The 288,358-nt window shown below is 35.5% G+C and overlaps 1 protein-coding gene across 1 annotated transcript; it reads right to left on the bottom strand.

Annotated features, from left to right (window-relative positions):
- Positions 1-6,673: 6,673 nt before the first annotated feature.
- On the bottom strand, positions 6,674-138,527 carry HNF4G (hepatocyte nuclear factor 4 gamma). Its single transcript, XM_059901280.1, has 12 exons — positions 138,177-138,527; positions 81,742-81,798; positions 29,637-29,822; positions 26,423-26,594; positions 23,197-23,291; positions 20,404-20,510; positions 18,681-18,836; positions 14,742-14,829; positions 12,640-12,792; positions 12,274-12,510; positions 11,193-11,315; positions 6,674-6,951 (listed from the first exon to the last, which is right to left on the bottom strand). The coding sequence occupies exons 3-12, from the start codon at positions 29,770-29,772 to the stop codon at positions 6,830-6,832; spliced, it is 1,389 nt and encodes a 462-aa protein (XP_059757263.1). The 5' UTR covers positions 29,773-29,822; positions 81,742-81,798; positions 138,177-138,527; the 3' UTR covers positions 6,674-6,829.
- Positions 138,528-288,358: the final 149,831 nt, after the last annotated feature.

Genomic DNA, 288,358 nt, shown 5'->3' on the forward strand with positions numbered 1-288,358 from the left:
AATGGGCTGGGGATTATTTTTCTATCATTTGATTTCCAGATCTAATTATTTTACTTTCTGGGGACACAGTTAGAACATGTAATGTGTCCTGAAGGATAGCATCCTATCCTCAACATTTACTATCTGCAAGCTGGTTCCTCTGATGAACATTCAAGAAGCCATTTCTTCTCTCTGTAAAGACAACAGCTTCTGGCTGAATAGGAACCAATATCATGTTTGATAAGATATCAGGCTGATCGAGATAGCTTCAGACTATATTATGGCAAAAGGCAGGAAAGTCAACATAGCCTTGGATCAACTCTGTCAATGTAGATTGTTGGCTGTTCCAAATGATAGTACTAAACAGTTTCTGATCTGGCATCCTGCTGCAGCTTGGAGCCAAGCTGCCCCGGGGGCAGGGCGGGGCCGGGCAGGTGGACAGACACACAGACCCTCGGACCAGGGACCGCAGCACCACCTCCTTCTTCCCTTGATCCATTTTTGACAAGAATGAAAAAGAATGCATTCATTAGATCAGTAGCCACATACCTCATACCTGTAGCCATGTTAATCCACTGCAATTAAGGCTACTACTCTACTTGGTTGAAATTTGTGGCAGTTGACTCTTATTCTCCAGGATTTCTCTGTCTTTTTAGGATCCATTTTGATGAATTAAATTGAGATACAACAGAGACTACTATTCTTGCATTCTATAGGTTTTTAAGGGATAATAATATTTGTTTCCTCCCCCTCTCCCACACCAGCTTCAAATATGATATTCTTTTAGTTACTGACGTTTTCTGGAGAGTGGGAACACTTTCCTAGGCTTCCTCTTGGCTTTCCCCACTAAGATAGTTTTTATCCAGCAGGACAAGGAACAGATGGTTGGATTCCAACAGCCTCAAAGTATGTCCAACCCACTGAGGTAACTAGAGAAATGATTATCAGATTGACTTTTGGACTCAGCAAAATCACTGTATCAGTTAAGATTCAATCATAGAAACAGAAACACAAGAAGTTATATACAATGATGAATTTATTTTAAGACTTTAATATTACATAGTTTTAGGGCTGGTTTAATACTCTACATAAAATTGTTGCTTCTGTAAATAGTTTTGTGGCCTGAAGTCAACAAGGTATTAGTTGGAAAGGAAATATGGGCAGAATGGGTAAAAGCAAGGACAGACTGGAGTGTGTGAAGATGAGTTGGAATCCACAAGGGCACATCAGAACTCTTACTGATGACTCCTTGCCTCTAAGAATCCAACTGCAATCAGGTGAATGACCTGCCTGAGGATCTGGTGTCGTTTCTCAAGGAGCTAAACTTGCTCATGGCCTGGGAGTCAGAAAAACAATGGCAGCAAAATCAGCCAGAACTGAGGGAAGTGAAAATGACTACTTGCCCACACAAGCAAGGTCAGCCAGCAATGAAGTGACAGATGTATGAGCTGCAAATGCACCTGGTACCTTGTACTAATCTTCTGAGCACAGAAGGACACGGCTGCTGCTTCACTTACGCTTTCCCAATTCATACAAACAAATTTTCTCTTGTGGCCTGAACTAACCCAGAAGTTCAGGGAAGGGAATTTTTGTAACATAATTTCAGTTAGTTATTTTGAAATGAATCCACCACACTCATTGCGGGCTGATCCTTGGCCATGGCTCTATTTATTATCTAGCTTCCCTATGCTACCATTCTAACAGGGGTCCATGAAGATGCTTCAGGTTTCCAGGTATCAGTGTCAAGCAAGAACCTCTTGCAACAATTCCAAAATGCTTGTTTATTTTCCTTCCTCCAGGGAATGTTTATCTGAGTAAATGGCCATAGGTCTGTTTGGAAAAGGACTGGGAGAATCCTTAAAATATGTACCTGCTATAGAGATATAGGGCCTGTCTGTCTTGGGGGCTCTTTTTCAGTCAATGAATTCTGGGTTAGAAAATAGACCCAAGTCTGGGAACTTGGCAAGATACTGCAATTTTAAAAATTTGTTTGGCAACCCTCAGCTCATCATCTTGGTTTCTTCCTTCCTCCTTCTTTCTGTCTCATTTTTCTCTTCCTTCTCTCCTTCCCTTCTTCTTTCTTTCCTTCCCTCCCTCCCTCCCTCTCTCCCTCCCTTCCTCTGTTCCTTCATTCTTTCTTTTTGGTTGCATAGATTGAAAAATACCCTTGTTGGCTATTCATCTTGTTACCCCTGTGGTCTCTTTGGGTCTAGTCACCATCTCCATAGCTCTTTGCAGATCAAGCCCCTTTAGGTGCTACTGTAAACTTGGTGCTCATTAAAATGCTTGTGCTTGTCTGTATCACCACTCAGCCTCCATGATTTTAGGGTTCTTGCCAGGAGGCTAACCTCTGTATCCTAGTAGGTTGTTTCCATATTAATATAATCTCCCTTATTCAGCTTTTTGTTATGTCCCTCCTTGATCCTACTCCCTAGAATCCAGCTCTAACAGAACCAACCTCCTAACTGCTGGCATTATATCTCATTATGTTGGAGATATAATTCCCCCTTATTCTCTCAGCAAGCCTAGCACTTCCAAGACCTGGCAATGTTGTGACTTAACCCTCAATATTGGTTTAGTCAACAGGAGAGGAGGAGGGGATATGTCCTGCGGGGCATATGTCTTGTCTGGAGAAAAGGCCTTTGCTTGTCCTCAAGCAGTGTGTTCTCCTTACCAGAAAGAGTCTTACTCTTAACAGCAAGAGTAAGGCATTTCTGCAGAGAGTTCCAGAGTATTTGGGAATTCAAAATTTTCTATAGAAGTGCCTATCTCAATTTCAAGGTCCCATTTTTCCCAATCAGGGCCCTTACTCTGGTGTAGCTGACTTGCCTCGTTTGAGAATTTAACCTCTCTGGGAACTCTGCTTACACTTTTGACTAAATCGTGGGCATGGCTTAAACCTTCTGTGTCTTCCCAACTATTACAGTGCTCTGAAGTTAGGATTTCTCTATCCCTTCTGTAACTGAATGCAACTCCTCTCATTTGGAAATTGCTGTGGCCCTGACCCTCCCTCATTGATCAGCCTTTCTGCCTCAAGGGAAATCAGATGAATCTCACTAGGAGCCCTCTATCCTGGGTCACTGCCATAGCCCCTTATGTTCTTTGATTTGACCTTCATTGACTGCTGCATGCTCTTCCTTGGTCTCAGCTTCTAGTGTAAAATCATTGAAGATTCTGAGGTCTCTATTTGCGGAATTTCACATTACTTTCCCAGAAGCACCATTATGCCTGTGCTTAATCATAGACTGGTCTGCATTTCCTTTACTCTGATGTCATCATCCCATATTTTTCAGGAAAAAAACAATTTTTAAGTTTCAGTACCTGTATAGATTTTTCTTATTTTTGAGAAGTGTTTCTCTGGGCAATTCAGTGGGATTGGAGGGAAAGAAGAGACATAAGTTAAAAAAAATCATCTCACATAACCAAGTTGAAATGGAGGTCATATCACACTCAAACATGGGGTTATGATAAACTTCACTATTAATATATTTGATGTGTTTTCTTTTTTCTAAGTCACATTCCTTCTGTGAACTGGGGCTAGGACTATTCTTACTTCTGCTATAAGATTAGGGTATATATCTTCTATTCTCCACAGAGATATAAAAGTTACCTGTTTCATATTTTAAATGATGGTTTGAAAATTATTTAAATAGTGACTACTAAGTAAAAATATTGATTTTTTAAAGAAATCGGGAGAATGTGGTGAGGATGAAGTGTCTGTATACAAAGAAACTCTAAAAATGAAAAAAAAATTGCAAAATGTGATAAAAAAACACGTGCTTTCAAATCTTGGCAAAAAATATCAGCTAAAATAGCTGCGATAATTGAATATAGTTACTAAAGAGAAGTACATGGAGAGCAGGGGAGTGATGGGACGGAGGACTGCAGGTTTTCACTTTACACCTTAAGTATAATTTGTGTTTTAAACGATGTATACATGTTACCCTGATAAGAGTGAAAATAAAATAAAACCTAGTAGAATTCTATACAAATAAAATCACTGGTCTTAATAATATAAGAAATGTTACAAAGAAGCTTTAAATGTGAACGAAGGATACCAGGAATTAAAACATTTAGGTTAAAAATTTACATGCCAAATTTATGTACAGTGTTTAAGTCAGCCTAGGGCATCTGTTTTAATTATTGGGACAAAACTTTCAAGCAAAACTACATAATTAAAGTGCAAATATGAGGCTCTTCCTTCAATCAGTGTCCAACTCTACAATTATTTGAAGATGTGCTAATTAATTTTGCTCTGGCTTCTAAAGACCAGTATTTTGCACACTCTATGTAAATTTAATTAAGTGACAATATAAAAGACACTCTCAGTATCTCTAAAATTATGAAATCATTTTTGAACACTAAGGAAGGACCACATTTTAGGGTTTTTTTTTTTTCTCAATTTTTATTTAGAAAGTTCAGTGAAACAATATGGTATCACAGTTCAGAAATATTTTAATCTCACTATAATTTAACATTAAAAAAATCTAGTAATTTTTGATTTTCAACAATGAAATTTATAAAAATAATTTTACATTTATAAAATGAATCATTATTTCACAATAAATTATTCTTTTTTATTACCTGAAAAAAGGTTTGTGCTATATAAAAGCAATAACTTTGCTTATCAACATTTTGAAGATATGCTGAAAACTTCAGTTCCCCTTTGTCCAGCATTTTTGGCAGTTAAGTATACAAAAATATTATATTACACATTCCCTGACCATAGTATTTAAAACAAATTGGTTAGCAATAATTTCTAAAACATGACTGTTTAGTAAATATATGCAGATAAGTTAGAAGGTTCACTAAAAATGAATTATATGTTTTACATTCTAAAGGTTTTTTTAATGTCTTCTGAGAGAACAACACAAAAAATTAAACAGAAAACTACAAAATATATTTCCATTTATAAAAATCAAAAGCATTCTTATTCATGAAATAGAGATACTAGTGTAAATTTTTTAAAAAATGAGTTAATTTTTTTTTCTGTTCTCACTCTCTCTCAAAGATATATTTTACAGTTTCCAGGTACCAGCTCTGCAAGGAATTTTATTGATTCTATTAAATCAATGATAGCTTCTAAGTAATCATTTTTCCATTTTAAGAGTTAATAAGTTAGTTACAGTTAACAGAAGCTTTTTATTTGCAGGGTAAGTGGGGGGCTATGAAATCATAATCATAGAAATTTTGAAAGGTTCTGTAAAAATCATTTAATTCAGCCTCTTGCAGCTTGGAGAACCCTTTTTATATCATTAATAATTACTAAACCAGTTTTTCCCTGCTTCAGCAAATAAAGTGTGTGTGTGTGTGTGTGTGTGTGTGTGAATGAGAAAGAGAGGGAGGCATCGCTGTTTTTTGAGGCAGCCTGCCAATTGTTTTAAATAAGCTCCAGCTTTAGATAATATCAAATAGTCAAATAGTTTTGGGCTCCAGTGAACTATATTCCTCAGTCCACTGGAGTTTTTGAAAATATGCTGAGTCACTGATTTAAATTTGTCTTTGCTTTCATCATAACCTACCTGGTATATATTTTAGTTTCTTTAATCCGTTCAAAAGTTTGGTTTTTTTTGTTTTTTTTTTTTTTGATTTGTTTTTAGGAGGAAGATTCGTTAAAAGTACAAAAGTGGTTTCTTATTCATGTTGCAACAAATTTACACTCATTTACATGTAAATATGTGTTAACAGGTAACACAATGGATAATATTCAATCATCACTCAATTGCATATATTTAAAAACCACAGTAAGAAGCTCACATTTTCATTCTATACCAAAGATGTAATCTCCTTAAAGCCAACCAGACCTGGGTTTGAATATGGCTCTCCTACTTTTTAGGTTAATGAACTTTGGTTACATTATTGAAACCCTCTAAGCTAAAGGTTTCTTCCTTTACAAGAGAAAGATAATAATACCTCTCTTACAGGGTTGCTCTGAGGATTAAATGAGGCAATGCGTGTGTGACACAGATGGCTAATTTTTCTCCCGATAGCAGAAGCCCAGCGATGTACAGTTTTTGTTGGCACAAGGCTTTCTACCTAACACTCCCAGCCTCCCCGAGAACAAGATGTGAGCATGGGCTAAGTTCTAGTCAATGGATATCTGCTTCTAGATTGTTTTAGGAGAGGGAAATAAATGTCTGTCTTGGTTGAGCCACTCTTTTAAGAGTTTCTTTTTTACAGTTTAACCTGTATCCTAACTGATAAAACTAACATGCTTTATTTTAACATACATCTTCAAATATAGGCAGATTTCAAGGAATACCCAGTCATCTATGGAATGTCTATTTATAATTTTCTAAACTTAATATAGGCATATTTAACTGTGGGCCAAAAAGATACTTCTTAGCCATGGGATATCCATAAGTGATTCTTCTTCATAGAAATATACCCTATCCTACAGTGACTGCTTTATTTTTTGAATTTGCAAGTTTAAAATTTATTTAAAAACTTGGTTCATTTAATATTAATCTGGGATTTCTGATCTACTGTTCACAGTCAAAAAAGAACACTTAGCTCTGCATCACATCACCATAAGCAATTATTTACAGATTTAAATTAATAATAAGACAACAAATGAAAGTAGTACATAAGATTCAACTGGTTCAGGCACAGTACAAGTTTATACTATATAAACATATTGAAACTCAGATATACATTGGTTGCATCTAAAGGTTTTAAACAATAGCAACAACAAACAAAATGAGTATATAAACAAGAAAACAGGATACCATCTTATAACAGCACCATGAAGAAGCCTTGGCTAAGAGTTTGCCAAAAGTGCTATCCTGAGATATTTCAAGACCAACAACTTTTCACATTTATGCAGTGCCGTTCAGAAGTAAACATATTCTCACAATTGCTTCTGTTTGGAGAGAGGCTGGTGTGAAATGACTGAAGCTTGATTTGCAACTATTTTGTACGGTTCTTGTCCAGAGCCTTGAGGTGGGGAAGGAAGTGGGGTTTCTGGAGTTGCTAAAAAAGAATCAGAGAATTGTATGCAATGGTGACAGTCACCTTGGCCCGTCCCATTAAGTCCTGCAGGACACCAATATGCATTACTTAATTTTGGATATGTTTTTAAAAGATAATATATAAAGTAGTGATTATAATACATTATCAGGTCATTGACATACTATTGGAGATGCACTCCCATCTTACTGTCCCAATTAGCATTGAACTAAATCATACTTAAAAATCTTGACAGTCACTTTAAGGTGTCTTCTGCCTTTCTTAATAGCATTTATGAACATCTGATTCTCTCATAAACCCAGCAGAAAAAAAGTTAAAATGAAAAGAATTAACAGAAAGCTAGTTTTTTTCCAGATCTTACAATATAAATTTTATATTGTAAATCAAAATTGCAATCAAAAAAGCACATAAAATAAAACATATTTGGTTTAGATTTTACTAATTCAAACATTAGATGACATGAAAAAATTAAGGTAAGATAACTTTTCAAGTGCTTTGAAATCTACGTTGTAGTTAAAAGCATCTAAAAAATACTGGCTTTGTCACTTCAAAGTTATTCTATTACAAATACACTTGGCGGTCCCTTCCCCATCAATGCAAAGAGCACTGAGTAATTAAAAAAAATAAGTTACAGTTTGAATACTTCATTGTCTATAACAGTTCTATCCTGGAAATAACAGTTGGTTATTGGTAGGTTGGTTTGCTTTCCAGGATAGAACTGTTTTTATAACAATTCTTCTATTGGCAAATTTTAACCATATTACAAAATAATCTAGAAGCCATTCTATAATTTTTAAAAACTTGAAATATTTTAGTACTCACATTATTATTCCATATATTTAACAGAACAAATAGAAAATGTTTAATGATCAGACTGAGGCATTGCAAACTTCATAGATTTTTTTTTTTTCCCAAACAGTTTTTTAAAATTCTATACAAAATGAGAACAGTCCCTTTTTGCCTGGTTTTCTTTAATATATTAACTTTATATTATTAAGTGTGAATTAGCAATTACTTAGAAACAATGTCTTTAGATATAATTTAATTGACAAAAGAATTACCAAATTTGCTTTAAAAATTATTCTTGGATATTTAGGATGGATCTAACACTCAAGTAGTCTGCTCTAAAAGACCAAGAAAATATGCATGAACTTAAATATGTGTGTATGCTTGTGTTTAATGTTTTGCTTTGTGTAAAATATAAACTGTTCCAAATGAGCACAAGCAAAGCAAAGTTTTCCTTTACAAATGAATTTCTTATATATTATGTTGAGAGAGGGAAAATAAAAATAAAAAGTGTGATGATGTGATTCTAAAAAGATTAGGGTCAGCAAACATACTTTTAAAATACTACAAAACTAGCATTTAAAAAGTAAAGGATTTAACCACCAGCAGAATTGTTAAACTTTCTTGTCAGTTGATACCTACAATGTTCAATGTGTTGTTAATGTGTTTTATTTTCCAAGTTTATGAATAACTGATCTCTAAGAGACACAACTTCATAGACTCTTTGGTATGGTATTGGGCTTGCCTCTCTCTGCTCTAGACTATTAATTAAATGAAAGTGGTAACATCTGCTTTGCAAGAATGGTCCCAGTATGGAGGTTCCTCAAAAAATTAAAACTAGAACTTCCATAGTATCCAGCAATTCCACTCCTGGGTATATATCTGAAGAAAACAGAAGCACTAATTTGAAAACATACATGCACCTCAATGTTCATAACAGCTTTATTTACAATAGCCAAGATATGGAAGCCACCTAAGTGTCCATTAACAGATGAATGGACAAGGAAGATGTGAAAAAAAAAATAGATATATTTATATATATTGAATATTATATTATATATATATATATCATTTATATATATATGAATATTACTCAGCCATAAAAAAGAATGAAATTTTGGCACTTGCAACAACTTGGATGGACCTGTAGGGTATTATGCATAGTGAAATAAGTCAAACAGAGAAAGACAAATACTGTATGTTTTCACTTATATGTGGAAACTAAACAATAAAACAAATGAATAAATATAACAAAGCAGAAACAGACTCATAGATACAGAGAACAAACTAGTGGTTACCTGTGAGAAGTTGGGGAGAGGGAAGGGGAAGACACAAGAAGGGGATTGAGACGCACAAACTACTAGGTATAAAATAAGATACAAGGATGTGATGTACAACACAGGGAATATAACCAATAACTTTAAATGGAATATAATCTATAAAAATATTGAATCACTATGTTGTACACCTGAAACCAATATACCATCGTAAATCAACTGTACTTCAAGGAAAAAACAAAAGAGAACGTTCCCAAATTAATGTCTTTCAACTACATTGGCACCCACAGATTAAATGTGCTATAGTATACATCATTTGTATTTTTTTCTAACATTTCATTTCTGCCTCTGTCATATACTCAAAGAACTTTGTGTTTCAGACACTATTTACACATAGATCTACCAGTGTGTGTATCTAAAGCACAGCAGTGATAGCATGCATTTCTGTGGCTTCTACTCTCCCTACCACTAGGTAGCAGTCAGATGGTACTCACTTAATTGTTGTTGCATTGCACTGAACATTTGGGTAAAACAACATTGTAGCTAGTTATTAAGGGCAATTGTAAATTCAGTAGGCAATGCTGGTACCCATAATAATAATATCACAGTAACTGAAGGCATCTCAGTGAGGTAGCTGGTTTAGTGTTCAGAGGCAATAGATCAAAAGTAAATCTGGAATTAATTAGTATGAATTCAGAAGCAATTAATTCTAGATATTTTTGTCAAATAGAGATTTTTTTAATCTCCAATGTGACATATAAAAATAAAATTTGTGTTAAATCTGCAATAATATCAGATTAACTATCTACTAGCAACCCCTAGTATTTATATAGTCATTTTAGTTCCAAAGAACTAAAGGAAGCCTAAGCAGCCCACGCTTTGCACAATTATGATATATATGAATGTCAGTTATCACAGCTTAGTTAAATAGCACCAGTCTTTCGAAAACATGGTTCAAATTTCAGTTAGCATGCTAACTCTAATTAACTGTGAGTATTGCATAAACTCACAAACTTCACTGCTAACTCTTCAGTCTACAAATAATTACCTAAAATAATAGATTTGCATTTTGATCAGTGACCAATCACATCACATCCTTCAGTCTGTCCATGATTATTCAATGAACATATTTCCTTCAGTTCATACACTGACAACAAACTGTGTAGTTGTGTTGCCTCCCCGTCTCCCTCTCAGTGACAAATCCACATGACAATTTGCAAAAATGGACAACTGAAAGAGAATTGGCCAAAAGGGGAGAACGTGCAGTAAAGAAACAAAAAGTGATAATGTTGGAAGTGAAATTCAAATCGAACATAAATGGAGCTATAGAAGAAAGAGCTGACCGTGGAAATGTTGACACTACCATTGTTTGAGTCCCTAAAAATTCAGCCAAGAACTTAGTGAAGGAAAGCTTGTCAACAGAAATGAGGAACCAGTTGCACTGAAAAGGTTGAAGAGGTCCCAGAGGAAGTGAAACTGGCAAAAAACTTCACATCAAATGGATTCTCAGAGATATTTTAGGACATTAAAAATGCAAAGGATAAAATGTTGGAAACTGACCCAAACTTCCAAAAGAGTAAAATCCATCAAAGATGCTCACTTCCTCTTGTAAGTCATTAGAAGAGAACATGGCAAGCAGTGTTCAAACTACCCTTCATATTTTTTTACAAAAAAATAAAACACATTAATTCTCAGTGTTATTAATATTTTAAATTATGGTGCACTAAGCATTAAAACTACTATTTTTTTTAGTTTCCCTAGACATTTATAACCTATAGCTAAAAGAGTTCTTGATGTTTTGACAAATATATTTAAAGGTCACAAGAAATCATAATTTTCCTGTTGATTATTAAGATTCCTTGGCATGGTTCCACCTCGTAGAGTCATTTTTATGGTCCTGTACTACCAGGCAAAGCTAGGACATCCTGCATGTTCTTTTGTGCTCCTAAACCTATGAAGAAGAAAGATTTAGTACTCACATCTCCATTTTAGGGAGAAAAGTCATACCTAAGAAGAATAAGTGACTTGCTTCACAATCTCCCACAATTAAATCTTGGAGAAGAAATTATATCCAATTTTTATAATTTCTGGGCACAAATAGATTCTTTCCCCAAATTCCACCTTTTCTCAGGTAATTAAGTTTAAGAAATATTATGTTTCAAAAGTAGCCCAGATACTTACAGATCTGGTCTGTATGAACCAGTGTTGACATTGGACCCAAAAGTATAGTTTGTCCAGTTAATGGATCTTGAGATAAATGTGGGTGCATTGGATGATGGAGATGGTTAGCCTCACTGGAAGCACCTACAGAAGATAAAAAGATGCTTGCATTAGTGATATTTAATCAGGAACAGCAAGTTTACCTTGGAACAATTGTTTTGATTGACAGCTTGAATATTGCTATTTTTGCAAAGTGCTTTTTGGGAATTCAAAAATAAATTAATAGAGCCACTGCCATGTTAAAGACAATGTCAGCTTTCACTGTACATTGGTTAGATTAATGTTGTATCATATTATGTTGTATATTAATAATGGACCTTCTGTGCAGTTTCCTGTAATCATTAGGTTTGCTGCCTGTTGTTAAGGCAATTCCAAGAATCACTTACCTTAAGTTTACAGTATTTGGGATCACCCTACTAGCATAAACAACTTTTATTTCAGAAAGATATCATTAGAAACACATTAAGCACTAGAAAACTAAAATTAAACTAAACTAAAATAAAGTGATCTTATAAGGAAATTTAATCTAGATCAGAATACAAAATAAATGATTTCTTAAGTTATTCCTGACATCTACTGCAGCAATGAAATCTCGTTTTTCCCTTTTCATTGTGTTGTGTCAGTTAATTACTTCAGAAGCACAATGTTTATTTTTAAAGTATTTATTATATATATATATTTTTGGTTATGTTGCAATTCCGATATCCTTGAGCTTTTAGAGGAGTCAAGGCATAGAAAAATATAATATACTCCAAGAAGTACTAACAATAGGAGATACAGTTCTATTTACCATATTTGGGAGGATCTGAAAATTGAGGAAAGAGGGACAGGGTAGAGTAAAGATGGTGGAGGTGAGTACCAATGGAGGGGAGGTTTGAATATGTTCAAGTATTTCTGTTCCCATCCAATGGGTTTTGCAGACTTTCTAAATGTAAAATACTGAGTTCATTACATCATGGACAAAAGGTAAACAGGTCAAGTTGCTCTAAAGTACTGTAGTACGATGTTAATAAATAAAATAGAAATTCTGAAATATACTCACCACCCAGTAGCATCTCCTGAAGTAAGTTGTCGATTTTAACCATCCCAAAAAGTTTAACGAATTGTATTTGCTCAATCATTTGCCAAGTGACGCTCTGCAGCGTGGGCAGGAGCAAGAGCAGCTCCCCAAACCTGCCCCGGGAGTCGTACTGCCGGTCGTTGATGTAGTCCTCCAAACTCAGCTGCACTTGGAACCGCATGTTCTTAATCTTTACTGGATCACTTAGCCCTTTTGCGTCTAAGCAAGGAATAAAAAGGGCAATCTAAATACTTAACCTTACTAGAGTGTAACAGAAAATATTCTAGTATTTAAAAAGTAGTTTAATTTTCACTGCAATTATTTTTGAATGGAACTTTGGAAACAAACCTGGATCAAAAAATACAATTGCCTTCAAACAAGCATATTCATTGTCATCGATCTGAATTTCTTGAAATGGTCGGACCAGCTCGTCTAAAACCCGGTTGGCCACACGGCTAATCTCAACTTCACAGCTGTTGCGGTGAATAATGTAATTGTTTCCTAGGTAAAAAAATAAAATAAAAAGATAAAATAATCACCCCCCTTACACACACAAAATTGTCAGATTTTGTTTAATTTTTTTACAAACCAATATTTTAAATGGTCTTCCCTTGAAGAAACAGGAATAGTACTTCCTCTTTCAAGAGCATTGTTAGTTATGTTAGAAAAACTTTAGAACACTTACAGGATCAATAACATTGATAATATGATCACATGCATTTTAACAGCCTCGGTCACTTGTGATAATACTAAAGTACAGACTAATAACAAGCTAATTATTGACAAGGGAGAAACAAGATACAATGATTAGCTTTCCACTATCTCAGTTATCTATTAGTGTTTTACTCATTAATGAGCATATTACAAAACCTAAAGAATCTCTCTTGCTTACGGTGAACTAAAAATGGCATTCCTTTAGTGGTCTAGGTGTATTTACATGTAACAACTACTGAGACACAATTTGAATAAGCCTAAGTAGACGAGGCTGATTTTTGAAAATTAGCATGGATAGTCTCATGAGTTGCCTCATTAAATAGTAAATTCTCTCTTCCTGGACTTGTTTAAGTAGAGACGGGATGATCACTTTTCGAGGCTGTATGCAAAGGAGTTCAGAAATTGGACAGAGAACTGGACCACCTAACCCCTAAAGGCATTCTACCTTAGAAAGTCTCGGGCTATAATATGATACTATTATAGCTTCTAAAACATTAGAAAATTGGAAGCTTATTTTAGCCCCTAAAATAGCTGCTAAATTTTTATTTTCTGGTTTTATAAAAAACAGAATATTCTGACTTCTTTCACTGCAGGCAAAGACAATCTTCAGTATAAATAATAACATGCGCAAAATTATTCAAAAAATGTAGCCCTGCCCTTCTTATGAAAAGTTAAAGTACCTAAGTATTTAGGGTAAAACAATTTAGAACTACGTAGTATAATTGTTTAGATTTCTATGTATATTGTATTCAGATTTATAATGAGAACAGTATTGTAGGGGAACTAAAGATGCAAGAGAAAGTTTAACAGAATTTAAAAGCAGTCATATCATGTGGTTTAGAATCCTGGCTCTATCCCTTACTTGCTTTGTTGGCCTTCATTTCTTCACCTACGAAACAGGCTGAAAATAATAGTACATATCCCTCAGGGTTATTGTGAAGATTAAATGAGAGAGTGTATATATAAACATGTAAAGCACTTAAAGCAATGCATCATACATAGTAAGTCCTCAGTAAACATTAGCTATTGTGATATTATGTTCAATTTATTTATATTTGGAACAAAATATCTATCACAGAAATGGAATAAGACAATTTAATCATCATTTCACACAGCCAGAGGGAGGTAGAGCTTATAAACATTAGAGGGATCTCAAATATCCCAACAGGAAACCTAACTTTATAAGTTAAGTAGGGGATCAGCGTACTTCCTTAATGAAGGAAGACACAAGCTTTTCCTTTGTCTCTTTTAACTCTCAGAATTTTTCAGACATTGTATCGTCACAAAAATTTTTTTTAACTTGGGGTTCTGTAGCATATCATGGGCAATGAGATCATAGGAGATAAACATGTTCTTTAGAAGAGTATAAAATAATATATACTATAATTATTAGGTAGACACTGAGAGTGTATGAAACAACATTGGGACTCCGTAAGATGGTGACACAAATCACTAACTCTTTGTCCTGATATGATTTAAACATACCTCAATATTATGTTTATTGAGCAACATCTTTTATTTTTAAATCTTAATGCACCCTGAACATCCACTCTGAACTTCCCTGAATTAACGGCAAGGAAAAACAGGGCTTGAGTGAGGACCTGACCAACTAAGTCCAATTTGTGAAGTGACAGAACCATTTGGCAGTGCTACGAATGCCTGCTACATACAGAATAGGCCCCACGTAAGTATGAAGCATGCATAATTTTTTCTCAAATTAAAAAAAAAAAACTTACCCAAAAGCAAAATATCTTTATACACCATGGATCTCTTTGTAGCTCCAAGCAGTAAATGTTCCCCTGCGTGAGCTCTCAACAGTGCCACCTTAATGAAAAATTCCAAGTTTAACAATTAATTATAAAATATAATGATTAAAAGATTATATAAGCCTGATTAACTTAGTATTCTTTAAGACTGGGACTTTTTTTTTTGTTTTAACAACTACAATATTCATAGATTCTTGCCATGATTAAGGCTTCCATTTTTCTATTTTTAGCATGTCAACAGAGTTTTACTTTTCAAAATTTCTAAAACTAACAAGTCAATACAATGGCAGCAAAAAAAAAAAGAAAAAGAAAAGCAGAACAGTTTAGTGTTTGGGAGTGAATGATGTTTGGGCATAGAGTCAAACAAACCAGATTTCAAATTCTGGCTTGGCCACTTACTCCTGTTTAACCTTGGGTTAGTTGACCAGTATGCTTGGGACTCATTTGTTTCCATCTATCAAATGGAGATAGTGATAAAAATCTGAAAGTGTAGTCATGAGGATTAAAGGAGAAAATATATGTAAAACAAGATCTCTTATACATAATAAACTGAATAAACAAAAGCAAAACAAAGATTGGTGATATAGCGAAATGAGTATGGGAGATCTGGGTTCTGACACTTTCTAGATTGAACCTTTAACTCTGCACTAAGCTCTCAAGGGAGCTCCATTGCCTGCTGAACATCACCAGTAGGAAGAATAGGAAGCATTTCAAATTTAACACATCAAAGTAATGCTTCTCCAACATCTTCATCTGCTTAGTAAATGGCACCGTCATCCAAAATGCTTTTTCACACCAAAAACAAGGGTCTATTTGGATCCCTCTCGAATTGTACAGCAAATTCTAGTGCTGCTTCTCCATTGCTACGGCCCCTGTCCAAGCCTTGGTCATTCTTCGCCTGGCCCACCAAAATACACTCCAAAGAGCTGCTAGGTATTCCTGCTTCCTTTCTGGTTCCTCCACCCTAAGTCCTTCTTGCCAGACCTTCTATGATGGTATCTTGTAATAATAATAATCACTTAATATCACTCCTCTGCTAAAAACTCTTCACTGGTTTCTTACTGTCCTTAGAATAAAACCCAGAAACCTCAACAGTGGCCTCACGTGAGGTTATGGCTCAATGCTTTGCCCCCCCTGCCCATGTCTCTGGTTTCATCTTACAACATCCTTTGCTCACTTTGCTCCAGGCACATTACGCCTGCCTGCCTCAGAGCCTTTGAACTTGCTGTTCCTGTACCCAGAATGCTTTCTCCTCAGATCTTGACATGCTTAGTCCCTTGCCACTCAGGTCTCAAGAAAAATCTTCTCTAATCCCCAATTTAAAGGATCTGTTACCACTCCACCCCCAGTCATTCTCCAACAACTCATCCCATTTCATTTTATAGAACTCTTCCCCACCTAGAATTATCTTACTCATTATCTGTATACTTTTATTGTTTGCCTCTCCCAAATAGAATGCAAATTTTATGAGAATAGTGATGTAATCTGTATTTTTACTGCCGGATACTCACAGTTCCTAAAACTGAACCAGTAATCCTAAGAAATATTTGTTTGATGAATACACTGAGTGAATTTAACTGATATATGGTTCAGTTTTAAAAACTGTTAAGTGGAGATTATAACACTTATGCCACAGAGCTCCCGAGAGTATTAAATAAAATAATGTAATATATAATGCATTTGAAACCCGAGTGCCTTATCCATAATAGACATTCACCAATCCATGGCTATTAATGTTATACTGTTAATATTAAAGTGTCAGTTAGTAAATGAAAACTATTATTGACAAGTTACAGGATTTCAATTTCCCAATTTTTAAATCATTGTCTTCATACATGTCAGCAACTTTAAAAAAAAAAAAAGAGTGGTAATAAAAATATAAAACTGATAAATAACATAACCCTACTTATATGGCTTGGGGTGAGACAAGTAAGTTTTAGCAATTTAGCATTATTCACTCTGAAATAACCTTCTGAGACAAGCTATCTTTACGATATGTCCACAACCATGACTCATACCGGGAAGGGAGTTACAGAACATTTTAAGAATGATTTCAGATTTCACAGTATTTTCTTTTTGTAACCAGGTGAAATGCTCTCCTAGAAATATAACTGCTAACTTGCTGTGATCACTTATTTTCTGGTTATATAAATATTTTGCCCTTCTTTGATTTTTAAACAATCATGTACCTTTCCCTTTGATTGTTTCTTTGTTTTTGTTTATCAATGATAAAGAGCATTGGTCAGAGGGTATAAAAATAGACACTGGTTATATTATATATCATGCTTTATTTAACCTGGGGGAACTTGAAATTTTCAAATTATTTATATACAGAATATTATATACTACTTAGAAGAATTAAAAATGAATCTGAAACTAATAATCTAATCTTTATAGACTAATTAGAACATTAAACTTCTTAACTACTTTTTTTTTTATTAAGAAAGTGGATTGCTTTATTAGAAACAGTGAATATAAAAAGGAGATTGATTTCAGGTAAGAACTCTTTAAAAATATTTCGAGACTATACAAGTAAAAACTTTTTACAAAGATGTTTAGCATTCATTTTCCCTTGGTTCATTTTAAAGAACCTAAATATTTTATTTACTTAAAGACATCAAAATGTTAGACTGCTGGTGAGTTAAGCTCCTTGAGATAATTCAAAATATCAAATATCTCAATTTTTGAGAACTTATATATTTGATGCTAGTAATTTAAACATTATATTATATTGATAAACATTTTTTTTTACTGAATTGAATACAGTATGTTGATAATCTGAAGTGTAAGGTCACTTGAGAAATGAGATCAGCTAATTTTTCTAATGTTCAAGTTGTATTTTAGCCACCAAGTTCTGTTACAATTCTACAGGTTCAAAGAAAAAGTCAGATTAAGTCTCATCAATGCCCCTACTGCTGGTCATTTTTATGGGTAACTCTAGCAGTTTCCCCCTCCCTCTCAAGTAGTCAAGGTTAATAGACCTGTTAACACTGATTAAATGGCAGTACTTTCCAATATGTTTACATTTACAATAAATAATGTAATAATAAATATAAAACAGATAAACTTGAAGGTTGCTTACAGGTTAATTTATCAGACAAACTCCAATGTGCATAACCTTGCAGAAAGTCTGGGGAAAATTAAGAGTTCATAAACTGTGAAAGGTAGAGACAAGTATCTTAGCTACTTCTTTAAACATATTGGAAAGTGAACTTTTAGCTATTAACTAAAATACCTTAATATACATATGACAAAGTATGAAAATATCTATATTAGGAAAAGATCACTACATCTGAATTCTATTTTCAGTAGATTTCAGAACACAATTCTACAGACTTTTTTTTTTTTACTAGATTTATACTTTTTATACGTCAATGCTAGAATAAAATTGACAACATGAAAGGCACAATTTTATATGTTAAGTGCATAAAAGTGCCTACAAAGACACCAACACAACCTGGGTGGTTTCTGTCTAGAAGTGGCCTGGTATTTCTGAAGAATTTTATATGCACCTTTAGTAAACACCAAGACACAATGGGGTACCATTTGCCTTCCAGACATTTATTCTTCCAATACTTCATCTCACAATGGCAGTTATCTACTTACTACCTGTCTTTCTCCTTAACTTAAGCTTTTTAGACCTCAGGAGGGAAGAACATAGGGTTGATCAACCCTCATCCAATCAATAAATTTGTAAGACCCCTAAAATAGAATTTAAACAGTCTGTCTCTCAACAGACTGTTTAATTTCAAGGAGAATGAACAAGAAAACCAATCTTTCTCTCATAAGATAATTTAACCTTTGTCAAATATAGTAAAACTACTAGAAATATAATTAAAAGAACTGAAAAACTTAGCAAAGTTCAAAAAACATTTTTTTTAAAGCATTCATAATCTCTTCAAATTATACCTGATCATCCAGGGGTAACTCACAAAAGGCAGGAATATATTTAGCCCATTCCACCAAGACTAAGAGCTGCTGTTTCATGGATTCACAGACATCACCAATACTGGCAATTTTCTTAATATTTATGTCAGTGCTTGCACCAGGGCTTGAGACTGAGATCTAGCATTAAGAAGAACATTATATTAATTCATCACTGAACATAACACAAGACCACTATTTCTCTTTTTTCTACAACTGCAATAAGTAAGCACCATTGAAGTGGGCACCATCATTGTCACAGTATCTTGAAATATACTAAACATGTTAAAATTGAGAAATCAAATACGTATCAATTCAAGTTAAATTGAGAACATTCACTGCATAGCACCATGGTCTGGGAGTACTATCTTATTTTCTGGCCAAAACTGTAAAATAAGTTACCACAACTTTCAGGGAGCTTCATAATTCAAAATGACTATACAAAGAGCTATGGAGTATCCACATGAACTATGTTGTATGATTTTATTTTTAATTGAAGATGATAGTTCCACTAAGAAAGCCCATCTTTAATTTGCTGTAATTTATGAAGGAAAGTTTCCGTTGGATAAAGTTTACCAACTGAGGAGAAAAGATTTAGATGAGAAGTCAGACTATTTATGCAGCTGCATTTAATGGAAGCCCACCCAAATAAAGTTAAGAAACCAACCTTTGACTCAGCAAGTTGAAAATCTTAATGTGTAATGATAAATGTTTTAAATGATGTATAATTTTGAACTATCTAAGATATAAGTAGTGTTCAAATGCCTTTCTGCTGAAAAAAGTCACTTTCTAAAAGTTCTTCTAAACTTAATTTTTGAACATGTGTGTGTGTGTACGTGTCTTTCTGCAGTGTATCTCTATTTCCTCACAGTTCCTTTCAGGCCATTCTCGAAATACTTTATAGGACCATCAAGTAATCTTCAAGTAATGATGATGATAATGGTGACGTTAACTTCATCATTTACCCTTGTGTTATCAAAAATGAAAGTAGTTGCATTGACTCATTATAGAACCTGATTAATAGCTATTTCATTGTTTGCTTTATAATAGAAAAACACCATTAACATTTCTAATAGGGGCAATGGTAAGATAAACTTTCTTCAAAAGGTTTCTTTATTTGATTCTTAAGTGATTTACTTTTATTTATATAACTAATCACTTATAGTTTTAACTTTAGAATTGATATCCTCATTCTAGAAATTTCAAATAATAAAGTTTCTCCTGTGTTTTCTAAATTCTGGTTCTTCCCTTAAATACCTGTTTCCAAAGCAGATGTTAAGGTGAGTTCTTGAATCTAGAAGTCATTTTCAAGGAAGGAAGCTCTAATGATAGGCCTCAAATAAACACCCCCAAAGCTGTGATAACTGATTTCCAGATTCAATCAATAAAACAAGATACTGTCCCCAGGGCATTGTGCTATGCATTAAGTATTTTAAATCAACCTTGCAAACAAACTTTTAACACTCTTAGACTGAAATGCATTTCATTTTTCCATTTAAAAAGTAGGAACTTGCCTAAGAAAAGTCAAAATTGAGTCAACATTCCAACTAATATTTTCAAAGTAAAATTCTTCAATTTGCATAGGTGTAATTTATTATAGTAATGAGCACATTTGAGTGTACTTAAATCATTTTAGTATTATGCCTAAATAGACATCTGATTCTATTAAACAGGGCTGGACGCTGGTGCAGCAGTAATGCAGCAGTACCTGGCGAGACCGAACTTCTGCTTGTGCCAGTGTGTTAATGGAGGGGATGTTGCTGCCATCAAATGTGCTTCTTCTCGTGCTTATTCTATCACGTTCGTTTTGCACAGCTAGGGGAGCAAATCACAGTATTTACTGGTCAGTTTTCTTCAATATATGTCAGAATATACAGTTTGAAGTAAAAACAACATTACTATAAAAGGAGAAATGGGATGCCTCTAAAAGACCTTGGAGGGGGGTGCTTGAGGCAGGGAGAAAAGTATGACTGAAGGTATGTTTCATTCTGTACCATTTTTAAAGTAGGAAGAGCCAGGCTTGTCACTAGAGCTCATAAAATATTGCCTTTTGGGACTTCATGATGGCACGCATGTTAGAAAGTGTTGGGTCAGTCAGTTCAGCCATGCTGTAGTTTTACGAGGTTGGTTTTCCATTCTCTCAAAGTTAATAAAACCATAAGATAACTAGAGGAAGAGTACAACCTGTGAGATTGACCAGGTCAAAGATAAGAGTGTATTCACTGTCAGAAAATATGAGTCATACATTTTGAAACTCCCATTTTTCTTTTTCTTCTAAAGCACTAGCAAAAATGGAAAGTAAATTTATTTAGTTAAGGTGATTTTCAGATGGCAATCCTATGATCTCTTATGAAACAATGTCCTCAGGACAGTTTACAAACACTAATAAGGCAAAAATTGCAGCACGTAGGGGTCTCTCTTGAGAACATTGAGATTAGAATATCAGCATTTTGGAACAATGAAGAAATATTAAGTATTTATATGAAAGTTTTCTAAGAAAGAGATCTCTCTGTTTCAGAAAGGAAAAAAAAGAATAATGTGTATCCCCCAATTTTTTATCGAAAACTAAATTTTTAAAAATAAGGAAGAGGGAGAGGGTTAGTACGAATTTGTATACTTGTAATACATAGAATAATAGAAGTCAGATGTCAAAGTTGGATTTCAAACCTTAAAAGGTAAAATTATCTTCTCTTAACCAAAAAGAATGGAAACAAAGTCTGTAGCCCCTAAATTATTTACACTAATGCTCTATCCAATTCTGCTGGAAAGATAAGACATTAAACTACCAGAAATTTTTTCTGTAATTATTCTTTTATTAAAGAAATTCATCAATTTCTATGCCAAAATCTACTATCTAACCAAACTTACTATTTAACTATCAACTCCACTAATTTGAAAGAGAAAATATTAAACTTCTTGCCTTTAAGAGTGAGTAATCTTTAGTTGGAGTGAATCATTAATATTTTATTTTTAAATCATATTTACTGGTAGCTTACTTCCTCTCTCTCCCTTTTTTTTTTAGCAAATATTGTCATTGACTTTCAGTCTAAACTGACTCATTTGGAAATGTATACATGGAGGTAAAAAAATTAAAATATAAGTTATGCTTTTATGAATTTCATTTACATGATCGATCTTTAGAAAAATGCTAAAAGATATTGTGAACATTTGTAATTATCTTGCAGCTACCTTTTTTGACATAAAACCATATTTATATACGTTTCCATCTAACCTTAATATTATGCTATTAGTGTAAATAAGAAAAATATATCTACTTTGAAAGCTAAAACTTACTTCCTAATCTATTTAGGAAAAATTAATACATTATTCTATGAACAGTATAAGATATACTTTCACTGTTTTTGAAAATAATTTAATTTAGCAAATTGTAAAACTCTTAACGGAATTGTAGAATTGTGGTTTGCTTTTACATTGGTAGGAGTGAAGCAGAGGTTCAAGTAGAAATGAATGAAGATAATTGGCAAAGCAGGTAATTAATCCCATAAACTACCAAATAGGCCACTAGAAATAAGTCATGTTGAAATGAAAGTGTTTTTTCTTTAACTTTGTGAACTTTATTTTGCCTTTTTTTCTGAGACTAGCAACTGAATGAAATGAATGGAATTTTTGTCTCTTGAAAATACTGAGTGACAAAGAAAAAAACTATGTTTAAGATAGGTTTGACATTTTTCACATATCTGATTCAATTTTTTAATAAGATATGAAACAGTTCTGAAAAATATCTCTTTGTGATAGTGATAGGGATAAGCATGTGACAAAATAATAAACAGAAAATTGTATAGCAGCTATTCCCTGCCAAACATTTAAATGTGCTAAACACATTTGTTTTGCTAAATTAACCATAGTTAGAACATAGGATAATATAATTAGATTATTTAATATGTTCAAAATGAAATTAGTGCACATTAAAATAGAGCATCTAGTCCATTGTCTCTGTCTTTGAATAGAATATAAGCTCCCTGACAGGGGGGATTATTTTGCTCAGTATGTTCACTACTGAAACCTCAGCACCCACAACAGTGTTTGGAGAGCAGCAGTGCTCAATAAATTTGTTAAATAAATAAATGAATGCATGAAAAGTCAATGTTCAGTTAATATTTATGAAATGAATAAAGATATTCAGTTGTTAGTGAGAATAAAAAATCCATTTAAAATTCATTTATAATTGCATCCTATTAATATATTTTGCCATTTAGCTTTTGAACAAGACATTGGAATATTTTTCCAGACAATAATTTTCTTGCCAGGGATTACGCAGTAGTGGATAGAACATGTCAAATTGGTCAGCAGGTAAAGACTGGCTCTACCACTCACCAGTGGGTACCAGTGTCCTTGAGTAAATTCTTAAACTTGAGGAACCACAGATTCTTCACTAAGGATAATCAGAACTCATGTAAAGGTTATTGTGATTAAATGAGAACATGTGTGTATAACACTTTTCATCAATAATGTTAATAATCATTATGTTATATATTATTACCTTCTTTTTTCATTCCTGCTCTAAAGCACTTTCTTAATCGACAGTATCTACATTGATTCCTTTTGTCTTTGTCAACAACACATTGCCGACTGAACCTATAATGCCAAAAAAATATATTAGTTTGCAGAAAACTGTTATTTATCAAAAAAAGCAAACAGACTTTAAAAATTATAGTCAAATTTAGATCAACAGGAAGAATGTATAAGAACAATTAGCTATGACTTTTCTAATCTCATGATCGACATGAAAATACAAGCCTCATCTCTCATGCAGTCTTTCTAATAAAACAAAACTGAACGATATCTCACTTTTCGCCAGTATCCATGATCATTTCTATCTTGAGCCATGAAAGCCAAACCTAGTTTAAAAATTCTGGCATACAAATTCTAATGCTTACTGCTAAATGATCTCAGTGTGATAAGGAACTTCACTCCTCTGAACTTTCATGCTTTTCTCTATTTAAAAATTCTTCTATTAATTTTACATCATATCCAATTGGAGTTTACTCTACATTCCAAATTACATATCAAGAGGCAATTGAATAAAGTATAAAGAGTAGAGTCTCTGAAAAATTAGGTACTACTTCACACCCACTAGAGTGGCTATAATCAGAAAAAACAGACAATAGCAAATAATGAGGTTGTGGAAAAACTGGACCTCTCACACATTGTTAGTTATAATACAAAATGATGTGCTGCTTAGGAAAACAGTTTGGCAGTTTTTCAAAAAGTTAAACAAGAGTTACCAAATGACCCAGCAATTCCACTCCTAGGTATACACCCAAGAGAAATGAAAACATATATTCACACAAACACCTACACACAAATGTCCATAGCAGCATTATTCATAATAGCCAAAAAGTGGGGACAACCCAAATGCCCATCAGCTGATGAACAGATAAACAAAATGCAGTGTACCCACACAATGGCATATTACACCTGGCAATAAATAAGAATGAAGCGCTGATACATGCTACAACATGGATGAACCTTGAGAACACTATTCTAAGTGAAAGAAGTCAGACACAAAAGGTCACATATTGTGTAATTTCATTTATATCAAATGTGCAAAAGAGACAAATCTATAGAGACAGAAAGTAGATCAGTAGTTACCTCATATTGGTGGGGAGGGAGTTGGGGGGAATGAGGAGTGACTACTGAAGGGTACTAAGAGGTTTCTTTATAGGATGGTGAAATATTCTAAATTGAATGTAGTGATGATTGTACAACTCTGTGAATATAATAAAAAAATGAATTGCATACTAAAAAAAAAAAAAAAAAGTGCAGTCTCTGGAATTAGACCTGAGCTTGATTCCCAGGTCAACATTCACTGTCTATAGAACTTGGAAATGTTATTTAACTTTCCAAGTTAACCCACAATTGTAAAATAGGGAAAACCTGCCGTCACAGGTTGTTAACTGAGCATACTTAAAAGACTATGAGATCAGCAAAACCTGAGCTTAAAAAACCTTTTTGCCCCTAAACTTACATCAATATAATATTTTCCAAATGGAAAATCATGGCATTTGCTTAATACCAATACATGTAAAGAAAGCTAAGTTGGCAGCAGTATTCATGATGGGAAGGTGGGAGGAGTAAAGCCATACATGTTGTTGGAATAGTTTTTAAATTTCCAAAATTTGTTATGGGAACGTTTCTTTCCCACTTTTCTCATACAGGAAGGGTGGAAATCTTGAAATCTCTGTGTGCTGACATTCTCTGACTCTTAAAAGTTCTTGTTGGGGCGCTCAACTCAATATTCTGTAATAAGCTATATGGGAAAAGAATCTGAAAAAGAATAGGTATATGTATATGTATAACTGATTCACTTTTCTGTACACCTGAAACTAACACAACATTGTAAATCAACTATGGTCCAACATGAAGTAAAAAATTAAATTAAAAAAAAGTTGCTGTTGGATTTAGTTGCTTGGATGGCCATTTTTCATATACATATATATATATTTCACCTTCAACAGAACACATAACTAAAAAATTGTAAAAAATAGTGTTTACATGTTATTTTGTATGTATTTTAGTTATTAATCTTTTAGAAGCACTCAATATTTGATGTAATCATAGAGAAAATGCTTTTGATGAAGGAAATCCACTTGATTACTTTACACCTCTTGAGTTTGGTGGTATATAAAAGCAAGAACACACTCTTTTTTGTTTACCAAGAAGGTTTTAAAGTAGATGATTTACATTTTTATACCTACTTTAAGCTCTCCTAAAAAAATTACTAGAGAACACTAGTTAGATATTTGGGAGTTATATATTAACTTTCTCCACATCCCTAGAAGTCAAATGGCATCATATTGTAAGAGAGTTAACTTCTTCCCAAACATCCAACTTGTTCCTAAAACACCTTAACAATCCTACACGTGACTTTCAGAGACAGAGCAAACACATATTTTTCTGTTAAAGTCAGTCATTTTTTAATAACCCATATTTAACACAGATATAATCTGTATTCAAGAACTGTCATTCTGAACACTCAAAGGGAAATATCTGACCCTAAATCGTGCTATGATGTTGACTTTTTTTTTAAAAAGCCTACTAGAAACATGTGATACATAAGATATAAATACATTTTAGACAAACATTAAATTCAATTACAAAATTGTGGCATGAGAAATACATCTAAAATTTTAGAGCTGAAAATTTCATTTTATTCAGTAACATCAACAAGCTACCAAAATCATCTGCCTTTTTATAATTTTGTTCCAAGACTCAGGACATGATGACGCTAAAAAGATAAGCAATATGCAGAAAAATACACGCATTGTGAAACCATTTAAATACAGATTTACGTATGTCTATTGGTATACAAACATGTGGTGAAACAATAAAGAAACACAAGGAAAAGACAAACACCAAATTTCAGATGGTATTTACCTCTGGGAGAGAGGGCAGGAAGAGAAAGTGATAGGGGAGGTGTCCACTGGAGGCTTCAATTATATTGCTCTAAACTGGGTGGTAAGCATGTGGATTTTTTAATATACATTTTATAAGATGTTATGAAACTAAGATGTTTCATAAAAAAGAACCACCCGTGTGACTGCGTGTGTATACACACCCACACACCCTCACTTTTCATGTCGTTCATAAATTTTGTTGTTAGAGTTACAGAAATTTGAAAGCTCTGAATTTTATTCCTGTACTTCTTGCATGGCATTTTGAAACACCTCTAAAGATCACCTTCTGGGAAGGAGCATTTCAAGTACCTGCAGGAATAAACGTGACTCTTGCGGATGCTGCGTCTGAAGAAGCCCTTGCACCCATCACAGCTGGAGGCGCCATAGTGCTTTCCTGTCGCTCTGTCCCCACATATAGCACATAGACAGTTGACACCATTATCTGTGGTATTCATACTTGTTGTCTCTGGGACAGAACTATCTGTTAAAGAAAGAGAAAGAGGTAGAGTGCAAGTTAGTACAGAGTATTTCTTACATAAATTGGCCTACTAATTATTCATGGGAGTGAAATAGTCTCTTCCTCAGCTTCTTGGAAGCTCCACACCAGTGCTCTCCTTTTATTCACTGGCTGTTTCTGCCAGTCTCCATTCCAAACTCCCCACTCGTATTTTGGAGGATTAAAATTTGGTATACCACAGGGCTCAGTCCCTCAACTATACCCTTTCCCTAGGGAAGCTCATCCAGTCCCATGACATTAAATATCATCTGTATGATGAAAAATCCCCACATTTTATTTCTAGGCCCGATGTCTCCCACGGGTATCAGTCTGAAATGCCCAAATACCTACTGAACAACTTCACTTTGGAGTTTAATAAGAATTGCAAATTAATGTATCAAAAATAGAACTCTGATTTTTCTTTTTTTCTCCTAGAACTTGTTCTTCCTTCAGTCTTCCTTAGTCAGTCAATGGTACCATCTAGTACCTAAGGCCAATAATCTGGGAGTCTTTACTGAATTCTCGCCTTCGTTGCTCATATCCAATCCATGAGTCATATTTAAAATACATATCGAATCCACAACTTTTCAGCCTTTTACCATGGCCACCCTTATCCAATCGAACATAATCTTTTCCCTGGATTATTGCAATAGCTTCCTATCTAATTTCTTGAACACTTCCACCCTGGTTCCCCTACTGTTTATTATCAGAAAGCCCGCAATGTGCTCTTGGCATAAGAAATTCACATCACATTAGCCTTCAGCATCCAACCCTTAGATACAAAATAAAGTCTACACATATTCCCGTGGCCTATAGAGCCCAGAGTGAAGAGGTTCCCTTCCCACCTCTCTGATCCCATTATCTGGCACTACTTTTCATCCTGTTCACTAGTCTCCAGTAATGTGGCTTCTTTTTTTTTTTTCTCCTTGAAGTCTGTTCCCATCTCAGAGCTTTTACACTTGCTATCCCTTCTGCCTGGAAGGAAAGCTCTTCCTCAAGAATTTCTATGAGCTGGCTATCCAGTTTCTGCTCACATCTCACATTTTCTGTGAAACATTCTGTAAACACACATCTAAAAGAGCCATCTCTCATTTGCCTTTCAAGTAGAACCTAGTACCTTGCTTATATTTTAAACTAACCACTTCATTTTCTAAAATTATATTATGCTTCAGTCTGTTCATATATTACCCATCTTTCCCCATAGAATAAAAACTTCATGATGTCAGAGGATTTATCTGTCTTAGTCACCCCTCTGCCTTCCAGCTCTTAGAACTATGCCTTACATAAAGTGAGAACTAATTGTTTTGAAGAAGGACGCTTCAAAAAATCCAGATATTTTTACTTAAATATTTCTTAAATTAGTTAATATTGTTTACTACATCTTTACAAATCTTTATGTACTCAAAAGATATTAAATAATAAGAATATATTATACACTTTAATTGATAATAAATTATATAATAATGTAAATATAATAATTCATTATTATATTTCCAATATAAAAAAGATAAAATCAAAGACTGTTATGTCCCAATTACATTCTGTGACAATATATGTATTCTACTTACTAATACTTCTGAGTTGACAAATATTGTCATATATAACTTCATAAAGTTATAAAAATCTTCAGTGAGAATATGCTTAATGGTAATCATGTGACATTTTAGAATTTAAATGCTAGTAATTTTTCTTTCGATAACATAAACAAAATAGATATTAGAAATATGGCAGAAGTGTTAAAGATTGACTGTGTTCTGGATGATTATATGGAAACAAAAAAAATATTCAACTCTTACTTCCAGTTTGATGTCATACTTGCATATTATTAACAAGAATTTACATATTATTACAAGAAAACAAGTTAGACAACATTTTGGAAATAGCCATATAAGTCAGTGGTTTTAGTAAATATTTATGGTAAATCTGTCCCTACTATTTAGTAATCTATAGCCTTTAAAAAATTCATGAGTCTATTGAGGTAAATACTTTATTAAATACCTTAGTAAAGTCTAAACATAAGGATTAAAAATAGTGACTTCCTAATAGATGCACTGTCAATTGATTTTAACTCCTTTGTCCTAAAATTTCAGAATTCATCTTCTGAAAATGTTTAGAAATCTTCCCACTAATAAATTATTGTTGTTTATTGTAAATATTACAGCTATAGCAGTCATTGAAATTGTACAGCATATTAGAACGTTAAGATATCCTGAGTACAAGATACATTCTCAGTCCTGAGCTAAACACACACACACACACACACACACACACAGAATTTTCCAAAGCATATATAATTAGCAGATTTTAGGAGTTCTAACAATTATAACTGATATCTTGGACAAAATTTTTACATGAAAAAATATGTAAATTCAAAGTCAGTAGTAAACTGTATTCTATAAAGACATGAGCCCTAAACAAGTCATGTCTTATTTAAAGTTAAAATGTTACAGTAGATAAATACCAAGAGCTTTGTGAGGCTAAACATTAGCTTGTCAAGTGCAGTTATAATATAAACCCTTATTTCTTTTCATATTTGTGTCCAATGCAAAAACTTGATAGTAATTTTAAATACAGTTTCTCAGCAGCAGCAATTGAGAACTGGAATAATGAAAGGAGAAGGCGACCAGTAAAACTCTCCAGTGTTCTAAGGACAATTTTCCATATGTCATTTTAAATGTTGCATAGAAAATATACTTTACAGCCAACCTGCCAATATTACTCATTACTGTGATTTACAGTAAATAAAATAACTGCTGAAACTACTTTCTATCTAACTGGCCCATGACAGAATTCCGAGGTTACTTTATTATGCATAGCTAAGCTTTTTCTATCTCAAACATAAGATAGCCATAGCATTATTAATTTAAATTTTGTGATGAAGCACAAAAGTCTCAGATCTGTGGCCTTAAAAAACAAGCCCTGAATTCTCCAGCAATAAAACACACGGAACCACCACCTGGGAAGCTCAGTTTTCCTGCTCTCATTATACTTACTTTTCTTTTTATCTACAAGCAGATGAGAACTCACCATTTGAATTATACAGAATCTGCATAGTTTCAAACTCCAAAGTTGTATAAGTTGGGTCCAAAACTTCACTGTAATTTGCCATCTCCATGTCCAGTATCGGTTCCGATACCCTCATCATTGATTTAGATACACACATACGAGTGGCACCACAGGCCCAGAGTGTGTGATGGCTGTTGGGCTTTCAATCTGTGAGGGATAATCCAAAGTTAACTGTAACTGAGTGACTTATGTGCTGCAGTGGGAGGAGCTGTAAAACTGTAAACTCCTTCAGCAGGCCATATTCTGCTTACTTCTTTTTCTTTTATGGTGTACGAAAGCAATTCATTGTGATAATGTTGGAATGCTTCATGAAATCACCTTATCTGAAGTGCTTAGTGGACTAACTTGATTTCCTAAATGGATTTCCAGTAGACAATAAATGATGTCATTAAGAGGATTAAAAATAGAAAAGAGAATACCTCTGATTTTGAACTGTCATTATAGCATCATTTCTCCCATTTAAGCGGCTGAAATCTCATGCCCCATGTTCTAAAAAAATGAGAATTACCTTACTGTTATAAATTGGGTAAGTCAAGACTCTAAGTTAACACTTAACATAAGCACTTAATAATTTCAAGTTTCCTTACCCATACAATAAAGCTAACTTTCTGTTGAGGAAAAACAAATTTGTAATTTGAAATGACAGGGATTTATGATATATTCCAGTAGAAGCCTGGGCATAGCCCTAATATGGCCTGAAACACATTCTCTTTAGTTATCAATCTATGAGTTGGTGTCCCTTGCATGTTTGTAAATGTTCCAAGGGCAGAAGCAGTACAGTTGCTAGTATCTTGTAGGCATTCGATAAGTAATTGTTAGACAACCACGGTGAGATGCTGGGAAGCTTGCCATAGCATGCAGCCTGAGAGCCCTTAAAAACTGCTTCAGGGAGGCCCCTTGGAAAAGATGTGCAGGAGGCTGAGTACCAGTGTGCAATGAAGACAGGGTAGGAAAGAAAGCTAAACCCTCATTCTCCATAGTGGAGAGTCAATGGATAACACGAAAACTGAAAGTACAAGAAGCAGCATGTCACTTAAAGTCATGGGGTAATAGTGTGGGGGAAAAAAAAAGAAAAAAGAAGAAGGCTAAAAGAAGTGCCTCTGAGAACGATGCCCATTTACCTTTTTTGTTTGTTTTTTGTTTTGTAGAATTCTTGGGAGAAACTTTGTAGAATTATTTGATTCTTAAATCTACGTGCTTCTATAACTTTAATAAAAACAATAAAAAAGGCAAAAATAATAATAAATATATAAATGTTACATGAATAAGGTTTCATTTCTTTTTACTTCTGATGTCAGTTACATTCTAGACATTAAACTGAACATGTGTAGATGAACACATTCCCATCATCAAATTTCTCATACATAACATCTATAAAGTACACTGTATGTGTGACAAGAAGCATTTAGAGTATGGGGAAATTTAGAAGATAATATTCAAAGATTATATTTTATTTCTGAGAATACATTTATTGATTTTATCTTCCAAGAAAGAATTCCAGCCACATGTACATTATAAAGTCAGAATTTCATTTTCCACATTTGTTAACGATTACTGCAAAGTAATATTTCTTATTCAATTTCTTAACACCATAAACTTTGTGACTACTGTATCTTGGAAATTATTATATTTTTCATCAGGGAAGACTGGCCTCTTAAACTCAAAGCCATGTGAAGAAAAGAGCAGAGAGTCATTTTAGCAGCCAGAGTCACTAAATCAAACAGTGAACACTGGAATAGTCCTCTTGCTTTCATATTCTGTAGGATTCTTAATTGTGAGGATAATATTTGGGGGATAAATTTTAGGGACTGATTTTGTTTAGAAGGTTAACTGTAGTAGTTGTTTTTGAAGGGCACAACATGAAAATCCTGTGGTTTTCATTTACATGAAGTGGTTCTCATTTGTGGTGAGGTAGCACAGACCTGTTGTGTTTCCTGTGTGAACACAAAGAGTGCATTGTGCATTGCCCACAGTCTTTCACATGCACGTAGTGACTAAGTGATGCTGAGGCATGTCACCAATGGGAGTGTACCAACAGAAGGAAAAGAAGCAAAGAAAAAGGTAGAGAACTATTCATTTATATGACTGCAAAACACTTAAGAGAAATGTGATAAAAAGAGAAATGTGGATATAGATCAGGAGAACAATGCTGTCATAGTTTTATTGGTCTACCCCATCCTGTGTCCATGGGTGGCATCACCATGGATCAGGGCACTGCACTCAAAAGTGGAAGGAGCTTTCAATTCATCTCAGCACAGATCCTCAAGTAGCCACTAGCAATTAGAGCTGGTTTTCAAGATGAAACACATTTCCCATCCACATTATTGTAAATTATTTTCTTCATTTTATCAAGTAAAAACTTGAGAATTTCCAGAAGATATAGAGGATCAAAATAGCAGGCATATCTCTTCAATGGGAGCAGTCTGTCTTCCTAATGATCTTCAGATGTGGAAACTCCCACAGAATTCAGTCAGCCTCACTCTAGTGAAGGAAAGATTCTCTGTTTGTTTGTTTTTTGTTTTTAATCTTCTAAGACATTACAAAGCAGAGTAGAAGTCCTCTTTTCTTAAATTCTAGAATTGGTAATTTACTGAACTAGTTAAGCAAACAAAATAATTGAAACAAAGAGTCATAAAATTGGTATATCTATACTTAATATGTATAATTGTTACTGTTTTGTTGGATAACCAAGACCTTTTATTTGAGTAAGAATCCAAATAAGTGGATTCTTTCTTTTTAAATTGGGATTGGGATTCTTTCTTTTTAAGTTGAAGTATATATAGAATATATATACATATATTCTTTTTCAGATTCTTTTCCATTATAGGTTATTGTAAGATATTGACCATAATTCCCTGTGCTATACAGTAGAACCTTGTTACTTACCTATGTTGTATAAAGTAGTGTGTACCTGTTAATCCCAAGCTCTTAATTTATTCCTTCCCACCCCACCCTGCTTTCCCCTTTGGTAACCATAAATTTGTTTTCTATGTCTGTGAGTTTGTTTCTGTTTTGTAAATAAGTTCACTTGTATCATTTTTTAAGATTCAATATGTAAGTGATATCATATGATGTTTGTCTTTGTCTGGCTTACTTCACTTAGTATGATAATCTCTAGGTCCATCCATGTTGCTGCAAATGGCGTTATTTCATTCTTTGTTATGGCTGAGTAATATTCCATTGTATATATGTACCACATCTTTTTTATCCATTCATCTGTCGATGGACACTTAGTTTTCTTCCATGTCTTGGCTATTGTAAATAGTGCTGCTATGAACATTAGGGTGCATGTATCTTTTTGAATTAGAGTTTTCTCTGGATATATGCCCACGAGTGGGATTGCTGGATCACATGGTAACTATTTTTAGTTTTTTAAGGGACTTCCATACCGTTCTCCATAGTGGCTGCACCAATTTACATTTGGGATTCTTTATTATTATTATTATTTTTATAAATCCCATACACTACCTTTGATTTCTTGTATTTTTTTAAGTGGAGAAAAAAGTCAAAGGTATCTGTAAAGCAGCCGGAATACAGAAGCCTTCTAGAATTTTATACTTTTTGAAATTTATTTTAATCAACTTGTTTTTATTCACTTCCAAAGTATTTTCCTTGGTTTTTATAGGGAAAATTTTTTCTTTTAACACTCATATTTCATTAGGTTATGCAATATTTAACTAAATTATAGAGTAAAATAACAAGAATAAATGGCATTAACATGCTAGGTAAAAAATACAAGTGACCCTTGATAACTATATAGAGCTGATGAGATAGAGGACACTATGGCACTATTAACAATAGCCAAGGTGGAAACAATACAAATGTCCATTAATGGATGAATGGATTAAAAAAAAAATGTGGTATATAATGGAAAACTATTCAGCTTTAGAAAGGAATGAACATAGTAGTGATACATACTACAACATGGATGAACCTTAAAAACATTATGATAGGGGCTTCCCTGGTGGTGCAGTGGTTGAGAATCTGCCTGCCAATGCAGGGGCCACAGGTTCGAGCCCTGGTCAGGGAAGATCCCACATGCCGCGGAGCAACTAGGCACGTGAGCCACAATTACTGAGCCTGCGCGTCTGGAGCCTGTGCTCCGCAACAAGAGAGGCCGCGATAGTGAGAGGCCCGCGCACCGCGATGAAGAGTGGCCCCCACTTGCCGCAACTAGAGAAAGCCCTCACACAGAAACAAAGACCCAACACAGCCATAAATAATAAAATAAATAAATAAATAAAAAATTAAAAAAACAAAACAAAAAACATTATCTGTCTCGCGTGTGTATCTCCTCCCCTTCCTCCCCTCCTTTCCCTCTTCCCCCCTCCCCCCCCTCACATCCACCCCCTCCTCCTTTCATCCCCCTTCCTTCTCTCTTTTTCTCCCCTATTCCTCCCCCCCCTTCCTCTTCCCCCCCCTACCCCCCTCTTTTCCTTCCTTACCTACTCTTCCCCCCCTCTCCCATCCTTTCACTCCTCCCTCCCCCCCCTCTTCCCTCTTTCTTCCCCCTCTCCCCTCTCTCCCCCCCTTGGCAGCACTTATGTTAGATGTTCTTAGCACAATAAAATCAAAAGATTTATGATGAAGAACTGAACTACAGTATGGGAAAATGATCAACCTTATTAGTAATCAGAGAAATGTAAAACAAAACAATGTTGTTAAAAAAAAAAAAGATGCCTTCTACTTAAGGAAAGTAGCCTACCCTGGAAACTAATTCTTATCTTCTACAAAGGAAGTTGAGAACCGGAGTCAATGCAGGGAGCTGGCTAAGTAGAGATTAGATTTTTCTCTTGAATTTATTTTAACATGAGATAACTTGTTTTTTAAAATTAACTTGTATTCCTCCATACGACAAATCCCTCCTCTCTACTTTTAACATTAATTAGGCTTCATTCAGAATATTTTTATTTGCTTAAAGAGGAGTAAGGAAGGACAATGAGGAGGATGAGAAAGAAAGGAAATAAAGACATAACAGAAAAAGGAAATGTCACAGAGAAATAATTTTAGTCATGGTTACTTTGGATTTTTAATAATGCATCATAATCAAGCAAGTATCACACTCTTTAGTGTTTTGTGTTTTCCCTTTCAATAGTGATTGTGACATTTTCAAAAGTTAGTAACTTTGATTTTTGGAAACATGTCACTTGGCACAACTGAACAAAAGAAAATTATACCATTTAATTGTACAGTATAAAATGTAGATGTGTAAAACAGTTATGGTATTTGTTTATATATTTTCATATTAAAATTCAGTTATTTCCAGTAAAGGGACAGATGAAGAGTCCAGGGAGCTTTTCATAATTGCTTCATCAGGTACTTCTTATGTATAAATTCATTAAGGCTACATTTGATTAAAAGCTTAAGTAGTGGGCTTCCCTGGTGGCGCAGTGGTTGCGAATCTGCCTGCCAATGCAGAGAACACGGGTTCGAGCCCTGGTCTGGGAAGATCCCACATGCCGCGGAGCAACTGGGCCCGTGAGCCACAACTACTGAGCCTGCGCATCTGGAGCCTGTGCTCCGCAACAAGAGAGGCCGCGATAGTGAGAGGCCCGCGCACCGCGATGAAGAGTGGCCCCCGCTTGCTGCAACTGGAGAAAGCCCTTGCACAGAAACGAAGACCCAACACAGCCATAATTAATTAATTAATTAATTAATTAATTAAAAAAAAAAAAGCTTAAGCAGTTATAAGAAAAAAATGTATTAATTTTATGCCTAGGTGATATAGAAATGATTGTCCTTAAATAAATGGGACTTATGTTATTAAACCCTATATTTAACATAATAAACTTATGAGTAATTTTAAATTTACTTCTTAATGTTTAATTGGGAGAATCATCAAATATTCATGCTAATTCCTAACACAGCAATTTGTAATAATTAACATACATTTTCTAAAATAGAGATATATAAACAATCTACATTCAAAAATATAAATATACATCGTAAACTATGATCTACTGAAAGCTCTTTAAACAGAGGTCACTTTGCAGTATCTGTTCTGTATGCTGAACAAAATGTTATTGTTTTTTAGTGTGATCTCATGGTTTGTAGGCTAAGATATACCTTCTTACTCCTAGTCACGTCATCTACCTCAGAAAGAAAGACAACATTATTTGTAGATAAAAGGTCAGTTTTAAATAGCACAACTAATGTTCTTGAAAAATGTTAAAGCAATGGTTCCTTAAACTGGCATGTGAAATATATTTAAATTTCTTTAGAGCAACATAACAAGAGATGAAAACAACATAGGATTTAAAGAAGACAACAACTCAGTTCACTATTGACTGACTATTCAAGATAATAGCAGAAACATTGCTATCTTATCTGTAAGACTTAAACCTGTTAAATAGTTCTATACTTTAATTAAATCATTCTTTCAGAGCATGATTTAAAACAGAAAACAGGCTAGTAAAAATCAATGGTATTTTCATAAAAGAATTTTCATGAAAATAATTTGGAATATTAACATTAAAACATTTTAAAGTTTTAGCTAATAAAATTTGTTCTGTAAATGTATTCCTTTGAGATTACTTTTCATTACCAAAAGTACCAAAAGTACTATACTAATCCCAAAAGTAGTTTCTTTTGTTTCCATGTTCCACTTTTTCAAGTATGAAGATAACACAAATGTGATCACTAAAAGTTTGATGAAGACGAATAGCAATCCAAATCAGCCCAGTATATGTATGTTTTTTCTTAACATTTTTATTGGAGTATAATTGCTTTACAATGGTGTGTTAGTTTCTGCTTTATAACAAAGTAAATCAGTTATACATATACATATATCCCCCTATCTCTTCCCTCTTGCGTCTCCCTCCCTCCCACCCTTCCTATCCCACCCTTCTAGCTGGTCACAAAGCACCGAGCTGATCTCCCTGTGCTATGAGGCTGCTTCCCACTAGCTATCTATTTTACGTTTGGTAGTGTATATATGTCCATGCCACTCTCTCACTTTGTCCCAGTTTACCCTTCCCCCTCCCCATGTCCTCAAGTCCATTCTCTAGTAGGTCTGTGTCTTTATTCCCGTCTTGCCCCTAGGTTCTTCATGACCTTTTTTTTTTTTTTTTGATTCCATATATATGTGTTAGCATACGGTATTTGCTTTTCTCTTTCTGACTTAATTCACTCTGTATGACAGACTCTAGGTCCATCTACCTCACTACAAATAACACAGTTTCGTTTCCTTTTATGGCTGAGTAATATTCCATTGTATATATGTGCCACATCCTTATCCATTCATCAGTTGATGGACACTTAGGTTGCTTCCATGTCCTGGCTATTGTAAATAGAGCTTCAATGAACATGGTGGTACATGACTCTTTTTGAATTATGGTTTTCTCAGGATATATGCTCAGTAGTGGGGTTGCTGGGTCGTATGGTAGTTCTATTTTTAGTTTTTTAAGGAACCTCCATACTGTTCTCCATAGTGGCTGTATCAATTTACATTCCCACCAACAGTGTATGAGGGTTCCCTTTTCTCCACATCCTCGCCAGCATTTATTGTTTGTAGATTTTTTGATGATGGCCATTCTGACTGGTGTGAGATGATATATCATTGTAGTTTTGATTTGCATTTCTCTAATGATTAATGATGTTGAGCATTCTTTCATGTGTTTGTTGGCAATCTCTATATCTTCTTTAGAGAAATGTCTATTTAGGTCTTCTGCCCATTTTTGGATTGGGTTGTTTGTTTTTTTGATATTGAGCTGCTTATAAATTTTGGAGATTAATCCTTTGTCAGTTGCTTCATTTGCAAATATTTTCTCTCATTCTGAGGGTGGTCTTTACATCTTGTTTATGGTTTCCTTTGCTGTGCAAAAGCTTTGAAGTTTCATTAGGTCCCATTTGTTTATTTTTGTTTTTATTTCCATTTCTCTAGGAGATGGGTCAAAAAGGATCTTGCTGTGATTTATGTCATAGAGTGTTCTGCCTGTGTTTTCCTCTAAGAGTTTGATGGTGTCTGGCCTTACATTTAGGTCTTTAATCCATTTTGAGTTTATTTTTGTGTATGGTGCTAGGGAGTGTTCTAATTTCATTCTTTTACTTGTAGCTGTCCAGTTTCCCCAGCACCACTTATTGAAGAGGCTGTCTTTTCTCCACTGTATATTCTTGCCTCCTTTATCAAAGATAAGGTGACCATAAGTGCATGGGTTTATCTCTGCAACCCAGTATATTTTTCGGTGTAAACTGGAAACCAATAAGAGGAGAACTCCACCCAATAAAATGGATTATTAATTCAAAGCAAAGCCACCTTTCATTTCTCAAAAAATAAAGAGTCTATTAAAAAAATCATTATTTTCCTTGCTGCCACTGTCTTAATCATCAGCCCTTTTTCGAAATAGAAATCTTGTCTCTTATCCTTTCTACTTTCGATGAGGGAAAACAAACATATTTAAAAATTAAAACAAATCAAAATAGGCATTTTAATCTTCAAAGTAAGTTCCTATCACTGACATGCAAAGAAAGAAGTCTGAAATTGGATCTAATGATGGGATTCTATTTTCAAAGTGCTTCATAGATTCTTTCTTAAAGCACAGATTATATATCATTTTTAGATAAACAAAAACAATTTTTCCTTGTCTTTTTTTCCTTCTTCAATCTAGCTGATGATCATGCAATGACCAGCAAAACCACAAAACTCATTAGGTTATTTAAACTAAAGTCATTACCAACATTAAAAAATATATAGTATTATTTTTATTGAAATATATTCATTTTAGAACTGGTGGAAAAAAATTAAAATTAAACTGCATGTTCATAAATTTTACTTACAAAGTTTTCTAATTCCTTTGAAATAATTATAATTATTCCATAGCTTATTGCTCAGTTCATATTGTTTTTCAATTCATGACTATACCCCAAGGAAACAATTTTAAATCCTTATTTTAGATCCACCTTTTATCTGATCAATGCAAACAACTCACATAACTAATAAAAAATGCCTAATAAATAAATTGGACAGAGATACACAGTATCTTGTGAAATACCTGAATTAGTTTAGAAATGTTACTATTTTTTATAATATTTATGGTTTATTTCAGCTATTTATTTCTTTCTATATGCTCATTAAAACATCAGATTGTTATTTAAATCTAGTTATACAATAAATGTAAAACCCCGAAATAAAGAAGAGTGAAAATGGTATCATAATTAAATCAGTTACTGTTAAGATAGACAAAAGGAGGACTGCCAGCTGAGACCTAAATGTAACCAAGAAAACACTCTGAGTAAAAGCTTAGAGGTGATATGAGAAATCTTCATATATTAAACCTACCTTCAAGGTCAGTTGCCTCGTGATTCAAAACAGACTCTCCTTTCCAGAAGATAAGGAGCTGATTAGTACTAAATTATTAACTGGAATATAGATTATACTGGTAAGGAAAATTAAAAAAGTCTGGATATAAGCAACATGTTAGGATTCGACAGTCACTGTTTCTGCATTTGCTTTTTACAATCAGTATTATCATTGTTGCCACTGCAAACTCAGCAAAGTTAGTCAGAATATTTAAGATTGTTGTGGCACTCTGATACCAAAGATGCTGCATTATGCAAAATGAAGGGAAGAAAGTTATCAGTTTGAGCCAGTACCTATCTCAAATATGTTCTAAAGAGGTATAATGTTTAATAAAAATAGCAGCAGTTCTACTATGCTGAGTGCACTGACTTGAACATTTTGAATAAATGTATTATAATGACCATAAACTTTTGCATCTGGGAGCCCAATGCATACATACATACACATATATATACATACACATATACATACATAAGAGTTACTGTTTCTTCATTTTAAAAATGTGGTAATAGATTATACACACAGTCATGTCATCAAGGACAGCTCAACATTCCTCCTTTAAGGCTTTCTTTCGTACACAGGGAGAACAACATAATTGTTGTTCTCCCTGTGTATGTAATAATGTGATAACTGATTTATTTTATTATTATTTTATTTATTTGGCTGCGTTGGGTCTTCATTGCTGCGCGCAGGCTTTCTCTAGCTGCGGCGAGCGGGGGCTACTCTTCCTTGCGGTGCACTGGCTTCTCATTGTGGTGGCTTCTCTTGTTGCGGAGCACGGGCTCTAGGTGCACGGGCTTTAGTAGTTGCAGCACGTGGCTCAGTTGTTGCGGCACGCAGGTCCTAGAGCGCAGGCTCAGTAGTTGTGGTGCACGGGCTTAGTTGCTCTGCAGCACGTGGGATCTTCCCAGACCAGGGCTCGAACCCGTGTCCCCTGCATTGGCAGGTGGATTCTTAACCACTGTGCCACCAGGGAAGTCTCTGTGATAATTGATTTAGATAAAACTAATTAAGATTTGCATCTCCATTTAATATAGTTAGGTATTTGGTTAACTCAACTGAAATGTTAAATATTTCACCACCATTTATGTAAATTTCTTTTTGAAAAACGCAATATTGGTTGGTTTTTTGAAAATACCATAATGAAGTATATCTTTTGGATTAAAAATATAGATGATCAAAATGACATTAATAGCAAACAAATATTAATTTAATTTGAGCCAAATGTCACAGGTAAGGTCATGGCTTTTGCCAATGTGCTAAGTTTCAAAATTAAAGTATCTGAAGCTATCACCACTCTCAAGTAAGCAATTTGGAATTGCTTAATGTGCAACATACATTAGGCCAGTGATTCACAAATTCTGCTGCACATTAGAATCATCTGGGGAACTTTTAAAGATCCCAAGGCCCAAGTTGCATCAGATACCAATTACATTAGAATGTCTGTGGTGGCAGTCAGGTATCAGTGTTTTTAAAAATCTTTAGGAGATTCCAAAGTGCTGAAAATCGGGAAACCATTGCTTTAAGCTGTTAAGTTCTAGGAAGGCAAAGATTTTATATTTTCTATTTATTATTATGTCTTTAGGGCCTAGAATAGTGTCTTCCACATGGTAAACACTCCACAGATACTTATTGAATGTGTGAATAAAATATATATGCAAATAATTAACTTTGACAGAGTATAGCATTAATATTGAGCACAGAAGTACATTTTGTATGTCAAGTACTTTTCCAGTGACTGAGTATTTCTACATGAACAAACAGAGAAATTTCCTGCCCTCATGAAACTTACAATAAAATAATAATAATCATTTATATCTCTATAAAGAGGTGGATAATTGAACCATTGTGTTTCCATTGGATTCACAAAGCTGAATTGAGAAATTCAATGTCTTATACATTTAGACCTTGAAACAGCAAACTTACTGGTCTGTAGGTAGAGAGAAAGAGGTGTAAACCCTCCTTACTCTCTGATTCCTCAATGCCTGCTTTAAATCACATTGTTCTTTATTTTTAGGTATTTTGGTAGGAAGTTGCTGCAAACACTGTGTTAACAAATATGGAACTTTTGCTCCTAGGGGAAATACAGGGTTACATTCCTGTGAGCTTCTGGTCACAACATTTTCATCAACAGATCAATTCATAAACTTGTTTTATGTGGGTTTCTGTTTAAAGACCCCTTATTTAATATCTATATTGTTGATTCATTACCATTGAACTCATTGTCAACAACATTATAACTCATGCCTGAATGAAGCTTATCTAACACATGTAGTTTCTCTGTAAGGCACATCATAGCCTTCAGCAATTAGGAACACTAGACAGTACTACCTTTGGGGTCATTTTAAACAGAAAAATCACCAACAAAAAGCACAAAAATGAGGGAAACATGGCACTAAATATATTGTGAAAAGAACACTTGTTCACAGAACAGAGCTGAAACAAAAAGACAGTGTTGTCTTATTTGACCTCAACTGGGAACGCCATCATCTAGCAACTCAAACTTTTCATTACTCGCCACTGCAAAAGTGTTTCAAGTATTGATTTTGGGGTTAGAAATAAATTTTAGCAAGTAGTCAAATTCACAAACATGGAATCTGCAAATAATGAGGATCCACTGTATATACATATATGCATTATTACTGAGGTTTTCGATATGCAACAAACAGAAAGTTATTCATTGGCTGTATAACGTTAATTTTATTTTGAGGCAAAATAAAAACTTTTGGAGAATTACAAAGTCCTTTGTAGTCTATTTTTTAAATTCCTGTGTCAACCTGTTAAGGCGCTACCAACCTTTAAAAAAGTTATGTGAATATATTTTTGTGCCTAATATTTGTTTTAAATGTATAGAAAAACATTGATATATATTAATAAGTCCATTCCTTTTAAGTCTGTCCATTTTTGTTGACCTAGCCTCTAAATGTTTACTTTATTTTTTGTTACAGGAAACTAAACAATAACTTTTCAGTTCCAGGGCCCTAAAAGTAAAAACTCTATTTCCAAATCTTTTATTAAAAAACAAAACAAAACCAAAAAACCCTTCAGCCGGTAATTTCACTGTGATTTTAGGTTATGATAGTAAATGAAATGCTTGTTCAGCCAAGCACTGTCACATTCACATTAATTAGGGCAATTTAATTTTTCAGTGATAAATATGCATTATAACAGATAGCATGTTTTTCTAACTGTTCTCCTTTCAGTTATAGAAAAAAGAAAAGAAAAGAAAAGGAAAAAAAAAGAAAAGGAAAAAAAAAGAAAAGAAAAGAATGACAACTTAGGTCGGAAACATGAACCTCTGGAAAAGTTTAGGTAAGCCATGAATATGCAGAATTTAAATAAATTCAATATGTATTTGTATCAAAATGAAAAAATATTATGTTTTACCTAAGTGTTAAGAGCTTATCAGAATAATTTTATACTATTACTACTATTTATAAAATGAAATGAGTAAAAATTAATACCAAGTAGAAAAAAAACAGTATGGTAAAAATGTATGGTAGCCAATCTATTTTTCATGGAAATGAAGCTTATACAAGTTTGAGGCCTCTTGAAGAGGAACAAATTACTAGAAACACATTGCCCTAACCAGGACCTTAGAAGAGGCTCAGACAACTGATGGGTCTTGAAATTTGTTTCATTAGCTTCACTTGAAATCTACCTCTGACTTACCAAATACAGTAACTGGTTTTATTTAAAATTATATAATCCTGATTTCATCTTTACCTGTGTGGCACCCCCCTTTTTCCCTCTTCCTCATCCTTCTCATAGATGTTCATTCTTTAGCTTGCTGCTATTTTCTTTTCCTTTGGAATCTCATGCATTTAAAATTACTATCACTATTTAGAAATATGAATCCAAATTTTTATTGCAATGATTACTCCATTGCAAAATATAATTTTATATCCCCAATTTTTGATTAATCCTTTTCTCTCTGGAATGCATTTTTGTCACATACAGTAAAACTTTGCTGCAATAATGTAAGTAGGGACCAAAAATATACAGAATTATTTGTTTCTGATTAGTTATAATCAAACTAAGTGTTAATGAAATGTCTTGGTAATCTTTTTTACTAAATTTCATACTCTCTTCTTTATTATGGACTTTAGAAAGATTTTTAAAAACTCATTAAATCTCTTCACCCTAAAATATTTGCAATAGTTCACTAGTTACATCCACATGCTTACATTCTACTGTATACCAGCTTCCTGGTACATTCAACATACCCAAACTGAGAAGACTCACATAGATACTCTCCACTTCTTCATTTATTGTTCATTGTTATAGTCCAAAATATTGGAACGATTAGTTTATTATACATCTAGCAGGGAGGTTAATGTGTTTAGATGAATGAGGAAAGAAGAAAATGAAATAAAGGATTAAAATTTTTTCTACATAAAGACCTCATTGCAGCAATGGGGGCTACTTAGAGAGCTTATGTGATAATGATAGAGATATAATGTTCAAATGCCTTGATTCTAGAAGTTGAATTAGCATCTAGGAAAAGCATGAAGGAGAAGAAATTCATTATCCTGGGGCTTCAAGGACTATACCTTTGTGTTATCTACAGAGAGCTGAGATTCAAAACAAGCCTTTCTGGTTCCAAAGGCTTTGCTTCTTCTCTTGTGCCCTCTATTTGGGGGTATGCTTCAATTCACTTTGTCAAGATACTGAAAGACAAGTAACCAAATTCTAGTGAAAGTATTTCCATTACATAGGCATGACATAATTCCAGCTTTATATTAACTTGTATGAAATATCACTTCACCAAAATTTAAGTGGCATATTAAGAAAATCATCAGGCTATAGCAGTGGTTCTCAGTGAAGGGTAATTTCCCCTCAGGGTGGAAATTTGCAAATGTCTGGAGACCTTTTCGGTTGTGACAACTTAGAGACAGCAGTGATGCTGATATACAGTGAGTACAGGCCAGGATTGCTGCCAACATCTTACAATAACAGAGTGATTGCTCACAGCAAAGAATTATCTATGTCAAATGTTAATAATGCTTAGGTTGAGAAAACCTGACCTATGTATGGTAGACCTAGGTCATGTGTCCTCATTTAAAATTCAACATATTTTAAATGAGAATCAATTGTGAAAATATGTTCATGCTTTTTCAAAATTGTAAGGCTCAACTGTGATAACATGCTTCAGCCTTTTGGATGTTATAAAGAAATGTTTAATCTCTATTTATTTACTTAAACCTTTACTTATTGAAATGTTATTATAAAATAAATGTTCTTGGGCTTCCCCGGTGGCGCAGTGGTTGAGAATCTGCCTGCCAATGCAGGGGACACGGGTTTGAGCCCTGGTCTGGGAAGATCCCACATGCCGCAGAGCAGCTGGGCCCGTGAGCCACAACTGCTGAGCCTGCGCGTCTGGAGCTTGTGCTCCGCAACAGGAGAGGCCGCGATGGTGAGAGGCCTGCGCACCGTGATGAAAAAGTGGCCCCCGCTTGCCACAACTGGAGAAAGCCCTCACACAGAAACGAAGACCCAACACAGCCAAAAATAAATAAATACATACATAAATTTAAAAAAATATAAATAAATAAATGTTCTTACAAATATATTGTGATATAATCTAAGCTACATAGACACAAGCTCTTATATACTTCATCATAACCCCAGTATCTCCACAGTCAAGTAGTATTATGCACATTAAAAAAAGTTTGTTTAATTAATGAACTAATATACTAGCATAACAATTGCAATTCCTGGGCAGAATCTTCTACCCAGGTTTAAAATGAAATGAGTAAAAATGAATACCAAGTAGAAAAAAACTATATGGTAAAACTGTATGGTAATCAATTTATTTTTCATGGAAATGAAGCTTATAAAATATAGCATTTTTTAAAAAAAGAGTTCATTTTAATAACTCCAAAGTTAATTTTAATAACTATAAAACTTAAGAAATATTTGTTATTTCAACAGCTTTAAAATTTGATCTGATCATTACCAAATATTTATTCTTTTGGACTTGAGTATGCTTTACTGTTAGTTCTTATGCTATTTTCCATTGAAAGTTATCCATATATAAAATATTTTATTTATATTACATCCTGCTTGAGATAATACTTTAACAGTTAGATAACAGTAAATGTAAATGAAGAAAACTCAGCATTCTTTACATTTAACATTCCATATGTTAGTACTTCACTCCGGTTCCAAATTATTTATACAACAATTTACCTAAGATACTATCAAAATATTTTTTAAATTACAATCTGTTTATTAAAAAATTACAATCTGTTTATTACAATCTTTTTAATAACAAATAACTTTATGTTATTTGTAAAAGTCAGCTACTTTTATAGGAAAATAAATTCTGTTAGGCAGAAAAATAAACAAGAAAAGCTATTTGGCAGACAAAATAAGCAAAAAGACACAGTAGAAGAGGAAAAAGGAACACAAATTTAAAGCACTAGGTGAAAGTAAAGTCATCATTTAAAAATTTACTAAGACTTAAAAACTTCTGCTATTATATTTGTGTGAATTCCATTAGAGGAATAGATAGTCCTGAAATCATAATGGTGGAAGAAGGAGTTTCTTACAAATTTGACTATGACTATTTCTTATATAACTAGTACTATTGAGCTCTTTATATATTCCAGGCACTCTGCTAAGCTGTTTATTACCCTATTTACTATCCTATTATACTATTTATTTATATCTATCAATTACAAATATTTAATACTATTTATCATACTACCATTATAATCTTTATTATACTATTACTAGATTATTATATTATTGTACTACTTCCTGTATCTTTACATATACTATTTGTTATTTATTTTATTATACTATTTACTAAGTCTTTAAACTATCCAAACAACTATAAAATGTAGGTACTATTACTTTTCATGTTTCACAAAAAAGGAGACCAGAGACACTAAATTATCTCATTGATTCATTTATTCAACAACAAAAAAATGGAAAGACACATTGATGTCTAAGGAGGAATAAAAAATAAGCCAATAGAGGAAGTAAAATGAAATCATAAAAGATGGCCAATTTAGCACAGAGAAGACAGGAAGAGACAAAAAAGACACAAAACATAAATGGAACAATAGAAAACAACTAGAAAAATGGTAGATTTTAATACAGTTGTATCAATTATCACTTTAAATACAAATGGCCTAAACATACCAGCTATAATACAGAGATTGTCAGATTGAATAAGAAAGTAAAATACAACTATATGCTGTCTACAGGAAACCTACTTAAAATATAAAGACATAAATAGGTTAGAGGTTAAAAAAAAAAGACAAATGGTATATTATGCAGTAACTAAGTAAAACAAAACTGTATTAATTTCAGACAAAGAGACTTCAGAACAAGGAATATTATCAGGGATAAAGAAGGCCTTTATATAACAATAAAAGGGTCATTCTTAAGAAGAGATAACAATCTTAAATATATATGCACTTAAAAATCTCCAAAATACGTAAGGCAAAATTCATAAATCTGAATAAAGCAATAGCCAAATCCACAACAGCACTCCTCTCTCCATAATTGGTTGAACAAAGGGCATCAACTTAATAAAACACAGATGACTTCAACAACACAATCAACAAACTCTACCTAATTGAATTTATTGAATACTCCATCCAACCGCAGTGGAAAACACATTCTCTTCAAGTGCACATGGAATATTCACCAAGATGGACAATATTCTGGATCACAAAATAAACTTTAACACATGTAGAGAGTAGAAATCACACAAAGTATGCTTTAGAAACATAACAGAATTAAACTAGAAATCAATAATAGAAAGATACCCAGAAAGAATCCTTTAATGTTGGAAATTAAACAACACCCCTAAATAATCCATAGGTCAAAGAAGAAGAATTTATGAAAAAAAATTTTTTTTGAACTAAATGAAAATACAACATATCAAAACTGTGGGATGAAACTAAAGCAGAACTTAGAGGAAATTATATAATATTAAGTGCATATATTAGAAAAGAAGAAAAATTTAAAACCAGTAACCTAGGTCTCCATTTAGGTAGAAACTGAAACCCATAGAAAAAAGACCAAAGTCTAAACAAACAAAAGCAGTGAAATAAGAAATGTGCATGAAGTCATTCACTCAGCTAATAAGCTAATAGATTCAGGCGGTATGGCTCCAGAATCTATATGCTTAACTAGGACTGGAACACTGAAAAGACTAGTAAGCAAAGTAATATATAGACATTGATAAGCATGAACTAAGATAAATAACTAAAGTAATAATCAGCAATAACATTTAAATTAAGGAGGAAGTGATTCTTAAAGAATTTTAAAGGCTTATGTTATTTAGATGACAGATGTAGATATTAATTTCAAGCTTAAGTAGAGTAAACAAATTAACATTTTTAATTTAGTAAGTAAAATAATATAAATATAATATTTAGTTTAAAGAAAGCAAAGGGTAAAAAAGTGGAGAAAAAATAGAAGAGAAAGTAACTGATCAAAAAGAAAGCAGAAATATCGCTTCTCGGCCTTTTGGCTAAGATCAAGTGTAAAAAGAAAGCAGAAATAATTTGGAAAAAAAGAATAAACAAATCACAAAATATAATGACATGTACTGATATATGTAATCATTATAAATGTCACAGTCATTTAGAGAAAATCCACAAGTTGATAAATTTTCTAAAACAAAACAATAGTAACAACATCTTGCTTTACTAATCATAGAAACACTAAATCATAGAAACACTAATCATAGAAACACTAATCATAGAAAATTTGAAAATGAAAGGATGAAAAAAATATACTAGGCCAACACAAACAAAAGAGAGGGCTATGCTAATATTAGATAAAAGGAACTTCAAGAAAAAAAGCATTATGAAGATGAAAGAGGACAGTACGTAATAGGAAAATGCTACAATTCAACAGGAAGATGTAAAATTTCTAAGCTTACATAAGTTAATGGCATAGACTTGAATATATAAGGCAAAAAGGAGCAAAAATAGATAAAAAGACAAATCAACGCTATTATTAAAATATTTTATGCATATCTTTTTGCAACTGATAGATGAAGCAGGAAAAATTTAACAAACTAATTGAAAGAACATACATATACAGAAGTTATCATCCAACAATTAAAAATATGTGTTCTTGTCAATCATTCATGAATGTTTATAAAATCTGACCACAGAAAAAGTATCAAAATAAAAATAAAAAATAATATTAAATAGATCATATTCCCTGAAAAATATGTAATAAAATTAGATATCAGAATCATAGAAATAATAAAAACCACACTTTCTTTTAGAAATTAAAAAAATTTTCTAAATAACTCAGGATTTGAGTTTGATATTATGAAGCAAAGTAGGGGGGAAAACCTACTTTGTATGAAACTAAGCTATAGTCAGAGGACAATTTAGACTTTTGGTGTCCAATTTAAAAAGTCAGAAAACAAGCAGCAGAAAAAAATATACAATAAATATGAAACAGTGAAAAGAAACATCAATTATTGAAATAAAGCAAAGGTTAAACAAAGGGGTTCTATGTCATCATTTGTTTTTTGAGTAGATAATAAGTTGTAAATAAACATCTGGCAAGTCTTATGAAGAAAAAAGAGAAAACACACAAAGAGTATTAGGAATTACAAAACCAACAAAGCAGTTATATCAGATATTTTAAAATAATATGTGAACATTATGAACAACTTGATGGCATTGATTGGAAAATCTAGACCATATGGGCATTTCCCTAGATAAACTTTACTTACTAAATTTGATCAGAAGAAATAGAAAATCTGAATGAAGTCATTACTATCTTAAAAATTATATTGATTTATTAAAATCTACCAATAACAAAATTTCAGGCCCAGCAAGTTTTATAAGCAAATTATATCAGACACTTACAAAGCACACAAACTCAATCTTTTATACACTATTTTAGAACATAAACCAAAAATCTCTACTAATACATTCTTAATTCTGAAATCAGGCAAGGACAGGTTAGAAGATAGAATTCTTAAATAAAAATTAGCAAATTAAATCCAGCAATGTATAAAAATATAATAAAATATGATCAAGTTGGATATATTGTAGGAATGTTTGGATGGTTTAATATTTACAAATCTATTGATGTAATTCTAATTTAACTTAAAGATTAAATTAATAAAGATGCTAATGTAAAGTGGAGTCATTTGATAATATTCAATATCCATTCACAATAAAAACTCTCAGCAAACTACAAATACTAGTGAACTTTTAAAATAAAAAATCACATCGAACATTATTCTTAACAGTTACTGATTAAGATCATTGCTTTTAAACTCATGAAAGAGATGAGATGGCAACTATCATTGCTTTTATTCAATCTTGTACTAGAGGCCCTAACCAGAAGAGGAGTATAAGAAAAAATTCCATAAAAAATTCCAATCAACTTAATTGTCCAAATAGAAAACCCAAAAGAATTTACAAGTACATTATTACTATTAATACAATCATTCAAAAAGTCTGCATATACAAGTATCAATTGTATATGCCATATTGGCAACAAACTGATAAAAAATACTGGGTTTTAAAAGAAAAAAAAAAAACTCCCATGCACCAGAGGAACAAAAATGTTAATGTACTTAGAAATGATGAAGAACATTATAAAACTTTATTGAAACTCATTAACATCAACTTAAATAAATGGAGACATATACCATGTTCTTGGATATCAACACTGCTCAAGTTAATCTACAACTTTAACTCAACTTTTAACCCATAGCCAGTGGTGTTTTCATTGTATTTGAACAAGTGATTGCATAATAGATGTAGAAGAGGAAAAATCCCATGCAATCCCAGATAATTCTGAAGAAGAAGAGCAGAAAGGACTTCTCCAATTAGACATAAAGGCATACTTGCATATTATGAAGGGAGTGTGATATCATTACAGAGATCGTCAATATACAAGTAGAACAGAATAAAGCACTGAAAATAGAGCTATATCTGGATGAGAAGTTGATATCTGAATGCCATTCTAGGCCAATGGGTAAATGATGGATTATTTAATAAATGATCCTAAGACAACTGATTATACCTATAGAAATCATACAGTCAAATCCTTAACACAAAATATACATAAAGTAGATAAATGATTTAAATATAAAAAGTAAATCTTTTAGAAAAAATAATAATCAATAATATCAAATATATTTATTGTGTCAGTATAGGAAATGGAATCATAATAAAAGATTAAAAAAGCACAAACCGTAAAGAAAATACAAATACATCTGATTACATTAAATAAAAAAAACCTTTTGATTTGTTTTTGTTTTATAATATCAAAAGATACCATAAGCAAAATGAAAAGATGAAGTGCTAACTGGATGAAACATTAAGCAGCAATGTAAAATGATGATTACAAGAAAATGTAAGAATACTGTGATAAAATTTTAATTTCAGAATTATTTTTAGTTGCATAGCCTTCAACTATATAAAACACACACACAAATACACACACATAGATAGATGATAGATCTGTAGGCAGATAAGAAAGAGGAAAAGAGAGAAACAGAGACACAGAGAGAGAGAGAGATTCATCGATGGGCCATATCTATAACTTTTATCTTGCCACCATTTCCAAATGAATCATGATAATGCCTGTCAATATATCAGTGTCCTATGATATCACCATATGATAGGCATTAGAATGTTCAGATTTCTCACCCTCACCCTCAATTGCTGAAGTCCTGTTAGTCTACCCAATCCTGACTTAATACCTCCACTTAACCTCAGGTCTCCTGTCAGTCAAATCTTAGATCCACAGCACCAGATGTGGGTCCCAGGGTGACTCCCAAACTTTTGCACTTTTTACCTCTTTCTCATGTTGGTTCAGTCCTTGGCTTTTCACAGTGAAAACTTCCTCATTACACAGAACTCACTAGAACTGGGAATAAGACCCTAAAACGCTAGCTACAAATATCTCATTCTGCTTCTCTTGTGATGCCCTCTCAGCTGATTTATATGTTGAGTAGATTCCTGTAAGTAAGTCTGCCTCCATGGTACCTTGTAATCACTCTCTAATGAGACTTAATATACTCTTTATGAATTTTCTATTTGTGTATCTTCTCAATTGGACTTTTAGCCCTATAGTCACTTCTACTCAGTTCTCTTTGTGAGATTTTTGCTTTTTAGCTGTCAATTCTTACACTCATAAGTTTGGCAATCTCATCTTCTCTCATAATTGCAATTATGTATATACGAATAACTTCCATGTATATATATATATATATATATATATATATATATATATATATATATATACACACACACACACACACACACACACACACATATATAAACATCCAGAAATATGTATAGATATAGAATAGGGTTAGGTATAGAGAAAGAGAGAGACAGATAGGGAGAAACAGAGATATTGCTAGGCTAACCCAGACCCACTCACCTACCACTATCTTTGTATCTCAAACTTAACATGTCCTAAATGGAAATTATCTCCTTCACAACCTTCCTATTACACTCCTGAGTCAAATCTACTCCTCCAGCACTCTCTTACTCTATATTGGCACCATCATCAGCCCAGAAGACCAACATCATCAGCCCAGAAGCGCAACATAAAATCCTAAACTTTATTAAATTCTCCCTCTCTCCCATCTCCACAAGAATCAATTCCTGCCACATCGACTTCACTTTTACCCTTTTTCAAAATGAGTACTTTATTCTGTTTACCATGTTCAAATTAACTTTAGAATCATCTTGACAAGTTTTGCCCAAACTATAAATTAATTCAAAAGCTTCTGAATTATTAACATATGTTAGTTTTCTTACTCAGGAACCTGGTAATTCCATTTATTCCTTTTTATGTTTTCTTCAAATCACTTAATAAGCTTATAATTGTCTTAAACTTGACACATCTCTGTGTACAATTTTTTCCAAACACCATGTATTTTTAAAAACACATAACTAAATTTTGATGGAATTAGTTAATACTTTTTGAGTCAGTTTTGTAACTTTATTATAAATATCAGTTTTGTAAAATACATTCTTTGTAAAAAGAATAATGATGCTTATCATCACCATTTCTCTTGCACATTTAATTATAAAAGTCATGTAAGCTTAATTGAGAAAAAGCAAACTTTACAAAGTAAATAAATGACAATTTGAAAGTCAATTCTCCCTCTTCCCAGTGTCACTCCTCAGAGATAGGGATATAGAGATAGAGATTGTAATAAAATAGGTAGGGAGGTAAGTAGATAGGTTATATAAAAAATAGATAATTATCTATCTATAATTCCTATATATAATCTATATATAAATACACAAAATATGTTTCATAAATGCTCACACATATACATGTAAAATTTTCTATACACATAACCTTTTCAAATGGCTATAGAAATTTTCAGCCCAAATAAAATTGTAGTGTTCAACCATCAGGACATGAATATTATTCTACCTTTATACATGGAGATCGATCTCATTTTTAGTCACTGCATAAAAGGATTTTTTTTTTTTTTTTTTTTTTTTTTTTTGTCAAAAGACATTTCAGTGGTTTCCACCTAGGTCACAAGAATTTGGAAGGGGAAAGTAATCCTTACAGAGTAACTTTTGGTTTTATATGGGAGAAGAAAAATGGAATTTAGGAGAAGCCAGTGCATAAACAGCATATTCAGAAAATATTTAGGAACTATAATTAAGTGGTAGTGAGCCAGTTCAATCATGAAATCTACAGCTTTGAATTACAAAGAAGGTCAAAGAGAATGATACTCTAGTAATCAAGATATACACTACCTTGTAGGAATTAAGGAATACGAGAATGAGGTTGTTTGTTAATTATTTTCTCTGATTAGGTTACCTATTTCTCCTCATGTGCATTTAAATATTAATCAGAGATTCACTTTAGCACAAGATTATTCAAAAGGATAAAATGAGGGAAGAGTTCAAGTATAAGATAAACAGCCATTTAAACGGAGATAAGAGTTACCTGCTTACTAAGCCTAGAATTTAATAATTACGAAAGCTGCTTGTAAATTTTATGATCGATTTCAGTTTTGCTATCTTATAAACTGAACTTTTATGTTAGTAAAATTAGTTTAGTGTTTGACTTTCAAACTCAAATTCTTATAAAAATCACTAAATCTTTTACTTTCAGACCTCTGTTACTTAAGTTTTAGGCTACACAGTTTCTAATACACTAGAAGATTGGTATGCAGTGGTAGAAAGAAAAGGTACAATTCTCTGTGATAAATGTCTGATCTTAAATTACTTCCATAATCACTTTTAAAAGCACATCCAGGTTTTTAAAATGCAAAACTTTCATTTTCATTAAGAGAGAAAAATCACGAAACTAACCAATTTTAAACGGGCAATTTTACCAACAAGGATCTTAAACTCTGGAGATGTCTTTCCTAATTAAAAAAATTAATTACAGGGCATGTGTTAGTTATTACAAACAGATGTCAAGGGTCATTCCACTTAAATCACTGAGTAGTAAGCAGAGTTAATCATTCAGAGTCCATGTATGTACAAAATATTTAAAATGCAACCGCGAGTTAAATGGATTCATCACATTCTTTCTTAGATGATTTTTTAAACTAGATGGAAAAGTGGCAAGAATTCACAAATGTATATATTTGCAACTCTTGTATTATGTACTTTTTATAACTCATATTAAGGAGCTTTCAATATAACTATCTCTAGCATAAAGCACATTTGTATTTGAAACAGGACGGTGAAACTGACTCAAAAAGACTACAAGACAAATGTCCTTACATATTTTGCCTTATCTTTGTCCATATTTTAGTAAGTGAATATAATTTCAAAACATTAGGGCTTTGAGTTTCAAACTTTTGAAATCTTTGTACTGTTTATCTTGTGCTGGAAAAGGATTAAAGAATGAGATTGGGAGAAAATCCAACTCAGTGTAGACCACAGACAGTCTTACATGCATTTGAGAATTCCAAAGGTGTACTTGCAGGCAAGAAATGCATGGTATTAATGAATGAGTAGGCACAGCCAGTATGGAATTTAGAGATGTCTCAGGCTAATGCTTCATTTGCGGTTGAGGAAGCAAAGAGGTTAAATGACTTGTCAAAGGTTCACCAACAAGTCAGCAGAAGAATTGGGTTTAGAAATCAGTAACTAAATCAAATATTTAGCGGGTAAAAATCCGTACCCACACTCAAAAACTAACATATTTTTAGAGAATGTCAGCATAGAAAAACAGAGACCTTCTTCTCTCTAAACACTAATAAACTACTGATAAAATCTTCTGAAAGGAAAAAAAAAATTTCTTAGTGATAGTCATAAGAAGTGTCAAGAGGTGACTACATCCCAGATTCTGGTAGAAATTTCTATAGTTACCTACATGAGTGAGGGGAATGAAGAAATATCTACCCTCCTTTCCACTCATGGACCACCAAATATAATAGGTATAATTCAAAATCACAAATTCTAGAGTCAGACATGTAAGAAGCTCAAACTAGTTTCCACAATTAATAATTCATGTTATAAGATCCCAGAGTACCTGTATAAAAGTAATAAGAGATCATTTTAATTTGTACTAAAAACATCCAAGAATCTAATAAATCATCATAAGTGGAATATAAATATACAATTTAGACAAAGGGAAATAAAAATAGAATACCAACTTATGGGAAAATATCCAAATTTGGTAATAATCAAAGGACATTAATCTTAAAACATAATGTTATGCCTAGCAAATTAGTTTATTTTGTAAATGACATTATATGCTGCAGATAACTTACATCACTCATACAATGCTGATAACAATATAAACTGCCCTCCCCTAAGTGTATATATGTATATATATGTATATGAATATGTATAAATCAAGAGATATTAAAATGCTTATAACTTTTGGCCTAGTAATACCAGTTCTAAGAAGGTATCTTTCTTGAGATTTAATAAGCAGAGAGGCATTTGGTATTAAAAGTAGAAGTACTATTCTTTAATATAAATGGTAAAACTCTGTTTTCTTTCCTGATCATGCCCAGAATTTTACTGGCTTTTAGGATTATGAAGGCAACTTTAGGCTTGTGTATTCCCAAAATAGTCTACAATGATTCCTAGGTCCTTAGATCACCTAGAACTTTGTGTTTACTGACTTTAAACTAGTTCCCATCTATAGCAAAGGATTATAACTTATGATGACATAATTTTCTCATATGTGGCACACTCCCACTGGCACGTCCAGAGTTGTCAATAATTCTCTGCATTATGGCTGAGAGTAACTCCACCCCTTTCCTACTCAAAAAATCATTTCATAATTCGAGAGAGAGAGTTTTTATAGGCATAGCACTGATTCAATTCTAACATAAAAGAAACAATCCTCACACTTTGATAAAGTATTATAAAAACAAATTACAATACACACAACATTGATTGTCACACATCAGCTTGTCATGGCACCATGTACAGGAAGCTCCTCTGATCTAGATCAGCAGCAATTTTAAGAATATCTTGACAACATCTGTCATTGGAAGCCAAAAACTCTGTACGTTGAATTTTCTTGAGCTATTACTATTATAACAAAAATATTATATGGCATTTATTAGATGATTACTCTTTGTCAGGCCCTATGTTAGTTTACATACTTTATCTTATTTAACACTTATAATAGCTCTATAGGTGACCACCATTTTAATCTTTATTTTATAGAGAGGAAAATGGTGCTTAGAGAGCATAAGTAATTGCCCAAAATACAGTAAGTGATAAAGTCAAACACAAATATAGGGCTATCTAATGTTCTCATAACCAGTGCTTTTTTTTTTTTAACCACAGGAAATTTCTTCAGATATTGAGAATTATTTGCCTAAGAAGCCTTCTACATGGAAAGTAATCTCCTTCTCCCTCCAGATTCCAAATTGCCCCTCCTAGTGGCACCACGACTATTTTGGAGTTATTACGAGTTTGTGCAGAGAAAGTCTATACATGAAAAAATTGTATGTGTGTAAGTGTGTTTGTGTACTTTTTAAATACAAATAAATCAAAATCTACATTATGTCCCTCAAATGTCTTTGTTTGCTTGAGGATCTACCCAGGAAATGTTTCCATATCATCATATATATTGGGCAATCACTCTCTCAATAGACAGTTAAGTTGTCTACAGGCGTTTGCTCTTACAGACAATATTATCATGAATAGTCTGCAAACATCTTTGCCAACAGCGCATGAGTCTTTCTAGAGACAGTATCCCTGAGTCAACAGGTATGAATATTTTTTTCTTTTTGAGAGAGAAGGTCAAATTACTTCAAAGTTATTATAATAATTTACATACACACCAACACTATATGGCAATAAAATGCCTGTTTTCTCACAACCTCATCAATACCAAATATTAACAGAAATTTTTATTTTGGCCAAAATGAAGAGTAGAAATATTACATTGTTGTTTATACTTCCATTTCTTTAATTATTTGTAGATACCAGGCACCTTACCATATGTTTAAAAGTTTATTTTTTTCTTTGAGCTACATGCAAATATCCTTTTGCCTATAAAGCTGGTTCTACTTTCTTGATTAATAAAAGCTCTTTATATATTAAAATTAATATTCATCTAAAATATGTTATAAACTACCATTTTTGTCATGCAGATTTTTAAAAAAATTTCACATAGTCAAATTTCATTATTTGTTGTATTGTATACTTTAGTGTGTTTACTGTATAGAGGTATTCTCACTAGAATTAGAGAAAAAAATATTCTCTTTCTTACAAATTTTACAACTAATATTTTACATTTAAAATTTTATTTCATCTGAGATAAACAACAAGGTCTTACTGTATAGCACAGAGAACTGTATTCAATATCCTATGATAAACCATAATGGAAAAGAACATTTAAAAAAAAGAATATATATATATATGTATAACTGAATCACTTTGTGGGTATAGCAGAAATTAACACAACTTTGTAAATCAACTACACCGGTAAAATGTGTAGTTCCCAGCCTCAAAGCCTATGTCCATCTGAGAGTTTACAAGTCCCCCAGGTGCTCTCTTCATGGTTACTGAGGCTCTGTCACTCACACATCTGAGCAAATCTAGTGTGAATCCATTTACCCATGGATCCTATCAGCACTTTTTTATTATTATTATGAAATTCTTAATTTGTCCAAAACCCATTTCCTCCATTTTTTTTCTTTTACTAGTCAAAATCTGCATTTAAAAAATGAGACTATTTGTTTTGTTAAAAAAAAAATTATTTCATCTGGAATATATTTTGGTATGATATACGAAGTAGGGATGCAGTTGTAATTTTTTTCCCTGATTGAATACTGGCCTGTTGTCTACACACGTTTATTGAATAAAGCATCTTTTAGCAATCATTTGATATAGTATCCACATAAACAAAAAAGAGCTCTGTGTGTGTGTGTGTGTGTGTGTGTGTATTCAGGAATACATTTGGACTCTGTTTTATCTTATTGATCTATCATGTACCATGTTTTTAAGAATTACTGTGGTTTTATAGTGTGTTTTAAAATCTGGTGTTATCTATTACTCCCAGAATATATATATACATATATACACATTTATATATATATGTTATATATATATACACACACATACAAACAATAAATAAACATATATAACTATAGACATTTAGAGTACATATATATTTATGTATGTATATTTATTTATAATTCAGCTGTTTAATAATATTCCAAAGGTTGTGCAACCAGCATCTCTATCTCTAATTCCAGAACATTTTCACCACCCCCCCCCCCAAAACCACTCATTACTAGCCCTTAGTAACCACTACTCTATGTTTTTTCTCTAGTAGGTTTCCCCATTCTGGACATTTCATATAAATGGAATTGTATAATATTTTGTATGTGTGTGAGTTTGTCTTGTTCTTTTCACTTAACATAATGTTGCCATGATTCATCTATCTTGTAGCATGTATCAGGACTTCATTTTTTATGTTTGAATAATATTCTATTGTATAGATCTACCCCATTTTGTTTATCCATTCATCAGGTGATGGAATTGTGGATTGTTTCCACTTTTTGTCTATTATGAATAACGCTGCTATGAACATTGGTATACTAGTTTTTTGTATGAAAATATATTTTAAATTCTCTTAGGTATATACTTAGAAGTAGAATTGTTGGATCATATGGTTAATCTATGTTTAACTTTTTGAGAAACTGCAAAAATTTTTCCCAAAGCAGCTGTGATAATTTACATTCTATCCAGTAACGTATATGAGGTTTCAGTGTCCTGGCCAATACTTGTTTCTGTGTCTCTTTTTTATTATACCCATCATAGGATGTGTTAAATCTTATTTCATTGTCATTCTAAATTGCATTTCCCATTTATGTATCTTCTTTATGAAAGCACCTATTCATATCCTTTGTCCATTTGTAATTGGGTTATATCATATTATTGTTGCAGTGTTAGAGTTCTTTTTAGAGTCTGGATACTAGACCCTTAACAGATATATGATTTGCAAATATTATCTCCCATTCTGTTGGTTGTCTTCAATTTCTTGATATTGTCCTTTGAAGCACAAAGATTTTCAATTTTGATAAGTCCAATTGTTTTTTCCTTTTCTTAGTTGTGCTTTTAGTATTGTATCTAAAAGTCCATTGCTTAATCCAAGGTCATGAAGATGTAAAACTATGTTTTCGTCTAAGGATTTTATAACTTTAGCTCTTAGATTTAGGCCATTGATCATTTTGAGTATATTTTTGTATATTGTGTTAGGTAGGGGTCCAACTTCATCCTCTTTCATATGAATTTCCAGATGGCCCAGCACCATCTGTTGTAGAGACCATTCTTTTCGTATTGAATAGTCTCAGTACTCTTGTCAAAATCAGTTGACTATAAATGTATGGATTTATATCTGGACTCTCAGTTCTATGTATGTTTTTATTACAGTACCATACATTTTTAATTACTGCAGCTTTGTAAAAAGTTGTAGTAAGTTTTGAAGTCAAGACGAATGGGTCTTCCAACACATCTTTTTTTTTTTTAATAATGCTTCTTTTTTTAAAATTTTATTATTTATTTATTTATTTATTTATGTATTTATTTATTAGCCATGCCATGTGGCTTGTGGGATCTTAGTTCCCCAACCAGGGATCAAACCCAGGCCCTCAGCAGTGAAAGCACAGGATTTTATGTGGTTCCCAAATGTCTCAGTGTTTGCCTACAATATAAATACTTTAATTTTCTTTTTAAATTTTCAGTGAGGTGTCTATTAAAATGTATATTATATTAATAATACCATGGTATATTTTTAAAGTGTCTGTACATATTTTTGAAATTTTTATGACTGAAAACTGAGACACCAAGATACTATTAAATGCAATTTAAGTTTAGCTTCTAAATTGATTTGGCATATCATAGCATAAGACTTTTCTTTTAATTAAAAAAAAAAATTTCAAGGAATCCTATGAATAAATTCATAGAGTAACAAAAGCTCGGAACACAGAAATATCTAGAGAGTTTCTTTCATTACTGTAAAGAAAACGAAGACAGCTAGGAAAGATCAGGGAGCAACCAGGAAGAAAATAGATTTGATAATAAGATTTAAGATGAAATAAAGATTTTCTGCCCTGAATTTATTATGATGTGCTCCTCTTCAATTGCTATAGGAAACAACGTTATCTTTTTCTCTGTGAGTTATTTATTAGATATATAATTTACTGGGATTTACATCTCTTTTAATTTCTTTATTATGTCCAGCAGTTAGGAATTCCTTCGGCAAGGAATCAGATGTGATATCCTTTGCTTAATGAAGTTACATTTGCTTTAACAACGCACAAACGCAAACACATTTCTTTCTGCCAACAGAGAGACCAGACTTTGTTTTAAAACAGCTGTTTATGTACTTAAGGCCTTTAAAGTAAATTCAAATACAAATACACAGCTCTGTTAGGTTCTCAGTCATTAAACACTTCTCTACACAACATTTATATACCCAGCCAAACCTAGTGGGAAGCAAGGGGCCGTGGACAACTTCTTAACTAAGCTCTTCTGAATCACACGTCAGTGGAACTAAGAACATGCACTTTCTAGAGCAAAATTTATACTTGGTCGATAAGGTAGTGTTTCCAAATCTAGTAAACACTGCTGCATTTGATTTTCTCTAAAACTGCAATTCTTATAATCACAAAATTTTTATGCTGGTCATCTGAGATATAGCAAAACGTTTTTATTAAAACTTATTTTAATGCTGTTTACACATATAGCAATAATGTATCTGATGCTGCTCCACTGTAGTATAATTTCCACCTATGACATCATTTCTATGTTTTTTACATCTTTTTTCCACTTTTCTGGCTGTAGTAACATTAGTCCGGTTGATTTTCACGGAACAAAAGCCAAAATTTATATGAACTCTTTCAAGAAAACCAGTTACATGTTTTTGAATTTTGCAGAAGAGGTCTCTATAAAAATTAAGTGGTAAGAAAAAGTGCAGGAGTCTTTAAGAATCCTAACATTTGAGAGTAAATCCCATGTTATGAAGTGGAGAATTCTAGTGCAGGCTGCCCAAAATAATTAGGAGGTTGAAAAATGTCCTAAGAAAAACTATAGCAATATCAAACTTTTGTTTGAGTAACTAAAAGTTGAAGGCTGCAGGAAACATAAATAAAAATATCTCAAGTGTTATGAAGGTAATGTAATATCTACAAAGTTGAAAAAATTAGAATATTAAAATATATTCAAGAAGCTATCAGAAAGCTGCCAATAGACGTCAGGTAGAGTTCATGACAAAAAAAGCAAAAGATTAAAGACTAACAGTGACCAGAATAATATTTTTAAAATATTAATTACCTTTAAAAAGTAGATTTTATTGTAGATTTTGTTTTATCTTGTAATAATTTTCGGTACTTTCCAAATTTTCTGCATATAATTATAATATTAAAAATAGATTTAAATATTAAATTATTTTTGAAGAAGTAACAGACTTTACATGCTAGTTTTGATAGTATGTTCTTTTTCCCATGGTATTTCATACATCTTTCAATTATAAATTATTAATAGCACATCCTTATAAATATAAATACAACAGTTCACAAAATTCAAAGGCTTTGTTGAGGAGGGAGGGAATATGTAATTGATAAATTTGCTAAAAGAGGCAAAGAGAAAATATTAAAATATCGATAATATCCTATTTCTTAAATAGGGAGGTAGCTATACCATTTTAGTATTATTCTTTATACTGCATATATAACATGTTTATGAGTTAAATATTTCATTATAAAAAATGTAAACTGTTATGTCTTTATGGAAGTTACTGTTTCTCCCTTATACAAGTTCCAAAGTTGGCAGCATGCTCAAGCAGAGACATTTAAAAATCAGGAAACTGCCAGCTCCTCAGCCTAGTGAATTCTGAGGCTTACAGTAATATTACTGGTTGGTAACTTAAAGACCTGTTTAAGAACAACCTCCCATCCTTAACAACTTTAATAAAAGTGATAATAGTGAATGCCGTCACATGGGGATAGTACAACTGAAGATTTCTGAAATATTGCAATTTATTAAAATTTTCTTTCATCTTTAATGTCTGCGCATGCGCACACACACACACACAAAGGGTTAACAATGTAGGAGACTGAGGAAAAATCATGTGGTAGAAGTGAAGATTTATTTGATAGTATTTCGTACCAAGAAAGAGTACAGGATGAGAGGGGTAGGAGGGCACTGTTTCATCTTTAAATCTTAAAAAATATAATCTGTGAGTCAATTGCCAAAGCACAAATAGAATAAGCATAAACTCATTTTGCTCCAAAATCACTGCCTTTTATTCCCTTCTATGATACTCCTCTCATTCTGTCCTCAGTTTCTGTTATTTGGTAACATATACTAGCTTACTACTAGATCTTAATTACTCATTACTGGGGACCAAACTTCATGAAACTATGTAGTTTCTTTTCCACCAAAAACATTACCTTGTACATAGCTGGCAGGCCATAATTTACAATCAATTTAAATTAAAATTGCTATTGTCACCTTTTTAAAGTAGTTTATCATTAAACTAAAATATATTTTTCATGTATTTGAGTGCATGTTTATTTATATATATTTTGAGTTAATGACATTATCTAAAATTTGGCCCTTTCAAACATTACATTTTACCACTATTCATTCATTCAAAGAAAATTAATGGCCATTTTTATGTTCTAGGCACTAATCTAGGCAATAATTTCAAGGATTAATAAGTCAGAGTACCTGCACTTGATGAAATTGTTTCTAAATACACATGATACACAATATTTTAATATGCAATCTTTATTTATTACATTCAATAAAAACAAATTTACTCTCTAGTCAGTAAAGTATTCTCAATGGTCACAAATTAAAGCTCAATTTATGCGACTATAATAAAAGACCTCATTAATGTTTGTCTCATTATTTTAGGCAATAAAGATGACTTAAATTTTCACTTATCTACCACATCATTTTCCTTAGTCTCCTTCTACATCTTCTACATTTTCAGCCCTGTGGGGGATGTGTGTGTGTGTGTGTGTGTGTGTGTGTGTATGTGTGTGTGTGTGTGTGTGTGTTGGAAGGTACAGGGAGTGCTTTTTCCTCACTCCCTGCAAAAGCGTTTTGTCTAATTTTATTATGTCATTTATTATACTTCATGTTGTCTGTTAATTTATTGAATACACGTTCATAACCTCACTACACTGTTTTTTGCAGGAAGGTTAAACATTTTATAAAACTCAGATTTTCCTATGGTTTTTTCCAACAAAGTATGGATTCAATAAATTTTCATAAATGAACTCAAAGTTTATAATTATTTAGTCAGTAGTCCTAAAATATATTATTATTTAAATATCAATACAGCACTGCTCAGAAACCTCACGTTTTAAAAATATCAGTATAGTGAGGGTGGATTTTATTATTTGGCATTGATATCTATTCTGCAAATTTTGCTTAGAGTGGGAAATGTAGCAACAGGGAAAATAAAAGAAAATGTACCCCAATTACTTGGGACAAATTTTCAACTATTTCTTTTGGAAATGAATCACAATAAAAACATAATCAGGCTTAATGAAATTAGTAGGTACAGCAAATAAATTTCCTAATTTTTATTAATATCAGTGGGAATTATATATGCTTATCACATGTTGTTTAAACAGGTGTAAAACACTACAAGGCTTATATAAATTAATTTTAAAAACACTGTTGTTAAAATAGACATTATGAAATGTTAAGAATATATACAATTTTGAAAAATAGGAAGCACAATTACTAAATAAAGATATAGAAAATTTCACCCTAAACTGAAAACTATAAAGAGCAATTGTTTTTTTACATTTCAAATTAGCATTTTTTACAAATTACAATACCCAGTGCTAATAAAGATAAAGTAGAATAGACAATCTCTTACATTTCTGTTGGAAATACTCATTAGGTACAAACATTTTGCAAAGCTACCTTTACAAGTTTTGTCTCAATGATTCATTTTGTGAGAAAAGAGGCCATTTTGGGAACTCTTCAGGGTGGAGAAGCCCATGTCCCACCATCCTCCATTTCTTCTTAGGACATGAAAGGGTCTCCCTAATCCAGTTCAGTCCAATAGCTCCTTTCCCTCCAGATATTTACCTTGCTTCCTCCTCTAAAAGTTGTCAACACAAATCTGGTCCATCCCAATGATGAGATTTCCTCTTCAATCCCAAAATTCACTAAATACATATTGTTAAAATAAACAAGGAGGCTGTTAGACTGAAGTGGCTCTGTTGCTTTGATGGCCTATCAAATCAAAACCCAAGCCTGTAAATGCCTCAAGGTGAAGAAATAGAAACCTAAGGACAACCAATCACAAACAGCCAACTAGGTTTCAAGCTATAGCCAATCAAATGATTGCCTTTATTTGCACCTTCTTTGTTTGTCTTTCCCTAGTTCTTGTCCAGTGGAGTGCTCCCAACCACTTCTGTTCTGGCGCTGTCTGACTGGAACTGATTTTTGCTCAAATAAACTCTTAAAAATTTTAATGTGCCTCAGTTTATCTTTTAACAATATAAGTAGAGGTAGATATACATTTTTCACACATTCTAATGGTATATATATGAATACATATGTGTATGTGTTTGTACATATACATATATATATATTTTTTTTAATCACGTTCCAACTCTGTTCCCTCATGCATCTCTGGCAGGCACTAAGTCTGCTGGCTGCCATCTGTTTTTTGTGTCAAACCAATCTTGTTCCAAGAACCATCCCCCTCCTCGCCTCCAAAGCGGAAGAGGCAGAGACTGCTTAGGATGGGTGGTTGTTCTTTCACTTTTTCTCAAGAGAAATCACCTACATTGTTTATCATTCGAAGCTAAAAATGTCTTTATGGCCTTCCTCATGTGGTTCCTGTGAGGATGAGTCGGCCCCCCCTCTGTGAGGTCAGCTGGGATTGATAGAAAAGTGATGGACTTCAGCACGCCTCCGGACAAATCCCGTAACCTCTTACAGCCTTTGGTTCTTCTCTACAAAAATGAGGATAACGAGACCACCTCATAAGATTGTTTTGAAGAATTAATGAAATGAATTATATGAAAGTTTTATGTAATCTATGAAGTAGCGTGGTAAAGTCTGTTATTATTAGGTGAGAATGGGATATATATGTAAAATGACGCACAAATGTAGACGGTTAGGATAAAGCTCCAATTTAGTGCTAGAATTTGCATTTTATCCCAAATACTCCCTGCTTTAACTAGTTTTTCTGATCTCTTTTTAATCTGTCATTGTGCAGCTACTGAAGGGACAGTAAAAGAATCTTCCCTGCCTTATGTGTTTCTAGCTGGGTTAGATCTTATCTGGATGGAGATTAGATTATCATCTAATCTCAGATGTTAGAGTGATTCATACTATCAATGCTGAAACAATTTAGAAAGGGAAGAAACAAGTAGGTGGGAACAATAGGGATAGATTGTGGGGGAGGTGACACTCCAGCTAGGCCTTGAACATTGGAAATAACTTTAAGAAGCAAGCGTTCCAAGCCAGAAGCAGAGTATGAAAATAAGCATAGAAAACTCATTTTAAAGGCGAGTTCCTTCAGCATGCAAGAAAAGAATGAAACCAGGTTGTAGTAATACATGTTGGTATAAAGCAGCGGACAAGAAACTCAGCACTGCACTGGGGCATACCTTCCCTAGAGAGGATGTCATTGAAACAGGCTTAAACGTATGGCCATAATGACCTCATTGTCTAAAGCTGCTTGCTGTTTTCCAGCTTTGCTCTTCCTATGCTATCTCTTATCCACTGCAGTCTGTCTGTCTCAAATAGCTGGCTTCATCTGCTTGGAAATCTTCATAATGGATCTAACCATTTGTCTCCTAACAGACTTGCATCCTCCATTTCACTGAGAATTATAGTGACCTTAGAAGTATGTTTTCATGCTCCTCAAATCTCTATAATTAGAAAAAAATGCTTAAAAGATGCTATGGTTTTTATGTACGTTTGTTAACTGCATATTTTCTTTACTCTCAACATGTATCTACTGATATTATATAAAAATGTAAATATCATAAAATTAAGTTCTTTAGCAAAAACCACGTATCAGTAATGTCATAACCATTACAGAACCATTAAAATGTGCTCATGCTAAGACTCTATATTATCATTTATTATTTCAATAACCCTTTGCATATATATATATTTTTTTTTTATTTTTCATTTTATAGTAGAAGAAAGTGTTATGTACAAAGACTAAGTTACTTTCCTCAAGTCACAGAGCTCATCAATGGTGGAGATGTGATTGAAAAGTTTATACTCTTCAAACTTAATCAAATGAATTTTAAGGAATGGATGAGATGAGTAGCTTTTTGGATTTCCAAATTACAAATGGTGCTACAATACCCCAGCCTTAATTCAAAAAGTGTATACTGGTCCTGTGCCTACCAGTGTAGGAAGCCAGGGGGAGGGAAGGGAGAAACATGTTATTAAGCACAGACCTCTTTCTGTTGAGTATTCTTATGCGTGTGTAGTTTCAGTCAGCTAAAAGTAGACAGTCACAATCTTCAAATTTCTCCATTTACTGGACACAGAAGTGTATTTTCTTATTATATAAATTATAAACATTAAAAATTTTATGGTTCACAAAATCACAAAAGAAAATCTAAGAGAGAATTCAGAAAAAGAAAGCATTTGCAATTTTTTTCAGAACATTGACTCTACTACATTACTGCAAGTGAATTAAATATGTGCATCTGGTCTGATAAACAATTTTTATTCATAGAAACTGTTCCCTCCATTATTAAATAAGTGTTCTTCAAATACTTTAAACTTCTTAGTTTGAAAATGTGCTAATTAACTGCGTAGTGCCGGGCTCCAAACTGCCATCCTGTCTAGTGCTCCGTCTGGAACATATGTATATAAGCTTTTACGATATTTTGCAGGCATTATATCAGAAATGAAAATGGCAAAAGGCATAATCGTAATATGTGTACAACAAATCAGATTTGCAATATAAGATAGGAAGAAAAGGAGCTAGCTCCTTTAGAAGGTTGTGGTCAGTGTATACATTGAGACCTTTCAATATATATGAGACCTTAGAAATCACAGGCAAGTCAGACAAGAAGAAAAGAGGTCTTTACAAGGTGTCCAAGTAATAAATAATTTACAAAGCAATTTAGAAACCTCAGCAGTCACCACTTAGAAGGCTGTGGTAGGGAACGGAGTCTATATTTGTAGAGAACAGTAGAATCAATACAAGGAGTAACCTGTCAGTTTTTTCTATAGTGTCAATATCTCAGACTGGCTGCTTTCACTGGTGCTCCTGTGGAAACAATTTCCAAAAGTATACTATTGAGTGACATGCTGCATGGATTAAATGATTTACTTTAATCCCCTAACTGCATGTTGAAAGACCGACAGCCCAAAAGGAATACTAGATAGCCTGAGGACAAAGCAACCTATAATAACTGTGTGATTTTGGAATGGTTTATACTTAAGAAAACCCCAGTGCCACAACAAGTTCCATGCAGAGCAACAAGTAAAAATGAGAAGTGGTCACAATAGACTTATGATATCTGGCTACCAGGAGGATCATTCACAATATTGAGAGATCTGATTAAACAGATTTATTGGTCAACTTTCCAGTTTGTAAGTCATCAGATAAAATGGTGATTTGATCTTAGAACAGCAATGGGCAGTCTTAACCATTCCCTTTTCGTTTGCACCTATGTGATAAAGACCTAGTAAAAATTTCTGAAGTGTCTTATCAAGCTCAAACAGGGTCTTAACACTAAATAATTAGGTATAAGAAGTACTAATTTCATTTAATCAGAAGGCTATAAAATTAAATTGACTGTAAGCATAGAGCAATGGGAAGCTTCAGAGACAAGTGCAGCAGGGAAACACTCCATCTTTAGCCATGGAGTAGGCTGAAAAAAGATGGCTCTCCCAACTTCACTGCTATGTGACTCTGACCTTTTCAATGAGAAGGTGAGTTCAGTTTATCTCTGGTCCTTGCCAGCTCTAACAATTCTATAATTATAAACATCAATTATTATTCAGGGTTAAGGTACATTGATCTCTGTGAGCTCCTGAGGTGTGTGGAAACGTTTGCCCTTAATTTGAAAGGCACTGAATTTTTGGGATAAAAAACTAAGATGTAAATATAAGGATAAGTTTTACTTTTGTTTGTTTTTTGCTTTCCCAGTTCAGATTCTATCATTTAGGAACAGTCACAAACATTTAGAAGGTGGAAGAGACACAGAAGCTTCACTGCTCCTGCAGCAGTAGCAGGTGAATAAATGCTTATGCTTCACCATATAGGAGGTGTTTTGTGAGCACTTTGTTCTTTGAATGAAATCCCTTCCTGCTTCAAATTCCTAAAGCAGTTTCTGCTTTTCTGACCAAAGCGTGGATAATACAGTGTCTTTTACATTATTAATACACAGAAGACATCACATCACGTATATTAATTGTAAAGTTTGAGGAAACAGAATGAGAAAGGATATCAAAGACACTGAGATAAAGACTATTAAGAATGGCTGTTCCATACTGCCCTCATTTAAATCTCAGTTTCCTCATCTGTAAAATAAAAAAATTTGGTATATTAATCCCTAAGATCCCTAATGCTTCAAGGTACTAAGATTGCATGATTCTAAGTTTATTGTTCAAAACGTCTAATTGTGTTAAATAACAGCAGCAATTTGAAACATGGCTTCTATTTTCAAGGAGTCAATCTACTTGTGGAGAGAAAAACTGGTAAGGGTAATTAGCATGAATGAGTGAGAAATGAGATTATTCTAACTCTAGGAACTTCTGCGATGCAGAAGAAAATTCCTAATTGAAGAATTGGGTGATCATGATATTAAGTCTAAGCTGGGCTGTAGACAATAAGTAGATTTTGATTGGTAGACAAAAGAAGGCTTTGGGGTAAAAAGAAAGCAAATGATGGATGTTTGAAAGGATGTGTGAGACGTGATTGGACTTTAAAAGTGGTACTATATTAAAGAGGGTTTAGAGAGGTTGAGACAGAAATTTTCAGGTTTGTTTCCAGGCATGACTGAAAGCCATGAAAGATTTTTTTTAAGCAGATAAGTGATAAGTGTACAAATCAAATGACACATTAAAAAATCAAATATATATCAATCCTGGAAATCTTAAATGTGGCAGGTCCTGAAACCAAGGACATGTTGTAAATTTTAAGAATACAAAATAAAGAAAAAAAAAAAAAGAAGGGGTGATCCACACATATAGTTATATGCAAAAGGACAACCCGTCTGTGAGTTGGCAAAAAAGCCTGTCCCAAGGTAAATTATCATGAAGGAAATTAAAGTTTATGAAAATGTGAAATGTGAAAATTATTATTCAGAAAAGAGTGAGTAAACAAAACAATTGGGATACTAGGTTTTACCATTTTTTAAATTGTTGAGATGCTAAGTGGGATTATAAAATTACTCACTTTTTGAATTCACTTTTGGAGAGTGAATTTTCGAAATCAACTTTAAAATTTTAAGCCAGAAAAGGTTTTAAAATTTTTGTTTGTTGTTTGCTTGAATTGGGCCAGGTCCCATCCACAAAGGTATAGATAAGCTGTATGGTTCATGGTTCTGCAAATGAACCACAGTAAATTATTACTAATTTAACTAAAGTATAAAATACTATTATACAGGACTACTATTTTCATGTATTTTGTGTCCCATCTCAGGGTTTAGCTCTACTCTGCACTTAAAAGTTCAGGAAGAAAAGATGGTCAATTCAGATTATTCAAATCTAGTTATTAAAACATAATGAAATGTAGGGGGCTTCCTTGGTGGCGCAGTGGTTGAGAATCTGCCTGCCAATGCAGGGGACACGGGTTCGAGCCCTGGTCTGGGAAGATCCCACATGCCGCGGAGCAGCTGGGCCCGTGAGCCACAATTACTGAGCCTGCGCGTCTGGAGCCTGTGCTCCGCAACAAGAGAGGCCGCGATAGTGAGAGGCCCGTGCACCGCGATGAAGAGTGGCCCCCGCTCGCCGCAACTAGAGAAAGCCCTAGCACAGAAACGAAGACCCAACACAGACATAAATAAATAAAAATAAATTAATTAATTAATTTAAAAAAATAATAATGGAATGTATTGTCAAGGCTCAGGGAGAAAGCATGTTGGGATCTCTGCAAATGGGACAATGAAAGGTACACTTTAAGAAGTAGAAAATTTAAGGAGAAATAATGGGGCAAAGGCTGGTGCTAGAGACAACGCCCAAAGAAAGGATCATCAGATTCATTTGTAATGTCAGGGCCAAGAAGTCCAATATGATGGTGAAGAAACAACAGCTGGAGATTAGGAATCCAGTTAAGATAGAGGCTGTCAATTTATTCATTCATTCATTCATAAGATTAGCAATAAGCCATGAATAAAAATAGGCCCTGTGTAATCACTTTGGGTTCATATCTGATGCTTCTGATCTAAGGTACGGTGGGCAGCTGGCACAGACCTATGGAGAGTTCAGTAACTGTGACAACCTTCAGAATCTGTGTGTAGGCAGCATGACTTAATTCTATGCCTATCAAATACTGTATCCCAATAGAGAAGATGTGGTACATAAATACAATGAAATATTACACAGCCATAAAAAGAAAGAAAGAATGCCATTTGCAGCAACATGGATGCAACTAGAGATTATAATACTAAGTGAAGATTATCATACTAAGTGTTTTTCTCTCAGAGAGAGAAAAACAAAGACCATATGACATCACTTATATGTGGAATCTAAAATATGGCACAAATGAACCTATCTAAAAAACAGAAATAGACTCAACGGACAGAGAGAACAGACTTGTGGTTGCCAAGGGGCAGGGGTGGGGGGAGGGGGAAGGATGGACTGGGAGATTGGGTTTAGTAGATGCAAACTATTACATTTAGAATGTAATATAAATTTTATGTTATGTTGCCTTGGTGAGTTTCAGGAAAAATAATTAACTTTTGAAAACCAATTTTATCTTAAATACTAATGCTTGCAATAAATAAAACATGTATCTTTAAAACTAGATGCTATAAATTTGATTGCTAGCAGTATCTGTGATAGAAAATAATAGAAAGCATGAAAGGCATATATAGAAAGAAATATACCCAACCAGCTCAAAACCTTAATAGTTCTATGATGTAGACTTAATGTGGCTTCCTGTTCTGTAGTTTTAGATTTTACAAAGAATTTTCAATTAAAATTTTAAAACAATATTTTAAAGATTGACTTTGGATTAAACTATCTGGAAAAGTTAATCAATTGCTAATTGTATAGCAATTCATAAGATGGTTATAACTTTGCAATATATAGAACTCTGATTTTCTCTTTCACACAGTCTATTTATTCAATGAAAACCCTTTGGGATTTGGTGTCAAAAGATCTGGACTTGAGGGACTTCCCTGGTGGCACAGTGGATAAGAATCTGCCTGCCAGTGCAGGGGACATGAGTTTGAGCCCTGGTCTGGGAAGATTCCACATGCCATGGAGAAAGTAAGCCTATGCGCCACAACTACTGAGCCTGCGTGCTGCAACTACCGAAGCCCGCGTGCCTAGAGCGCATGCTCAGCAACAAGAGGAGCCACCGCAAGGAGAAGCCTGTGCACTGCAATGAAGACTAGCTCCTGCTCGCTGCAACTAGAGGAAGCCTGCGCGTAGCAACGAAGACCCAACGCAGCCAAAAAAAAAAAAAAAAAAAAAAATCTGGACTTGAGAACTAGCTCCAACATTCTGGGGTGAGTAGATTTTAATAACTGTGTTCCTTTTTACAGAAGATGATTAAAAAGTGTAGAAAATTTGAAAAATGTTAAGATTGTGTGCAAAACATAAAAATTACTGCAGTTCTACCACAGTATTTTTATATATTTTGCAGAATTTAAAATGCTTGTAAATTCATTATTAATAAATTAATATGAAGTTGGTGATATTTCACCATCTTTGACCTACAAATGTGAACATCTAATATAGTTCAACAAGATACGGTTGACTTATTAGTTATATTCAGTGCAACCACTTCCGTAATCAGTGTCTAAGAACTTGGGCACTACATTCCAAGACATCAGGTTTCAATTTGAGCTGTCCACTGACTTGCTATACAACTTTGGACAATTTTCTCTCTCTAAGATTTAGTTTCCTTATCCATAAAATGTAATAGAGATGGCCCCCACTTCATCTTTTTTGTGGAGCCTCAAAGAGATTACGTGAAAATTCCTCAGCACAATGCCTTGCATTCATTCATTCATTCAGTCACTCATTTCTTCAACAAATGCTTACTGGGTTCATACTATGTCCCAGTCTCTGTACCAGGCAGTGAGAAACAAGGCTGATGCAGTTTCTGCTCAAATGAAGTTTACAGTCTAGTAAGGAAGACAGACATTCAAAAGATACTACAAAGTGATTGTCATCATAATAAGTATTAAAGCGTTAGGACAAGATATAACTGGGGTACACACCTGGTCTGAAGTGACCTTGAGGATCAGCAAATGCTTTCCTGAGAAAGTAACATTTAATCTGGAACCTGAAGAAGAAGTAACCAAGAAAAGAGATGAACCAGGAGAATTCAGAGAGGACCCTGAGATGGACAGATACTTTGTGCATTGGATTATTCAGGCTCGGGACTCGGAGATATGTTTCTATAATTGCGGTCATGCACATTAAACATTTCTATATCCTGTTTTTATTCACCTATTATTAACCTGTGAACATTTTTCCATGTTATTAGAAAATGTAACTTGTAATAGTTGCTTAATACTCATCATGAAGATAATATACTTAACCATTCTCCTATTAATCATTTGATTTTTCCTAATAATTCCTATTTTAAGAAATACTGAGATAAAAGTTCATATTTACTTGAGATTACTTTCTCATAATGATATATTGGGTCAAAGGGAAAATACTGTCAATTTTGCCAAAATTTTATTTCATTAAAAGAGTAAAAATTTACCTTCTAAAAGCAGCCATTCACTTGGCTTCCTTGAGTCTTTCTTAACTTAGTTTTGAATCTTTAATAATATCTGTATAACAATAATATTAATAATAGGGTTGTGATAATCCAATGAGGTAATTCACATGAAAGTGTCATCTGCATAGAAAATTGTACTAAGGGGTTAGTTATTCTTTTCATCAATGTTGTTAATTATTATTGGCCAAGTATATCAACATAGAAATAATAGTTCTAAGCAACTATGACTTATAATACTTATTAAGATCTCAGCTTGTTTAATCCTGCAATGGATGTCATTATGATAAATTTTTGAGGGGAATATCTGCTATATGCTTAGTCTTAAAAATATTCTCTACTTTCTATTTAAATACTATCATTTTCCTTAGTTTTAAAGAAAGTAGACCTATCATTGGTAAGCCCAGCTTTAGATCAATGATATTGAACTTCAATGAAAAGTTAAACAGACGACATGGTTTTTAGAGAGAAGATGACTAACGTGAACAATTTAGACTGTGAGGCCACTTGGTGAGATGCAGGGGGCAGTGTAACAAAAGCTGAGGAAGGAAATGGCAGAACTGAAGGAGTCTGAGCAGGGAGGGGCCACGCACCAGCCAGATCTTCCATGGGCAAAACAGGTGGATAGTTTTAACAAGAGAACACCTCTGCTTATTTTGTTAACAGGACTGTTAAAAGTCTGAGCTCTGAGCCACAAAAACCACTTCAAGAATTACATTTGTGTTGGGAAGAGAAAATGAACTTCTCTTGAGTGACTTATTAAGATTAGGGAAATTTTTATTGGATCTAACTGAAATAGATGAATAAATATTTTAATCAATCAACACACTATTTTTAGAAATAGAATCAATTTTATACTTAAGTAAAATGTAACATGATAAACAATGATTTCCTCATAATTGAAAAGTTACCGTTTTATCAACACATCATCTCAAACTTTATAACTAAGCTTGTGCATGTTTGGTTCTCATGTCATTGAGTCAGAAGTGTTTTATCTTCCCTCCTGAATATCCAGTCACTACTGAACACTCTGCTATTTAGTCATAAACAGAATAAGTGATTAGATTACAATTTTAACTGGAATATGAAAAATTAATTGGGAATAACTTCAAACAGGAAACAATAATAAAATGATGGTAATAAATCTGTTATAAACACTATCACTGTTACATAGAGAATTAAAATATGAGTGTTTCAAATTGTTCATATGGTTTAACATTCAAACGTTTTTGATGGGAATAAGGAAGTATGATCACCAGCAGAGCAAGATTTAAAAGAATATAAACTGGGCTTCCCTGGTGGCACAGTGCTTGGGAGTCTGCCTGCCAATGCAGGGGACACGGGTTCGAGCCCTGGTTTGGGAGGATCCCACGTGCCGCGGAGCGGCTGGGCCCGTGAGCCACAATTGCTGAGCCTGCGCGTCTGGAGCCTGTGCTCCGCAAGGAGAGGCCGCGATAGTGAGAGGCCTGCGCACCGCGATGAGGAGTGGTCCCCGCTCGCCACAGCTGGAGAAAGCCCTCGCACAGAAACGAAGACCCAACGCAGCCATAAATAAATAAATAAATAAATACTTTAAAAAAAAGTAAAAGTCTATTAATTTAAAAAAAACAAAACTTCCTTGTTAAAAGACAGGGAGCTCAGAATCAAAAAAAAAAAAAAAAAAAAGAATATAAACTTATCAGTATTCTAGTGTATTTAGTGAGCACTAAAGGAGCTCAGAAAAAGCAGCTGAAAACGAAAACTGCTCTAATACAAATTATCTTTCAAGATTAACACAAGAAGGTTGCTTTAAAACCCTCCCAACTTTCCAGATGAGACTTCTGATTTCTTCTAGGCAACTGGTTAATCTGTCTGCCTCTTCAGTAACTATAGTACAACTGTTAAACTTTCCTTAATCTCCTTCTTCTGGAAGGCATTTATACTATGCTGCAGAACATCAAGCAGGGGATACTGAGGTAAAGAATGGAAGGTTTTACCTTTGAAGATATCCACTTACAATTTGATCATCTTGAGAGCATTGTCACATTGCTCTTGACAGTCAAGTTGGCACTAGTTTCTATCAATATCAGGATTTCAGTCAAGCCTATATAAAAAGGCTGTCTGAACATTTCCAATAAGATTCACTAAATTCTGTTGAACAAACATGCAAGTAAATAGATTGTGTTCGTGTTAGGGGGTGAAAACATGTGTGCATGTATGGTCCAGAGGCGTATACAAGTGGCCATCACATACTTTTTGTTGTTCTGGCACTTTCTGGGCTTTATTTTTGAATGTTTTCCAAAGTTAAAATTTCCATGAAAAATTCAGATGTACAATTTTTATTGAAATATAATCTGATAATATTGATCTTAAATTTCCCTGTGGACGGTATCCAGGAATCCCATTAAGGTTATGCCCTCCTAATGGCCCATGTGCTCTACAGGGAGTACCCTGTCATCCCACCATTATCTTCTCTCCATCCGCCTACCCCAGCTAGCCCCTACAGGAATTAGAGGTGGCAACTCTTCCAATATATGAAAACCATGATAGCACGAAGAACAGGTATGTACCTCAGAAACGATGCTAACATGCTGTTATTGAAATTCCAAGGAAGGAGAGCGTTTCCTGGCTATCACAGAGATAGAGGTGGACCTTGAAAAACAAGAGGATCTGCGACTGTTGCAAAGGGGCAGATGGGCATCCCATCTGGAAAAGTCTGGAACGCAAGGCAGTGGTCATTTGCGTGTTTGATTCCAGCATAGGAATTAGGAAAGAAATGGATCATATAATGTTAAAGGTGGGAGGAATTCCAGAGGCATCTAGTCCAGGGGCTTTTCACATCTTTACTTTCTGGAAGTATTTTCTAAGCAGATTGCAAGCATGTAACCAATAGGTAAAATACAAAGTCAGAATGGCTTAGGAGACTAAAGCGCTCCTGATCTGTAGCACACGGCGGAGCGCTGTCTGAAAACCAGCGACCTAAGTCCATCCCCCTGAGAAAAGAGACTCAGAGAAATGAAGTTACGCGCTCAAGGTCATTATTAGGCTTTGAGAGCAAGAGTCCTTTACTTACTTTGCAGTAATATGTATAACACTGTGAATTACCTCAGCTATATTTTCCGGCAGGGTTCAGGAACAATAACATAACATATTATTCAGATATCACACTTCAATATGAAGAAATTAATAATGATGGGTGATTTTTACCTCCACCTGAATTTTGGTTTATTTTAAATGGTATCTTTATAATTCACTCTTGATTTCACTGATGAAAATGATTTTTTAATGTAAAACTGAAAATCAGATAGAAGACCTATATACTAGCTTATCAAAGCGCAATCATGCTGCAGCATTTGGCCTGAGATTCCAGGTTTGCTCTCTTTGAGACTTTCAACACTCAGTCTGTGGGGATCCATCATGGCTGCACATCTGAACAATCGAAATGTTGTGTCCTGCTCAAAGAAGAGGAGATGATTTTCCCCAAAGTTGAATTTAATTTCACTGTACATATTTGATACATTCCAATCGACCGAGTAAAGCACTGTGTTGTCATTAATTCTCAAAAATTATTTTTATTATTTAGATTAATAAAGTAAAAATTGCCTCATATATTTCATAGATAAGTCAATTATTACTTGTGAGGCAGTTAAGTATGCATTCACTAGAAATTACACTGTTTTCAAATTGCACAGTAGTTTTCCAAAAACAAAACTCTTACCTAAGCACCAAAAAAAGAAAAAAAACTAAAAAGAACATTAGGAATTGAAAAGAATATTATTTCAATGTTTTCCAGCTTATTATAAAATGTTCCTTCACATCCACATACATGATAGTTAAACAAATATAGAATATTTGTCATATTTTCTTTTGTTACCCAGTTTCTGAAACAAAATGTTCATTCAGCAAAAAAGTACTCATACACAGCAAAGCTGTTTCTTTACACAACACATACACACACCAAAAATCATTAAAAACAAGTGACAGAACCTCATTAATGATATAGGCTGGCATTATTTTTTAGACTGACATTACCTCTTATTATTTACTGTGCCGTGAATAAGGATACAGCTCGAAACGGTATCCTCAAGTTCAAATTCTGGTTCCACTACTTGTGTGACCTCAGGGAAATATACCCAAATTCTTTTTGCCTCAAATCCCCTGTATATAAAAATGGAATAATACCTAAATATAACTGAGGAGTAAATATGTTAACACATGTGAACTTTTTAGTGTGGTGGCTGACATTTTTAAAACAATGTGAGTTACTACCATTAGACTGAAACTATAAACAAATGAAAAATTCATATATGTTCTTTTTTCAAAGGAGGAAGAAAAATCCAGACATTCCATATGGATTATAAAACTAAAAAGAATGCAGACTTTAAAAAAATCTTTAAGAAATGCGTAAACCATCATACAATGTTGTTTTTCTTCCCACTCCTTCCTTTCTTAGAGGGGGGAAAAACTGCTGAATTTCTGATACCTTTTGAAATACAGTCTTTAGGTTATTGAAATTGCGTATCTGGAAGAAGAGAAAGTATCAGAGACTGCTGGCCAGTCTCCACAGAGGAGACTACGAAAACACTATCCTCTCCTGAAGACAGAGCACTTGATTCCACACAGTTTGCATTTGAAAATCGCATTATCAGCGAAATATACAAGAGAGAAAAGGTTTGACTTCACCAAATGCAGCTCTTTTTTTAGGTGCATGAATCTGCTGACTGTTCCAGGACAATCATTCCATTTCTTTAGGTAAAACAATCATTTGCCTTCATTCATGAGCAAAGCTGGGAGATACAGTCTGAGAGGTGGATTTATCTCTTAATAGGGGTGGTAGCTTGGAGAGAGACAATTCAGAGAGTTGCATTTGAAAGGAGAATATTATGCTTAACAGATACTGAGGGACAATTCTGTGCTGTGCATTTTGCAAGGCCTTTTTCTCATTTAATCCTAACCAGATTTTATACAGTGATGAGTTACTGCCCCCAGTTTTATAAATGAGAAAACTGGGACTCAAAAGGGCACAGTAACTTGAGCAAAGACACATACTACTCACAATACCAAGATTCTAACCGAAATTTATCTGGTACTAAAATGGATTCTCAGGTCACCACACCACATTTGGAGATTCTAGAGTCTAATAAGCCACTTTCTTTAATTTTTAGAGTGAATTCATAGCTCCTGTGTTCCCAGACTCAACATCTAGCTCTTGTTTAGCTATGAATTTCACTGTCTTCACTGAAAGAAACGTATGTTAAAATCTCTACTGTATAAGACCTGGATTTTGGAATCCATACAACAACAAGTTCTAAACCTTTAGAATGCCTGGGGAAGTCATCTTAGAGCTCTCATATCCATGAGTTCCTTAAAAGGATTTCATCCTTTGTCCTTAGAATCATTTGAATTTCAATATATATTTATGTGAACTCATGAATCATAAGAAATTGTTTTAATAATTTTTATAGTGGTGCAAGTGTTAATACAAATCAAAATGCAAGGTCTAACAGAATAATGAACCCTCAATTTGGTTTCATTTAACTTGGATATTGACCCTACTTTGAATACTTATATACTCAGAAAATAGGTGTTTCTCTCTACCTTGGAATATCCATTGCCTTTCTGCTCCCTGTACGTATGTTTCCAAATTTGGTCACCTGGAAATTAACTGTTCTTCAGCTTCTGTATATATAGAGAAGTGAAGGATTTGATTCTAAATATACATGATGCAATATACAATAGTATTTCTCTTCTCCAGAGTGTGATTTTAACAAACATTTTAGCACTAAAAATCTATGGTTCAAAAGATTAACCTAAGAATCCTTTCAAAATGTAATGGTTGGCTCTGACCTCAGGGAACACAGGCACCTACCAAGTCAAGTGGTTTCTTTTTCTATTTCAGGATAATCTAAAAAAACAAAACGTTTAAGATTCTTGAAGCTAAACAGGCAAACAGTTCTATTTTACCCTACAAACTCTAGTAAAGGTGCTATCAGTAAAACTGACAAGGGTGTTGATAAAGCAAGTAGATTGAGGGGGAGCTTTTTAATTTTATAGCTAAATACGAAGTCTTAAATTTTATTTTGAAATAGATAAGTAAGCCAAATTAACAACCACTACATTAATTAAAACTTTTATGCTTAGTTTTCAAACTAAATCTACTCATGAATATTAGAAATATTCATACTTTGGTGGGTATTAATTAAATTAATATTAATACTTACTCCTCACCCTTGATGTTTCTGTGGAACTGAAGCTGTCTCCTGACCCCAGGCCACCCATTTATTCACCTGACCCTAGAAGAGGTGAAGGGACTTACCTGGTAGGCAAATTTGGGAAGACTAAACTGGGGTGTTTAGCCCCAATCGTGCTCTCTTTCTTCGGGAGCAAACTGCCTACAAGTTCCCACAGAAAGTTACACAGAAAGGAATTCTTACTATCTGAATTCTTGATAAAATATGACATGAATAAATTACAGTATATGCAAAAAAAAAGCAAAGACAAATTTAAAAAATTATGCTTCAATGTGTTATCTTCTCACAAATGCTAAAACACATAACTGGGTTAATTTTGCCAGTGAGTTCAGCCTAAAAAGTGTAAAAAAAACATAAGCCCAATATTGAAGTTGACAGTGAGATATATACTCAAACTCAGAAGTTGAAAAATTTGCATTAGAAACTGAAAGTAAATTAGAAAGTCACATACAAATTGCCAGTTATATACACTTACCACATATTTTAGTTTCTTTTCTATAATAAAAATTGTATTTCTCCAGTTTATTGTAAGTGAAAACTAAGACTGGGAACTGGGCATTATCTTCTTGGCACTTTACAATAAAAACAATAAATGAATAAATAAAAAACCTCATTGAAGCTGAAGGTTTCCAGTGCTCGTCAATATAACTGATCCATGAGCCATTAGAGGTTCATAAAATAAGAAAGCCCAATAAAATAATCATAATCTCACATGTTTATTTAGTTCTGAGACTTAAATGATGGACCTTTGTACCTGACCATGCCTAGAGACAAGTTTCATTACACACACACACTCACAAATACACACACAAACATACTTATGCTCATGTTCTCTATTTCTCTTAATTGTGTAAACTCACATACACATGTTCATGGGACATCAATAAAGCCACCATAGCTTTCCTTTAATAAACAACAAAGGGCTGTTCTTTAGTTTTATTTTAAAAATAAATAATTTAAGCAATGGATTTTTATTTAAATTATAATAATGTATAATTCTTGACCTCTGGATTTCCTCTGAATGGCAGATAAACCCAAACAAAAAAGAAAAGCTTGTCTTAAGTGAACATACTTTGATGCTTTTTAATTATATTTCTAGCATCTGAACTTGTTTCATCATTACCAAGTTCATTTTAAGTAGGTTTTCAGGACATAAAATTCAAGATTCTCTTATGATAATCTTCTTTTTAACCTCCTAACTTACACAAAATATGGTATATATAATTATAATTTTTCAAGTTACAGTAGTGTTTTAGACAAGTTTAGGGTGAATCAAGGGTATGTTTATTACATAGAAAAGTAAATGTTTTTACAACTTAAAAATGTCTCTTGTTAGTAACACAAAATTTGTAGACTAATGTCACATCTTGATTTAAACTGTTTTCCCTGGTTAATCTTCAACTTATAGAAAGCAACGTTCATTAACTCTGTCTTTCTTTAAGTTTCTGTTATCCACAAGCAGTAATTGCTCCCATCCCCTCTGGTCTTAATCACTAGATTTCAGAAGAAAGGAATTATCTTCCTTCCCAGGTAATCTTTTTAAGTAGAATTTTGATGTCTTCTTTTTTTTTTTTTTTTTAAATTTTATTTATTTATTTATGGTTGTGTTGGGTCTTCGTTTCTGTGCGAGGGCTTTCTCCAGTTGCAGCGAGTGGGGGCCACTCTTCATCGCGGTGCGCAGGCCTCTCACTATCGCGGCCTCTCTTGTTGCGGAGCACAGGCTCCAGACGCGCAGGCTCAGTAATTGTGGCTCACGGGCCCAGTTGCTCCGTGGCATGTGGGATCTTCCCAGACCAGGGCTCGAACCCGTGTCCCCTGCATTGGCAGGCAGATTCTCAACCACTGCGCCACCAGGGAAGCCCTGATGTCTTCTTTAGAGTCATTTCTAATCTATGTCTAGAAGCCTTCTCTGTTGACTTGCCCTAGTTGACCACAAAGAATTTTATCTCCTCTCTATTTTAACAAAAACTTTATAACTCTATTATCCTACTTTTTTTTCCTTAATTATTTCTTTTCCTTAGACAGCAGTTTTAAGAAATTGTTTACTATTTAAGCTCCATTTAGTCATCACCCACTCACTTTTTTTTAACTTCTTTCCACCCCAGTTTTGCCAAGAAACTTTTTCTCTACGGGTTGTCACCAGTCAAGGCCACAACTTCCTTACCCTGTGCTGACTCTTTTGCACAGTCCTTGATCTGGTCTCCCCAGTTCCAATTCAATTTACCCATTTCTGACAGATTAATCTTTCTAATCTTTCTAATGTGTAGTTTGGTTAAACCCTCTTAATGTGGAGGGTAGAGACAATGAAGGGCAGAGGATTCTTCTTTTTTTCTTTTTTCCCCAGAGAATTCTTAATGATTCTTCAATAGAAGAATGGATTCTTCTTCCCCTGAATAAACTTTACCTTGGTTAACTATTCTTAACACTTCTGATCGAGCAAAACCATTAAAGTCACTATTCTTCTATAAAGCATTCACATGTCTGCCTCAAACTTTAATATTCTCTTTGTGTAAAACAGTATCTTTCAAACATCTTTAACCATGACCTCCAGTGAGACATATATTTTAAATTGTGACCAAGTATACACAAAATTATACATATGTATTTTATGTCAGTATCACATAAATCTACACAATTTTCATGACATAATGATACTCTGTAACTTTTTATAGGTAAATCATGATCCAGAAAACCTATTTCATCAGCCAGTAATGAAGCACAACCCACTGTTTAAACACCCCTGATCTAGATTATCTAAATCCTTGCTCTTTTTCTAGATTTGATTCAATTATATACTTCATTAAGCCATTCATTCATTCATTCCATTCAAAAAGAACAAGTAATAATCCCCTTTTGGAAGGCAGTCATTTCTGTATGCATTGGGAACAAAATGACAATGAGCAAACAAGTCCCTGCCTTCACGGAGTTTGCCGTGTCCACCCTCAAAGGATAATGATCAACCAAGCTCCTCTCTCTTGAAGTATTTACTTATTCCAACCATTTCATAACTGTATCATGCTACTTTGCATTTCCTCATCTTTTATACCTTAATTCCATCTCCATAAATAGACTGTGATATCCTTCAAGAGAGGAATTTTAATTATGCATATTTTTCATTCTGTACCTTCACGTAGTAAGAGGAACAATAGGGTAAGGGCGAAAAACAACGGAGTTTTATCCTTAGCTCATCACTTACCAGTTTGCACGTTTAGGCCAGTCACTACTCAGCTTCTCTCAAATACGGTTTTCTCATCTGTAAAATGAGAGCATGGGGCTACATCAGCAGTTTTCAAATTCTACTGCACAAAGTTTTCAGGACTCAATGGAGGTTCCAAAGCATGACAATAAGGGGTCTTCACTCAAAAGAGAGGATCTCCATCTCCTGCCTCAAGTAGAGCTTACAATTTTATTTAAAAAATTCTTGATGCTAAAAAAAATGTTAATTTATTAAATCTCAAGATCTTGCAATCAAGTGCTCATCTTGTCTGGAAGTTGAGGAAGAAGAATAAGGTAGGAAGAAAAGAGGAAGAAAAGAGGGATTTTAGGAGGAAGAGAGGAAAGAAGAGAAAATACTTTTAATAGAGTGTACACTGCTATGTTTCAGGAACTGTGTTAGGATCAGTATGTATGTTACCTTATTTTTTCTATTCAACAATTTCACAAGATAGAAATTTATTAGGCCCCTTTTACACACAAGAAAGGAAGGAAAATGAAGTTCAGAAAGGTTAGATAACTTGATCAAGTACCTACTGAAGAAGCAGCGAGGCCAAAATCTGTTCTCTTTCCATTATCCCAAGCTTCCCTTAAAGAAAGCTAACATGGACATTACATTTGTTTTTTTGGTTTTTTTTAAATTTCCCTAGATTTCACCTCACTTAATCCTCACAACTTTGAGGAATATACTTTAGTATTATCCTTATTTTGCCAATTAGGAAACCATGGTTCAGAGAAATGAAAGTGATCTGTCCAAAACCAAATTCAGTGGGGGCAAAGATGGAATGAAATACCTGAATTCATATTCTGTGCTCTTTCCATATACCAAATGGCCTCCTTTACAAGAAAGAAACAGAAACAGGGAAACAAGAAGAGGGAAGGAGGCAGAAAGGATGGGACAGGTGGAGAATTACAACAATTCCACTGCTTACTTAAGAGGGTTAGTGAGTCAGATAATTTAATGGAAAGTACCTGGAAAAATCTGAAATGCTTTATCAAGATAAGTCATCATTATTAACTATTCAAACAGTGTGTGCTAAAGATGACATTTTATATATTTGTAAAATTCCATGTGGTAACTGCAAATATAAAAGAGCTATATAATGAATTAATTACTTAGATATACTACAGAAACTCATATAAAAGAGGGACAATCTGGCACTCTTCAGATTATGATACAAGAATTGGTTACATATGCCTGCTTTCTGTTCATGATGTACTGTCCCTACTGGCAGTAGAATAATTCAAATTTTCAACTTTTCTTGGATTTCATCACAAACTCAATCAAAAGCATGAAAGTCAGTATTTTAATACCCTTGCACCATGTGAAAAATAATAGCATGCTCTACTACCTGAACTCTTAGAGCATTTTTAATTTTGATTGTCTTCCCATTATAGACTGTCAGGACTTAATCAGGAAGATCATCCAAACAAACTAGAATATTATTAAGGTTCCAGCAGTGCAGTAACTCCCTGAAAGTATGAGTGATTAAAAGCCATACAGTTGTGACAAGGACCATAAGGAGATCAGACAAAGAAGTTACATGACTTTAAAAGAAAAAAAAAAAAAAGAGGACTAGAATGATTTAACCCTTTGTATCTTTTACCAGTGTAAAACAGGATCAGTATATATGTTACCTTATTTTTTCTATTGATCTAGAAAAAAAATAAGGTGACATATATACTGATCCTGTTTCTTAACACTATATATGTCATTTCATTTTTATAAAGTTTTTTTTTTTAATACTTTTATAATCAAAAGTAAAGAATCCAAGAAAGAAATTCTGTAATGGATATTCAGGTAGAATGCTGAGAGAACCCCAGAAGACCGCCAACTGTGAGTCAGGCAATGCCTGAGGGCAAAGGTGGCATCTGAACTGGATCTGGAAGGAGACTCGGGGTTTACTGAGTGGAGAAGACAGGAGATGATGGCCAAGGTCGTGAGAGAATCATCTAGAAGAGTAAAGACATAAAGACAGTAAAGGTTTGGAAGTCAGCATTTCACATAGTTTGAGTGGCAGACAGAGGAGAGGAGGTGGAAGCTGGAGGTTTCCCAGGAGAGAAAACATTGAGACCAAATTCTAAAGGGCTTTAGATGCTATCTTAGAGACATTGAGATCTCAGTCAATGCAGAGCCAGGGTCCTAGCAGCTGAGGCCTCCCTCTAAACGTGGGGCATTCTCAGATTTCTTCTCTGTAAGTTGTTTCTTTCCCCACCTGTCTGTGAGGCAAAACTCCTGGTTAAAGATGAAAATTTCTAATGGAGTAAAAATGGAGTGAGGGGATGTGAAAGGTACACTGACAGAGTTGGAAGTGACAGGATCTGTTCACCAGTTGGCTACAGGGACGCGAAAGAAGAAAAACTTGAGGATAAAAGAGAGATCTGGTGATAGGAAATTAAGGAACAGCAGGATTAGGGTAAATAAAGAATTAGTGAAATAACGGTGCATATTGAAGATAAGGTCTCTGAGGAATACTGGTTGGACAGTTTGAAACACGGATCTTATATTCATGAGAGAGACTGAGGCCCTTTCCCGTCTGATTTTCACCACTACTGCAGTAGCATAACTAATTATACATCACTAAAAAGTAAATGAGTAACGTTTTTAATCTTATAAGTGAAACTCTTAAAAAAAAAAAAAAGCTTGTGGAAAACAAACAAACAAGGTCATGTACATCAAGAATATTTGTACTTCTATTCATATACATTCCTCCCAATATCAACTGGATTATTATCCAATTATTCAGTTTCTTGTACTAGGATTATACATCCACACCCTGTGCTATGTAATTTTACAGTGCCTCCCACTGTGGGTGGGATACACTTCCCTATCCCACTCATGTCGGGGTTGGCCATGAAAGTGCTTTGACTAATACAGTGTTAGTGGACATGATGTAACAGAAACTCTAACTGCTTGCATGGCTCGGCTTGCTCTCTCCTGTGCCTGTGATCTGCCACGAAAAGAGCATGTCACTCATTCTGCTGCTCCTTCAGCCTGGACCTCAGGCCTGAAACCTCATCAGAAGCCTGTAATGTAGCCTTAACCCAAAGGAGCCTAGCCTAGATCGGCCACTTTATACCCTCAGGAGTGTAAAAATAAATAAAACATCAATAAGCCACTGAGCATTTTATGATTTTGTCATTGTTGTTATGCAGTATTGTAGCAAGACTTGATTAACATAGCTTTTCCTTTACCTCCAAGTAAACAGAGGGGTATTTTTTTTCCCTTAAAATTGTGGTTTTCTATAAAATGATAATATACTTGTTAAGATACATATATGTGAAATACCCCCATTCAGAAAACCCCGAAGTTGAAGAAAATACCAACAGAGGGATATATCATGTTCATGGATTACCTTACTCAATAAATAAAGGTGGGCTTCCCTGGTGGTGCAGTGGCTGAGAATCTGCCTGCCAATGCAGGGGACACCGGTTCGAGCCCTGGTCTGGGAAGATCCCACATGCTGCGGAGCAACTAGGCCCGTGAGCCACAACTACTGAGCCTGCGCGTCTGGAGCCTGTGCTCCGCAACAAGAGAGGCCGCGATAGTGAGAGGCCCGCGCAACGCGATGAAGAGTGGCCCCCCCGCTTGCCACAACTAGAGAAAGCCCTCGCACAGAAACGAAGACCCAACACAGCCATAAACAAATAAATTAATTAATTAAAAAAAAAAAACACCGCATTTAATAAATAAAGGTTTTTCAACTCTTTGCAAATTAATCAATGAAGTTATGGCATTTCCAATTAAAGTCCAAGCATGATTTTTAGTGAATATTAACAAGGTCATTCTAAATATCTATATGGTATTGAAAAGAATAAGAGTAGCCAAGACAATCTTGAAGACAATGTCTGATTTTATGCATGTATGGTATTTCTTATAGTTTCAAAAAATTAATATAAATTAAAAAATAGAAATAATTATAGAACTAGAAAGAGACCTTAGAGATTAAACATATAATAACAAAAACATGAAATGCACCTGAAGACTGAAAAGTAAGCAATAAAAATATTTCTTATGTGAAGAGCAAAAGTGGAAAGAGAATAAAAAGATGAAATAAAGACAAGAGACAAAGAAAACTAATCTAGGAGGTCCAACGAATAGAAATGAGAATGAGAAAATAAAAAACAAAGAAATGGGAAAAAAGAAATCATCAAAGAAAAAACAAGAAAATATCCCCAAACTAAAGAATGATAATGAGTTTCAAAATTGAACAGGCCCATGGGGATCCCAATGCAAGGAGTGAAAAAAGGCCCACACTCATATCCTTCTGAAATTTTGGGATACTGCATTGTGAGACTTAAAAAATATGTAGAGATTCACAAGGGAAGTTTCCAGGGGAAAAAACTCTGAGACTTTGAGGGGAAAAATAAAATACGGATAAGATAACAGCAAATTTAGAGCAGGAACTAAAACAAAACACAATTCAGGATAAAAACAAACCTGTATGAAAAAGTCAAGGCGCACACGTAAAGCAAATGCAATTTGGAATGACGTCAAGCAACTGAATTAAAAAATAAATAAATAAATAAAAAAAAGAGAGTCCGTTTGGACACGGTGAACTTTTTTCCAAGCATGCCCTAGGTTTCCTGGGATGGGCCTCTATCCAAGAACACAGCACACTAGTTGTGATTCAGCATTAGATAATGTTAGTGGAGTGTCAACACTGTTTACAGGTTTCCAACATTTAGAATCAACATATTAGAAAAAGGAACACAGTGACTGTTATAGAAAGAATGTAAATATAAACAAGCTTGACAATATAAAAGTAAAAGTTTAGCTGACTAAAAAAGTTAGCCTGAGGAGGAAGGAAAATTCGAGGACACGGGTGGAAGTATTAATAACTTGTCTTAGAAAGTGAACTGTATAGACTTGTTGGAAAAAAGAAATAAACTTTAACTACATTATTTTGAGTTATAAAAGTAATCAATAGGGGGCTTCCCTGGTGGTGCAGTGGCTGAGAATCTGCCTGCCAATGCAGGGGACACGGGTTCGAGCCCTGGTCTGGGAAGATCCCACATGCCGCGGAGCAACTGGGTCCGTGAGCCACAACTACTGAGCCTGCGCGTATGGAGCCTGTGCTCCACAACAAGAGAGGCCGCGATTGTGAGAGGCCCGCGCACTGCGATGAAGAGTGGCCCCCACTCGCCCCAACTAGAGAAAGCCCTCGCACAGAAACGAAGACCCAACACAGCCAAAAATAAATAAATAAATTAATTAATTTAAAAAAAAGTGACTAAGAGTTCACAAGTCCTTTAAAAAAAAAAGTAATCAATAGAAGAACAAAACTAAAACTATAAATGTCAAATATTGAAAGGAGGGACGGGGAAAGGTGAGGTAAGCTAAGTGGGACAGATCCTCAAGTTTCACACTGGAAGTCAACTATATCAGTTCAAAGTTGACAGTCATGTGATCAAGAATTGCAGAATAGCAGTCCAAAGAAAAACAACTAAAAATCCACAGGTAGGAGTTGCCCCTGAGAACGTGATGAAAGTGAGGGAATGATAAGGCAGAGATGGTATTTTTGCTATAACTCTCCTAGAACATGAGATTGTGATTTATCTTTTTTAACACCTTTATTGGAGTATAATTGCTTTACAATGGTGTGTTAGTTTCTGCTTTATAACAAAGTGAATCAGTTATACATATACATATATCCCTATATCTCCTCCCTCTTGCATCTCCCACCCACTGTCCCTATCCCACCCCTCTAAGGTGGTCACAAAGCACTGAGTTGATCTCCCTGTGCTATGCAGCTACTTCCCAGTAGCTATCTATTTTACATTTGGTAGTGTGTATATGTCAGTGCTACTCTCTCACTTCATCCCAGCTTACCCTTCCCCCTCCCCATGTCCTTAAGTCCACTCTCTACGTCTGCATCTTTATTCTTTTCCTGCCCCTAGGTTCATCAGAACCATTTTTTTTAGATTCCATATATATGTGTTAGCATTCGGTATTTGTTTTTCTCTTTCTGACTTACTTCACTCTGTATGACAGACTCTAGGTCCATCCACCTCGACAAATAACTCAATTTCGTTTCTTTTTATGGCTGAGTAATATTCCATTGTATGTATGTGCCACATCTTCTTTATCCATTCATCTGTCGATGGGGACTTAGGTTGCTTCCACATCCTGGCTATTGTAAATAGAGCTGCAATGAACATTTTGGTACATGACTCTTTTTGAATTATGGTTTTCTCAGGGTATATGCCCAGGAGTGGGATTGCTGGGTCCTATGGTAGTTCTATTTTTAGTTTTTTTAAGGAACCTCCATACTGTTCTCCATGGTGGCTGTATCAATTTACATTCCCACCAACAGTGCAAGAGAGTTCCCTTTTTTCCACACCCTCTCCAGCATTTATTGTTTGCAGATTTTTTGATGATGGCCATTCTGACTGGTGTGAGGTGATATCTCATTGTAGTTTTGATTTGCATTTCTCTAATGATTAGTGATGTGGAGCATCCTTTCATGTGTTTGTTGACAATCTGTATATCTTCTTTGGAGAAATGTCTATTTAGGTCTTCTGCCCATTTGGGGATTGAGTTGTTTGTTTTTATTGATATTGAGCTGCATGAGCTGCCTGTATATTTTGGAGATTAATCCTTTGTCACTTGCTTCGTTTCCAAATATTTTCTCCCATTCTGAGGGTTGTCTTTTCGTCTTGTTTATGGTTTCCTTTGCTGTGCAAAAGCTTTTAAGTTTCATTAGGTCCCATTTGTTTATTTTTGTTTTTATTTCCATTTCTCTAGGAGGTGGGTCAACAAGGATCTTGCTGTGAGTTATGTCATAGAGTGTTCTGCCTATGTTTTCTTCTAAGAGTTTTATAGTGTCTGGCCTTACATTTAGGTCTTTAATCCATTCTAAGTTTATTTTTGTGTATGGTGTTAGGAAGTTTTCTAATTTCATTCTTTTATATGTAGCTGTCCAGTTTTCCCAGCACCACTTATTGGGGAGGCTGTCTTTTCTCCATTGTATATTCTTGCCTCCTTTACCAAAGATAAGGCAACCATATGTGCGTGGGTTTATCTCTGGGCTTTCTATCCTGTTCCATTGATCTATATTTCTGTTTTTGTGCCAGTACCATACTGTCATGATTACTGTAGCTTTGTAGTATAGTCTGAAGTCAGGGAGCCTGATTCCTCCAGCTCCATTTTTCTTTCTCAAGATTGCTTTGGATATTTGGGGCTTTTGTGTTTCCATACATATTGTGAAATTTTTTGTTCTAGTTCTGTGAAAAATGCCATTGGTAGTTTGATTGGGATTGCATTGAATCTGTAGATTGCTTTGGGTAGTATAGTCATTTCCACAATGTTGAGTCTTCCAATCCAAGAACATGGTATATCTTTCCATCTGTTTGTATCATCTTTAATTTCTTTCATCAGTGTCTTATAGTTTTCTGCATAGAGGTCTTTTATCTCCTTAGGTAGGTTTATTCCTGGGTATTTTATTCTTTTTGTTGCAATGGTAAATGTGTGTGTATTCTTAATTTCTCTTTCAGATTTTTCATCATGATTTATCTTTAAAAATCATTTATATTGGGCTGGCCAAAAAGTTCGTTCAGGGTTTTCCATAAGATCTTACGGAAAAACCCAAATAAATTTTTTGGTCAGCCCAATAAAAGACTGACCCAGGATCCATTTCCCATGAAACTACTAGTTGTACACTTATAATAACAACAAACAATAAAGAAAACTTCATTTTAAAAAACTAAGTACCTGAAATGGAATGAGAAAAAGCCATCATCAGGTTAATGAATTAATTCAAATACCCAAATTTAACATTATAGTAAAAAACAAAGAAAGCAGGCACTGAATACTAGAAAGTAAAAAAGAGAATACTGAGCAGAGGAATATTATTTGTAGACAGTCTACCAGCTAATTGTTTGTTTCCATTTGTTCTAAGGATAAATTTTGTTTTAATTTACCACCATTTCAATTCTAAAGAAATGGCACTAAGAGATTTATCTCAGGTTGTACAGGTAGTAAATGATGGAGCAGGAATTTTTCTGGATCCAACACCATTCCATTATATAATTTATTATATACTATATACAGATTACATAATATATACATATTATATACTATCATCATTTTAGTGATCATTAATCTTACTGATTATAATTTCAGGCTACTAAATTACAATATCAAAATATTAATTTTAAAATACACACACAACTGCAGTATATTTACCTAGATCTACTTTAGCTTCTGTGGTAGGCAGATTAATGGTCTTTCAAAGATGCCCTAATCTCTGGAAGCTATGAATATGTTACCTTACATGGCAAGTGACTTTGCAGATGTGATTAAGGACCTTTAAATAAGGAGATTATCCTGGATAGTCTGGATGGGCCCAGTGTAATTACAAGAGTTCTTGAAATATGGAACAGGGAGACAAGAGAGTCAGAAAAGGAGATGTGATGACAGAAATAAAGGTTAGAGGGACTTCCCTCGTGGTGTAGTGGTTAAGAATCTGCCTGCCAATGCAGGGGACACAGGTTCAATCCCTGATCCAGGAAGATCCCACATGTCACAGAGCAACTAAGCCCGTGTGCCCCAACTACTGAGCCTGTGCTCTAGAGCCCGTGAGCCACAACTACTGAAGCCTGCACGCCTAGAGCCCGTGCTCCGCAACAAGAGAAAGCCACAGCAATGAGAAGCCAGAGTACTGCAATGAAGAGTAGCCCCCGCTAGCCACAACCAGAGAAAGCCCGCGTGCAGCAACGAAGACCCAACGCAGCCAAAAATAGATAAGTAAATAAATACATTTATTTAAAAAAGAAAAAAGAAAAAGGTTAGAGCGATGGGGTTGTTGGCTTTGAAGATGGAAGATGGAAGAAGGGGCCATGAGCCAAGGAATGGAGGAAGACTGTAGAAGCAGAAAAAGGTAAGAGAACACATTCTCCCCTAGAGTCTGCAGAGGAATGCAGACTTGCAGACACCTGGAATTTAGCCCAGTGAGACCTCTTTTGGAGTTCTGACCTTCAGAGCTGTAAAATAATAAATCTGTGTTATTTCAAGCCACTCAGTTGGTGGTAATTTGTTACAGCAGAATTAGGAAGCTAATACAGAATCTGCTCCAGAATCAGAAAGATCTCGGCTTAAGCCCTGTCTCTGCTATGCGATTTTGAGCTAGATTCCTAACCTCTATGAACCTCTGGTTTCTTTATCTGAAAAGGTGAATTTATAAAAAACATTTATTCAAGCAAGTTTGGTGACCATTAGTCTACAGTTAGAGTTCATTAAAGTGTAGGTATTATTATTAAGTACTAATTGTAGAAGAAAAAGAAAACTCGTAAGAAAAAAATGGATAAGATTGTTTTTTGCTTCTGAACACCCAAAGTTAGCTAGCCAGTGATTCTTCATAACATACTGTCTACAAGTTGAAATATGAAGGGGGAAAAGTCCTCCAATATTGAAACCACTTCATGATTTGAGCTCATTCACTCTACTCCTTTAATATCTAGCCTCTTTGGGGAAGAGGCAATATCCTTGACTGGCTATAAATTTATGAGTGTAGTTGCTTTTATGGCTCTGAATGTAATAGAAGCTAAGTAAATACTGATAAGTTCTCTATTCTTCTGAGAAGTTTCCACCCACATAATATTGTCCTATCATTGGAAATCCCCATAGTTTTGATAAGAATGAAGGCAAGAACTCTTTTATATATAACACTTGTCAATTAGAATCAGAACAGCATTCATCATTTTAGTTGGAAAGGCTATGGGGTTTTTTAAAAACCCACTTGAAGTCTATATAATGAAATTTTGCCCTTATTGTCTTTTGAGCAACTTCAGCTGGTTTGGGAGGTTAATGTTGGCTTCCAAATTTATTTTTTTCAAGCATTCTTTAACATTGTTTGCAACTATAGATTAAGTGGTAAACTGAATTAAAGGAAATAAGCATTTTCTGTCACCACAATCTTCCCACATAAAGAGACTAAGTTTGAAAACCATGTCCGATTTTTCAATACAGGGCTAGGTATTGTCTTCATGAACTAGCCCTATAGGGAACTATTTTAACTCTTTCAAACCACTTAGTTACCAGTCATTTTCAGGAATTCTTTGTGTACACAGTGTTTTTAAAGAGATTTTTTTCTCAGATGCAATGTATTTAACCTTTCTGTGTACAGGATCATAACATGGCAAAAGTTAATTAGTATCCAGGAGGCTTCACAACTAGGTGAATTCTCACTGAGAATCTTGATCACTCTAAAAAGTATAAAATGTGACTAAGGAAAAATAATTACAAAATTCCCCCTATTTTTCATGGCATATGCTTTTTCACTGGTATGTACATCACATCAAGATACTACCTATGTCATTTGTAAACTCTTTAGGGAACCATTATTGATATTGACCAAAAGATCTTTCAGATCTCACCTGGTTATTTTGCTTTGGCTCTAAGAAAACTTCTACTTTGGGTGTTTCTTACCTGGAATGTGAGGATGAATTTCATATATCACCAAACAGAAAAGTCTCTGTATCTTGTATGAAGCTAATAGGAGCTCAGTAAATACTTACAGAGTTTCATACACTTATATGGCCATATACATGCAAACACACACACACACATACACACACACACACACGTAAATTTACCATTCAGAGATGGGGAACTTTTTCTAGACTGCAAGCATTCTGAAGACAAGTGCCGGTCCATCCCACCATCAGTATCTGGATCACTCCAATGGATAGGAAGTGTTATAAACTGAATGTTCATGTCCTCCTGAAATTCATATTTTGAAACCCTAATCTCAATGTGATGGTATTTAGAGGTGAGACCTTTGGGAGGTTATTAGGTCATGAAGGTGGAATGCTTATGAATAGGATTAGTGCCCTTATAAGAAGAGGCCAGAGAGCTAGCTAGATGTCTTTCTGCCATGTGAGGATACAGCAAGACGTCAGCTGTCTGCAACCCTGAAGAGGGCTGGTACCGTGCTGGTGCCATGATCCTGGACTTCCAGCCTCCAGAACTGTGAGAAATAAATGTTTGTTGTTTAAGCCACCCAGTCTACAGTAATTTGTTAGAGCAGCCCAAACTAAGACAGGAGGTATGAATAAACAGTATATGATTAAATGCATAAATGAACAAACATTTCCTTAATGAAGATATACATGAATTAGTTACTTGATTTTAAACAAGGACATAGCAGAATTTATTTCTCTTTGCTAATATGAAGCCAAAGTACACAATTCATTTATAAACAGGACTACACAAGCAATATTACAAAGTCAAGGCTAGAATAAATATATTATTATCCGGAATCCTATCACCCAAAAAAGCAGCTATTTTTTCATGCTCCTATTGATTTCCTGATCATATTTTATATAGCTTATTTGTTTAGCACAGAGAAATCAGAATTTTCTACATAATGAGAAAAATTCAAACACGAGTTTAAAATTCTGCACAGTAGGTCTTATATTCTTGACACTCCACAGTGATCTCTCCTTCCTAAGAACTCATGACACTCGTGAATATCATACTGACTAGGGATGCAGTCAAATACATACTGCTACAAGACATGTTTGATATTATCATTTAGCCTACATTCGATTCAGTTTTATGTGTGTTGTTCACCTAGCTACTATGAAGCTCCTTCTCATTAGAGAATAGGAATTATGTCTCTATAATCCCACCCTGCTTAGAAGTGTGTGAATGACAGATGGATAGATAGGTAGATAGATGACAGACAGACATATACATAAACATTTGTTGAATGAACTTTAAATGAATGTAGTTATTATAAGTGAACAAAAAATAAATGGTAAAAATTTAAACTGCCTGATATTTTATATTGTATTTTGAATATAATTACTATAGCTAGTTTCATAATCTTACTATCTAAGATAAAAAATCATTACTGGGCTTCCCTGGTGGTGCAGTGGTTGGGAATCTGCCTGCCAATGCAGGGGACACGGGCTCGAGCCCTGGTCTGGGAAGATCCCACATGCCACGGAGCAACTGGGCCCGTGAGCCACAATTACTGAGCCTGCGCGTCTGGAGCCTGTGCTCCGCAACAAGAGAGGCCGCGATGGTGAGAGGCCCGCGCACCGCGATGAAGAGTGGTCCCCACTTGCCGCAACTAGAGAAAGCCCTCGCACAGAAACGAAGACTCAACACAGTCATAAATAAATAAATAAATAAATAAATAAAAGAACGTGAATTTCTTTGAAAAAAAAAATCATTACTGTCCCTTAAAATTATATATTTTAAGTTAATCAGAATTTTTACATTAATATTTTATCTATTAAAAATAGTTTAAAATATCAGAAAGTCATTAGGAAAATAAAAATAGAGCAAGAGGGATTATTATTATTCTTATAATTTTGCTTCAGATTTAAAAGCATACGTGAGATGAAAACTGTGTTCTTAACTTTGACCCACTTACTATGCTGAAGCAACATGAACGCTGCCCTTGAATGCCAACCTGTAAGTGGAGGTTATTGCCTCTTCCCACGAGGGTGTAAATTCAATTAAATAAATGTAACACATGTACCAGGCATTTAGGAAACAAAGAAATGAAGAAGATATAATTCCTGCCTTCAAGGAGCTTACAGGATAATGGAGACATTCATATATATCTGAATTGTTCAAGTCAGAATAGGTCTTTCTTTTATTTTGTGTTCCAGTAGAAATCACAAAAATTTGATCCCTGCTTCCTTTGGGAAAATGAAAGCATACAAATCAGCAAATGCTTATAACAGTCCCATAAGTCTCTTCTTGAACTGTGTTATATCTCTGTGCTCATACCACCCTCAAACTTTTAAAATCTCATTTAGTAGGTGCTCAATGCATTCAGAATTAACCTTCTACTTTTGTTTCCTTCCTCAGTAATAATATAAATGTTATGTTGAATTTTGAATAATTCAATTAAGATCTTACATAGAGAATAAGCTCTCAGAAGTGTAGAAAATGAGCCTTTTAAGTATGTGAGGTTAAGGGCAGGTTTATAAAACGTTGTGTACTCTTGGACAAAAAAGTCTCAGGTGAAAAATGTATTTTATAGTTCCCATAACCACTTAGTCAATTATGTTCATAAGATAGAAAAGTTTGTACAACTTGCTACAAACCAGTACTGATTTAGAATACCTAATCCCATAGAGTTATTACTCTATTCAATTAGGACGTTCTGTTTTTGCTTTTGGTTTGGTGTGGTTTGGTTTAGTTTTTTGAGGGAGATGAGATTAAATCAGTCTTCATAGAGAAAATATGCAAATACTGCAACTGCTAATATTTTAAAAGCAGCTAAAGTAACTTATAGAAGAAATTGTGTTAACAGCGCATCATGGTCATTTTTTTTAAATCATTTTAACATCCAACTGGAAAATATAGAGGCAATTATCACTTCTATGAGCTTTTTCAGTTATCTCAATGACACTGAATGACATCGTGATGTGTCTGCAAAATCAAACGTAGAACTGAAATAATTTATCAAGATAAATGTTAGTAGAACATTTTCTGATATTACTTGCACATTTCATGTTGCTATACTTTCAGCTGAGTTATCCAGAAAATTATAGTTCTTCAAAGTTCATTCATAATAGGAAACTCCAGGTTGTAGCAATTGATTTAATTGTTCTCTGGAGCATAAATTACCTGAACATTAATCACTGCATTGTTGCCATTGTTGAATATGTGTGTGACTAAAGATACCAACATTTTATGAAACTTTTTAAAAATTATCAATCATTTCTTATCTGTCTAGAAGCAATGTGATTACCTAAATACGAATAAATAATATATTTCTAAATAGAGACAGATGGAAGAGCTATATGAAATAACACGTTAAAAAAGTTCATAAATTTTATGTTCTCAAAAACTATTATACTTTTTGTTCTCAAAAAGAGTACAGTTATCTGGTATTAACTTTTCAGGAAGTCAATCTCCAAAAATCTTACAGTAAGTGTTTTATTACTCTGAGGGTTGATATACTTAATTTGGAAGATTAATTACTTGTATGGTTTTTGATGGAATAGAAAATGCATTTGAGGAATATGTTATTTGCAGAAAACGGACGGGTGTGGGAGTCATGGCGGGGAGGAGGGACTCAATACCTATATCTCATTTTTCATATATGATTGACAATCTTACATCATTCCCTCCAAAATCCTAATGTTTATACTAACATCCACATATACGAGTGCTTCTAAGTAGTTTAATTTTTAATAGCAGCATGTTCTTATACGATTCCCTTCGTTCAGGCAAAAAATAGGTGTTTCAAGATGCCATAGGCAAGAGGAGCTTCAAGATGGCGGAAGAGTAAGACGCGGGGATCACCTTCCTCCCCACAAATACATCAGAAATACATCTACATGTGGAACAACTACAGAACACCTACTGAACGCTGGCAGAAGACCTCAGACCTCCCAAAACGCAAGAAACTCCCCCGGTACCTGGGTAGGGCAAGAGAAAAAAGAAAAAACAGAGACAAAAGAATAGGGACGGGACCTGCACCAGTGGGAGGGAGCCGTGAAGGAGGAAAAGTGTCCACACACTAGGAAGCACCTTCATGGGCGGAGACTGTGGGTGGCAGGGGGGGAGCTTCGGAGCCACGGAGGAGAGCGCAGCCACAGGGGTGCGGAGGGCAAAGCGGAGAGATTCCCGCACGGAGGAGCAGTGCCGACCAGCACTCACCAGCCCGAGAGGCTTGTCTGCTCACCCGCCGGGGCGGGCGGGGCTGGGAGCGGAGGCTCGGGCTTCGGTCGGATCGCAGGGAGAGGACTGGGGTTGGCGGCGTGAACACAGCCTGAAGGGGTTAGCGCGCCACAGCTAGCCGGGAGGGAAGCCGGGGGAAAAAGTCTGCAGCTGCCGAAGAGGCAAGAGACTTTTTCTTGCCTCTTTGTTCCTGGTGCGCGAGGAGAGGGGATTAAGAGCACTGCTTAAAGGAGCTCCAGAGACGGGCACGAGCCGCGGCTGATCAGCGCGGACCCCAGAGACGGGCGTGAGACGCTGGGGCTGCTGCTGCCACCACCAAGAAGCCTGTGTGCGAGCACAGGTCACTCTCCACACCGCCCCTCCTGAGAGCCTGTGCAGCCCGCCACTGCCAGGGTCCCGTGATCCGGGGACAACTTCCCTGGGAGAACGCACTGCACGCCTCAGGCTGCTGCAACGTCACGCCGGCCTCTGCCGCCGCAGGCTCACCCCGCATCCGTACCCCTCCCTCCCCCCGGCCTGAGTGAGCCAGAGCCCCCGAAGCAGCTGCTCCTTTAACCCCGTCCTGTCTGAGCGAAGAACAGACACCCTCAGGGGACCTACATGCAGAAAGGGGCCAAATCCAAAGCTGAACCCCAGGAGCTGTGCGAACAAAGAAGAGAAAGGGAAATTTCTCCCAGCAGCCTCAGAAGCAGCGGATTAAATCTCCACAGTCAACTTGATGTACCTGCATCTGTGGAATACCTGAATAGACAACAAATCATCCCAAATTGAGGAGGTGGACTTTGGAAGCAATGATATATATATTTTTTTCCCTTTTTCTCTTTTTGTGAGTGTGTATATGCATGCTTCTGTATGTGATTTTCTCTGTATAGCTTTGCTTTTACCATTTGTCCTAGGATTCTGTCTGTCCGGTTTTTTTTTTTTTTTTTTTAGTATAGTTTTTAGCGCTTGTCATCATTGGTGGATTTCTTTTTTGGTTTGGTTGCTCTCTTCTTTCTTTCTTTCTTTCTTTTTTTTTCCTCCCTTTTATTCTGAGATGTGTGGATGACAGGCTCTTGGTGCTCCAACCAGACATCAGGGCTGTTCCTCAGAGGTGGGAGAGCCAAGTTCAGGACATTGGTCCACAAGAGACCTCCCAGCTCCACATAATATCAAACGGTGAAAATCTCCCACAGGTCTTCATCTCAATGCCAAGACCCAGCTCCACTCAATGACCAGCAAACTGGAGTGCTGGACACCCTATGCCAAACAGCTAGGAAGACAGGAACATAACTCCACCCATTAGCAGAGAGGCTGCCTAAAATCATAATAAGGCCACAGACAACCCAAAACACACCACAAGACATGGACCTGCCCACCAGAAAGACAGGATCCAGCCTCATCCACCAGAACACAGACACCAGTCCCCTCCACACAGAAGCCTACACAACCCACTGAACCAACCTTAGCCACTGGGGGCAGACACCAAAAACAACAGGTACTACGAACCTGCAGCCTGCAAAAAGGAGACCCCAAACACAGTAAGTGAAGCAAAATAAGAAGATAGAGAAACACACAGCAGATGAAGGAGCAAGGTCAAAACCCACCAGACCCAACAAATGAAGAGGAAATAGGCAGTCTACCTGAAAAAGAATTCAGAATAATGATAGTAAAGATGATCCAAAATCTTGGAAATAGAATGGAGAAAATACAAGAAACGTTTAACAAGGACCTAGAAGAACTAAAGAGCAAACAAAGAGTGATGAACAACACAATAAAGGAAATTAAAAATTCTCTAGAAGGAATCAATAGCAGAATAACTGAGGCAGAAAACGGATAAGTGACCTGGAAGATAAAATAGTGCAAATAATTACTGCAGAGCAGAATAAAGAAAAAAGAATGAAAAGAATTGAGGACAGTCTCAGAGGGCTCTGGGACAACATTAAACGCACCAACATTCGAATTATAGGGGTCCCAGAAGAAGAAGAGAAAAAGAAAGGGACTGAGAAAATATTTAAAGAGATTATAGTTGAAAACTTCCCTAATGTGGGAAAGGAAATAGTTAATCAATTCCAGGAAGTGCAGAGAGTCCCATACAGGATAAATCCAAGGAGAAACATGCCAAGACACATATTAATCAAACTATCAAAAATTAAATACAAAGAAAAATATTAAAAGCAGCAAGGAAAAAACAAGAAATAACAAACAAGGGAACCCCTATAAGGTTAACAGCTGATCTTTCAGCAGAAACTCTGCAAGCTAGAAGGGAGTGGCAGGACATACTTAAAGTGATGAAGGGGAAAAACCTACAACTAAGATTACTCAACCCAGCAAGGATCTCATTCAGATTTGACGGAGAAATTAAAACCTTTACAGACAAGTGAAAGCTAACAGAATTCAGCACCACCAAACCAGCTTTACAACAAATGCTAAAGGAACTTCTCTAGGCAGGAAACACAAGAGAAGGAAAAGACCTACAAGAACAAACCCGAAACAATTAAGAAAATGGTAATAGGAACATAGATATTGATAATTACCTTAAATGTAAATGGATTAAATGCTCCAACCAAAAGACATAGACTGGCTGAATGGATACAAAAACAAGACCCGTATATATGCTGTCTACAAGAGACCCACTTCAGACCTAGGGACACATACAGACTGAAAGTGAGGGGATGGAAAAAGATATTCCATGCAAATGGAAATCAAAAGAAAGCTGGAGTAGCAATTCTCATACCAGACAAAATAGACTTTAAAACAAAGACTATTACAAGAGACAAAGAAGGACACTATGTAATGATCAAGGGATCAAGCCAAGAAGAAGATATAACAATTGTAAATATTTATGCACCCAACATAGGAACACCTCAATACATGAGGCAAATACTAACAGCCATCAAAGGGGAAATCGACAGTAACACAATCATAGTAGGGAACTTTAACACCCCACTTTCACCAATGGACAGATCATCCAAAATGAAAATAAATAAGGAAACACAAGCTTTAAATGATACATGAAACAAGATGGACTTAATTGAGATTTATAGGACAATCCATCCAAAAAAAACAGAATACACTTTCTTCTCAAGTGCTCATGGAATATTCTCCAGGATACATCATATCTTGGGTCACAAATCAAGTCTTGGTAAATTTAAGAAAATTGAAATTGTATGAAGTATCTTTTCCGACCACAATGCTATGAGACTAGATATCAATTACAGGAAAAAATCTGTAAAAAATACAAACACATGGAGGCTAAACAATACACTACTTAATAACCAAGAGATCACTGAAGAAATCAGAGGAAATCAAAAAATGCCTAGAAACAAATGACAATGAAAACACGACGACCCAAAACCTATGGGATGCAGCAAAAGCAGTTCTAAGAGGGAAGTTTATAGCAATATAATCTTACCTTAAGAAACAAGAAACATCTCAAATAAACTACCTAACCTTACACCTAAAGCAATTAGGGAAAGAAGAACAAAAAAACCCCAAAGTTAGCAGAAGGAAAGAAATCATAAAGATCAGATCAGAAATAAATGAAAAAGAAATGAAGGAAACGATAGCAAAGATCAACAAAACTAAAGGCTGGTTCTTTGAGACGATAAACAAAACTGATAAACCACTAGCCAGACTCATCAAAAGAAAAACGGAGAAGACTCAAATCAATAGAATTAGAAATTAAAGAGGAGAAGTAACAAATGACACTGCAGAAATACAAAGGATCATGAGAGATTACTACAAGAAACTATATGCCAATAAAATGGACAATCTGGAAGAAATGGACAAATTCTTAGAAATGCACAACCTTCCGAGACTGAACCAGGAAGAAATAGAAAATATGAACAGACCAATCACAAGCACTGAAATTGGAACTGTGATTAAAAATCTTCCAGCAAACAAAAGCCAAGGACCAGATGGCTTCACAGGTGAATTCTATCAAACATTTAGAGAAGAGCTAACACCTATCCTTCTCAAACTCTTCCAAAATATAGCAGAGGGAGGAACACTCCCAAACTCATTCTACGAGGCCACCATCATCCTGATACCAAAACCAGACAAAGATGTCACAAAGAAGGAAAACTACAGGCCAATATCACTGATGAATATATAGAATAAAGACGCAGACCTACTAGAGAATGGACTTGAGCATACGGGGAGGGGGAAGGGTAAGCTGGGACAAAGTGAGAGAGTGACATATATACACTACCAAATGTAAAATAGATAGCTAGTGGGAAGCAGCCGCATAGCACAGGGAGATCAGCTCGGTGCTTTGTGACCACCTAGAGGGGTGGGATAGGGAGGGTGGGAGGGAGGGAGACACAGGAGGGAAGAGATATGCGGATATACGTATATGTATAACTGATTCACTTTGTTATAAAGCAGAAACTAACACACCATTGTAAAGCAATTATACTGCAATAAAGATGTTTAAAAAAAAAAAAAGATGCCATAGGCAAGGTACTCCTCTAAGTGCTGGGGATAGAGCAGTGAATAAGAATTTTACATTTAGGAGGAGACCTCAGCAAATAACTGGGGAGAAAAGGGCTACAGTGGAGAGCCCTTTACACGGTGTACAGCAGCTACACCGAAGCAGCAACAATCTCTATGCATTCTGGGAACTTCAGGTAGGCCAATGTGATTGAAGAACAAGAGGATAGGCAGCTGGAGTTCTTAGGACGTCCTAGGAAATGTAACAACCATTTTATATTTATCTTACTTAATCCTCAGTACCATCCTATGTGATATACATTATTTTTCTCTTTTTGCAAAATAAAACATAAAACACAGAGATTAGAAATATGAAATAACTTGTCCATGATTGAGGCAGAACAAGGACCTAATCCTAGGAAGTTGAAATCAATCTTAGTTGCTATGCTATTCTGCTTCTAGCAAAGATTAAAACAGACAGAACCGACAGCCCTGGGACAAGGAGTCTGGCTGCAGATATTATTAGAACAGCCTGATGCAGAGAATAGAAAGCTTAAATTGAGGGGGCCTGACATTCTTGCTATCCTGCTGTGTGATGGCGAGCAATCATGTAATCTCTTAAAATTTAATTTATATAATCATTCACTTCCTCATTAATTCATTCTAAACATATCTATTGAAGACCTCATATAAATTAGGCAATACGGTCAAGAATTACAATGAAAGATAATCAAATGTGTCTTCATGTATCCCTCATTCAAGTGGAAGACAAATCTATGGACACATCCTTCAAGATAATATAAGTCCAATAAATAGGTAGAAAAAAAGTGCAATGAAAACATCAAGCCAGGAACAATGCTGTCTGGCTGTCAGTTTTCTGTAAAATCCAGGAATGAAGCTGTATGATCACACTAGGCCTTCCTCACCTTTAATATTTTATTCTAACTGTCAGTGACTGAGTAACATTCTAAGCATCCTGTGAGAAAGCAATATTATATAAATTCCCATCATAAAGTTTAAAGTTTTCTGGCAGTCATAAGTCTATACTGGTTTCCTCATTCTCTCCTTCCTGTAACGACCTAAATTATTTTCTCCAATTCTAAATTATTTTCTGTAATTCTAAATTATTTTCTAGTAAGTCATATACTCAGAAATCTTCATAGGTCAGGAGTTTCTTTGTTGGTAACAACAATAATGGGTGGAAAGAATTTCACCTTAGTATGTAAGCACTGGCTACCACTCAAAAATGAAGCATATGCATAGGGAAACTTTATGCATATTTGACTTTCCTTTAACATTTTAAAAATAAAGTCAGGTTTTTACAGTATAATTTTAGAAGAAATAAACTTAAAGAGCTCAAACTTACATAACTGTTGACATGCATCTTTACTAAAAACCACTGTGTATACTTTACATCCACGTAGCTTTTAAAGGTTTGAATAAGCCCAAGAATAATAAAGGAGGCTGACTTGAGATAAGGTATGTTCTGAGGCTCACATAATGAAACTCTAGATAAGAGAATAAGCTGTAGGAACAAGTCATCAAACCAGAGGGTGAACTAAGCTGAACCCGGTTAACTCTGTCTTGAAGCAGCTTTGTCTTTCTCTCTGAAGTATGACATCCCTCCTGAGGAATTAAAATCTCATTTCTCGAGCGCGTGCGAGCGCCGAGGGGGGCGCAGGACCCTCGCCACTTCCTCGCGGGACCCCAGCGGGCTGCCGGAGTCCGCTGCCACCGGACGGCCGCGCGCCCACGCCTCCTCTCCCTGGGGGCCGTCCTGCCACCCCGACGGGATGCCCGCAGCCATGCTCCCCTGCGCTTGCGTCCTGATGCTTTTGGGAGGACACCAGTCACTGGATCTGGGCCCACCCTCAGCCAGGATGACCTCATTGATCGCCTCTGGGAAAACCCGATTTCCAATACCACATTCACAGCTAAAATAGGGCTTCCCTGGTGGTGCAGTGGTTGAGAGTCTGCCTGCCAATGCAGGGGACACGGGTTCGAGCCCTGGTCTGGGAAGATCCCACATGCCGCGGAGCAACTAAGCCCGTGAGCCACAGTTACTGAGCCTGCGCGTCTGGAGCCTGTGCTCCGCAACAAGAGAGGCTGGGACAGTGAGAGGCCTGGCCTGCGCACTGCGATGAAGAGTGGCCCCCGCTCGCTGCAACTGGAGAAAGCCCTCGCACAGAAACGAAGAGCCAACACAGCCATAAATAAATAAATAAACAAATACTTTAAAAAAAAAAAAAAAAAAAAAAAAAAAAATCTCATTTCTCTACTACAGTGCTTGTAAAACAAAGAGAACATGCAGAACTCTGAGAAATGGATAACCCAGGGCCAGAAAATAAAAAATTTAGATCAATTAAGAAGTAAAATGTTGAATTTCAAGTTGGACCTATGACATAAACTTAGCAACACTCCAAATGGAAACAAGGAAAGTCAGGTTCTACAATCTCCACCCTCTTCAAAACGGGGTAATATATCAACTTACTGTTACCATATATATTATATATATTAAAAGGGGGTTGGAATTACTTCCTAATAAGTGAATAACAAATCTTCCATTTGAACATTAAAATTAAATTTGAGTGGTCATACTAACACTTGTTATGGAGACCAAGAGTCTAGGTTTGCACAAGATAATGACAGTTTTTGACAGTTGCCCAAGCCTAATTAATAATAGCATCCACTTAACTCTCAAAAGTTTCCTGGTTTGGACAATAAGTTCTGTCTGGAATATTATCTCCTTTCTCAGAACTTAAAACAGTGTGCTAAAGAGTAACTGACCTTAATATCAGAGAGAAAAAAGTAAAAAAGTTAGAATTTACATCTTTTGAAATAATATTTGGTGAGCCATTGTGTATGCTTTTTTGTGCCACTGGTCCATTCTATTGCCAACTAAAATGTGAAAGCTCAGTTAAGGAAGCAGAAATCTTATTGGTGCTGTACTAGACACTAAAACAGAAAGGGCATTCAAAGATATGCCCTTTCCTGGCAGAAATGAACACTAAAAAGAAAATAAGATGACCTAACAATGGGCATATAGGACAAAAAGCTAGCAAAATAGAAGCATAAAAGCAGCCACATGAAAAGACATACTTATACTAGGAAAATACACTCTTTATGTAAGTGAAAACATGCCTATATACAAAATGAATCTCATTTAAATTTAATTTACTTGGTTTAATCAGTTTTCTAAAAATGTTCATTCTTGTTTGATTAACTATATTAACCATTATATTAGCACTAAAAATTATAGGCTTGATAGTTAGAAAGTCATTTTTAATTATTAGCATTGATACTTGAATGTTAACAAAATGTATGCCTATTATTGAAAATTTTGTAAAATTTAAAAAAAGTAAAGAAAAAAAACCTATAATTTTGTCATACAAATTACTACTTTTAATATTTTCTTACATTAACATACACATATTTTTGTATGCACATATACATTATATATGACTGCATACATATTATGCATTCATGTATATAAATATCTGCTATATAGAGATTATTCTCTATTTGGAGTTTTTTCCAATTTTTTTTCTTTTCTTTTTTACACAATATTATGCCTTGAGCATTGTCCTATATCATTATTATTTGAAAACATTCTTTTAATGCTTGGATAATAAATAAACTGTAATGACCTTGACTGCATCATTAATTATTTTAAAAGAGGAAAACACCCTAGAAGCAGAATCATTAAGTCAGATAGTATGAATTTCTCTATAGGTTTTGACCCACAGTGTTAATGCGCTCTCCGCAAAACTGGTCTGATTTCTTATTTTCATTATACAATAGTGAAGAGAACAGGCTTTGGAACAGGAATGCCTGGAGTAAAATTATGGCTCAAACACTTCCTAGTTGTGTATTTTAGTCTTTAAACTCTTTAAAACTCAGATACTCATTTGAAAAGTGGTGACAGTAAATGTACTCATCTTTTGAGCACTGTTATGGCTAAAAGGTTGGGAGGTTGTGTTAGGGCTAAAGGATGTTGGGCACATGTTAAGATTGAAACAATTATTTGTTATTGTAAATATTATGAGTAATGGTATAATGCCAACACTGGATATTATAATTTTTGTTATTTGATAATATTTACTTACATCATTTATTATAAAACTATAAAGTAATTTTGAATTTATTTGATTACCAGTTTGGCAGAGACAACTGGCAAAGATATGCTCCTCCTTCCATAGCAAGAGATTTATAATTGGACACTTTGGAGTTGGAGACCACATTTCCCAGCCACCTTTGCAAGTGGGTGTAGTCATGTAGCTAAGTTTGCACCAACAAAATGTGATCAAAAGTGATGTTTGCCTACGGTATTTGTTTTTCTCTTTCTGACTTACTTCACCCTATATGGCAGACTCTAGGTCCATCCACCTCACTACAAATAACTCAATTTCGTTTCTTTTTATGGCTGAGTAATATTCCATTGTATATATGTGCCATATCTTCTTTATTCATTCATCTGTCAACGGACACTTCGGTTGCTTCCATGTCCTGGCTATTGTAAATAGAGACATGGAATCTAAAAAAAAAAAAAAAAAGGTTCTGATGAACCTAGGGGCAAGACAGGAATAAAGACGCAGACGTAGAGAATGGACTTGAGGACACGTGGAGGGGGAAGGGTGAGCTGGGACAAAGTGAGAGAGTGGCATGGACTTTATATACTACCAGATGTAAAATAGATAGCTAGTGGGAAGCAGCCGCATAGCACAGGGAGATAAGCTCGGTGCTTTGTGACCACCTAGAGGGGTGGGATAGTGAGGGTGGGAGGGAGACGTAAGAGGGAAGAGATATGGGGATATATGTATATGTATAGCTGACTCACTTTGTTATAAAGCAGAAACTAACATGCCATTGTAAAGCAATTATACTCCAATAAATCTGTTAAAAAAGAAAAAAAAAAAAGTGATCTTGCTACTTGTGTGTCCAGGCCTTAAGACACTGCGAATGAAATCCTCCAGGCTCTGTCCTTCCTGTAAGCTGGAATGCAAATGTGTCTGTGATTTAGCACCAACCAGGCAAGGCAAGACAATGCCCTAGAGCAAGGGTCATAAAACTAAAGAGCTGCCTGTTTTAGTAAATAAAGTTTTATTGGAACATAGTTATACACATTTGTTTATGCATTGTTTATACACATTTGTTTATGCATTGCCACTTTTACCCTACAACTGCAGAACTGAGTAATTGCAACAGACATGATATAGCCCCAAATCCTACAATATTTTTTATCTGGCCCTTTACAGAAAAAAAAATGTCAAATACTGCCCAAGGACATGGTAAAGCAACAAGAGAGAAATGACCTGAGTCCCCCAAATGACCACATGAAACACAAATATCATTCAACCCAGACCAGAGACTTTGGGGTTGTTATGTGGGAAAGAAACAAATTCCTGTTTTATCTGAGCAAAATCTCCTTACGGACACTGAGTTCTACCAGCATAATTTTCATACCAGGGAAGCTAAGTTTTTATAAAATTATGGTATTTAAATGTATCATTTTTATTAAAGTTTGAGAATTTTTCTTCTTAATTTATGGAGTTCTTTGTGTGTTAGGGATTTAAACCTAAGCCTATAATATTTATGGGAAATAATATCCATAGGTGGTTGTTTGATTTTTATGTTATGATGTTTCTATATAGTTTATAAAATATTTATCTTCTATCACATCTATCATTACTTCCTTTTAGAGTTTCTTACATTGTTTCATATTTATAAAGTTTTCCTTACCCCAAGATCAGATAAACATTTGCCCCTTTTTGTGTGTTTTTTCACTATCTTTATATTTCGCTCATACTTTTTCATTCCAAATGGCATCCAGCTGTACTTTCTAAATAGTTTTTCCATAGATGTATTATAATAATTTATATATTATATCCATATATTTAGATTTACATATGATATATATTACGAATTTTTAAACATTAGGATCTGTTTCAGAGCTTTTATATTGCTCCACTGCTGTAGTCTTCTTTTCTCAAATCAGTATCATAGAGCTTTAATTATTATAGTTGTAAAATTCAATTAATATCCAATATGGCAAGTCACCTTATTCATTCATATTTACAGTTTCTTACTTTTGGGGGGGAAATGGAGAGAAGGATGCTTTATAAAAATTTGTTTTATCAAGTGATAAATATAAAATAAATTATAATTTAATTTATCACAACTACAGAGAAAGATTGACATAGATGGATATTCACAACACAGGTGAAAAAAATCACACTACAATATTATATATACCATATTCAAAAATAAACCTGCAAAAAATCTAATTTCATGTAATTCTTCATTAGCATAAGGGTAAGACAAATACTTTTTGTCTAGTAATGTATAATATTAAACTTACATGTTGGGCTTCCCTGGTGGCACAGTGGTTAAGAATCCGCCTGCCAATGCATGGGACACGGGTTCAAGCCCTGGTCTGGGAAGATCCCACATGCCGCAGAGCAACTAAGCCCGTGCACCACAACTACTGAGCCTGCGCTCTAGAGCCCGTGAGCCACAACTACTGAAGCCTGTGTGCCTAGAGCCCGTGCTCCGCAACAAGAGAAGTCACCACGATGAGATGCCCGCACACTGCAACAAAGAGTAGCCCCTGCTCGCCACAACTAGAGAAAGCCCGCGCGCAGCAACAAAGACACAACACAGCCAAAAATAAAAATAAATAAAATAAATAAATTTATAAACTTACGTGTTTTCTCACAGAGTTTCTGCAATAATTCTGAGAAGTTTTTAATGCTATTGCTCTTTTCACTTTAGATACTAGAATACCAGATGATGCAGTTAAGTGATCTGATTAAAATCACGAGGTCACTAAGTAGTAGAGCCTGAGATTTGGTACCCCTGTGTACTACTGTGATTTTCACATTGATCTAGCATTCATTCTACAATGGGTCTAGCCAACTCACTGAATGTAGACATTACATTAAATATTTTTTATCTCCGAACACCTTAAGAGCAAGGTTTTTATGTTGCTGCAATCAAATCCCTACATTGAAACTCACTATAGAATAATGATCTCCTGTCCCTCACAGGCTTTAGGATATTTATGGGTATTACTTTTTCAGTTTTACTTTATTACTTTTATGACTGGAATTGGATCAAATGTATATATACATGTGGACTCAAAGCTTTATAATTCTGAGTCTTCCATTCAGGAATATCTTCGTACTCACATCTTTTACACGTCTTTCAGAAAAGTTCTATTTTAAAAGTCTTGCATATTTATAATTTTAGTAATTTTATATCAAACTTCAATACATACTAAAAAATATTTAATATCTATTCAGTTTAATAATAATGAAATAAATATCCATATGTCCAGTACTCAGTTTACGAAGTAGAACATAAATAGTGACTTTGAAGCCCTCTGGGTACCTTTCCTTATTGAATCCCCACTCCTAGAGTTAATTACTAGCCTATCCTAATAATTCCTTACTTTTCTTTGAGTTATACCACATATCTATGAATTAATAACAATGATGTACTCTGTAGTTGTTTCTGTTTGAGTCTTTATATAAATGAAACATTACTGTAGCATATTCTTTGACTTGATTTTTTTTTCTGAACATCATGTTTATGAGATTTACCTATGTTGGTGGATAGAGGAGTGATTTATTTACTTTCTCTGCTTTATAGTAAATCATCATGTGAACACACCACAGTGCATTTATCCATTCTACTATTGATAGACATTTGGGGTGTTTCCAGTTTTTGCTTTTACAAACAGTGCTGCTATAAATATTCTGGTGTATGTTTCCAGGTGTTCATATCAACACGTGGTTTGTGGACCCAAGCCAGTTCATGAATTGTTTGTTACAAGTCCATGATGGGATAAGTACAGAAATTGAGGGTAATCTCTTAGAAACTTTAATAGCAATTGGATTTTGCTTCAATATCCAAGCTCACAATCAGTGAACTCATCTCATTTAACAGGGTTTCACCAGTTTAATGTTGAACCCATGTGGTGAGTCACAATATGACAAAAACCACATAGGAGTCATGCACAGTAGGACCATGTGATTTTTTAAAGACTAGATTGGTAACTGTAATCCAAAAGTGGATAAAAATCAGATAAAATATGAGTACACATATATTTTATAAATATCTGTACATTCTTTTCATTTATAATTAAGCCTACTTTTTAAATTTATGATTTCACATTATAGCTAAATTAGAGAAGTAAAATTTGTTTATTTTTAAGGCCTATTTTATTAACAGCAATATAAACTTCACTGTATTTTGTCATTGTTGTGTAGACAAGATATACCTTTCAAGAAGGGAGCAGTAGCAGTAAACAAAATAATGACAATTGAAGTGATTTCAAAGAAATGAAGACCAAATGTCCATTAAGTTTTACCCAGGAATATTATCTCTCATGTAAAAATATGTGTTTGAGGGGATGTAATGGCTAATGAAGCATTAACACAAAAAACTAAAGCAATAAGCTCAAAATCAAAAGAATTCTTTGAAACAAGAGTATTGAATTATAAGGCTGACAGAGGTAGATATTTGATATTTCCCATTTAAACATTAGTACTTTGCAGGCTTTTTAAAAAAGCACTTGGTGTCGCTAGGACTAAAAAGTACTTAAACATTGCTGAAACATTAGTGAAAGACTGCATCCAAGGTGAGCTTACACAGATAGGTTTATCTGTAGCAAAGAAGGTAGTTCAAGTACCACTTTCCAATAACAGCATAGTTCAACAGTTTGCAGAAATTGAGAGAAAATGAGGGCCAACTCACAGAACAAATACACCTAGGAGGAACTTGACAAATACAAAGATACCACTAACGTGGCAACTATTCCAATATATGTATAAGTTGTACATAATCATGATATAAAGAAATATTTTGTCAACTTTATTGATGACAAACATGATAAGCTGTAGATTTGGAGTTTGGAGTTTAAGTTTCATTAAGAGTATGTTCTGATGTTACAGCTGCAATGACAAGAACATATTCTGGAATACTTATCCTGATTAAGAAGTCTTCTCCAAAATATAAGAATATAGGGCTTCCCTGGTGGCGCAGTGGTTGAGAATCTGCCTGCCAATGCAGGGGACATGGGTTCAAGCCCTGGTCTGGGAAGATCCCACATGCCGTGGAGCGACTAGGCCCGTGAGCCACAACTACTGAGCCTGCACGTCTGGAGCCTGTGCTCCGCAACAAGAGAGCCCGCGATAGTGAGAGGCCCACGCACCGCGATGAAGAGTGGCTCCCGCTTGCCGCAACTAGAGAAAGCCCTTGCACAGAAACGAAGACCCAACACAGCCAAAGATAAATATAAAAATAAATAAATATATAAATAAATAAAAGATTACTATAAAATGCTTTATAAAAAAAAAAGAAAAGAATATAAAACATTCTGATTTCTTTACTGAAAAACACATGATATGAAAACCAAAATGTCTCAGTGATGGAGTAAAAATTGTGAATTTTTTAAAGAATAGCATCTTAAATTAGAAAGTATTCTTTTTATTATGGTGAATATGTAAGCTGATTATTTTAAAAGCCTTATTTCATGTAGAGAGACAAGGTTAAATAGGGGAAATTTTCTGTAGAGGATATTTGTTCATATATATGAACATTTAGTGTTCATGCAATTTATTACGTCATTATGATCCCAATTATTTAAAGATGTGAATGGGACAGCCAGATTTGCTTAATTCTCTTTGTCTTTGGTATACTTAATACTCTTGATATTTCTATGCAAAAAAATGAATGTATTTTTTAATGGCATATATAAAGCAAAAATGAAAGTTAGATACCTAACAGAGCAAATTTTTAGATCATTATGACATGCTCTATAATTTAGTAATATTATCAGTGAAGTAGTGATGATCTTGATATTGCACATCAGCAAAAAATTATCATTGGTTCTATGAATTTGATGGAGTACTTTGGATTTTACTTTTCATTAAAAAAATTCACATTTAAGAAATTTTCAGAAAATAATTTAACTATAAATTATAATAGGTAACTGATGGAGGATTGAAAATGAATTTTGAAAATATTCAATGACAGGTTTATTTTCATAAAAGTGAAAAATAAATATACTTGTGTTTTCTCTTTGATGCTCCAATCCCATTACTGCAAATTGATCCTGAAGATGCACAAACACACACACACACAAAATGTTATTAATTACAGGATGTTTGTAATCGCAAAATATTGAGACTACCTAAGTATCCAACTTAAGATACTGGTTAAATATACTGTGAAAAAGACACAATAGAGTACTATGAAGCTACAAAAAAGAATAAGATCTTCATGAAATGATATGGAGAAAATCCCAAAAAGATATTATGAAGTGGGGGAAAGAAATCAAAGTGCAGAAAGCATGTATAATAGCCCCATCTGTAAAAGAAAAAAAAAATAAATTAATAAACATATATCTTCTAATCCTTGCAAAAAATCCCAATGAAGTTGGTTACATATAAGAGAGGTATAGAGAGGAAGAAATACAGAAGAGAGTATGGCTTCTGTAACTAATCTCTTTATATGTATAGTTTTCGCTTTTGAAAGCATAATATACATATTGAAAAACAATCAAAGTAAGTAAGAATGGGAAGCAGAAAAAAATGAAAAAGATGAAACAAATGAAGTTAAATTGTATTTCAAATGAATATTACAACCATGTTGAAGGACAAAGAAGGAAGGAAGGAGAGAGGGAAGGAGAGAAGGGAAAGAAGCGAGGAAAGGAAGAAGGGAAATTTTAAAAGTATGGTTTCTTTGTCCTGAACAACTTGAGAAGCTCCCCTCAGGTATACTCAGCAGTGGAACTGCTGGCTCCCAGTGTTATTGCTTAACTTTACTATTAATTCCAAATACAGTTTTCTAAAACATTGTATAATGATACACTGTCACCTGTCACAATGTATGCTAGTTCCTGTTGCTCACTAATGCCGTTATTGTCATTTATTCCTGGAAATACAGTGAGGCATAATATTCAGTGCAGTTTAAATTTGCCTTTCCATTATTAGAGGTTAGTGCCAGCGTGTCTACAAATGTTTCTTGGCTGTTTTGATTTATTTTTTTATGAAATGCCTGTCCAAGCCTTATCCCTGTTTTTCTATTGGGTGTTTGTCTTTTATAAACTAATACCAACTTGTATATATTCTAGATTCTAAATTGTGTTGGTCATGGGCAGGGCAAACATTTTCTTCCAGCTTTTGGACTGTTATTTCACTGTTCTCACAGTGCCTTTCCATGGACAAAGCTCTTAATTTGAATGTGAAATTTGTCAACCTATCTCTTTATGGTTGTGCTTCTTTTTAAAAATAACTCTTGCATGGAAAAATAAGATCAGAAAGATATTCTCTTATGTCCCTTTTCAAACGTAATGTATTAACCCAACTGGAATTGATTTTTATGTTAAATATGAGGTGGGGTTCACTTTCTTTCCCATATTAATTGCCAATTTCCCTAACTCCTTTGTCCAGAGGACTAAGCTTTCTCCACTGGTCTGTAATGCTGGCTAAAAGAACAAGTTTCTATATATGTGTGGGTTGTTTATGAGCTAAGTATTCTGTTCCAGCAATCTATTCCTGAACACACTGTAATAATTATAATAGGTTTAAAGTAGATCTTGATATCTGATAGGGCAAGAGGTCATTCCTTGTATTACTTTTTCAGAAGTGAATTAGCATTCTTGTCTGTTTGATCTACCATATATGTTAAAATCAGCTAGTCAGTTTTCATGAAAAGTCTTTGTTGAGACTTGATAGGAATTGCATTAAATCATAAAACAAGGGAGGAAAATTTTCATTTTAAAAATAGTGTCTTCTTGTCCATAGTGTGATTCTCCATTTATTTGGATGTCTTTTAATGTTCTTCAATACAGTTTTATAATTTTCCATGAAAAGAGCTTACATTTTTTTCATTATTCTGAAGGACCTAATAATTTATGTTGCTATTATAATAGAACATTTTTCCAAGTTAAAATATTAACTAATTACTAATATATAGAAATGTACTTAACTTTGTATTTTGATTTTACAGTTAAAAATGACTCATAATTTTTAGATTATTTTCCTAAATGGCAAATCATATCATCTATATAACAAATTTAAATGTGTTTTTTTCCTCTTAAAGCTTAATACATTTTATTCTTTCTCTCTTCTTATTGCCCTGGCTATAATCTGCAGTACAATATTGAATCGACATGGTGAAAACAGGCATTGTTGATTTTACTGATTCACCGTAGAGTGAGATGTTTATTAAAAACTTTTGGTAGCTACACTTTATCATGTTAAAAATGGTCTCTTGTATTCTAGTTTATTAAACGTTTTAACAAATAGTTGAATAGATGTTGAATTTATAGGTGGCTTTTTCTGTACTTATAAGATGATGGTATTAATTAATTAATATGATGAATACATTAATAGATTTTTAATGCTGAATCAACTTTGCATTTCTGTAATAAACCCAAGATTGTAATGATGTATTATATTTTATAATCATATTTAGTTTTGTTTTACTAATATTTTGTATAAGAATTTTGCAACTGTGTTCATGAGTCTGCTATTTTGCCTTCTCATATTATGTGTATACTAGACGCATGAAATAAGCTGTAGAGTACTCCCAAGTATTTTATCCTTTGAAGAGTTCAGGTACTACTGAAATGACGGGATCCTTAATTATTAGGTAAATGTATCTGTAAAATCATTTGGATTCGTCTTTTCTTCATGGAGAGATTGCGACTATTGATTCAATGTCCTTAGTGGCTATTAGACTATTAAGATTTTCTGTTTCATGTGTCATTTTTGGTGAGTTGTATTTTTGTGGATATAGTTGCTTTTTAAATTTTTTAAGTGTATTGATACAAAGCTATTCATGATGCCCGTGTATTGTCATTGTAGTTGCTGTTGCATCTTAGTTATATCCCACTTTATTGCCTAATTTGTGTGTGTGTGTGCGTGTGTGTGTGTGTGTGTGTGTGTTGGCATAGTCGATTGTTTTCTTGTCATTTTTTTTTAAGGGTTTTCAAATTTCTAGGTTTTTTTCCCACTCTCTATTGTTCATTCTCTGTGGTATTGTTTTCTCATTCATTAATTTCTTATCATTATGACTTTTCTTTGATTTCCTTGTGTTTATTCTGTTGTTCTAACTTCTTTAGTCAGATCTTTATCTCATCTATTTTCAGTGTTTTTTCTTATTGTTTTGTAAGGATGTTAAGGCTTCAAATTTCCCTTTTGATTCTACTTCAGTGGTGTTCCAAAAGTTTTTATATGTGGCATTTTCATGGTCATTAAGTTCTAAATATTTTTTTAAATTTCCATTATGATTTCTTCTTAGAGACATTAGTTATTTAAAGTATATGTTTTTGATTTCCAAAATAGGGTGTTCTTATCTTTAATTATTGAATTGTGTGTTAATTGTGCTGAAGTTAAAGAATATGGTTGTATGTTAGTCTTTTAAAATTTATAAAATTTTCTATATACTTACTGTTTTAGTGTCCGGTCAATATGAGAATTACTAATATAGTTGTGTTAACTCTCTCCCTATAATAGTATATTAAAATGCCTGTAAATTATTACCTAGTTTATTTTGAAGATATAGTAGCAACCATGAAGGTTTAAAATTATATTTACTTGTTTAGTTGAAATTCTATCTTTAGTGTGTAAGTTATATGTTGTTGCATAGTAAATTATTTCAAGATTTAATGGCTTAAAACAACAATAAAAATTATTAGCTCACAGTTTCTCTGGGTCAGGAATCTGGGAGCAGGTTAGCTTGGTGGTTCTGTCTCAGGATCTCTCGTGTGGTTACATTCAAGTTGTCAAGGGTACAAACATCTGAAGGATTGACTAGGGAAGAGGGTTTGCTTTGAAAATAGCTCACTCAACTGGCTGGCAAATTGGTACTGTCTTTTAGCAAAAACCCCCGATTCTTTAAACATGTACCTCTCCGTAGGACTGTTTGAATGTCCACAAAACAGTGCCGTTGATTTCCCCAGAGCAGTGCTCCAAGAGAGCAAAGTAGAGGCTACATTGTCTTTTATTTATTTATTTATTTATTATTAATTTATTTATTTATTTTTGGCTGCTTTGGGTCTTCATTGTTGCACACAGGCTTTCTCTAGTTGCAGTGAGCTAGGGCTACTCTTCGTTGCGGTGTGCAGGCTTCTCATTGTGGTGACTTCTCCTGTTGCGGAGCATGGGCTCTAGGTACGCAGGCTTCAGTAGTTGTGGCACACGGGCTTAGTTGCTCCGCCGCAGCAGCATGTGGGATCTTCCTGGACCAGGGATCGAGCCCGTGTCCCCTGCATTGGCAGGCAGATTCTTAACCACTGTACCACCAGGGAAGTCCCTACATTGTCTTTTATAACCTAATCTCAGAAGTGCTACATTGTGGTTTCTAGAATTCTTATTGGTTAAACGGGGCATGCCTATACATACTTGGATAAAACTACACAAAGCCGTGAATACCAGGAGACAAGGATCGGTGGGGGCCACCTCAGAGGCTAGCTACCACATGGAGCAATATTTTTTGCTTTAGAATTTCCTTTCTCTGTTATTTTTAACAATTTCTGTATTCTTTAGTTTAGGAACTTTTCCATAAACAATAGAACTGGGATTTGTTGTTGTGGGTTTTGTTTGTTTTCTGCCTGATAATTTTTTTAACTGGAAATTTGAATCCATTTATATTTATTGTGACACTGATTTATTTGGATTTGTTTCTACCATCTACTACTGTCCTGTTTATTCCGTTAACTTTTTTTTCTCCTTTCTTCATCTTGCTCAAAGTTTGGTGATTTCACTATGATATATCAAAGTGTTCTGTGATTACACTATAATGTATAATTGGCTTGATATATGTTTTGCTTTGTGAATATGAAGACTGATGTCTTTCATTAATTCAAAAATTATTTCATCCATTGTTCCTTTGAATATTGTTTCACCCCTATTTTTTCTTTTCCCTCTTTCTGACTCTCCAATTAGATATATGTTACACTTTCTCTTTCTATCCTCCTTATCTTTTAAAGCCTCTTTCATATTTTCTAGGTTTGTCTCTCTGTCCTATAACTTCTTCAGACCTATTTTCTATTTCAAAAAATTACCTTTTCAGCTGTGTCTCCTCTGCTGTATAACCCATACAATGTATTTCAATTTCCATTTAATTTTTTAAATCTCTCAAAAATACTGTTTGGCTCTTTTTCAAATGTATGTTTGTTTTTATAGTTGCTTATCTTTTACTGTATTTTTGATAATCTATATTATTTTAAGTATTAAATATATTAAATATAATTAATTTTAAATATAGTTAATTTATATTCTATAAATGAAAGTTCCAATGGCTACAACCTTTTTGGATTTGCTTCTTTAATGACTCGCTGTTGTTTCCTAATGACTCTCACTGTGATGTTTTATTCTGCCTGTATTTAGTGATTATTTTTTAATGCAATCTCATGCTCTTTGAAATTTCATCTGTGAGAATTACTTAAAGCTTTGTTTTAAATTGTTTTCTTTCCCTCCTCACAAAAGCGTTTTTGCTTGCTTCTGCCAAGTACATGGGGCTATGATCAACCTTAAAACTGAAATTTTATCTTTAGATGTTTTTAGGTTACATGTGTAGTATGAATCTGAATTACATGAGGGTGAGGTTGGGAATTTCATTCAGGTGAAACTTTCTATTTTTTCCACTTTACTCAGAACCAAGACTAAGAAAGTTAATTATTCTCACTCTCTCAATTGCATTTGCTCACTCGTGCTCTCTCTCCTCTCTCTTTCTTTCTCTCTCGTTTTATTTGCTTATCTCACAATAAGAGTTGCCTTCTAGTGCTTCCCTGGTGATGCAGTGGTTAAGAATCCACCTTCCAAATCAGGGGACACGGGTTCGAGCCCTGGTCCGGGAAGATCCCACATGCCGCGGAACAACTAAGCCCGTGCGCCACAACTACTGAGCCTGCATGCCACAGCTACTGAAGCCTGCGTGCCTAGAGCCCGTGCTCCACACCAGAAGCCACTGCAATGAGAAGCCCGCCCACCACAACGAAGAGTAGCTCCCGCCCACCGCAACTAGAGAAAGCCCGCGCGCAGCAACGAAGACCCAACGCAGCCAAAAATAAATAAGTAAAATAAATAAAAATTAAAAAAAAAAAAGAGTTGCCTTCTAGAGATCCTATTTATGCAGAGGATTTCCAGTCCAACCTAACAATTTTTGCCCTACAAAGCTGGTTTTTGTTTACCAAAAAATGCTCTCTTAAATCTTAAACTTCCACGAGGAACTGCCAAATATCCCCAGGAAAGATGTCTGTTTCAGTGCTTGCTTACTTCCCTTGATTTGTGATTTCATGCTGTTCATGGACTCTGAGAATTCCCTTTACTTTCCCACCAACTCAGCTATGCAACTAAATATTTAAATATATATATTTTTCTGAAATATATATGTGTATATATATATATGTGTTCTGTCTGAAGGTCAAAAGTTACAAACTTCCAGTTATAAGATAAATAAATTACTAGGGATGTAATGTACAAAATGATTAATATAAGTGATACTGCTGTCTATTATATATAAAAGTTGTTAAAAGAGTAAACGATAAGAGTTCTCATCACAAGGAAAAAATAGTTTTTTCTTTTCCTTTTATTTTGTATCTATATGAGATGATGGATGTTCACTAAATGTTTTGTGGTCATCATTTCATGATGTATGTAAATCAAATTACTACACCTTAAACTTATACAGTGTACACCTTAAACATACAGTGTTGTATGTCAGTTATATCTCAATAAAATTGGAAAAATAAAAATAATAAAAAAATAGATTTTTAAAAATTTAAAAATTATGTATAGAAAGCATATAATCCAGAGCATAACATATAGTAGCTACTTAATTAAATGGTGACTCTGTAATTATAATTCAAAAAAAGGGAAAGAAAGAAAAATATTTCTGTCTGGCATTTTTTTAGTTTTCACCAATGATAAAATTTCTCTAGACATATAATCGACCATATTGTCAGAAATTAAAGAAAAAAATAACCATGGGATTTCCGGTTGGAAATCAGAACAATGAAATTTTATGATTCTAGCTTTCTTTCTTAAACTCATACTTTTGGTCCTGATCACCCTTTGCTCTTCAGAGGAAACAACACAGACCTACCATTCAAATCATCACACTTCTGTGAAATGTCAAGATATTCACTAATATTGGAATAAGCTTAACACTACTAGCTTCAATATTGAGAGAGGGTATTATTTTAATCATGGTGAGCAGCAAAGAACCAATAATCCTCTCCTATGTTGAATCTAGAGTCTGAGATTCCTATGGGTGACGGATGGAAATTAAAATGGAAGAGAGAAGGAGATAATAAAGACTTCCTTTATAGTCACGTATTTCTGTCTGTTGTCTAAAAAGGAGGAAGAAAAAAAATGGTCTTGTACTATACTGAAAATTCAGTTCAAAACATAATACAAACATTATAGAAACATATTAGATCAGTATATGCTCTCAGAGGTCTCAAATGCACACATTTAATATGTACAAATCTGAATCAACAACGTACAGAGTCCCTGTAGCCTATAATCGTCTTCCTATATTCTCTCTCTCAGTTAAGGGTACCACCAGCCACTCATTTAGGTAATCTAGAAACTCAGAAATCATTTTCGAAGTATCTCCTACACACTCCCCATATCCAATTCATTACCAAATCCCTTACATTTTGCCCTCAAAAATTTTCTGAAATCAATTTGTATCTTCTCATCTCCTCTACCAGCACTTTCATCCAAGCTACCATAATGTGTTACCTGACCACCAGGTCTCTTGGCTGGTCTACCCCTGTCTACCTTTGCCCCCACCCAATCAGTCATTCAGCTGCAGCCAAAGTGATATATTCAAAATGTAAATCTGTTCACATCATCTCCCTACTTAAAACATCTCAACAGCTTCTCATCTCTCTGAAGAAAGACAAAAGCCTTAATGTTATCTGCAGGATGCATGTTTTGACAGTTACATACCTCTTGAATAATATTCTTTACAATATTCATTTCTCTCTTTGCACCACCTATATCGTCCTTCTTTTCTTCGTATTCACAGTGCTCCTTCCTGTACCACAAAGCTTTTGTGTATACCAGTTTCCCTACAAGGATACTTTTACCCTTCTTCCTTCTTTTCTAAGTTACCGTTGACTCATTATTTAGATACTAGCTCAATTCTCTCTTTACCAATGAAGCCCTTTCTGCACTTCCTTGATTAGATCACATACCTCTTGCACAGTCTTTTAGCACCACATACTTCTCATTCAGTAAGCCTAAAGTAACTGCAATTATTGAATTAATGTCTACAATTACTCTAGCTGTGAGCTCCAGAATACAAGGATATTGCCTAACACACTACGGTCTCTAAGAAACAGTTTATTTTATTTTTGATTGTAAAATGTATTAGAAAAGGAAGCATGTATATAATGCATTTGTACAGGTTAAATATTAATAATAAATGAAACACTTAGAGTAACATTACTCAAGTGAAGAAAGAGAACACTGACAGCCTGTGAAAACCCGATTTGTGCCTCTCTCCAAACATATACCCACTTGCCTGGTATATACCAAATAACTAAGCATTAACATGGGACTTTGATCACTATTCCAACTCTTCCCTTTACAGAATGTAATTAATAACATTAACATTTATATATTACGTAGAAAAGTGTTTAGATTTTCTAGCTTTTGAAATCATATAAAAGGAACCATACTCAATACGTCCTTCCCTGATTTGCTTCTTTCATTCAATGTTATATTTCTGAGATTCAACCATGTTGATGGTCTACCCCTAGTTCATTCATTCTTATACAATATTCCACTGTATGAATATAAAGCAGTGTTTTATTTGTTGTACTACTGATGGACATTGACATGCTATTATGCATTACTGTACATGACTCCTCATTTACATGGGCAAGGGCTTGTCTAGAGTACCTAGGTAGGAAAAGAACTGCTGGCTTAAAGTGCTATGCAAACCTTCAGAGTTCACTTAAATTAGTAAAGTGTGAGCTATCTTATGTGCTATACTATGAATCTACTGTAATATATGTTTTATTTATTTTCTATATTTTTCTCAAAATAGCCCTGCTATTATCTAAATGGTCAACTTTTAAAAAAATTTTACTTATCTCCCTAATATATTCATTCATTCATCAAATATTTATTGAGACGCCCACTATCTGTTAGGTACTAATGATAAAATATTCTTAATTTCTTATATCCTTATTCCAACAGTGAGAGTCTGAATGCTTGCTAGACGCTCAACACCATAGCCCACTCACTGGTCTTCAGAAGGTAAGGTTCTTTCTGGTACTAAGAACCAGAGTGTGAGTATGAGTAGAGAAATACCTGCAAATAGCCAGTATGTGGTATGTTGTAAACTGTTGACAAAACTGTCCTAAAATAATTACTTTTTATTGCCTCACTTCTCATGTAATATCTTAAAACTAACTGCAAAACTTTTTTTTTTCAAAAGTAAAGCCACTGGAAAAGAACACACAGATTTAAAATGTTTAAATCTGATGTTTGTCTTATTTTAAAAATAAATCATTGCATTTCTCTCCCACCAGCTGCCACCCCATCTCGATCCCCAGGATGATCCCCAGGTCTGGAAATAGCTTCACATGATGGAGTTTGAACAAGAGACTATAATACTCCCGAGTACTAAAATAAACATTAACATAATTCGAGCAGTGTCAGGGTGTCCCATAGTACTTAGCCAATCTTTATCACTTCCCATCTACTCTTTTCTCTTTACATTCTTTTACCTTCCAATAAATAACGACTACAATAATGGAAACGTTGTCTGGCCTGCACCTCAGTGATATTATTAAGCTCCAAACCATCGTTATAATTCGGGTGTCCCAGAGAGAAGATATTTACAGCTGACACACCCTAACAAACGAAAGCTGCTTAATGACAATGCATGAAAGCCTGCTGAAGGAATTTTTTGCACTGACTTCCTGGTTCAGAGGTATAAGAGAGGATATAAAAGAATCACCAGAATCATTTCAAGAAAATTTGACCATACAATGAGCAGATGATATAATTTATAAGAATAGCTTAAGTTCTTTAAAACTTATTGTTCTCATAACCTTACTTAAATAAAAAAGTATGTTTTGAAGATCATGCGCTCACTAATACCCAATAAAGCTCAGGATTTGTGTGTGTGGGTCTCCACATGTGCTGTGCTTACCTGAAATATTCACATGAATTCTACATTAAATGAAGTGCAAGGGTACAGTTTCATTGGGTCCATTAACATACACAAATACTGACCTGTCAGTTGATGGTGTGTATTCAGTACTTACTAATGTGAAGTGATGCACAAAGTGCAATGGGGAAACATAAAGAGACAACTGAAGATGTCATTCCGTGCAGACACAAAGGCATGAGCAAAATCCAAGAAGAATAGAAGCAAAGGGTATTTATAGCCAACTTAGTAAAGATAGTTATACATAATTATATCTCAATAAAAATAGTAACAATAATAAAAGTCTAACAGTTTAGAAATTCATTTATGTGAACTAATAGTTATATAGTTTCATGTATGAAAAATTCATACAAAAAGAAAGGGAATCATTAAAGGCAAGTGGAACTTGTTAAGTTTTGCCACCAATGAAAGACAGTTTCTAGACTCAGTTCTGCTACTGCTTTCTTGAATTATTTATTCTCTCCCTTTTTGTATGATAGTATACTATTCTTACCACTCTACAATATAGAAATATTTTCCTAGTATTTTAAATAGATTTTAAACCTTAAGGAAGGTAATATATTAGATAAACATATGTATCCTCTGTGATCAGTAATTCCACTCTTGGAATATACCCCTCAGAAATGAAGGCTCAGGTCCAGCAAAAGGCATGTAAAGTACGTTTAAGGTAGCTTTATTTGTAGTAGCCCAGAAACATTTGGAAACAACCCAAATGTCCATCAAGAGTAGACTTGGTAAACTGTTGTATATTCATCCAAAGGCATATTACAGAACAACAAAAGAGAACAAGCAACTAACATACACAGGACACAGTAAAATAGGCAAATTTAATCTATGTCAGAGTAGAAGCCCAATGATATTTTTTAAAAACTGGGAAAATTCTATTTTAGGTGGCAATGGTTACATTTTACATATGTAAAAATTTGAGTGTATACTTTAAGATTGGCCACAACTCAATAAAAAATCTTTAGTTCAAAGCAAAAGCAATACAACGACACGTGTCAAAAACTAGAAAAAGGCTTACTCATTGACTTAATAAATTAACAGTAGGGAAATAAATCAATTTTTAAAAAAGCTGTGTTCATGCACATTCATTACAAAATTGCGAACAGGAAATAATTAAAATCAACCTGTACAACAGTAGGAAAATGGTCAGGTAGGTTGTGTTATTTCAAGGTAATAGCATTTTAATGAGATACTGCAAAGGTAATTCTAAGGATTACTCTATAAAAAAATTAATTCAATAATCAGTGAAAAAATCCAAACACAAATCACTCACGGTGGGTAAATATATAAACGTATGCATCCCCACAAGCACACACGTATAGGAGACTGGACAGAAGTGTGCAAAAAGATAATGACTATGCATTGAATAGTGGGTAATTTAAATTTCATTTAAAAAATTCCTCGGATGTTGCTATAATTCTGCTCTGATAATTAAGAGCAGGTAGAAGAATATTGAGAGTTTTGAGAACTAATTAATATAAAATGTTACTGAAGGACAGATCTAAGGATAAAGAAGAGGAATTATACTTCAGATAAGGTGAATGGCATAGAGGAGACACAGAGGGAAGTAAGAGTACTGAATGATGTGAAAGAGAAAAAAATTCCAGGAAAAAAATTCAAATGGATGTGTAGTTGGATATAAATTTATAGAGTAGGAGGAGAGCAAGGAAGAGAGCATCATGTCCCAAAAGAACAAAGTAAGGCAGCTGAATCTCAAAGAGAAGAGGATATAAAGCAGCAGTTAAGTGGTTCAGAATATCACCCCTGCTAACTGACTGTGTAACATCTATCTGTAAAATAAGAACAATAATAATAGAGTCATTAGGTTGTTACAAGGACTAAATGAATTAATGCAGGTAAAGCATTTAGAGCAGTGCCCGCCAATAATAAGTGCTCAGTAAGTATTAGATAATGCAACAGAAAAATTAAAGTTGTCAGAGAAAATAAAGAGGCAGGATTAATTTCACTTGATTTTTTTCTAAATTTAGCCTATAAATTCTTTTTCAAATTCATAGCTTTATCAAAGTCATATTTAGTTTGAAAATAATTTTTCTCATCACTCAGAAATTTCACAATAATTTTACCTAGTAGTCACAGATGCCTGACCACACAATTGCAGCTTTGTAGAAATTCAACATAATACAGTAGCTGTATGAGCATTTTTCTGTTCATATAAACAATGGTACTATTTCCATGGGACCCTTCAAGATAATTGTAGGATTTGGAACTTAGTGATATTAGAAAGACTAGAAAAACAATGCGGAAAATATTTGACTTTGGGTTGAGTATTCATTTGTCAGAACTATTATTGCTTCAGTAAAAGTCTATCATCTCAACCTAGACCGTAGACACCGTCCCCCACCCCTCAAAGCAAAAGAGGTAAAATATAAGAAATAGTCACCAGGAGCTTTTGCTGCCCCCTGATCTTAGTGGCGTTTTGTTAAGTGTTTCCTTTTTGAAATTTGTATTTGGTTCTCTCTTGCCTCCCCTCTCAGGCTCTTTTGCTCCTCTTTCTCCAGGTGGAATACAACATCATAATGGATGGAGAGGTGACCTCCTCCATCCACCTCCCCCAGCTCCCCCGCCGCAACACGCACACAAACAGAAACAAACAGACGAAAACAGGCTTTCCAGGGTAGGCATCACCAGGCATATGAAGAAACGACAAGTGTGGCTCCGGGCAATGGGACAAGCACTGGGAGGGGGGAACGGGGTGGAGGGAAGGTGATCTCTGCAGGTAACAGCCTCCACCAGCTGCAGCACCTGGAAATGCAGATTCTCAGCCCTGCCCCAGACGTGCTGAGCCTAGATCTCTGGGAGTGCGACCCATTCCTCTGCAAGACCACTGGCTCTCAGGTGAATCTGATGCCTGCTCCACTGGGAGAAGCCCTTGCATGTGCCAATTCCATGTAAACTGCCTCACGGCTGAATCTTACACACAGCAGGACGTCTAGCAGCCTCACCAGCTCTGCAGTGTAAACTGAGCTCCGTCAACTGTACGTCTCTTCAAACATAATGATGAGAGAAATGATAGGTTTTGTGTTTTCAGAAAGGTGAGAGAATACTTTTCTCACAAATTTATTAAAAAGTCCTTGAAAACAGAAAGCGGATGTATCTACTCTAAAAAAAAAAAAAAAATTCAAAGTTAAATTGTCCCAAAATTCAATTAAAAAAATCCTTCCAGATGATGAAAGAGGGGTATGGATGAAATTGCTGTTGAATAACCTTTAAATGTGCACTGACCATCAAGGTACCACGTGGCCATTGAACACTTAACTTTGACTAGTAAGAACTGAGTCGTGCTATTAAACTGAAAGAATGCACCAGAGGTCAAAGGCTTACTATGAAAAACAATGTAAACTATCTCTAATAACGTGTATGTTTATACTGATTATATGTTGAAATGATTATACTTTGGATACACTGGGTTAAATAAAAGAGATTATTAAAATTACTCTCCCTTATTTCTATTTACTTGTAATGTGGCGATGCAAAACTTTTAAAAGTACATACGGGGCTGCATTATATTTCTATGGCACAGTGCTGCTTTAGAGTTCTAAACTAGCAGTTAGTAATAATTCTATCTTAATCCAAACAAAAAAAAAATCATGTCATGAAATATGTTTTCAAGTTATATGTAGAATAAAGAATGTCAGACTTTTTTTTTTAACCTTATTAAATATTTAGTATCCTGATTTCCTTTCTTCTCTTGCTCTCCTAGCCTTCTGTTTTATCCTTTTTTGCAACGTCCACCCAGGCTTCTGCTGCTAAGACCTCCCAGCCAGCTGAACTGATTTGATTATCTCCAATCAACAATAAATGTGGAAGAAGGCATATTTACAAATCAGAGGAAACTCTGAGAAACCTCTCTGTGGAGGTGACATTTAAACTGAAAAGTATAGGATGAAGATACTCATGTGATGTTTATGTATGGGAGGTGGGGGTGAGTTTGGAAGGAGTAAAGGGCAAAGGACAAAGGCCCTGAGATGAAAAATAATTTGGCTTTTTTTTGAGAACTGAGAAAACCTGGATGTGGCTAGAACCCAAGGAGTAAGGGAGAGTTGCAAGTGGTTAAGAGTGAGAGAGACGGGGGAGCCCAGAACCTCAAATGACTCAGAGGCCACAATGAAGAGCCCGGACATTATTCTTGGTACAATGGAAAACCAATTGGATGGGTTGAAGCAGGGGGATGACGTGTTCTCATTCGTATTTTAAGAAGGTCACCCTTGAAGGGAATAATACGGAAGCTGAGAGCAGTGAGTGGACCACTGCAGTTGTCAGGTACGCAGTGACTGTGGCTTGGATGACGTAGCTGCAGTAGAGGTGAAATAAGCAAGGCTCATTTGGAGGTAGTATTGGCAGATCTCTAATTCACTGACAAATTAGGTCGAGTGTGTAAGGAAAAGACAGAAATTAAGGATAACTCCTGGCTTCTGGTTTAAGTAAAAAATTAAAAGGGTTTTCTTTTAAAATATCTATTTCCAATATCATAAGAGGAGATTATAAATCATGAAGAAAAGAGAGGCTATGTCCATTTATTAAGCCACTGCCAAATACCAGAAAATGGTGCTGGGTGGTGTCTTATATATGTTGTCCAATTTAAGATTCTCAGGGACCCTATGATAGTAGGTGTATTATCTCAGATTAGAAATGGGCAAAATAAAGCACAAAAAGTTAAATAACTTGTCAAGTGTCATTCAGTAGCTCAGTCTACTATCTAACTCCCTCTGACTGAAGTGCTTTATACACATCATACCATACCAGGACTGATAATTTTCTCTAAATCAATGAGCTGACTATTCCTAAGATATTTATTGCAAGATGGCTAAAGACATACTACTGATACAATTAATCTTTCACAATTTTAAAACAGACTAACAGTAGTGAACACACTGTTCCAAACGCCCATGATTTGCAATTATACTGTCAGTGAAATTAAAGTTTTGCGAGAGTGAATCATGGAGATTTTACTGAAATCTGAGTTGTTAGGATTCTACCTGAGAAACTCTGAAACAACCTGTTTAACGCATAACTTCAAATGCAGAAACTGCCCTTTGAACCTGAAAGGCTGTATGTGTTTATCTCTCTCAACCAGGGAAGAGGGGATTGGGCCATAGAGAGCGTCCCTCAGAATTGCTTTGACATTTCGGCACTTTTGCTATCAGCATGAATGGTGCTGTGCTGTATGTCTCCTTCCCATTAACACAAGAGATATACAGTTTAACAGTCTCTGAATTATTGTATATATTTCTGTATAATTTCTACACTTCTTACTGAAACTCAACGCTTATAAATTAAGGTGATGTATAAATGCCTATACAATGCCCTGGACACAGTAGAGAAGCCTGAAAGAAAGATATCTTTTAAATGTTTTTCCAAAATTGCAAACACATTATCTGCCCTGCTTTGGAATTCAGCTTAATTTGGCATTGTTCTTTGACTTCTGTAGTCTCAGTGACACAAACATGCATACCCAGGGGACTTCCCTCTACTGTTACTTAACCAAAACAGTGCACCATTATTCAGAGGTCAAGATGGGGAAATAGGATGAACCTATGAAACAGATAGTAGGTTTCTAAGATCAGACATATCTCTAGATTATTCACAGAAGATTTTTATTTCTATATATTATTCACTGAATCTAGATATTATCTCAAGCCATACCAATTTTTGCCATTTGTCCTGGCCAGAGGGACTGATCAAAAGGGAGGAAACATTAAGGGGACAATGGCAGAGTATGGATGGAGGTAAGTGTGAAGAGAGAGAGGAAGCCTTTCTAGAGATCAACATGAATGATTTGGGTTTTGGACTCAGTTAACTGATTTAATTTAGAGTCTAAAACAAAAAATATTCATGAGCCATAAGGAAGACTTGAATATCTAAGGCTGTAATAAGACTAAATACTTTATGTTACCCTGCTGTTGTGAACTGAATTGTATCTCCCCAACCCCCAAACTTTATATGTTTAAGTCCCAAATCCCAGTACCTCAGAATATAACTGTATTTGGAGATAGAGCTTTAAAGATGAATTAAGATAAAATGAGTTCCTATGGGTGAGTCCTCCATTAATCCAATACGACTGGTGTCCTTATAAGAAGAGAAGATTAGGATACAGACATTCACGAAGGGAAGACCGTGTGAAGACACAGTGAGAAGATGGCCATCTACAAGTCAAGGAGAGAGGCATCAGAAGCAACCAAACCTGCCAACACCTTGATCTTGGACTTCTAGGCTCCAGAACGGTGAGAAAATAAATTTCTGTTGTTTAAGACACCCAATCTGTGGGTTTCTTTTTTTCCTTATTTATTTATTTGGTTGTTTTATTTTTAATTTTTAAATTTTAAATTTAAAAAAATTTTTTTAACATCTTTATTGGAGTATAATTGCTTTACAATGGTGTGTTAGTTTCTGCTTTATAACAAAGTGAATCAGCTATACATATACATATATCCTCATATCTCCTCCCTCTTGCGTCTCCCTCCCACCCTCCCTATCCCACCCCTCTAGGTGGTCACAAAGCACCGAGCTGATCTCCCTGTGCTATGCAGCTGCTTCCCACTAGCTATCTAGTTTACATTTGGTAGTATATATAAGTCTATGCCACTCTCTCACTTCGTCCCAGCTTACAATCTGTGGTTTTTGTTATGGCAGTCCCAGCAAACTAAAACACCTACCTAAAGAAATATTTTATTTACTTTTTTTCTTCCAATAGAAAAAAAAAACGTATGTTTGAGGTAAGTTCTCTGGGCTTTCCCAATATCTGGAATACACTATATCAAAAAGAGGAACTATGGAATCTCTTCAGTGCATATATTTTTATAGAAATGGATTTATATAATACCAGCTTTAATTAATTTCCCACATTTTGCTCCCATTTTCCTCTGTTTTTGAAATTAGCTTCACTAGCTTTGATAGTTACTTCTCTTTTGCTTTTTATTTATTTTGTTTAAAATTGATAAACTGTTCAAGGAATAATACTTAACTATAAGACATTTATGACAGATAATGGAAAATATAGCATATTATTATTAAGATTGATTAAGCTCTTTTACTTAGCTCAATTAAACTTGGAATGAAGCATCTCATACATTTAGAATCTAAATACAAATGTGTATGTACGTGTGTATATACTAGTATATATTATTTATGTATATTATTTGTGGGCAAATAATATATATATATATACACACAGACACACATATAAGAATACATATATATATATGTGTATCCTGGAATAAGTGGTTTGTATGTTATAACACCATAAACCAATCTGAAAGAGAATTATTTTTTGTATTTATATCTCTAACTAGTTTGCTAAACTCTAAGGATTCTATTTATTCTTTACATCACTTAAGCCACTACATGTCTTGCACATAATACTCAAAAACTCTTGCCTAATTGAATTATAACCCTTTTTAACCAATAATGCATTTTTATGATAGCTACTCATTTCTAATATACAAGTTATCAGTTCAATTTCACAAAATGAAATGTCAGGTTTTGAATTCACTTGTAAGACAAAATATGTGCTTTACATAGGAAAAAAACCACAATGCTGTTAACAATTGTTTTAGGTTTAAATAAAAGAACTACACGCTAGGCACGTATATTGTTTGTTCTCCTTTACAATTTAAGAGTTTAAGGCAGTTTGAGAATATATATCAAAAATACTCTCTACTTAGATGACAATTACTTTGCAAGTATTAACTTTCTGGGAATCCATGTATAAATAGAAGAAAAATATGACTATTAAAATTCATAAGTCACTTGGTAATGGAAAGTAGTTCAGTATACATGACATATGCTAGGTATACATATACTTACATTTCCTGTTTAATGTATTCATAATAAGGATAATTTCAGGTAGTAGGAATCTTTGTCCAGAAAGAAGCTGATCAACTAAACCAAGAAAGGAAAATCATCTTTTAAAACACTCTAGACTTTTTAAAAATTGTAAGCCTTGCTTCCCAAGATGTTTCATTATTAAATAATTACTAATTGAGAAACTTTTCAACTAGTACTTATTCATGACTCCTGAAGAGAAGATAGTAATGTACGCACATTTATAATTAACTGAATATTCAAAATGCTTCAATTCTTTCACCAGGAAAAGAACCCATGGGAGTTAAGGATGGATGAAATTTACAAAAAAGGAGCAAATGAGGAAATTTCAAAAACTGCAAGTGAGAAAAAAAAAAAAAGAAAGACTTAATTCCTAAATTGTGAGCCTGTTTAGCATGTAACTTTTTTCACGTCTACGAAGTTGACCTGAGGTAAGAATAGAGTAGTGCATGTCAATGACAGAGAGAAAGAGGGCAGGGTACTGAGCAGAACAATGGAAACAGAATATATGGAACCAAAGGATTACATTTGAAAACTTCTCATTATCTTTGAACTTCCCGTGAGAAACTAAAAAGTTAAAATTAAAAAAATAAAGAACTTGATTATACCGGTTTTTTTCCCTTAGCAAATTAACTAACAAATACATAGAACACATGCAATACTTTATTCATCTAGAATCAAGACAACTGAAAGAAAGTTCACAGAGTCCAGAAAATCCTCTGAGATTTTGGAATTTTTGTTAAACATTCTACGTTAACTGTGAATGATCATTTTCAAAGTACTACAACTATACTCCCCAACCTTTATCAGGGTCTCCTGTACATCTACCAGAGTTCAGCAGGACACTGTCCCCTGCCCAACTGGGTAAGTGCTCTTCTGCCCCTGCAGACCAACCCAGCTGTCACTCTTTCTCACACAAATTTACACACACACACACTAGCCAAAAAGACATTTGCTCAAAACCCCAAAACCTATACTTAATATTGTGTACACTAATCTCCAAGTCTCAGTGTCTTCCCATGTTTGTCACAGGACTTAAATAATGTAGAGGGAAACACTGTAAATTGTGCATATGAAAGAATTCTATAAACTGTGAAACTCAATTATTAGTATCAATGTTGTTATTGTATAAATATTTATTAATGTTAGTGCTCACACGCACACAAAAAGTCTAAACTCCATAGCATGACCTCAAAAATTCTCTACTTTCAGGCTTCTTGTTTTTGTGAACTCACTTTCCACCACCTTTTCCTATTTTACCACACACTGGAGCCTCATGAAACCACAAAAGCAACCTTTTTATTTGCACATGCTATTCCTATTTATGACTAGAATATCCTTTAGTCTCTTCTTCTCTCAGTCAAATCCTACCTCTTGTACAATAGACTAAATTCATATAGGGAGATAATGTTTTAAAATCCTGTATCTGATAAAGGACTTGTAGCTATAATATACATAGAACACTTACAACTTGATAATACGAAGACAAACAACTTAATTTTTAAAAGATAGGTGGGGGGAATTCCTGGCGGTCCAGTGTTTGGGACTCCATGCTTTCACTGCCAAAGGCCTGGGTTCGATCCCTGGTCAGGAAACTAAGATTCCACAATCTGTGCAGCATGGTCAAATAAATAAACAAATAAATAAAATAAAATAGAAAGAAGGGTGGGACAGGGGGTGCAGATGCATAGGTTTTGAACCACCAAAGAAAATACATGAATGGTACATAAGCTCATGAAAAGATGCTCAGCATCACTAGTCATCTGGGAAATGCAAATAAAAACCACAATGTAATCTCATCATCCACCTTTTAGAATGTCTAAAATTAAGACTGACCATACCAAGTGTTGGTAAGGACGTGAAGAGACTGCAACTCAAACACTACTGGTGGAAACATAAAACGGTACAACTACTTCGGAAACCTGTTTCTTCCATAAGATCTAGCTTTTGTACTGTTAGGAAACTATATAAAACAAATGAAAGCATATATCCTCACAAAGTCTTTGTACAAGAAGGTTCAGATTAGCTTTATTTGTAAGAGCAAAAACTAGAAACAGTGTAAATGTTCGTCAACAGGTGAATGAATAAACAAATTGTGGCATATCCATACAATGTTTTAGCATTCAGTTAAAAGAAAATTTTTTTACGAATGAACAATTGGTTGATGCAATAATATGTATGAATCTCAAAATAATTATGCTGAGTGAAAGAAGCCAGACGCAAAAGAATACTCCATGATTCCATGGATAAGAAATTCTAGAAAATGAAAACTAATTTGCAAAGGCAGAAAGTAGAGCAGTGGTTGCTTCAGGACAGAGGACAGGGAGGAAAAGGAGGGAGGGTTTCCAAAGGAGCTTGAAGAAACCTTTGGGGGCGTTGGCTACATTCACTATCTTTATTATGGTGGTTGTTTCACGGGTATGTACATATGTCAAAACTTTTTAAATTATGCACTTTAAATATGTGCAGTTTATTGTATGTCAATTGTACCTCATAAGTCTGTTTTTTTCAAGAGGAATAAGCTACTGATAAGCACAACAAGATGGATGAATCTGATGGATGAATCTCAAAATTATTATGTGAAATGAAAAAAGCAGGACACAAAAAGCTACATACTATATGATTCTATTTATATATTATTCTGGAAAAGGCAATCCTAGGGACAGAAATCACACTGGTGGTTGCTGGGGAGAGGTGGAAGGGGCTGACTGCAAAAGGGCACAAGGGAATTAGGCGGAGGGTTGTGCAGAAAGGTTCTATATCCTCATCGTGGTTGGTAGTGATTACACAACGGCATACATTTGTCAAAATTCATTGAAGTGTATGGTTAAAAAGGATGGATTTTACTGAATGCAAATTGTATCTCAATATACTTATCTCAATGTAATTATATCTCAATATCAATATATTATATCCCTCTTGACTTAAAAATAAAGAATTCACATGTCATCTCTTACGTAACCTACTCCAGGAAAAGTTAGTGGGCTTTCTGTTGGGTTTCTACAATCCTTCTCCAGTACTCAACGTATGCCCTTATCATAGTGAGTAATAATTCTTTAATGCATATCCCTAACCAGACATGAAAATCTTAGGAGAGAATTGTTTCCAGTCATTGCTTAATCCCCAATATAGAATGCAGTGCTTGAAAATTAGCTTCTCAACAAATGTTTTAATTCTATTATTGGCATTTCACCTTCCTTTTCCATTACAGATACTCATTCATTCAGTGAACACATGCTCATTAAGCCTCAACTAAATGCCCAACTAAAGAATGAGCAAGAATAATAATACATTTCTTACCCTCAGAAGCCTAACACTCAAGCCGAAGAGCATCATCATCAAACGTGCAACCACTGTGTGTGATGAAGTTGGTAAGTATCATGATAGGGAAAGAACAAGATACAATTAAATTGGTATATTGGGTCAGGAGGTCCGGAAAGGTGGTATTTGAGCAAAGACCTGCAAGATAAGTGGAAGCTCGCTAGAATAGAGGGGAGAAATGATGGTGACACTGGCAGAGAGTTTTCCAAACAGTAGAAACAGCACTTTTGAAGGTGCAGAGCATGGTGCATTTGAGGAACTGGAAGAGATTTATTCCAGCTAAAGACTAAAGTAAGGGATGTCAAGAAAAGAGAGATGAAGCTTGGAGTGGAAATCATAGACCAAGTCACATGGGGTCTAGTGATGTGAATACACTTGGAGTTGATGATAAGGGCATCAAGAAGTGAACGAATGGTTTTAAATGGAAGAAAAAAATAATGATCAGATTTGTCTTCTCTGTAGCACTCTGTTATCATGGGAACTGATTGGGGTTAAGACTAACCAGGAAGGGAGAACAGTTGTTTGTTGCAAAAATTCAGATTAAAAATAGTAATTACTTTGCTGAAAATTAGCCCAAACTAGAGAAACAATCCTCTTCCTAAGTACTTGACAATGTGGCTCAAATGGCCAAATGAGGTTTACTTTTGCCATACAAACTAAGCTTTAAAACGTGTACAACTTTTAGGATTATAATAGTTGAAAAACTATAAATCTATAATGACCAGGATCAAATCAAAGCTTCCTGTACAATCCTAAAGATTTAAGGTCAGCTTCAATCCCTCACATTCCCTCATCTTCCTTATTCTACAGTTCTTAAATCCAGTTTAAAGAATTTCAAAACGTCTCTAGATTCTACGCTATCCTCTTCACATCTCCATTGGACAATTGGGAAAGCTTCCTACTATTCCCCTGTCTTTTGTCTGTCCCTCTTTGATCCATCCTCAAAAAAGTTGCCAATCAATTTAAAAAAAAAAAGAAGAAGAAGAAAAAGAAAACTTTCATAACCCAACCTGCTTACAGACTTTTGATGGCTCCCTGTTGCCTAGAGGACATTGCTCAAACCTTTGTCACCCACATTCAAGACTGTCAGAATCTGGCCCGGTGTTCCTTCCCAATTCATCTCTTGCCATTCCACTTATTTCAAATGTCATCTCCTCCACCCCAAACAAATTTCTCATTCTTCTCTATTCAGCAAGTTCTAATCAGAAAAATCATTAACTACTCCATGAAATCTTTCCAGGCCACTCAAGCTAAATGTATCTTTTGTGCTTCTATTTTCCATTGTATTTCTACCTACTGTATTAATGCAATAGTTATCACCCTATGTTATAGACGGTTATATCTGTTTGTCTTCCAGGTAGATTATTTGTGTTTGAGGGTGGGGACACTGCTTTATTTATACCTGTATTCTGGGCATCTGATACAGTGCATATAATTACACTCCCTCTAAATTAATATATAGACTTTATTTGCAAACTCTAGCCATGATGTCTGAAATGACAAAATGCAAAAGAAAAAAAAAAAAAATACTGGGACAGATTCCACAATCTTCAGTAAGCCAGGAGCACAAGCAAAGTACAATACAGTATGCAAGCCTAGAGGAACAGTACTCAAAGATTCAAAATATTAAAAAATACTAAATTACCAGGCCCAGATGATGCTATCAACAGATTCAGCAGATACTTTTAAATGAGATGGGGACAGGGGACACACTATCTAGATGTCTATGTCAACTTTTTGCTATCATATATAAATGTGATTCTTCCATATTTGAACTATAGTGCAGAGAAAGGGTCAAACATTCAATAAATAAAATGCTTGGCTTAAAGAATACAAGAATTAATCCACATATACTTTAAGGGTAAAGACTCATTCTCATTTTAAAACTTTTTAAACTGAGGCACAAAAATGTTAAGTAACACACAGGGATGCCCAGCTGGCAGAGGGCAGAACTGAGATTTGCACTCAGGTTTTGATGATTCCTAAGCCCCTGTTCTAAGCACTGAACTATACTCAAGGCGATCCTTGTCTACACTGCTCAGCTAAATGCTCCATGAAGTCAGGGACTATGTCTCTCTTCTTCATCACTGATCTCCGAGGCCTATTAGAGGGCTTGGCCAGGTCTCTAGGGGTCCATAAACTCTTGAAGTCTTATGCAATTTGTTTGTGTACATAAGTAGAATTTCTCTAGAGAGAGGATCAATAAAAAATGGGTGACACTTATTAACAACAATCAAGCAGTGTTGTAGATGAATTATCTCATTCTATCACAACGACAACAGCTACACAAGATACATGGTGGGTACTCAGTATATGCCAGGCATTGTTCTAAATGTTTTCATGCATTAACATATATGATCATCATACCAATTCTACGAGATAGATGTTATAATCACATACACTTCAAAAATGAGGAAATTGGGCCTCAGTGAGGTTAACTTGGCCAAGTGCCTTAGCTTTTGCTCCCCTTATAGTAAATAGCTGGGTGGGAATATAAACGTCCCTATGTGACAACAAAGCAGTCCTTCTTGGCTTATAGCCCATGAGATAGTCATCTTCAAAGACCGTCATGTCCCCCAAAATATTAAGAGAATTACAAAAAAAGAAAATAAATAAATTCCCCATGCATTTTCCAGAAAGTCATCTTGATAAAACCAAAGGTTTTCACGGCAACACAACATCAGGAGCTATGAGCTAATTCTCCCATATAGAGAGCATTCTGTCTCCTCATGTATTAAATACAAGGTAGGAAGTATATGTAGTAGGGGAGATTTTTTCCTTTAAGGGTTAACTATGATGAATGGGCGAGATAGTATTGAGTTCCAAAGGTACTTATATAAGCATGCAAATATGTATACATGGAGCTCCTGGTACATCAGGAGCAGGGCTGCTGCTAGCTCTTACAGACATTTTGTGACCTAGAAAAGTGCCTTCCCCCAGGAATACTCAGTCAAGAACAAGGGGACATGGCATGGACTGTGGAGTCCGACCCAGGTACCATTCCTCGCATCCCCCTCAGCTGGGCAGCCCTGGGCAGTGAACAACCAAGGACTTCTTGAAGATGCCATGGTTACTCTCTAGAGCCTAGAGCCACAGTGCCTGGATTTGAATCCCCAGTTTTATCCCCTGCAGATGTGAGACCTTAGTCAAGTTTTAAAATTTCTCTCTGCCTCATTTTTCCCATCTGAAAATGGGGAGAATATTAGTATAAGCTGCATAGATTTGTTTAAAGAATCTAAGAGAAAAAAATGCATATAAATAGCTTAGAACAATACGAAACACATATTAAGGATTCAGTAAGTTTCAGCTAAAATATGTATATTATTAATATTCATAAATAGCTCTCTCAACTGTAGGAGTAAGGCATATTTGAAGCATTCCATGTGTCTATGTATGAGCTGATTAATACCAAGAGGTGAAAGTTCCTATGGGGAGGGTGGAGAGAAGTGATTCTACAAGGATGTATCATTGTACCCTCAGCTGTTTTGTTTGCCTCTACAGCTTCCTAAGGACCCCAAATTATGATACGTCATTTAAAACTGTGATTTTATTCCCAAGGATGTGAAGTCAAGAGCCACAAAATCACAACAGCAACCACTAGGCACACCGGAGTCACATGTTTGCAACATAGAAATTCTCACTCAGCACGTATCAGTATCTCCAGCCATTCAGTAAATGGATAGATGGTAACTAATACAGTGGCATCTTTTACAAGCTCAAAATAAGGCCGCATTTTAAAATGCATTTAACTTGTTTTCCACTTTATTACTATATTTTCAAAGCAAAATTCTCAAGCTCTCGAAGTAGGATGTTACAGGACTGGCTTATATAATTTCCAAATATCCAACTCCCACAATGAGAAATCCATTTTTCAACAACCAGATTGGCAACATTTTAAACAGATCATTATTATCCAGTGTTGGCAAGAGTATGGTAAATACACTGTGGGTACTTCGGAAGGCTCTTTGCAATATCCATCGAATTTAAAGTGAATGTCCCCCTGGAACTAGCAATTCTCTTCTCAGAATAAATCTTCTGCAGTACCCTTGCAGAGCTAATGTACACAGATATCCACTGCATCACTGTTTGTAATAGTAAGAAATTGGAAAATCCAAGTGAATATTCTGGGGGATATTGGCTGGCTGGTTACATTGGGTAAATACATTTAAAACAGAATCTTCATATACGGACAGAGACATATTTGAGAAATATTAAATTAAAAATAAATTTCAGAACACTGGTATATGAACCATTATCCATTTTTTTTGAAATAATGAAAGAAAAATTCCTGTGGTTATACCCATGAAAGCACACAACTCCAACCATCAATGGTAGTTACACATATGGAGTGGAATAGGAAAGGGGGTTCACTTTATACTTTACTATAATTTTCATGTTGTTTTATAAGCAAGTAGTACTTTTAGAATTCATAAAAATAACGAGAATTTTCAAAAGAAACGGGGAACTCAAATAAAGTTATTATTTGCATGCAGGTATTAAAAATAAATCTTAGCAATCCCCAAAATTAATTTCCGCTGTCCCATATGCTTGTAATCACAACTGCAGAATAAAATGCTTATGAGATCTTAAGAGACACACTCTCGTTAAAAAGTTGTACTACCTTCATAAAGCATGTTGAGAAACATTCCCTATTTGTAGGCCTATAAATGGAGCTTAGGAGGAATGGGAAGAAGAGAACAAACAGCTCTCAACCTCCATTCCACTTTGAAAAGTGAAAAATAAGTAGTTTACCACCACTGGCCGCCTTGCTTTCCTCCACCTCCTCCCCCAGTTGGTACCAGAGAGAAGCCCAACCCTGCTAGGTCACTGACTTCAAACTCACAATAAATAGATCACGTGACCTGACTGATAGTAGAGTGCACAAAAGATGAAAACAGGGGGAAGTGTGGGGATAACAAGGTTATTAAGAAAAAAGTGGTGAGAGCTGGAAGGGAAGAATATTGTAACGATGACGAGAGAGAAGATACATGTAAAAAGAACGGAAAGGAGGGAGAAAGTAACAAAACAAAAGCAGGAAATGTTACTCTTCGTGAGGTGTTTAGCTTTCAGGACATCCCAGTAAGTGTACAGCCTCTGTAGTCTGCATTCTCTAGCCCTTGCCCTCAAATGAAAGCTGACTGAAGACTGTTTGATTGTTGGAGAGGGGTCCTTTGACTCTGTTTTGAGCAAGTCTTAGAAGCACAGCACATCAGGTATGAAGCCCATTATATTCAATTCAAAGATCTTATCACGTGCTGGGTTAATCCCGTTAGACAGGGAGTGATTATTGCTTAACTGGCACATTGTTTAAACAAGCTTCCGAAGGACAGTTCTTCCCAAAGGAAGCCAAAGTGACTTAAATGGAATTATATATACTTATGTCCATGTAAGTATAGACAGGCAGACGTACACGTATATATTTCACAAAATCCCCCCAGCAGCAGCATCGGAAGGTGCCCACTCTCCAAATGCGTCTAAGGGAGAAGAGGCATACACTGAGACTGGAGCAAAGGCCTTGGGGTGATGCTTCAGGACCAAGCACCTCCCTACAAACCTCCGCGGTCCATAGATATCCCAAAGCCCTAGCCTGGCCCCAGGCCACACACAAGAAAAGAAACTCCACCGAAGCCCCCAGAGACCTGGCAACCACGTGACCCGCCGACAGACACCCAAACTTTCTCTGCCAAACAAATGCAACTTTTATTTTACTTTTCCTGGGTGAACGGCTTGCGCCGGCCTCCCGCTGCCTCTCCTCCGGCCCTTTCTTCCTCCCTCCACCTCCGGCCGTGGGAGGCCTCGGGGTATCTCCTTTCCAGCTCGTCCGGCCTAGGGGTCCTAAGGCTCAGCCCCTCCCGGGGCGGGCGTCCCTCCTTCAGCCGCCTGAGGGGAACCAAGCCTCCTCCTGCCCAACACCGGCCGGGGACGGCGGACTCCGGCTCAGCCCCGGGTCGGGGGGCTCGGGCCGAGAAACTCACCTGCGCGGAGCCGCTCCCGGAGCTCCTGCGTCGCAGTCAGCGGCTCGGCAGCCGCCGCATCTCCCGGCGGCAGGTTCCCCCCACCCGGCCCAGCAGCGGGGTTCTGTGCAGCACTTTTCCCAGCCTGGGAAGTAGGTTGAAAGCGCGGAGGTGGGAGGTAGGGGTGGGCGGGGTGATCTGGGAGAAGAGGCTTAAGGATTTGGTGGTTGTTTGTTTGTTTGTTTGTTTTTTCCCGATCTCTAGCAAAGACTCTAGACCATATGCTGGGAGAATATTCGCTTTGCTCAATGGCGACAAAGCAGCGGCCTGACTCTCACAGTCCGGTCGATTTACTAAACAAACTGAAACGTGGGTGGGGATGTTAAACAGTAACCAGCAGTCTCAATGAAAACTGAAAGCAGCGAGGGCCGCCACCGCCTCGGCGCGCTCATTTCCCTGTTCCCAAGGCCCCAGGGCGACCGGCGGGCGCGCCAGCAAGTCCCAGAGCCCAGGCTGCGTGGACCGTAGCGGCTTTCCGGGGCCTCCCGGAGGCCGCCAGGCGGGAACTGCCACACGCCGCATGCCTAAATTTCCACCATCAGGGCGAGGCGCCGGGCGGCTTGACCCTTCGAGCCGGCTTCCTTCGCGCGCGCGCGCGCGCCTCCCGCACCTGGAGGACCCCCAGCCAGCTTCCGCGCCCGCGGCCTGAGGCCAAACGCGGCCCCCGCGACGCGGGCGCCGTCCTCCTCCCCGCCCCGGCTCACGCCTCGCCTAGGGCGGTGTCAGCCCTCGGCCAGTGCGTTTGGAAAAGCGGCAGCGCGGAGAAGCCTTCTGACCCGAGAATGCAGATATAATTCCGAGCCAATGAGGTCCAGAAAAGAGCCGGAAGTATTATTAAAGGGAATTAAATAGGTTCCTAGGGACAGCACTGCGGCCACACCACTAGGGGAAGCCGCAACCATTTCATTAAACCGCACCTTGGGCCGCTGGGGTTAACTTCTGCCCTGAGCCTTGTGACCACCTTGCGCTGCTAGAGTTCCGGGAAGTAGAGGGAGACCAGTTTTCCATTCCCAGCCAACCCAGCCACCTGTGGCTTCAGTCAGTACCTCTTTACATATGTATCTGATGGAAAGCTTCCTTTCTCCCTCCCATACCCTGGGAGCCGTCACAAACTTTAGACTTTGAGAAATGATGCTCAGACCCATCTGAGATGCGCTGGTCATCTGGATCAGGCTTTTGTTAGCCAAGCAATATAGCCAGAAGCTGTGGCTTTTAAAAACATCTCAACAGTTTAACTTCGTGGTTTCAGGAATGAATGACTTCTGGTCAAACAAGTAATTATCCTCATGAGATAAATAGTTGCTTAATCCGTAAGGTTTTTCTTTTCCGACCGGGGGGGGGGGGGTGGCGGTTATTTTAAGACTGTAATAAAAATGCCAGGGAGATCAAAGGGCTGAGTATTTTTTCTTTTTCTTTTTAGATAGGGTTTACTAAACTTTCTCAGTTTCCTCCTTCTGAATCTCTTGCTGAAAGGCTGTCTTAAAAACAAGTAGTTGGTTGTTTTAGAAATCAGAACAAAAGGGAGAGGTCAGATACTATTTTCTTTAAATCGACCTTCTTGAGCAAAACACATTCTTTGGGTCCTCATTGCCCACGTGGTCTGCAAACCATGTCACGAAAGCGGCCTCTGTCCACGTCAGCTCCAGGAAACCCTCCACAGACAGCTGAGGCAGAAGAGTAACAATTAACGGGTTGTATTTATTATGCAAATCTTTCACAGGTGTGTTGTTTAAAGATCACCTATTGACATTCTCTTTTAAAATATTTCCAGATACTTGGATGGTGAAGGTTGTCTTATTACTTGCCAAAATATACAGTTCCCACAAAACGCTGAAAAGTCTGAAGTCAGAAATTGTCCATCCCCATTCACGGAAGCTTTAATGCCACTTGACATCTCTTGTTCCCAGCAGAGAAACCATATTTTAGTTCAATAGTCTCAGTTTATTTCACTGCTAACAATTCGCGATGGCAGTGGGTTCGGTTTTGGATGATCAGTTGGTCATCGATGTGCGGCAGGATCGCTGGTCTACCCGAAAGTGATCATCACATATTCTATGTTCAAAATTATTTTGACACAATACGTAGAACCTTTGCCAGAGAATTTTATTGCCACAAGGATTCTGACTAATAATAAGGGAAATGACAGTACATTCAAGGAGGTATAAACCCTGTTAAGACTTAGTTAAAGGAAGCATTGCATTTGTTCAATTTAGAAAAATCTCTAAGAGTGGATGTCACACTACCAGTCCTCCCGCGTTCGCAGCAAGCAGGCAGTCGTTTCAGGTAACTAACTAAATAAATAAGTGACTGAGAGCTAAAGGAAAGTATGAGGAGTTGGCTCAGCTCCGGGTTTGGCAATTTTTTACTAAATCAGCCAATGCCGATTGACCAAGCTTTAGAGCATCACTTACATTGTTCCTGAAACTAATTTATTACGATTCTTCATGGTATGGGTTTATGATGCTGAAAATGAAAAATGTGCTTATGGAGAGTTGTCTCCTGACGCATTGCGGAGGGGGGGTGGGTGGGGGGCAGGGGGGCAGAACCACACAAAGAGAAGGAAGAGATCGGGAGGATGATTTTTTAGGGAGAGGTTCTCAGAAGATACAAAGTTCTGTTTCAATAGTTAGTGTTTAGGGGGAAATTATACGTATATGTATTTATGTCACATCTGCGCTTTTAACCCGAAATTAAACCCTGAAAAGTGGCGTCCGAAAACCCTTTATTTCACTTTCCTGTTAAATGTCTCGTTTAGCCTCGTCTTTTCCTTTCTGCTTTGATCATCTTTTTTACACCATGTTTTGTTTTGTTTTGTTTTTTTCTTTCCAATACCACCAGACCGTCTGGATAAAAACTCCGGGTTTTCCCAGGAGCGCTTCTGATGCTATTAATGAAAATCAGTGGCCTCTGGCAGAACGCGCTCGAGGTGGGCAGGGCGCTGGCAGGCGCGCGGAACCTCGAGGGAAAAGGTCTTGCAGATTTCAGCACCCAGAGACCCTGTTTCCGAGCGCAACTCCACGCCCTTCGTCTGTACATAAACCTTCACAGGACGCGAACGGGAGGTGTCCGCTTCCTGCCCAGGCGCGCTCCACCTCTGCTGACCTGGTGTGACAGTCGTCGCACCCACACTGGAGCCGGCCACCGCCCGGGCGGGCGCAATCAGTGGGGATGTCCGCCCGCCCTCACGCACGCTTTACACGTAGGGGGAAAAAATACAAGGAAAAATAAAAAAACTCGTACGGTTTTCCACCTGCCGGTCCATTCTGGATTTGGGCAAAGCTCAGTGACCCCTTCCAAGCCACTCACATGTAAAGGACCGCGGGCGGAAAGCGGCCACGGGGACTCAGGTGAAATTAAAAGTCTGGAGTTGCGCTAAGCGCATCTCCCAACTCAACCTTTAGGGCTGTGTTTGACCCCGGGGGCGAAATCAGCGGGTAAAGCAGCCTCCGTCATAGTTTCAAAAACTCCTTGGTCTCCAGAGAATGATTTTTGCATCAGAAGCGGAGGCCGGGATTCCGGTCCTTGGGACTGGGATGGCGGAAGGGCCCGGCCAGAGAGCGGTGGGGTGAGGGGAAGAGCCTAAAGCCGTCCCGTCCTCCGGTGTAGGGCCTCGGGCTTTTTCTCCTGCCGCCGCTCACTACCTTGCAGCCCTCATCTCTCTCGGAGAAAGCACAGTCCTTTGGCTCCCTAGCGCAGCCCAGAGCGAGGAATTGCCGAAGCTTTAAAGCTGCGAGGCTCCCGCCGCTGGGAAAGGGGATGTTGAGCCGTTTCATCTCCTCCGACCCTGCGCGGTAGCTTCAGGGAGGTCTGTCCCTCCGGCCTGGAGCAGGAGCGGATTTTGTCTCCAAATCCGGGGGTTTGGTACCCTCGTCTGTTATTTGATTTGTCGGACTTTTCACGGGGCACCCACCTTTAATGCCTTGAATTTAAAGTGGTAAAACAACACCCCGCCCCCACCAAAAAAATCCTCAGAACAGGCAGATTGAATACGGAGGAGGGTCTGATTAGCGTCTGTCCAGCAGCATCACCCACCAACACCGTGTGGATCCTAAAAAGCAATGTCCAGATCCTTGCACGGCTCTTTTTGGGAGTCAGGCGCTGAAAAACGCTTGCGAAAAGCTGCACGCAAGGCCTCCGCAACTAGGCACCCTGCTGGGCCTCACACTGACCCAGATAAAAATTAGTCTTTCATTTATGCCCAAGTCACAGATCAGGAGTATCCAGAGTAAGCCCATGTAAATAAGGCCCCAGGAATGTCCCCACTACCTGTTATTATAAATGTAAAACCAAGATTTCCGATTAAGTGTCTAATTATAAACTGCTCTGCAGATATTACACTTCTGGCTGAGACACTGTCAAAATTGAACATTCACTAATTCTCAATGTCAGCATATGGTTCCTGTCGCCAAAAAAGCAAACTGCTAGGCTGGATCTCTTTTCCCCACCTCCTGTCTTTGTAGATTTCCTGCTGAAGTATTGATTGCCAAGGTCTCTGCATGATTTGCAAACTTTTACAGTCATTTATGGTGCATGCAATAAAAAAAGAGGTGATATGAACATGCTAGTTCAGGGTGTAATGCAAAGATGTATTTGGTGCCCTTGGCAACTATCTGTGGGACCTGTTTGTCTTTGCAGAACACACCCTTCTCTGCAATGAACCCCTCTGTAACAAAGATTGGCCCTTTACATTTCCAGGGCCTTGGTCCCTCAATGGAAAGGCATGCGTTCAAACCAGAAAATTCTATTCTTTCTATGTCATTTCAAACCAGGAAAAACAATATTCCTATCAAAGCTGTGGAGAAAAAAGGGAAAAGAATCTTTTTAAAGTTCTCTACTTCCCTACTCTCTCCTATCATAAAGATGATAGAAAGAAGAAGAAAAAAAAAGGAAATCGATTACCAAGTTATAATGTAATCTCCAGCTGCCCCTTGCATAACAGAGATCCACAGAACCTTCCACAGTAAGAAAATAAAAGGATTTAGATTATTCAGAGAAAACACACCATTTTAGATTGTATGTGCCCAAAAGAGAAAGAAAAATTCATAAACGTTTTTGTGAAACTACATAGCTAGTCAAATACAGATTTGTTGCTGAATTTTAGTTTTACAGTTTTTCAATAAAATAAATTCACAAGCACTCTGTTGTTCTACTCTAACTGTAGATAAAAACATAAAAGCCTTATTAGAAACTATATGCTTTTACCAGTTTTACCAGTCTTTTTTTGTTTTTTAAGACTGTGTAGGAGATTGAGGGGGGTGAAAGAAAAAGAAACTCATTTCTAAAATGTCCTACTTTGAACTAAATCGGTTTTCTCATCTAGTGCTGCAAATAACAGCTGACGCACAGCTTCTGAAAGGTATTCTGAATCCTCTACCTGCCATCTAGCGGGCATAAGAGAAAATGCTAATTCTAGACATCCTTAAAAGACTGAGTTTCTAGCTGTTTTCTTATTTTTAAACCAAGACAAGTCTAAGAAGTGAAAAAGAAAATATAACTTTAAAACTTAAAGGGAAGGAAGAAAACAATTGTGTTAGGGACTCTATAAAATAATCTCTCAATTGCATTCCATTTCCTTTTGTTTTTAGTAATCATTAAGGTTACTGATCTTTGCTGAGATAATCAATTTATGATTATACTCATTTTTTTCTGCATACCCTCTCCACATAGAACTTATGCTGTTTGTCTTCTTTCGAATTAAACTCATCAGTTTTGCATCTAGTTGATATTCAAATTTTTTAAAATTCAAAAAGGAACTAATAAGTATTCCATTTCTATTTGGACTCTTAAAATAAAAAATCCACAAAAAGCCATCCTCCATTTTGCAAGACACCATGAAAGAGAGAGAGAAAAGAAAGGAATAAATAAAGGGAGAAAGGAAGGAAGAAAAAAGAGAGAGAAAAAAAAGATGGAGTTAATTATACACTTGCTTTTGATGCTGTGTTATAAGTATTATACTCCTTCAAAAGTTAACTTCATCAAATATCAGAAAACAGGTAGGTTTTCTGATAAAATCCATAAAATCCAGTTGGTTATGGCAACTTAAACTACATTTCCTTGAGGTTCACATTATAAAGTATTGAGCATATGTAGAAGGTTTGCTGTATGAAATAGTCATGAGATATCATCACCATATTTTAATGACAGCTGACTTTTTGGAATGCTTACACTATGCTATGCACTGTTTTATGGGCTTTAAATCAGTGAACACATTGAGTACTTACAACAACCCTAAAAGATTTGTATTATTAATACCATTTTATAGATGAGGAAGATGAATATCAGAATTATGAAGCTGGTAAGTTCAGAGCTGACCTGGTTCCAGAATCAAGGCTGGCATCTTCCATGTCATCTTGCCTCCCATAGAGAAAAGAAGCAAAAAGAGGCCACTGCAATTCATGTTATGAGATAAAATAGATATAAGATACATCCGAAAGAAACATTTGTTTGAATATTTAAATTTGGTAGGCAAAGTATCAGATATCCAAATTAAAAGAAAAACATACTTCCTAAACAAAATGTATATACATTCTGAACATATTTTTCTCCTCTTTAATTATGCAAAATACTCTCCTGTTTTCAGAATAGCTACTTTACTAACATGAGCTAGTTCAAGAGTCATGAATCTTAAATCATCACTATTAAATGTATTCACATTCTCTCCATAACACTATATCATGAGAACAAGCTTTCTCTTCTGAAAGCATATTGATAATTTTCGAAACTATAAGTGAATGATCAGTCTTTGACCCACGGTGACTTTTGTTTGTTTTTTTTAACCCACAACATTTGAAATATTTATTAAGTAGCACTCTATTATGTAGACATGAATTTAAGAGTAGTGTATACTTTCATAAACTGACAGCAGCTAGCTTGGGATTCCTGCCATGGTTTAATACTCGCAAGTGAAGTCACCAGTTCTGCCTTCCTGATCTCTTATATACCTCCAGTCAAGATCAGACATCAGATAAAAGCTGGAGACTACAGCTGTCAGGCCCTTTGTATCTCTCCCGTGTATCCATGTAGATCTAAGCGCACCTTCCCCTTCTCAGGAAGAAATGTTGATGCTCTCACAGGAAAAAGAGATTCAATTCCTGTTTAAGATTAATCCCTCCACCTGTGTTCTTGATCCCATCCCTTCCTGCCTAGGCCTGGCCTTATTCTATCAAGTATTTCTTTTTCTTAAATTTTCAAACTCTCTCTCACCAATGGCTTCTTCCCTGCAGGCTATAAATATGTTCAAATCTTACTAACAAAGTAAAAAAAAATTTTTTTTAAGAAACTGAATTTGCTCTCTCTACTCTGTCCCCTTCGGGACAGAGTTACCTTATTTTTTGTCCTTTGCAGCCAAGAATCACTAGCCAAAGCAATTTATGGTCTCATTATCAACCCCTTCCATTCACTCCTCTACGCATCACAATCTGGCTTTCACTGGTTCCATTCTACAGACTCTGCTCTTTGGAAGGGCCTTACTTACTACCGACTCCTGGTTGATAATCCAGTAAGGACATGGTCAGTCCTCATATTAAGTTCACCAGAGTCTATGTCTAACCCTCTTAAACATTCTTTTATCTGTATTTCTTACCACTTGGCTCCAACCATCCTGTAACAATTGGTATTTCCTAAGATTGTCCCCTTAGCCTTCTTGTCTTCTCATTCACTCAGCACACTCTTCCTGGGCAATGCCAGGCACTCTAACAATTGTCCCTATCGCAAAATTGGCTGTTGAGTCTTCAAATTATAATCAGAATCAGAACTTTCTCCTAAGTATCAGTACTATAGCAGCTTTGGTGTTCCAACTACCTTCTAAATAGTACCTCTTAGATTTCTCACATGCTCTTCAGACTCGATATTTCCAAAACTCTCCTAAGTTATCTTCTTCCATTTTTTTTTTCCAGTCCACTAAAAAAATGAACATAAGTTCCTTCCACCCTTATAAGCATTGTGACTGTGCCATGCTTCCATCAGGAAGTAGAATCTGGAATGCAGATAAAATGAAGGAAGTATATTGCAACCAGGAGGATGAGAGTCCCACACTGAGGGTATGGGGATAGGAAGACAGAAAGAGATGGAGGCTTGAAGGCGTTGTTTAGCTGCCTTCCCAAGTGGGAACTACTTACCTTCAGACTTTCTGTTATGTGAGAAAAACAAAACCCTTATTTTAATCCACTGGAGCAGATGAACTGATATACTAACTCAAGGTAATGGAAAAGGTGGAGTCACTAATGGTCCTTATGTTGCTGGCTTAGGCAACTGGGTGAATAATGGTTCCATTAATTAATGCAAAAGGAAAAGCAAGTTTGGGAAGAAGATAACTTAGAAGCATTTTGGAAATAATGAGTTTGAAGTGCATGTGAGAGGTCCATTTTTTTTCCAATCCACTAAAGTAAGAAAGTACCAGAGAATAGATATTGGGTGGGCAACAGTAGTAACCGCCTCACCTCTCATATTTCAACACCATTTAACCTGTTACTGTCTTAGTACTATATATATTTTTTTCTTTATTTTGGCCGCAACGCGTGGCTTGCAGGATCTTAGTTCTCCGACCAGGGATCGAACCCGCCCCCTGAAGTGGAAACGCGGAGTCCTAACCACTGGACCGCCAGGGAATTCCCCAATACTATATATTTTTTAGGTCTGTTCTTTTTATGAATCCCCTTAACTTTCTAACTCTCTGCTTCCAGTTCTTAATTAGCTTTCGCAGCCACGATTGTTAAACTTTCTTGGGTTTGGGTCTCATTGAAAATCTGATCAAAATTATGGTCTGTTATGGATGGGTTGTGCCCCCCACCCCCCAAGTTCATATATTAAATCCCTAACCCCCAGTGTGGCTGCATTTGGAGATGGAACCTCTAAGAAAGTAAATAAGGTTAAAAGAGGTCCATAAGGGTGGGGCCCTGACCCAATAGGATTAATGTCCTTAGAAGAAGACACACGAAAGGACTTGCTCTGCTCCAACTCCCTCTCCCTCCATGTGCACTCATGGAGGAAATGCCATGTGAGGACAGAGCGAGAAGGTGGCTTTGCAAACAACGAACAGAGTCTTCACCAGAAACCAACTTTGCCGGCACCTTGATCATGGACTTCTAGCCCCTAGAACCGTGAGAAGATAAATTTCTGTTCTTTAAGCCCCCAATCTGTAGTCTTTTGTCACAGCAGCCAAAACGTGGTCTCTCTCTCAGAAGTAAGCAACTGCACAACACACAGAACTTTGTAGGTTATGTCAGAGTGACTCCAGACACTAGAATGCCACCTAGGGACCTTAAGGCATTCATGCATCCCAGGTTACAAATCTCTGCTTCCCAACGACAACCAAGATAGCTTTCAGAAACACACATTTATTTACATGGTCACTTATTTGAAAACTTTTAATAGTTTCCCACCAGCTTCAAACTGCTTCGTGTGGCCTGGTTCTTCCCTGTTGCCACTGACTGCCACAGGAAGTCACTCGTAGCTTCCTTCTCCTCCAGCCACATGACAGCAGTGAATGCATTGGCTTCTGTGCTTGAGCACAGTATCCTGGTCTCCCTCTGTACCTCTACATCTGTTGTCACATCCATCTGGAATGTCCCCTCCTTTCTTATCTTTCAGGTGAACACTTACTCATTTTTTGAACATCGCTCTTCCTGTAAACAATGAATCTTTCCCTGTAGTCCTATCAAGCCCCCTCCAACAGAATTTGTCAGTTTTTCCTTCTATGCTATCTCAATTTTCTTATATATACATACTTGTCTTATTTCTTCGTCACTTGAAGCTAACTGTTGATATGTCTGTAATCCTTGATAACAGGTTTTGTGACTACAAACTAATAAATTTGGCTTTCACTATCAGAATGTTCTATTCTTCCATGATTTGAAGATATACTTGAAGTTCTTTTTACATTTCCTTTCAACAAAATTTTGAGATGCATAATAGAGGTTGTTTGCCTTTTGGCTGCCAAAGCCTTACTTCAGAAAGTACCTCATGCTCTCAATTTATTTCTTTACCTTAGTTCATAGATAAGCTGTTGATAGAATATGAGAAATTCACTTATAATTACTAACAGTTTAATGCTTCATTTCTTCCAAGGATATCTGCATTTTAACAGGGTCAGGAAAAGATTTTAAATGGAGCAATAAATCTTGAATGGTGGAAATACAGACATCACCAAGAGTGAGGACAATGGGGTGTCCCCTTGTGGCCCTTAAATTTTACCAAGTTTGTGTCTCTTTCTTCTCTAACTAAGGTTATCAATATTCCTATTTATACATTGCTGACATGGAAGATTAAAAAAAATTAAGGAACAGTGAATATTTATGGGGCTATTTTTCAAGTCTTACAGATGTATTTGTGATACCCCCAAAATAGTACTCTTGTTATTACTACATCTCCACACTTACTCATAATGTTAATAACTATCAATTAAAAATGTTTATGTGCCAGATACTGTGCTAAGCACTTTATGTTTTATTTCATTTAATCCTCATAAGAGCCCTATGAGGTAGGTTTATAGATGCAAAAACAGAGGTATCAAGAGTTAAGTGACAGGCACAAAGGGATGTAGTAAAGGTTTGAACCCAGCGATCACACTTTGTTTCTTTTAAACAATGTCGTTAGTTATGTGACTTGTTCAAAATTGCCCTTCCTGCTAAAATTGGATTTGACCATGCAAGACATGTTGAAACACAAATCAGCTTCTCCCTGTCCCCTGCCCCATCAGCAGAGGCAATGCTCTAGGACCCTCGTCATGCTTAGCTAACATTTTATGTGGTTCAAAAGGATCTTCAAGCTAGTAAAGGTGTCTTTTCACTTCCACCATGGCCTTCAGATACCAAATGTTCCCTTCTCTCCCAAGTTATTAGCCAGCCTATTCTGCCACAACTGAATCCACAGTGAGCTATCTCAGGACTCTTCTCACCAACACACTAATCTTCTTACTTCTTGGCCGTTGGCACTGACATTTATACCAGTTCACGCAAAGTCTCTTCCACTCTCTGTACGTTTCCTCCCTGGCCTCAGAGCTGGAAATTCTTTCACAAAAGCAAACTTTTCTTTCACACCGTAAATGGAGGCTTCAACAGAGCCTTTGCAGGTATGCATATTTGCAATTTTCCTTTATATCTCTTTTACTTCAAGTGGCCACTCCAGGTCCTTGCCAATCTATTGAAATGTACAACCTCAACCTCTGACCCAGTGATTCACTCATACAAACATTTTTTTAAATCATGTGTGCCTCACTCACCTTTAACCATGCCCCAAATCTCTTTGGCCTGACTTTCTTGAATTCCAGCTTTGTATTTCTATCTACTTGGGAACATCTTCATTTGATTGTACCCTAGCATCACCTAGATGGAACTTCCCACAAAATTCCTACTTCTGAGAAAGTTACCATAGTTCTTCTTATCATTCTTGCACAAAACCTCAGAATAATCTTAATTTTTCCCTATTCCTGGTTCTTCACAGCCACTAAATCACAAACTTTTGGTGTTTTTCTATACAAAATCTCTTGCATCTGGTTTTTCCTTTCCATGAAATCAATGCAGTAATACATGAACTGGTTTCTCTGCTTTTAGTTTCTTCCTTTCCCAAACCAACCAACACATTGTTAGTTTATTTTGTCCTAAAACAAAATATACTTTGTTCATTTCACCTTGTGGCTCCAGTATTTTAAATGACATCTGAATAACTAAAGAGAACTATTAAAATATCTAAGAAGATGCATACATGGGTGTCCACATCTGGTCCCAACCTATTTCTACAGCTTTTTTTCCCCGCGAATTAGGTTAGGCTGGACCTATGTGGCAGCAACACACAACTGCAAAGTCTCAGGGGCATAATTGAAAAAAAAAAAAGGAGTATACTTCTCAGGGCAAAGACTGCTTCAGTGAAGTTGTACTATAAGAAGTAACAATTATCAAAACTACTTAGAACTTGCGGTTCTACAGTTCAACAAGAGGTCTCCATATTCACAACAGCATGGACTGGGAGACACTGGAGAATCATGCAGGATATTTTCACTGCCTCAGCCTCAGACAGACACGTGTTCCTCTGAATCAGACTTAATTGTCCAGAAATAGCTACATGACCCCACCTAACGGTCAGTATCAAGGAAATATCATTTTTATGTGCCCAGAAAGAGCTATGAAATGGAATTTGGTAAACTCATAGCATTTCTCAATAATAAAGCTTGCAACCATCCATTCCTTTGCATGGGTTGTCTCACTGTCCTGAATATTCTTTCCAGTTCTCTTTTAGGACATAATGAAAGTGCTCCATATATTCAGGAAAACAAAACAAAACTGTTCTGACCAGCATAATTCAGAGAGTTTCTATTTTCCTTGAATTCTTATAGAAACTTTTTTTTTTTTTTTTTTTTGCTCTGTCATTCTTTTGGTGCTGTGCTAGCTATTGGTGATATTCTCTGAATATTTCTAAGTCTCTGCCTTCTGTACTTCCTGTATGTCTCTAGATAAGTGGGACCGTGTGACTAGTTGTGAGCAGAAGTGGTGCCACTTGTGACTGAAGCATTTAATTTATGCTATGACACCCTTAACGGCTCTCTTTCCCTCTACCTCGGTCATTAGTTGTGATCCAGACGGTGGATGCTCCGTCAGCCTGGGTTGTAAAAGTGAGTGCACTACGGAATACAGTCTCCAGCTGCTCCACTGGGGATATTTGTATCAATGAGGAAAAACATCTGTTTTTAAGCTGAAATCTGTGAATTTGTTAATGCAGTATAATCTAGCCAATGTTAATTGAAACAAATTGGTACCAGAGGTGGGATGCTACTTTATCAGGATACTAAAACCCTGTAAAGCATATGGCAATAGTTAGAGGGCTGGGCATTCATAGACGGTGAGGAAACTGGTTTCAAAAACTGGGATCCATGAACCGTGTCAGTGATGCATTTGGTAAAATGTTGATTCTATTAACTAGGAAGTTAACTTGATTGCCAGGAAGCACGATCTGAAAGTAGATTGTAGAAACAATGTTTGTTGCTATTGGCTGTGTTTGATGAGCTATTGCAAGAAAAAGATGATTTAGAGAAATGATTTATAAGCAGAAGTGAAAGGAAATAGAAACATTTAGGAGACTTGTAGAGTTGGAAAATTCAAACATTTTTTTAACTCCAAAGAGTAAAAAATAAACCTAGCTCACCTGGCACCTGGCAGGTGAGGAGGACACCATCCTAGCTGGTAGACGGAGTTGAGATAATCCCTGGCACAAAGTAGCAGAACAACTGCTCAAGATTTCACCAGAGATGACTAGGGAAAAGGTCCCAGTGGAGGGGAACGTCATAGAAGAGATGATAATAGTATAGATTTTTGTAAAAATAAGGGGGGAACAATGCCTACAGGGAAAGCTGAGGTCACTTATTTTTGTTAAGCTGTATCCACACCCCGCAGAAGAATGAAGAGGGCCTGAGGGCTGATAACCCGCAGTTAGTTCTAAAGAGCCTCTTTCTTAGTTTACAAAAAGGCCTTTATTACCTGTAGTGGAAGGGCAGATACAGTTGAGGGAGGCCTGAAGAATTAATTGCTAAAATTATAGGACTGTAGAGTTATTTGACTGCTCAGCCATGGCAGGTCTGTTACATGAAGGTTAGGACACTAGTTGGGGTAACCTGGAATCCTGAATCATGGTGCACATGATACATGGTACACATGATACATGGTACACATGGTACAACAAGATGAATGACCTTAAGAATGTTGCCTCTGTAATCACCCTGGATGCTTTGAGGTTACAGAAGTGGCCCACTCTTCTCTAGCAAGGGCTAGAAGATACTGCAGAAACCTCTCCCCTTCAAGAGAACAGGTGCCTTACTCCCCCTTTAGAAGCTACCCACATGTCATTCCCAGTATACCAGGTTGATAGCTAGGGTTAAATCCCAGTATAACCTACACAGCATCACATCTAACTATGGGTGTGGGAGCAGGCCCATGACCATGGGATCTATTGGTTGTATCACATGCTGCATGATCCAGAGGCATCCAGCTTCACAGAGCTCTGAATCAACCTTCCAAAGTCACAACTGAAGCACCATGTTGGAGGAAACACCTGAAGGGATAGGGTGCATCCAGTAAGATATGTGTACTTAACTAAATCAAAGGTCTCTACATGATGCTGTGTCCACAAGTGGAAAGATACCTGTGTTCAGGAATCAAGAAGTGGGAGCAAAAGTGGCCTCCATATCAGTCCAATATTGTCCTTCTTATGGCCACACGTCTGAGATCTGTAAGTTTGGAAGTCCTTGCCCCTAGAGGGTTGTACACTTGAAGGGGGCACAGCACCACTCCTGTTGAACTACAAGTTATGGCTGCTACCAGGGCACTTTGGAGTCCTTATGCCCAGTGGCCAGCAGATAAAAAGAGGAATCATCATACGAGGCAATTCCAGATCAACAGGAGGAAGTAAGCCTGCTTTTACACAAATAAATGCCAAGATCATAGGTAAAGGTGAAGGGAATTAGAATGAGTGGTGGTGAAAGGAGAGGATGAGTACCAGTTATGTCCCCAAGATCAAATGCAATGATAGGGGTTGTAGCTCAATTTACTAACCTCCCTCTTCTGAAGTTCCATTCAGGAAGAGGGGTCATTAGTAACAGTGGAAGAGCTGCTCCCTGAACCTGGGTGAGAGATGGATCTGCAGGACACAAGCGTAGATTGTGGTGGCCGTGAGAATGTGCCTTGCAGACTCCAACTACAGGGGACTTAACTGACCAAGCTGCTGTGTTTTGGTATCCATTACTATGTTTGCCCTTGCAGCCCATGTCCCACAGGCTTCTCACAGCTGGTGACTGAGTGCACCACGGATACTAAGGCAGCCCATTTCTAGGACGTATAGGATTACTCCGACAGCTGACTTTGGTTACAGAAACATCTGGAAGCCTGACTGAACCTTTATTTGACTTCATGGCCATCTAGGATGCTTTTACCCAACCCTTCTTTCCTTTCTCACTCAATCAGGGTCAGACTTACATCATACCCTGACATCTTTCCCAGCCTTCTCTGGATCCTTCCCCATTCTCTCTCATGGGTGTTTCCCCTAATAAAATCATCACTTTTTTATTCCCCTCTTGGCATCTGCTTCTTGGAGGATCTGAAGGAACACACTATCCTTAGGTAGGGAGATCTTTTCCACCGTTGGTTATTGGGTAAGAGTAACTTGTCCTTTTGTCATGGGTGTCTAAGTTAGGGAAAGCTACATTTAGACCTGCTAAAAAGACTGTCACACGTCACCGCCAACTTTAAAAATTATGATGCATCATCCAAAGAATGTGGACTTTGAGCTTGATGCTATGTTGGATGGGACTTTTGTTTTATTTCCTTTGTTTAGAGGGTGAGTGTGTTTGTGTACAGAAAGGAGGATCAGCCAAACATTTCATTGTTAGATTTAAGGGTTGTGATGGTCATAAAAGCTCATACTGTCTATTTCTGATGTCTAACTTCTAAGAATATGTTAGATATCATTTCCTGACCCTCTTGTAATTGGGTGTGACCAAGTGACCAGACTTGGCTAATGAGTTCTAAGTGGAAGTGATATTTGTGAATTTCTAGGCCAGGACATTTAATTGCCAGATATATTTTTTTCTTCTAAAGTGGTGGCAAGAGTGTTCCTTCACCCTGGGTCCTGAAGTGAGGACATCACATAAGAGAGCAGCCAAGTAACTCATACAAATATCCTGTATGGGTAAGAAATAAATCTGTGTGGTTTTAAGTCACAAAAAGTTTATTATCTGAGCATAATTCAGCCCAGAGTTTCTCAAACTAAATGCGCATCAGAATTACCTGGAAGATCCGTTAAAACACAGATTTGGGGGCCTCACCTTTTGAATTTCTGATTCCAGACCACACCAGATCTGGAGTGTACCCAAGGATCTGCATTTCTAAGAAGTTCCCAGGTTAAGCAGATGCTGCTAGTCCAATGACCACACTTTGAGAACCTGATCTAACTAATCCTGACACACAAGTATTAACCTAACAGTTTTTTGCAGCCTATAAAACTATGAGCATGAAACAGTTTAAGGACAGGCGTGATGGAGCTCACTTTTCTGCACAATGAGGATAGTATTCAGCTTCTAAATAATTGGAAAACTGCTCTTGCCGTCAATGGAAATGGGAAACAATCATCCCATATGTACTGCATGGCATGGACAATATACTGAGTCAGCAGTCAAGACATATTCAATGAAAGACAGAATACTTTAGGACCATGTGAATAGAAAACAAAGCATTAGTAGCCGTATTGGTTAGCATTCAGAAAACAGAATTCTATTCTAGTTAGTTTAAGCAGGAAATTATTTAGTACATGGTATTAAAGAACTTATAGAAATGTTAAGAAAGGCGAAGAAACAGATTTTAGGGACCGTGTCCATCCTGTTCATGACTGTGTCTCTACAAGTGCCTTGTACTTAATATATATTTTTGGATTGAATAATGACAAGAATTTATGACTTTTATTTTAGCTTTTTATTACTCTGCTCATTGTGCATCCTTGTCAGCAAATGTGTAGGTGATAGTTGGGTATAACTGAAAACTCTTAAGCATGAAATTATTTGAACAGAAAGTTTACTGTCATGTTCACTCTGCATCTGCATAGTTGATGGATAAATTTACCCACCAACCATGCAGATGCCAACACTATGGGCCCTGCTTGGTGTTCAGAGTAAAATTTCTCAAGAGGTGAGTTTAGAGATACTGTGGATGGTTTTATAGAAACAATCATTCCTAGCTTTAACTGAAGCCACCCTTCAGAGAGTTATCAAATAAACTTTGTTTTAAAATTGGTGTATTTTTGTTCAAGTAAATTAATTCTATCATATGTCAACTATACCTCAAAGCAGTTGATTCAAAAAGTATGAAAAAATAGGTCTTTTTGTTTTTCTGGAGATTTGTGAGCATGTTAACATAAAACACATATGAAGATCCTGAAAATTAAGTGGAAGTAAAGAACTAATAACCAAATATTAGAAAAAGAGGTTTACTTTCATCTAACAAACTCACACTGGTCAGAATGGCCATCATCAAGAAGTCTACAAAGAGTAAATGCTGGAGAGGGTGTGGAGAAAAGGGAACCCTCCTACACTATTGGTGGGAATGTAAATTGGTACAGCCACTATGGAGGAACAGTATGAAGGTTCCTCAAAAAACTAAAAATAGAACTACCATATGACCCAGCAATCCCATTCCTGGGCATAAACCCAGAGGAAACCATAATTCAAAAAGACACATGCACCCCAATGTTCATTGCAGCACTATTTACAATAGCCAGGTCATGGAAGCAACCTAAATGTCCATCAACAGAGGAATGAATAAAGAAGATGTGGTACCTACATACAATGGAATATTCCTCAGCCATAAAAAGGATGAAATACTGCCGTTTACAGAGATGTGGGTAGACCTAGAGATTGTCATACAGAGTGAAGTAAATCAGAAAGAGAAAAACAAATATTGTATAATATCGCTTATATGTGGATTCTAGACAAATGGTGCAGATGAACTTATTTGCAAAGCACAAATAGAGACACAGAGGTAGAGAACAAACTTATGGATACCATGGAGGGAAGGGGGGATGGGATGAATTAGGAGATTAGGATTGACATATACACACTACTATGTATAAAATAGATAACTAATGAGAACCTACTGTAGAGCACAGGGAACTCTACTCAGTGCTCTGTGGTGACCTAAATGGGAAGGAAATCTTAAAAAGAGGGGATATATGTATACGTATAACTGATTCACTTTGCTGTACAGTAGAAACTAACACAACATTGTAAAGCAACTACTATACTCCAATAAAAATTGATTAAAAAATTTTAATAATGATTTATTTTTCTGTTATGGGAACTGAGTCCATGTAGCCATTTCTTCCTTCTGTACTTCTTATTTATCATATAGTGATTCATTTACAGAAAAACAAAGTCAACTTGAAGCTTGTGTTCAGGAGTAAAACAACTATTTTTGTAGCTGAGCTTTATTATTATTTTTCAATCTAGCAACCAGGTATTTGAAACCTGAATGATTAAGGGGGGGAGGACTTAAAGAAAAATCATTGTCATTAGGTCCATTTTTAAGCAGCACTAGACCAACAGATATGGGAAAGCATACGTTTTCTTAATCTTCTTTGTTTATGTGAGTAAAACTGCTCATGAAAATGTCACATACTACCAAGTACTGTTCTTATATCAGCCAGCATTCAGTACACATAATGCTAGCTCTCTTCCATTCTCTGTTAACATCAGTAGAGCATAAATTGGTAATTGTGTGGTAACTATGCAATTAACTCATGTCACCACTGTACCTTTTCATTAGCCTCACCAAGAGTGGTATTACCCTCTCAGTGACCTCAGCAAAAGTGATAACAACCTTAGCTGTTAAAGTGAAAAAAAAAAATTAAGTGAGTTTAGTGTTATGAAGGGTGATGGAGTGACAGCCTTGGAGACTGGATCCCTTTATCACATGGCACAAATAGTGAAAATGCAAACTTCTCTAAGCAGCCTCATTAGTACATCTCACCTCTTTTCTCTAAGAACAGAAAGTTTCTTACTTATTCTTTTACTTGCAAAGTTACCTATTGTGTTCATGATTTTTTCCATGAAGGGTAACGGCTGTGAGAGTCTCCCAGAGTCCTGGGTTCATTTGCCCCACTTCCAGACAGGACTCATGCTAACAAATACACTTGGTGCATACGTTCTTAAAGCCCAACTTTGGAAATCCTTATCACTGATTCTCATTTGTTAAATGTGTACTTGTGTATTTTAAAAATAGTTTAAAAACTATTAAACGTTAAATCACTTTTACAGAAAATTCATTTTTATATTAAACATTGGCCAGGTTTTTGATCTTAAGGTTCTTGTTCTTGCTGAACATTAAATTGAGAACAGATTAGTATATATTCAATAGCGTAGCCTTCCTTGAACTATGAGACATTGGAGAAGGAAACTTAAGCTGGAGGGCGGTGGGTATCCTACTGATTAAAAGCATGGGCTTGGGAATCAGATTCACCCGGATTTGTGTCCAGGTGTTCAATGAGAGCATATAAGAACGCTGAGGTATTAGGAAATGCTTCTGTGAGAAAACGCTTTTTTATTTGTGACATGAAAAAGAATTAGAATGATCTAGGCACAGGGAAGAACACAGTAGGCAAAGAAACTAAGAAACTGGCATGTGAAAAGGCCCTATTATGAGAGAGAGCCTAGCATACCCATGAGTTCTAAATGTGCATGTTGTGTATGTGTGCGCGTGTATGTGAACGTGAGGGGGGAGGTGGGAAATGCAAGGTACAGTAGAAGGATTTTAATAAAATTTGTGCATTTAAACAATTACACTGGTTACACAGCATAGATAGTAGGACAACAACCTATGTGAGGGGATCAATTAAAAGGCTATTGCAAGATTTTAGGCAAGAAATAAGGGTAGTCTTTATTAGGGTGCTGGTGGTGGAGATGGAAAGATGGTACAGATTCAAGAGCTATTTGGGAGGCAAAACTGATGGGACTTGGATATTGGGAAGTGGAAAGAGGGAAGATCATGAATGATTCCTGGGTTTTGGCTTATGGAACCAGATGGCTATTTACTCACATGGGGGTCACTGCAAAAAACCAGATTTGTGTGAGAAGACGTAAGATTTATCAAGGTGACCTTGAGATCTGAGTAGATCATGAGTCCCCAGCACCTTGTATCCACTTTTATAGTAACTGGTATCCACCTTTGTCCCTTCCTATCCATTTTCCACAGCGAACCCAGAGTCATCTTACAAAACCCCAAATTTGATTACAACATTTCTCCTGCTGATACTTTTAAATGACTTTTCACTGCACTTAAGATAAAAAAGAAAAAAAAGTTAACAATATAAAAAGCCTGTCTGATTGGGTCCCTGCTTCTTCTGTTGGTATTAGATTATACCACTCTTCCTCTCGCTCATTGTACATCCTTTACATTGGCCTTTTAGTTTCTTGACAGCATCTTGCTCTACAGACTACACACTCAACAAGTTTCACGTATTTATCTTCTACCCTTTCTTTGGTTATCAGCTCAAACTTCTTCAAGGAAGTCTTTATTGCTATACATTCTCGTGGCCCTTATAATTTTCTTTTATAACATTATTGCTTGTAAATTTGTAAACGTGAGATTGTTAAACTTCAAAGTCGTTATGGAAGCTTACATTTGGATTGGTAGGATATAATGATTTATTTGGATGCTGCGGTAGGCAGAAGAGTCGCCCCCAAAGAGTTGCATGTCCTAACCTGGAACCTGTGAGTATGGTATTTTGCGTGGCAAAAGGACTTTCTAGATTTGGTTAAGCCAAGGACTTCAGGATGGAGAGATTATCCTGGATAATTATCCGAGTGACCCCACCGAATCTCGGAGGTTCTAAAAGTGGATAACCTTTTCCAGTTGTGGTCAGAGAAAGAAATGTGACAGAAGCAAGGTCAAAGAGATGCGACACTGCTGATGGAGGAAGAGGGACACATGCCAAGAATGTAAGCAGCCTCTAGAATCTGGAGAAGGCAAGAAAACGGATTCTTCCCTAGAGTCTCCAGAAGGGAATGCAGTCCTGCTGCATCTTGATTTTAGCCAAGTGAGACCTGTGCTAACACAGGTCTCTGACCTATTGCTAACCTATTGCTCTGACCTGTGCTAACACAGGTCTCTGACACTTCTGACCTATTGAACTATAAGAAAATTAATTTATGTTGTTTCAAGCCAGTGTTTATGGTAATTTGTTAGAAAATTAACATGGATGCAGTGATGAATTATGTTTATACCACAATTAACTCCAAATATATTTCTGGCCCGTAGGTTTCTAATTTAGGAATTATATTGTTAAATCATGATGAAATTAATCTCATGAAAATATAGTATTTTGAATTATCAATATCAAAAATGATCTTCAAATTTGATCTTCTTAATTGAATTCACAGTAGCATTTACAATAACATCAAATGTTTCACTTCAGAAAAAATAAAAATAAGGCTTAACATTGATTCCATAAATTGTTTGAAGAAATTAATGCATTATTAAAATTAGCTTATATGATTATTCCTTTTAGCTCTGATATAAAACTGGCATCATTTAACTCTAGCAATGTCTTCTTTTGCTAATGAAGCCAATATATTAACAGCAATTGTGTCATAATTCTACAAGAAATTATGGAATGGAAATGAGTGAAATTAACTCAGAAGGACAGTTATTTGATCTATGTGAAAAGTCATGCATCTCATTGTGATAGGTAAACGGACCTCTTGCAGCCACACTCGTTCAATCTTTGTAAGCACAGTGTTTTAAAATTCACTGATGAGACTTCCTTGGTGGCGCGGTGGTTAGGAGTCCACCTGCCAATGCAGGGGACATGGGTTTGAGCCCTGGTCCGGGAAGATCCCACATGCTGCAGAACAACTAAGCCCGTGTGCCGCAACTACTGAGCCCGCGAGCCACAACTACTGAGCCCAAGTGCCACAACTACTGAAGCCCGTGTGTCTAGAGCCCGTGCTCCGCAACAAGAGAAGCCACCACAATAAGGAGTCCACACACCACATCGAAGAGTAGCCCCCTGCTCACCACAACTAGAGAAAGCTCGCACGCAGCAACGAAGACCCAATGCAGCCAAAAATAAATTAATTAATTAATTAAATAAAATTCACTGATGCTTTTTTGAAATAGTTGTTGATGTCTCATCATCAGGTCTATTTCTGCTTTTTATGTGGCCAGTGATATCATTATAGCCCCATAGTAGATGGTAGGGTCAGCACATATTTTAAACCAGTTACATATTCATTGTCAAGTCTCTTGAGAAAAAAATGTCAGTACTAAATTTTTACAAAAATGATTTTTTTAACTTTTTTGTTGCCAAAAATGTTTATTACAAAATAAAGCAGTATATTTTATGACATGATTGCGTGTATTTTTTTTTTTGATTGTGTGTATTTTATTGCACATTTCATATAGGGATAACTTATAAGTCCCCTTGTTGCCCACTGGCCCCAATGGCTAGTGTCTTATAAAACAACTGGCTGGAACACCAAGTGGCCATCAGGGAGAACAGGTGTCAAACAGCCACCATCACTAAGACCAGAAAGAATGAACTCTCCCCAGCCACTTTTGCCCATCTACGTGTCACGTAAACGTTACACTCAAAATTTCCCTGGGCCTGTCCTTTGACCAAGTTGTGTGACTATTTTCTTTAGGATAAATTTCTGAGGAGGCTTTGTCCTTTGTCTCCTTCAAAACTTAGGGATTTTGTTATAAAAACGAGCTAGGCACACCTCTTCATCAATACCTATTTCCTCCCAGCAAGCATTTCTAACCCTGATACTGTGCCCTCTTGACAACAGTCCATACAGGCCTGGGCACGTCTGCTTTCACAATCTGAGGGCTTAGGCCTTTGCTTGGGAACCCCTTCCATCTGCTTTTCCTCAACTCCCTGTGTTCCTATGTCATTTTCCAGAGTAATAGAAACTTTCCAAATTTAGAGAAGTTTAAAACCTCAAGTAACTGCCATGATTATCTGTTATCTTGAAATAAATGTGCTTTTCAAATGTATCAAATATGACGCTCAGTCCATAAAACCAGTTGTACCAGAAATGGATGTTTATATTTTGATACTAAACTGAATATCTATTTTGAGTTGCCAATCTCCATGACAGAAAGTTAACCTTGGTCAATTCCAAGTAATCTTAGTTAGTTCAGGATCCCTCTCTACTCCTCTACCTTTAACTCATCAAAATTCTCAGTGGCTTTCTTAATGCCAAACACTGAGCAGTAAAGGGTCTGTGGTGCCCATCTGTCCCTGTTGGCTTCTCCCGAGATGCCCATGGTCCTGGAAGAGTCCTGGTCCTTGGTCCACTCAGGACCATTGTTGGACCAGGTCCAATAGTGGACCAGGTCCATTGTTCCTTGATCCTGACCCCAGGTCTGCTCTAATTCACCCCCTCAGCTACTCCCACACTTCTCTCTGGGGCACAGGGTCCATTTGGCTCTCATTCTGTGCCACTCTGTGAGGTTGTCACAGGCCCATGTCATAGGCACATTAGACCTTTGCTTCTGTCTCTACTCCCTACTGGCCCTGAGGAGTTTTGGGTTTTGACATAATCCTGATAATAATCAGATATGGCCAGTCAACTATGTCCCAACCAAAGTACTTTGTGGTCAAAACAGTGCAAAGGGGAATCAGCCAGTTAAAGAGGCCATGCTTGAGCCTCAAGAAGAATCATACTTCTAAGTCAGAATCAGGCTAAACTTTACTGCATTACAATACTGCACTAAATACCTACATGTCTCTATTTTTAGTAAACTAAACATTTTCTGTGCTGGAATTTCAGTTAAGGCCAAGTTTGCTCTCTTATCATTGCTGATGCGCTTTGCGTTCTTGGTTCTCTATATTTGGAATCAGAGATATTATATTTTTCTTACTTGGTTTATTTGATTTTTTCAGAAGTGTTTTATAGACAGAAAAGTTAGGTGACCTGAATTTGAAAATATCATAAGATGTAGAAGAAAGAGATACATGGTAGTTAGTGAGAAATGGACTTGCTCAATTTAGTTGCACAATGTTAGAAATGTATCCAGTGTATTAGCAAGGCCACAAAAGTAGGGTAAAACTCTTGTGAAAAAGAAAACATAAGCTCCCATCTTCACCTTAGTATGGGCAGACCAGCTAAAACCTCTCTACATAGGGCTGGTATCGGGGTTCCTTCTCCACTATGTACTGTTGCCCTAATAACTGGGGCCAGCCCCCCTCACCCCATGACTTTGATGGACCCTGAGCCTAAATTTAATTGAGAAGAGGACCATAACACAGATGCTATCTCAGGGAAATATAGAGATTATTTGTTCTATTTCAGGAAAGACTGGAAAAGTAGACTTTCATTGTATTTTGAAAGAATCCTTTTATTTTCAATTATTTATATCCTGTCATTTTCTCCAGAGAATTTAAGATAAAATCCAAGAGGCTCTAAATTGTTGTTCCAGCCTGAATGCATAGGAAGAGAATTATCTGGTCCCCTTGTTATCTTGAAGATACATTTATGGAAGCCAGCAGAGTTCCCATCCTTTCCTCTCCCCTGATTATACACCCCCTTGTGGCAAAAATTCACCACCTATTGAGGAGTCAGGGCTCTGACATTAATCCTCTTCTTTTTCAGACCTCAGGAAGATGGTAAAGACCTGGCATCTGTAACAGTAAATACAAGAATGTATATTTAGCAGACATTATGCTTTTTTCCTTAAACGACCTTCAAAGCAGTAACAAGATATATCCTGCTGGAAGTTCTTAACATTCCATTCTGGTTCTTTACTGTCCACAAACAGTAGCTGGAAGACTGTGGTTTCAGAACTATGATCAGTATTATATAGATTTAAAGAGAAGCAGAAGGCATGCCGCTTTCAGTAGAAAAATCTAGAACCTAATTGAGACAGCTAAGACATATTTATAAGAAAAGATTAAGAAAATCTACATCCCCATCCCAATATCGTATTTCAAATGAATGATCAAATTTCTACTTTGTGGTAGTACAAAAACAAGTAAGCAGCGTAGGATCAGTGAAAGGAGAGGTTGATAAAGACTGGATGACCAAGATTGAAAGGGAGGGGCGTAAGTTATGCCTGGAATTATGCATAAGATTTGGGGGAACAGATAAAAGAGGTCATTTCAACTCTACCACTAACATAAATGTATTTTCCTATTCTTCATCACCGATTAATATAAATATTTAACTGTTTCAATTTAATATCTTTACATCACACTTTAAACATCCTATCTCCCTCTGATTATTTAATACTATATCTATTTCACCATATCTATTTGACTTTTATATTTAACTATTTTGAGTAGGATTTCTGTCACTGGCAACTGAAAGTTTCATAATTCAGGATTCAAGATGTGTGAAAGAGTTATAGAACAAGATAACATACATAACAAAATTATTCAATTAAATTCAATAAAAGTTCATAGAAATGGGGGTTATGTGTGGTACAAAATCATAAAAAAAAAGGAATCATGGAGTAATAAATCTTGATCAGGATTTTGAATGAGAGATATGATTTTATTGGTAAAGAGGGACAAAAAAATATTCTCTTTGCTTATGTAAATGCCTAAGCAAAGATGTGGAGGAAGAAAGACAATCTGAAATATATATACAGATTTCAACTGTGCACATAATCTTTGAGAATTGTTAGTTACTTTTGTCAAATAATCTGAAAACTCATTAATCTGAGTTTAATTTGGGATAATAAGTCTTTTTAAAAATATTAAGGCTTTTAGAAGGTTATTAGTCATTGTACTACGGCATACATTAATGCGGTTATTTCTATTTCTTTTAAGATACAACAGATATCAACCAAATTGAAGGAATGGGTGTTTTGATAGAGAGCCAAGAAGCCAAGAAAAACCATGACACTCTTGAAGAAGAAAAAGGAGGGAAAACTTGCCCTAACAATTATTAATACTTATCCTAAAGTTGCAGTAATTGAATGAGTGAAGTATTTGTGCAACAATAGAAAGACACATACACTTGGAATTATCCATTGAGTTGAGCATTATTTATCATTTTTAAACTTTTGATAAATGGAATTCTCTAAATTTTTATTGTAGAGCTGTATGAGAAACCCTTGCTTCCATGGCAATAGCAAGGTAAACTCAGACAAAATAAAAATCATAATTTTCTACACAAGCAAAGAAAAATGGATACAAGGAAGGCTAAATGAATTGAATTCTAGACAGAAGAAGCCCTCCATATGTGAGCAGAGAACCATAGTGCCAGCTTCCATTGCTGGGAGTTGGCATCTAGTACAGATAGGGGTGCACAGAGAAAAGGCCCACATAGAAAGAGAATAGGAATAGGAGGAATCATCTAGGCCTTAGATAAGAGGGTAGGCTGGAGAGATGAAATAGAATCTAAAAGAACCCCAAACACGAAACAAATTGCTCTACCTGACAATTCTCCCTTCTCTTCTCCTGAAAGGTAAAGGTAAATTTAACTTTTACCCCTCACCAAAAAAAAAAAAAAAGAAAAGTAGCTTTGGAGAAAAGTGGAAAGATATCAGAGAGGACCATATTTAATCATGGGTCATCACATGTGTATACCAAGCTTTGGTTCAAAAATATCTGAAACTGCAATTTAACCTATCTTCACTTCAAATACTGATGTGATCAGATGGTAGCAACTTGGAGGGTTGGAGGTTCCTCTGATCATGGACAAATTCAATTGAATTTAAAGCTACAACCCAATCCTAGTTCAACTCAGTTTTAGAAGATATCTAAATAATTAGCCTTTCACCATAAGTGCCAGGCAGAGAAAAAGCCTTGAACTTTCTAAGAAATAAACAGAACTAAATAAAAGAAAATTATATCCTCATCTCCATTGTTCTTCTATACAAAATGTCTGGTATATAATTAAAAGTAATAAAGCAGTAAAGAAGCAGGAAAGTGTGACTCATAAACAAGAAAAAAGAAGCCAATGCAATAGCACTCATTGATGATCTAATTATTAGAATTAGCAGACAAGGTATTAAACCAACTACTTTAAATATGTTAAGAAATTTAGAGGAAAAGATGGATATAGTGGATGAAAAAATGAGGTATTCCAAGAGAGAAGTGAAAACAGTAAGAGAGCAACAAATAGAAATTTGAAAATGGTATATTTAGAATATATATATTCTAAAACAAAAATTCATTCAATGGGTTTAATAAGAGATTGAACACTACTAAATGACAAATGAAATTGAAATAGGACAACAGAAATTATCCAAATTGTAGCTAAGAAAAAAAAATTGAAAAAAATGAGCAGAGCGTCAGTGACCTATGAGATTTTACCAAGTGGTCTAATATGTTTAATAGAAATTCCAGAAAGAGAGACGAGAGAAAATGAGATAAAAATAATTTGTGAGCTATTTTACAATTTTAATGGAAAATATTAATATACAGATCCAAGAATCTCAAAGAATCGCAACAGGATAAATACAAAGAAAAATCACACCAAACCATATCATTGTCAAGTTACTAAAGACCCAATAAAAATATTTTAAAAATATTAAAAACACACAGAGAAAGGGAAAAGACACATTGCATACAAGAAAATAATAATTTTCTCCTCAAAAATGATGCAAGCCAAAAGACAATTACATGGCTTCTTTAAAGTTTTGAAAGGGAAAGAACTATCAGTCTGGAATTTAATATTCAACAAATATTGAAAAATGAAGTTGAAATAGAGACATTTTAAAATATCATCTCATCAGAGAATTAGTTATCAGTACACCTGCAATAAAGAAGTGCTAAAAAAAAGTTCTTGGACTAAGGGAAAATGATACTAGATTGAATATTTTTAATTAAAAAGGAATAAAGAATGCAATAAGTAATTAAAAGATGACTTTTTAAAATATTTCTTTACAAGACAATTAACTATTTAAAGCAAAAAGACTAATAATATATTTTGGGTTTTATAAGATAAGAAGTAAAATATATGGTATCAATAGCCATATGGGTTTAAAAGATTACATTAAAAAATAAAAATGTTTTAAAACTTTCTGGAAATGAGAAAACAACAGACAAATCAAACACAAAATAAGTACAAGGAGAGAAAAAATAAATGTAAGAGCATAAGTCAATTAAATGAAAGACAAAAGTAAAGAAAATCTTTAAAACCAAAAATTGGTTCTTGGCAAGGATTAGTAAAATTGTTTAATCAAGAAAAAAAAAGAGAGGAGCCACAAATTACCATTATCAGGAGTGTAAGAGGGAATATAGTTTCTTTAGATATTAAAAGAATGTTAAGGGAGCATTATGAACACGTATGTCCAGTAAGAATGACAGCTTACATAAATTAGACAAATATTGATACAAGAAGAAACAGAAAAATCTGAATAGTTCTATATCTATTAAAGAAGTTGAATCCATAACCAAAAATTTTTCCCACAATGACAATTCCATGCCACAGTGCTTTTACTCGAGATGTGTACCAAAACTAAAGGGAGAAATAATATCTATTTACACAAATATTTTGGGAGAATGGAAGAGAAAATCTGAGCATTTCACTGTGTATGTATTATACCTCTATAAAAAATGAATTATGTTTATCAAGAGACACTATGAAGATAATTCAAGCAAACAAGCACACTATGATAAAAGATGTTTGCAACATAATATACAAACCTCCAGTATCCAGAATATATAGATAATCTATATAAATCAATGAGTTAAAGAGGCACTATATAAAAGGGGAAATGTAAATGGCCAAAAAGCACATAAAAAGATGATCAACCCTATTTGTCATCAAGGAATGTAAACTTTAATCCACAGTGTTATGTTATTTTATTACCTGCATATAGCCACAAATTGAAAACTTTGATTATAACATATTTTGGAAAGGGTGTGTAGCAAAGGGAATTCTCCAATTACTACATATTGGATCAACTACTTTAGGATTTCAAAGTCCAGCCTTACAGTAGAGTTGAAGATGCACAAAACTCACACAACAGGAAATAGATGTTTTAACAGGCCTATGTCTATCAAAGAAATTGAATCAATAATTAATAACCTTCCAAAACAGAAAGCATCAAGCCCAGATGTGTTCAAACATTTAAGGAAGAAATTATACCGATGCTCTAAAATCTCTTTTAGAGGATAGAAGCAGAAGGAATACTTCCTAGTTCATTCTTTGAGGCAAGCATTACCTTAATACCAAAACCAGACAAAGATATTATAAGAAAAGAAAACTATAAATCAATGTCTCTCATGAATATATATACAAAAATCCTCAACAAAATGTTATCAAATTGAATCCGTCAATGTATGAAATAATTATACACCATTACCAAGTAAGATTTATCCCAGGCATGCAAGGTTGGTCCAACATTAAAAAATCAATTAATGTCATTCATTACATCAATAGGATAAAGAAGAAATATCCCTTAACCATATCGATAGATGCAGAAAAAGCATTTGACAAAATCCAATAACCATTCACAATAAATACTCTCAGGAAACTAGGAATAGAGGGGAACTTCTTCAACTTGATAAAGAATATGTACAAAAATATTGTAAATATTCCTACAGATAACATTATACCTCATGATAATCTGTAACTCTATTTCTGTTTTGCAGGTAAGTTCATTTGTACCCTTTTCTTAGATTCCACATATAAGCGATACCATATATCTGTCTTTCTCTGTCTGACTTACTTCACTCTTTTTTTTTTTTTTTTTTAAGTACTAATCTCTCCTAGTGTTTTTGTTTGTTTGTTTGTTTGTTTTTTTAAATTTATTTATTTATTTATGGCTGTGTTGGGTCTTTGTTTCTGCGCGAGGGCGTTCTCTAGTTGTGGCAAGCAGGGGTGCCTGCTTCACCTCTCTTCATCGCGGTGCGCGGGCCTCTCACTACCGCGGCCTCTCCCGCTGCGGGCACAGGCTCCAGACGCGCAGGCTCAGCAATTATGGCTCACGGGCCCAGTTGCTCCGCGGCATGTGGGATCCTCCCAGACCAGGGCTCGAACCCGTGTCCCCTGCATTGGCAGGCAGATTCTCAACCACTGCGCCTCCAGGGAAGCCCTACTTCACTCTTAAAAGCAATGAACTATCAAGTCACGAAAGACACGGAGGAACCTTAAATGCATATTACTACCTGAACGAAGCCAATCTGAAAAGGCTACATACTTTATGACATTCCGGAAAAGACAAAACTGTGGAGACAATCAAAAGATCAGTGGTTGCTAGTGGTTGAGGGTGGGAGGTGGAAGATGAAAAGGTGGAGAACAGAGAATTTTTAGGGCAATGAAAGTACTCATTATGATATTATAATAATAGATACATGGCATTATACATCTGTTGGAACCACAGAATGTGTAACACCAAAAGTGAACCATAATGTAAACTATGGACTTTGGATAATTATGGTGTATCAATGTAGGCTCATCACCAGATGTACCACTTTGGTGGAGGGTGTCGATAATGGGGGAGGCTGTGCGTGTGTGGAGGCAGAGGGTCTATAAAAAATCACAATACCTTCCTCTCAATTTTTCTGTGACCCTAAAACTTCTGTAAAAAAATAAAGTTTTAAAACATTCCTGTTTCCATATTTTTTCTTGGCTTGAGGAGAACAAAATTGCACTTAGAAGTCAGGAGTTGAGGAAATTAGTCTTGATCATCTTAGTTATGTGTTACTCCCACCAGAATGATTTTAAAAGTTGAGAGTTTTAATGAGAATTTATTATTCACATTAATATTACTAGACTGAAATGCTGGAGTTGAAAAGTAACTGTTGTTCATTGTTTTAATGTTTTCCTTGGGTTTCAGGTTGATTGTCTTTTAAACTTGCATCTTTTCCTGACTAAAACTTTGTATATTGCTTCCTAAAAGCTTTATCTACCGAAAAATTAACTACAGGCTTACCTCAGAGATATTGTGGATTGGGTTCCAGACCACTGCAATAAAGTGAATATCACAATAAAGTGAGTCACACAAAACTTCTGGTTTCCCAGTGCATATGAAAGTTATGTTTATACTATACTGTACTAAGTGTGCAAGAGCATTATGTCTAAAAAAAAAAAAAAAAAAAAAAACTTAATTAAAAAATACTTTATTGTTAAAAAATGCCAAAACTATTATAATAGCAACATCAAAGATCACTAATCGCAGATCATCATCACAAATATAATAATAATGAAAATATCTGAAATATTGTAAGAATTACCACAATGTGACACAGAGACATGAAGTGAGAAATGCTGTTGGAAAAATGGTGTCAAAAGACTTGCTTGATGGAGTGTTGCCATAAACCTTCAATTTGTAAAAAACTTAACAAAGCAAAGCACAATAAAATGAGGTATGCCTTTATTCATAAAATTGGCAATGAAATCATACAGGATAAAAATATCACACGTTTGAAAATCAATTCTGAGCAGGGTTTTCACCTCGGTAATATGTATAGATGAGCCTCCATTTTTAAGTGAACATTACATTAAATCTCATAAACCATGATGCCATAAAAGTCTAGCAAAACACTCTGTTACCAATAAAATTATTGTGTTATGCAAATGTACTCATATACTTGCTTTTTGAACAACTCTTACATTTTAATATATTGAGAATATGGTTGCCTTTTGGGAAAAGAATACCACATGTATTATTTTTCATAGTTCTTAATTTATTTCTCTTTTCTTTTTTTATATAGACATATAGCAAAACGTCTATCTGGTAAATGTATACATTTGTTTTGTCTCTGCCTACAAAACCTCACTAAGAATATCTGTAATATTTTCTTCATTTCATCAAGGTCATGTTAAATTGTTAAGATTGTTTTTATTTCACTGCTTAGGAACAGCTAGATTGAAAAGAAAGTCTCTTTTTCTAAAATATGTATTCGGAATATTTACAAAATTATGTAAATGATATGCATATGAAAGCAATACATAGGCAGATTTTTTTCTGCAATTACATTTTGTTAGAACTACATATGATCTTTCTCTGATTTTAAAAAATACTTTCCTGAAGTTCAACAATGTTAGCATATGCTTATGCATTATTACTCACGTTCTTTTTTCATGCTATTTATAAAACTTGGTCTATGCTTTTCATATTATTATGAAGTCTGGCATTTAATATCATAATATATGTAATATTGGTTGAAAGGTTCTATATATAAATGAGTAGTATATATAGGTATTTATAACAAGATTGCCAATAATTATCCAACGTTAAGTGTTTAGTCTATGTGGGGCTAATATTTAACAACAGCTATTACCTTGAAAATTAACAATGACATAATTTACAATAAATAGCAAAAGGCAATGATATATTTACTAGTATCAGAATGGCAAAAGCTTTATGCTTTAAAGAAAAAATATAAAAGCAAGTATAAATTCATAAGGAATTAAAAATATTCTAGATTTTTTTTAGAATTAGACAAATATTAACTTATTTTATAAAAATGATTTATATTATTTAATATACCAATTTACAAATAATAGTGATGGGAAGATTCAGATGTATTTCCCTAAGTAGCCACCAGATGGCTATATGGGCCCTTTTTTGATTTTGAAGTTTAGTTTTTTTGTTTTTCTTTCTCCTACAAAACTAAAGATTTAAGCAATTCTTTACATAATTTTTATGGAGTTTTGAAATAACTGAAGTGTGATGATATAGTGGATATGAATGCAATGACATGCATGTGAGAGTAACTGTTTCTTCTGATTTTAGTAAAAGTAATGAAGGCTAACGTGGTGAATCTTAAAGACTCCTCAAATCACAGAACTTTAAATATTTAACTTTCTTCTAGTACAAACTCTTAATTTTACAGGTTAAGAATTTGATACGTAAAAGATTTGCATCTCTTTATCTTTTGGGCTTTATTTTCACTGCAAAGTAAAGTCTAAGTGCATTATCCAGATAATTCAAATGCAGGATTGGGGAAAGGAGATCAAAACTACCTGTAAAACTGCTCTACAAGTTTTTTTTAAAAAGGTTTATTTCTTTAATTCTCCAGGAAATTACATTTATCCAATGCTGAAATTTTTACTTTGCCTTCATTCTGTCAGTGTATTTATAAGGAAAAATAGGCAAAATAGGAAGTCTAAAACATTTTTTATGATTATATCTTATCAGTATAGTTTGCTCTGGATATAATTGTCTTAAAATAATTAGCTTTATGCCAACATAAAAATAACTAAGAGTACTGCAACTCTGTCAAGTATTAGCGTGAGTGTGTAACATAATTTTAGAAAGCTTTGCATAATGTACATTAATTTAGCTCATCTCTATTTTCCCAAAGTAACATTCACTTTGATATATTTTTTTGAACTATTTCAAACCATTTTCATTAGTTTGTTTTGATTATGGTTTTGAGTATATCTTTACATTTTTATAAAATTATATTTAAACTTGTAACCAATGATACAGAAATGATTTAGCGTGATTGGTCTTTATTCTCCTTTTTGTGGGAGAGCAAAGTTGTACTTGCTCACAGCCAGGAGATTTTACTCAGAATGAACAAGTGTCTTGCTCCTCCACAAATGCGACTCTTAGCCTGGGAATGTTACATTGCTACATTCCCACAGTAAAGAATGGAAGCAGAGCCTGGGGAGTGCGAAGGAATGTCTGGGTAATGCCACTTTAGCGGGGGCAGGATTTACATACTACAACTCAGACATATTAAAATGTGGCATGATTTATTTTCTTTATCCAATCTCATCTTGCTTTCAAGTTCCCTTTCTCACTGATTAAGGAGAGGAAAACAGAGAAAAACAAAGTCAAACCTTAATCTTGGTATGCCAATATTTATTCCTGGTGTTAGTGTCTTTTAGCTGGTCATTTCAAATTTCTTCCCGTCTGGAAGGGTTTTCTCTTCTCCCTTTCTTTACCAAGATGATATGATATGATGCAGGGCAAAGAATACCTATCCTCCTGGTTGGGGAGGAGAAGTCTTCTGGTTGGTTTGCTGTTTTCTCAGTCCATGCTGTCTCCATGGTTATGTCCCTGGAGCCTTCATGTCACTGGGTGTCCTGCAATAGTGTCTAAAAATCATGGTCCACCAGGCTTCTCATCATTTTGGTATCCCCACTCTAAGTCCTCAAGAACCTCCACTGTGTGTCACTTAGACGATGGGGAACTGGCTACACTCTGCTTTGGCTGAACCGTGATGTTATAATGTGCCCTGTGTATAGTCTCCTCTTAGCTTTCCAAGCAAGAAGACAGGCACAAAAAGAGGCTTTCAATTTCCCCATCACCTTCCTTGTGTTTTATTGTCTCTCATCAGAGCATCCTGTCTCTTCTTTCAGGGTTGAGTTGAGGGGTTGACTTCAGGGAAAGTTGCTTTTGCGTCATGATGTCATCTCCTCCAAATCTTGCCAACCCTACTCCAACACTGAAGGATTATCCTTTCCCTTTGAATTGAAGGGACTTTTCTTACACTGTTCCATCTTCTCTTCTACGGCTTTTATAAGAAACCCTAAGCTCAGACTCTCAAGCTTTGTTCTGCCTTTGTAATGGGAAAGTTTGGAAACTGAAAAAAGATTAAAAAAATTTTTTTTTCTCTTTCAATAAAGCCTAATGTTCAAAACTTTCTTTCTCTATGAAAGTATATTAGGAAAGTTTGAGACTCAGAATTCAAGAATAACCACTTTGTTTTAGGCTCTGTTAACCTTACCTCTGTGAAATAAGGAATTAAAGTATTAAGTAGGTAGAAACACATGGAAAACCAGAATCTGTAGTGGAAATAAAACATTGATTTAATATCTCAAATAGACTGTCACTGTTTCATTATTAAGACTAAGTAGCAAAAATTCTCATGCTTAGTCACTGTGTTCCTGATATTACTCCATAATTCTCAGCAAACGGCACTGATGTGGCATAAAATTTGTATTTGATTGCCACTGTATTTTGTTGCCCGCCCATCTGGCAAGCCATGAAAAAATAAAAGTCTGTCTCACGTAGAAGTTCACTCACTTATTCGTTCATATGTTCATTCATTCATTCATTGAGTGCCAGATTCATATGAAAAAGAACTACAACAAAAATAACAATAACAACACAACCCAAACATAGTCTCTCAGTACCACACTGTAGTGTTTAAAGAAGTCTCCACTTCTTTAAGGGCAAAATCAGGGCATCAGTTTATGGTTAATTTTTTCATGGTGCAGTTACCTTAGAATCCTCTGGGAAAGAAATTGGTTCTGTCGCACTTGTTATTACTTTTATAATCAGGAAAAAGAGCATCATAAAAAGACATGATTTTGACCTCACCCTGGCCGAGAGTTTGGCAGCTCTAATTAAAAAGTGAATGTACCCAGTGTCTTACAGAATAAAGCCCTTTTATAACAAATAACCTTTTGATGGAGAAACCACACTGTTTGTACACCAAAAGTAATTTTAAGGCTTATCTTGAGTTAATGCCAGGGTAAATAGAAGCTGAAGCTTCTTGCCCTTCTTTTCTCTTTACCAAGGAATCAAAACAGATCTATTTCAGCATTCTGCTTTTACAAATATTCTACTGTAAATTTTATGCAGTTTGCGAGGACAAAATCCCTTCCAGTGACATTTTGGAACAAAAATGAAAATTCTGGATCTATGGTTGTGTGGTGACTAGATTTTAACAATCTGTACAGAAGAAGCCTTATTGTGAGGGAAGCCAAATTTAATACTGAAATGTTCCAAAGAGTTGTCAACGGTTCATTTAAGGAAACATCTCACTTTTGAAATTTAATTTTGACCCAGTTTATAAAAGTTGGAAAGCCAGAGTATTTATGTTTTAGTTAAGGAAGATTTTTTGGAAACCTGAGTTCATCTCCATAACTTAATGTATGGAACCGTGACTACATTAAAGGTACGTTTGTTTGGGTAGCAATTTCAAACTGGGTAGTTTTGAAAAAGCCTCCAGTGACAAGCTAACAAACAGAAGAAATTTCAACAATCACCAAAAAAAAATCAGTCCTAAAAGTCAGACTCTAATCTTTTAACCACTGATCATTTTACTGTGATAATTAAATGCCAAAAAGATGAGCGATTTATAGCTGTACTTCTTGTCACAGTAAACACTTCAAACAAACCATCACCAGTGAGTATTTACACATTAAGCTTGAGCACTTAAGCAGTACTTCATAAAGTACTTTGTTTAATAATGTCATGTAATAGCCCCTTTATAGTTTACAAAATCCTTTTATACATTTTTTTTTTTTATTGAAGTATAGTGGATTTACAATGTTGTGTTAGTTTCTGGTCAACAGCAAAGTGATTCAGATATATATATATATATATATTTTTTTTTTCTCAGATTCTTTATGCGTTTTTCTTATTTGGTCTTCTTATAATGTTGCAGGCTGGGTGGCCTTTTAAAATCTTATATTTATTCTTATTTACAGAAAAGTAAATCATGAGAATTAAGAATCTTGAAAAATTTTACGTAACTAAACAGTGGAAGAACCAGGATACACTGAAATGCAGGATTTCTGATATAAAATTCTTTGCAACTACTTAATTTCCCCTTTGGTATAAACATTTGTTTGTAAATGTGTATAATTTCTTCTTCCTCAATATTTACAACACCAAGACATCACATCAATTTGATTAGATTAGCTGTTTTTAATCCATCCACCTCTTCTTCTTGGCCCTTAACCATTCTTTTTAATCTCCCAGTAGTCTCTCCCATAAAAGACATCTCCAGCTATGGAGAGCAAACTCTAGAAGATAGAAGATATATCTAGAGGATTTCTGGATTTTGTTGCAGATGTAAGGAGCTTGGCAGTCACCACTCTCCCCTAACAGTACATAAAAAGCTAAACAGACTGAAAAAAACAACAACTCTTCTTGATCTATAAGAGAATGGAGGACACAGGGCAAATCACTGCTCCCAATATTGGAGACAAGTGAATAGACGGAGTCACAGTTCCAGAGTAGAGACAAGCGGAAACTGCTGCTTTTACCAGTACCAACGTAGGAAAACCCAAACTGTAGTTGACAAATTGCTGGACGCTCAATGCAGACAACTCTGATAGTTAAAAACTCCAGGGGAACCCAGTCATGGGGACCCCTACACCTTTATGAGTTTTAGCTCCAGGAGCCTGATCAGGTTCTCAGAGCAATTATCAGAGAACAATCCCCTCATACTTTAAGTAGGAGGAGGGGAAAAGGAATCATTTTGATATACGCCAGAGCATTTTGTTCTTATCAAGGCTCACCCTCAGGGGAAACTAGTTAGCTAGAGTCTAACCTGTCCAGATATTGTCAGAGCCTAATTGACCTGGGCAAAGGGTCTCAACTCCAGTCCACTCTAGCCTTCCATGTGGGAGAATGGAAATACCCAACTCCAGCCTACTCTGGCCATCCTATATTACCTAAGGGGGACAGGGAGAAAAAAACCTGAGAAGCACTCGTGAAGTTCACAGTCCAGAGGCACGGACTCTAAAAGACTGAGACCTGTAAAACACTTTCCCTCCCCTGACACCTTACCATCATATTACTAAAGACCTATTTACAACAGTTCCTTTTAGCCAGTACATTATGTGTGTCTACCAAGAAAAAAATTTACAAGGCATACTAAAAGGCAAAAAAACACAATATGAAGAGACAGAGCAAGCATCAGAACCAGACATGAGAGGGATGTTGGAATTATCAGACTGGGGATATAAAACAATTATGATTTATATGTTAAGGGCTCTAACTGATAAAGTAGACAGCATACAAGAACAAATGGGCATTGTAAGCAGAGAGATGGAAATCCAAAGAAAGTACCAAAAACAAATGTTGGAAATCAAAAACTTTATAACAGAAATGAAGAATGTCTTTGATAGGCTTATTAGTAGGCTGGACATGGCTGAGGAAAAAAATCTCTGATATTGAGGTTATCTCAACAGAAACCCCAAAGCTGAAAATCAAAGAGAACAAAGACTGGAAAAAAATAGAACAGAATATTCAAGAACTGTGGGACCACCACAAAAGATATAACATACACATAATGGGAATACCAGAAGGAGAAGAAAAAGAGAAAGGAACAGACAAGGTATTTGAAGCAATAATGACAGAATTTCCCCAAATTAATGTCAGACACCAAACCACACATCCAGGAAGCTCAAGGAAAACCAAGCAGAATTTATGCCAAGAAAACTACATCGAGGCACATCATTTTCAAGCTACAGAAAATCAAAGATAAGGAAAAAATCCTGAAAGAAGCCAGATGAAAAAATCTTCTTACCTATAGAGGAACATAGATAAGAATTACATACAACTTCTCCTCAGAAATCATTCAAGCAAGATGATAGCAGAGTGAAATATTTAAAGTGCTGAGAGAAAAACCCCGCCAACACAGACTGTAACATGTGAAATTATCCTTCAAAAGTGAAGGAGATTAAAGACGTTCTCAGACGAAAATTGAGGAAACTTGTTGCAAGTAACTTACCTTGCAAGAAAGGTTAAAAGAAGTTCTTTAGAGAGGGAAAACAAAAGTATATATATAGGTGAGAAACTCGAATCTATATAAGGAAGGAAGAGCATCAGAGAAGGAATAAGTGAAGGTAAAATAAAAACTTTTATTTTTCTTATTCTTAATTGATCTAACAGCTAAGAGTTTATTCAAAACAGTGATACCAACAATGGTTTTGATTATGTATGCTTATGTGTTTATCTCATGCATAAATCTATATTTATGTTTAGCTTGCATACAAGTAAAATTAATGACAGTAATGCTACAAGGGACAGAAGGCAGGAATTAGGATTATTTTATCATTATATAGTACTTACACTTCTCATGAAGTACTATTTTGTTATTCGAAAATGGATTTGAATTAGCTGTAAATGTATATTGCAAACTCCAGGGAAACCAATTAAAAAACAAAGAGAGAAGTATAACCAATGTTAAGAAAGGAGAAAAACAATGAATCATATAAAATGCTCAATTAAAACCACAAAAGGCAGAAAAAGACAGGAAGTCAAATATAGGAAAAAAGAACAAGAGCAACAAATAGAAAGCAGTAACAAACCATTAATATGGTAAATATTAATCCAAGTATATCAATAGTCTCTTTGAATATCAATATTCTAAACACACCAATTAAAAGACAGAGTCAGAGTGGATCAAAAAACAGGACATAACTACACATTGTTTATAAGATACCCTCTTTAAATATAAAAACACATATAGACTAAAAGTAAATGGATGGAGAAAGATATACCATGCTAACACTAATCAAAAGAAAGCAGGAGTAGGTACGATATATGAAGTTCAGGGCAGACTTTAAAGCTAAGGAAAGTTACCAAGGATAAAGAAGGGCCTTAAATAGTGAAAAAAGAGTCAATTCTCCAAGAAGATGTAACAATTATTAATGTATATGCTCAGAGCATATACATCAAAATATGCAAGGAAAAAACTATAAAACAGCAAGGAGAAAAAGATGAACCCACTATCATTGTTGGAGACTTTAACAGAGAGGCTGTTAGAAATGGATGCAGAAAATCAGTAAGGACATAGCTGAACTCAGTAACACCATCAATCAATTGCATATAATTGTCGTCTATTGACTACTTCATCCAACAACAGGAAGATATACATTCTTCTCAAGCTCACATGGAATATTCACCAAGATAGACCATGTTCTGGGCCATAAAACACATCTTATCAAATTTAAAAGAATAGAAATCATACTATATCTGCTGTTAGAACACAACTGAATTAAACTAGAAATTAATAACAGAAAGATAACTGGAAAACACAAAAAAACATGGAGTTTAATGAAAACACTTCTAAGTTACACATAGGTCAGAGAAAATCTCAAGAGAAATTTTACAAATCTTTGCACTGAATGAAAATTAAAATACAACTTCTCAAAATTCGGGTGTTGCAGTGTAAGTAGAGCTTAGAGGGAAATTTATAGTGTTTAGAGCATATACTAGAAATTTTTAAAAAATCTAAAATCAATAATCTAACTATCCAACTTGGAAACTAGGAGAGGAAGACCAAATTAAATGCAAAGTAAGCAGAAGAAAAGAAATAATAAGAATTAGAGCATAAATCAATGAAATTGAAAACAGAAATTAATAAAGAAAATCAATGAAAGCAAAAGCTGGTTCTTTTACCCAAAGCAATCTACAGATTCAATACAATCCCTATCAAACTACCACTGGCATTTTTCACCGAACTAGAACAAAAAATTTCACAATTTGAATGGAAACACAAAAGACCCCGAAAAGCCAAAGCAATCTTGAGAAAGAAAAACGGAGCTGGAGGAATCAGGCTCCCTGACTTCAGACTATACTACAAAGCTAAAGTAATCAAGACAGTATGGTACTGGCACCAAAACAGAAATATAGATCAATGGAACAGGAGAGAAAGCCCAGCGATAAACCCAAGCACATATGGTCACCTTATCTTTGATAAAGGAGGCAAGAATATACAGTGGAGAAAAGACAGCTTCTTCAATAAGTGGTGCTGGGAAAACTGGACAGCTACTTTGAAAAGAATGAAATTAGAACACTCCCTAACACCATACACAAAAATAAACTCAAAATGGATTAAAGACCTAAATATAAGGCCAGACACTATAAAACTCTTAGAGGAAAACATAGGCAGAACACTCTATGACATAAATCACAGCAAGGTCCTTGTTGACCCACCTCCTAGAGAAATGGAAATAAAAACAAAAATAAACAAATGGGACCTAATGAAACTTAAAAGCTTTTGCACAGCAAAGGAAACCATAAACAAGGCAAAAAAACAACCCTCAGAATGGGAGCAAATATTTGCAAATGAAGCAACTGACAAAGGATTAATCTCCAAAATATACAAGCAGCTCATGCAGCTCAATATCAAAGAAACAGATAACTGAATCCAAAAATGGGCAGAAGACCTAAATAGATATTTCTCCACAGAAGATACACAGATTGCCAACAAACACATGAAAGGATGCTCAACATCACTAATCATTAGAGAAATAAAAATGAAAACTACAATCAATGAGGTATCACCTCACACCGGTCAGATTGGCCATCATCAAAAAATCTACAAACAATGAATGCTGGAGAGGGTGTGGAGAAAAGGGAACCCTCTTGCACTGTTGGTGGGAATGTAAATTGATACAGCCACTATGGAAAACAGTATGGAGATTCCTTAAAAAATTAAAAATAGAACTACCATACGACCCAGAAATCCCACTACTGGGCATATACCCTGAGAAAATCATAATTCAAAAAGAGTCATGTACCACAATGTTCATTGCAGCTCTATTTACAATAGCCAGGACATGGAAGCAACCTAAGTGTCCATCAACAGAGGAGTGGATAAAGAAGATGTGGCACATACATACAATGGAGTACTACTCAGCCATAAAAAGAAACGAAAATGAGTTATTTGTAGTGAGGTGAATGGACCTAGAGTCTGTCATACAGGGTGAAGTAAGTCAGAAAGAGAAAAACAAATACAGTATGCTAATACATATATATGGAATCTAAAAGAAATAAAAAAGGTTCTGATGAACCTAGGGGCAGGACAGGAATAAAGACACAGACATAGAAAACGGACTTGAGGACACAGGAGGGGGAAGGGTAAGCTGGGACAAAGTGAGAGAGTGGTATGGACATATATACACTACCAAATGTAAAATAGCTAGTGGGAAGCAGCCGCATAGCACAGGGAGATCAGCACCATGCTTTGTGACCATCTAGAGTGGTGGGATAGGGAGGGTGGGAGGGAGATGCAAGAGGGAGGGGATATGGGGATATATGTATATGTATAGCTGACTCACTTTGTTATACAGCAGAAACTAACACATCATTGTAAAGCAATTATACTCCAATAAAAATGTTAAAAAAAATAAAATAAAAAAAAAATAAAAAATAAAAAAATTAGCAGTAAAAAAATAAAATAAAATAAAATAAAATAAAATAGCAATAAGGGTTGGGGAAATATGTAGGGGACCAATATGGTAAATTAAGATTTTCTACTGTTGTATATTTATTTTTTATATTATCAATACACTCATTTTTTCTTTAATTGCCTTAATATTTAGTACAATAATGTTGGTATTATTATTACTTTTAGAACTTAATATTTCTGGAATTTCCACTCAGTCTTCTTTACCCAACATTAAAGATAAAAACTCATTAATTTAGTAAACATTCATTGAGCGTCCACCATGTGCTGAACACATTGCCGGAAACTGGAGATGAAGCCATGAGGTGTATATAGGGTCTCTGTTCTCATGAAGCTAATGATATAGCATAGAACAGGACTAACTAAATGATTAGATTGTGAGAAGACTTATAGCAGAGAAATCACAGGGTATTTTGTTCTTACTCATACTTCATATGATTGTTTCATCCTAACACATATCATCTATCTATCTACCTATCTATCTACATATCATTCCCAAAATCTTTTAAAATCTCCATGATTTTCCCAATTTTTTTACTCATTTTTTTGACATTTCTGTAGTTTCAAAATATATAACCATGTCTTATATTGAAAGGTAAATCCATCTTTTATATCTTTATGATATTTCTTAAGATTTTGAACATAACAGCTCCTTATTGTTGTTTAAAAAAATAGCAGTATACTCTCTTTCAACTGTGTTCTCTTAATAGGGTAATAATTTCAGCACTGATGCAATACAGTCTGGATCAGGCTGACTGGAAACATCTTACATGTCAGGAGCAGGTCCTGGTAACCATAGGCTTAGTGTGTGGGAGTACTTTAGGAAGTGATAAGACAGCAAGTGACCTAACCATGCAAAAACATTTATGTTCCTTTGAAAAAACAGCATGACAATACACTGCCTTTCCCCATCCTACTTCTTGAATTGCCTGTGGTTACAGGATAAACTTTTGGGCATTGCTAAATTTAGAAAAAACTTTTCACCTCTAAGAGACTACTAAAATGAGATTAGGGGTTACTATCTTATTTCCAAGGAGCCATGCATATTTCAGAACCTTAGTTTAATTTTCATATATTACTAGACAGAGCAGGCAGTATCTTCAGAAATATGAATGTAAGTGAAATCCACAAGTAAACATAGGTAGCAAGTGTTTTAGTGCCCTCCACATCTTTATATGAAATTGCATTTCAGAATATATTGAATGTTAAAAACCTGATGCCTTATTATCATGATGAGACAAGAATAGAAAACGGCAGAGGACTGTAGGCAATTTATTTTCATGACAAGTCTGCAATATCATGAAGAATTGTGAACATGAACTATTCTCATTGCCACTTCAAGGCTGTTATCTTGTCCTCCAAAGATGTCACACTTGGGTCTCAGTTTTGTTTTTCTTATTTTTAACATCTTTATTGGAGTCTAATTGCTTTACAATGTTGTGTTAGCTTCTGTTGTATAACAAAGTGAACCAGCTATACATATACATATATCCCCATATCTCCTCCCTCTTGCATCTCCCTCCCACCCTCCCTATCCCACCCCTCTAGGTGGTCACAAACACCAAGCTGATCTCCCTGTGCTATGCAGCTGCTTCCCACTAGAAAATGACTCATTTCATATTTCTAGATCTTCTTGACCAGACTAGTTATCAGATCTAACCATTTCTAAAATAAATGAATATCATTCTTGTCTAGTCTATTGAAGCAAATTTGCCAACACAGAATGCTAGGTTTGAATATTTATGAACCATCCAGACAACTTGAAAAGAATTAAAGTGATCTTATTAAGGAGTATAGTTTTTGAGTTCACATTTTGATGCATAGATAAATAAACAAATTCTAGAGAAGATGTTATTAAATATGTTTTTTAAAAAATGAGAGATAAGAAAAAACATACATGACTTTATTCTCAAGAATGTTCTTTTGAATTTAGCATGACTGCACCATGATTTACAATGTAATGACACAATTCTCACAAAAGTGAATCTGTTCAAATAACTCAAGAAAACATTATGTAAATTAACATTCAATTGAAGTTAGTTACAGAATAAAAACTTAAATCTGCCTATATGTTCGCAAATATTTAACATTTCAATTAAAATAACAGAATTCAACTAGAAATCTATAAAAAATTAAAGCAGCTTTAATATCATTCCATATTGAGGAACATTATCCTATTTATTAAAGATCGTAAAACAATCTCAAAAAAAAATGAGAGATGTTTGTGTGTAAATATGTGTGCATCTGTGCATGCCTCTGTGTGTGTGTGTGTGTGTGTGTGTGTGTTTATGTCTGTGGCATAATTAGAGCTTTTGAGACCTCAAGTGCCTAAATTATATTTGCTGACATGCCAACATAGGCCAAATAAATATTTCTAAAATAACCCCACATCAGAGACTTAAATGTATTTCTAATTCAAAACAAATACATATGTAGTATTACTATATGTATTCTGTAGGAATTATAGAAAAATCTTCAATTTTAACAAGGTAAAGGGTGATCTTAGATTGCAGTAAACCTACTGTTATGATGTACTGGCTAAAAATATTGACCGATCTAATAATGCATATTTTTGTTGTGTTATATCCTTTGAGAAATGCAATTTTAATATCATACTAAGATAAATATTACTATATGCCTATACATTTCTAGATTCTATTTATTATTACAATTTAGTAGGGACGATTAATAAACTATGAACTATGATTTCTTTTATTTCTGCTTTAATTTACTTGCTCTCCTATCACCAACTCAGTGCTTCTCCTCAGTTAAGACAAATGCTTTGTCAAATCAAAAATAGTTATTGAATTCCTAATGAACACTGAAGAATTCTGAAAAAGTACAGTTTTAGATTAATTAGAAAACAACACTGCATACTCCTTAGCATAGCTCGTAACGTTTTTGGAACACAGACTACTTTTAAAAACTGATGTAAAGATGGAGATTCTCTCCCTAGACAAATATTTGAATAGTTAACCAATTTTTTTCATGGAATTTTATGAGGTTCATAGATCTCCTAAAATTTGAGATATATTCTGGTTATAAAATCCTACAAAAGTTACATTGGGCTAGCTGTATAACTTTGGATAAGTTAATTAAATTCACCATACCTCAGTTTTCTCATCTGTATGTTCTGGATAATTTTAGTACCTATCTTTTGGGATTCTTGCAAGGATTAAATGAATTAATGTATGTTAAGAACTAAGTTCAATGCCTGGCTCAAAGTAGCACTATATACATGTTTTTTCTTATTGTATTGTGGTTGTTATAAAACACTTAATGTAAGCCAAAGGGAAAGGTAAGCCTAGCTTTTGTAAACCCTACTTTATGAAGATGTTGAATTTAGGCTAGGCCTTGAGAGTTAATTTTGGATTGGCATAGAGGCGAGCCAAGTGTTTTCAAAAACTGTAAAATAGATAGCTAGTGGGAAGCAGCCGCATAGCACAGGGAGATCAGCTCGGTGCTTTGTGACCACCTAGAGGGGTGGGATGGGGAGGGTGGGAGGGAGGGAGATGCAAGAGGGAAGAGAAATGGGAACATATTGTATATGTATAACTGATTCACTTTGTTATAAAGCAGAAGCTAACACACTATTGTAAGGCAATTATATTTCAATAAAGATGTTTAAAAAATAAAAAAAATTAAAAAAAAAAACAAAAAAAAACACCTGTGAATAGTGAATATATCAATACTTTTAGAAATAGGAAAATGTTGTGGCATGAGTCACTAAAGTACACTGAAAAGCATAAGTCTCTGTTATTGGAAGTGGGGCAGCCAGCAGAAAGTGTGAGGTGCCCCCAGAGGGTGAAGGGCTTTTGATATCATCTTAAGAAAGTTTGACTGGATGAGTCAAAGAGGATGTAGGTTTCCATCGCATAGCTTCCCATCTTCAGCCCCTTTTAGTTTTTTGCTTTGCCGTAGTCAAACAGACTGAAACAATGAGAAATAAGATACTTAAGCTCAAATGGGTTAAACACAGCTAAAACTAAATTGTAAAGGGAAATTAATACTCCCAAAGCAGCATCAATGAACCCATGGACAAATTTTAAGCAATATTTATTGCTTAAAATGGTGACATTACACAAAAGAAGGAATGGTCAATTAAAGATGGAAAAAATAAATAGTTCAAAAATTTTTAAATGATTTGGCCTTAAAGGTAGAAATATCACGTGAAGAGTAAAGTAGTTTGAAGATACCACGTGTAGACTCTCTAACACTAATAGAATGTGTTGCATTCCCATGTATTCCATTGTAATAAGGTAATATTTTGAAAAACATTAGTGTCTATTTCTCTTTTTCCTTTGAGATGAACTTCATCCTGGCAAGTCAAAGGTGTTTGTCTATCTAACCAGTAGAGATGAGTGGAAATGGAGGAGAGCTATAGTTTGCTACAGAAGGAATGAAGTTACGTTCAGCTTTTTTTTTTTTTTTCACACACACACACTGTATTTTATTTTTACACGTTCAGCTTTTGATATGCAAAATAGAATTCTCTAGGAAGAATACCGCCTAGAAAGAAAATTTCTTGTGGCTCCTTTTTTTCCTTTCCCCCATATAGCTTATTAGTAGGGAAACCAGAAAGAAGCACCTCATAGAGCTGCCCCACAGGGTGGAGAAAATGCATCTTCTGTCCATGATAGTTACGCTAGTTCCAAAAGAGTCAAGAGGGTGTGACAGAAAGGAAGAGAAAGAAAATCCCACCTGCATTTCTGGTCTTAAGAATGACAAGAAAGAGAAGTGAGGGAGGAAAGAGGATATTTTTCCGGCTTTATCCTGAGATTTTGACACACAGATATCGTGTGCTAGAGAAGATGAGGGACATCGTGAAAACAGATCCTGTCTTAGCTTCTTTTCCAGGTCCCTCCAAAAGGCCATATTTCAGGCTTCTTCAGGTGCACGTCAATAGGCTGAGGGGCTGATCACTTCATGGAGGAGAGTGAATTTTTCCCAAGACTATTTTAATGATCATATCAGAGTGGGGTCTAGATTAGATTGGCCGTTTTTTTTTTTTTTTTCTGCTAGCAAGTGAGTGGAATCTTGAGGAAGAAAGGCCAATTACTTAGAGACTAAATAAAAAGTATTTACATTAATTTTCTGCATATTTGAATATTGCTGTGAGTTAAATTTTTTACCCAAATCTATTTTATATGCTTAATTTAAATTATGAAGTTGAGCAATATCAAAGAAAAAATCGATGACATTTGTTAAAGCACAGTAAGGAACACTTAATTCAAGGGGGCGGGTGTTACATAAAAGAGGATAGTTCTACGGACCACTGTAAGAGGATTTTGCAGGGGAGGAGAGAGATTGGGCTCAACTCTGAATACCGCACAGGCAACTGGGAATTTAAAGCCAAGGAGTGGAGTGAGGGTCAGAGAATGGAAAATTATTAAAAGGAGGTGTAAGATTCTGGCTTTCCCAGAAGACAGGCCAGGGTGATCAGACATCACCAGGGGGGATGATGGAGAATGAGGAACCCAATTAGAGGTCAAGGGTGATAAGATACCAAGGGTGGAGAGTTCTTACTAAACTGACTTAGCAGGGTGCTTGCTAAAACTGGACCTTATAAGTAAGTTCACAGATGTGCCTAGGAGAAGGTTCAGATGCTGGACTAAAGTTTGGTCAAACAAAGTACCTTTGCCAGGAACTTATATCACACATATTACAATTATGAAGTTACTACACTATGTTTCACTTCCAACACACTATAATGAAACTGAAGTTCTAAAAGTTGAATGCCTTCTGTTGGAAGAATTTTCTTTTAGTACAATATGTTTAAGCAACAAGTCTGTAATAATAACGAAATATCTTTAGTTGTTTCAACTTTAAATGTATTCTATCTCATCTATATTAATTATTTTCCTGTAGTCACAAAAAGCTGAGGACAAGGCATAATAGTAGTTCTTTGTTTAATTTTTTTTCTAGATTGTGGGATCTTCTCCTTTAGGAAACAATGTATTGAAACGAAATTTGCTCTTAGTAATTGTAATATGATTTATCTTACAAGTATCTAGGTAAAATCTGGAAAATTCTCCTGGAAAAGAGTAAAGCCAAAAGTATTTTAAACATATGGACTTTTCCACAAACAATAACAGAGTAAATTTACTTCAAGTTACTGAGGAACAGGGGGAGAAAACCTCTGAGGTAAAGTGTAGGTGGTAAATAGGCAGAAAGATTGCATATTCACCTCCTAGATTCTTAACCAATAATTACATTGGAGAAAATTCTGATTTTGTAAATGTATGCAAATAAAATAAAGACTGAGGATTTGAAATTGGGAAGAATTCCAGAAATGAATGAAGGCTGTTCACGCATTCTTTTTTATAGCATTGCTTTTCACATAGTAGGTACTTAACAAATGTTTGCTGAATGAATCAATTATCCTTGAGAACACCTGGAATCAGTTAACTTAATACATTTACCTGGAATACAGAGTGCATTTTTCCAGAGCTGAAGATTTGTCTGCAGCACATTTGAATAATACAGCCGTTTCATTTCCTCCATCTCATTTCCCTTCACCTTCAATCTTGGCTTTCCCATAAATGCCTTCAACTGTGCTGACAATTTCAGTGCTGACTACTCCGTGCCAGTGTAGAGGCCTGAGCGGTGGTCCAGTCCCAGGCCAATTGCCCCTGGGCATTTCCCTTAAAAGCTCGAACATTCTGTTCTGGAGTTTGGATTTTTAAATATCTGCCAACTATATGCCAAGAGTACAATGGGCCTTTGGATTTTTCTCTCTTTCTTACTGAAGTGATTTTTTTTTCCATAACACTAGTCATATTTTTTAAGAGTTTGCACTCTTTTCCTAAATGAAATTATTTTATTGGATGCAACTTAGTAGAAGCTCAGTGATAGGATGGTTATAATATTTTGTCTTTTTATTTTATTTTATTTTATTTTAATATCTCCTTTTATTCCTCAGGATGAGCTCCTAATTTAGTTGTTTATGTCTGAATTATTATACTGAAATTTTAATTAGAGGATCTGCATACAAAAATATGTCTTCTCTCAGCCCCTCCATTTATTAATAGGAGACACTTTACAGTTTGGAGTAAAACAAAACAAAACAAAACAAAACAAAACAACACAAAAACCTAGTTCTGAATCCTGGCACTCTTCTATAAAACCTGTGGCTTGGGTAAGCCACAGGACCTCTCCAAGTTTTTTGTTTCCTTATCTTTATAAGGAGGATAATATGATTAAATGAGATGTTGTGTCCAGCATACCATGAATAAAGGCTAGTTTCCATCTCTCCTTCAACTTCCACTTCCAATTGAGAGAACCCAGGTTACTCTTTGTGGTTTTCTTTAGTCGCCAGTTTCCCACAAATCAATTCTCACAAATTACTCTATCATCTCTATAGTTCAGCAGATCTATTGTCATAAACTAAGTTTCCTAGGGAACAGAATCAGAGGCAAAGATGCAAGTGCTGATGCTTTATTGGAGGGAGTACAAAACCAGAAGAGCAAGAGTGAGTGCAAATGGAAGGGGGGCAAGGAAAGGTGAGAAGGCAGGTGAAGCACATTACCCTGCTGGCTACTGTCTCGTGATGCTGTGAAGAGTCACGGTGCTGTTCCGGTATGCAGGACTTGTCTGGATGGGCTATACAGACATACGCTACCCCAGAGTAACTCACGCATGGGAGGTCGGATAAAGGGGGAATTTGTCTGCATGTCTCCACTAATTCTTGCTTTCCCACTGGTCAAAATTCAACCCATGGGGAGTTAATGCCTTCACCTCACTTCTGGGCTGAGATATTTGGCTTCTTTGGAAGACTTTTGGAAGCCAGGTCTCATGACCTGTGGTGGTGTAGTGTTTCCTTCTAGTCTACAAGTGGTCACAGGGGCTTGCTGACTAGGCAACATATAACCTTGAAGAAGAAAGGGTCCAGCACCCCAACAGAAAAACCTGGTTGATCTCAGATAGGGCCAGAAAGTCTCTAAGAATGTGCATATGAATCAAAGGAATTACTCAACTAGAATTTATTTTGTGAGTATTCTATTTATAGAAATTTTCTCCAATTTTAAATTAGATGCAAAACTCAAAAGCAATCCAAGGTTAACCATTCATTACTTCTCAGCAATAGTGTTCATCTGAAGGGCAAGGAAGGTGTACATCTCCACTCCCTTTCACTATTGCCTTCCTCATGGGATAGTTCTGCGTCATCCCTACAATGCCTACAGAGAATGCTCAGTGACTGCAAATCCAATTCCCCTTTCCCTCCACCATTATTACAAGGAGAACAAAATTATCTGCAGACATAATATAGCGTCAGAAAATAACTGTAGGGAGTAGGTAACATAAGCTACCTACTTATGTGCCACTATAAGTAGGTTTGGCTAAGTGTGCCAATGGCATGGGTAGTAATCTTCTAAATTTCAGTTTTTGCATCTTCAAAGCAGCATTGTTACATCCTTTCTGAGACTGAGTGTGACTATTTGTCACTGAGGCTATGTCAAGTGGCAGCCCTTCAGTGATGATTTCCTTCTATTTTGTGTTGTGGGATTTTTTTGTTTTTTCCTTAGGAAAGAAAACAGAAATTAATGCATTTGTTTCTTCTTCCTCTTACAAGGATTAATCAAGTGTCAGCTCAAAGATGGGCAGGAGATAGCATTAATTAAAAATAAGGGGTATAAATAGGGGAATAAAATCAGTTTTCAAGACTGAGAAGCAGATTCAAATCCTGATTCTACAACTAACTAGCTATCTGACTGTGAGTAAGTTACACTTGTTCCCCTTTATCCGTGGGGGATACGTTCCAAGACCCCCAGTGGATCCCTGAAACTGCAGAGAGTACCGAATCCTATATATACTGTTTTTTCCCTATACACACATACCTATGATACATTTTAATTTATCAATTAGGCACAGTAAGTCGTTAATAATAACTAACAATAAAATAGAACAATTATAATATACTGTAATGAAAGTTATGTGAATGTGGTCACTCTCTCTCAAAATATCTTATTGTACAAATTTAATGCCTTTTCCATCTTAACTAAGCGCTTATTATGCATTGTGGCCCTAACTTTTTGAAGTTTGAGTTGTGACAGCAAAACTACTAGATATTTCTTTTTCCTTCTTCACAGTTTCACAGATAGAAGATTTGTTGTTACTGTAGATCTTCTCAAACTCAGCTTGTGATTTTGTTTTCTTTTCTTATTAAGTCAAGAACTTTCCCCTTTTAATGTAAGTAAAGCAGTTTGGGCTCCCTTTGGCATATCCAAATTGCCAGCATCACTGCTTTTGCACTTTGGGGCCATTGTTAAGTAAAATAAGTTACTTGAACACAAGCACTGAGATACCTCAACAGTCCATTTGATAAGGAGATGGCTACTGAGTGGCTAATAGGCAGGATATGCTGGACAAAAGGATGGTTCACGTCCCAGGCAGGACCTAGCAAGACAGTGTGAGATTTCATCGCGCTACTTAGAATAGCGTACAACTCAAAACTTATGAATTATTTCTGGAATTTTCCACGTGATATTTTTGGACTGCAGTTGACAGCAGGTAACCGAAACCTCAAAGAGCAAAACCACCGATAAGAGAGGGACTACTATACTTAACCTCTCTGAACTGCCGGCTTCTCATCTGTAAAATGATAGTAATACCTGTCTTACAGATTATTAACAAAAATTAAGAGGTATATAAATTGTTTAGTACATGGTAAGCTCTTTCTTCATGGTACTTAATATTAGAACCAGAAATCTTAGAGTTGGTATACGTAATTCTCTCCTTTTCCAGTCGGGAAACTGAAGTCTGGCAAAGCCAGATGACTATCCCAAAGTTGTATATACAATTAGTGGCAAAGACTGTTGTATAATCCACTTCTTTTAACAAAACCAAATGTCCTTTTTACTCTAAAACAATGCCACGTTTATTATGAAAACTACCAAGGACAGATTTTTGACCCAGAGAATGACTGCATTTCTCATTCTGATATGAGAAAATTCTGGTAATCTTATTTTATTTGGGGGATTTATAGAGGCACATCTTGGAGAGAGGGCCAGTTCACTTCCAGACCACCACAGTAAAACCAATATCACAGTAAAATGAGTCATGTGAAATTTTTGGTATCACAGTGCATATAAAAGTTGTGTTTACACTACACTGCAATCTATTAAAGTGTGTGATAGCATACACTTATGTGTAAAAAAAGTACATACCTTAATTTTTAAATACTTTATTGCTAAAAAATGCTAACCATCATCTGAGCTTTCAATGAGTGGTAATCTTTTAGCAATAGTAACATCACAGAACACTGATCACAGATCACCATAACAAATATAAAAAATAATGAAAAAGTTTGAAATATTGTGAGAATTACACATTGTCAAAATGTGACACAGAGACATGAAGCGAGCAAATGCTGTTAGAAAAATGATGCCAATAGACTTCCTCCACACAGGGTTGCCACAAACCTTCAATTTTTAAAAAACGCAGCATCTGCGAAGCACAATGAAGCAAAGCACACAAAAAACAAGGTATGCTCATATTAGAATTTTCTTTTGTCTAGAACAAAATTTTGTGCAAAAGCAAATGCATTAGCAAAGCATAATTTATTTAAGGACCATATAACTAGTTTAAAACAACTTGATTTCCCTGGCGTATATTCTGAACTTCACTCTAGCAATCAAGGATAGTATATTTAAATGTGATTTAATAGTACTTAGTTGATATATTATTTAATTTATTGCATTGTGTGCCTGGACAATTTCATCATTATACTGCAAAAGCAAGTATGCTGAATAAGTACCATGGTTTCAGCTACTCCTTTAGTATTAGAGTGTAGTTTTCTCATTATTCGTATCTATTTCACTTCATACCATGATAATTCTGAAATACAATGCCATTCCTTACTTTCCTGTGTGTAAATGTATATTTATATTATGTCCAAAATAATCAAGATGAAATGGTGCTAAGTATAAAATTCCTTTTATGTTCAGAAGAAATGGTTTCGTAGTAGGAAGGCCCAAACTGAAACCATAGCACTAGGCACGTGCTGGCCTAATGGCTTTCTTAAAAATATTTCTGACAGAGTCAATTTTGTTAAAAACAACCCTGTAATACTAACTTCATTTCTGAAAAAAATAGTAGTGGTCCTAAGGTACAGACCTCATGGTGAATGAAGCTTTTAGGCATAATGTTTCTGTGGAGTGGCAAAGTATTTAAAACACAATTCTGACAGTCACTGGTGTATCTGATACATAAGAATCTTCTTACACTAATTGGCCACTGTAATTTTGTGTAAGTCACTTAACCTCTCAGAGCCTCTGATTTCTTTTCTTTCTAAACATAAACAGTAATCTCTGCCTAAGAATAATGAGATATTTAAGCTTCTGTCATCCTTAGAAGAGAGCTGTATCAAATTCATTTTTATTCCTGGGTCTTGTTTCATCAGTTACATTCTTGGTCCAGGAACTTCAACATCTCTCTTCACTCTTTAATCAATTCATCAAATCATGACCCTAGTCTCATCATTATTTCTCCACTAGCTATAACTCTATCTTTTCCCTTTAAAAGCTAATTTTCTTGAAAAGAGTTTTCTCACTTCTGATGTAACCATATAAGAGAGCAGAGAACATTAGAAAAAACTGCAACTTGGGTAGAGAGCCTGGAGTAGAAGTACAGACAGATAAAGTGAAATTAAAAGCATAACCAGGGTGATTTCTGGTTTCTGGTCCAGCTGTAAGGAGATTGGAAGTTGTCACTCCATCCTAACAATGAATAAAAAGCTGAAAGAACTGAAAAAACAACTCTTATTAGATCCATTAAAGAAGTGAGGTCACAGAGCAAAGTGCAGCCCTCATAATTAGAGAGCCAGACAGGAGATTACAGAGAATCACAACTTACTAACCAGAGCAGAAACCCTCTGAGCAAGAACCTTCACAGGAACCAGTGCCAGGGTAGGACAACATGTATTGTAATTGACAAATTGCTAGAGGTTCAGAGTGGACAAGCCTGAGAGTTAAAAAAACTCTTGGGGAGGGGGGTTAGCCACAGGGGGTTCCCACACTTATGTAAGCTTGACCTCTAGGAGTTTAACCAGATTCTCACAGTTAAATATTAGAGTCAAATCCTCTTCTTCTGGCAGAATATGCGGAAAAGGAACCGTTTTGAAATATGCCATATTGTTCTGGATTTTTAAAAATAAGACAGAAATGTATTTATTATTCACAAAATAGCCCCAAGGTCAGTGTCCCAGGGTTGACACCATCACCCTTGGCGTCTGTGTCTGATACCAAAGTGGCTGCTCCAGCTCCCACCCTCACATCTGCATCCCAACTGAGCAGGGAGAATAATGTTCATTCTTTTTTTTTCCCTCAGATTTATTGAGGTATAAATGACAAATAAAAATTGTATAAATTTATGGTGTACAACATGATGTTTTGATATATGTGTACATTGTAAAATGATTACACAATCAAACTAAGTAACATATCCATCACCTCAAATAGTCACCATGTTGTGTGTGTGTGTGGTAGGAACACTTGAGATCTACTCTCTTAGCAAATTTCAAGTATGCAATACATTATTATTATATAAAGTATACTGTATATAGTATAATATAATATATAAAATATTGTATTTTTGTGTGTGAGGTGAGAACAAGAGATCTATTCTTAGCAAATTTCCAATATACAATACATTATTGAATATAATGTACATAGTATAGTATACATGTTGTGTATTGTACATAGTCACCATGCTGTACATTAGGTCTCCAAAATGTATTCATCTTATTACTGAAATTTTGTCCCCTCTGACCAACATCTCTCCATTTCCTCCATCCTCGATTTCTAGTAATCACCATCCTACCCTCTGTTCCTATGAGTTCTACTTTTTCAGATTCTGCATACAAGTGACATCATGCAGTATTTGTCTTTCTGTTCTGGCTTAATTCACTTAGCATAATGTCTAAAAGGTTCTTAATGAGTTACACTCAGGAGAAACTATTTTACCATAGTCTAAAGTTCTGGGGTTTTATCACAGCCTAGACTGCTTTGGGGAAGGAAAATAACCATCTTCAGCCAATTCTAGTCTTCCACACAGAGGAAGAGAAATACCCAACTCCAGCACACAGTAACCATCATGTCCCACATAATGGGGGAGGGGGATGAGGGATAAGAAAGAAGCCCTTGTGAAGTTCACAGTCCAGAGGCACAGACTCATTAGAAGACTGAGACCTACTGTAAGACTATAGAATGCCTCCCCTCCTTCTATACCTTACCACCACATTGCTAAAGGCCTATTCAACATAGTCCATTTTACCCAGTACATCATGTGTGGCTATCAAGAAAAAATTACAAGGAATATTAAAAAGCAAAAAATACAGTTTGAAGACACAGAACAAGCATCAGAACCAGATTCAGATATGGCAAGAATGTTGGAATTATGAGACCAGGAATATAAAACGATAAAGATTAATATGATAAAAACTCTAATGGATAAACTAGACAGCATGCAAGAACAGATGGGCAATGTAAGCAGAGAGGGAAGTTCTAAAAATGAATCAAAAAGAAATGCTAGAGGTCAAAAACATTGTAACAGAAATGATGAATGCCTTTGATAGGTTCATTAGTAGACCCACATGGCTCAAGAAAGAATCTCTGAGCTTGAGGATATCTCAATAGAAACCCCCAAAATTAAAAATCAAGGAGAATGAAGACTGAAAAATACATAACAGGATATCCAAGAAATATGGGACAACTATAAAAGGTGTAACATCATAACGGAAATACCAGAGGAGAAGTAAGAGAGAGGAACCGTCAAAATATTTGAAGTAATAATGACTGAGAATTTCCCCATATTGATGCTAGATACCAAACCACAGATTCAGGAAGCTCAGAGAACACCAAGCAGGATAAGTGCCAAGAAGACTACATGTAAGTATATCATTTTTAAACTACAGAGAATCAAAGATAAGGAAAATATCCCAAAAAAGCCAGAGGAAAAAAACACTTTACCTATAAAAGAACAAATATAAAAATTACATCTGACTTCTCAGAAACCATTCAAGCAAGAAGAGAATAGAGTGAAATGTTTAAAGTGTTTAGAGAAAAAAAACAAACACCTAGAATCTGTACCAGCACCACTGACTAAATATCTGGGAGATGCAAATTAAAATTAAAACACATTCTACTATGTATACATCAGAAGGACTAAAATTTTAAAATATATAAAAACTGTTTATATAAAAGGCTGGTGAGGATGTGGAAGACCTGGAACATTCATATGCTTTTGAAAACACTATAGCTTGGTAAAACCACTTGGGAATAATATGTGGAAATTCCTTTCAAATTCAACATATTCATACCACCAATGCAGCATTTTCATTCTAGTTTATATAGGTTTATAGAACTGCAATTGTCTGTAGCTGCATTCTTTGTAAGAATTGCCAAGTAGAAATAACCCAAATGGACATTAACAGCTAAAAAAATAAATGTTTTCATGTAAACATACAGGTAATTCTATATAGCAATGAAAGAGAATGAACCATTGTCATATGCAACAACATGGTTGAAACTCATAAAATTGAGCAAAAGAAGCCAGGCATGAAAGAGTGTGTACCACGTGATTTTATTTATTTAACTTTTTAAAAAGACAGGAAAAAATAAACTACAGTGTTAAAATTCATAATACTGGTTCCCTTTGGGGAGGTAGCTACTCAGAGGCGGCCTGAAGGAGATATCTGGGTGTTAGTAATGTTCTACTTCTTGATATGGGTGGTAGTTACACAGATGTATGCATCTGTGAAATTTTAAGATTTGTGTGCTTTATTATGCATGTGTTGTACAGTATTTTAAAATTAAAAAATAAGAATACAGATGATTTGAGCAATACAAATAAAAAGCTTGAGCTAATGTGTATTTGTGACACCATGTCCAATAATCGTAGAATATACATTTTTAAAAAGCAAATATAATAGACAACCTAAAAAATGGTCCTATGGAGAGGTTTGTGAAGCAAGGCAATGAGGCCTTCTGTCAACAACCAGCAGTAAGTTGCCGGGCACACAACTGAGCTACTTTGGAAGAGGTTCTTCAGCCTCAATCCAGTCTTTAGATCACTGTAACCTCAGCCAACAACTTGCCTGTAACCTTTAGTGAAAAACCTAGAAATTTTATATGTATGTTTAACTTAATGAGTTCCAAAATCAACCTTTATTCTTTCTCCTTCTAATCAATACAAAGAAAATATAATAGTATGCTTTAACTCTCATCAACCTCTCCCAATTTGTCTGGTGTTTTAGTTCTGGCTTGTTTAATTTTAACTCAACAATTTGAACTACACTGTTATTATTTTATATAGTCAATATTCTTCTAAACTCACCCATATGTTTACATTTAATCCCTTCTTGCATCTAAGTCCTTAGGATGGTTGGCAAATGGTAATTTTCTACTTCTATTATTTCTTCCACATTTATGAGTTAGCATGGAGGAATGCCCCCACTTCTTTCATTCATGCACCATTCATTCATTATATCAATGTCGACTCATGATTCTTATTTGTTCAATAGATTATAATATCATTATTTATTTTGATGTATAAATTATACCAGATTTGGCCAGAGATAGCCCCTTCAAGATGACTTCTATTACCTTTACATGTATCCCCATAATTCTTTAAGTGCTTCTTCATATTTTGGCACAAAAAGAAGTTTCAGGCCCAGGGTTTTTTTTTCTTTTTTCTTTTCATGTCCCAGCTATGTAATTGGACAGGACTCACCATGGAATTCAGATTCCTTTTGAGTCTGACTGAGTTTCAGTAACTCCTTTGACATATTCCTAAGTCCAGGTATGCTTGGGTTTGTTTCTTGGTCTTTTTCTGTTTGACTACTCTTCACAATTACTACACTGACTTAAAGACTATAAATTTATAACTGGTTTATACCACAGATATTAAAGTGATATTATGTGCCAGGCATTGTTATAGAAACAAGAGATACCGCAAAGGAAAAAAAGGACAATATTCAGTTAGGAAACATTTTTTATTTGTAGAAGAGACATGAAAATAATATAAAATATAGGTATAACAGATGGTGATAATTCTGCTTTATAAGAGTAGCTCTTAATCCTTGTTCTCTTTTCTGAACTATCCAGGCTACTTCTGAACCCACCCTATTCTATGCAAATTTTAGAATCAGTTTTCAAGCTTGATAAACATTCTGAAGGAATTTCTTTAGAGTTTCTTTAACTACACTCATTAACTTTTAGAGAATTAACAACTTGATGATAGCCAGCCTTCATTTATATATCAATATATATATAGGTAGATTATTTAAAAGAAGTATTGTTTCTCAGTCATTAGTGAACCACATTTGAATTATTTTATAATAAATTGTTTTGCCGAAAGCCTGTTGTGGTATAATTTATAACTTTCTAAATTATTAATATATGTGTAGTCGTCTCACACACAAACAAGAATTCTGTCTTGCTCAGTGATTGCAAAGTAAGTATTTTATAGCATATGTTTAAATAATGAGATAGGTAACAGAGAAGTTGAGATATTGATGGGAAGAATTAAAAACAGGAGAAATAAGAAAGTATCAGCAGGAGAATGAATTAACTCCAGCAGTCTATGTGTAGGATAAAAATTTAGGAATCTTCATGTAGAATAGCAGAGAATCTTTGAGGCAGTTATATGTGAAATACTAAGGACAAAGGAATGAAAAGTATTAAATTTCAATTATTTTTGGCATGTATAATGAATTGAATCTTCGGTGTCTTCGAGAGTAATTTCAATGTAATTTGCTTTCAAAATAAAATTTTATTTTAGATAATTTTACATTTAAAAAATAGTTATGAAGATAGTACAGATGTACTTCACATCCAGTTTCCCTTCTTGTTAACATCTTATATTACTATGGTACATTTGTCTCACCTAAATAATGTTTACAGTATTATTAACTATATAAACTCCAAACTAAATTCAAGTTTCATTGGTTTCTTGGTAATGTCTATTTTCTGTTCTAGGATCCCACCTAGGACTACTAGACAATTTATTTTAAATTAATCTGTTGCTATTGCTGGACTCTTAGCTCTTTTAATAAAACACTACCCTGAGGCCGACTTCTATGCACGAGCAAACCAGTCAGGCTTTATGTGTATTACACTAGGACATGATGATTGAATCCTCTTTGTGATTTTCCTGCTTTACGGTCCATCTAAAAACTATTACATTTAGACTTTATTTTTCTTTCTAGAAGAAAATAAATTTGTTTAAAGGTGTTAAGATGATCACCTAAAACTATTGAATATAAACAACTAAATCTAAGTCAAAAAATACAACATGGCAAGACGGGAATAAAGACACAGACCTACTAGAGAATGGACTTGAGGATATGGGGAGGGGGAGGGGTGAGATGTGACAGGGTGAGAGAGTGTCATGGACATATATACACTACCAAATGTAAAATAGATAGCTAGTGGGAAGCAGCCGCATAGCACAGGGAGATCAGCTCGGTGCTTTGTGACCACCTAGGGGGGTGGGATGGGGAGGGTGGGAGGGAGGGAGATGCAAGAGGGAAGAGATATGGGAACTTATGTATATGTATAACTGATTCACTTTGTTATAAAGCAGAAACTAACACACCATTGTAAAGCAATTATACTCCAATAAAGATGTTTAAAAAAAAAAATACAACAGGAAAGACACTTCCATTGACTCTGAAGCTACTGTGTTTGCTTTCATCCAGGGCCTTGGAAAAATCTCTAAGAATGGGTATAACTTCTGCTGCTTTCAGGCTTTTGGTGAATAATGTGAGATGCTCAAGAATATCAAATAGCTGGTCTGAGAACTAAAACTAAGAATCAGAAAAATCTGAAAACTGCCTTGGCACAGTGAATCGTGACTCATCTATATGCCTGTTTGCAGCAGTGGGGAGCTAGAAGTACTAGTCCTGACACTCGCGATATATTAAACAGCCCTCAGCAAAACAGACTGGCTGAACTGCTCAATTAGTTTTTCAACATGGATCCAATTCACCTGTGGTTGTGTAGCCAGAGCCTAGGAAAACATTTCCCTGTAGATGGATATTCAAGGTAATAGAATATTTTTTAAAATTTTTAAATGTTTCCATTAAAATTGCCTTTCAAAATTCTTCAGATATTTTATTAATTTTGATTTTAACAACATATTTTGGAATATAACAGAAAGTATGCTACATGGGTATTAAAATGTTTGGTGAGACCTAAGATTTATTCTGTTCACTCATTCAAATATATATTGAGCTCTTAATATGTGCTAGCCACTGTACTAAGCCTTGGAGATAAAACGGATGAATTGCCACAAGAAAAAAAAGACAGGGTATCTGCCCTCACGGAGCACGTTTTCTGGTGAGAGCAAGTCTTTGGTCAAATAGACAGATACAGATAGCCTCTCTCTATCTGTGAAAAGCATCAAAGAACTTTGAGAGGGCATGTTTGTCCTTCTTGATTTGAATCCAAGTAATTACAATTACATTGCATTCATTTAAAAAATTCCTTTATTGATTCCTTTCCCTCCTTCTCTTTCCCAGGGGTCACTGACTTCTGTTTGGGGATCTGTGTGGTTCTAAAGAAAACATGTGACTCTATATGAATATGCCTAAGTATTTGGTTTCCATGGCTACAGTGTTTGGTTAGAGATAGTCAAGTGACTTAGACTGGTCCAATCAAAGTTTTATCCAAGGATTTTGCTGGCAATGCTGAGAAAAAGCTGTTCCCTCCCAAATCCCTCTCTCTCTCTGCATTTTTGAAGAGCATGTGTTTTCAGTGTATAAAATTCTGTTACTAGCAAGAGGTGGTTGATGGATTAATAGTCCAAATATAGTATTTTTAGGATATGTGCCTGAACTAAAAGATGGTTTATATGTATATTTCATCTTATGTCCAGTATGTTTAGCAAATATGAATGTTTCTGCTGTCAAATGAAAAGCAGGGACTTTTGTACTCTTATCACTGCTCATGAAGATTTTAGAATCCTTTTGACATTTTCCACTTAATTCCAAAATACTATATTCCAAATGAATTACAGTAAGAAGACAGTTTTAAAAACTAAAAACATAAGTAGATTCTCAATTACACATTACTGAATTTTTAGTTAACTTCCATGATAAGGAAGGATGGTTTGCATTATTTATAACCATTCATAAACAACACTAAAAGCCTTGTGGGCATTTCTAATTTTTAAGGTATGCGCTGTACATGGATGACTTACCACCCCAAGCATAGATTGGTTAAAAATGTTTTGTACATGGTGCCCATTTGAAGGCTGTATTTCTAGAATTTTCCTAGGTGAACTTAATTAGATCAATAGAGATACTATAATGCTAGGCATTATATAATGTTATCAGCCAAATAAACAGCATGACTAAAATACTACAGATGTGAGAGTGGACCAAACCAGGGTAATGCAGAGCTGTGGAAAATAAATAACTAGTATGAGTATAGTGACTTCAAAAATTTGGAGTTTTTATAATTATTTTTTTTTAAATTGTAGATTTATTTAATACTGTTTCCTATCAACAGTTCTTTTTCTTTTTAACATCTTTATTGGAGTATAATTGCTTTACAATGGTGTGTTAGTTTCTGCTTTATAACAAAGTGAATCAGCTATACATATACATATATCCACATATCTCCTCCCTCTTGCGTCTCCCTCCCATCCTCCCTATCCCACCCCTCTAGGTGGTCACAAAGCACGAAGTGAGAGAGTGGCATGGACATATATACACTACCAAATGTAAAATAGATAGCTAGTGGGAAGCAGCTGCATAGCACAGGGAGATCAGCTCGGTGCTTTGTGACCACCTATCAATAGTTCTTAATTGTATCCATCTTAGACTGTATACTATCAGTCTGTAAAATGACAAATTACGTTTTATTTCTTCAACTTTATTTTGAAGAAGTTGAAATGATGTAAATGAGAAAATTAAATATATTAGGAGCATATTTAAAATACTGGGAAATTTATGCCCTGAAATACTCAGAATTTGATATAAAAAGAAAAACTGAAAGGACTTCTGATAAATAACCCAGGGATTTATACAGACGCAAACTAAGTTCTCTATTCAGTTTTTGGTATACCAACATTGCTTTAACCTCCTTATATATTATGTATTTACCACAAATCTCAGGAGCTCAAGCACTTCAAAAATGTTTGTAAATAATTTTAAATCTGTGTTTGAAAGCAACCAATCAGCATATGATCACAGAAATCATGTACTTTAATTAATGTATTTCTTACTCTCAAAAATAAAAAAAGTGACTTTAACAGACTGATGTCTTGGCAGTGTCCCTTGAGTTTTATAGAATCACTTGTTTGTCTCACAAGGTGAACTGAGGAGTGGATGTAGGGTCTACTAAGGTCAAACACGAGAATTGCCACACTGAACAAATACAGCATCTGAATGCATTACTTTGAGGTTAACTTTTTCCTAAATTCTCTCAAGACTACTCATGGCAGACTTGTTTTCTTCATCATGTGACCTCGGTCACTATCCCAGAAGGCTTACTTCACCTACACTCTGTTCAATTTTCATTCCCTTTTGCCAGTCCTGTTTCCAATTCTCTCTGCAGGCTGGCCATCTATTTCTTTCCACTGTGTACTTAGGTGGTATGAGTTGGCTGCAGCTGAAGGGACATCTCCGACATTATTAATGTTGTTGAAAAAGTTCTTTCTACCAATTATGTTAAATGAGAGCTGGATCTTCCCCACCACACATCCTGCATTCCTCAAAAACCTAAGCCAATGACAGGTATTCTCTTTCCTTCCACCTCACTTTCTACTTGCCAAATCCAAGAGAAAAGCTCAAGTCAACACCTGCCTTGTTTCTACCACTTGCTCTCAGATCATTGCCATTTGTTCCAATTCAGAAGCGACGTTGACAAATGCAAATCGCCTTCCTCTAATCCTGCGCTTGCCCTGCGAAATTCTGCTGCAGAAAGTTGAGGAACCATGTGAATGTTCTTCTACCACAGCCTCAAAGAGCAGGACAGGTATTCTGGGCACTCGTGGTTCTCACTTGCTGGGGCCCTCCTGCTGCTATAGAACACTTGTCCCTTCTCGTTCTGACCAGATGGTATAACTAGATGACCTAACTTTCTAAGGCATTCAGAGGCATTTGGCAACTCTCCTCTTAGCCCTGAAACAAATGTTTTTACCTTCACTTTCCTGCTTTTCCTCCAGTCTCAGAAGAGAATGAGTATTTATTTTTTAAGCTCAACTATGTTACTTATGCTCACAATCATTTGCCTCCTTTTCCTTCAAAAATGTTTTAAAAACTATCAAATTCCTTGGTGAGAGGCCCGCGCACAGCGATGAAGAGTGGCCCCCGCTTGCCACAACTGGGGAAAGCCCTCACACAGAAATGAAGACCCAACACAGCCATAAAAATAAATAAAAAATAAATTAATTAAAAAAAAAAAAACTTGCTTCCTTAAAAAAAAAAAAAACAACTATCAAATTCTTGTTTTATATTACTCCTCAACCTAAAAATAGTCCCAAATTATCTTCTTAAAAATGAATAATTTTTTTCCATGTCTTTCTGTCCGTTCAAGGAATAATATCTTTGGGGAAAAAAAAAACTTCACATTCATTGCCTTAATGCCCACACTTTCCTCATGCTTTTAAAATAGGATTTCTATTTCCTGTTAAAACTACCTCTTGATAGTCATCAGTGACCACAAAATCATTAAATCCACCAGCCACCTTTTCCTTTCACGCTTCATTACCTTTCTTTAACAGCTAACATTTTTTCAGCACCCCGGTGTTTGCAATGTCTTATTCTGCCCCAATTCACTCATTCAACAATATTTTCTGAGACCTAGCATGTAGCTGACCCTGTACAGGTGCTTAGGGACAGAGAGTAAACAAAACAGACAAAAACTTGTCTTCATGGAGCAGACATTACAAGTTATATATTGATATATTAGACTATAAGTGGTAAGGACTATGTAGAAAAATAAAGCAAGGAAAGAGAGAGTGAGGGACAAATGGATTTGCAGTCTAGAATCTTCTTAACTCTGGTTAGGAAAACCTCACTGCGAAGGTGCCATCGAGCAAAGGTTTAAAGGAAGTGAGGGGTGAGCCACATGGGAATCTGGGAAAAAAGGCTTCCAAGGAAGGCAAAAGCCAGTGCCAAATCCTGAGACAAGAACACAGAAGCAACCGTGGCTGATGCAGAGTGAGCTAGAGAGAGGGAAGCATGACAAGAGGTCAGAAATAAATCGGGGTGGTGCAGATCGTTTATTAGGGGTGGGAACAGTTCGTGCCAGTGGTAACTGGCTACAATTTCTACTTTCTCTTTTTGTTTGTTTGTTTTACATCCTACCTAGCCATATCAGAGATACTAGCACCAGCCACCTCGTGCCCAGATCCTCGGAGGTGTGGGTTCAGAGTCCCTCGTAAGAGTTCCTAGGTACCAGCATCACCGGACGGCAGCTTTCCTTAGAGTTGTGGGTCTCAGCCACAGGGGAAGCCTGCTGCAAGCTTCCAGAGTCTAATGACCACTTGTTCCCTTTTGTTCCATGAGCCCCGGAGATGAAGGCTGCCCCTTGAAATTACTCTCTCTGTGATACCTCAGTTTTTGTTGTTGTTGTTTGTTTGTTTGCCTTTGTAGTCCTTCAGTACCGGTTTAACTAATTTCCTGTATTAAATTCTCTCCGTTAAAATAGCCGGTGTAATCACTGCTTTTTCCTGACTAGACCCTGACTAATACGTTTCTTTATTTTCCTTCTAACTGTAAACATTCAGCTGAAAACACTTCACAGACTTTTGTTCCTATTGAATCTTCAGGAGATTCTTCTGTTTTATATATATTTACTCAAAAACTCACTTCAAACCAACTAAACAAGGATCTGAGAGCCTGCCATGTTCAAGACATTGTACCAGACACCCTATGGGGTATATAATATTAGTAGTGGAGAAGTGGTGTTCTCTCTTGATAGATAGATAGGTAGATAGATAGATAGATAGAAAGGTAGATAGGTGTAGATACATACATACAGTATAGATATAGAGAGATATCTGAGCTAAGCAATAACAGAGGACCTCCCATGTAGTATCAGCTCTTGTATTCTACTTTGTCAAACAAGAAAATATTTATACGATTTCAACAATTGGTAAATTTTATTAAACACCATTCTTGGTATGTTTGTCTTATTTCATCATAAGATTGACATAATGTAATCTTTTTACTCATGATACATGGATAGTTCAATTCTCTCATTCATAAACTGGCATAGCAAAATCTTTATATTAAACTGGAATGTTTATAACCATCCTCTTCATGTAAATGTGTTTTAGAACTCACAGGTTTCTCTATCTCCTTCCTCCATGCCTTCCTTGTTGACCAGGTTGTTCGGGGACTGAGGAGGGGAGAAAGGAAGGAGAGTTGGTAGGAGATTGTTACCTTGTGTAAATAAAGCAACAGCAGTTTAAAAATTGGATGAGGGAAATTTGCAGGCCCAGAAGGAAAAAAAGAGAGGAGGCTAAAACTGAGGAATCAGCAACATTGTAAAGAAGAAACATTGGCACTAGTTAGAAGCCTGGAAAATCAAATATCAGTTTAAAGGCAGTTGGTACATTAGGCCTCTTAGGAAGTAAAGAAGACACATTTCACACCGTTTGTTTGAGATGTATTCTCAAGCTGCTAGATTTCAATGAACTGAAAGATACATTATTTGTGGAATATGTTTAAGAATTCCTAAGGGTGCTAGATCAACAGGAACTGGCATAATTTATTGTATTCCAGCTGACAGAGTGAAGAATAAAGACAATTCTGTGTAAGGATCATATGAAAAAGGAAGTCAAGTGTAAAAGAAATCAGATCTTATTTTTTCCTGATCTCTAGCCAAACATTCAGTTAAGAGGTGAACTTTTCTTCCAGCAAAGAAATGTTGCTTGCCAGGAATGTGGAGGTAAGCTATCTTATTCCAGGCCAAACTGGGAATGAATTATGAAAGCGAAACTTATACCTTTTGGGAAACCAGATCAACTTAAGATCTGATGCAAAATGAATTGAATTCAGGAAGATCTGGATTCTAACTTAATCTCAGAGGGAATTCAAGGACTTTGTGGTTTCCTCCTTTTTTTCTGGAATCAAGCTTTATAGATCTTATATTTGTAGTAAAAAATATGTTTTCTGAAGTTGCTATAAGGTTTTGTGGAGCTTTTAAACCGTTATTTCATTTAAACAGCAGCAGTTGGTGCATTTAATTTATGACAGTTCTGTGTATCATGTGGGGCAATATTGTTCTTTAAATGTTTCTGTAGAATTACCAACAATTCCTTTGGCCTTCCAATTGACCGTGTCCTTGGGGGAAAATCATCAATGGTTAAAATCAAACACAACAGTGCTTTTCTTTGATGCTAGTAGTAAAAATGATAGAAATAGTATATTCATAATTAGCATGTATAACTATTTAAGGATATTTTATTATTTTTAAAAGAAATGAATAAAGGACAATGTTCTAAGAAGAAAATAATAATCACTGTCATTTAACAGGCTTGTAATAGGCATTCATTTGTGATTGGCCAGTATTGGATTCTCTTAAAGCAAGTCAAGCATTTCTGGTAAAAGAGTATAATTTAATGTATGCAATGTATTTGTAAGCTATTGAAAAAGACATTAAAAATTTTACATAAGAATTTATAGAAATAAATAATGTAGAGTGTTAATTGACTAATGTAATATGTGAAAAATAATGATTACTTCCTTTCCCCACATTTTATGAGGTGAGGATGCTAATATCAGTTCATTGTTAGACTACTTTTTATGAAATTGTTACACTATGTTTTATAAAATTATTGTCTAACTTTAGGTTTCAATAAGATGGAATGGGTGTTAGCTTATAAACCAGTCTTCTTTAGGATGAGTTTTAGATTAAGTTTTCAGTGTACAAAGTTTGTATCTGTATGGCAGAAGACAGAAATTCTGTGTACTTATCTCAAGGTCATGTGCTAATCAGCAATTTCGAAGTGCTTTTTGTGGAAAATACAGATGAAATGCCATTAGGACTGTTTCTTTTTTTTATTTTATAGATTTCTAAATGATTCTTATTTGATTTTTTAGTCATTCATACATGTTTGTAAATCACCATGTTCAAAGCAATGTGACAAGAAACAGAACTGTTTCTTGATCTCAAGAAGAATATTTTGTTGTAGTAGAAGTTTGTTTAAAAATATTACACTGTTAAAAACCACAATGGCATCATGCCTTGAGTCCAGAAAGGGAAAATAAAAGCTGGATCAGGGCTTCCCTGGTGGCGCAGTGGTTGAGAATCTGCCTGCCAATGCAGGGGGACACGGGTTCGAGCCCTGGTCTGGGAAGATCCCACATGCCGCGGAGCAACTGGGCCCGTGAGCCACAACTACTGAACCTGCGCGTCTGGAGCCTGTGCTCCGCCACAAGAGAGGCCACGACACTGAGAGGTCCGCGCACTGCGATGAAAAGTGGCCCCCGCTTGCCGCAACTAGAGAAAGCCCTCGCACAGAAACGAAGACCCAACACAGCCAAAAATAAATATTAAAAAAAATTAAAAAAAAAAAAAGACCTAAAGAAGAAATACAAAAAAAAAAAAAAAGCTGGATCAATTCACAAGTTTTCTTCCACTGGGTATTTTGCAAGCTTATGTTGGTTTTTCTGGTTGGAGAGTTCATGATATTAGAAGTGATAGTTTGCATAGGAAGGTAGCAAGAAACTGATTCTCCTGTTAGGAGACATTATGACAGAAATAGAAACCATTCAGCAATATTTAGTCAAAAATACATGTACAATGTGTTGGTAGACAGAAATACATTGAGAATTAAATTTATTACAGTCAATAACTAGTATGTATGAAAGCATTCTAATAAAAAGAGAAAAGTGATTAGTGGCAAAAAAAAAAAAAAAAAGCAAATTAACTAGTATAGGAATTCAGATACCAACAAAGATTTGCCTGTGCGAAACAAGAAAGGGATGGCAATTGAGGAGTGTGGTTGGTAGACAGCATCTAAGATCACTCCCAGTGATCCCTGACTCCTAATATTCATATCCTTTTGTTATCCTTTCCCTTGGGGAGATCCTCTACTAATGCGTAGAGTACTACAAAGGTGATTGATGTCACTTCTGAGATTACATTACAAAATTGTACTGGCTTCCATCTTTCTTGGTCTCTGTTGCTCTCTCGCTTGCGCTGGTGATCAAGCCCCCATATTGGGAGCTGCTCTATGCGGTGGCAAATAATTTGAGGGCAGCTTGTAATCAAAAGCCAGTGACAACCTCAGTCAGTAGTCCACAGTGGACTGAATCCCAACAACCACATAAGTGAGTTTGGAAGTGGATTCTCTTCCCATCAAGTCTTAAGATAACTGCAGCCCTGATTGACACCTTGATTGCAGCTTAGTGAAAGACAGTGAGACAGAGGCATCCAGCTAAATTATACTTAGACTCCTGATACAAAGAAATTATGACATAATGAATGTTTTGTTTTAAACTGCTAAGTTTTAGAGTAATTTGTCACACAACCATAATTAACTACTACTACAAGGAGAGCCATGAAAGAGAAGAAAATTTCAGGTAATGGACTTAGAAGAAAGGACTAACCTAAGAAATGCACAGAGCTAGGAAATGTCATGGTGTGCTTGAGGAAAAACAATTATTTGAGTTTTCTGTAGTATAACGTGCATGAAGATTTTGTAGAGGTTAGAATTTAAAACAATATACTGAAGTCTTAACATAGATGGTCTGGAAAGTCAAGTTTAGGATTTATATTTTATTTAGTTAAATTAGGTACATGACGTGAGCAAAGTACTTTTTCGTTTTGTTGAGTGTAATGTAGAAGATGAATGGAAAGAAAAAGACATAAAATGTACTACTGGAAGATTATATAATAGTAATAGTACAGGAGGAAAATGAGTAAATGTGATGGAACAAAGATGTGAAAGATTAAGGTAAAGAAAGAATTGACAGGATTTTTTTTCTTTTTAGCAACTGACTTTATTTGAGAGTCGAGGAGAGAGAAGATGTGTATAAGGAGTTAATCTTGGAATACTGGGAAAATAGTAAAACAATATGAGAAATATTGAATTCAAGAGGAGAAGCATAATTAGGAATGGAAAAGACAAGTCTTGTTTTTTGACCTTTCAAGGCAAGATATCAATAAAGCATTGTGGTGACAAAAGCTACTGATGAACATTTTAGGGTACAATTTGCACATGCGTTATATTTAAAGATGTGTGAAATGATCGAAGTTAGAGTCTAGACAGAACCTTGGGAAAGGTCCACATTTAGGACCTGAATGAAGATGTATAAAGAACCAGAGAAAACAGGGCATTAGCAGAAGAAAGTGGTTGGTATGAATATAGATGCAGGTAAGCTCTTATACAAATAGGAGATAAAAAGCCAGTGTTTTAGGCCAAAAACTGTAATCAAACTTACTTCTCAGCCATTCAAAAAGAAAATTCACAAAAGCTGCTATATAGTCCCTACATTTTGACATAGAATTTGCATGTAGGTGATACCTAATTTTCATCTTGCTTTCCAAAACAAACCAATTATAAATGAACCTAAGTAATTGAACTGAGTTACTTGCTACATGGCATTTTCAAAAAGAAGTATCTTTGCAAGACAGTTACATAGATTTTAGAGTCCTTCTTTGTGATAAATAGATAAAAATGTTGGCTGTGGATTTATTCACTTACTTAAATCTGTATCTCCCACCTTCCATATGCAAAGCATAATTCTAGCTGTTGAGAGCGTAACAATAAATAAAATAATTATCATTCTTACCTACATTTTAAGATGTCACTTCGAGGCTTATAGAATTATGATACTTCCATAAAAGGGAATGCTTAAGTGTATATTAACTTGTGAAGAAGACCATGGGGTTAGCTGTAGCAAATATATCAGGGCTTACTACCATATAAAAGCCACTTTAATGTAGTATTTTGTGGGAAAAAAAGTCAGTGGGTTGTTTTCAATCCATTTTGGCATTATCCACTTGACAGCTGTTCCTCTGAGCTGTCAGCACTTCCTATTCCACTGTTTTCTTCACTCATTGCTGGTTTTGGCCTTTAACTCATGTTTCTCTTGGTACCATGGTGCCACATCCCACTTATGGGATTTGGCCTCAATGTTGGTCCAACTCTCTTCTCTCCCATTCCACACCAGGCAGTCCACAGGATACAGGAATATTCGTTAAGCAGTACATTTCTACACATGTGACTTACTAAGTCAAGAATTGTATGACAACGGTAGTTGTAGTGAGGTAGGAGGTTAGTCAGAGATGGAGGGCTGATCTGAGCAGGCCAAGTCAGGGTAGCCTTTAGCACTGAAAATTTAAGAACTGTCTGGGTTTGTTATTGACACTCTTAGTACATGCAAGCAATTGAAGTATGATGGTAGCACTCCAAGTGTTAATACCAGTTAAGATCTTCCCATCAATATAAAAGCAAAACAAAATCTGAGATATTTAGTTGTTTAGTGATATAACCAATCATTTAAAACAATATGTAGCACAAGTGAATAATAAATATTGTTGAATAAATGTACGGGTATGTAGGGTATAGTTATGTTCAATTTTTCTGAAAGTCTATGCATATCACTGTTAGTTCTTTTTGTCAAACACACACATACCCATACACAAAACCTACAGACATACCTTAATTTTCAGAGATACCACAGAAACCTGTAAGAAGAAAGAGAAATATTTTCCTGTCCTATATTTTAAAAGACTATTTCTTTTTATGATGCATTCCATATTTGTATTATGCAACACAATAGTACTTTTTTTTCTAATGAAATTTTACACAAAAATTCATCTCTCTTAAAAGTTAACTCCAGAAAAAAGCAAATATTTTGTTGGGCTCAAGGTAAGTGTGTTTTTTTTCAGAACGTACCTGCCCAGAGTTATGAATTTTACCCCTGCTCAAGAGTGTTTTATAATCTTCTCAACAGAGTTTTCAATTTTTATCTGACTTGAAAGGAACAGATAAGACATTAAATAATTGCTAAAGACTGAATGTCTGTGCCCAACTCCACCGCAAATTCCAATGTTGAAGCCTTAATCCCCAATGTGATGGTATTGCAAGGTGGGGCCTTTGGAGATAACTAGGTTTAGATGAGGTGATGAGAGTGGAGCCCCCATAAGGGGATTAGTGCCTTTATAAAGAGGAAGGGCCCAGTGCTCTTTCTTTCTCTCTGCCATGTGAGGACACAGCCAGGAAGAGGGCCCTCACCAGATATGGAATCTGCCTGTACCTTGATCTTGGACCTCCCAGCCTCCAGAATTATGAGAAATAAATGTTGATTGTTTAAGCCACCCCATATATGGTATTTTTTTTAGAAGCCCAAGCTCACAAATGCAATAGTATAGATACTCTATTTACTTAAATATATCTTCACATTATTGTTGCTTGGATGATACATAAGTACATGTTTATGCTATCCTAGATTATATATTTGGGAAAAGAGGCAAATGGAATTATGCTTTTTAGAATATACGTCTTCCTCTTATGAAGGTCAGTGCATCTATATATTTGTGATGATCAAGTAGCTTTTCTATGGAACTTGGTGATATTTAAAAATTCCATTACTGTCTTAAACAAAATATAACACTCTCCAAATAATAACAATATTATAAATGTTTGAATGAGCAGAACTAAGTGATATTTAGAGTAACTAATAATAATTTATATAATATTTTGTGTTTATTGGTTTAGAATATCATATAAGAACTTGAAGACATAAGACTGAGAGTATCTGAAAGATGTTAATCAACATCCCCAAGAATTAATATTTCTTTCATTTTTATGGGAATTCTTCAAGACTCTCACATGACAATATAGTTGAATAGCAAGGAAAAAATCTTATTAAACTAGTTATTTTTTTTAGTTACAGAAAATGCAAATTCACATTTCTAAAATAATCTGCGGAAAAAGATGAGATAACATTATCAATGCCAACTATCCAAGTACAGTATTGCTTGTCCCATGAATTTATAGTGTAAACAACTGGCTTTGATTTTAATTTGAAATATAGGTTAATTTACACTTCCTTATATTAGACCATATGAGCTTAGGGGCTCTATAAAGTATAAAGAATACAATCACTGCTCTTAGTAAACTTATGTACTGAAATTGTTTAGTGTGCTTTGTTTTTGCTGAATCCTCTTAATTTGTGTTGTGATCTCTGTTGTCTGGTTAACTTGTTTCATTAGAAAAGTGATACCAGAGAATAGGTCCTAAGTTGTTTCCACATATGGATGGATTGATTTGCTTTATTCAATTCTATAGCTCTAAACCACAACTCACCCATGGTCAGCAATGTCAACAGTTAACCAATCAACTAACAGAGCCTTGCTGAAAGCCTTCTACCATGTGTTCAAAATTGAGGAAGCTTCTGTAGATCTGAACACAATACACTTAATGGATCCACACTAGGAGAAACAAAGAAGGCAAGGAGTAGAGCAAAAGAGTAGATTTAGCAAGATTAGTACTTCCCCAGTACAACTGGGGGAAAAAATCAAGTCAATGAGCCAGAAGTTCCATTTCTATTAAATGACAGATCATTATCTTTTATAGGTAATTCTACCTAAGTGGTAAACATATGAACTTCATAATGATCAACATTAAGTGAAGCAGAGCATTGGAAAACTTCCAGCAAAGTGGGAAATTGGGAAGGAACGGCAGCACACTTTGGACTACTTTGGTTCAATTAGGAAATTTTCCTTTTGCATCCCCACTTTGTTTCTTCCACATATCAGTAAAACCTGCTGCAGAGTTATAATCTTGCACAGAGAACATGTCATTAATATTTATCCTTGCCGTTGCCATCTACTCTACATTTTTGAAAAAATTAACAGTGATGATAGGAAAAAACCTAAGAGCTCCTCTCTCTCTCTCTTTCTCTGTGGCTCATAAGTAATCACCCTTCCCCATCTGAAACAAATTAACTCCTGGCGGGGAGATGTTCCTTGAGCTTTCACATAGCTGTTTCCAAGGGAACAGCTTTTTTTGTCCATATGTGTCCTGCAGTTCAGACAGTAGATTGCTTTGTATTATCAGACAAGAGTCTAGACTAGCCAGCTAATTTACATATACTTTAGAGTGTTAAAATCAAACTAAGAATCTCACTGTAATCTGTTTTGGACCACCATTTTTTTCAAAAAAAGCCTCAATCTACTGTAGGGGGTTGTAGAAAATGCTATGGGTGGAGTTTCAAAATATTATTTGCTATGTTGGGTGTAATCATAAGATGGCTTCTCAAGAGGAACCTTCTCAATTCTGTGGAATATAACATCCTTCAGTCTTGTGGAGCCCTCTACTGGAAAGCTCTGTGTATCAGACTCAGAAAGAAGGTATTTGTTTTCCAAAATCCATCAGAGTGTGACTTATTATATTAATAAATATTATTTAACTCTTCTTATAAATTTACCTGTATTTCAATAATTTCAAGTTACTTCACCTAAACAGCTGTTCTTATTTGCTGTTGTTTCTTGTTTGGAGAAAACAGTGTTGTTAAAGACACTTGACCTAATTCCTCCATGTTGACATAAACCATCATTCTAATTTAGTCCCTTTAACTGGAAGAATTGAGTAAGCTCTTTTTGATTGTGAAGCCTTCAAAAAACAAGCAAACTTCAGACTCTTTATGTGTTTATTATGCTTTTAATTATTCTGCATTACACTTTAAAAAACCTTGTATCAATATCATTTTATAATATATGAAAAGGACAGAATAAGGAGAAAAGATAATAGTATCTTTAATTTGACATGATAAAACTTCAAGTGTTACAAGATCAGAATTGTATTGCCTTAGGCAAGAGAAATTACAATATTCACCGTACAGAGAACAGTACCAAGGGAAAGTTCAAAATTCAGTGTAAAGTCACACAAAGAGTAATTTTCTGACTGAAAAATTTAAAAAGACATTTTATTTTAGAAAACATATCATTTGGGATAGGTTACCATAGGTTATCCCATATTAACTATGTAGTAAAAAGTTAACTGTAATGACATTTGATATGATAAAGATATTATATAATATTTAAATCATATCTATATAATAATATAGGGATGTGAATTAATATTCCTTTTAATGTACGGTTACTATTTTTCCAGTTAAAATTAGCCTAGGTACCTATTAGAAGTGTTGAAGAATACAGGGAGCATTCTATGAATGTATCATCATTATCAGAGGACAGATATTCTACCGACTTTGAGAGTATACTGTCTACATGAGTGCAAGTAGATTCTGCCACTGGTAGGAGTAATGGTAGGATCTCACCACTCTAGGTTTAGTGAGAAACATTAAAGTAGGGTATTCATATAATTCATTGTCCAAACCAGGAAGCTTTTGAGAATAAAAGATAATACATTATGTCATGGCAATAGTACAAATCAAGCTTTCTTGGGTCACCTGAGACCTACAGTCACACAATATGTGACTCCATATATGTCTGTTGCATGAAGGCTTAGTCATTGGGGCTAAGATGGCTATCCCTAAACGATACTGCTGGAAATAATGATTGCCCTAGGTTTTACAATATTTTTCCACTTTCGTAGTAAATGCTTTATATTGAAGCCACATAGCTAGGGGCACTATACTTGAAATCTGTTGATACCAAAGACCTGCAATAATTCTTCTTACCGTTGTGTAGCACTGATGTTTACCCAAAGTATTCTTCATTAGTACTAAGAGAATAGTATGTATTAAGAACATTCCTTTGAAGTCAGACAGAATAGGTCTGAATCCCACCTACATGACTTAATATTAGGCATTTAAGTGTAATTTTCTCCATGTGTGAAGTAGAGATATTGTAATATTTATGTCTACAGATTGCTATGAGGATTTAATGAGATAATATGTGTAAATGATAATAAAATGCTGGATATATCACAAGGGCTCCAAATATGAAAGCTATTATTATTTATTAATAGGAGTAACTTTTATTCATTTAGTGATTTTCAGTTTCCCAATAGTTTTTATATGCATGGTTTAATATTTTCCCTTATGACTCTGAAATTTATATTATATATTTGTATTTTACAAATGAGGGCACTAATGTTCACAGAGAATATGTGATTTAACTAACCTGGGGTCATATGATAAGATGTAAAAGCCACTGGTTTCTATTTAAGGAAAGTAAGAGTGGAAAAAATAAGTAACTAATTAGGTTAGACATACAACTAGACTAGAATTCTTTCAAAGGTGTTTGAGCATTTAAACTCATCTTTGGAGGAGGGATTATAGAAAAAAAATTAAAAGAGGGTGAAGGTTCCTTAACTAGTCCTGCCACCCACATACTTGGACTAGAATTAGGATTCTCCCAGCCCCCCTGAGATATGTAACACCCGCTCACCAACAGTTTCTATGAAACTTTGAGAAAAGTCTGTAGCCTGCAGGTTTTGAGGTGCAGCTGTTGTGCCTCTTACACTGGTACTTAATTTTGTTGGGGAACATTATGACCAAATAAATCTGTGCCTGACACCGTTGCAACTTGTGCTCGTAGCCAAAATACAAGTACTTTCAGTCTTCTTTTCACTTCCATAAATGAGTTTTTAGATTTGTCATCATCTTCTCTCTCTTAACCTGTATCTTTCCATCATTATAACATAATGGTTAAGAGTATGCCCAGGTATCAGACTTTCTGGTTTCAAACAATGGTTTTACCTCTTTCTACCTAATGAGCTTGGACAAGTTGCTTAACCCTTTGATGCCTCTATTCTCTTACCTGTAAAATACGTGAAATAATACATATATATATCTCCTGCAGGTTCTTGTGATGATTAAAAATGAGATAACATTACATATAAGATGCTTGGAAGTGGCTGGAACATAGGAAGGACCTAAAATATTTTCATTATTATTGATACTCTTTCCATCTTCCAATAATTTTCTGATATGATGCAATTACACCTGAGCCAAATATAATTCACTTCCTTGACAAAGAAACCTCTGACTAGTCTAAACCTTCAGTCTCTTATTAAGGTCAAAACCAAGACCCTCTGAAGAATTCTGTTTCCCCTATTATATCTTTATATGGAGATTGCTTATTGTCCAGAATTCTATATTTTGCAGGCTAGAAGAAAAGAGTGTTAGAATTCTACTTCTTTGCTCCAAAGACATTTTCCCACCCCACTCAAATAAAAACATCTTCTTTAGATTCATGCCATTATGCTATTCCACCTTTCACCTCAGTGCTGGTATCTAATGGCTTCATGGTCAGACACTGATAATTGCGCCTGGCTTGAAGCCTTCTCTCACTCATAAATCCCACTATCGTCCTAGATGGCCTCAATATCTATGCTGATCTATCCAATAACCTTGTATCACAATGTGTTGCCTTTCTTAATGCCAATGACTTACATTTCAATTCTACTTTGGCCAGTCACACCCATGGCCATACCTTGGAACTGATCATCACTAGTAATTACCCAACATTCCTAAATACAATCTCTAATGTTCAACTCTCTAACATAGATTTACCTCCATCAAGCTCTTTCATATTTTCATGCTTACATTTCTTTTACTTTGACCTCTTGGAGATATTTAGTTCATGATTCTCCTCTCTTCTCCCTTCTCCATTTCTCCCTCTCTCTCTCTCTCTCTTTTCCTCAGTCTCCTAAAACCCCATTACTTAAACCACTAGATTGCTAATATCTCATTGCCTTATCTATTAGTTCTTCTACACAAACTTAAAATTCTACAATACCCCCTGAAAACATTCTAACCCTGGATTAGTCTACTTGTTCAGGCTGTCTCTTATAGCCGACCTGCCAAGAATACAGATAATCATTTGGATTGGCACCGTGATAGACTCACGGTCTTTAGTCTCACCTGGAAACCTAGTGCTGTCTTACTGAAATTTCTTAAGACCCCATAGAGAGCCAGCTACCATTTCTCAAAACAGCCACTTCTAACCTTCTTTATTCTCATTAAAATTATTTTATATAACATTGCCACAATCACACTCAGCAAAAAATCTTGCCTCCTAACTCTATAACTAAATAGAGGCTATTTGGCAGGAATTCTTTCAACTCTTGTCCCTCCCCACTAACAAATTCCCTACATTGTAATATATTATTTGAGCAAGGGATGGGGTTTCAGATATTTACCTGCAGATATGTGTTCTTTGTTGCTGAAGTTTAATAACATGACTCTTACTGTTCCCCTGACCAGAGATGACTGTATCAGGATATCATCTCAAGTTGGGCTAATTAGATTATCTCTTCTGGGAATTTGATATTTGCTTTCAGAGGCAGTCATAGGCAGTCTTTGATGATTGTTTGAACTGCCTTATGTAAACTCAGGAGCCATATGCACATGGAAAAGCAGAGAAAGTGACACTGAGGCAAAGATTCCAAGGGAAGCAGAGATGCGTGACCCACAGCTCTGCCATGGAGAGAGTAATTTTGGATCCTGATGAGATTCTGGTTCTTGTTTCCAACCCTAGTAAGGTGGGTCTCCTGCTTTGAGGTCCCAGCAGATACCTCTGAAGCTTATATCCCCTACCCCTTTTGATTAAACTAGTTCAAACGGGTTGCAGTAACTTGCAACCAAAAAAAAATCCACTTAGGCAAGTGCTCACATCCAACCATTCTCCTCTCCAATTTCAATAGAATAATTTCTCTTCTGTCGCTTCTCTTTTATGGTATCTCCTTCTCTATATGTGCTCTGGACCCAATCTTCTGTTATGCTCTTGGTCATCAATACTCTTTCCTTTTATTCAGCCTCATTCTCCAACTCTTTCCACTTGCAATATAAACATCCTTACACCACTCCAACTTTGAAAAACAACAACACATCTTTCTTGAACTCTTGCTTCTCTCGGTCCTTGCTATATTGTCACAATTACACTCAGCAGAAAACCTTTTTCCCTCCACTGCCAAACTTCTGAGAAAGACAGTCTAACCTCATAGTCTCCAATTATTCATCTCATATTTACACCTCAGTCATTGCAATTTGTTTTTTGCTCTCAATGCCCTTCGTTGATAATTTTCAATTCTTAATTTTTTCTGGTATATCTCAGTATTTGACATACTTTAACTTCCCCTTATCTTTTAAAACCAGCTTTCCTTTGTTTCTGACATTTTATACTCTATACTATACACATTCTTCCTTATGAAACTGATTCTTACTCATCTTAATGACACACAGTTGTAAATGTAGAGCTGATACTTCTTCTAAACTCCAGTCCCATATACAAATACGCACACACACACATATATGTGGATTCCCATATGACACATATATATGCATACGTATCTTTGGTACAAGCCAGAAATCTCAAAGTCATCCATGAGCTTAGGGTTACTAAAAATCTTCTTAATTGATCTCTCTGTCTTTACTATCATTCCTCCAAGCCAGGATTTAAACTGTTGGCAAATGATCTTTCCAAAATATATATTTAACCACCTGTGCCCAGGCCTGCGGCCAACAATAGTGGGCTTAGGACAAGAGTGCAAATAGGGGCTCACATATAATATGTCTAAAAATTTAAAAGTTATACATGAATGTAACAAACTGTTAAATAAAATCAATTTTATCCTTCTACCTTAAAGAATATACTTTTATAACAAAAATATAATAATATAATGCAAAGCTATGTTTTATATAACTAATATTTGGCAGATTATCAGATAACTGAAAGAATCATTTATTACTACCTATGTCTAGATTTTCTGTTGTTGGGATGATAATATTTACATAAGTAATCAAATAAAGGTATACAAAATTATTTTATAGTTTTCAATAAATTTTGTTTCTTGACTTTATTTCAGGAAAATCACAAATTATATTATTATGAAAATTTTCTTATAATTCAAGTTTTATTGTTAGCAATACCAAATCAGAAAGCTTTCCTTAAATTGCTGTAGCTCTTAAACATTTTTTTATTAATGGCAATTTGGAGAAACTTTTCTCTGCCAAAGCAGTAGCAATTGGAACTGTCAACAAAATTCTTCAAGAAATACTTAGGGCTTCCCTGGTGGCGCAGTGGTTGAGAATCTGCCTGCTAATGCAGGGGACACGGGTTCGAGCCCTGGTCTAGGAAGATCCCACATGCCGCGGAGCAACTAGGCCCGTGAGCCACAACTACTGAGCCTGCGCGTCTGGAGCCTGTGCTCCGCAACAAGAGAGGCCGCGATAGTGAAGAAGTCCGCGCACCGCGATGAAGAGTGGACCCCGCTTGCTACAACTAGAGAAAGCCCTCGCACAGAAACTAAGACCCAACACAGCCAAAAATAAATATAAAAATAAATAAATAAATAAAAGATTACTATTAAAAAAAAAAAAGAAATACTTAAATCAGAGATGAACAACAAATTTTATATATAATATTGAAACTGTGAAGTGGGGCTACACATGATAGATTATTATTATTGCAGTATATATTACTAAGTATTATAATTTTGTTATATAAATCAATAGTAATTATATCACAGTTTTAGTCTTCTCTTAAAGCAATATCTAAATCCATTTATTCATATAAAGCCTTGGTATCACATGTATACCTTTTTTATGGTGTATCATGCTTACTTCTTACATAATTTTTAGAGCTATAAATTGCTTAAAAATGCAAAATACTCCTCAGTTGCCATATGTAACTATTGCATGCACCATATTATTTTGTGAGTGCCTCTACACCTTGAATTGAAATACAAAAAGAAGCAAAAAAGTGGGTGCTTGGCACAACTGAAAAGCAATAAAGCAATTTCAAGTATCCATTATATTTATGATATCTGAAGGGAAGGATTTGACAAGTTGAATAAATGTGCCTTTTTTCTTATCTAAATATTTCTGCACCACAAATTCTGCCCATAGTTCATAGTGTCTATCAGCAATATCAATAGTGGCACAACCAACAATCCTCCATGGCTTTTAGATGTAGTCATCCATTGTTTTGAGAAAGTATGGAAAAAAATATGTGGAGAAGCATTTCTCTGGAACCTGAATGGGTTTAGTCACGAGAGTGGGTGTTTGGGGTAGATTACAAATAAAAGAGGTGACCATCCTTTCTGGTTTGCCTGGGACTGTGGGGCTTTCCTGGGATGCAGGATTTTCAGTGCTAAAACTGAGAAAGTCCCAGGCAAACTTGGACAAGTTGATCACTCTACCATGTGTATTTTTTTAAAATAAAATTTGTGTGTATGTTTGTGATATGTGTGGCTCCAGGTCAGGGATCCCTCTTTCCCATGTCTAAGAGTGGTGACCTTCCATCATTGACATCATGATAAAATCCAAACAGCTTAGACACTAGACATGACTCTTCTTGCTCCTTCTCATCTCTCTAGAGTTATCTGTCATTGATCCTTCAATCCACACCTTTGTTCTATGCTAAATTTCTCATACTTCCCAAACCACTTTTATACTCTCACACTCCTAAATCTCTGCACATGGTCTTGTCTTTTGGGAATGCTCTTTCCCCAATTCATTGCCTGGTTCATTCTACTTACTCTTTAAATCCCATCTCAAACATCACCTCTTCCAGGAAGCAATGTATAATCTCCCCCTCCTCTCAGTATAGCAGAGTGCTTAAGAGCAAAGTTTCTGGAATCAGGCTGCCGGTATTCAGATCCTAGCCCTACCCTAACCAGGTATGTAACCTTGGCAAATAATTTAACTTCTCTGTGTCTCAATTCCCATCTGTCAAATGGAAATTGGAATACTACCTACTCATGAGGTTGTTGGGAGGATGAACGAAATAGCGAGAAAAATCTTAATACACAGCAAATATTAAATACATGTTAGCTCATTATAATTCCACCCAGACACATACTGGATGATCAGTACATGTTTTTGAATACCTGGGAGGAGTTTCTGTTTTCTAGGAGATTCACAAATCAAAATGAAAAGAGATAAAGTGAATGGATCTGGCTTTAAAACTTTACTTCAGAGTTTCCAGGGATCAGGCAGTTGGTGTCCAGATGACCTGAAAGTCTAAATTAGGACTCTGAAAATGGTAAGATCAAGATATTTCCATTTGGAATTTGGAGTACAACTTCGGGGAATTTAGAAACAGTTGTCAGATGAATGGATGTTTGTCATTTAAAGGATACATCCTGTAAGTTAGGAACTCAGGCCCCAATTTATGAGGGAAAAGAATCAGTCTTAGAGAGGAGGACAGGGGAAAAAAAGCAGAATAGAGAGTCCTATTATCATCACAAAGTGTCAGTTGCCTACTGTATTCCAAAAACTATTCCAAAAACTAACAGAACTCCAGATCTAAATGGGAACTATACTACTCATCCAGAAGGGGACAGGGCTTGGTAGAGCTATGGTTTGAAGCACATACCCTGGCTATCGTAACTAGCAATCTTGTTTCCTGGACCTTATTTGCAAGGAGGTAGACAAACTGAACAATGTGGGAGTCCAGCAGATGTCTGAGAGTCACTGGAGTTGGGGAGTAAGACAGTTTTTGGCTGTTAGAATGCTCCAAACCTCAGTCAAGATTAACTCTTATATTGCACTGGGCTAAGGTGGAAGGGCATTAGTAGGCCCAGATATGTGGAGATAGGCATGACAAAGTCCCTGGAAATGAAGCAGAGGTCTTTGAAGTAGCTGTGTCAGAACTTCAGTCCAGGTCTGAATTCTGAATCTTATGCTTTTACCATTTTAAAGCATACCAGACATCATTGTTTGATGGAATAAATGTGTTCTAGAGAGTAAAAGTGGAGTGTATTGTGTTTCTACCAAATCCTTTTTCAACAATTTTTTTTTTTTTTTTATAAATGTGGCAATGTGTTTCTACTACAACAGAAAGGGAGGACATTGCAGTATCAACATGTCAAAATAGAAGATAAACAGTTATTTCATTTTAACCTTACAAAATCCTGTAAGGTAGAGCAGGAAGCTATATGTTATTGCTCCATGTTCCGTGTAGAAAGGAAAATGAAGCACATTGGGGTCAAGTAATTTGTCACAGGTCACCTAGCAAGTTGGTGAGACAAACACTCTTCCAATACCCTTTCCACCAGACCATGTTAGACCTAAAAGGTCATGACTACACACTTGTTTCCAAGTCTGAATTGCATTTTGGAGTATGGAACGAGGTGACTAATGGAGAAATAGTGTCTGAATACCCGTTGTTGAGCTTGGAAGAAACAGTCCTATTTAAGTCAATGACTGAAACAGGGAATAACCTGATGGAAGACTTAATGTTCCAAAGCCAAGTGCCGCCTGCCTGTGTCAAGATACATGCAGTTTTACCTCAACACTAAAGAGGGAAACATCTGTTACAATGGAGCTACTCCAATGCAAGAGAGATGAGAAAAAAAGGTTGATTATAACACTGACAATATCCACCTAATTTCATAAAAATGTACTATTGCACAAGAACAATTTGCCAGGTTATAAAAACTGCTGGATTAACCAGGTGGCATTGTTGGATGCAAATCTTGCTTTCCACTTGTCCAGTAGATATTTAAATGTCAACAGACGATTCCTCCAAGTGCCTTTCAGTTCTGTGGTTAATGGAAATGTTTAATTAACTTTATTGTCATGCTATAGTCCAACCTGCAAAAAGTGGAACTCCAAACATAATACATTTACAGAGGGATATTATATATGTATATATGTGTGCATATATATATATAATATCTTTATGAAGAATGATAATGGATATACCCTTTCTATTTTTACTTCTTGATCCAAGTGCATTTTTCCAGTCTGTTTGCTTGCATCAGCAGATAAACTTGTTTTAGGAGGACTTCTTTGTTGACTAACTCAAGAATCCTAAATAACTGGTCTATGTAAAGGGATAGAGGTCATGAGAATGTCACACCTCTTTCCCTGCTTGGTGTCCTACTCCTCACTCATGCCTGCACCACTGTCTGCCTCATGAGCCCAGGGTGACGAGTACTATGACCACACTGATTTAATATGTGACTTTTGCTACATTCCTCCCCACAACAGGGGAGGGGACCTGGCCCCTGTCCCAGTGCCAGAATGTGGCACTTGAGCTTCAATAAAGACTAAGAAGTAGGATGAATCCTGAGATTCTTCTGAGTTAGATTTCATAGTTAGTTTTTGTTAAGTTTGAAATAAAGTACCATGACATCTCAGTCTTGAAAAAAAAAAGTACATTTGCACATTGAATAAAGAAAATGGGTTCCAAACCTAAAGAGAAATTACTTCTGTATTTTTATATCATTATCTACCTCAATTTTCACGGAGGATTGAGAGAAGATTTAGGGATTTGTTTGTATTTGTGGTCTAATCTAGTAAATTATGCTTTTTAACTGAACCTCAAGTCAACTACTAGGATCCATTAAAATAGATTATGTGTGTAAATAGGAGGGAAATGAGATTAGATGAAAATGTTTTTATTAATGCTCATAGCCAATAGTGACATATTTTGACATATCATTAAGGTAATGGTAATGTATACACAGATTTCACAAACAAATATTTGCACAAGCATATGCATGTAAGAATATGCATACATACCAGGGAAAATAGGCTGGGCATCTGGAAGGAGACACGCTCTTCAGGATTAGTTGGGCACTGTTTTTTATCCCTCTTCCCACCTAGTAAGGACAAGGCCTTTTTGATGCTGTGCTTGTTTCAAAACCAAAAAGAATTCAGAATAAATGTTTCCCTAAACAGAAGCACTCAATTTATTATGTACATTTTTTCACAATAGCGGTATAAGCCCACAGTATGATGAAAGAACAATACAGTGGCAAGTGCTGACCGTTCTAGATGTGGTGAGACCTTGCCTCTCCATGAGCCAGTGATTGACAATGGAATGACCCATTAAGGACTCTAGGGACTAAGGGAGGCTCCAATGATTTTACAGTAAGTCCCCTACATATGAACGAGTTCTGTGCTGAGAGTGGGTTCATAAGTCTAATTTGTTCGTTAGACCAACAAAGTTAGCCTAGGTACCCAACTAACACAATTGGCTATATAGTACTGTACTATAATAGGTTTATAATACTTTTCACACAAACAATACATAAAAAGCAAACAGGGCTTCCCTGGTGGCGCAGTGGTTGAGAATCTGCCTGCCAATGCAGGGGACACGGGTTCGAGCCCTGGTCTGGGAAGATCCCACATGCCGCGGAGCAACTGGGCCCGTGAGCCACAACTACTGAGCCTGCGCGTCTGGAGCCTGTGCTCCGCAACAAGAGAGGCCGCGACAGTGAGAGGCCCGCGCATCACGATGAAGAGTGGCCCCCACTTGCCGCAACTAGAGAAAGCCCTCGCACAGAAACGAAGACCCAACACAGCCATAAATAAATAAATAAATAAATAAAAATTAAAAAAAAAAAAAAAGTTAAAAAAAAAAAAAGCAAACACAAAAAATAAAGAAAACATTTTTAATCTTACAGTACAGAACCTTGAAAAGTACATTAGTAACAGCTACACCACTACTGCTTTTATGCTTGCTTCTGGATATCCTGGGATTGAAAAAAAGATACCGTACTACTGTACTCTATACAGTACTACACAGTAAAGTGCACAACCACTTGCAGAGGATGCATGCACATGGCAATGTACACCAGACACGTGAACTAACTTATGTGATTGGACATATGAACGCACGTTTGCATCTTTGAAAGTTTGCAACTTGAAGGTTTGTATGTAGGGGACTTACTGTAATTAGATTCTGTTTTCCTGGCTATATGAATCTTACCTCAATCTGATACTCTCCAGAAATGTGGTATACAGCAAAGATAAGATGCATGGGTCATATTTGCAGGTAGGTTGCTTATAACAGTAAATGAGGCAGCACTAAAGAATCTCACCTCATACTTAGCACAATCAAGTTTCTTCCACCGACTCACATTTGTACTGTAAAAAGCTGAGTGCACACATGTGCTTCCAGTTATCTTTTGGCTGAACACTGAAAGGAAAATTGTACTAGTTTTTCATATCTTTATCACCTAGTTTTTGCCATCAATTAATAACAAGCAAATACAACCCCCCAAAATACTAGCAGTTCTTAGACCATCAATAAGATATATATTTTCAGTATAAAGTTAACATAAATGTAGAGAATTTGTGCTTTAATTTAGCTCTTTATTTATATATTCAAGATAGGCATATAACTATAGTAACTAGAATTTCTATAGTCTGGTTCACCTTATAAGACATTTACATTCCTATCAAAATTATGAAATCACTTTTACTATCGTCATTTTTTTACAGATGAGAAAACAAAAGCTCTGAAAGTTAACTGACTTGCCATAAGTTAATAGCTATTGAAAATGACCAGAGTAGGACTTGAACTCAGATACACTGATGCCACATTCCAAATGCTCTCCACTTTGCCATACTTATTCTTATATCTCTACTCTCAGCTACACAAGATGTGTTCATAATGTGTATTAGTGGTGTTATAATTTCTGCTAAGAGACAGAGACAGTCAAATCAGTGATTTAAAAGTCTGGTGAAAAATTAGTTGCATGACCACACCTGACTGCAAAACAAGTTTAGAAATATGGCTTTTATTCTGGGGGCCATATGCTGTGGTCAGTTACATGTTAATAAAAAAGAAAGAACAGATACATTCTCTGACACACAATGGGAAAGAATTTTAGATTCTTTGAATGATGCCTTAACAGTCCCCATTTATGTATTTAATACTATTTCCAATAAATGGCCTAAAGACGAAGACAGAAAGAAAATAGAATCTGCAAACTCTATTTAAGAATTAAATTATTTCAAGCAATAATTTCAACACAGGATATTTTTAGTCCCTTGTAGTTTAATAGGTTTTCGTTTGTATATTGCATGAGTTTAATGGGTAGAGGGCTATTTATAACATCTATTTTAACAGTGTTTAGTTGAAACTCATGAGTATTTGAAATTTAAGTAAATAATTTTAGTGCTGTTTAATGTGTTGGCCAAAAATAATAATGGCAATTTTGTATTCTGCAATCATGTTGATAAACTGATATCAGAAAAAGTAGTGAAGATGGAGTTTGTTCATTTAATTTGAATATCTAAATAGGTTATACTCTTGGAATATCTCTCAACCATCAGAAAAAAATTATGGTTGGAAAGAAGTGCCTTGCCAATAGGCCATAACCAGGTTAACTGGACATGGATTCTTTCTGGATTCCTACAGTTTTCTTTTCAATGAAAATACAAAGAGGCAGAATAGCCTCTTGATGCCAAAATGTTAAGACATTTTACATTTCTCCATCTCAAAGCTGTCTTTACATGAGATTAGTTAGAAAACAGACTGAATTTTCAGGTAATAAATTCCTCTGAACTAGGCATTTTCGGTTTTTCATTTATGGCATAAGTTGGCTTTCTGTGCACATGTGCTTGTTTTTCTACTGGAGTCAGTCATATACCTGCTTTTAAGCAACACCTTAACATGAAACTACAGGGAATTTCTGGCACAGGCCATGGGGGAGAGTGTGAGGGAGCAAGTTTCTTGGAGTTCAAGATTAATGTTAAGATTAAATCGAGTTTATTTCAGTTCTAGTTTTCCCCTCTTACAAATTAGCAGTTATTTCAATTTCATCAGAATGTATATATTTTAATTTCTTCTAATGATTCTTACTCTTTTCAATGTATGTGACTCAATCATTTACAGTGGGGTGATGCTGGATATAATTGTCACATGGATTGAAAATTGTAGAGAGGATGTAGGCACCATTTGATCTGTAGATAGATTGGGCTTTGAATTTAGGGGATATTATTGGAATATTTTATTTTAATATAAATTTATTTGAGGCCATATGTACTTTTTCAGGTCTACTAAATTTCTAGAGTAGTCAAGGTTAGAGAGAAAGGGTAGCTTGGCTTGGCCTGATTTCTAGTTGGATGGAACAGGAAGAAGATAAAGAGGAACTGGTGTTTCCAGAATTGTCTAGTTATATTTTTAGCCACTACATGAATGTCTAGATTATTGAACATACTAATATTTAAATGTAAACACAAAACTGTACTCTAAAGCCACTCTTTCCTCCTCTAGTCTATTCTCCATGCAGCTGCAGAGGATCTGTTTAAAATTTGTCAAACCCTTTGTCTACTCAGAACTCTACAGCAAGTCCCCACTTCATTCAGATAAAAAGCAAACATCCCTATGATGGCCTAAGAGCTTTCTCTCCCTCTCTCACATTCACCTCTGCTACTATTTGAACACACTAGGAGCCTTTCCATCTTCAGGCCCTTGTTTTAGCTCTTCTCATCTTAAAAAGGCTTCCTACCAAATATATCTGCTTATCTCACTTTTCATACTCTTCAAGTATTTGTTCAAACATCACCCTCATAATGTGACCTTTCCTAACCACCAATTTAATTTACTCCCCACCCAGACCCCTGATAATCTCTTTACCTTCCTTTGTTTATTTCTTTAATAATACTTACTTTCTTCTAAGATGCTATAACATTCACTTATTTATTATATTCATTGTTTATTGTCTGTTTCTTTCCTGCAGTGTAAGCTCCATGAGGACAAGGATCTTTGGTTTGTCCTATGCATCAAAAAGGCCTTAATGGTGCCTGACACTTTGTGGGCACTCAATATAAATGAGTTGAATGAATGAGTGAATATGACAAACTTTCCACTCCCAAATACCCTGCTCATACTCTCTTTCCATTTCTTTGTTTCTGTCTGTTTCTTCCTCTCACATGTACACTTACATACATATTAGCAAAAAAACATAGTAACCCATCCATTCAATATCTCAGATCCTGGTTAAATGGATATATAGCTAGAACTAGCAAATGACCACTTAGCTCTACAATAGAACTCTCTACTACAGAGAGTCTATTGTGGAAATAAATGAAGACCAACCAAATGAGAGGAAGCAAGGGCTACTTATTCAGAATTTGTTATAGCGAGGAAGTTAGCCATCATCACTTACTGGTTTGGCAGATTCAAAGGCGGGCAAAGAGTGGGAAAAAAAGGAAGGCTTCAGGTATACCCTGAGTAGAATATGTTGGCAGAGAGAAGCTGTGGACGGGCTAACTGGAAGCAGGGTATCTTACGTGATTGGTTAGAGGTACATATTTCCTTTCTCTGGTTAGTAATAATTTGGAAACTGGGAAAAAAATTGGATGCTTTTAGTTATTAATCAAGTCTCATCTTTTGGGTCTGATTGTTTGGCTCTTGGATTGTTACTAGAGATCACAGTCTGACTTCCTACAAGCTTGACTTACAGATAGCAGGCTGGGTTCCTGGGCTGTTTACTGCAGGTTGTGGGTCAGAGTTCTATATTATATATAGTCTGGCCATTATCCATTTGTATATTGAGTCTCACAGTACACAAAACAAATAAACACGCAGAGGAACTTTTAAAAAGATAGATAAACATTACGTAGCTACACATCTATTACCGAAATCAAATTAATGGTCTCTAAATAATCTTTCTTAACGACTGTTATCACTTCTTCAAATTCTCTTGATTTCTAGAATCTCAGTGAATTACGTACAGGCTGAAATTTTTTAAAAATCCCAAATGCAGTCCTTTCTGGTCCCCACTGAGATTCTTCTCATTTGATTATAAAAATCTGTGAGTGAACCGTTTAGACGCATTTGGGGATGATTTAACAATTCATTGATCATGTAAGCACTGGGCTGAGATCAGTATTCATTGACTTCCACCATCCCGTCTTACGCTGCTCCAGTCTGGTTTTCATGCTACAACTATCAACACATGAAAAATCCAGAGCGAAGGCAGATCTTACTAAAACATAGCCTCATTCAGTCCCTTCACTGATTTAATAATGCTCTGAGGGAAAAAAGTACAAGATCGTTAACGAGCGCAAGACCTTTAAGTGGCTTAGCCTTAACCCCCCTCTTCAGCTTCTCCTCATCCTTAAACCTTGGTTTTGTTGTCCAATCACTCTGGGGACAGCCACTTGGACTGGCCATGTTCCCTCTTATTACATAGCGTTTTCCTGCACTTTCTCAAGTCGCAAAACTTTCCTCCATCTCACCCCTCCAACATTTTGATTAGTTAACTTATTCTTAGGATGTCAGCTCAGGCTTTAACCCTTTTACTAGCTGTATATCTCCCTCTTTATCACTATCAGAGAATCATTGTATATTTTCAACTTAACACATCAGTTATTATGAAGAATCAAGCAAAAATGTTATCTCTGTCTTCTCTACTAGACTAAAGCTTTGGAAAGAAGAGAACAATTATATTTTCAACACTATTTTGACCTCGGTGCCTAGCACAGTGTCTCTCACGTAACAAATACTCAATAAATGTTTGTTGAATGATGGAATCAGTTAATGAGTGTTGAGAATATACACAAGAGTAAAATAGGGCCAGTAACCTGAAGAAGCTTACAGTCTAGACAGGAGTTAAAATAAATCAGACATAAATCGTACAAAGTGATCCACAAAGTATTATGAAATAAGCATAGAGGAGAGAACAATTAACTGCAAGAATCAGGTCAACTTCTCAAACAAGGTGCTCCTTGACTGGTGTTTAGGGTAGGATTTTTTCAGATGTTGAGAAAGAAATGAAAATCAATGATACTCTCTTATCTATGCTCCCTGTAATATAGACCTTGTACATAAAATATTTATTTGTAATGTTAGGATCAGCAACTATTCTTGATTACCCATAATAGTGTTCCTCTTTTCATTGGGCATGATGATTTATAGTTGAGTCATAAACTATATAAAATATTTTGAAAAGAAATATCATTTCTTTTGAAAAGGATTAAGTAGCTATTTCTTTTACTAGTCTTAGTGTAAATTAAAAAGGAGGGGAAGGAAAAAAAATCTTTCCATAATGCTAATAAATCAAGTTATTTAAGGCTATTCTTTGAAGGATAGAGAAATATTGAACTGGGCAAACTGAGATCTGAAAACTAAGAAAAAGTTTGGTTATGAGACAGAGCTTTATTAGGAGGTTTTCCCTACAGCACTCAGTCACCCTTGCTGTTTCTCAGTTCAGGAGGAAAAAACAACACCCTGTAAGTCGCTGCAGAAAATATAAGCTTTCCTTACTTCCAAAATATTTCTTATTTGAAGAACTGTATATTTAAAAGCCAACAGTCTCACACTCTTAAATAGTCTTGCCTTTTCAAATAGTAACATTTATAACAAAGATTCACTTGCCCCAAATGTTAAACATGTCTACAGCTTTTAGGAATCCGTACATTTTAGGTAACTCTGTACTCAGATACAAGCCTTTATCAATGGACTAGGGTGTATACTGAACAAAAGACAGTATACGGTCTTTTTATATGATACAAGCATATAAAAGTAGTGACGTTTCCTGATCCACAGATTTGCTCCTGAGAAACAACCACAACAAAATCCTTAACATTGTAGTGATGGTCTATTCCCATTTACTGTATTTTAGAAGACACCGGAAGAGAAATACAATGTAATGAGTTCCCTTTAACTCTTTACTTATAGGCAAATTATAATATATTCTTAATCACGTCTGAATATTCAACAATTTTTCCAATAGTTCTACCTGGTTAGATTTCAACTGAGTCTGCCACAGAGAGTAGAATTTGCAGCCTAACTGGAAAAATTGGGGTAGATGTTGAAACACAGGTAGACTGAACAGAACTGACATTTGAAGGTTTTTCAAAATTTTACATTTCTAATATTATTGTCATGGAAATGAGAGAAGAAATGATGACAATGCCTTTTAGTAAGAGAGCCAAGCAGTCCTCTATCTGATATGCTAATCATGAAGGCGTTGAAATATCTTAAGCCCAGTGGGTTTGTGCTTCTTTTTTCCCCCTTTAAAGCCTAGTCAAATACCCTTAACCAGCTTTTGATGTGTTGATAGATGTCACTTTATTTGAAGAGAATAAAAAAGCCTTGCCATTTAATTTTAATGTAAGTAAGTTTTGACTATGCTGTATATTGACAGAAGACAATATAGTGCAAAGGCTTTCCATAGGGATACATTTTTGAATGGAAGCTTAATGCCCCTGGTATGACTCTTTAGCTCTGTCTCAGAGCCGACTTAAGAGGTTGTGTGTATACTCTCCCATTCCCTGTAAAAATGATCTATTGATATATTGTAAAGAAGATTCATCTGTATCTAAGACTAAATCCACCTATAAAGTGCTTTAATTGCCACATTCATCTTTACAATACCAGTCGTTGATTGGGCACTCAGCGAAACTTAGTAGAATGATTAATTTTTACATTTTTCCCATGCCTTTATTATTGACTTGTGGAAAGGTTACTTTTAAAAACAGACTTACTCATCCAAACAAGTGCCATTCTTGGTGTTTAACTGCTATGACTTATGTATATTGGCCAAGTATGCAACTTTCCCCCCCCTCCCCCAAGGGAACTCATTGAAAGGATACCCATACAGCTAGTTGACCAAATGTGACTTCCTGCCCAGGTCCATAATCAAACTCTTCTTACAGTTCTGTATGAACATTAGGTGTCAGTACAGTGCAATCTACTGCAATTATCCCCAGCATGTTATTTCCTAAATTAGTCTAAAGTCATTGAAATTTATTTTTGCTTTCTTGATTAATAACCATCTCCAATATGGTTGGAGATATTTCTCATCCTTTATTTTCCTCTTTTAAATTTTACAGTGCCAGCTATTATGTCAGAGGCAGAGTCAAATTACAGGGAGCTAATTTTCTTTTACTTAGAGATACATTTGGTCTATTTACATCAAAGAATAATGGGAATGATAGAGAAGGCAAGGGAAGCTATTTCTTTAGCTGTAATGATACGCTTTTTGTGATTCATTAAAACATTTTTTGTTAGGTATACATTAAGTATATGTATTACAATATTCTTTAAATTTAATATTTAACCAAAATTAAATGTACACATAGTTAAAAATACAGTAATTCTAAAATGCTTGTTATGAAAAAAGGAGTCCCCTTCCCACTCCTCTCTCTGATTCCCTCTCTACAGAGACTTTTAACCCTTTCAACACTAATGACATTTACATTCATAGATCTAAATAATTTTACATCTTGAGTTTTTAAAATGTTAGACATTATTAATTAAATTCCCATAATCAAAGAAAACGACTTCACTCTCTCCCATTCCTTCCTCACTATACCCCATCTCTACATTTTCTTTCCATTATAATTATTCCCGAATCACAATTTATAGCTGAGCCATATTTACTCTACATATTATGTTCTTTCTTGTATGAAATTCTGTTTTTCCTGGAAGTAATGAATGTCTCTTTTTAATTTCTTCATTTGCTCAGCTCTACTGTCACCATTTCATCCCCAAATTCCAGTGATGTGTATACATGAATTTATTTTTTAACAGCTTTATTGATATATGATTCAAATACTATACATTTCACCTATTTAAAGTGTACTATTTAATGGCTTTTAGAATATTCACAGATGTGTGTTTCCATCACCATAATCTATTTTAGAAGATTTTAATCACTCCAAAAAGAAATGTGACACACCTTAGCCATCACTCTCCAACCCCCAGAGCCCCCAGCCCTAGGCAACTGCTAATCTATGTCTGTCTCTATAGATTTACCTATTCTGGACATTTCATATAAATAGAATAGTGCAATATATGGTACTTTGTGATTGACTTCTTGTAAGCTTATTAGTAATGCCTTTACTTTCATTTCCGATGTTAGTTTTTTTGTGTGTCTCCTCTCTCCTCCACCACACACACACTTATCTATCACCTATCTATCTATCTATGTATCTATCAACTATCTATCTATCAACTATCTATCTATCTATCTATCTATTGGTCAGCTAAAGGTTTGTCAATTTTGTTGATCTTTTCAAAAAAACCAACTTTTGGTTTCCTTACTTCACTCTATTGTTTTTTCTATATTCTACTTCTTTTATCTCTGCTCTAATCTATATTATTTCCTTCCCTCTGCTAGCTTTGAGTTTAGTTTGCTCTTCATTTTCTCATTCTTTAAGGTTTAAGTTAAGTTATTAATTTGGGATCATTCTTTTTCAACATAAGCATGTACTATAAATGAACCTGAGAGCACTCTGTTTGTTGAATCTCGCAAGTTCCAGTATACTGGGTTTTCAATTTTCATTCACCTCTAAGTATTTTCTGATTTACCCTGTGATTTCTTCTTTGACCCATTTTTTTCTTAAAGAGTGTGCTGTTTAATTTCCACACAGTTGTAAATTTCTTAATATTTTCTTCTGTTATCAATTTCTAGTTTCATTCCATTGTGTCTGGAGAAGATATTTTGTGTCATTTTGATCTTTTTAAATGTATTCAGACTTTTTTTGCGACTTAGCATTGACTCTATCCTGAGACTGTTCCATGTGCACTTAAGTAGAATGTGTATTTGCTATTGGTGGATGGAATGTTTTGCACATGTAACAATTTTTTACTTAAAGTCTATTTGGTTTAATGTTACTAGAGCCACTGTAGCTCTCTTTTGATTATTATTTGCATGGAGTATATTTTTCCATCCCTTTCTTTTGCAATCTATTAGTTTCTTTGAATCTTAAGTGGTCTCTTGTATATATCATATAGATGGAGCTTGTTTATCCATTATTCTAATCTCTATTTTTAATTGAAGACTTTAACCATTTACATTTAAAGTAATTACATATAAGAAAGGACTTATTTCTGCATTTTGCAATTTGTTTTCTATATGTCATATCTTTTTTGTTCCTGATTACTCCATTATTACCTTATATTTTTAATTTATTTTTGTAGCATACCATTTTGATTCCCTTCTCAGTTCCTTTTGTGAATATCTTTGAGTTATAGTCTTAGTGGTTACCTTTGGGATTATAATTAGCATCTTAAATTTATAACAACCTACTTTGAAATTATACCAACTTAGCTTTAATAGTATACAAAACCCATCTCCATTCCTCCCCCTCTACATTGTTATTTTCACAAGTTACATTATTATATGCTGTGTGCCTATTAAAAATAGGTTTATAATTATTGTTTTAGGCATTTGTCTTTTAAATTATAAAAGAAACAAAAAGTTACAAGCAAAAAATACAATAATATTAGGTTTTATATTTACACATTTAGTTACTTTTAACTGTATTTTTTATTTCTTCATATGGCTTTGAGTTATTGTCTAGCATCCTTTCATTTCAGGCTGACAAATTCTCTTTAGCATGTTTGTAGGATAGGTGTACTAGCAATGATCAGCCTCGGCTATTGTTCTTCTGGGAGTGTTTTAATTTTTCCTTCATTTTCAAGGGCAATTATACCAGATATAAAATTCTTGGTTAACAGGCTTTTTTTTTTTCTTTCAGTGCTTGAAATATATTATTCTGCTGCCTTCTGGCTTCCATTGATTCTAATGAGAAATGAAATGTTAACCTTAAAGATTCCCTTTTATGTGGTGATTTGCTTTTCTTATGAGGCTTTCAAGATTCTTTCTTCGTCTTTGTTTTTTAATCGTCTGATTATAATGTGTCTGTGGATCTCTGTTAGATTATCCTACTTGGAATTTGTTGAGCTTCTTGGATGTTTAGCACCGTATCTTTCATCAACTTCGGGAAGCTTTTGGACATTATTTTTTCAAATATTCTTTCTGTCTCATTCTCTTTCCTTTTCTTCTGGGACTCTCACTATGCGTATGTTCGTATACCTGATGGTGTCCCACAAGTGTCTTGGGCTCTCTTCAATTTTCTTCATTTATTTTTCTGACACTTCAGACTAGATGACTTTAATTGATCTAACTTTAAGTTTGCTGGTTCTTTCTTCTGCTTGCTTGAATTTGTTTTTGAAATCCTAGAATAAATTTTTCATTTAAGTTATTGTGCTTTTGAGGTTCAAATTTTCTTTTTGGTTCTTTTTTATAATTTCTATCTTCTTACTGATACTCTCTTTTTGTTAAGATATTGTTCCCCTGCCTTCCTTTAACTTTTTTGCCCATGGTTTCCTTTACCTATTTTAGCATATTTAAGACAATTGATTTAAAGGCTTTGTTTAGTAAATCCAATGCTTGTGTTTCCTCAGGGACAGTCTCTGTTAAATTCTTTTTTTTTCCCCCTGTGAATGGGTCATATGTTCTTGTTTATTGGAATATCTCACAAGGTACTGCTGAAAACTGGGCATTTTAAATATTGTGATATGGAAACTCTGGAAATCAGATTCTACATTGTTCCAGGATTTTTAATTTATGCTCTATGTAGGGTTTCAGTTGTTTGTTTGTTTAGTAACTTTTCTAAACTTTTTCAGTAAACATTATATTTTTTATCATGTATGATCTCTGAAGTCTCTTTTTTTAAGCTTAATGATTATTGGTTTGACAGAGATTTCTTTAAATGCCTTGATTCAAAAAACAAACAAAAACAAGAAAAGAAAAATTTTAAATCCTCCTTGTTGACATGCTCCCTTCACACATAGCCAGGCAATTTTAAACTTTGCCTTAGTTTCACTTTTTTTTGGTTCCTTTCCAGATTTACTGAGATACTGCTGGGCTCTTGATTTTATTCCATCAGTCTATGTGTCTGTCTTTATGCTCATACTGTACTGTTTTCAGTACTATAGTTTTGTAATAAAGTTTGAAGTATGACGACTCCATTTTTGTACTTTTTTCTCAGGACTACTTTGACTATTTGAGATCTTTTATGATTCCATACACATTTTAGGATTTTTTTTCTATTTCTGGGAAAAACGCCATTGAAATGTTAATAGACATTACAATGAATCTATAGATGACTTTGGGTAGTAAAGACACTTTAATGATATTAATTTTCCCATCTATGAACATAGAATACCTTTCCATTTACTTGCGTCTTCTTCAATTTTATTTTCAAAGAAGAAAGTTTTCACTGTACAGATCTTTTACCTCCTTGATGAAATTTATTTCTAACTATTTTGTTATTTTTGATGCTAATAAATGTAAATTGCCTTCTTTATTTTTCAGATAATTTGTTATTAGTGTATAGAAACAAATGATTTTTTAATGTTGATTTTGCATCCTGCAACTTTACTGAATTCATTTATTAGTTTTAACAGTTTTGTTTTGTTTGTTTTGTTTTGTTTTTATGGAGTCTTTAGGATTTTCTATATATAAGATCATATAGTCTGTGAAGAGAGACAATTTTACTTCTTCCTTTTTGATGTGGATGCCTTTTATCTCTTTTTTCTGCCGGATTGCTCTGGCAAAGACTTCCAGTACTGTGTTGAATAGGAGTGGTGAAAGTGGGCACCCTTATTATGTTCCTAATCTTAGAGGGAAAGCTTTCAAGTTTTTGCTGCTGAGTATGATGTTAGCTATGGTCTTGTCATATTGTCATAGTGCACTGAGTTGAGTTACGTTCCTCCTATATCCAATTTTATGAGAGTTTTTAATTATTAAAGGATGCTGAAATTTGTCAAATGCTTTTTTTGCATCTATTAAGATAATCATATAATTTTTATTCTTCAGTCTATTTATGTAAGTACCACATTTATCGATTTGCATATGTTGAACCATCCTTGCATCCCAGGACAATCCCACTTGATCATGGTGTATGATCCTTTTAATATGCTATTGAATTTGGTTTGCTAGTATTTTGTTGAGATTTTTTTGCATCTATATTCTTCAGGGATATAGGCCTATAGTTTTCTTTTCTTGTCGTGTCCTTTTCTGGCTTTGGTATCAGGGTAATCCTGTCCTTATAAAAGTGTTTCAGAATGTTTCCTTTTCTTCATTTTTTGGGGAAGAGTTTGAGAAGGATTGGTATTAAGTCTTTTTAAAATGTTTGATAGAGTTCACCAATGAAACCATCTGGTCCTGGCCTTTCTTTGTTGGGAGGCTTTGATTACTCATTCAATTTCCTTACTCATTTCTGGTCTGCTTCTTCTTGATTAAGTCTTGGTAGGTTGTATGTTTCTAGAATTTTATCCATTTTTTTTTTTAGGTTACCCAATTTGTTGGTGTATATTGTTCATAGTATTCTGTTATGATCATTTGTATTTCTGGGGTAACAGTTGTAATGTCTCCTTTTCATTTCTGGTTTTATTTATCTGAGCCTTCTCTTTTTATCTTTGTTAGTCTAGCTGACAATTTTGTTTATCTTTTGAAAAAACAGCTCTTATTTTTATTTTCTATTGTTTTTCTGTTCTCTATTTCTTTTATTTTTGCTCTTATCTTTGTTATTTCTTCCTTCCACTAACAAGGGGCTTTATTTGTTCTTTTTGTAGTTCCTTGACATGTAAAATCAGGTTTTCCATTTGAGATATTTCTTTTTTTTCTTAATGTGGGTGCTTATTGCTCTAAACTTCCCCCTTAGAACAGCTTTTGCTGCATCCCATAGATTTTGGTATGTTGTGTTTCCACTTTTTTTTTAAATTTCCTTTTTGATTTATTCTTTGACCCATTGATTATTCAGTAGTATGTTGTTTAATTTCACATTTCCTGAATTTTCCAGTTTTCCTCCTGCTATTGATTACTATTTTCTTACCATTGTGGTCAGCAAAGATAACTGGTATGACTTCAATTGCACCAACTCCCCAGTCATGCAGCACACCTCAGTATTCTTGATGAGGTGAGAAAGAAATGGGTCTCTTGCAAGTGCTTCACATGGCTGGGAAGCCAAGTGCTCACTCATATGCTCTTGCTCTCCCACATGGGAGAGATCATGGGCCTGAGGGAACTTCTCTTGGCTCTAGGCTGTGCCACCTTGGGGAGGGGTAACACAGATAGAGTGAAACTCTTCTTTAGCCTCTTCATTGCATCTAATCTGGGATTTTTTGGTTTGTTTTTGTTTTTTTTTTTTTGCTTTAATGGTGTGTTGGAACTCTTCTGCTGGACTGCTGGACTTCTACAAAGGTACTCTCACACATGGGTGATTGTCAAAGTCAGTGCCACTGGGGGAAAGATGGTAGAGAACTCCTATTTATCCATTTGATCCTTCATTTCTTGTTTTCACTGATCCTAAAGATCAGCCAGAAGTAAAAGCATATGCTCTTCTCAGGTGTTTTCTGAGCAGCATCCTGCTCTGTGCATGCACGTGGCTTTCTAGATTCCCCAGAATATGTGGAAGATTTTAAAGTCCTTATGTCTCAAAATATATTCTCCAGATTTTGCATCCAAGCTTTCAGCATGTCTATTGCTTTACACAACTATTATATTATTCCCCAAGCAAGCTGATCACTTGCCTTTTAGTGTTTTTGATGAACATGCTCCACATAGGCACTTCTCTGCACTTAGCTCTGAGTTAGGTGAAACAAAGGTTAAACCCTTGCATCAGTCCTTCAGGGAACCCACAGATGGGTCAAAACAAAGTTCCTTGGGAACAAGGTCCATTCTGCTCCTTCTAGAGCCAGGTACTCACACGAGGAACATGGGCTGCAGTTTTTAGGACTGCCAATATCCTAGAGAGTAGGGTGGAACAAAGGTAAGTTAAAATGCCAAAATCTTCTCCTATCGTGTTTCAGTGGCCTTTCTCCTGCTAAACATTCACTTGTTTGTTTTAAACATTTGACTATCTTCCAGAGTTTCTATAAGGTTGAGTCTGACAGATTTGCCAGTTTTTCAGTGTTTCAGGTCAGTGATAGACCCCTGGAATTCTCTGCTGTGCAGTTTTTGCTGACCTCACTCTTGCTGTGTTTTATACTCTGTCTTTTAAGCATTTTTTATTTATATTTGCCAAGGTCATGCGATCTAGAAATCTCTAAACTTGAATTAATATAAAAAGTCTGGAGGTGGAATCCCTGGGGCACCTTGCAAAAGCAAACACAAAGTTATTGCAGAATTTTATTCTGTGCATTCTCCACCCTAGCTGCACAGGATTACTCCACATAAAGCCCCACTGAAGAGCAACACACACTTGAAACTAAATAATAAACACATGAAAGGAAATCCACCATCAATAAGATTTAGAAGACTCAACTACAACAAGATTAGACAATCATAATCTTCAAAAAATAGAAATATTGTTTGAATATGTTTTAAAATTTGGTTTATACGGTTATAATAATTACACAGAGAGAGATGATTGATAGGACTCTGGAGACTCCACGAGTCATACTCATGTAAGGTTTTAAGTGAAGCTAAATAATATTATATAGCAGTAGAAACAAAGCGTGGACAAACACTGGATAGGTCTGAGACTGCCCAGTGCAGCTCCCAGAATCCTTTCTCAGTCACACAGGGGACAGTAGGATACATTGTTTGTTTGTTTTTGTTTTTGTTTTTAATTTTAATGCACATACTTTTATAATTCTTTATTTATTTATTTTATTTTTGGCTGTGTTGGGTCTTCGTTTCTGTACGAGGGCTTTCTCCATTTGCGGCGAGCGGGGGCCACTCTTCATCGCGGTGCGCGGACCTCTCACTATCGCGGCCTCTCTTGTTGCGGAGCACAGGCTCCAGACGCGCAGGCTCAGTAGTTGTGGCTCACGGGCCCAGTTGCTTCGCGGCATGTGGGATCTTCCCAGACCAGGGCTCGAACCCGTGTCCCCTGCATTGGCAGGCAGACTCTCAACCACTGCGCCACCAGGGAAGCCCAGGATACATTGTTGACTGCTCGTCATTGCATTGCTTAAACGCTTCCACTGCTGCTCATCTACAGCAACCAAGAAGTCATTTCCAAAGACCAAATGTGGGTACGGTTGGAGCTGCTGGCACTTCTATCACTTGAGCATCACTGAGGTTGTATGACCCCAAAAGTATCCATTGGGTAATGGCCCTTTGACACTCTAAGCTAGACTCCTGTTGTTCAGAGCCTCATTCAAATTCAGCCTATTTTTCCTGGTAACTTTGTTAGTGGGGGCTAATATTATAAAACAAAACAAACCAATTAATTTTTGCTTCAATTTTTGAGCTGACAGAAACAATAGCTTATTTTTCGTTGTTTGAAGAATGTTGCTAATGTCACTGCCCAAGTAATTCCTATGAATGTTACCATGTATTCTTGAACTTCTATTTTAGCTGGTTAATTAGCCAGTCCCTGGTAGTGACATGATTAATCCAAATTTCTAATTGTCTTAACTTGATCTTCGATTGAGATCAACATTATATCATCAATATATGTAATGCATAACAGTACATTTCAACTGAATCAAATCAAAGCCTCTTCACAACAGGTTGTGCAAGTAACAAGAGGATGTAAGTAACCCTGTGGAAGCTAAGTAAACCTGTATCAGATTCTGTCCAAAAGAAATGCACAATGATTTTGACTTTCGTCCGTAATTGAAATTTAAAAAGAAACCATTAGATAAATCAATCAATCAACCACAGGATACCAATCCTCCTTAGCTTGTTGCAAGGTTGAAGTGTTAACTCCCTATCAGCATGGCTGATGCTGTTGGAGGGACCATTTTATCCAGTCCTCCATAGTCTATAATTAACCTACAGCATTCACCAACTTTTCTTACAAGCCATAATGGATTACTAAAAACGGTATTTTGTGTATGACAATATACTTGTTTTAACATATCCTTAATCAAATCAGGAATTTATTGATGACCAACAGGTATGCTATGTTGCTGTAAATTAACTTCTTGAGTGGGGAAGTTAAGTGTAAGGATTTGCATTTAGCATGCCCAATTAAAATAGGACTTAGAGAAGATTTTTACAACATCCCTTTCCGCATTCGTTTGAGTAAGGGAAGAACTTCACCTCCCTCCCATTCAACATGTCACATACATTCCAATAACAATAACACATTCTGGTAGAGTTGATATACAATCATAAATGACTTCTGTTCATAAATTTCTACTTTAAGCCATATGTTCAGTTTTAAGTTATTGATAATTTATCACATCCCCATAACTTAATTATGTTGCCTTTTTACTTTATATTATCAGGTTTAGATTATGACAATACATTATGAGCCAGTGTAGAATTCCAATAAAATTTCTTCATCATGTCTGTGACATTTCACCTACACACCAGTGCAAATGGCCTCAGATACCCTGCTATGGACAGCACCACCATCCTCACCCTGGGACCAACCTGATATCCTGCTATATCTTCTTTAACTCACATTGTTGTTGTTGTTGTTTTTTAACATCTTTATTGGAGTATAATTGCTTTACAATGGTGTGTTAGTTTCTGCTTTATAACAAAGTGAATCAGCTATACGTATACATATATCCCCATATCTCCTGTTTTAATAAGTGCTGGTTATGAGGATCCATCTTTTTCTTTCTTTCTTTCTTTCTTTCTTTTGTATCACCATAAGATTTTAAAAATTCATCATGGTTAAGATAAATTGAAAAAATCTCTATAATTTTTGAAGTTAGTGGAGCAGTTGGACCTCATAATCTCTCTAGCAATCTATTAAAATTTTAGTACTTATTCCATCTATCACTTCATTTTTCATGACTTTTTAAATTAAAATTCTGAACCATTCCACCCTGTTTAATTATCCTGAGATATTTTTCGCTTTTAATCTTAATGTTCCTTTTGTCCCTTGAATATTCCTAATCTCTTTTCCCATCACTTAACCCTTTAAAAAGAGTTGAGCCAGTAGGTCTGTGATAGCATTATTCATGGGCTTTTCCTTCCAACAGGAGGGTCACATAAGAATCTCAAGCATTTAAGCCCCATTTATCACATCAGTCATTTCTTGGGTATAAGGCCTAAAACTGGAGCATACTTTATCATTATATAATCAATTTGAAAGTGCTTTCATTTTCAACATTTCAGCACCCTCGGGATTATTCAATTTTGTATATAATGGTGGAGTTGGACTATTCCCTCTCTCAAAGTATTTTTGCATAATCCTGCCTTCTACCAGCTCAACAGATTAGAAGATTCACATTTCTGCGAAGAAAAGTACACTGCATGAACATTTGGAATGATCCCATGATTAGGGTATCTCTTAATCCCCACCCTCCCCTTCACCACACCCAAAGCCTATGTAGTCTTTTTAGTGTTTATCAGTTATGCACGCTAACATTCTGATCAAAAGAAATATTTGTACTACTCCCTGCTTTCATCATGTCCCTTCTCATTATAGACAGAATCAATGGTGGTAACTTGGCACATGAGAAGCCTCGTGTTTTTTCTTAGTTAGTCTCACTTTTGCCAAAGCAGCCAAAAGCAGCCAAGGCACAGAATTCCTGACTGGCTTCCCTTCCATCTGAATTTGTTTTTTCATCCATTTAGGTATTTCCCTCAGCTCCAGATCTACCCACTTCCAAGTTGATATGTTTATCCTACTGTCAGTGGTCAAATGTAGGCTAGCCTGGGGGAGCTAGTCTGGCATCAGAGTCCTTCACACCCTATTTCTTTATCTTCATTTCTTCCAAACTAAGCCTTATCCATTCTTTAATTATAGAACCAAGGACCACTTCATATAACCTGCTCAGGGGGCTAGCTGCAGCAATTACACAGCATCAGATAATCGAAAGAACTCATGAAACTCCATAGGATACACTCATAAAGCTTCAATAAAAGTGAAAGATATGACACAGCAGAAGATAAAAAGCATAGACAAACATGAGAAAAAAATGGAGATTTCTAGACACAGCTTCCAGACTCTTTTCTCAGACACAGGACATGCTTCATCTGTGGGTCATGACCACCAAGATAAGTGTGGGAAACCATGATTCAGCAGAGCCAAGATATATAAGCTCACTGGATGAGTCTTTTATACTCCACTGGTCATGGAGCTAAAACCAAACTGGTTTTAAACAGGTGAAATAAATACAAGCCATTAATCTATACATTTTCAATAAACAAAGTGGACAAACTGGGACAGAGTATCTCCAGTCAAGCTGGGGACTTTACACAATACATTATAAATTACAAGCTAGTATATGTTATATCTATCTTGGTCAAGGGTCAGTTTTGTGACATCCGTGGACATATGGATAGAGATAACACAGATCAGCCTTTACTGTTTTCCATAACTTTCAAAAGTTGTGTGTCAAAGAACTTCTAGTGCTAGTATATCAAAAAATAGAAAAGTATAAACCTCTAGGCTTCTGAATCACGTAATGTTTAGAAATCATATTAAACTCCTATTATATACCACAGGTATACCATTTTAAAATATATACATATATCCTTTATTGATGGTTTCAAAACAAATAATTTGATTAACTAGATACTACTAGAAACCCTTTTGGTGATTGTCTTGTAGAGTCAAAATCATTCCTTATGTGCTAAGCCATTTAAGTGATAGAGAAAACATAAGTAGACACAACTATAAAATGCCTTGAGATGAAAATATATATTCCTTAATCACTTAAAAAAATACAAATGTCAAAGCTGAAAAGAAACAAACAAAAAAAGAAATGAGCTAGCAAGGCATGCAAAGATACAGAGGAAACTTAAATGCATATTACTAAGGAAAACAAGCCACTCTAAAAGGGCTACCTACTGTGTGGTTTCAAATATGACATTCTGGAAGAAGAAAAACTATAAAGAGAGTAAAATGATCCGCGGTTGCCAGGATTTGTGGGAGGCAGAAATGAGTAGACAGAAAGGTCAGACGATTTTTAGGGAAGTGAAATAATAGTACATGATGCTATTTTGGTGGACACATATTATTATACACTCGTTCAAACCCATATATTGTACAACACCAAGAATGAACCCTAATATAAACTGTGGAGTTTGGGAATAATGATGTTTCAATGTAGGTTCATCAACTGTAACAAATGTACCACTCTAGTGGAGGGAAGGTTGTGCATGTATGGAAACAAGAGGTATATAGGAACTCTCTGTACTTTTATGTGAACCTAAAACTGCTCTAAAAAATAAAGTCTATTAGAAAAAAAGATAGATGGAAAACGATACACCAGACACATTATAACTTAAGTAGACTGTTATTACCAGAGAATATAAGGATACTAGGATCTTTATTTAGGGTAAAGAATTTACTACATTTTATAAAAAGAAAGTTTATCAGATAGCTGTATCAGTTATGGACTTTAATCTACCTTTCCAGCTTCTAGAGGCTGCCTATATTCCTTGGCTCATGATCCCCTTTCTCCATCTTCCAAACCAGCAATGTTGCATCTCTCTGATGCTCCATCTCTCTCTCTTTCTATTAAAAAAAGTTAGGAAAACAGAGAAAGACAAATATCATATGATCCCACTTATATGTGGAATCTAAAAAAAGTGGTACAAATGAACTTATTTACAAAACAGAAATAGAGTAACTGATGTAGAAAACAAACTTATGGGTTACCGGGGGGAAAGAGAGGGAGGGATAAATTGGGAGATTGGGATTGACATATACACACTACTATATATAAGATAGATAACTAATAAGGACTTACTGTATAGCACAGGGAACTCTACTCAATACTCTGTAATGACAGATATGCGAAAAGAATCTTAAAAAGAGTGGATATCTGTATATGTATAACTGATTCAATTTGCTGTACAGCAGAAACTAACACAACATTGTAAATCAATTATACTCCAATAATTTTATTTTTTTTAAGTTAGGAAAAGGTAGTTAAAGTTCTCTGTTCTTAAAATCTCCTTTCATTAGATCAGGTCCAGCTGCATAATCCAGGATGGTCTTTCCATCCTAAGGTCCTTAACCTTTACCATATCCACAAAGTCCCTTTTGCCATGTAAGGTAAGACATTCACAGGTTCTGAGGATTAAAACGTGAGAGTCTTTGGGGGGCATGATTCAGCTTACTACAGCTTCCAAGTTCAAGTTGTTGGTCAAATTAATTTCCTTGTGACTGTACAACTGAAGATCTTGATTTTTGCTGGTTATTGACTGAAGACGGCCCTCAGGTCCTAGAGACCATCTGTAGGTCCTTGTCATTTGGGCTTCTCCAGCATAACCACTGTAAGGAGAATCTCCTGCTCCAGTCTGCTATGGCACAGTCTTACATAACATAACGTAATCACATGAGTGGGGTCTCATTACCTTTGCCATATCCTATTGGTTACAAGTAAGTCACAGGGATGCACCTCACTCAAAGGGAGGGAGTTACACAAAGCTGTGGACACCAGGAAGAGGAAAACCTTTGGAGCTAAACCTTTAGGGTCCGTCTCCTCACTAGTAATTGCACTTCTTAGTATACTCTGAGAAACTCTCACAGGAGGCGCGTAAACATGTGCACAGAATATTAATTGAAGTATTACTTGTAATAGTGAAAAACTTGAAATAACCCAAATGCCCATTATCAGGAGAATGGAACAATAAATTGTGGTACATTCAAATAATGAAATACCAAACAGTAGTTAAAATGAATGAATTAGAGCCTCATGTATCAACACAGAGAAATCCCAAAAGTGTCTTTTTAATTCAAAAAATATAAATTGTACCAAAAATCATATTGTACCACTTATTTAAAGCTAAAAACAAGAAAAATGATATAATGTTTTTATTAATAAAATCTGTGCATAAAATTTCTAGAAAACGTTCATGGGAATGTTAAATGCCAAATTCAGAATAGTGGCTATTTCTGAAGGGGAAGAGTGAGTTATAGAATTAGGGAGAGAAATACAACTGATCTTAACTGTGCCTTGCGCTATTTATTTATTTTAAAAAACTCAAAATAAAATGAAGCCAAATGGTAAAATTTGACAAAGGTGACTGTGAGGTACAAAGATATTCAATATTTTCTACTGTTTTTTGTGTATACCTGAAATATTTTAGGAAAAATAGAATACAGATGCATTGAAACAGCAATATTTAGTATTTAAAACAAGGACTCTGGTTCAATTCCAACTCCTCCACTTACTAGCTATAACCCTGGGGCAAGTTACTTTACCAACATGTGGCTCAGTTTCCTTTGAATTGGTTACTAAGAGCATCTGCCTCATAGGATTGTGATGAGGACAAAAAAAAATGAGTTAATACATTTAAAGCACCTAAAATTGTGCTTGGCAATGGTGGCAGTTTATATTATGTGTCAACTTGGCTAGGCTATGGTGCCTAGTTGTTTGGTTAAATACTAGTCTAGATGTTGCTGTGAAGGTATTTGTGGATGGGATTAACATGTGCAATCACTAGACTTTAAGTAAAACAGACTGACCTCCATAGTGTAAGTGAACCTTTCCAATTAGTTAAAGGCCTTAAAAACAAAGACCGAGGTTTTCCAAAGAAAAAGGAATTTTATCTTAAGGCTGCAGCATAAAAATCCTGCCCGAGTTCCCAGTCTTCTGTCCTGCCTTGCAGATTTTGGATTCTAGACTGCACCAGTAACTCTTACATGAATTCCCAGCCTGCTGGTCTGCCTTATGGATTTCAGACTCACCAGCTTCCACAATCATGTGAGCCAATCCCTTAAAATAAATCAATCTCTCTCTCTCTCTCTCTCTCTCTCTCTCTCTATATATATATATATATATATATATCCCATTGGTTCTGTTTCTCTGTAGAACCTTGACTAGTAAAGCAGCTTGGTATCCAGATGTTCTCTGTTATCGTCTTGGTCCATATTAGCACAACATAATGGATAATATGAACTATTTAAATGGCTTGGGGGTAATTTAATCTCCAGATTTTCTTTTCTGTTTTTATTGGATGTGGCCCTTACTGTGTTACCTTTACAAAATTTTCTGTGGTTTGAAACTGGGTGTTTTCTAGAAAACACATAGGATATGTTTTCCTATGCACAGAGAGGTTGGAATTTCAGTTTGAACTACTGAAGTTAAGATGAAGAATTAATGAAATATTTAAAATATGATGTTAGTTAAATTAATATGTGTGATGTAAAATGCATTCTTGACAAAGTCACAGAAACTTACGGCAAGATGTAAAGATGCACTTTGTGGCCGCTAGAGGGCATGCAACATCTGCCACATTTTTTTTTTTTTTTTAAACCAAGGACTGATGATTGCAGAAGAAAGTAGCCACATTTTGTCTAAGAAATAAGGAAATGGAGTCCAATTTATACTTAAACCATCATCACTGAAATATAAATACTTAAGCTTAATTAAAAGTGAGTTCATTCACTTAAAAGTCACTTTTCTGCGAATTTTCAATACGTAGGAGTTTTCTTCCCCCAACATAAGATTTTTAAATATAGCAATGTATTTGACTCTGAATCAATGCGTAAATAAGTAAAACTAAATTTTAAGTTTCTTGAAGACAGACATAGCACCCACTTATCCTTGAATCCTAATATATTTTTTGACTGTTACATTTATGAGTATAGATTTTTTTAATTTTAAAATTCAGATTTATATTAAAGCCAACATTAGGTACTTTAACAGGTATATAGTGCAATTCCATAGATATCACTTTGCTAGATATATTATAAGGTGATAGTATCAGTCAAATCATATTCTCTAGGAATTCAGGGCCAGGTGACAGCCTGTGGTGTGTCAGAGGTAAGGCCTACCTGCCTAAGGCATCTCCTCCATCTGCCTGTTGCTTGTTGGGGAATCCTCTTAGGATATTCTGTTGATTAAACCTCAGACCCATTTCTTCTTTCAAGCATTGGATACTTTGCCCCCATATTCTGTCTTCTCCAGACCCCAAGGGATTGAACTTATTTTCCTTTTCACAGACTATTACCTACTCCATTCCATGAAAATGTTACCTATGACAGGCCTAAACGCCATTCCCTGATCTACTGTTTTCCCCAAACCATCTCTTTCTTTTTAAAAATTTTCATTTAATCTCAGAGAAACCTTGAGCTTTTCTGCTTTAGACACTGACACATACATACTAGGTCTGATGTGATTTCATACCTCATACGTTGCAGATGTAGAGTCACAATCATTTCTTTTGTTTCATTAGGTCAAAGAGTTATGAAGACCTAAAAATATGTCCTTTGAAAATTATTTGTATTCGTTCCTTTTCCTCTCTCTTTACTGCCAACTCTTTGGTCAATCTTTCATGGCCTTGCATCTGAATTATTACAACACTTTCTTAATTGGTATCTCTTACTCTGTTTCCCTTTTTGAATATCCTTCTATAAAGCTACCAGATCAATCTTGTTTAAATAATGATTTCATCATGATACTCTCAAGCAAATACATCCATAGTGATTTTTTACTACCATACAAATGTGAAAATCCTCTGATATGTAAGCTCTCCCAGAATATCATCCCATCCAATATATCAGAACTCATTTCCCTGACTCCCCCATATGCATGCTTACCTAACGAGTCAAGCCTTTTTGTCACGACAAAAAGGTGACTTTCACATCATAGCAACTTTAGACTTTCTAATGTTTGTATATTTCAACATTTAGCTTCTCTAAAGCAGGCAATATTTTATTAGCTTTGTATTTTCAATCCTTTCCATAAAGCCAGCTCCTAGAAGAAGGACAATCATTGTTGACTGAATGTATAAATCTGTAAAATGGCATCCAGGCTTTTGGATAGAATGTTCTCTATATGTACCTATTATGTTCACCCGGTCTAATGTGTCATTTAAGGACAGCATTTCCCTATTGATTTTCTGTCTGGATGATGGATGTCCATTGATGTAAGTGGGCTATTATTTTAAGTTGATGGTCTCTTATGTTCAAATACATTCTAACAACCCTGCATTTTTACTCTCCCCACCGTGTTTAACATTTTTGACATCATGTTTTACATCTTTTTGTTTTGTGTATCCCTTAACTACCTATTGTGGATATAGATGATTTTACAACTTTTGTCTTTTAAGCTTCCTACTAGCTTTATAAGTGGTTGATCTACTACCTTTACTGTATTTTTGCCTTTATCAATGAGACTTTTCTTTCATACTTTTCATATTTCTAGGTGTGGTCTCTTCTCTTCTGCTTAGAGAAGTCCCTTTGACATTTCTTGTAAAGCAGTTTAGTGGTGCTTTTGCTTGTCTGTAAAACTCTTTATCTCTCCGTCAAATCTGAATAATAGCCTTGCTGTGTACAGTAGTCTTGGTTTTTTCCTTTCATTACTTTAAATACAGTTGACCCTTGAACAACATGGGTTTGAACCTCATGGGCCCCCTTACATGCAGATTTTTTTTCAACAAATATGTGCTATAGTACTACATGATCCGCGGTTGGTCGAATTGGTAGATGTGGAGCCACAGATCCAGAGGGCCAACTGTAAAGTCATACGGAGATTTTCAGCTATGTAGGGGTTGGGGGCCCTAACCCGCACACTGTTCAAGGGTCAACTGTACATCCCTTCTCTCCTGCAAAGTACGCAACCCCACTGGCCTTCAAAGCAGACATTCTGGGGGTTCGTCCTCCCAATGCAGGACCTCTGGACTGGGGAATTGGATGTTGGTCTTGGACCCTTTGCCCCTTGGGGAGAACCTCTGCAATTGTGATTATCCTCAATTGCCTTTGTGGGTTTGTGGGTTGCCTACCTGGTGTGTGGGTCTTGACTGTACCATGTCTTTACCCCTCCTAACCTTTTGTGGTTCCTTCTTTATATCTTTAGTTGTGGAAAACGTTTTCTGCTAGTCTTCAGGTCGTTCTCATTGATAGTTGCTCTGTAAACAGTTGTAATTTTGGTTGCTTCTGGGAGGAGGTGGGCTCAGGGCATTCCTACTCTGCCATGTTGGCCACACATCCTCAGGACTGCATTACTTTCTGGAGGCTTCAGGGCAGAATCTGTTTTTTTTTAATTTTTCCAGCTGATAGAGGCTGTCTGCATTTCTTGGAGAGTTACCCCCTTCCTCTTCAAAGCCAGTAGTGGCCAGCTGAGTCCTTCCTGTATTGCATCACTCTGACACTGACACTTCTGCCTCCTTCCTCAGCATTTAAAGGTCCCTTGTAATTACATTACTCGTTTACTTTAGATAATCCATGACAACCTCCTTATCTTAAGGTTAGCTGACTAGCAAACTTAATTATATCTGCCACTTTAATGCCCCCTTGCTATGTAACATAACACAAGTTCTGGCGATTAGAACAAAGTTGTATTTCAGGTGAGGGCATTATTCTGCCTATCACCGTCTACCCTCTAGCACTGAAATAGTCACATCTGTCTCACATTCAAAATATATTCATCCCATTTAAATATCTTCCCGAGTCTCAACCAATTATAGCATCAACTCAAAGTTCAATACCTCATCTAAATATCATCATTTCAAAAGCCCCAGATCTTGTTATCTAAATCAGGTATGGCTAAGGCACTGGCTGTAATTCATCCTGAGTCACAATTCATCTCTAGCTGAGAACCAGTAAAACTCAAGAAAAAAGTAATTTGCATCCAAAATGAAATGGTGGGTGGGCATCAGATAGTACTTTATAAACATATTACTTTATAAGGGAGAAAACAATTTTTTAAAGTGTCATTGGTCCCAAGCAATTTTGATATCATCTGGGAGAGCTCCATTTGATTTCAAGTCTTGGAAATAATCTTTTGTGGCTTGTGGCTCCACTTTCTGGGCTCCTGATTCTGCCCTAGGAGACATCTTTTCTTTCTCTTCAAAGATAGAGTATGTTTTCAGTCGACTATTTTATCAACCTGTTGGGGATGTGACAGCAAGTACTCTCTCTCTCTCTGTCCCTTTTGGCCCAAGCTGGTAATTTTTCTACTGGTATAACATTATCAAGAACTTTGTGGGTCTCCCATGTATGCTATGAGAAATCACTAAATTAGAAAAGAGTGTTCTCGGGACTTCCCTGGCGGTCCAGTGGTTAAGACTCTGTGCTCCCAATGCAGGGGGCACAGGTTCGATCCCTGATCGGGGAACTAAGATCCCGCATGCCGCATGGCCAAAAACAAAGAAACAAAGAAAATATATATGCCATATGAATAAATTTGGAAATTACACTGAGAATTAATGGAACCCATTGAAAAACTTTAAGCAGGGTAATAAACAATCCATTAAAAAAAAATTTTAAAAATGAAAATAAAAAAAAAATAAAAATAAAAAAATAAAAAAAAAAAAATAAATAAAATAAAATAAAATAAAAAAAAAAGAAAAGAGTGTTCTCCACAAGTTTCTCTTGGAAAACCATATCTCTACTCTTGACTTCTGCTGATATGGCCTAGGGTGCCCATGAGTCACATTTTAATCTCTTCAAAGAGCCCTCAGTGTGACTGAATACTCTGATCTTTCAATCCTTCTGAGGCACTAGAAAAATGGTTTTCAGCCACTGTTGGCTTTCTCTTAAAAGCATGCTTTCCTGAAAGAAAATCTCCTAATTTTAGCATTTTCTGCAAACTAGATAGATGAGAATTTCCAAAATCACCAAGTCCTAGTTTCTTTTTGATTAACTGTTAACAGTTAAACTATATCTTCCCTCTTGATTTTACTATAAGCATCATGAAGAAACCAGGCTGCACCTTTCACACTTTGCTTGGAAATCTCCTCAGTAAATTATTCAAGTTCATCACTTACAAGTTCTGCTTTCCACATACCTACAGGATACAATTCAGTTAAGCTTTCTGCCACTATATAGCCAGGATTTCCTTTTCTTCAGTTTCCAATAACTAGTTTCTCTTTTCCATCTTAGCTCTCACTGGCAGCATCTTTAATATCTATTATTTCTATAAATATTCTGTTTATGATGATTTGGGTATTCTCTAAGACAGAATGTTTTCTTTACGATGATCCTCCCTTCATTTTAAGTCTTCACTAGCAGAGCTGTTAACATCCATATTTCTACTAATAATCTGTTCAAGGCAATGTAGGCTTTTTTTCAATTTTTTTCTCAAAATTCTCCCTCTACCTATTTCCCAATTCCAAAGCCACTTCTACCCTTTTAGTTATTTGTTACAGCAGCATTCTACTTCCAGTTACCAAAATCTGTATCTGTCATGGTTCAATCAGAGAAGTCGGATCAGTAGGAGATATATATTGAAAGAATTATTGCAAAGAACTGACTTATATGATCGTTGGGGACTCTGTGAGGACTGAAAATGTTGTCCATAGATGGAATTTATTTTTCATCATGGTAGTTTGAGCTCTACTTTTAAGGCTTTTCAACAGATTGAATCAAGCCCATCCGGATTATCTAGGATAATCTTTCCTACTTTAAAGTCAACTCATTATGGATTTTAATCACATCCACGAATGCCTTCACAGCCACACCTAAGGTTTGTGTTTTTTTAAATAATTTGAAACTACAGCCTAGTCAAGCTGACACATCAAACACATCAAAAGATTATCATATCCTGTTATTCTAACATAATTATTATTATGATTTTGTGTTTAAAAATGTACCATTATAGATAATTATATTCATAATGTATATCATGTTGATATTTACTTGGTTTGCCTAAATATGCTATCATAGACTTTTCCCATGATACTGAATATTTTTCCTAATTAAAATAGTTAATGATTGCATAATATTTAGTCCAGTTCTTAAATCATAATAATTTTCTTCCATTTTTTTACCACTGGAAATTGCACCATAACTACTAATTGCATAATGATACTTTTTTCTACCTTTTGATTTTTAAAGGCATACACCTCAAAATATAATAATCAAGTCAAAGGATATGAATGAATTGATTATGTTATGAACTTACCTCATTATTACGTTGGAAGAGTAATAAAATCATCCTTACCTATCTTGAAAGGTATAGTCAGATTATGTTAAAATGTTTAATAAATTGTAAAGAACTATACAAAAATGAATGGATTATTGTTCTTATAATACATTGTGATATAAAATGGAGACTGTCTAAATTAGGGTTCAGTAGACAGTAGACTTACAGACTTTGTGGGACACATATGATCTCTGTTACAATTACACAGCTTTACCACTGTATTGCAAAAGCAGCCATAGTCAATATGTAAACAAATAGCTACGCTCCAATAAAACTTTATTTAGAAAAAGTAGGCAAGGAGCCAGATTTGACCTATAGACTATAGTTTGCAAAACTCTGGTCTAATTTATTGACTAGTCATTTGATCAAAAATCATTAATATAATTTGAAAATATTTATAGTTTGACTAAATTAATCACATTTCATCCTCTGAACCTTTTAAAAAATTATATTGTTGCTGATATAAAGCTCCTATCCTTGTAATTGTGGCACCTTATTAGATAGAAGACAGAGATCAATCTGGCCTGCAGATCATCATGCCCACTGTGTCCCAACAAGTATTTTATATACTGACATTTTTTGATATTCTAATTCTGCTCCCTTCTAAGACCATAACCATCATTAACAAGTGATGTTCTGAAGTTTGCCTTTCTGGGATCATTTCTTATTTTTGAACTTCCAAAATATTTACATCATCAATTAATTCATTGGATTACAGAAATTTCAAATATTTCAGTTTCTTTTATCTGCCATAATTGTGTGACATTCTTTGAAGTTTCATCTATCTGAGAGATAATTTTGTTTTAGTTTGCTTTTTTTCTTGTGGCATAAAATACTATAAATAAGGGTAAAATGGAGGGGGACAAGAAGGCTATATAAAATAATGCGGTCATCCTAGACTTTCTGTATACCAAATCAGGCCAAAAGAGTGAGAGGAAAAAAATTGTGTTTTGCACTTGGGCTCTGTTCTAGGCTCTATTCTCATGCTATAGAATCTTGTGGGCAACCTTATACATTCTGTGGCTTCCTTGAACTTCTATGTAAACCACTAACTCCCAAACTTTTATTTTAAATCAAGATCTATTTTCTGAATTCTAACCCTGTATATCTAGCCACCTACTATACATCTACACCTGAAAATCTTACAGCCCTAAAAAGCAACACTTCAAAATGAAGTGATCATCTCCAAATATGTTTTTCATCTGGTATTTCTTAGCTCATTAAATAGTACTACAATCCATGCAGTTACTGAGCTCAGAAACCTTGCAGTCATTCTTGATACTTTCTTCTTCCCCATTTCCCATATTTAATTAACCACCACATTCTGTTGATACTACCACCAGAGAATGTCACAATCCACTGAGTACTATCTACTCTCACTACATCTACTGTCATCTAAGGAATCATCATCTACTTTTCAATCTAGTACAGCAGTAATATTCTATCAGTTCTCCGAGCAGCCATTCTTGCCTGTTTTAATCTATAGCAATCTTCTGGGAAAAGCAAATCTGGTTATACCACTTCCCTCTTGAAAGTCTTTTGCTCTAGGATAAGGACCAAAGTACTTCACATAGCTTACAAGTCCTAACAGAATCTACATCATGACTATCTTCCCTCTTTTCATCACCTACCATTTCTCCTTTCAGGCATAGGACTATGATTTCAAATATTCTTTCTTGTCTCATAATCTTTGTACATATTCCTTCCTCTGCCAGGAGTAGTTCCCAATTTCTCTTCACCACCACAAACACTTTTGCCAACATACAGCCTACACCTTTTCAGTTCTCATCCTAAATTAATGTTTTCAGTACACATGCCCTGGCCACTTAAATAGGTTAGATCTTTTGCACTATGCATCCGTAGCACACTGTATGGCTCTTTTACAACATGTAACACACTTGAGACAACTTGTTTGGTGTCATTTCCTCTACTGTATAAGTTCCTTGAGTGAAGGTTTGGTGTTTATTCATCTAAAATAGATACTGGCTGAAGTAGATATTCAGTAAATATTTGACAATTTCTCAAAAACTTATAGAATGAATAATAAATATATATTTTGTGACAAATAGATGTTTCTCTGAAAAGATATTATCATTTATTATGAAATATTGTAGCAGACCTGCAATGAGTGAAAAGAACAAATATAGGTTACTGAGAGTAATAGGAGTCAAAGTATAGGTGAAATTAAAAGTATTGTACTTTGGCTCTCTTTTATTAAAGGACTCATAACAGCATAGGCAAAATAATAATCACTTTGGGATGGTAATCATCTTCTAAACTTGTCTTTCCCCTTTCCACTAGTTTCTAATGTCTTTAATGGCTCACCTGTTCAACATTTTGTACTTAGAGCTGATAAAACAATAGAAAATCAGAAAATATTTTTAATGAATTATGAATGAATAAATGTGTTATCTTCCCTAAACTATATATTCCCCAAATTATATCAATATATTGAACTTTATGAACACCATTAAAAACATTATTTATGATTTCTGCATAATTACTACTATTGCATGTGAGAACTTTTCTAACATATGGTGTATGCAGGGGTACATATTTTATGACCCATAAAATATGCTCAGTTGCTTAGGAAAATATGTACTCTAACATCTAGAAAATGTTAATTCTCATAAGTAGACATTTCTGCAAATATGACAAATGAACACAATGTTCTCTAAATTCTGCTTAATATTTGATTTTTAATAAAATTCTAGACATAAGCATAGTAGAATCTACTTCAAAATATTTGAAAATTCTAGTTGAGCCCACACAATATACCAATTTTCCCAGAAAATTTCTCAGTAATGATATTTCAAATTCTAAATAACACCTTTCTTCATAGGCTTAGTCAGTGAGGAAACACTAATGGGCAGACAGATGGCAACACTGTAACCATGAATTCCTCTTGTTCAACATCTTTAATGCTTTTTGCTATTTGGAAAATAAATCTTATTTTATTTCATAATGGAACCATTTCTTTAAAATTAACTTTATTTTTCTGCTTTAGAGAACAAATAATTCCTAGGTGTTAAGGGAGAACACTGTTTATTAACTAAAAGATCTAAAACTATCAAAATTGAAGGGAGAAAAGAGATTGACAACATACTTATAGGACTCTTCAGTTAATTGGGATTTTAGCAACAACCTGGTCTCTAAGAGATTCTGTTAGTGGTATTTGTTAGTCCTCTTTATGGCAGTTATTATAAAAGTTTTAAATAATTCTTTATGATGTCATAGTGGAGATTAAAAGTAAGGAACTCTAGAAGAGTCCATGTCATCGTCTCAAGAATTAACATATACAAGACATCTTGATGCCTGGTGCCCATTTCAACACCTAATATCTACTGTTTCTCTCAGTGGATAGACAACAAAACTATGCTAAGAAGAAAATGGTTCATCAAAATCACCGTGCAATAATTATTCATATCATGTTAAGTTTTCCTATATGCCTTGTAAAATAAACCATTGTAAAATTTTATAGCTTTTTTCAACTTTACTGTTTCTATTCACATGATGTTTATGTTTATAGATATATCAGAAAACTATTTAAGTTTCCTTTTGCCCTTGATTTAAGACATAAGAAACTTAAGGTTTTACTATTGATAGTCTATATAAAGGTAATAATTTTATGAACTGTGTTTTAGGAGCTTTCTGTTTTACATTAAAATTCTTCAGATTTATTTTCCTGGGATCATCCCTTTTCTTGTTTTACACAGTCTCTCTGGATGCTCTCTGTCATCCCCAAGTTTCCACTTAAAGGTTAGCTATGCTACTAGCCTGACCCTTTCCTCCAAACTCAATATCTGTATTTCAGCTTCCCAATGAATATTTCCAGTCTAGATGAACTTAAAAGGTCCAACATTAATTCCTGATACTTTCTTGGGAAAGAATTTTTCCTGAATATTTTATCAGGATAGCTTTATATTTAGCCATAGTAAGAGTGTATCTTATTTCTATAACTTTCTTACATTGAAACACTGATAATATATAGACAGATGGGAATGTCAAAAGAAGCTTTACATAACAATTTAGCAGATAGTACCACCTCATCATTCCATTAACTGGAGGAGGGTATTCAGGGAGAGCAGAGGATATGTGAACCCTGCATTTTGAAATATGAACCTTGATCCCAACAGGTCCCTGATACTATTATGTTTAAGTCCACAGTGTGACAGAGCAATAAATCATAAATCAAAAAATGAAAGTTAAAGAATTAAAATAAAAAAACCTTATTTTAGAAGTTTTTCTACTTCATTTTCGCAGACATTTTTCGTGGTTGCACAGTAGCCTGAAATCGTCAACTGCTATAAACGTGGTGATTAGAACTTTTGTTAGCTTTCTTCCACAATCATCAAACCTATCAGAAGAGAAGACAATTTTCTCCATTTTCATTTTCTGGAGCCTTCTTTCATTTTCTCGTAAAACCTTCTTTTTCAGTGTTCTTGATCCAAATTAGTGGAATCATAAACATCCACATTTACAAGGGAAAAAAAAGTACTTTTTTAAAATCACTGACTTCTCTCTTGAATTTTCATGCAATTGGGAGTCAAATGCTGTATCTTTGGACTCAGAAATGATTCTCAATTTGGGCTTCTTTCTTTATCACGTCAGTTCCTTAGTGCACAAACTCATCACCATTTTCTCAGACCAGGGTATCTCTATCTCAGCACTATTGACATTCTGAGCTGTAAGATTCTTTATTGAGGTAGGAGGAGCTTTCCAGAGATTGTAAGATGTTTAGGAACAGCACTGGCCTCTACCCACTAGATGCCAGAAGCCTCCCACTGCCATCACCATCACTAAATAGTGAACATTTTAAAATGTCTCCAGATATTACCAAATATACACTGGGCAACAAAATCACCTCTGAGAACCATTAACCTAGACTAAACATTGCTCTTGCCCTGAATAATAAAGTTTTCAAGCAAGACCCAAAATAACCAAATTACTTCCAAGTAACTTTATTCTAAAACAAAGCACAAGAATATTTATAGAAATATAAACACAGACAGCACCCAACAAAGTAAAAAATAACATTGTCTGGCATCCAATCAAAATTATCAGACATTCAAAGAAGGTGAAAACTAGAACCCATTCTGACATGAAAAATTAATTAATTGAAACGTACCTAGAAATGATACAGGTGGTAGAATTAATAGACAAAGACACTAAATAGTTATTATAATTGTATTACGTACGTTCAAGAAGCTAGAGGAAATATGTGATACGTAAGCAGAAACATGTGCAATATTAAAAAAACCCAAATCAAAGAGGTAAAAATTAAAATGTTTGAGATAAAAATATATTAAACAGTATTAAAGGTAGATGAGACACTGCAGAAGAAAAGACTGTTGAACTTGAACATATAGCAATAGAAACCAACCAAACACACACATACATACACACACACAGAAAGAAAAGAGGCTGAAAAAAATGGACAGATCTGGGAAACTTAATATAAGTCAAATATATGTGTAATTACAGTTCCTGAAGGAGAAGAATGAATAGAGAATGAACAAAGATATTTGAAGAAATAAATGCCAGACATTTTTCAAACTTGATGAAAAGTACAAATCCATAGAACCAAGATAATCAAGGAACCCCAAGTACAAGAAACGAAAAGAGAATGACACTAAGTTATATCATAGTCAAATTAATTTAAAAGAGTGATGAAGAGAAATATTAAAAGCAGCTATAAGAAAAAGACATATAACACACAGAGCAACAGAGATAAAGATGGCAGTAGATTTTTCATTGGAAACAAAGCAAGTGAGACTGCAGAGGAACAATATTTTTATAGCATTCTTAACCTGGAATTCTCTAACCAGTCAAATTATCTTTGAAAAATGAAAGATACATAGGCTTTGCTAGATATACAAAAGCTGAAATATTTCATAACCGGTAGATTGGCAATCCAAGAAATGTTAAAGAAAACCCTCAGGCAGAAGGAAAATTATACCAGATGGAAATGAAGAATACCAGAAACAGTAACCAAATCTGCAGTTGAGGTCTTTTTTCTAACTATATTTGAGTCTTCATAAACGATTATTTACTGTTCAAAAGAAAAATAATAAAAATGCATTGTGATATTTATAACATATAGAAGTAAAATGCATGACAATAGTACAGAGGTCAAGGTGACAGAAATAAATATATACTGTCGTAAGTTTTTTTATATTCTTCGTGATGTGGTATAACATCAAAATGAAAGTAGAATGTAAAAATGAAGCAGGTATACTACAAATTCTAAAGCAAACATTAAAATAACAACAGAGGAGTTATATCTAATTAGCCAGCAGAGGAAATACAATGAAAATATTCAAATAATTTAAAAAAACAGAAGACAAAGGAAAGTGAACAAAGAACAGACGGGATACATAGAAAATCAGTAGCCAGTAGCCAGACGAAAGTCTTAATTCCAACCATATCAACAGTATATATAAATGGTCTAAACACCCCAGTTAAAAGTCAGAGATTGTCAAGTTAGAATAGAAAAAGAGAGACCCAAGCCTATAAAAACCCCTTTAAACATAAAGACACAAACAGATTAAAAGTAACAACATAGATAAAGATATACTAACTAATCAAAATAAAGCTGGAGTGGCTAAATTAATATCAGAAAATGGAGATTTTAGAGAAAAAAATATTACCAGGAATAAATTAGGTCATTTTATAATGATAGGTCAGTTCTTCAAGAGGACATAATAATGGTAAATGTTTATATACTAATAACAGAGTTTCAAAAATAGAAATAAAAACCTGATTGAACTGTAAGGAGAAATAGGCAAATCCAGTTACAGTCATATCTTTCAACACCCTTTTCACAATAATTGATAGACCAGGTGTTCAGAAAATGAATATGTTTAGATAGTTTCAAGTGCATATAAAACATTTAACAATATGGTCCACATTCTGAGCTATAAAACAGGTCTCAATCAATATTAAAGGATTCATGTCGTACAAAGTATCTCACCACATTGGAAATAAATTAGATAGCAGTAACAGAAATATACAAGGAAAACTGCCTAATTTTGGAAACTAAATAATAATTCATACATTCAACTCAGTACAATGAGGCAACAAAAGCATCTGAATTGGAAAGGAAGCACTAAAATTGTCTTTATTTGCAGACCACATGATTGTATACAAAATCATAAAAAATCTCTGAAAAGCTTCTAGAATTAATAACTGAGATCACCAGGGTGGCAGAATATATGACGAATAGACAAAAATAATTTGTATTTCATTAGGATAACAAAGAACAACTGGAAACTGAAATTTTAAAAAAAGTTCAGTTACAATAACACCAAATATGTGAAATACTTAGATATAAATCTGAAAAATCATGGAAAGACCTGTACACTAAAATTTACAAAACTTGTTGAGAGAATTTTAAAAAGACATAAATAAATGGCAATACATACTAAGCTCATACATAAGGAGACCCAATATTTTTAAGATAACAGTTCTCTCATATTGATCTATGGATAGTGCAATCCCATTCAAAATATCAGCAGACTTCTTACAGACATTGACAAGTTGATTCCAAAATTCATATGAGGGGACTTCCCTGGTGGCACAGTGGTTAATAATCCACCTGCCAATGCAGGGGACACAGGTTCGAGCCCTGGTCCAGGAAGATCCCACATGCCGCGGAGCAACTAAGCCTGTGTGCCACAACTAAGCCTGTGCTCTAGAGCCCGCGAGCCACAGCTATTGAGCCCGCATGCCACAATTACTGAAGCCCTCGTGCCTAGAGCCTGTGCTCCGAAACAAGAGAAGCCACTGCAATGCAAAGCCCAAGCACCGCAACGAAGAGTAGCCCCTGCTCGCCGCAACTAGAGAAAGCCCGTGCACAGCAACGAAGACCCAATGCAGCCAAAAATAAGTAAACAAATTAATTAATTAATTAAAATAAATAAAATAAAATAAAATTCATATGAGAATGCAAAGAACCTAAAAGAGACACAACTGTGAAAGAGAAGAGTAAAGCTAGAGGAGTTTCACTATCTGACTTCAAGACTTATTATAATGCCATATAGTCAAGACAATTTGGTATTGGCATAAAGATAAACAAATAGATCAACTAAACAGAGCAGAACATCCAGAAACAGGCCCACCTATATATGACCAAGTCATTTTTTCCCCGAAGTTGCATTAGCACTCAGTGGAAAAACAGCAGTCTTTTCAACAAAATTTTCTGGAACAATCAGATATCTACACCCTTCCCCAACCCCCACCAAAAACAAACAAACAAACAAACAAACAAAATTTTGATCCACACCTTGTGCCATATAGAAACGTTAGTCCAAAATGTATCAGTGATTTAAGTGTAAAAGCTAAAATTATAAAACAACATAGAAGATCTTTATTGCCTTGAATTAGGCATAGATTTCCTAGATATAACATGAAGTGCATAACCCATAAAGGAAAAAGATAGAAAATTAGACCTCATCAATAAAGACATGGCTGAGTATGAAAAAAAAAAAAAAAGCATCAGACTGGGAGAAACTATTTACTTAGCACATTGCTGATAAAGGACTGGTATCCCAAGTATATAAAGACCTCTCAAAATGCAAGAATAAGAAAACCCAGTCTTTAAAAACATAAGGATGATTTAAACAAACAGTTCACCAAAGAAGATATATCTATACAATGAAAAGTTGCTCAACAGTATTAGTCAAGCACAGGAAAAAGTGCTCATCATTAGCCATTACATATTTTTTTTAATAGACATTTTTCAGAGCAGTTTTAGGCTTACAGAAAATTGAGGAAAGTACAGAGAGTTCCCCTCTTTCCCCACACAGTGTCCCCTATTACTCACATCTTGCATTAGTGTCGTACATTTGTTGCATCCCTATCCAATTTTAACAGTCCTCCAGATGCCTCTCAGCCTCACCAAAGCTGAACAACCTCAGCATCTTAGACTTCTCATCCTCTGCTGTCTCCTCTGGTCATACTTCTGTCATCATGCCTCTGAAATAAGTGAACCAAGGTGGTCTGACCTGGGTGGCAGGTAGCATTTGTGCAGCCTGAGATCAAGTTACCTCTTTCAGCTGCTGCCTCACACTGTGGGATCACCTGAGGCTTGTGGTGCACTAAGACCTCTGGATCTTTTTCCTTTTCTTCCTTTTATTGTTTCAAAACAATTGTATATATTTACTTTTTTATTATAAAAGTAACAGGATCACATATAAAGGCTTTGGAAAATAGAGGAAGACACCCCTATAACACAACTGCTTAGCTTTTTGGTATGTGTCTTCCTAGTCCTTATCCACATTAACTGATGTGCTTATGTAGTTGTAACCAAGGACCATGCACATTTTCATGCCCTGAGCTTGGTTCATGTGAACCGCTGCCAATTCCTATCTCATATTTTCGCAGCACACTTTTTAAACTGAGTGGAAGAATTTATGTCCATCTTTTTCTTTTTTCTTCTCTCTATAAAACACCCACTTTAATTTAAAATAGATAACTAATAAGAACCTGCTGCATTAGCCATTATTGAAACACAAATTAAACCCTCAATGTGATACTACACATTACCGCCCTATTTAAACCAGTTTTTCTCAGCACCACCGGCATTATGTTCAGGACACGTCTTTGTTATTGGGGACCGTGTTATGCATCGTAGGGCTCGGCAGCATCCCTGGCCTCTAGACTCCAGAAGCACACTTCCCCTTCCGCTTTCTCCAGGGATTGATGAGTGTTCCCTGTGGGACAAAATCGCCCCAGGTTGAGCTCCATTGGCCTTTATATGGCGATCACTTCCAGGATGTTCTCACTGTTGTCAAGTCTTGTCCCACTATCACCAGCTCCACACTACTGTCCAATTTATCTTCTAAAAACCAAATCTGATTATATCCATTTGTTCCTTTAAAGACCTCCTGGTTCTCAACTGCCTTTTAGGAAAAAGCCATATTCCCCACAAGTGTCATGGTTTTCATTTGTTTGCTTGTTTATTTACCCATATACTTCATCCTATATTTTTTCATATATAGACTCTGGGTTGCAGCAAGTCAGAGCTCCTTGCTGAATATCCTTGCATCCTTTTGTGCTTTTGCAGTTCAGAGCATTTGGGCCTAGTGCTTCTACCACAAGGAAATACTCTCCTGTCACTCTATCTACTCTCATTGAGCAGAAATCTGTTCACCTGAAATCTTACAATACATAAAGTACATCTTCTCTATGAAAACCTTACTGACACCACAAAGCGGTATTATATTCAGGTTCTTAGAGTGCAACTGCCAGAAAAAAGGTGAGAAAAAAAGGAAGCTTTGTTATTATCGTGAGGGTCTATCTGAAAGTGAATTTGTGAGCTCTTTGGCAGTAAGCAGAGTTTTATATGTTACATGTATATAAGGGTGCACTAAGATTAGTTAATTGTTCTCAGTACTCACAAAAAGATATCCTCTGAGAGTAAGCAAGTCCAGGAAAAGTACATTGGGCGGTCTTAGATTTTTCAAAAACACAGCAATTTAAACCCGAGGCTTGCAATTCTTTGTTACATATGAGTTGTAGAAATGTGTTAACTCTCTAAGTTATTAATTTCATATGATGAGTTTCCATAGCACCTATTTTTCATGCTTTGATTATAGACAGTATTTTTTTTATTAAAAATTTATTTATTTATTTATTTTTGGCTGTGTTGGGTCTTCGTTTCTGTGCGAGGGCTTTCTCTAGTTGCGGCAAGTGGGGGCCACTCTTCATCACGGTGCGCAGGCCTCTCACTATCGCGGCCTCTCTTGTTGCGGAGCACAAGCTCCAGACGCGCAGGCTCAGTTATTGTGGCTCACGGGCCCAGTTGCTCCGCGGCATGTGGGATCTTCCCAGACCAGGGCTCGAACCCGTGTTCCCTGCATTGGCAGGCAGACTCTCAACCACTGCGCCACCAGGGAAGCCCCTAGACAGTATTTTTAATGTTACATTTTTTCATACATTCTTGTCTGCCCAATTCAGTTATGAATTCCTCAAAAGCAAAGCCTGTATCTAATTTATCTGTTTTATTCTCCGTGTAGCACTGCCTATGTATGGTTGCGTTGCACGTGCACTGTTCTGAGCAAGGTGGTCATTGGTGGCTGATACCCAATGTGCGTGCCCTAGTGCAGAGCTGCAACCATTAGAGGAAAAGGGAGGTTTTCTCTATATTGTGAAAAGGCACTTATAGACTAGCTACAATGCTGCTCTAATGTCTAGCATAGCTCATGGTAGGTACTCAAATAAAGATTTGTTAAATGCAGATTCCTTTAACAGACAAATCAAAGTTTCAGGGCTCTATCCAGGCCAGTCATCTCAGAACATCATTATCTAAAGTGACAGGTAGAAAATTTAAAACAGATACAGAAGTGTGTATTAATATGCAAACTCAGGGCTTCCCTGGTGGCGCAGTGGTTGGGAGTCTGCCTGCCGATGCAGGGGACACGGGTTCGAGCCCTGGTCTGGGAAGATCCCACATGCCGCAGAGCAACTAGGCCCGTGAGTCACAATTACTGAGCCTGCGCGTCTGGAGCCTGTGCTCCGCAACAAGAGAGGCCGCGATAATGAGAGGCCCGTGCACCGCGATGAAGAGTGGCCCCCACTTGCCGCAACTAGAGAAAGCCCTCATACAGAAACGAAGACCCAACACAGCCATAAGTAAATAAATAAATAAAAATTTTAAAAAAATATGCAAACTCAGGCAAGGAGAGAGTTAGTTCAGAAGGGTAAACTGAATGAAAAGTGAGGGAACATTAGAGAGGCACTTAAGCAGACAGAAGTGACACTAATGACAGTAATAACAGTCCAAATTAATGAAGTTCTTTTTGTTGAAAGTTCACCTTTAGTAAAATGAAGAGCCACAAACACATCTGACTTCAAAGACTTAGTACAAAGAACTGTATAAGTACTTTCATAGGGACACAGTGACAACAATCAATGAAAAGCTACCTGTAAAAAGAAATTCTTTTAAAACATTTATTTTTTCAGTTAAAGAGATGAATAATATAAAGATAACATAGATGTGAAAATTTTCATTTAACCCCAACCTTTAAAAACAAAATAATACAGGTTTAGACCAAATGTATGTTTTGGCAAAGTTCAAATTTTACTGAAATCTGATAATGGCCAAGTATTTTATGCATTTCCAAAGCCAACTGGCTAAGAATCAAAATAAATTTTCATTTGGAAATTGGAAAGTCTATATAGTGAGGCTTCCTCTTACCAAACATCATTCAGGTCATTGAAAAAAGTTTCATAAACATGGAAAGTCTAATAGTATTTTGACAAACTCTGGGAAGAGTGAGGAATCGCTAGGTCATCCAAATCCTAGAAAAGGATTACTCTTGACTTTAACAGTTTCTTTTTCTTTTCCCACAAGATTATATGGGGTTTTCTAAAGAATAAATTTTTCATAGAGACTCTCCAGTTATATTCCAGGAATCTTAGGTTGCATTCCATATAGACTAAATTTTGAGTAGATACTTGTATTTCCATGTTTGATAATAAGAATGGCCACCAGATACCTGGATATCTGTTACTTGTGTATCAACGAGGGTTTAAGCAAGAAATAAATGTCACACACACATTCGAAGAGATTTTTTTAAAGTGAGTGTTTGAAAAGGCATTGGTAAGCTTTATGAAAACCACAAGGATAGTGCAGTACTTTAGGGGAGGAAAGAGCTGGGAGCCATTATTTTCCCACTTAAGGATAAGGGTGGGAACAGTTGTGAGCAATGGGCAAGAGAAAACTGGGTTGAAGGCTGACTTTTGCTGTGACCTTCAGCTCTGGACCATAGGCAGCCTGCAGTGACCCTGATGGAAGGGAGGAGGGAATAAATAGCTTGACCTCACTCACTCTCCTTCCCCTCACCGACTTCTGATGGTGCCCCCTTTCTCTGAACCAAACTGGGAATCGGAGTCTTATTCCTTTAGTGCGTGTAAGTTGCTTCCCAAGAAACCCAATCAGGGTAAAGAGAAGAGGAGAGTAAATCTAGATGAGCAGATGAAAGATACCTAGCATACTTGTTTAGAATTTTACAAGATATATATTAGAACTTAATTGTGCTTTTGTTGTGTTTACTGTGTTACATTTTAAACTGTTGTTTCACTAAATAATTTTGCTTTTCCTTTATCACAGTTACCTAGTAGTTTCTTATGAAATTGATCATTTTAACCTAAAATGATGGTGTAAATATAGAGAAGTATTTATATTTTTGTTCTTTTCTAGCTAAGCAGCACTGAGGGGAAAAACAAAAATATTGATATAGAAAATGCAGTAATTTTAGATTGGCTTAGGTCTTAAAATCCTTTTACTGAGATTTCAGAGGAGTTGAAAATTTTAACACTTTCAAAATTATTTTGTGACAGCTATGAAACAGCTGGGGTGACAGAACACATACTGGGGTCATAGGCTGCCTGAATCATGAATCTTTAGTTTTCATGACTCACCTGTCGTTTGGTTTTCATGGATTATTACCTGGATCATCTTTAGATGACTTCGTGACATATTAGTCATCATCTCTCATGGGCATTGAGTTTTTTTACCTAAAATATAACTTTATAGCATGCAAAACAAGTGTTAAATGAATATAGAAATGGAGATATTGTTAAACTGTAGTAAACTTTTACAATTTATTTTATAGCTTTTATTTTTGCCTTGTCCTTCAAAATAAGAATTCCCTCTGATACTGTACTAAATCAGGACCTTGTATTTCAAGTAGTTTGTATCCACCAGCAGCTATTTCAGTACATTATCTCAGGTTTTTGTGAATCTTTGTGGCGTGGAAACTTCAGCAATCAGATACATGTATTCGCTGTTTTTGAGAGCCTATCACTGTTGGTCTCAGAGACAGAAGCAGTTGTCTTACATGCAGAGTCTCCTTGCCAACATGAAAAATGTTACCTTCCCCCCAGTACTGGAGAAAAGAAGAGAAAAATGATGCAAGGTATCCATTGAAAAGAACTACTTAAATTTACTTCAACTTTGCATGTATAACGCATGGTGAGTCAGTCCAGCTAGTTTTCTTGAATAGTTTTAATCTAGGTGGCTATACGGTTTTAAAGTCTGAAGTGATATACACACATACCTCTTTTTATTGCACTTCACTTTATTGTGCTTCACAGATACTCTGTTTTTCACAAATTGAAAGTTTCTGGCAACCCTATTGGTGCCATTTTTACAAAGCATTTACTCACTTCGTGTTACTGTGTCACAGTTTGTTAATTCTTGCAATATTTCAAATTTTTAAATTATTATTATATTTGTGATAGTAATCTGTGACCAGTGATCTTTGATGTTACTACTATGACTTGCTGAAAGCTCAGATGATGGTTAGCATTTTTAGCAATAAAGTATTTTTAATTAAGGTATGTTCATTGCTTTTTTTTAAGATATAATGGTGTTTCACACTTACAAGACTTCAGTATAGTGTAAACGTAACTTTTTATATGCACTTGGAAAGCAAAAAATTCATATGACTTGCTTTATTTGCTCTATTGCGGTGGTCTGGAACCAAGCCCTCAATATCTCTGAGGTGTGTCTTTATTCATGATACCATCCATCACTAGTTAGTACTGCCGGTCTCATCATGTTGACTTTTAGTTCCAGGTGGTTCCACCCAAAACTTTTTAGTTTCTTCTAGAATGGCAAACATCAGCTGCTATATATAACTCACCACAATATTCATATATTAAATATAAACTTTAAAAAGTTTTTGTGGGTCATAAATTAAGACAAGATGCCCAGAGTTTGAGTCAAGTAGTGCCTGTGTGGTACCATATGGGAAAATGCACTCAGGATGGATTTATCAAACTTGGACCATGTGTTCTGCATTATCCATTAAGGGCCTTTCTCTCCCATACAAACAGGGTGTAGAAATTCTAAATAGACACTGTCATTGGCATTGCTCAATGTTAGAACAACTGAACTCTTACTTAAGATGGTTTTTGACTTGATGCCATATTATCATGCAGTCTCTTGGAGTTACTCTGTGGTAAATCCCAGCATAGCTGATTCAGAAGTGTTCAAAGATGGAACAATAAAAAACATGAACTTTTACTCTCAAGACTTAGTCATAATAAATTTTTAAGAGAAATCAGTTAATAATTTTAGCAATAATAATGTCTTTATTAAGTTATTTATTTAATTCCTTAAGAGTATCTAATTCAGGTCCCAGCTTTTGATGGTCTAATTATATAAAATTTCTTGTAATATTTAAAGACTTAGTCCAAATATGTTGTTTCCTTAAGTGAAGTAGTGGATTGAAAAGCAATATTACTAAATACCTCCCTTCTCTTTATTGATCATTTTCTGCCAAATAACTTTACAAAGAGACCTCAAATTTGAAGATTTCCATGAATATAAAAATGGAATTTTTATAAATTATTCCAGGTAAATATATAAGAATTTATGCCATGTTTTCATTTGTTTCATCTTACATTGAGATATCCCTGCCCTATTTGCCATCAATTTGCTATAGGTTTCTGACAACCCAGAAGATATGATTTAATTATTCATGCAGCCCTACATTTGATAGGAAACACACATCTATAAATATGAAATAACTATAAGGAAGAAGGATATGGTTTCAGATTAGTAGACTATTCTGTCTTCCATCGTTCACATAAAAAAGAAAAAAAGAACTTGAGCAGCTCACTATCCATCTACTCTTGCTGACAGACCAGAAGAAGACTGAATCAAGCTCCTGAAATCTCCTAAGCCAGGTGAGCCACAAAAAAGTATGAAATCATGAGCAATAACAAGAGTCCACTATCATTCTGAAGAATTAATGAGTTATGAAAGAAAGTTATAAATTTTCTTAGAATATTTGTTTGGGGTTTGTAATAATTATTCAGTAAATGAGTAAATGCCTCTCTGCAAATTCAGTACATAAAACATTCCAACCTACATCAGTACCAATGTTCATGAGAAACATTATTTTGGCTGCTCCTTTTTGGCTGCTGCCTTTATAAAAACTAGAGAATATAAGAAGCCTCCATTCTGAAAGGGTATTTAACAAATTTATAAATATAAAAACATCAAATAACGACAATAACAGACCATAAGAATTATATAGGAAAGTGTGGCTTTCTAGACTGATATTAGATTAAACTTTCTGCTATTACCACAGTATTGAGTAGGAAACATATTACAATCATGAGTATTCTAAGAATGTGCCTATATAGGAATTCAGTCCCTTTGTTTATGGTCTTTGTTTTCATCTCCTTCTGCACAATGATTTGTTTGGATTTGATTTAATATTTATTTGGGGGAGCAGGAGATGTACACTGAAACATTACGATTTAATTTAATTTTTATTCAAGGGAACAGGAAATTTTTTTTACACTAAAAAAGTTATCTGAGTTTATAAAACAGTAATTTTAAATTTTATATTGTGATTTCTATAATTTCACTTCTTATATTCTTCAGTACCAAGACTTTGGTTATAAATAACGACTTTGGTTATAAATAAAGACTTTGGTTTTAAATCAACATGAAGGACTTCATATACTTCTTCTTTATTTTATGACCAGGATTGTCAAAAAAGCAGACGCTCAGCACTCATTTTTATCATGGCCTTAAATTTAAATTCTACTTCAGAAAAAGGTGAAGAACTATTAGTGGGGAAACTTGGCTAGGTGTCCCAATCACCTCTGTGGAAATGCTGTGATTTCATCTATTAAAGGCATTAAAGAAAGGATTCCTGAAAAAGAAAGGAAAAAAGAAAAACAATTCCAAAGAGCCCACACCTTAGGATGGGGCTATCGCAACGTGTAGGTTTTATACATGTCATGAATTTGAAGACCAGTGAGCATCCAAGTGGAAATGTCAATATTTTGTTGCATTGGAGGTCAGGAACTCAGGAGACAATCCTCAATTTTGATATGCAGGTTTACCAACCATTTGACTAAAGACGGTAATTAAAGCCACGGGTGTATATTAGTTTGCCACGGGAGAATATGCAGAGTTAGAAGAAAAGAGAGCCTAAGAGAACATTTAAAAATAGGGCAACTCAGGAAATAAATTTGCCAATATGAATTAAGAGTTATACAAACTTTCACATACTTTAATGAAAAAATATCACTTTAGGAATTCAGCTATAAAACTAATCTTTAATTTAGAAATAACCCCATGCTTGAAAATGTGTGTCATTAAAAATAATAAAAAACAAAAACAAAAACAAAAATAGGGAAATGGCAATAAATCATATTATATCATTTAAAAATATATTATATAGTCACTGAATTTTTATAAAAGTGTTTTTAGTAACACAGACAACTATCAATAGTTGTCATAATAAGTAAATGGAAAAACAGGCTATAAACTCACTCATCCAATTTGTTGGATATACACACACACACAAAGAGACTCGTAAAAATTTTCCTAGTGTTTCTCAGAATAATATTCCCTTGGTTACATTCTAATCTATTTCAAATATTCTACAAAAATCCCTATTTTTATTTCAAAAAATTTTTTTTAAATTTCAGTATTTTATAGAACACTGCAGTTACTTATGTCCGCACAGCATGTGTAGCCACCCATTCTGGTAAAAGAGTGCCACTCTTTTTTGTGATATTTATTGGTTTTAGTTGTGGTAGGTTCCCCGATTTACACAAATTTGGGTAGAAACCAAGAGCCGACCAATCAGAGGACCCCATTTACATCAATATAGATATTGGCACATAGATGGGCATGTGATTCAAATTAGAGTAATCAGCCAACCTCGGAAATTTTATTGGAATAACTGAGAAATGGCATTCTATTTGATTTGGGACTATTACTGTAAAATCTGATGTTAAGTCTAGAGCTGCTGGGGATCATTTTTACTTGAGAATGAAGCCAACACGAAGGAATGAGCAGCCTAGAACTGGAGAAAGAGACCTGTTATTTGCATTCCTGGATCCTGCTATGCTGAAATGGGTCACCTTTACCTGTTTCCGTTCTATGATGTAACAGTTGGGGGAGGGGGTGTAAGCTATTTTGATCTTCTATCAGTTACAAATGAAAAAATCTAACTGTAATAGGCTAAAATCATAACAAAGGGACAACCCTAATGAATCTATTTTAGAGGTCCTCTCTCCCCAATTCTAATCCAATGACATTAGAGAGAAGACCTGATGGAAAGTAGAAGGCAGTGGGGGAGCAGAAGAGCAGGGCTGAAATCCAGAAAGGGAGTTCAGTTGCTCCATTTACACCTTATTTGTTGAGATGATGCCTGGTACCCATATTAACACTAATATTCTCTACCCACACCACCACACTCTACATCAATCTGAAAACAAGGGATTAAAGAGGACATCAATGAAGTCAAATCATTATCTAAAAGGAGTAACTAATGATGTATCCATTAACCAGCTATCACTATCCTGGGATTATTCTAGTTAAGGACCAGGAGCAAGGGACTGGATAAGTGATGGATGTGGATGGCTCTCATTATTTCTCTGCTGTGCCTTTTGTATAGCAGTGTATTTAGGCCTCTTTTGTTTTTAATAAGTAAGTTAATAACACTTATTTTGGCTAATTCTAATTGCACTGAATGTAGTGGTGATTTTTTATAAGAAATCCTTCCCCCCCGCCAATTCCTAGAGCCAACTCAGAGAATACATGGGCAACAACATCACAAAAAAAGCAAAAATAAAGCAAATAAAATAAAGAGACAAAGAGAAAAAAGTGAAGTAATGAAAGGTTATTTGGGGCAGTTACTAGAACCCCAAACTAAGGAGACATTGAGATTAAACAAAAAGTTAACTTCCTGGCTAAACCAAACATTGGACAGTCTTTTTATCTAATGAAATGTGGTTTATTTGCCACATGTGGTTTATACTATCACAATCCAGGTATTTCTCCTCAGTATTTACTAACATAATATTTGTGATTTTTCATTATTTTTGACCGTCCTTATTGCTTTACCTAAACTGCATATGGCTTTCACTACCTGACTTGTATGGATTTTTTTTTTAAGCATTGTTAAATATCTTGGCATCTGCTTGCCAAGGAAAAAATTAATTAAGAAAGTTACTAAATTATAGAAAATGTTTTATAACCCCAATATGCTGAAGATAAAGGTTGTTAGTAATAATCAAATTATTTTAAAATTCAATTAACAATCAATATAATATAGATAAGATTATATACTCAGATAGAAATATGCATTAAGAGGTAACATATAAATCAGATTCAAAATATATAACTTAATAGTGTAAGTCGCATATGCTGTTTACTTGACAAGTTAACCCACGTGGTAATATCAGAAAAACTGAATCTAGACTAGTAATAATGCTGAATTTAATGGATTTGGTTAAGAAGGAATGCATAGATATTTTAAGGGAACTATAAGAGTATTAATATAAGTCACTAGCATCTTCCCTGAGAAATTTTAAAATCAAATGAACATAAAAGGTTGTTTCTTCTAGGTCTACTTTCTAATAGTGAATGTACTCTGAAAAACAAATAACCAAAGCCTTCTTACTCTGTTTAAATTGTGGGTATTTATCCATTCAAAAGTAGAAAGATTTCATTTATTTTTCAGTCCAGGAAAAAGAATCACACCCTGAGGGTCAATCATCAAAATTTATGCAGTTTTCAAAACACTGAAAAACAAATCCAGGCTCTTAGTTGAATTAAGTTTGGCATATACTCTATAAATACTCTGTGGCCAACAAGAGTGTTTATAAAGTAGTGGAAAGCTTAAAGAGCATAGTAGTACTAGTTTAGAATTCTAAACAAAAATTTAAAACAAATTCAGTGATTTCATAAAATGGACACATTTCCCAGGAACATATTTTTAAGGTAATTAGATTTCAATTAGTAGTTACTTTACTAAGCAGAACTACATTTTCTATCAGTGTTAGTGAATGTGATTTAAACATTTGAATTTTGATGAGAGGAAAAAAAGTAACTAGAAGACACTTTCTCTGCAATTTTTCTTCTCAGTATAAAAATACCATAAGTGTATATAGTAAATTATAAAAGATAAGCCCCTCACCTACCTTTTGTAACCACCCTGAAGGAGTAAGCAGACTTATTCATGTTATGTCAAACATATTTTTATTAAGAATGTCATTATCCTCACAGTTGACGCATCAGTGGGTTCTGGTTCTGCTCACTTGGTAGTAATTAGGTTCAAAGCAGCTCCCTGTCATTGCCTGGTCCATCATGTCAATGAGCATATGTGATGCAAAGAAGGGAGGAATTAGTCAGATGGACATGGTTTATATTATTTTCTGGCTGGATAATCTAGGAGAAATTACTCTTCCTGAAACTCTAGTTGAGTCATTTGCAAATTGGATATAATAATACCACCTATGCTTGAGTATTGGGAAGATAAAGGGACTTATCTGAGTGAAGCACTTTCATCATACTGGACACCTAGAAAGACCTCAGTGAAGTAGATTCTCTTTTGCCCTTGAAATGCCATTTCCTCTGTCGTCAGCCTACATTCTATCAGCTGGAATTAATCACTTCCTCTTCAACAGTATACCTATTGCGATATTGTGTTATATCTGAAAACATATCTCAACCAATATTTGGAGCTTCCACATCTATCATGAAATGGTGAAACTGTTAAATTTTACACTAAATTTAAAAGATGAGAAAAAGTCAGCAACGTTAGAATTATAAAGCAAAGCCCAAAATTAAAGTTTGAAGAAAGGTTAAAATTAAATCAAAAAATTTTCAATCAGAAAAATATTAAAACAGAAGTATCAAAATGTATAATTATGACAAAGCCAAAATTATAACAATAAAATCAGTAAGACAAAAATGTAAGACTACTAAATTTGTGACTGCAAAAAGGCTAAAAGAGAAAAGGCAAGAAATAAAATAATAGTTTTTAAAAGTTGTAACTTTTAAAGCACTTCAGGAATAAATGAAAATAGATAACAATTGATAAATCTAAAGAACAAATATTTGCAGCAACGTAGATGGACCTAGAGAGTATTATGCTTAGTGAAGTAAGTTAGACAGAGAAAGACACAGATACTGTATGTTGTCATTTATATGTGGAATCTAAAAAATTAAACAGACCTATGTATATAGCAAAACAGAAATAGACCTCATAGATATAGAAAACAAACTGGTGCATACCAGCGGGGTGAGGCAAAGGGTTAACGACAACCAGGGATAAACTTGTGGTGTCAGGGAAGGCTAAGGGAGGCTTAAGGTAAAGAATGACTAATTTTTTAAAAATTTGATGCTATTCTGTTACACTCTTTCATCACTCCCTATTTGGAATAAAAGTTTAATATACTACAATGCTTTATAATATTTTTGGTTACTAGAAATAAAGAAATGAATTTTATGACACATCTGAGGCAAGGTGGAAAGAAAGTCACAGGAAACAGAATGTGTAATAAAGATGGAATTCAGAAGAGAAAGGATGTAAGTATCAGATCACTAAGAGACATATTAGTTACCTACAAATCTTGAGAAATATTGTAATGCAGGAAGAGGGAACTATATTTCTTAGTTTGGGGGACTGGGACCTACAGTTAGTTATTTTATTTATTTATTTTTAATTTTTAATTTTTAATTTTTTAACATCTTTATTGGAGTATAATTGCTTTACAATGGTGTGTTAGTTTCTGCTTTATAACAAAGTGAATCAGCTATACATATACATATATCCATCCCCATATCTCTTCCCTCTTGCGTCTCCCTCCCACCCTCCCTATCCCACCCCTCTAGGTGGTCACAAAGCACAGAGCTGATCTCCCTGTGCTATGCGGCTGCTTCCCACTAGCTATCTATTTTACATTTGGTAGTGTATATATGTCCATGCCACTCTCTCACTTTGTCCCAGCTTACCCTTCCCCCTCCCTGTATCCTCAAGTCCATTCTCCAGTAGGTCTTCATCTTTATTCCCGTCCTGCCCCAGTAAGTTATTTTAAAAGTTCAGTGGTAAGGGTGACTTCAGAGGATTGTAAGATTTAGGAATACATGGATTACTGACCCTTGGATTATATAATAAACTATTAAACCTACTTCCTAAGTATTTCCTTAAAAATACCTATTTTACTTCATTTCTACTCTCACCACCAATATTGAAATGTTCTCTGAACTTTTCTTGACCTTTACACTTTTTCTCCTTTTCAATCCATCTTCAACTCCCATGATTCATCTTTCCTAGGTAAAGCTAGCCAAAGTGAACACTTCAAAAAATAATATCTGAGATTTTCAGTTCCTGAGTAGGCAACAGTAATATTCATGTGGCTTATGATATATTTGAACTTAATTCCACCATATTATTAAGGTTTTATGTTTACCATGCTTATTCTTCATCTTTTTTCCTCTTTATTTAACAACAGTTAGATAGGTAAAAAATGTTCTTATATTTTTAGTTCAACCTTATATTATTTTAGGGGTAGCCCTTAAATTTTTAGCATGCATGCCCAAATTTTCTTCTTTCTAACCAAGTCTAAAATTAACTTGTATTTCTACCTGTATCTGCAGGACTGCAGGAGAATAAATTTCAGTTGTTTTAATCCACTCAGTTTGTGGTACTTTGCTCCAGCAGCACTAGGAAACCAACACACACCATTTTCCTACTGGCCTCAGGGTGTTCTTTCCTCTACTTGAAAATTCTGCACTCAGAGCTTTTCACTAACTTAGTTAAATCCATCTTTGAAATTTCATTTCAGCTTACTGTTACTTTCTCTCTGCCCTCCTTTACCAGGTAGTATTATGTCATGTACTCTCACAAACTCTGCATTTCTTTTTTTTAATATAGCATTTCCCACAAATGTAACTAAGCCTTAATAAAATTGTTGTTTACTGTTTATCTCCTCCACTAGAATGTAAGTAATCTCCATGCACAGATACACGTTCACCACTATACCCTTACCAACTAAGACCATATCTAGTCTGTGGTAGAGTTCAAATAAATATATATATAATGAAATAATTAATACACTTGATAGGAAGGCTTATTTCAGGGTACTAACATTCCTAATTTTGAAAATATATCTACTCAGGAATAACAAGTTGAGATATTTTTAACTTTAGAAGATCCTCAAATGCTACATACACATACCATTGTCAGGTTAATACATAAAATATATATTTCTTATTATGGTGCTTTCTTCGAAGGGATTTAATTATAGTTTCCATCAATGTCAAACATCCCCCAGAACCACAGTCATAGCTTAAACAACATTTGATATTTCTGTCTGAATCTTTTTTACTTCATTGAGAGAAATCTCATTTTTGTTCAACTTCTACCTGAGTGTTTCTTCATAGACATTTGCCTAAGCTATTCTTTATGTATATATAAACACAGAAGTTCCTCAAGTGGTAGTGAGAGAAGGCAAGTGTAAGGGTGTGAAGAAAATAACCACACTAGGTATCAAAAGGTTTCCCAATTCCAGGGAAATGGCCTGGAGATGGTTGCTACCAACCAGGAAGCACAGAGAATGTCATAAGCTGAAAGCATGATTATAAATGAGCAGAAATTCCAGAGAGCAATGGCAATGATTCTGTAGAATGGGGCTGGGGAGAGAAACACAGAAATTTATGAGCCAGAATACTTACAAATAGACAAAACTTGGTCAGATGAACAACAACAACAAAAAAGGCCTCTTGTGGTTCACAAACAGAACTTTGGAAAAGGTTTTTCTGCCACTGCTACAAAATGCCTTCACAGTGAGAATTCATTAATCTTGGCAATCCTTACTTGCTCAATGGAGACTGATTATAGCAACTATATCCAAGCACGGCCTTTCCCTACTGTTAAGCCTTTAAAGCACTGAGCTTCAAACTTGGATTCCTCCAAATAAGAATACACTGATGAGGAAATCCTTGGCGAAATAATAAGAGTTTTGAAGTAGAATAGGTGGTAATACAACCTTTATCTCTCAAAGTTTAAAATCAGTAAGTCATAAATACTTTTTGGTGACGATAAACAGGAAGAATTTCCCCCTTTAAATTTGAAATGCTTTCATTTAAATATTCAACACCAAAATCATTTCCACTATTCCTTTTATGTCTAAAATAACACATGCCCTTGAGACACAATCAACTAAAATAAGCGTGTCTTTCTTCTATTGCCACGCCAATTCTTATAAGGACTGACGTGAAATGGCAATGTTGAACTCTTTAGTGAATGAGGTGTTCTGTATAGACACATATTGCTATTACTTATAATCTAAACCAAGTTTTTCTAGGATTTTAACTTAAGTCATTAAACACTTTAATTACTTTTTAGTGATGGTTAACAATATGTAACTCCAGGAAAATGAGTTATCCTGGGCCTATTTTCTAAAGAACTAAGAATATATCCTTTCATGCATCAGAAGTTTTGTATTTTTACTTAACAACCACATTTTAAAAATTACAGGTGATGAAGGTAAATGAGTTTCTGAAAAGGGCATTAAGGAGATCCACTATGAGTTAAAGACCTGGACATTAGTAAATTTAAACTTGTGATAATCATTTTAATTACAAGTATACAGCATTAGTAAGACATTCTCTGTAAGAAGATATCACAAACTCATAGAAAAAAAAAAAAGCACATTTTTCTCATAAATCTTCACCACTCTTGTCTCTGACTGAAAATTGGCTGGGCAACTTCACTGATAGCTGAGGTTTGTTAAGAGTCTGTGTTTCAGCTGAGGATCAGCTGGCGTAGGCTGAATCTATGCTTCATGCTGCAGGTTTTTAGATCAGCCATGGAGCTCTCCCCCAAGGACATCCTGCCCCCTTGGACTACAGGGCTAGCTAGCTGCATCTTCTTCTCTTGATGGCGGAAATTCCAGAGAGCAAGCCCATTCATACCATCACTTTCTTTGCTTTTTGCCATGTCCATTCACTTATATTCATCGGCCAAACCCAAAAGAGTGAAAAGTGAGCCCACCTTTTATGAAAGGACTTGCAAAATTATGTGACAAAGGTTATGAATTCAGAGAGTGGTGAAAAATTAATATACAATAATTCCACCTGCCACAGGGATCTTTTAAATTTTATTGGTAATTTGATTCTCAATTGTTCTTCAATAATAGAAATGATGGAATAATTGGTGTGTTGGTTAAGACTGAAGAAGAGTCATATCTTTAATTTGCTCTACTGTGACTCTTCTTCTAAAGGAGATCATTGTTGTAAATATGCATTCTGGGCATGCAAAATAGGAGAATCTAATATTGGAAAGTATAATAATTATTAAAATAGTAGATAGGTAAGAATGACTTCTAGTGTTCCTGAATATATGGGAGTACTGAAAACCAAGGTTTGGCTGAACAGAGACAAGCAAATTAAAAGATCTGCACTGCCCTAGGAAAACTACAGTCCTTATAACTCAAGGGTTGAAAGATTTATTTCCCTGTGGACCAAGGTTACAGCAGATCAATTAATAGAGCATGTTCTTCTCTTCTGCTGCCATGTGCAGAAAGAAAAATGTGTTGATTATGCCATTTCAGAGTACTGTATACACAGAGTCAACTTTATGGGCTGGTCTAACCTACAGTGCAGGACTCAGAAATTGGGAACCAGAAAATAATCAGTCTCTGTCCACCTGGCAGCATGAACTATCATGAAGTCCAGTGGTTGGCAGACAGGATCTGGAGCCCCGAGTGGCTCTCGCTTCACAGCTTCTGATCAAAGGACTGAAGCTCCCTAAACTCAGTAAAGTATAAGAATCAAATTACTATATAACATATGCTCTAAAATTTACAAAAGGCTTAGAGTAATGTAATCTTTCCCTTCCAGGCAAGGAAATGAGCACCATTAAAATGTTTAGGTTTTACAATACTGCAAAGGATGGAAAATGCCATTAATATCATCAAATCACCCATAATGGGTTCTCTTTCAGCATAGGGCTAATTTTCTTTTTGGCCTCCTCCACTACAGAATGACTTTTCTGTGTGGAGCCTCTGTTAGGTTAATGGCAGACTTCTTGTGTACTAAAGCAATAAATCAGCCCCTTATGATTAACCTAGGTTCTTTTAATTTTGTGTTTTTTAGAATAGTATGAAAAGATGTAATATTCTTTGAATAATTTCTATTTATTCAAAGGACTTATTAGTTCTAAAATACATAATTAAGTAAAAGTAATAGCTCCTTTCCAATGTGATATGATAACGTTGCAGAGTATATCTTTGTGCTTTAGAGCTGAAAGTGACCTTGGAGACATTAAATCTAGATTTTCATTAGTGTAGGAATCTCTTCTAAGACATCTCTTAAAGAATGTCATCCACTTTCTGATGTAGCACTTTCGGTGAATAGGACTCTTGACAAGAGACACAGAGAAAATGCGTCAAGAAACCTGACAATATCTATAAAATAAACTGTAAAACAAAACAAAAAAGAAAGAAGAAAATAGAAATGGATAGATAAAATATTTAAACCCCTGAATAAGAAATGTGAAGTACGTTCACTTCAATTTTCAATTCTAATTTAATTTCACTGTGCATTTGTATCTCTTCCTCTAGATTGTAATTTTGAAGAAAGGAGGGGTGATGTGAAAAATGAATCGTCAGCTATATTTATGCTGTGGAAGAAAGAATTTGGTTTTCTGGAACACAGCCTGTGATAGCAGAACAACGTCTGGCAAGAAACACGTTATGTTTGGCTGGAGAGTCACTGGCACTATCAAGAAATATTCAAGTGGATATTTGAGAGAGGACAAAGACCCAAGCAAAACCACAAACCAGGTGGGACCAAGAGAGGAACAAGACAATGGAAGTATGGTTTGTCAGTCAACAGAGAGTTAACACACAATTTTGTGCCTCTTCTTTAGGTCATAGAACTCATATTACCAATCGTCAGATTTCCCTTAAATTAAGGAGTTAGGAAAAATTCTCAAGATTTACAGGTGGACATATTTGCTACTTGCTTTCAAAATGTAAGATATAAGAACATTCCAACAGGGGCCCAACTTTACTATATCACGACCATATAAAAAGTAAGCAGACATTTCCCTGGGCTTTTCTCCTTTAGAAAGTAATAGATTGTCAACTGGCATAGAAAGATTAGATACTAAAAACTGATTCTCCCATAAATACCAGCCATAAATCTAGACAATAAACAACAGCAACAAAAAATACCTGAAGGCTCTGGAGACTGAATGAAAGCAGACAATTTGTGGAGAGGGGTCAAAACTTGGAACAAACATCCAACAGAGCAAGTTTCTTTTTTCTTTTTGTCTCTATACTGAGGGTATATGCAGTTTGACCTTGACTACAATGTCAAGTGACTCCAATTCTGATAGAAAGTTTCACCGTCTTTCTGGAACTATATATAGTAAGTATTTCTGGGGCAAGAACAGCCTCTGAAGATTGAGAAAGAAGCTCCAGAAAAGATGCCCAGAGGTACCTAATTTCACGTATAAATTCACCATTAAGTCCATGCTGTTTCCTGAACCACTTCTGTGTAGGGCAAACTGCATGCAGATAACAACTAAGGTTTGAAGAACTGAACTGATATCTGAGTTGCTGCCCAGATTTCTGTCTAACGAAGTTAGTCATCTGATAAAAACAAACATATCAACACTTTGGAGATTATAACATAACCTGAAATCCACACAGCATCATATTCACAGTGTTTAGGATATACACAAAAATTACCTAACATAAATTGAACCAGGAAAATGGGACCCAACCTCAAGGGAAAAGACAATCAAAAGATGCCAACCCGAAGTTAATAGAGATGCTAAAAATTACACTACAAAAACTTTAAAACAGCTATTTTAACTCTGCTTAGTGAGAATAAAAAAATTAATCAACAGAAACCTCAATTAAATAGAGTCAAGAGACCAGAGGGGGATCTCTCAGGCCCTGCAACAATAGCAAAGCCTGACAGGAAGAAGAAAGACTCATTTCCTAGCAAGGACTCAGCCCATGAAAACGCACAGACTCTTTGCTTACTATAGCCAGCCCAACTTCCTTTTCCCCTCTATAAAAGAGTTTTCCTTCCCTTGCACGTGGCTCACCATGGCTACAGATCCCTAATTGCAATTCTTTGCTGATCCCAAGTAAACCTATATTTGTTGGAGAAATATCTGGCAGTCTATTTGTTTCAGGTCAACATTTTGGTGGCCCATAGGAGGACCACAGAAGGCCCCCAAAGGCTCTGAGCCTGGTGAGCAAATAGGTGTGGTGCTCACAATTCAGCCCATTGTCACTCATTGCTTTCTCACTTATCCTGAAGGCATGTTTTTCTCCTGGATTCAAGCTCACACCCTCTTTGCATTTGAAGCTCTACAGGCTTCATTCAGGATCTATTTTAAGGGTTTGTTCTTTATGGTTAAGACCTTGCTTTGTATGTGAGTACTCTCCAGACTTTATTCAGGATTTATTTTAAAGTTTTGTTCATTCTGGTTAAGACTTTGCTCTGCATGTGTGTACTCCTTTGGCAGTTCAATCTGATTTTTAGATCAGACTGTTACAGCTGAAGCTGGCTGAGACACCCTCGGCCCACTCCTTCGGGAACAGGGGCTGCTTCACTGAAACTGTGCTGTTTTTTTCAGGCTTTGGTCCTTTCCCTTGGAATGGGACTGTTCCATGGTTACTGGCTGAAAAGCTTTTGGCCTGGCCCCTCTGGGACAAGCTGTTTCCTTAGAACTGGCTCGTGTTAGGCCTGCAGGCTGTCTGAGTTGCAAGATGTTTAAATTTAGGTGTTTGAGCTGTAAGCTGTTTAAGCTGTTTGAAAATTATTTTTTCTCCAGAGAAAAACCTCTGAAAAGTGGTTATCTAAATATTTCAGGGTGCCCTCCTACAGGAACTCTGGATGATTTTATGTTTAAAAACCATGGTCCCTCTTTAGGGACCCTGTCCCCTAACTAAATGGACTGACCTAACCAAAGGCAATTAGAAAATCAATGGCCATTATGGGGAACTTCTGAAATCCCCACAGTTAGTTATCTTATAATTTGATTACAAGAGCTCTAAAATCACCAGAAATAAATGGAATGCCTATTTTGATTGGTATTTTGAGGCTTCCCAACATTATCAGGGGTCTAAAATTGCCTCTCTGCAAAATAAGATTTTAAGATTAACTGAGACAAAAAAATTTTTTTTTAATAAAAAAACATAAAAGAAAGACAAAATGGCTCCCAAAGATTCAAGCTCCTCTTCCTTGGTTTCTTTGTCTCAGGCTCTGCCTTTGGTGCCATCTTGTGTCTGTCCCTCAGCTCCTTGTGGTCAGACTCCACCCCTGGCACCATCTTCCTCCTTCCTTTCTATGCCCACCATGCCTTCTTTATACCCTCAGTTCCCCTGTACTAATTCTCTTGCCAAACTTCCCTTTTCCTCTGAAACTCTTCCCACTCCCTTTTCTTCTGTACCGATCAGAACCTGTCCCTCTAAAATTAAGTCTTCTGAGTATCTAGAGGCTATACCCTTAATTTCTTATATTCCCTGGACTAAAGCAAGCCACAGTCAAAGATTTTTCCAAAGTAACCAAAGATCCTCACAGATTTTCTGAGGAATGTAATATAGTCATTCAAATTTATCAACCTGGTTTCTCCAACTTACATTAGTTAGTTCGTATGCTTGTCAGTGAAGGCCAGGGCCAGTATTCAATGAAAACCACCAATGGGAAAAATCCTGAAAGGTCTCTAGAATTACAACTGGGGGACCAGCCCACTCACTTATTAAATGATCAGTTTTGAGAAATCACTAGATAACTTCATCAGGCAATTAATTCCTAGGGTTTTTTCCAACCCTGTTGATTGGAACAAAATTCAGCCTTGCACACAAAAATCTGATGAACCTGTTAATGACTATTACAACCAACTTCAGATTAGTTTTTAAAGAAAATTCTGGTTTTCCTTCAGACGTTCCACCTGGGTAGTTTTTTAAAACTCTGTGTTTATTAATGGGCTGAATCAGGAGCTTTCCCTTCAGTAAAAAGAACCAGGATAGAATGGGAAACTCTGTCCACTCTGAATTTAGTTAACCTGGCAAACCAGTTCTCTCACACTCTGGATGAGTCACCTAAAAGGAAGACTGCTAAAATTCTTAATCATCATCTCTAGCTATGGAAAGCTCCTAAATTAAATCAAAACCCTCCAAGTTTCTGCTATTATTGCAAAGAGCCAGGACATTAGAAAAGAAAACTGTTACAAATTTAAGTGCCTCAGGCACTTTTAGCCCTCAAATCAGCCTTTTCTCTGTCCTCCCAATTCTCAGTGATGGGGCTCTGAGAAACTACAGGGGCTCTTTCCAATCCTCCCTCTTAACCAGATTGGAGAAACATTTCTCCAGATTGGGGATGAGTTTCTTCCAGGCCTAATTGACCTGGAACCATACTGTCAGTGTTCAACCTATTATAAAGCAGCCCCCACCTCAGAGTACTAAAATGGTGCACATAGTGGGATCTCTAATGAATTTGAAGAGGTTCCCGTCTCTGAACCTATTTCCTTTTGTTTAGGCCCTTTGAGAGATACACACACTTTTCTCCTTAGTTCGTCTGCCACATCCATTTACTAGGCTGAGGCTCCATAGAAAAGTATCATGCTGAAATTTCTTTATCCCAAAAGGGGAAAAAATTTTTGGAATTCGATAGTAGTCACAAAATAACCAACCAGGTTGATTAAATGACCCTTTGACATCTTTTATTTGTTTTGTCTCTGACTGTACAAGAGCTGATTCTTGAAACACTGATCATTTGTTCTTATTGAATCAGCTACCATCCTCCTTATGGGCAAAATATCTAACTGATATTGGCAAAATTCATAGTGCATGTCCCATAAAGATTCAAATAGATCCTCTATAATCTCTTCCCAGAATTAATCAATATCCTGCAGGTAAAGAAGCCCTTAGAGGCATAAGGCTGATAATAGAAGATTACAAGAATTAAGGCCTAATTATCCTTTACATTAGTAACTGTAATACTCCTATTTTACTGGTGAGAAAACCTAAGAGCTAAGGATGGAGGGTTGTGTCCAGGACCTCCGAGCAATAAACAACATTGTTATCCCTCCATACCCTGTTGTCCCTAACCTTCATATGTTGCTAACATCCATTCTCACCAAAAGTAAATTCTTCATTGTAATTGAGTTATACGCTTTTAAGTATTCCTGTTGATAAGCCAGCCAATACCTTTTTGCCTTCACTTGGGAGGAAAAAACAATTCACCTAGGCAGTAATGTCTCAGGGTTTTACTGAGAGTCTTTCTTATTTCTCACAAATCCTAAAGGCTGATCTGGATGACATGAAGTTCCCTAAGGGTTCTACTTTGCTACAGTATGTGAACTATTTGCTTCTTTGCTCTTTTCTCAAGGCTCCTTACAGGAAGACAACATCCATTTGCTAAAGATTTTAGCCTTAAAGGGAAGTAAAGTCGCCAAAGAAAAATTAGTTTGCTCAAACCCAGGCTCAATATTTAGGGTATCTGATATCAGAACAAGGGCTACACCTAGATCCAGTTGGACTTCATGGTGTCCTAAGTTTCCCAAAACTCAAAACTAAGTGCCAACTGTGAGGTTTTCCTCGGCCAGTTGGTTACTGCTAATGTTGGATTCCAAATGTCTCTCTTATGGCCAAACCTCTGTATGCTTTACTAAACAACAACCCTGACCCAATTTTATGGGAAAAACCAGACGACATGGCTTTTAAGGCCTTAAAGGAGAACTTATAAACACCTCTGCCCTTGGGCATTTCAATTAGTAGTTCCCTTTTTCCTTTTTGTATATGAAAAGGAATAGAATGCCCTCAGGGTAATTGTCCCAAAACACAGAGGCCACCATTAGGGTATTATAGCCAGCAACTGGCCCCTGTGGCACGTGGATACTCCCCCTGTTTTAGAGTCATTACAGCCATGGCTCTTTTGTTTAAAACTGCCAAGAAAATCATTGTGGGACTGCCTTTAACAATTTTTGTACCTTATGCGAAAGAAGCCCTAATGAATTCTCATCACACTCAACATTTCTCAGTTGGCTGCCTCATCTTCTATGAAGTCCTTTTGTTAACTGGTTCTCACATAATTCTTTTATATTGTAATAACCTTAAACCTGATATTTTTCTCCTCTCAGTCACCAGTGAAGTTCCTTATGACTGCTTAATGCTGATGGATCACCTCCCGACCCTTCATGATGACCTACAGGAAATACCTCTGAGTAACACTGACTTCTTATAGTTCATTGATGGTTCTTATTTAATAGATGGGGGTGGAAAATATTGTGCTGGGTATGCTATGGCAAATCCTTTTGATGTTGTCGAAGCAGCATCTTTACCTATTGTTACTTCAGCCCAAAAGGCTGAATTATATACTCTTACGCAGGCTTATACTTTAGGCAAGGACAAAACTGCCAATATTTATATTGATAGTAGATATGCTTTTGAAGTAGTCATGATTTTGGAATGCTGTAGAGGCAACATAGCTTCCTTACTTCCAGCAGAAATAAAATAAATAATGTATCCTATGTTCAGGAATTATTGAATGCAACACTTTTACCTACCACTTTAGCTATTATTAAGATTCCAGGGCATTAAAAACTTGACTCTCTGGAAGCTAAGAGAAATCATCTTGTTGACACTTTTGCAAGGAATGCTGCCCTTAATGGGACCAATAGGAGCCAAACCTCTGTCACAGTACAAAAGGATATTTCCCCAAATGATAACTTAGAAAAACTGGCTAGAGAGGCCCAACAATTGGCCCCCAAAAGGGAAAAACAAGATTGGAAATTCAATAATTGTTGGTTTAATAAAAAGAGAAAGCTCTGGTTTGGACCAAATAACCCAGTCCTACTGGAGACTCTAAAACTCCCACTCTTCACCACTGTATATGCATTAAACCATTAGTCTACTGACAAAATGATAGCCTTCATGAATCAATATTGATAAGGAAACAGTAACAAGCCTGCAAAACCTGCCTACCTCATTTGTCCCAATTGTCTGAAATACAAACCAAGAAAGCCTGTTTGTACTGTTCCCAGACATTTTAAACTATCTAATGGACCATCCAAGATTTGGCAAATGGATTTCATACAAATTCCTCCATCTCATAGATATATATTTTAGTCATGGTCTGTATGTTTTCACACTGGACTGAAGGTTTCCCTTGCAGACAGGCTCCTTTCTCTTCTATGGCTAAAATTCCTTTGAAAAAGATTACCCCTACCTGGGGAACTCCTCTCAAAATTCATAGTGATCAAGGAACCCATTTTACTGGCCAGTAAATCTTTGACAAATCCGTGTTGTTTAGCTGGTTTTATGACACTTTCACTGTGCTTATGACTCTCATTCCTTTGGTTTAGTTGAATGCACTAACGGCATTAAGACTCAATTGGCAAAATTTGTAGAGGCCCTCCAAACATCTTGGACAAAAGCATTGCTGTTGGTCCTTCTAAATCTTACATCCACCTCCTCTTTGGAAACTCATAAACTCTCACCCTTTGAGATAGTTACAAGACACCCAATGCACTTGACTTCTGCTTCTATTGAACCACAACTTATAAAAGGAGAGATACTCTAATACTGCAAAGGCCTCACTGCTTCTATTAAAAAATAAACATGTCTTGGTAGAGCAACCTCTTCACAGTGCTTTCTTGGAAGTTGAAGACCTTAAAACCTGGAGATTAAAAAAGACACGTCCAGAACTCTCTTCAATCTCACTGGAGAGGCCCCTGTCAGGTACTGCTAACCAACCTTTGTACCACCAGACTCCAAGGAATATACTCTTGGATGCAAGTGACACAGCTAAAGAAAACTGAACCCTGACTGAAACTACACATCATCTGATGACCTGAAAGTAAATATTTCCCAAATCTTTGATGATGACATAGCACTTCAGATGATCTCCAATGTCTATTATCTTGATAATGTCTGGAATTTAGATAAAAAGTACCTGAGAGTTCTCCCTCCTACTCCTCGTTACTCAAATGTGGCCTTAATAGGTTTCCAATCTGTGCACTTTGCCTCTGATGTGAGACGCTACACCCAGGAAAGCTTCCTCCTGGCACTGAGGTACAAAAATCCTCTGAAACTGGAAAACCTGGCACTTCATCAATGATGATTCACAGAACTATCTTAATCAAAAGGGGGAAATGCAAAAAAAAAAAATATTAATAAACAGACACTTCAATTATATAGAGTTGGTAGGCCAGAAGAGGGAGCTCTCACACCCTGTGACCATAGCAAAGCCCAACAGGGAGAAAGACTCTTCTTCTTTCTTAGCAAGGACTCAGCCAATGAAAATTCATGAACTCTTTGTTTACTATAGCCTTCCCAACTTCCTTTTCCCTTCTATAAAAGAATTCTCTTTCCCTTGCATGTGGCTTATCATGGTTGCAGATCCTAAATTGCAATTTTCTACTCATCCTGAATAAACATACCTTTGCTGGGGAAATATCTCGCCATCTATTTGTTTTAGGCCAATATGAGGTAAAAGCAAATGTACTCATTATAAATGAAAATACATCAAGTCTTAACAAAACATGTAAACTATTAAAAAGTAACCAAATATAAACTTTAGAATTAAAATATACAATATCTAAAAGTAAATTCACTGAATAGTCTCAATAGCAAAATGGGAAATGATAGAGGGAAGAGTTAATAAAGATAGATCAATCGAATATACAATCTGAAGAACCGAGAGGAAAGGAGATTAAACAAAACAAACAAGTAGATCCTCAGAGATTTGTGGAAATTTTTCAAAAAGCCACTTATATGAGCAATTAAAGTTTTAGAAAAGGAAGAAAGAGAAATGGGCAGAAAAAATTTTTTGAAAAAATGTCTGAAAACTTCCAAAATTTAATGAAATACATACATTTACAGATTCAAGAAACTTAGGAAACCCAAATATGATAAAGTCAAAGAGAACCATACCTAAGACCATCATAGTTAACCTGCTGAAAATCTTGAAAGCAGTCACAGAAAAATGACACACTAATTACATAGAGAAGAACAACAAATTGAATACTAGCAAACTTCTCATCAGAAATCACAAAGGCTAGAAGACAATGGAGCAACCCCTTTAAAGTGCTGAAATAAAATAAATACTAATCAAAATTCTATATCCAACGAAAGGATTCTTGAAGAATGAAGACATTCTTTTTTTTTTTTAGAAATTCACGTTCTTTTATTTATTTATTTATGACTGTGTTGAGTCTTCGTTTCTGTGCGAGGGCTTTCTCTAGTTGCGGCAAGTGGGGACCACTCTTCATCGCGGTGCGCGGGCCTCTCACCATCGCGGCCTCTCTTGTTGCGGAGCACAGGCTCCAGACGCGCAGGCTCAGTAATTGTGGCTCACGGGCCCAGTTGCTCTGTGGCATGTGGGATCTTCCCAGACCAGGGCTCGAACCCGTGTCCCCTGCATTGGCAGGCAGATTCTCAACCACTGCGCCACCAGGGAAGCCCTGAAGACATTCTTTTTAAAAATTAATTGAATATTTGTGCTTTGCTCTATTTCTGAACTCTCTGTTTGGTTCCAATGATCCATTGACGTATTCTTACACGAATATCACACAATTGATTGCAACAGCTTTATAGTAAGTCTTGAAATCAGGTAGTATATATAAGCCTTCCAGATTTTTTTTTCAATGTTGGTAAAATCAGCATGACCTTTTTGTAATAACCCTTCATGTACTGCAATGTGGAAAGTTCCCCTATCCAGAAATTTAGAGCAGTTGTAGGGCTTATCTTGTTTACTTCCCTTCTATCACATACAGATAGATCTTGTTCCTGTGCTGTTTTTGTACAATGTCTGAAAACAATTTTATTCTGTATTTTTTCAAGTTTCTACTTATTTACAGAAAAGCTAATTCCAGTCTCAGTTACATAATTATGGCCAGAAACATAGTTTGTTTGCTCTCGTGTTGCTAGTCATCTAAAAACAATATTCAACATATTTGTTATTATTCTATGAACGATATCTTTTCATTCGTGTTTGTAATGTGGGTACAGAGTAATCACCTCCCTAAAATGCTTCACATTCAATTATCTTAGATTGTTTTAAATTCTAAATGGCAATAACAGTCTCAAATCTGTGTTTGCACCTTTTTGAACTTTCTTTACAATTATGGAGAAAAACATTTTTTCAAGTATAATTCATAATCAGTGTACACTTTTATAGAATAAACTAGTTTCTTAATAAATCTTTAACCTCATGAGAATGCCACCATGTTTTACGTTATGTATTACTAGTCTAATGACAAGAAAATAGAGATAAACTTAATAGGTAAAACAGTTTTGTGCCAAATGAAATCAAAATGATTTCATGTACTCTATAAATAAAGATTTCATGGTTCAGAGAGATAAGAATGGTGGGAAAACTGAGTCAATAATAGCACAAGTGCAGGATACTCAAGACAAAAGAATCAATAGCTGTGTCATATATTAGTTCTTGATAGTTATCTGTTTTTTTCTTAAAGAGCATATGATTCATTACATTAAAATATCATACTTTGAATGTTATAAATGTTATGGCTTTGTTGACTTTAAGTGTGCTATGATACAAAACTTGTGCATAAATTAATGTGTAGTAACTAGTTATAATATTATGTACATATCAAAAAAACTATTCCATCCAATACTGGGTATCCAAAGATGTTTTCTTTTTAAAGGTTTTTGTTTGATTGTTTTTGTTGTTGCTGACGTTAAAGAAACTCTGATTTATAACAACAACAATGGGAAAGTAAAATCTTTTTTAAGAACTCTACTCTTAGCTTTATTTAAAAGAGAAAAAGGCACAAACTATTTGGGGAAACTTAATTAATTATGTTTGTTAAATATAACCAGACTGGCTGTTTAAAACCTGGATTGTTAAACAGAAATCCAATAGTGGAAGGAGAAATATTAATTTTCAAAGGCATCACAGGTACTGACTATAATTTTACAGAAAATACTCTTAGTCACAACTGTGTCTGAGTTCTATAATGAATTTAAATTTGTTAACTAATTGGCTGTGATTTCAATCGTGGGGCATTTTTAAATGACATCATAATTTTAATTTACACATTTCTGTCAAAAGGTAACAAATCAGTTAATAGAAGGGTAACCACGCTAAGGCTTAGATTATAAAGTGTAAGTACCACAAATCTGAAGTTAGTCTGTGTTTTAAATAGTCAGAAATAAAACCTGGTGCCTCTACCTTATAGCATCAAAACTCTTTAGGCTGCAAATGAAACATATAAAACTTGATATAACTTAAGCAAATAGAGGATTCGTTGGCTCATGTAGCCACAATACGAGCAGAGAGAAATGGGTCCATGGACTCATTCGCAGTAAATTCTCAATGTCTCTCATCTCTTGTTCCCTCACTGCGTTAAATTCAATATCCCCTCCTCACAGAATTATGGAAGTTCAAAGTTAATATCCTCAACCTTCTAACAGAAGAGGAAAGGGCTCTTCCTTCTCTCAACTCCAATTTGAAAATTCTCAGGAAGGAGTGTGGATTGTCCAGCTTGACTCACTTGCTCATTCTGAGCCAATTACTAAGACTAGAGGTGGGAGGTATTATGAATATTATCATATGTTTCCATGGCTCATGCTTCCATTAATCACCATGAGTTTGGAAGCATATTATTTAAGAAATGGTGGCTTTTATTCTGAAATTTTGAAGTGGGATATGTGATGATGGGAAGGAGAGTAATGTCTCAGATGGGAGCAGTATTTTTCAAAGAGAGCAGACTGAAAGGTAAACAATAAATGTGCTCTACAGTCAACATTTGGCTCCCCAGAATATACTCCAGACACCTTTCACGTAACTGTACTCTATCCAATTTTCCCCCTTTTCACAATTCCAACAAGGTCCTTGCATTAACAAAATCCAATAGTGGTTTATCCAAATAATGGTGGGTTATTTTTCTCACACAGTGAAGAATCCAGAGTTAAACAATTCAATGCTAATACAATGTCTTCATAATGTCAATGTCCTAGGTTCCTTCCATATTTTTCTTTACCATCTTTAACATGTGTCTTTCATTCTAATGTGTCTGTAAATTGAATTTCTTGAATCTGTAAATTGGCTTGTACGATGTCACAACCACAATGCTATTAGGAAAAATAAGTGAAAAAGTGGGAGGATGAAACCAATATCAGAAAAGCAAAATTTTCATGGAAATAGCTATCAAACTTCAGCTTACATTTTATGGACCAACATTAACACATGGACCATAAGGTCTACAAAGAAAGTGTGAAAGTGTGGATTTTTAGCTGGGCAGATTGCTACCTTATACGAGAAAGAAGTATGGCAACTGAAGTTTGCACCTAACTGTTCCCTTTAACTCCAAGCTTCAGATGATGTCTTAATAACTTTCATTTCCACCAACTACTATTATACTTGGCTGTGACTCTATAAACTTGTGTGATTAAAGGCAAGCTGTATTCACTCTTAACATAGTTGAAGTGCCTGAAATCAAATGATGTTGAAGACAAAATTAAGGGAAAAAATCTTTTCATTTTAGTAAAAGTAAAAAGGGGAACCAATATGTGGTGGTCAACAAAACCATGACATTCACCACATCCCGCTGCACAGGGCTAGTAAGGACTCGTTCCTTGGAATTAGAACAACCTCCCTGTCAATCACTCTGCTTGTGACAGGTCCTGCTTATTTTACGCACTTATCTTCACAAGTGATCTCAGAGTTGTGACTTGCAAAATGAGCAGCCCACCTCCTATCTGCAGGGGGTCTTGGAAATTGCTTTAGGGCTTGAACAAACACGGAGTTCTCCCCAGCATTTGAAATCAGGCACAATAAAAATCCACGCAAGTCCTCTAAGATCACAGTTGTCTATCCGTTAATTTAAT

This window comes from Balaenoptera ricei, chromosome 17 (assembly GCF_028023285.1).
Source record: "Balaenoptera ricei isolate mBalRic1 chromosome 17, mBalRic1.hap2, whole genome shotgun sequence".
Taxonomy (NCBI): domain Eukaryota; kingdom Metazoa; phylum Chordata; class Mammalia; order Artiodactyla; family Balaenopteridae; genus Balaenoptera; species Balaenoptera ricei.

Coding starts and splice junctions, on each gene's coding strand:
- HNF4G (XM_059901280.1), bottom strand. CDS start 29,772: ATGTGTGTATCTAAATCAATGATGAGGGTATCGGAACCGATACTGGAC. Junction 12,793..14,741: donor TAAAGATATTTTGCTTTTGG/GTAAGTTTTTTT, acceptor TTTTTTACCTAG/GAAACAATTACATTATTCAC. Junction 12,511..12,639: donor AATTGTATTTTTTGATCCAG/GTTTGTTTCCAA, acceptor TTCCTTGCTTAG/ACGCAAAAGGGCTAAGTGAT.